The sequence below is a fragment of the Phoenix dactylifera genome, chromosome 16 (genome assembly GCF_051530095.1).
Source record: "Phoenix dactylifera cultivar Ajwa chromosome 16, Ajwa_hap1_PhDact_Kaust_v1.1, whole genome shotgun sequence".
Lineage (NCBI taxonomy): Eukaryota > Viridiplantae > Streptophyta > Magnoliopsida > Arecales > Arecaceae > Phoenix > Phoenix dactylifera.
Genome location: NC_143205.1, coordinates 21,810,545 through 22,020,079, shown reverse-complemented (window position 1 = coordinate 22,020,079; position 209,535 = coordinate 21,810,545). Strand labels below are relative to the sequence as shown.

At 38.4% G+C, this 209,535-nt stretch overlaps 18 protein-coding genes, 1 non-coding gene and 2 pseudogenes across 39 annotated transcripts; 15 read left to right on the top strand and 6 right to left on the bottom strand.

Moving 5' to 3' along the window:
• Window positions 1–817: 817 nt before the first annotated feature.
• On the bottom strand, window positions 818–3,832 carry RLK4 (receptor-like protein kinase 4). The gene has a single exon (XM_008789196.6). It carries the CDS (start codon window positions 3,466–3,468, stop codon window positions 994–996), a length of 2,475 nt encoding a protein of 824 aa, XP_008787418.4. The 5' UTR covers window positions 3,469–3,832; the 3' UTR covers window positions 818–993.
• Window positions 3,833–7,488: 3,656 nt separating this feature from the next.
• Window positions 7,489–21,774, bottom strand: LOC103705477 (putative E3 ubiquitin-protein ligase RHB1A). 2 transcript variants are annotated; one of them, XM_008789197.6, is made up of 5 exons: window positions 21,477–21,774; window positions 13,526–13,670; window positions 9,707–10,127; window positions 8,629–8,738; window positions 7,489–8,123 (listed from the first exon to the last, which is right to left on the bottom strand). In XM_008789197.6, exons 2-5 carry the CDS (start codon window positions 13,589–13,591, stop codon window positions 8,091–8,093), a joined length of 630 nt encoding a protein of 209 aa, XP_008787419.1. In that variant the 5' UTR covers window positions 13,592–13,670; window positions 21,477–21,774; the 3' UTR covers window positions 7,489–8,090. The 2 variants fall into 2 exon arrangements, with proteins under 2 accessions (XP_008787419.1, XP_017697864.1); XM_017842375.5 differs by having other exon boundaries at window positions 21,559–21,698.
• A 3,103-nt stretch (window positions 21,775–24,877) lies between these two features.
• Window positions 24,878–29,355, top strand: LOC103705478 (protein DETOXIFICATION 35). The gene is made up of 7 exons (XM_008789198.5): window positions 24,878–25,396; window positions 26,019–26,644; window positions 26,733–26,789; window positions 26,874–27,112; window positions 27,312–27,430; window positions 28,237–28,323; window positions 28,984–29,355. The coding sequence occupies exons 1-7, from the start codon at window positions 25,046–25,048 to the stop codon at window positions 29,050–29,052; spliced, it is 1,548 nt and encodes a 515-aa protein (XP_008787420.3). The 5' UTR covers window positions 24,878–25,045; the 3' UTR covers window positions 29,053–29,355.
• Window positions 29,356–30,222: 867 nt separating this feature from the next.
• Window positions 30,223–31,339, top strand: LOC148699804 (protein DETOXIFICATION 35 pseudogene; annotated as a pseudogene).
• Window positions 31,340–34,313: 2,974 nt separating this feature from the next.
• On the top strand, window positions 34,314–39,072 carry LOC103705479 (ubiquitin-conjugating enzyme E2 4-like). 2 transcript variants are annotated; one of them, XM_008789201.6, is made up of 7 exons: window positions 34,314–34,504; window positions 34,602–34,681; window positions 35,267–35,381; window positions 35,520–35,572; window positions 35,725–35,853; window positions 37,653–37,704; window positions 38,811–39,072. In XM_008789201.6, coding segments are annotated over exons 1-7 (474 nt in total). In that variant the 5' UTR covers window positions 34,314–34,460; the 3' UTR covers window positions 38,812–39,072. The 2 variants fall into 2 exon arrangements, with proteins under 2 accessions (XP_008787423.2, XP_008787422.1); XM_008789200.6 differs by lacking the exon at window positions 37,653–37,704 and having other exon boundaries at window positions 34,323–34,504.
• A 691-nt stretch (window positions 39,073–39,763) lies between these two features.
• TRNAL-CAA (transfer RNA leucine (anticodon CAA)) lies at window positions 39,764–39,847 on the bottom strand. Its single transcript has one exon. It is a non-coding gene; the product is annotated as a tRNA-Leu (tRNA).
• A 3,379-nt stretch (window positions 39,848–43,226) lies between these two features.
• On the top strand, window positions 43,227–60,709 carry LOC103705481 (Peptidase M1 family protein). The gene is made up of 33 exons (XM_008789202.6): window positions 43,227–43,484; window positions 44,959–45,054; window positions 45,138–45,179; window positions 46,728–46,868; window positions 49,344–49,419; window positions 49,631–49,707; window positions 50,936–51,049; window positions 51,127–51,201; window positions 51,473–51,580; window positions 51,675–51,887; window positions 51,981–52,042; window positions 53,228–53,255; window positions 53,343–53,429; window positions 53,542–53,567; window positions 53,942–54,005; window positions 54,110–54,190; window positions 55,707–55,754; window positions 55,868–55,886; window positions 56,041–56,045; window positions 56,180–56,191; window positions 56,298–56,354; window positions 56,720–56,829; window positions 56,915–56,995; window positions 57,332–57,515; window positions 57,733–57,881; window positions 57,975–58,113; window positions 58,198–58,344; window positions 58,615–58,696; window positions 58,783–58,958; window positions 59,091–59,201; window positions 59,322–59,438; window positions 59,568–59,639; window positions 60,456–60,709. Exons 1-33 carry the CDS (start codon window positions 43,407–43,409, stop codon window positions 60,534–60,536), a joined length of 2,958 nt encoding a protein of 985 aa, XP_008787424.3. The 5' UTR covers window positions 43,227–43,406; the 3' UTR covers window positions 60,537–60,709.
• Window positions 60,710–66,649: 5,940 nt separating this feature from the next.
• PEL3 (HXXXD-type acyl-transferase family protein) lies at window positions 66,650–72,808 on the top strand. Its single transcript, XM_008789207.6, has 2 exons — window positions 66,650–67,192; window positions 71,683–72,808. Exons 1-2 carry the CDS (start codon window positions 66,740–66,742, stop codon window positions 72,565–72,567), a joined length of 1,338 nt encoding a protein of 445 aa, XP_008787429.4. The 5' UTR covers window positions 66,650–66,739; the 3' UTR covers window positions 72,568–72,808.
• Window positions 72,809–75,981: 3,173 nt separating this feature from the next.
• LOC103705483 (ATG8-interacting protein 1-like) lies at window positions 75,982–81,300 on the top strand. 5 transcript variants are annotated; one of them, XM_088712935.2, is made up of 3 exons: window positions 75,982–76,178; window positions 77,498–78,326; window positions 80,927–81,300. In XM_088712935.2, the coding sequence occupies exons 2-3, from the start codon at window positions 77,508–77,510 to the stop codon at window positions 81,029–81,031; spliced, it is 924 nt and encodes a 307-aa protein (XP_088569061.2). In that variant the 5' UTR covers window positions 75,982–76,178; window positions 77,498–77,507; the 3' UTR covers window positions 81,032–81,300. The 5 variants fall into 5 exon arrangements, with proteins under 5 accessions (XP_088569061.2, XP_088569062.2, XP_088569063.2 ...); XM_088712936.2 differs by having other exon boundaries at window positions 76,039–76,178; window positions 77,486–78,326; XM_088712937.2 differs by having other exon boundaries at window positions 76,154–76,403.
• A 1,567-nt stretch (window positions 81,301–82,867) lies between these two features.
• LOC103705484 (uncharacterized) lies at window positions 82,868–89,797 on the top strand. Of its 2 annotated transcripts, none has more exons than XM_039115206.3 (7): window positions 82,868–83,083; window positions 83,976–86,527; window positions 86,697–86,780; window positions 87,178–87,282; window positions 87,402–87,510; window positions 88,836–88,987; window positions 89,126–89,797. In XM_039115206.3, the coding sequence occupies exons 2-7, from the start codon at window positions 84,005–84,007 to the stop codon at window positions 89,531–89,533; spliced, it is 3,381 nt and encodes a 1,126-aa protein (XP_038971134.2). In that variant the 5' UTR covers window positions 82,868–83,083; window positions 83,976–84,004; the 3' UTR covers window positions 89,534–89,797. The 2 variants fall into 2 exon arrangements, with proteins under 2 accessions (XP_038971134.2, XP_088569060.2); XM_088712934.2 differs by having other exon boundaries at window positions 82,912–83,083; window positions 83,950–86,527.
• Window positions 89,798–90,407: 610 nt separating this feature from the next.
• On the bottom strand, window positions 90,408–95,679 carry LOC103705486 (sec-independent protein translocase protein TATB, chloroplastic-like). Its single transcript, XM_008789210.6, has 6 exons — window positions 95,345–95,679; window positions 92,620–92,741; window positions 91,623–91,682; window positions 91,290–91,419; window positions 90,931–91,053; window positions 90,408–90,818 (listed from the first exon to the last, which is right to left on the bottom strand). The coding sequence occupies exons 1-6, from the start codon at window positions 95,565–95,567 to the stop codon at window positions 90,700–90,702; spliced, it is 777 nt and encodes a 258-aa protein (XP_008787432.2). The 5' UTR covers window positions 95,568–95,679; the 3' UTR covers window positions 90,408–90,699.
• A 5,207-nt stretch (window positions 95,680–100,886) lies between these two features.
• LOC103705487 (uncharacterized protein At1g76660) lies at window positions 100,887–110,611 on the top strand. The gene is made up of 2 exons (XM_008789211.6): window positions 100,887–101,367; window positions 109,089–110,611. The coding sequence occupies exons 1-2, from the start codon at window positions 101,275–101,277 to the stop codon at window positions 110,247–110,249; spliced, it is 1,254 nt and encodes a 417-aa protein (XP_008787433.1). The 5' UTR covers window positions 100,887–101,274; the 3' UTR covers window positions 110,250–110,611.
• Window positions 110,612–113,428: 2,817 nt separating this feature from the next.
• LOC103705488 (silicon efflux transporter LSI2-like) lies at window positions 113,429–119,383 on the top strand. 4 transcript variants are annotated; one of them, XM_026804033.4, is made up of 3 exons: window positions 113,429–115,099; window positions 115,358–115,547; window positions 118,659–119,383. In XM_026804033.4, exons 1-3 carry the CDS (start codon window positions 113,894–113,896, stop codon window positions 118,730–118,732), a joined length of 1,470 nt encoding a protein of 489 aa, XP_026659834.3. In that variant the 5' UTR covers window positions 113,429–113,893; the 3' UTR covers window positions 118,733–119,383. The 4 variants fall into 4 exon arrangements, with proteins under 4 accessions (XP_026659834.3, XP_088568662.2, XP_088568661.2 ...); XM_088712536.2 differs by having other exon boundaries at window positions 118,625–118,820; XM_088712535.2 differs by lacking the exon at window positions 118,659–119,383 and adding an exon at window positions 118,044–118,613.
• On the top strand, window positions 116,287–116,477 carry LOC113462613 (small nucleolar RNA U3; annotated as a pseudogene).
• Window positions 119,384–124,755: 5,372 nt separating the features above from the next.
• On the top strand, window positions 124,756–136,732 carry LOC103705489 (uncharacterized). The gene is made up of 18 exons (XM_088712838.2): window positions 124,756–126,360; window positions 127,098–127,169; window positions 127,263–127,467; window positions 127,561–127,675; window positions 129,103–129,198; window positions 129,310–129,391; window positions 129,487–129,546; window positions 129,628–129,680; window positions 129,774–129,940; window positions 130,947–131,157; window positions 131,660–131,717; window positions 131,859–131,915; window positions 132,155–132,400; window positions 134,603–134,667; window positions 134,775–134,831; window positions 134,920–135,013; window positions 135,985–136,125; window positions 136,204–136,732. The coding sequence occupies exons 1-18, from the start codon at window positions 125,110–125,112 to the stop codon at window positions 136,315–136,317; spliced, it is 3,144 nt and encodes a 1,047-aa protein (XP_088568964.2). The 5' UTR covers window positions 124,756–125,109; the 3' UTR covers window positions 136,318–136,732.
• A 5,124-nt stretch (window positions 136,733–141,856) lies between these two features.
• Window positions 141,857–150,301, bottom strand: LOC103705492 (uncharacterized). 7 transcript variants are annotated; one of them, XM_088712840.2, is made up of 10 exons: window positions 149,892–150,260; window positions 149,485–149,658; window positions 145,555–145,786; window positions 144,937–145,108; window positions 144,716–144,801; window positions 144,557–144,599; window positions 143,028–143,084; window positions 142,864–142,948; window positions 142,647–142,741; window positions 141,857–142,218 (listed from the first exon to the last, which is right to left on the bottom strand). In XM_088712840.2, exons 2-10 carry the CDS (start codon window positions 149,486–149,488, stop codon window positions 142,096–142,098), a joined length of 897 nt encoding a protein of 298 aa, XP_088568966.1. In that variant the 5' UTR covers window positions 149,489–149,658; window positions 149,892–150,260; the 3' UTR covers window positions 141,857–142,095. The 7 variants fall into 7 exon arrangements, with proteins under 7 accessions (XP_088568966.1, XP_088568965.1, XP_038971133.2 ...); XM_088712839.2 differs by having other exon boundaries at window positions 145,555–145,816; window positions 149,892–150,173; XM_039115205.2 differs by having other exon boundaries at window positions 145,555–145,816; window positions 149,648–149,658; window positions 149,892–150,032.
• Window positions 150,302–153,729: 3,428 nt separating this feature from the next.
• ING2 (PHD finger protein-like protein) lies at window positions 153,730–163,882 on the top strand. Of its 4 annotated transcripts, none has more exons than XM_008789219.6 (8): window positions 153,730–154,199; window positions 154,505–154,610; window positions 154,711–154,782; window positions 159,190–159,377; window positions 162,033–162,096; window positions 162,273–162,523; window positions 162,653–162,691; window positions 163,608–163,882. In XM_008789219.6, the coding sequence occupies exons 2-8, from the start codon at window positions 154,565–154,567 to the stop codon at window positions 163,707–163,709; spliced, it is 762 nt and encodes a 253-aa protein (XP_008787441.1). In that variant the 5' UTR covers window positions 153,730–154,199; window positions 154,505–154,564; the 3' UTR covers window positions 163,710–163,882. The 4 variants fall into 4 exon arrangements, with proteins under 4 accessions (XP_008787441.1, XP_008787440.1, XP_008787442.1 ...); XM_008789218.6 differs by having other exon boundaries at window positions 154,495–154,610; XM_008789220.6 differs by lacking the exon at window positions 154,505–154,610.
• A 2,093-nt stretch (window positions 163,883–165,975) lies between these two features.
• On the bottom strand, window positions 165,976–168,440 carry LOC103705571 (putative pectinesterase 14). 2 transcript variants are annotated; one of them, XM_088712101.1, is made up of 5 exons: window positions 167,942–168,440; window positions 167,628–167,799; window positions 167,267–167,473; window positions 166,902–167,168; window positions 165,976–166,332 (listed from the first exon to the last, which is right to left on the bottom strand). In XM_088712101.1, the coding sequence occupies exons 1-5, from the start codon at window positions 168,370–168,372 to the stop codon at window positions 166,309–166,311; spliced, it is 1,101 nt and encodes a 366-aa protein (XP_088568227.1). In that variant the 5' UTR covers window positions 168,373–168,440; the 3' UTR covers window positions 165,976–166,308. The 2 variants fall into 2 exon arrangements, with proteins under 2 accessions (XP_088568227.1, XP_038971176.1); XM_039115248.2 differs by having other exon boundaries at window positions 166,909–167,168.
• A 4,497-nt stretch (window positions 168,441–172,937) lies between these two features.
• Window positions 172,938–184,179, top strand: BTR1L (binding to TOMV RNA 1L (long form)). The gene is made up of 8 exons (XM_008789221.6): window positions 172,938–173,253; window positions 176,429–176,664; window positions 176,749–176,849; window positions 178,169–178,362; window positions 181,707–181,822; window positions 182,912–183,055; window positions 183,573–183,634; window positions 183,722–184,179. The coding sequence occupies exons 1-8, from the start codon at window positions 173,172–173,174 to the stop codon at window positions 183,807–183,809; spliced, it is 1,023 nt and encodes a 340-aa protein (XP_008787443.1). The 5' UTR covers window positions 172,938–173,171; the 3' UTR covers window positions 183,810–184,179.
• Window positions 184,180–186,671: 2,492 nt separating this feature from the next.
• Window positions 186,672–188,075, top strand: LOC103705572 (protein SENSITIVE TO PROTON RHIZOTOXICITY 2-like). The gene has a single exon (XM_008789335.6). It carries the CDS (start codon window positions 186,795–186,797, stop codon window positions 187,926–187,928), a length of 1,134 nt encoding a protein of 377 aa, XP_008787557.4. The 5' UTR covers window positions 186,672–186,794; the 3' UTR covers window positions 187,929–188,075.
• Window positions 188,076–195,667: 7,592 nt separating this feature from the next.
• On the top strand, window positions 195,668–207,671 carry LOC103705495 (NAC domain-containing protein 53). Its single transcript, XM_008789222.6, has 5 exons — window positions 195,668–196,367; window positions 196,503–196,703; window positions 205,786–206,499; window positions 206,608–206,749; window positions 207,077–207,671. The coding sequence occupies exons 1-5, from the start codon at window positions 195,873–195,875 to the stop codon at window positions 207,508–207,510; spliced, it is 1,986 nt and encodes a 661-aa protein (XP_008787444.3). The 5' UTR covers window positions 195,668–195,872; the 3' UTR covers window positions 207,511–207,671.
• The last annotated feature ends 1,864 nt before the right edge of the window (window positions 207,672–209,535 follow it).

The following is a 209,535-nucleotide window of genomic DNA, read 5'->3' as shown; positions in this document are numbered from 1 at the left end:
TATTTTTAGCATAAATACAGTTGGACCAGTAATCCAATTCTTATATTAAATTAGTCTTTTTTTATAGGTGACAAATCCTCTCATTAAATAACTAGTATTCTACGACAGAGCTATATATATTGCTAATAAAGATATATTTAACAACAAAATATTTTCATTACTAAAACTTAAATAGATAATTAAAAAAAATTAGCAACTTTATACAATGAAGAATGCATAACGAAATACTATTTAATCATTATATGACAAATTTTAGTTCATTATGTGACAAAACTATAAACATCATCAGTAAATAACAAGGTTATAAATATCGCCAAAAATAGATTCGTTAGCAATGAACTATAATTTTATCGCCAAATATTAAAAATATTAATGACAGTATTAATCCTCACAAAAATTGCTGATATTTAAAAATATATTTTTTATAACTAATTCATGATAAAAATATCTCATTACTAAAATTCATAGTATTCACAACAATAGAATTGCATTGCCAAAACATCTTTAATGACAAAAATTAGTAATGAAATAGTATTTCATTGCCAATCGAAGCTACTCAAAAAAATATTTCATGACATTTTTTTTGTTGCTTTATGATACTTATTAGTGAAAATTGCATATTGTAGACCATTTCGTGTAGCGTCATAATAGGACGATGGGTGGCGACGAAATAGTCGGCGAGGGCGATGAATCGAAGGTACCTCTCTCTCCTTTCTCATCTCTTAAATTATCTTTTTTCTATATTTTATTATACATATAGCATATATTTTTCTCTTTTGTTTTCTTTCGTTCCACATGACGTGATGAGGAGCAAGCAGGAAAAAACTTCGACCGATAATATCAAAAATAAAAATATGGTCTTTTTGTTTTGCAAAAGACCTTTTCGGCCCACTAGGTGATGGAAGTTTGACTCACCTAAGTGGCCGTACCACACTACCCTTTGGGCCCACGAACATTTTCCCAGGCCCACCAACCCTGAGGTCCCTTGCTCCTCTAACTCGTCAAGTCCTGCGACTCGGACTTACCCGATCCGGCTTCTGCAATCCGGTCCGACTCGGCCGGACCGGCCGAGGTCGTTCCATCCGAACCGCTGCCGCTCCACGACGATGAGACCCCGCCCGCCGGCGGGAACGAGTCCCCTGCCACTAGCGCCTCCAGAAGCCGCGGCAGCAGCGGTACGGTCACTTCCACGGTGCCCTCCAGCATCTTCACCACCGTCCCCATGGCCGGCCGCGCCGCCTCCTCGTCCTGGATGCACCACACAGCCACCCGCGCCGCCCGCTCCGCCTCCCCCCGGTCGTACTCTCCGTCCAGCCCTGGGTCCACCACCGCCGCCACCTCCCCCTCTACGATCCTCCTTGCCGCCCAGGGCGGCAAGAACCACCCGTCCTCCGCCTCCGGCGGCGTTGACGCTTCCACGTTGCGCCGCCCGCCCAGGATCTCCAGCAGCGTCATACCGTAGCTGTACACGTCTGCCTTGGCGGTGATCGCCGTTCCAGAGATCCATTCCGGCGCGACATATCCCCGCGTCCCCCTCATCGCCGTCATCACCCGGCTCCGATCCCGGCCGACAAGCTTCGCCAGCCCGAAATCCGACACCTTCGGGGTGAAGTCGCCGTCAAGCAAGATGTTTTCTGGCTTGATGTCACAATGGATGATGCGGTCCCGGCACTCCTCGTGGAGGTAGGCGATACCCCTCGCCGTGCCGACGGCGATCCGGAACCTCGCCGCCCAACTTAGCGGCGGCCGGCAGTCGCGGCAGAGGTAGGCGCTAAGAGGGCCGAGGGGCATGTAGTCGTAGACGAGGATGCGGTGGGGATCGTCGGAGCAGAAGCCCCGGAGGCGGACCAGGTTCACGTGGTGGACGCTCCCTATGGTGCGGACCTCCGCCCGGAACTCCCGATCGCCCCCGCCGCCAACGGGGCGCTCCAGCCGCTTCACGGCCACCGAGGTGGAGACCGGGAGCTCGCCGCGGAAGACCGCGCCGAAGCTCCCGTGACCTAGCTTCTCCGAGAAGCCCCGCGTCGCGGCCAAGAGCTCCTTGTAGGTGAACACCTTTAGGTTCGAGAAAGCTCCTTCGTCTTCCTCTCCTCCTTTCCCTTCTTCTCTTCTCCACTTCCTTCTCAAGACCACTAGTAAAGCAATCGATCCCAAAATCGCTGAGAAGCCACCACAGCTTATGGCGATTAAAGTCGTTTTCTTCCATGTCGCTTTGGATTTCTTCGAAAAGCTACAGCTCGAGGCCGAAACCCTAAGGAAGAAAATCGGAGAATCCGTGCTGTTCCGGAGATTATAGGCGTTGCCGTACAAATTCCGGCAAGCGCTGGTTTCGGAATTGTAGTTTAGACCGAAGCAGGAGCAATTTCTCCGGCAGAAGTCCTCGCAGGAGCTCCGGCTTACGCCGGAAATTTCGACCGCGACGAGGCCGTCGAGATCGACTGCGCCGATCTCCTGGAATCCGTCGGCGGAGCAGGGGGAGTCGTCATCGCTGGAGCACCCGCCAGAGAAGTCGCCGGAGCTCCAGGCTGCAGAATCGGCGGGGTGGAGCCCGGAGGGGCAGTCGCAGGGATGGAGGCTACCGACGCAGAGACCGAGCCTCCCGCAGCGGCCGTAAACCCGGCAGACGCTGTCCGGCCGGGACCAGAACATGTCCCAGCTCGCCGCCTGCGGCGACCAAGTGTACTGCATGAGCTGCCCGGAGGAATCGACGACGAACCTCGTCAAGACAGGCCCCGCGCCCTCCGTCGGAGCCGGGACCACCGAGTAGGAGAAGGACGCTTTCGGGCCGAACGGGTCCAAGAACGAAAAGCGGTAGATGTAACGCACCGTCATCTCCGGCACGCCGGCGAACAGTTTCCCCGTCCAATTCCCGGTCGACCAGTAGCGGGCGGAGCCGTCGAACGCGAGCTCGAACTCGCCGCCTCGGAGGCGGAGGGAGTAGAGGCCCGGGGAGGGGTCGGAGGGGCTCCGCCACGAGACCAGAGGGCGGCTAGGAGTGACGGCCATGTCCGGGAGCCAAGTGTCGGCGGGGTGGTCGAAGCTCTGCCAGACGGGGGCGCCGCCGGGGGAGAGGAGGAGGAAGTTGCCGGAGTCGAGGAGGCGGACGGCGGAGGCGGGGCGGAGGTTGTCGGAGATCCAGAGAAGGGAGCCGGAGGAGTCGGCGACGGCGAGGCGGCCGTCGGGGTTGGTGAGGAGGGCGGAGGGCGAGTCGATGCGGCGGGGGACGGGGGCGGCGCGGTTGGCGACCCAGACGACGGTGCGAATGGGGAGGGAGGCGTACCAGATGGCGAGGAAACAGGCGACGCCGCCGTTGGGGCAGAAGAAGCCGAGCTCGAAGGTCCGGTTGGGGCTCCGAAGGGTGGAGTTGCCGACGATCAGCACGGTGGCGATAGTGGCATTGAGCTCGGACGCCATGGGAGCACCGAGAAGAGCTAAGAAGAAGAGGAGATGGTAGGCTTTTCTCGCCATTTTCACGGAATTTTCAGCATATCTGACAGAAGGGGCAGCGAGACTAGCGGTCGGCTCCGCTACTTCACGAGCGGACAAAGGAAGGGGCGGAGAGAAAACTGGACAAACTCTTCATTTTTTGGTACAAAAAACTCTTCATTTTCGAGTATTGGATTTTCTCCAGTGCTCTTTGGCTCGTTAATTCGGCAGCCCATTTATACCAACATGACGCTTTCCCCGTTCCAATGCCGCAAGAGCAAAAGATAAGCTTGATTAAGTTTATTTTTTTTCTTTTCTTTTTTTAGTTTTTCGTTTCCTCATGAACCATCAGCCTCTCCCCTCTCTTTCTACCTCCTCTCTCCCCCTTATTTATACCGGAAATTCCAAACGGGCTCTAACGGCTGACCACCTTTGCAACTAAGCTTATCCTTTAAAAATTAGTTGAAAGTTATTTTTTAAAAATATAAAAAAATTATATAATTAAGTTTTATATAATAAATATATAAATTATAAAATATAACTTTTGTATAAATATGATATTATCGATAGGTGAAGCTTGAAGTAACAGTAAAAATGCTCTGTTATGATATAGAAATTACGGAACAGCAAACTCTGTAATGACTTAAAGATTACGAGTTCAAAATATGGGAACAATCTTGATACCTCCATAAATTCATAATGATAGAGATTTCATGCATTGAATCATCTTTTGACTTCTCAAATCAATAATGATATAGGTGTCACGCACCGAACCATCCTTTGATACTTGATAATCATATATGTTGCAGGATTGTTTGTTCGCTCATAAGATATTCAAAGCTGCAAATAGAAAGCTGCACTTTGATACTTTATAATCATGTATGCTGCGGTCCTAATTTTCATGTATCACCTATTCAAAGCCGCCCGTGGCAAGTTGTGTTGCAGCCAAATATTATTATTAATTAACCCTGTACAGGTTAGTGCAAAAGCCTCTAACCACGCCGTACGAGATGCAATATTATAAGTTTCTCCACCTAATTCAAGCCAAAAATTAATAGTTAATGACATTTGACCCAACTTAGGACACCATCCAAATCGAACCTATATAAGTACGAGCTGGTCCACTTGCAAATGGATTCAGGTTAGTATCTTTTGCATGAAAAAATAATTAATTTTTTTCACGGCACTGATTATTGAATCCTATCCTACACAAATTTTAAAGTATTTTGAACTTTTTGGTTTATCCGTCTCCAATAGATCTCCAAGCATTATGCGCAACCCAACAGTAGATGGCGAGGCTTCTCTTGCGTGAAAGATACTAACTCTTGTCTTCCTCCAGTAGCAAGCATCCACTATTTTGAAAAAGCTAGAAGACAGACTGGATCGCTTTCTTTGCAGTACTTCACTCTAGAGCCATCACATAGGAGGCTCTGGAGTATGTGCCGCTGGTACTAGAGAGTATTATGACTGTAACTATTCTAGGCGTACCCACGACTGCATATGGTGAGATGCTGTTGCACCAAAAAAAGAAAAAAAATAGAAGGCAATGGTGACGTCTCATGGTCCGTTGGTATTCTGTGAGCCATTTTTGTGAGTCGACAAAGTCATCACCACTTTATAGCTAATTTTGATAACGACTTTATATGGCATGGGCGCACTCTTGCCTTTCCAAGTCTCCGCCTTGCGGCAGATCCGTCTTTGGGTGTCAGGTTCTATTGTTGAAAAAGATCAGAAACATGCATTCTTATTTGGCAGCCTCAATTTCCTACATTTGCTGCGCAATTGGCTGCTCAAGGCATAATGGTAAGATGGAAATGTTTTCTGACTGACGCTTGATGTATTTAAGCATTGCTGTCCACAAAACTCTATTGCACATTTTCCTTTTCGGGGAATGAAATTGTCCTCGAGCTCCATAGAACCAAAGATTAAACATCAAAACAAAATATTCAAAAACTAGGTCATTCCTCCGACCATTAGCAAGGCCAAACTCTGATATCACCTCATCGTCAAAAATCTAATAAGATATTGTTGTAGTTGAAATCTGACCTAATGGTGACCACGCCGGAGGAGTCGGAACAAAGAAAAGGTGGCGCCTCCTGCACTTCAGGGACCCTACACAAAGCCTCACTGAAGATTCCGATAAGGACCCTCTGATATGTAAGTTAGAGTGGATCTTGAGTAGGTCCAAAAGTCCTTAGGCGTTACCTAATGTGGGCTGTTTATAGTCCTTGCAGAGGTGTCCAGGTGGCGAAAGTATGGCCCGTCCTCATATGAGAGGAGATGGCTTTAGCCAGGTGGCGTGCAGCCAGGGCATGCTTGAGGCACACAGTGTAGGCCGTTCTTATGAACGGCATGGCGTTGGCAGATGTGGCAGGGTATGGCCCTTGACAGTAAACATAGCTAGGGCAGCATGGCGTCATCCTTAGTTAACGTGTCATGGCATGCCAACAAACAAAGCATGGTGTGGTGAGGTTGTAATGTACGACCGCATGTGCGGGTGTGAGCGCGCACATAGGTGCGTACGTGGATGCGGCCGCAGGCGAGGTCAGGCTCGCTTGGAGGCTGCAGCATATACTTGGCATGGTCAGCTCAGTGGACGCTGAGGTCGGGCCGATTTGGGGGCCGGACATATATTTGGTGAGGTCAGCTCGGTGGGCTCTGAGATCAGCCTAGCCTTCTCAACTCTGAGGTCTGCTCAGTAGGGCGTTGAAGTCGAATCGATTCTTAGCGGAGCAAAGGTCTGCCTCGCTCTTAGCGAGGTCGAGGCCTATTTGGCTCTTGGTGGAGCCGAGGTCTGGCCTGCTCGGTGCTGAGGTCTGTTTGGCTAAAATTGAATGGTCCCATGCTGAGGTAGGACGATCCATTTTGCCTCCCATCAGGTATCAAATGCTGTGCATCTTGCTGGAGTATGAGGACATCAGCAATATATCCGCACTAGAGAAAGAAAATGGTAAAAATCAATGGAGTCAAACTGACGGCGTTCCTGTTACAGTTTCTATGGGCCAGTTTCTATGGGCCAATCAGGACCAGTGGTGACAAAAAGGCGCCTAACAAGCAGTGGATCCTTCAGGAACGGGAAAAATAAAATTCTCTCTCTGTCTCCCTCTTCTTCTTCTTCTTCTTCTCCTCTCTTTTTTTTTCTTCATCCTCCTAAGGCGGACGAGTCAAACTACATGAGCACACTCAATAAAATCAAAAAATAAAATATCACATAATGCCCTAGGCAAATTCTTTTCATGAGTCTATAAGGTGCCACCAGAGTGATTGGCCGCATAAGGCTACCTAGTTCGCAGCACTGTTGGCCTCCCTAAAGACGTGCTTAGCCTGAAAAACTATACCATCCCCGTCCATAGACCAAATATCCCAAAGCAAAAGGTGATCCCCACCTAAGCCACTCGGGCTTCTTGAATCCAACCTTTACAGTGACCAGTATCCGTCGACTATAGCGAATACCTACCCAAGCCACCTCGCAGCCCAGCTCGAGGCACAAAATTCTTTTTTCTATAAAAAGAAAAGGCAACGGGTCCTCCATCCGCTAGTGAGAAAAATAGGCGACCAAGGAGACCTAATGAAAATACCAGTCTCAGTAAATAAAGACATAAGACATTATATACTGGAAACAAGAACAGGTTGAACATGTCCTCCAAGAGAGAAGCAGGAAAGCAGATTGCTGCCAAAATATCGCTCCCGCACCCCCTGAAAAAATAGTAATAAAAAAAACCGGGGCGCAAAAAGATGAAAAAAAAAACATCTCACGTACCCCCACCCCCACCCCTTTTTTCCAAAGAACGCAAAACATTTGCTAAATTCATGATACCATTACAACGCTCAAAGCCAATCCTGCTTTTTTGTCCCACAAGGCGTGGTTGGGGAGCGATTAAAGGAGGCCAATTATGTTAAGACACCATGATTGAAAATGAGAACAATGCTCCTCTCTCTCTCTCTCTCTCTCTCTCTCTCTCTCTCTCTCTCTCTCTCTCTCTCTCTCTATATATATATATATATATATATATATATATATATGTATATGTATATAAAGAAGATCATATTTCTTCAGCTATATGAAACAAAAACAAGAGATGTTTTATGGACCAGTATGCACCTTACATCCATGGATGAGAAACATCATAGAAAGAGGGAAAAAATCCGTATACAATTCAAATATTCAAGGCAGACGACATATGGCCAGGAGTCCCAGTATCTACATAGGCTTAAAACTATACAAAAGACAACCAACACACCGGGAGAGATTTCAGGATGAAAAAACGTAGCTTCCAAAAATATAGCAAAAGAATTGCTTGCCCCACGCCTGGTCCTAGCACAAGACCGCATCACTCTAAATTTCATCTGCCAGCTATTTCAGCACCAACAAAAAAAAAAAATCGACGCTTTACATGAATGATGCAAAAGAAAGCAAACATTTCAATCACATATCACTTTAGCCTCTTCCTTTCCTTTTTAGGCAATCCAAAAGAATTTGACCCACAATATAGACATCTGAGACTAGAAAGATTCGTCTTATGAACATACTACTGTAGAGGCATTGCTTCCACCAATTACTACTGAAAAGATGAGTACATCGTACTTCTCTATTCAGGCTGGCATCCACTCCAACAGGGCTGAAAAATAAAACCTCGCTATCGTAGCCTTGTAGACATCCAGTGCTACTGACTAGACATGTGATCGATCATCATGATCTGCAATAAGAAATCATATATATATTCAGTATTCTTAGGATAACAAAACACTGTTCAAAAGACAGACCATGAGAAGGCACATCCTCTCTTAATCCTTTTTTTCTTTTTTGCCTATTTAGACCCCCTTTATTTTATTTATTTATTTATTTATTTATTATTTTTGGTGGGGAGGTTATATATAGTTCACATGCATCATTAGTACATTATTCTTCCCAATTTTCGACTGGTACATTAACCCCTGGCTTTTCACTTTTTTAAAATATGTTACAGATTGCTAAGATATATATAGATTATGAGGCAGGTAAAGACTATATTTTCAACAAACCTCATGAAAATCATTTATACATATACACAGATATTGATCAACATCTATGGTTTTCCAGCAATTAATATTCTGCAGAAGCACAAGAACTTGGCTTGGCAACAACGTACTGAAACAAAATTGCCAAATAAAGAGGCATTATATAATTATTTAAAAACAACTGAAATTCTCTGCTAGGCAAACCTGGTCACAAATGGGGCAAGTATCGCTTCTCTCCATCCACTCAAGAATGCAAGAGAGGTGAAAGTGATGTTCGCATTTCGTTAAAATGCGAGGGTTCTCAGCATCATATTCTGCAAAAGAAAAAGGCAATGAAAATTCATCAGATTCTTTAGCTATTAGTGCATTACAAAAATCAAGGTCGTTCAAGCATTTGTGATTGATCCACCATCAAGAAAATAGACTCCTGATAAATGCCATCAATCATGACGTGTAGACACTTCATGAGAGTCCACAAACAAGAACTTGCTCGCATGCAGGTCTTGAACTTGAATAAACTAACCTGCCGCTGATTGTTCACTTGCTTAGGAATATATATCAATTTCGGTATCATCTTAAATATGATCAATTTTCAGAAGTGAAAAGCATATGATTTTTGAAATAGGAGGAAAATTTCACGTGGCAACAATATGAATACTAGCTTGATTCAAAGCAAAATGAGTGCCAATAACAAGAGGAAACTTGCAGTATCTATACAACTACAAGGTTAAACAACTTTCTTGGTGGTGATATATTATAGTTGCTAACAACTACAGCTGTTTCTCACAAACTACTAAAACAGAATAGAGAAGCACATAGCCCATAATACTATACTTGACTGATAGTTGACTAAAGAAAAAGATAGCTATTTGATCAACCAAATCAATCAACTAGTCCTTATTGTTTACTTTTTGGAAAAGGAATACATTATCTGCTTCATAAATCATAAGTTCGGTAATGCTTCATAGTTAGTTAAAGCAGGATGTGCCCAGTACAAAGAAGCCATAGGAGTTTAAAATATTATCCTCAATGTTTAGGAAACACATTCTTTCCTTCATGACTTTTAAAGTCAAAAAGAAAATGCAGCTTAAACGTTACAGGTTTCTAGAAGCAACTAGCCATATAGATTATCATGTTTCTTTCATTTTAATCAATGTTATCAACACAAGTGACATCCAGAACAAGTTACCAAAATTGAAAAACCTATCCTCATCCTCCCACATCAGATAGTTCATTAAGTGCAAAGTATATTTCGTCATTGCAATCTGGCACAAAACATTACCTTCAAGACAAGTGGGGCAAACATCTTCATCATCAATAACTGAAACAATAGGTGCATCCACCTTGGAAGGTTCATCTTCTGTTTCAGGGGGCTCATGTTCAAAATCAGTTTTACTCTTGCAGCCAGACTTTTCCAAAGTCTGACATGTATCTGATCCTTCTAACCTTCCATCAGTTTCTCCTATTGGCTGGGAATCTGCTGGTTGCACATGATCAGTCTTGATTCCACGATATTCCAAGTTTCCAGGAGTAGTTTGTGAACTTGTTAAGCCCACATCATAAGGCAATGGTGCAGGAGGTGCTTGGTAAGTGCCTGGAGTAGATGTCTCCAAATTTGTATCAACAATTAATCCACTAGATACTACAGAAGATGTACCATGGGTGGCAGACAATGGTTCATGCTCTTCTAAATCTTGCGGGCACTGCATAAAGGACCAAGTTTTGACAATATGTATTTAGATGAAAAACTCGAATCTCAAAATGAATTATCCTGACATTTGGATCTATTGATGAAAAAATAATAATAATAAAAGAGCTTTAGTATATTTTAGTATAGCAAGATGTGTTAGCTAGCAAAAATCTCCAATGCAATTGAAGCTGGTGCAAATTAGTCGGGTATAGAGATGCTTCACCTCCAAATTCCTCCAAACTAATCAAAATTATAGAAAACAGCCATCACGTAAAATATTGTAAACTACATAAAGGAAAACACCACAACACTCGTTTGACAATATGTAAAATCCATTAGGAGCGAATGCATGTAAAATCTCAATATACACCATCAATGAACCAATTTCTATAAAAAATAATATTGTATTAAATGTGTATATCTTTTTATAAATCTAGCAGACTACAGATACAAATATCTTTAAGATCAGCTGATGATGCTCATGCTATGAAATATTTGACTCCTTAGATGCTTTAGCAAAGGCACAGCTGATGATGCTCATGCTATGAAATATTTGACTCCTTAGATGCTTTAGCAAAGGCACGAGAGATCATGCATCAGCTTTAAACAGGTTACCAACAACAGAAGCATGGACATTACAAACATCAGTAGATTGGACATCCCTGAAAAGATCTTGAAAACTCAAAATATACCATGAAGAAAAGAAAATAACAAAAAAATAACAAAAGATTTCTCTGATTACTTTGAAATTGCACTTAGCAACCATACCAAGGGGCTATAGGGAAAGGTAGTTGGATGGATAATTCAAGATTAATTAGCAGAATCTCGAAATATAAAATAGAAAATGGGCTTCAAACACCTTGTTGAAGGACATAAGCAAGGAATACTTTTCATGTCAAACCTACTTATGCCAGACATAACTCTTTGAAGTAAAAGCTATCATAAGCTATTACTGGCTCGAAGCCTTTAGTTATGCTTATATGCTTTTTTCTTAATGGGCAGAGGCACCCTCAACAAAGAGTTATTCCAAAAATCGTGGCTAAGCAAAAGTAGGAACAGTTACTATTTCTATTGCACATTTTCTTATCCATAAACAAAATGCAGCCTAATAGAGCATGTGATCATAAATTAAATTTGGCCATAAGAATTTATGTGTAAAAAGTTGGACATGTGCATTAGTTCAAAATGTTTAGTAATTCTCAAGTAAATCAATTACACTACCTGAGTGCTTATAGAGAAGAGGAAAGGTACATCGGTCAGTGGATACCGCGTCTAATATTGAACCAAGGTCAAAGGAATGGGAATGTGCCATTATAGTTTTACATGGTTATCATATATCATTAATGATTTAATTCTGCAATAGAAATTAAAATGTTGGGTATGAAGAGGCACATGAGCAAAAATGACTGAAGGCAACAGATGGGTACAGAACGACCACATATGAAGTCACCATTTAGGAGAACATGACCATGAATGACAAAGTCAAAAACATGAAGTTCACAATAAATCAAAGTATTTTTTTTTTTTTTTGATTTGCACAAATCCAGTGTTAAAAATATAAGATCTAGTGCTTGGATATGTGAAGCTGTGATCACATTAGTCAATGAAAAGCTTGCAGGAAGTTTTTCCATCAATTTTTTTTCTATGTATAAATTTATAAATGCACTGCCAGTATCAGTAGATGCACTACCACTATTTCTCTTTAAAAAGAGAGAATAAAATGACATAGGCATATGTAGTAAAGAGTGAATTATACTGAGTGAGTTTTTATCATATCAAGAGACTTAAAATGATGCTCAATCACAGCTATTGGTAAAATCAAACTGATGCAAAGCGACATTAATTCTCACATTCAAGAAAAAGACCCTCTATCTAGTAGTAATCACATAACAATTTCAATACCAGAAATAATAGGCAAAGAAGATAAGGACATGAACAAATGCCACCATGTCCACATGAATCAACTAGCCAAAATTAAACCAATTAGCTTCATGTAATTTCCTTCTATAAGGTTACAGATGAATAGCTGTCCAACCTTCATGTTTGTCATGGACAACTTCACACATTTAATATTGGAGTTACATAAGAGTTACTTGACGATTGCCTCAATTCAAGCCTGGGGTCTCAATGTTCCTAGCATCTTGTGGATAATTAATGAGGCTTTATAGCATGAAAAAGGGCATAATTAGTAAGAGGTTCATGCTAGAGGCCTCTAAGCTATGCCTTCTACGAAGAAAGTACAAGTAGCACTTTGATTAGTTCAAGAACCAAATAGAAGGGAATAATTCCATCTCGGCATGCAAAAAATATAAACTAAAGGCTTGTTTGGATGATTGGGTTGAAAATCCTATAGAATTTGTGGGTTGGGCCAGTACAACCAACAAGGTCATAAAACTACAGCCTGGGTTAGCCTTTTTTTTCTTCCTATGGGATTCGGGCCAGCCCACTCCAAACCTATTCCTGGGTATTTATGAATATAGGCCTAACTCGGCCTATGGTCCTATGATCTTGCTAATTGTACTGGCCCAACTCACGAATCCTATAGGATTGTTAGCCCAATCATCCAAACAAGCCTTTAGTTGATATTTTTGCATGCTTGTAGGCTCAAAGTCCAAACCAAGTAATGGTAAGATAGATTATTGTTTACATTTTAAGATGTATGCACATTAGCATGGAGAATATGGGATCCAAAACAAATTTCATCATGAAGTTCAAATTCCAAACAAAACATGACATCTATTACCTTGCTTCATCTCACATTAACATTATCAAAACTTTTAAACCTTCTTCGTGCATGTCAATGAACCTTGCACTTCACCTCGACAGTCTAGATACCTTGCTTACACCTTCACCCTTTTTTTATTGCTTAGTCATTTCTTCTAAATAAATATATCTCAGGTGCTGCTTTATATGTCAAGCTTTATTCCTGCCATGTCCTAACACTCTGACTTGCAACATGACGAACCAAACTGTATCTGTATCAGAAGCAACTGAAGTTCTACTTAAGTTATAATATTTTTATTTTATAAATCCTGAAGTTACTTTTTATTTAGTACAGCTATCCTAAAGTCTCCACTTTCCCTCTTAGACCCAGTATAAAAGCAGTATATTAACAAACTCAGGGAAATCATGAGAAAAATAATAATCAAGCTTCTTCCATGTTTGGCAAATGAGAGCAGCAGGGGGAAGTGTAATCCATAGTTCCTTTCACTTAAAGCATAAAGCAAGCAAGTAAATCCACCTTTCAACAAATAAAAGACATATAAATTCATATTTTAGGTATAAAAGCATTATTCAGCTAAAAACTGAATTAAATTGCTAATAGCAGATCAAAACTATAAACAAGATAGGTTAAATTTTACATATATTATTTTAGAAAAAATAACTAATAGAAAAGCAGGAACTACGCACATAGTAATAAACTGGTGCCGTATCTGCTTCAGCTCTTCTGGATGAACAGCAACAGCAACCACCCATTTTCTATTTTTCTGTTTGTTGAGTTCAACACTGTAGTCCAACAGTAATTATAGGTTGTTGGAGCATTGTTTCCTGTAGTCTGACATAACAGACAACAAGTCTATTAGCTGCAGAACACACCTCTGGATTCATATTTTTTTAGCATGGCTCAAGCCAGAAATAGTGATGTGATATATAAGGAAGCATAATATATATATATATATATATATATATATTTGGATAAAACATTTTTCAGTGGGAAAACATGTGCGAAAGAAATAAGTCAAAAAAATGTTTAAACATGGTTATCCAAACAAGCTAGTAAAGCCATCACAAACCAGAATTATTCCAATCTAAGAAATACGTGCATAAAGATTTAAAATGACAAAAAGGAGGATCTCAAAAAACTGGTGCATGTTTTAACGTAATTACAGCTTGATGTTAAATCATATGTCTACCAAGTGCTGGATCCAAAGCCTGTATCAGGTTGTCGGCCAGTGAAACTGAGGTTAACATGAAATTCTCAACTCATAAAAAGGTCTTTTTAACTCATTTGATCAATGATTCTTTGATCAATGACTGCCAAAAAAATCTTCATATAGACCATCATACATATATTAATCATGATCAAAGGATTGTAATCATTTTCATACATTTCGATCATCAAAATATTATTAAAAAACTCATGATCTAGAACTAATGTTGGTCTGCACCACCAAGAGTTCTTCATGTTACACGTAGGAATTGTCAAAGGTTGTTGCTTTCATGCAATATCGATGACCACATCACTAATCGTTTGATCCTAATGAGCAATCCTCCAAATAATCAACAACCACAATCACATACTTTACTTCACAATGGCTCACATGATCTTCCCTCGACCTAACCAGGGAAAGTACATTTAACCAGGCCAAACAATTTAGACGACAGATTAAAATTTATACACAATTTATCCAATCCTTAGATGCCATCTGCATAACAGAACTCCTAACTCCTAAAACAATTTAGTATAAAATCAATAAATCTTTGACAAATAAGGCTTCCTGAAATTTGACCATAATCAAATTGTATCGACAAGATTTTGATTCACGGTAGTACACCTCATTATGCGTATACCAAGTTCCAATTATAATCTCTAAACATGAATGGCTATAAGTTTTCACAAAGGATTTTGGATATTCAACAATCAAAAGTCAGAACACTCGAAATATCCTCTATACTTCCTATAATGACGTGTACAGATATCTGATGTCTTAGTCCTCCAACTGCACAAGGCTGCAAAGTTAACATCCTCCTCAGAAATACATCAGCATCCATGGATTTGGAGCTCAATGACCCCTGCTAGACTGTGATATTATAATATCTGTTTGCACTATAGCTTAATCATACAAGACCAAGCAACTACTGCGCATCAATCAGATAGAGGCTCTTTCGCTACCACCTTAAGAGTATAAGTCACCCTTCCATGTCCACTAACCTACAACATAGTTCAGTCTACAATCCAAAATGACACTTGATTCTTGAAGACATAATTAACCAGATGTCTGGAAAAAGCAGACTTGAAAAGAAATTTCAGCTCAACAATCTCATTTTAGCCTGATAAGATTATCAAGCTCTTGAAAAATCCCTTCATAGATATGATAAGCAAACAACAAATCAAGTAAGCCTAACAGTTTTATCAGGAATTGCTGCTCAAAACTTTATCGCGAGTTCAAGAGCAATTTTTGTTGGCAGATTTTTGAAAGGAACTCTAGCAACCCTAACCATAGACTTGCTCCAACTGGTGAGGGAAGACGAAGCGTGAAGAAATGGCAAGAGTACAAAATGTATACATGGCTTTTGTGTACGTAACAAGTCATATCTCGAAACAACACAAGAAGCAATCTAGCAGGCATTCTAAATTACATTGAGATTAAAACTGTCTTAAGTAGCTATCTTAAAAAAAGAGTTTCCAGTCAGTGAACATACACCAAGAGCCAACCTTAATGCTCTTTCGTATATATCAAGTCCCCAGTGAACTAATTTTTGATCTTCAAATGGTTGTTCTATGGTTTATGCTACTCAAAGAGAAAACACTAGAAGAAGCATGTAATGCATCTATCGTTGGTTAAATAGTTTGATCTACGGGTGCAAATGAGCCCAGCAACTTGCGAGCCGCTCGAGCCCAACTCGGGTCCAAGGTCGACTTGACTTGACTATTATCAAGATCGAGTCAAGCTCAAGTAGCAGAATACTCGATTTAAAACCTCATGAGCCAGTCGAGTGTATATATATATATATATATTATTTTATTTTATTTATAATATATTATTGATTTGGTATTTTAAAATAAAATATAATATTATATTTTTTAGTTATGACCAATGCTCAAATTCGAGCATGGGCTCAAGTATAGCTCAATTGATATTCGAGTCGAGTTGATCTCAAGTATTGCTTTTTTCGATCGAATCGAGTTAGAGCTTGGATATTAAGGATTGATCGATCTCGAGTCGAGTTTTGGGCTCAAGTATTTTGAATCGAGTTAAGCTCGAGCCTCTAGCTACTTGGCTCGGCTCGATTGCACCCCTAGTCTGACCTTTTAAAAAATATAAAAGTAGTGCAGTAGTCCCAACAGCAAACATACCACTACTTAGAGAATACATAGGATAAAGCAATTCATTTTCAGCACAACAAAGTCTCTATCCCTCTCAAATTAATCATGCAAAGTTAGAGAAGTTTGAATTAGATGACCAAGTGGCCTGCAACATAGTCACGAAGTCAACAATCTACTAGGTCCAATTCACTAGAAGGCAAGGTTTGTTGAACCATGCCAAACCGGTTGGCTCGGGGTATACTAAACCAGACAGATTGATTACCGGCACAATTCAGTCCATCGGTTCAAAACAGAGAGAGGATAGAGATAGGAAAATATGGACTTCAGTTGGAAATTTTCAAAAAAAAATCAGGGCTCAGCTCCTGTTTTGTTTCGAAAATAGGGGCAACCTCCTATGGACAAGATGAGGGCTTTCAAACCCTCCTCTCCCCTTCCCTCTCAAGGCTTCTCCCTCCCCTCCCTCTCCCTCCGTCCTTCCCTCTCTCTTTTGCTCTCTCTCCTTCTCCCCCTCCCCCTCCCCCTTCCCCTCCCGCTCCAGCTCTTCCTTTGTCGGTACACCTTAAAACAACAAAATACGGACATGTACCGTGCCAAACCAGTCACTAGCGGATATGCCCTCTAGTACTAGTTGTGTTCCAACAAGATGAAGATGATAAACAAATTGTAGTCAATCTTAATATGCATGCGTGCAAAGTTGACAAACAGCTATATAGTAATAAATATGGTTGTTAAATGTAGCGTATGGTTGTTGATTGTAGCGAAAACCCTAGTAAGGTTATGGTAGAGGCCTACCTATAGTAAGGGAATTATCCTAGTAAAATCTTAGTTATTTTTTGCCCAAATTGTAGAAGACCGATACGGTGGCCAACTAGCTAATAGACTCATTGAAGTAAATCAATAAATAAATAATTAAATATGCGTCAAGCGTTACAAGACTAATGTTGTTACTTTCAAGAAGTCTCAAAACCTTGACAAACTCAATAGGTTAACTGTTGAAGACAACATGATAGGTCCATGATAACTCATATTTCCAATTCATGTATACCTAACTAAAGTCCATTGCTTGGGCATTCTTAAAATATGGGTTTTAAAGAGCAGATATGAGGTAATGCAAATTAGACCAGGCATTACATAAACTTGGGTACAATGGAAGGTGGGGTTGTAAATGTCTAAGTGTCAAGTCCATCAAATATATAAATTTTTTTTCCAAAGGACCTGTATTAATTTGTCATACCAATAAAAAATCACCAAGTCTAAGATTGTATAGATGATAAACCAAAAAATCTTCATATAGAGCATCAAAAAAAGACTAAACATTAATACAAGCATCATGATCATATTTATATCTTTTTATCATTGAAAGAACTCAAGATGTAGAATTAATATTGGTAACAAGATACACAATTACCAAGGTTCGTTCACAACACATATATGAATTTTCGAGGTATTGACAACACAATTAATACCAATAATTAGATAAACAGCTCCTTGAAACCAAAGTTTCTTCACAACATTTATAAATTGTTGAATCATTTATTTTATGCAGAGGGTAAGCTTTCATGCAACGGTAAAGTTGCTCCACTATTATCTGGAGGCAAGGTATGCCGTCTCGATACCAAGCACCGTATCAGTGACATCATGTTAGTGTCTCGGTATGCCCGGTACGAAGACTGATTTGGCATACTGAGTGGCGATACGCCGTCCGTACTACGTACCAGTACCATACCGATACAGTACACAATGCTCCATACTGTCTGATTCAGTACGGTATGGTATACCTTGTCTAGTGGTCACAAATTCAAAATACGAAAACAGCAACTCTGCATATTGGGAGGTAAGGCTGCATATCTTTGACCCTTCCTAGACCCTGAAGTGCCGGAAACCTCATACAACAAGCCGCTCTTTTTTCTTTTGTTTTTTTTTTTTTGGTACAACGACAATTCTTTTTTCTTTTGTTCAATACCAACAATCACAACATTAGTTCATCAGAGAATAACAAGCAATCTGCTAAAAAATCAATAACTCAAAACATCATAAGGAAGTTTTCAACTCCACTCTAGCACCACCTTTGTAGGCTAGTGGCAACAATTACCTCAATTTTACTGATTCACATACTTCGCACAATTCAACTTTAGAGAGGATCTAATTAGACTAAAAAATTTAAATTATTAATTAAGACCTTGAACACCATCTACATTCCATAACTCCCAAGTCTTTAATGGTAGCTGCATTTGGAAGCAGAAATAAGTTAATTTGAAGCACATGGTTTAACTTAGTCCCACACTTTATTACTCCAAAATAAACTACACCACCCACATGGTGGAGTAAATTATTCCTACATTAGTGGGGTAAAGGAGTTGGAAGCCAAAAAGTACCATCTTTCATTACTTGTTTTACCTTCAGAAAAAATGGTTTAACCCAAGTCCCATGAATGTTTGGTTAAAAAAGAGTGGACTAATTAGGTTAAATGACTTTTACTCCCTCTTATTCCACTTCTAGTCATAGTCTAAGCAAAATGTTCAAATAACAAAGGCAAGTCTAAGCAACTCAAGTTCAAATAACAAAGGCAAAGTAACAAATAGATTAAATAAATTTAAAACAAGTCAATACCCCAATCCTTGAATTTGTAATCAATTAAGTGACCCACTGAATTATCTGAATTCTATTTGTTTCATCTCTTGCCATTCATAGCTACAATCTCTCAAGTGTGCCATTTCATATTCCGCAACCAAAAGTCAGACCACTGTAAATATCCACTTTAATTCCTATTGTAAGTACGTGTAGACAACAGATGCTCTTCCCTCCAATGACACAAGACTGCTCTGATCTCGAAAAAACACCCACAAGGCAGCAAAGTCAGCATCATTAGATGCAAAACATAAGCATGGACCTTTTTTTGTATTCAACAACTAAAAGTCAGCTCACTGTAGACATCCTCTTTAATTCGCACAATGACTATACATAGATATCTGATGCTCTACTCCAAGTAAAAGCTGCAAAGTTTGCATCCAGGCAAAACATAACCATATATGGAGCGGGTGTTCAATGACCCAGAATTCCAGCTAGTAGACAGCAAGGATAGCAAATCAGAAGCACTACAGTGCATAAAATAACCTAGGACTGAATTGTGCCACAAAACCAACCTATTACCATGTATAGATCAAAGAAGCAGATTCTCATGACCAGCTTACAAGTATAACAGCTATAGCTTCTCCATTTATGTTGTTAATTCAGGCTACACCGCCTCTCATATCCAACATACATTTTGTCCCTATTACGAGCCAATGGAGAGAGCTCCAGCTGAAATCTGTAAGCTCAGGACAAACCCGACCATAGCTCAATCCTCGCATGAAAATTTAAAAGTCAAGCTCAAGATGACCCCAGTTCACTTGTGTTTGGCTTGGTTACACTCTACTTGTATGTTGAGGTTTCAGGTCCTGCCAATTTAAGGAATCCTTCCGAAGGAGTAGTGATCAAGTGTCATACCGATATCCATTTTCAAGTGTTGGGCGCACGTACTTAAGACTAAATCAAGGAGTCTAAATTACATAGTGAACGCGTACACAAAAAAAAAATCTTCATGTAGACCATCATAGAAAGACTAACTTTAACCAAAGGATTATTGTAGAAAGGACTCATGATGTAAAACCAATGTTGGTAATTAGAATCATAGCTTCTTGTTATCAAGGTTCCTGCACAACATCTGAATGAATAATTTTGGGATTGTTGGTTTTGTGCCACACCAACAGTTACATTATAAGTTCGCCGAAGCAAAAAAACAATCTTCAGCACCACCTCTCCAGGACTAGCGACAGCAATCACCAATGCTTTGGCACATCTGAAATTTGTATCGGTTCAAATAAACTTCATTCAGTTTGACGTCTGATGCGTGATCTAGCTGGACTAGAATATTGATAAGAATTTCTTACAAATTCATTCAGACCTTCAATACCACCTACATTCTATATCTCCCAAGCCTTTAAGCACCTCAAGATCAAATGACAAAGGTAAAATACTGACTAAATCACATAAATTAAAGTAATGCATCATCTGAATCCCACTTGAATTATAATCAAATGAATTGGTGCGCCTTATTATCTGAATTCTACCACTTACATCTCTCATTATTCATAGCTATAATTTCTGACATGAGCCTTCTCATATCAACAACCTAAAGTCATCCCACTGTAAACATCATATTTAATTCATATGATGGCTACATGTATATATCCGATGCTCTGACACTATGATTACAACTCTTTGATTCCTATGCAAGACTGCAAAATGTTGATCCATAGAGGCGATCATGACATACGCAGAAGAGGAGTTGAATGACCCTAAATCCTGATTATTCGTCCATGAGGATAACACACCTAAAGTATACAGCACATCAGAATAACTTAGAAATTAGGTTATATTTGGATCTCTTTATACCCCTTTGAAGAAAAACTGCTTTTGCTTCTCCACTAACCTACAAATATAGTTCGCTTGGTGATCCAATAAAGAACTCGACCTTTGAAAAGATACAACTAATTAAAGAATTGCAACAATCCAGAAAGCAAAGATAAAAAAAATTCACTAACTGCTTTTGAATCTCCCCTAGCCAAGAAGTTCAGCAAAGCAATTAACTTAATACATGAATAAATTGTGCCGCAACACCAAGCTACTACTACTTACTAATCAGACCATCTTTACTGCAAATATGACTGCTTTTGGTTCTCCACTAGCTGACAATATAGATCAGTTGATGATTGACCAAAGAGTTGTAATAATCCAAGATTTCAGAAAGAAATAGTTCACTAAATTCAGTTCATATATCTCATCTACTCAGATAAAAACATCAGCTCTGCAAGATCCCCACATAAACATCATACACAACCGCAACAAAGCCAGTAAACCCAGCAGCTCAGGAATGGGTTCACACTCCAAAGTTTATTAATAATTCAGGAACATTTTTTTCTAAAAACATGAAAGGAAATCCGATAATCAAATAAAGAACGACAAAAGTAAATCCGGAGCCACGTCACATGAGGTCTGATCACTTCGCAGAACACTAGCAACACTTTATACCAAGATTCATCGACAAGGATTCTAGACACGGACATCTCCCATTCATCATAAGCGGAAAAAAAAAATATCTAAAAGAACTCGTCAAGAATCATCCAGAACAGTGGAAAGATCCGACCCATGAACTCCAATTCCAGTCGCCCAAATCTAATCAAAGAATCACCGAATTCCTATATCAATCAATACAAGAACATCGACCGAAACTCCAAAAACAATATCATGAAGCAAAAGCGAGAAGAAACGCACCAGAATTCAAGATCCTAATAGAAGTCCACGGCTCGTAAAGATCGGGAGGAGGCGAAGAAGAACAAGAATCCAGGGGTTTTACCAGTAGAATGAAAGATCGCTGAAATTCCCCGCTTAAACCTCAGAGACGCTGACGAGGGTTTCTTCCGTCGTCGGAGAAGCGAGGATCGTCCCCGGCCTTCTCCGCTTCTCCATCGGAGAGAAAGAAAGAGAGTGGGAGGGGATTCCTCTTGAGACTTTATACCGTATAGAATATAAAGGCCGAGAACGGGTGCGAAAAATCAAATATCGAAATAAAAAAAAAGATCCGTTTCTTTATCTAAGAGAGAGCTGACGCTACCTTAATAGGAGTTCCGCATATAAATATATATACTTTGATCTATTTGCCGTCTTTTCGAGATCGGACGGTAAATATACAATCGCGTAGATATTTCTAAAAAGACGCATAGAGATTAAATTAGCGTGTGAAAGGGAAATCAGGCCGGGGAGAGACTGAAAAATGGGAAGAATTCTAGTTTTGTAGACTCGAGATTTCGTGCATACCTTTCCAAGCTCGGAAAATTTTTTCTACTGCATTCCAAATATGCCCCTTGAGAGAGTTTGCGGAGATTTATTCCCATGATGTCCCTGGACCCGTGGCGAAGGAGCGTGGGGTTTTGGAATTAATGCCACATGGCTTGTGTCGGGCTGATGTGGTGGTCCCCACCTAGCTTGTTTCAATGCCACGCGGTGGCACAAACAATCCAAGCCCGGCCTATAGACCGTTGTATGTGGACCTATCTAAGCCCAGTTTCAAGCGGGCTAAGCTATAGCGTTGCTGCTGGGCTAGCTTGTTTTGATTAAAGGCCAGCTTAATTTAGTGAAAGCCTTTATTTTGTCGGGGGAGAACCACTATTACTGCCTATTAGATCCAAAATATGATGGACATATTCTTGATAAAGGACTAGCACTAATTTTCCTTTGATATCTTAGTCAAGTTAGAGCTGATCAAATAAAATATGGCAAACTTAAACATGGATCACTTGAACTAGGTTTCTTGATGGATGTATTCCTACTCACATCTTGTTAATCTATTCATATTTCTTGTTAATTATGCATAAGGGCAAGGTTTTTATCTAATATAGCAGCGAGAGAGGTTATTGCATTCACTATGAAATCTAAAGATGGTGGTTGTAAAATGAAATTTAAAGTGTTAAATTATGATCTACAAGGAATAACAAGTAGTCCTTATTATTTAGACTGAAATAGATGGTTATGTGGCATGTACTTTTGTGACTTTGATTTGTGAGATTGTTGCATCATGTTTATGTTATGGTGCTAACTATATGACTTGCATTGCAAGGATTAATGACAACTGGCCAGAGTTGAAGATACCGTGCAAGTATTACATTTAGTTCAGGATTGGATTTGCCAACACGTAATGAAAGTTAAGTCTAATGTGCCCACTTAAATTGCACCTCATCCTGTATCATTGTGTGCGAGACTAGAAAATATGGTTGTTTGCTTGTGAATGACTTTAGGAAGGTAGTTGAGTTGCAAGGATGCGTACCCATACGAGCTATTTAGCCAAAAGACGGCAGTGTTTATGAGGACACCAAAAAGAAAAAAAACTTCATAAAGCTTCCAATCCATCATCAAAATTTGCTGCAGTTTATTGTCTTGCAGCACTAGGATACAATTGATACAATCGCTACACATTATTGGTGAGACATTAGACTAAGCATATCAGTTTTGTGCAATGAAATAGCATAACATACATCATGATCTGAATTTGTTACTGATGAAATTGATTTAAATTTCTTTTAAAAAAATACCTCAAACACCACTCCATTCTCATTTCTTTTTTTTTGTTTTTTTGCTAAGACAAAAGGAGGGGAGGGGGAGGGGAATTAACCCCACCCGCGTAGCATCCTCCACTGGACCCCCTTCCACCAGAAAATATCCGATGTAGGTAGAAAGTTTCTCATACCCTTCTCATCAGTATGGGCGAACTCGTGTGTGAGTACGTCATCACAGCACCACCTCATTACCAAAGAACCAGTAGCACTCCCAACGGGCAAATCATGTGGGAGGCATTCCGTCTCCGCATTTAATCAACGTCCGTGCGTTTCGAACCTGGGTCACTTCATTGAAAACAAAGCTCCGTCCAACTGTGCTACTACCTCGGTGGTTTCTCATTTCATTTTTTGCTGTGCAATGATTGGTAGGATGGTACATAAAATCTGTCAGTGTTTTCTTATGACCTTGGTTGTTGGATCATACCTTGCAAATATCTCAAAACACTTGGAATGCAGGGAATGGTTCATGGTCCTTCTGTTTCAACATAAGAAAAAGACCTTTGTCCAACAATAAATGCGAGAAAGACAATGTAATATAAGCAGTGCACCGGAGCAAACTGACAGTAGATCAAATATAAAGCGTCTTAATTCAAGCTGCTTAAAAACCATGAAGTGGGAGTAATCGTTCGATGGAGAGCTCTCCTTCACACATTTCTGCCAGCCCAAGCAGCATACAGAAGAGAGACAAGTAATTAATAAAATGTCGGTGAGAGAGAGAGAGAGAGAGAGACCGACAATATATGGATAAATGCAAGGCATCTTCCAAGCCACGTAAAAACCATGAAGCGGAAGTAGAGCTCTCCTTCACACAATATTCCACCAACCTAAGCAGCATATAGAAGAGAGACAAATAAAATATGTGTAGTAGAGAGAGAGAGAGAGAGAGAGAGAGACCCAGCAGCTAGACACAAAGTTTCATTTACGGCATTGTTCTATTATGATGGAATCTGATGGAAATTGTTATTGACCGGTAGTAATTATAACACTAGGCCATAATTTGGTTCAGGATATATTGTTTAAATTTTTAAGTACTAAAATAATTACTGTTATAACAAAGTTGTAATTAAGATATTATTTTCCAGAGCATAATATATTTTTTTAAAAAAAATATTTAGTAATTAAATATTATAAAAAATCAACTGGTCCCAACTCCAACATGTTTTTTTTTCCTTTTTCCGTTTGGTTCCTCAGTCCTTCTGGAGGTGTCAAGCCAAGCTTCTTCATGATTAAAGATGATGGGAAACAAACCTAACTAAACTCTGCTGCACTCCTAGAGAGCAGGCTACCACAAGAAAGGCGATTAAAGTCATTTTCATCTGATCAAATAAATTCTTGTCTTATTTTATAATCATTTCATTGCAGTTTTTTTTTTTTATGATGATAAAGAGTCATCAGATTTCGTGTACCCTCGTAGTAGCATCGGCAACCGTCCCCCATCACAGCAGTCAGTTCCCCCTTCACGTGTGACTTTTTTTTTTGATGTAAAATGGAGGAAGTGAATAACTTCCCCATTCACACGTGAGATCTTCTCTCTTTAAAACACCCTCCTCCTCTCGAACAACTACCAATTTATAGATAGAAAGAGAGAGAGCGCACTAAGGCAGCGGAGCGGAGAAACCCCCACCCTCTCCGCCCTCCGCTCTCCACCGTCCAAAACAAGCACGAGAGAGAGAGAGGGGGGGGGGGGGGGGGGGGGGGGGAACATAGAAAAACAAAAAGGGGCCGGCCGCAATGGACACGCTACTTCTATTGAACGGCGAGGGGCGGATGAAGACGGGAGGAGAGATGGTGGTGGCGAAGGCGGACGGCGGGAACGACGAGGAGCTCGGGACGGCTGGGGATGAGGCGGCAGCGGAGGTGCCGGACATCCCACAGGTGAGGAATTTGGGCGACGCGTGGGAGGTGTTCGTCGGGGAGTCGAAGCGGCTGTGGCTGATCGCGTTGCCAATCGGGTTGAGCGTGGTCTGTCTCTACGGGATGAATTCCACCACCCAGATCTTCGTCGGCCACCTCGGCAACCTCCAGCTCTCCGCCGTTGCCATTGGCCTCTCCGTCATCTCTAACTTCTCTTTCGGTTTTCTCGTAAGTATCTCTCCGTTATACCAGTTTCCCTTCTCGACCACCTTTTTTCCCCCGGTTTCTCTGCCGAAACGGCGGTGGGGCTTAACGGACTCTAGGGAAGGATTTGGTGTTCGGCGTCGAACACCGACATTCCTTCCAGCTCGTGGGGACCACCTGAATTTACGTCAAGGTTTTTTATGAACGCCCTGACGCCCCTTCCTTTCTACCGTATTTACCATCACGGCAACGCCATTAATTCCATTTCTACTCTTTCTTTATTATTTTAAATAAATTTATTTTTCTTACCAAAAAACAATTTTTTATACTATTTTTTTAATTCAAAAGAGATTGTACAGGCTGAAAAATAGTCTTTTTGAAAAAACAATAATTTGGAAAATAATACTGTTAGTTTTTCATTATAATATCATTCCAAAAACCATTACAACGGTAGCTCTAGTAAAAGTGTTTTGATAACCCTAACCAATCTAATGAAGTTGATCATGTTCATAATAAGTTTTCAATGATCTATATATTAATATAGTCATTCTGCATTCTGGTATCATGCTTCAAAAGTAACTCGTTCTACGATCTCCCTCTCAATGATCTGCTTTCCCATCCAAAAAAAAAAAAAAAAAAATGATAGCTTGGCATGGGGAGCGCACTAGAGACGCTATGTGGGCAGGCCTTTGGTGCTGGCCAGGTTGAAATGCTCGGCGTCTACTTGCAGCGGTCGTGGATCATCCTCTTCGCCACTTCGTTCCTCTTGTGCCCACTCTACATCTTCTCAACCCCCATCCTGAAGCTTCTCGGCCAGGAAGACGAAATCGCCGAGCTTGCCGGCAAATTCACTGTCAGCATCATCCCCCAAATGTTTGCATTGGCCGTCAACTTTCCAACCCAGAAGTTTCTTCAAGCTCAGAGCAAGGTTGCGGTGCTAGCTTGGATCGGCATCGTGTCTCTCTTAATTCATATCGGGTTGCTGGCCCTCTTCGTCTTAGTCTTCAAATGGGGCATGGGCGGCGCCGCTGCGGCTTTCAACATCTCATCTTGGATGGTCTCCATAGCTCAGGTCATATATGTTGTAGGCTGGTGCAAGGAGGGGTGGACCGGGCTATCATGGTCTGCCTTCAGGGATATGTGGGCGTTTGTGAAGCTGTCGCTTGCTTCTGCTGTGATGATATGCCTCGAAATTTGGTACATGATGGTTCTTGTGGTGCTCACCGGTCACCTCAACGATGCCGAGATCGCCGTTGGGTCCATTTCTATCTGGTGAGTTCACAGTAGGACCTTGAAGATATTCACATTGCCATAGTCACAAACGATCAAACAATGAGAACTTCGTTTCTTTTCGTTTCAGCATGAACATAAATGGTTGGGAAGGCATGGTTTTCATCGGACTTAATGCTGCTATAAGGTAAAAGATTGTACCACTGCTCATCTACTCCTGCAGCAAGTTCATGCATGAGTCCATAGCATTCACTATGTTTACTGTTCTTAGTGTTCGGGTCTCCAATGAGCTTGGCTGCGGTCGCCCTAGAGCCACCAAATATGCTGTCATTGTGGTGATTGTCGAATCTCTCATGATTGGAATCCTTGCTATGATCACGATTCTAGTGACAAGGAACTCTTTCAGCGTCATATTTACTAGCGATAGAGATTTACAACGAGCTGTTGCAGATATAGCCTACCTTCTCGGCATCACTATGGTGCTTAATAGCGTCCAGCCGGTGATATCAGGTAATCATTCATCTAGTACTACCCATGACTAAAATCCTATGCCTTTTTGCGATCAAAGCCATAGAGGTATTGTTGATTTATTCCACTCGGCTGTGTTATGTAAAGGTTTCATTGCAAAAGACTATGTATGGTGATCACCTTATCAATTATGGTGTTTTCTTGGTTAATTTGGTTCGACTGCATTCATTCTGTTTGGCAGGGGTTGCTGTTGGAGGTGGCTGGCAAGCTCTGGTGGCTTATATTAATTTGGCTTGCTACTATATTTTTGGGCTTCCTTTTGGGTTCCTTCTAGGCTACCGGTTTCACCAGGGAGTGCAGGTAAATTTCATCTTCTTTTTTTTTTTTTTTTGATCGAATGGGAGATTAGGGTGAGAGTGTTACTCCCAAATTTGTTAAAGAATAAAAGAATACAAGTATACGAGGAGATAGGGTGTTCCAAGTAAGAAAGAAGACTAGAGGAAAAGGATCTGAAAACCAAAACAGTAGCTCCAGGAGGCAAACAAAAAGACACATCCAGCCCCTCACAAACAATAGAAAGGAGATACCAAGGGAGGCAAAAGAGAGTTGGAGGGTCACACCAGGATAGATGCAGCAGACACCCGAACAGAGTGCAAGGCTTTTTAAGATGCTTGAAGAAAAGCTGATAAATTATTAAATGAACTTTTGTATTTCTAATAAAATTAATAACTAATTGGAGTTGATACAGGTAATTAGTAGCTAATACCAATATGAATGTCATCTCTAGACACAATATAAATTACGAGAAAACGGACTGTACAATCTCTGCTCCTTTGCTAAGTTCTCACCAACATTTTACAGCATGGTCAGCTTCTCAAGTATATTGATTACAACAAAACGTAGAGCACTTCCAAGTATTCAGGAACTTTCAACTGCTCAAGGATTATTTATACATGATAAAATAGCATGTAATCTAATTAGTTAAATGCTTCTCCTAACACAGAAATAGATAGGATATGAAGCTTCCTGGTTATATTACAATTACATCTGCTTCTCTTAAAGACTGTCTTTCTTCTCTTACTCTATAATTTTTTGTTTTTAGCAAAACTTAATATATAGTATATGCTGGAATTTTTTGTGATGATCAAGGTATGTTCTGATCTCAGGGAATTTGGGTTGGCATGATTTCTGGAACTGCAATTCAGACATTGATTTTATTGTTAATAGTTTGGAAAACCGATTGGAAGGCCGAGGTAAAAGATACTTTTCTCCAGCAAAAGCATTTTTATCAATATTTTAACTGCCCTCATCTTTGTTAAATATTTCCTAGGCTCTGCTGATGGAAAATTGTGGAAACATGGTACCCTCTGAAACACTCTTTTTGATGTGAAAACCTTTGAAACATTCTCAAATCCCAATACAATACTCATAATATATTCTATTACCTTCAGATGTATATTTTCAAGTTATGAAGAGTAACATGTCATCTTCTCAGCCTTCCCAACCTACTTACCATTTCCTAGATATTTACTTTCTCCAAATCAATTCCTTCTCTTACACAATCACCTCCTCAGCCGCCCGAAATTGATTATTTTGAAGGGATTATTTAGAAATTGTATTATAAATTTGAGGATGCAGATGACTTGAAAACAGCTACCTAACTATCACCCCTAATACCTCCTATTCCAATTGCATAAAGAGCAGGGAGCTTAATTCCAAGACATCTTCAACTTCTTATGCTATCAACATAGGCAGTCATGAGCATCCTATGAGAAAGCTTTGTCAAATGAGAGTTCATGCATAATTAAATTGTCCATCTACTTGGGATCTAACAATTTCATGATTTGGGTATTTTTGTATGGAAGTGAAACATAAGATTGTTGTCGCTAACACCACATCTTATGACAATGCAGGCAGAACAAGCTTCGGAGCGTGTGCGGTTGTGGGGTGGACAAGATGAACCTGAAAAGTTACAAACATGAGACCTACCTTTAGTTTTGATTTTAAAATTTAGACATCGTTGAGCATATCTAGATCTGTAGTTTTCTTCCCATTCTACTTTTTAGTGCCTACCTAGTTTTGATAGGATATATACTCTCTGAACAGGATAAAAGAGGATATATGAGCTCTCTCCCCACTTTTCTCCACAGTAGAATGGATGTAACATCATCTACTTGTGGTTGTAATTGTATTAATCACCTGCAGAATGCAAAAAGGTACCTAGCATGAAAGTTAATACATTAACAAGTATATAACCCTGCAATACATGGGGTATGCTTGAAATACAATATAGCAGTATAATAAATTATAGTAAATAGAAGGCTTTGATAATCAAATTTCTATTGCATATTAGACACTTCAAAGAATAGGAACAAAAAAAAAAACCATAAATATTTATCTCCAAATTCATAAATTATCTATAAAATAGAATTAAGAATTGTCCTTTTTTTTGATGATTTGTTTTTCATTAATCCTATTTCATAGGAATCAAAATGAAAAGATTGATTTTTTCCATGAAAAAAAAAACAAATAGCTAAGATCTCATATAGATTACAATTTCATCACTAAATCTATTTGGAATTTTTCTAATAATTCCAATACTTTAGTTTCATTGAGTATTAATACTCTTTATTGTGTATATAATATAAATACTGGACTAGTCACAATATTGAGTATGGGCTCACTACGGATAGGAATGTGGTGCATATTTAAGTACAGTGTCGCCACAGGCAAGAACATGGTATATATCTAAGTATGGCCGGTCAGGGTTAAAAGCTTGAACAATCCAAATGCCGGAAAAGTCAGACTTAATCTGCAAAAATCAAATTATGATAATGATGATGATGATAGCTAATATAATGATATTTACAATAAATAAAGCTCGAAGCATAAATTCTTGTAAGGTTGTTTTGCTGAAATTGACCAACCTAACAAAGATTATGCCGAATGAGCATCAGTCGTCGATAAACTTATGGGGCGTTGATACCAGTGGCCCGAGTTCATGTTATCTCAAGAAAAAATTTAAATAGATAGATGATCCTTCTGAATCAACAGTGATCCATATATCGATAAAGTTGATGAGAATTCTAGTGTCGTGCTTCAAAAGAAACTCATTCTACAATCTCCTGAAGCCCTGTTTTCTTTTAGCTCGGCATGGGGAGTGCACTCGAGGCTCTATGTGGACAGGCCTTTGGAGCTGGTCTGGTTCATATGCTCGGCAACTGCTTGCAGCGCTCGTGGATCATACTCATTGCCTCTTCAACCCTTATGTGCCCCCTCTATATATTTTCAGGCCCCATCCTGAAGCCTCTTGGCCTGGAAGAAGAAATTGTCAATCTTGCTGGCAAGTTCACAATCAGCATTATCCCCCAAATGTTTGCATTGGCCATCAGCTTTCCTAATGAGAAGTTTCTTCGGGCTCAAAGCAAGGTTATGGCAATAGCTTGGATTGATTTGGGTGCTCTCTCAGTGTAACAACTCAGAACCTCATCAAAAATAACTAGCCAGAAGGTATTATTTGGGTTTCTTGATCCTATATAAATACCCAAGATCTACCCAACGAATAACTGATATGGAACTAAATACACGCCTGCACGGATCTTCACATACTCTCCCCGTTCCAGCTCTAACGTCCTCGTTAGGTTAAGAGTTCAAATCTATTCAAATTTAATCACAAACACCACGATCGGCCTGTAGTTAGCCTCGATGGATTCGTGCGGCAGTGTCCCCTAGTCCACATAGGTTATGGGCTGGGTCCGCTCTGATACCATTTGTAACAACCTAGGACCTCGCCAAAAATAGCTAAACGAAAGATATTATTTGGGTTTCTTGATTCTGTATAAATACCCAACGTCTATCCAGCAAATAACTGATGTGCGACTAAATATACGTTCGTATGGGTCTTCACATGTAGTCCACATTGGGATGTTGTTCCTCTTCATCTTTGCCTTCAGATGGGCCTTGGGTGGGGCAGCTGCAGCCTACAACATTTTGTTCTTGTTGGTCGCCATAGCTCGGGTCTTATATGTTACTCATTGGTGCAAGGAAGGATGGAATGGGCTATCATGGTCTGCCTTCAGGGACATATGGGCATTTGTTAGGCTGTCACTTGCTTCTGTTGTGATGATCTGCCTTGAAGTTTGGTACATGATGATCATCGTGTTGATGGTCGGTCACCTTAAGAATGCTCGGATCGGGTCGGGTCTATTTCTATCCGGTGAGCTTATGCACCATGTTATCTCTAGGCTCAATTCAGAACTAGACTTTTAAACATATGCTATATATGATCATAATAGCATCAATTCTCACACAAGAGCAACAATTTTGATAATGACAGCTGCCTTCTACTTTGTTTCAGCTTGAACTTGGATACTTGGGAATTCATGGTGTTCGTTTGGACTCATTGTCGCTATAAGGTTGAATTTTAATAATGATCTGTTGGTCCATCTAACTTCTATTTTCTAAGAGTTTATTCAAACTTAGTCCACATCTTAATCTTTGGGCTGCATGATTTAAAAAAATTATAAATTTTTTTTTTCTCATTAGATTTAAACCGAATAAAAATTGGTTGATACAGGTCATGCTCGGATAAATGGTCCAATCCATAAATTCTACAGGATTTTCAGTTTATTCTTTTAAAATATCTAGCCAAACATGCTCTAAAATTTCAGATTTCACCCATTGCCATAAAGTATTAATTTGATAAAGGGATTCATATGGAAATATTGTTTTGGTTGGATAAACAGTAAAACTAATCTGATAATAACTATTATTTTTTGTGTTAATCAATGCAACAACCTTAGTAGTCAATTTTTTTTTAATTTAGCGAGCCACCTAAACCATTGTAACCGTTTTCATAAATTTGATGGCTACATATCCTTTTTTTTTCAGGCCCTGGTCATTTCAGCAGCGATGATTTCATCCACATCATAAGTCACAACAACAAGAAGAAAACAAAAAAAAAAGGGAATCGTCAATGTACTTTAGCCACGTCAGAGGAAATTGCAGGAAAGAAGGTTTCCTGCAAGGTACGATACGCACGTGAAATCCAATCTTGTCAGAACCGTATCATTGCCCTTGACACAAATTTCGTACGCTTGGGGTCACGTGACTTTTCGGTCCAAATAATTCCACTGAAGTGCCGGGCAACTGCCTAAAATGAACTCAGCTCTCTAACCAATCTAAGGTCTTCCGAATGGTCGCCTTTAAATCGATCCATTTTTCGAATCTAATTGATAACCGTAAAAAAAAACTCCTCATAATTTATCTGCATTAAGTACTTTTTTCATATGGAAGATGTTTTTTCATGCAATCCGAAGTTCTGTTTCAATAATAATTAAATAAGATGCATCGCATCCACCTGTCAACAAAAGACTGTTCTCTTACTTAAAACACCAAGAAGAAGAAACCAAGCTCACGTGAACCATGTACGTCCATCAGACCAAGTATAAATATGTATATATTTGATGATAGAGACCAAGTGGATCATATAGCAAACAGGACTTGATAAAGCCATGGTACGGCTGTCATTGTTCCTCCATTATATTTCGACTTCTCCGCACGAGTAAAACAAAATACGAAAGTCTCTTTGCATTGCTTTTATGAAGCAAAAAAATATTTGCTTACGTTATTTTATTTTTTAAAAAAATTGATTTAAAATAAAAAATATTAAATATATTTTTATAATTTTAAAAATAAAAAAATATCATCACCGCCATCATTATTACCATCTTCGCTGCTGTCCTGTCCATCTTGCCATTTTCGTCTTCACCCCTTCGGCATAGCCTTTGCCATACTACCACAACAGCTACCATAATCTCTCACTAATCACCTACTCGGCTATCATTGTCATATTTATATATTTTTTTTAAAAAATAACTATGCCAAATCTATTTAAATTTTGTTAAAAATAGAAAATAAGTAAGATTTTTTTTTATTTATGAGAAAACCAAGAAATACGGAGGTGATGCCGAAGATACCAGATAGGAAAATCACATAATTTTGAACCCTCAGGTTGCGGTACCCTACTAAAATGGTTTTGCTCTTGTAATGAGAAAATATAGTAGCCAATATGTGTCTAAGTTTTGGATTGAGTTTACTGAATGTTAAAGAAAAGAGAGTTGAGAACCTGGGTCTGAATCGGAGAGGGCCTGTTTAATATTGTTATTCTAACATTTAAATTACTGCTCAACCTGTATCTAACCTAGATGTGATAATAAATGGGTTGGTGTGGATCCAATATCCGGCCCATAAATTCGTCCTAAAGGGATAATAAAATGGGTTGGGTGTGTGTCTCGTATATGTCAAGGATACTTCGGATTGTAGCCCCCAATCAATGGAGAAAAAGGTCATGAACGTAAAGGATAGGCAACGATAAAATTAATGACATGTTAAAAAATATTTGGTCGTTCATACTTGACTTTAGGTAACAATATATATTTTGATTTTTAATCTCTCATTATTATACAGCTATCAAGTACCCGTTATTTATACTTTAATTTTTATAGCATGTTGGACGTTCCACTTGTAAACTCTCTCTAGGAATTGTTTTATCTCGATCAACTCTTCAAGATAAAGCGCGATCTTGATGCATACCAGAATCCAATCTCCACCTGATCCAAACTCAATACATATTTTTCTTATTCAAACTTATGTGAGGAATGTACGATGTGTGGGATGTGTGTTTAATCATGTAATAACGATTATTCATTGGATAGATTTTGGATATTTATATAGGATCAAAAAATTTAAATAATATTTTTTGGATAAAGTCTTACTAGATCCGGCCTATAGCTCATGTAAACTAGAGAGCATTGCAATATGGGCTCATTGAGGCCGATCACGGGCCGATAATGGTGTTTATAATTCGATTTAAATAGATTTAGACCCTCAACCTAATAAAGATATTAGGACTTAAATAGAAAAGTATGTGATGATTTAAAGCTTAAATAGAAAAGTATGTGAGGATTCTTGCGAGCATATATTTAATTATATATTGGTTATTCGGGCAGATCTTGAGTACTTATAAAGGTTAAAAAATTTTAAAAATATCTTTCGGGTGAGATCCTAGATTATTATAAATAGTATGAAAATTGACTATAGGCGAATCGTAGAACTTGAAGGGAAGTGTATGTGAGGATATGTACGTATCAAATTAAGAGCATTTTGGGAATAAAATTAGAGAGGGAACAGAACGGAACCACCGGAAGTGACAGGAAAAGTTTAAAGAATTTATAGGTCCTTTCAGGGAATTTTTATTTTTATTTTTTACCCCATTCTGTTGGAGACTGCGGAAGGGGGAGAAAGGAGAGAAGAACTCATCTTCGCTCTCTTCGCTGAACGCCCATCTCTTCTTCCATCGATCTCCCGGCCGCAGCGAAAGAGAGCAGCCATGTCTTCTCCCAGCAAGCGCCGTGAAATGGACCTGATGAAACTGTGAATATCCAAAAAATCCCTTATTCTTTGATCCCCATTTTATACCATTTTCTTGAATTTTTTGTCTTATTTCTTTTTTTGATCTTCCGGCTTAAAGGATGATGAGTGATTACAAAGTGGAGATGATAAACGATGGGATGCAGGAGTTCTACGTTGATTTCCATGGACCCAAAGAAAGTATTGCATCTGCCCATAATCTCCATTGAAAGATGCCTCAATAGTTAGTTTTGAACAATATTTTTGAGACGAGGACTTTTTCTTGTTTTATTCTTTCCAGATTATTTTTGATATGTAGGTGTTTGATTGTAGTGATTTATGTGCTTGATTCAGTTACGTTGGAATCTGGAAGAAGCATGCATCAATCCCTGACCCTTATTCACTAATTTGCAAGATTTTGGTTGTTTTCTTCATTTCTTATTAATTTACCATGGATTATTGAAATTCGTATTTGGTTGGTCACTCTGACCTCAACTGTGTGCTTCAAATTCCTTCTTTATCTGTTTGCTGTAATAAAATCATGAACTTGATATGATTTCTGTTGTTCTCTTTTTGTATTCATTTTTCCTGAGTACCCTTGCAGTAATTGTGAATTCCTCTATGCAGTTGGATGATAGTTTCAATGTGATTTCATCTCTCGGTCCTTTTGATAGAGTGATGCAGAAATTTGATAGTTTTGATGTTCTTATGAATTCTCGGTTCTGGGATTCATGTCAGTGCTTGTTTAATTTCAATTAGAGAGAAGATGTATGGACTTTTTGGCAGGTCTTTATCAGGGGGGTGTGTGGAAGATCAGGGTGGAATTGCCAGATGCGTACCCTTACAGGTCTCCTTCTATTGGATTTGTCACTAAGATCTGTCATCCTAATGTAGATGAAATGTGAGTTTCTGGTTAAGAAATTATGGTGGTTCTGGTTAATGTTTGTCTGCAATTCCTGTTGTTGGCTTAATTTTGTGGCCGTAAGTATGAGTTAGAAGACTTTGCAATGTTCTGATGTCCTTCTCTATCTGAATTCAGGTCTGGTTCAGTTTGCTTGGATGTCATTAACCAGACGTGGAGCCCCATGTTTGGTAAAGAGCTAATCAATCCAATTTTATCATTGCATTGAATTTCATGGCTCGTCTAGAACAGGGATGGTTGTTAGATACTCAATCTGCATTTGTCGACTCGTTACTTTTGGATATCATAAGTGCTTTGAAAATGTTCACATTTGCCTTTTCAGATCTTGTAAATGTTTTCGAAGTTTTTCTCCCACAGCTACTTTTGTACCCCAACCCATCTGATCCGCTAAATGGAGAAGCTGCTGCACTCATGATGCGTGATCGACCTGCTTACGAACAAAAAGTGAAAGGTGACATCTCTTAAACTACCATTTGCTTAATGTAGGTGCTTTGTGTTTTAATCTAGCTGACATGAAGAAGGATACTTAACCTGTAATATCATTGGTGATTTTAGATTAAACAGTAAATGGTTTCCACGTCCTCCTTCAAAAGTAGTTATGTTGCAAGTGACCATTGGCATAGCCAATTTCATTGTCAAATACGGTTTTGTCTTAATTTTGATAAGGTAGAGGTTTTCTGCAGTTATTACATGAGGAATGTGGATGCATCACAGGAATTTTGAAACCAAACAGCCCATACTATCATTGTCCAGTTTTGGAAGATTGCATGACAAGCTGTCTTCAAACACTCTCTGCCAGTGCCACCCCATATTTGTCTACCAATCAAACTAGCTTAGTGATGAACATCTATCATCACTAGCTGTGAAAGCCATGAGCCAGTGGGAAGAAGACATAGGAGTTCAGAACTAGCTCTTTTAGAGGAGATGAGATGTTCTTTATAGAAATCTTCAAGAAAGGAAACCCCTTCCTCCAAATGGATGCCAATTTGCAGTGCTCAAACAAATGCCCCTGAACTCTATTGATATGCAGTCTTGAACCAATAAAATTTGTCATTGCACTTCTTTTTGCTTCCTCTGACTACTGTAGTTGACTCCTAACCTTTTGTCATCTTTGAGGAGTTGATGTTGATTCCAACAAAGTGATGTTTAAAGAAACATGGAGCCAAATACTTTATGTGCATTGACTATGCCACAAAGATGAAGCTTCCTACATAAGCTCGTATAGTAATAATCTGCTCTGAAGTCGAATACCTTTCTTTCCGAGATTAGGTTCCATCCAACATAGGCATTAAGTTCAACCCTCTTATAGTAAAATAAAGGTGGAATGTCTTAATTTACTCATCTTTTTAGTTCTTCCTGTCCCACAGAGCAGTTCAGCTTTTATGATTGCACCTCTATGTTCATCTTAAAGTCTTTCCCAAATAGTCCAAGAGTGAAGGTTTCATTTTTCTTTAAAAAAAATAAATCACTTTTTGCAATTACAGCTTCACCTATAAAAATATTAGTCCAAGAAATTTGTTTTTGATAAAACTAAAGCAACTAATTTTAATTCATGTTTTCTCTTCAATGTACTCCCACCTTTTTTCAGCAAAACATATGGTATGAAGTATTAAGTGCTAACACCCTTTTTCAACTTATAAATTTGAACTTATATAAGTATTATTTCAGTGCATTTTATCTTCCAATGTTGGGGTTGTTAGGTCCATACTTTTCCAAGTAAATCTATCTACTTTCTCCTGAAAGACCAAATTAGTGAAGGATCCTTCCATTCATTTTCAGACTCCTTTTCTTTAATTTTATACATCACCTCGCATCTTGATTCTTCAGCTCCTATCAGCTTATTAGGTGAATATGTAATTTCCACACCCTTTACTATTACTCTTTTGTGAGTAAACCACTCTGCCTTGGCTAGCTATGCTTTCAGCTTTTCAAGATTTTATTAAAGATCTCTCTCTCTCTGTTTCTCTGACCTTGATTTTTTGTTGTTTCATCTGGTTTTTGATTATTTCCTTGTTCCCTATTTCATCCATAATTCCTTGAGAAATGTCTTTTCTCCGTAACATTATATCCAAATAGGCAATCTCATCATAACTCGAACTCTGAAATTTTCTCATGGACTCGTTGGAAATTTTGTGGTAATAGTATCAGCAGTTTTCATTGATTCTATCTAAGAGCACTGTAACCTTTTTTTTCTACTTGTGGATTAGTTTCATTTTATGGAGCATTTTATTACAATGCAAATACTTGCAGGGTGTACAAATAGGATGACTGCCCACCTCCAGATTGGCCTTCAACATAAATGGTATCCTCTGTCCTCCTAACAAGTTACAAATCTCTCTGTTTTACCTTCTAGCAGGCCATCCTTTTTTTGTCACCCCCTTGATGCATCCTACATAACCCAAACACCCACAACTCATGACTCTCCATCAAGCTCTCTCTCGTTATGTTCCTAATTCCCTCCATCAACTACCATAAATACTATTCCCATCTTTTCTATGTTACCAACCTTATTATTACACTCATTCCATCTGAACTGATATATAATACTAATCCACGTGAGAAACTACCATAAACACTATTAGCACAACATTGCGCATGTTGATACAGCAGACCCTTGCCATCAGCACTCATATCCTTGATTTACATATACATGCACACAATAGGCCTCATCTCCATGAATGGTGCTTTAATAATATATACCTGCACCTATGTCATAAAGATTACCATTCTTAATCTGTTTGTATTTGAAATTCAATTATGCTCCTAGTACCGGGGTTGTACCTATCAGCTACCTGTTAGGAACGGTATTCAGAAAGTGTTATTATAAAAACCTGGGTCGAACCAGATTGACTAGGCGAATCGTCCCAGTATAGCCAGTCCATTTCAGTAGGCTTTGAATCGCCCGGTTTAAGACGGTTCGGTAGTTCTTGATAATAGTGGTTGTGTATAGCTAATTAAGTAATTGTACAGGTTTTTTTTCAGCTATAAATTATTGATGCGCATGGCATGATTGTAAAGCATCTTGCAGAAAATCCATTACACCTAAATTCCTTTGATATTTTAGCAATATTCATACGCAAGATGATCACGAGTTTAGCGGCAACTTTGTAAATTGTACATACATCTACAAAGTGGATATAAGGTGCATCGACAAAAAAGCAATACTACAATTTAGTTTTGTTTTTAAACAATGAAGGCCCTTCTAAACTTTAAAATTAATGATATAAAAAATTCTTAACCCTGTCACTCTCCAGCATCATAAACGTGCAAAAGCATTTAAACAAGTTTGGTTAATGCTTCTAAGAAACAGTTTCATTCATTTTCCAAAAACAAACCATGCTAGTTGAAGACTGTTGATTCATTAATTGGAAGATTTCTTCTCTCTGTGATGTTGCTCTTTTCCATCAGAATATTGCGAGAAATATGCAAAGCCTGAAGATGCTGGTGCTCCCCCAGAAGAACAATCAAGTGATGAAGAGCTGAGCGAAGATGAGAGTGGTTCCACTGATGAGGATTCAGTGCCTGGGAATCCAGATCCTTAAGTTGATATGTCCCATCTGATACCTTGATTCCTGTTTGTATCAGTTTCCTATGTTGCTCTGTAAATATGTGTACTCTGTGATCATATTGTTTTAAATGTCTTTGTGATCGAACTGCAATTGGACACGCATGAACCGGAATTATGGATCAGTTGCATAACGCCTTCACATTCATCCATGCATGCATGATAGAAATGTACCCGTAGATTCTGGATGGGCTTCTACCCATCTCTCTATCTTAAAAAAGAAGAAGAAAAGAATAATAAAATGAAGGAGTATACGGGGACGTGGAGTTTGTGCTAAGTTCGACTGAGAGATCTGGACTCATATATTTGAATGAACTGAGTAACTCAGCTCCAGCATGATGCAGGTTGAGCCTAAACTAATATATCTTGTGGATGCTTTAAATCTTTTCTTACATATCAAATAAATAAATTGTCATTATTCAACTGTTTTTTTAACATATCCCAAGAAATTAGATGTCTAACTAGTAAAGTGGGAAAAGGTTGAGATTTGTCAAGATGGATAAATGAAGGAAATTGGAGTGTTTTTTTGCGAATATAAAATTTGATTTTATTTTTATACATCAAAGAGTCATTCTTCAACTTTTTAATATTTTTAGGAAATAAAATCCAAGACTTAATATAGTAAAGACCAATTTCCATTAATATTTTTAATCAAATGCTCATTTTCAACTATTTTTTTTAATAAAAACAATTTATATTTGAATGAATAAAATTAAAAAAATCAACTTTTATTAATATTTCAAATTAATACTCATTTCTTATCTAAAAATGTAAAAATAAGTTATATTAAAACTTTTGTCAGAAGTGGGATTTGAACCCACGCCCTCTCACGAGGACCAGAACTTGAGTCTGGCGCCTTAGACCACTCGGCCATCCTGACCGTCGATATGCAAGGCGTTAAGTTTTATATTATCAACCATGAAATCTAATAATTAAACATCAGAATCATCTCTTGTCACTCTAAATTTATAATCTGCATTCAAAGCATCTAGATCAAAACTAATTGTACGCATCACAAGAAATAGACTGCCAATAAAATTTTCTTGCCAACACCCAAACAAAAAAATAAAACAAAAATAGAATCTCCTTGCAACTCCCACTGCTAACCCAACCCAAAGACTTTCAATCAAGATGTTTCTAATTTAATTCCTGTATGAATCAAATTTTTTCACCTAAAATTTTAACATGTCAACTCTTAAGTTAAAGGATTTGCTTGGTGTTGCTTAAGAAAAAAAAAAGGGGCTACAAAATATCTTTAGGCCTGGTGGACGATCACTCTACTGGACTCCCTATCATCAAAATGAATATTTTACACTAGTTCCCAAAGTAATGACAGCACTGTGGCAGATGAAAAATTTGTCTCAGGTAAACTTCATTTGAAGCTAGAATCTGGTTAAAGAATATTTTTAATTCATGTTTTGAAATAAGTATAGACAAAAAATGCTTTTTATCTTTTTTATTTAGAAAAAGAGTCAGGCAAAACCAGAGGCAATACACTGTGCTTATTTGTGATAATTCTCCCTTCAAATAGCTACACTAGCGAGAGGAAGTTTGATCGTGATTAAAAACGGGAAAAAAGTCTAAAGTGGTGGTATGGCCTTCACTTGCTCGCACTTCATTTGCGATGTAAGCCTTAAAACTTATCATTCTTTTCAATCCTTGATAGTTAGTATCATTATAATTATCGAAATGAGGTGCAATCATGCGACTCTCTGCAAGCTATTTTGAATACAATGCTCTACGCTACGTTACATCTCTGAAGCAGGTACAAAATACCTTAAAAATACATATGAGCAATATTTTTTTTAAAAAAAAGAAAAACTATAGATAATGTTTAGATTATCATCATGTAAGCTTGATTTTCGAGTATAATATTTATTATCTCTAAAAAAAGAAAGAAATAAGTAATATATATGCATACATACATAAATACATATCTGTATATACATACATATACATATACATACATACAGCTTTGGCAACACAAGCTCATTTTTCAAGAGGTAGTCAGGTGTTCCCCCCAAAAAGAAAATTTTGTAGGTGGCGAGGATTGAATGACATGTTTATGAGGCCATAATTTAAGCAATCATTTTGTAATGTTTGTTAATTCAAGTGATTTGGGTTGGTCAAACTTGAAAGGGCACAGAAATGGCTCGAACTAAAATCAAGGAACATATTTCTAACATTTGCATTGATATGCGATTATAGTTTCTGAAATAACTTTTTATTCAAAAAATTGATGGTTGAAAAACAAATTTTTGGGACCAATATTAATTTGGAAGAATAGCATTGTAATTATCACTATTTTAATCCCAAATGATGTATATCCCGACTATTTTGGACAAATAGCAGTTGTTGTAGCCACTGTGATAGCTATTAATTTTGGTGGAAGCTTATTACAGTAAGATAATAATTACATTGAAGCCTTGCCCCTATATCAGCTAAAAAATGATATCCTTAGGTTTATGTTTCCTTTGGATTTTTTGTTTTATTCTTTTTTAAAATAATAAGCAATCCTTATTTTTTTAAGTCAAGTTATTAAGTAATTTTTAGTGGGAGTTGCTATTAAAATGATTGTTGTTAGCTACTAATCATTATACTAGGACATAATAGTGGCGGACAAAGTTTTCGGGAACAAGTAATCCATGTTGCATAAACACAATCAAGTTATGGGATGCAAAAGTTTAAGTCCAACGACCGAATACTACTTTGCATGCCCACTACTTGCACATTTTGTGGTACAATTCTTCTTTTTTTTCTGGTACAACGCCTTTTCTTTTGGCAATGGGACAATATTAGTTTTACGGGCAAACAACAATTAATGCCATTCTATTCTACATATTCTACTTATTATCCTAAAAATACAAAAAAAAATAAAAATATCTTGTAATTGATGGTGTTACTAAATTATATAAATTTCAAAAATATTAAAATTTAATGAGGCCCATAACACTATCTCTGGCATTGTTTATTTATTGCAGGACATTTAAAAATTTTTAAAAAAATATTAATACCTCGACCTTCGAATAGGTCTTTTTTCTTGACCTCGAACGTAAGTTGAAGAGAACAATCTCATCCTTAGCTGAGTAGCTGACCAATCGAAGTGAGCTATCTTGATTGGAGCTGAGATAATTGATTAACTAAGGAGTAATCAGATGAAGAGAATAATCAGTATATATTGACAAAAACTGATAGTCCCAACAACTGATAACTCTGCAGCCCGCAGTTGTGGCAGCACCGCAATTTGCATCCTACCAGCACTGCTATGTTCATATAGGCTGACACCCATACATCGGTCGTACTACCGGTCATTATTGCACGCCATATCAGACAAGGTGATGATAAAATGGGCTTCCTTATATAAAATAACAGAGAAACGTCAAGTATGTTCGCAATATTTTTCACAAAGACTACATTCTACTAAATTTTTTTCTTTTTTATATTGTTGCCTTGAAATTTTCTGATTTTTAACAAACTATCTCCAAAAAAATCTAGGATTCAATGCACCAGCTGGCCTGTTTAATCTGCCTCTAGCCGACCTCACGTGGACAATCTGATTCGGATTTGGCAAACATCTACTGCTTTTTGGGTGTGCGCGCCTTCTTTTAGAGGGCAAAACCGTAATATGGGGAAAGAAGGTGGGGTGCCCTCGGAATCAAGAAAAGAAGATATTTTCCCATCACGCTTCCCCGTGGGTTGTGGGTCCGCATCATCGTGTCCGTTTATTGGATGGACCTCGCCTTGATCCACCCAAATTCTATATCCTCCTCAAATACGATCGCCAAGTCATTTCCCTAAATCGTCCAAACCAGGCCTGAGTTCGACCTAACGAAGGGTGAAAAAGGAATTTTGGCTCCCAAATACACTTCGGACCCGATGCCAGCCCGGTATCTAGCTTCCTGGGGATCGAATTTGGCGGAGCGTAACAACGTTCCTCTGTACTCCTTTCCTATATAAGATACCGGCTTTGGAGCATCGTCCATCGTTCTCATCTCCGCTTCTCGAAGAGGATCTTGCTTCCTTCTTCCGCTCCTCTTCGCTTTTTTTGATCGATCGAGGTATAAATCGAAGTAAAAAGATATAAATTCATCCATATTAAATTCATTTATTTTATTCTCCAATAATCCTCAGTTTATTTGTTTCCTTGCGAGATCACAATTTTGATCTTTTGTACGGTTGTGATTGTGTGTATTTTTCTCGTCCACGATTTAGGTTATCCACAAACCCTTATAAAATCGAATCTTTGGTCTCTTTTTATTGTTCGTCTCGGTTTACCTGCGATTAGGCGGCGATCTTAGGGCTTGCTTGGGGATCGCGTTTAATTTTTAATCGATTGCGGAAATGATTTCTTATTTTATTTTCATCCATTTTTTTTGATGTGGATTTGGGGGAGTGATTACTCTTTGTAGCAGAAGTAGGTGAAGGGGGTTTCAATCGAAATGGCTCGTTTGGTAGGTCCGTGCAAAGGTTCGAGTTTGGTAAAGCCCGGGTTTCTCGGCTTGTTCTCGTCCTTTCATGTGATTATCTGAACTCACTTCTTGACTGGTTGAAATCTTTTAATGGTGTATGGATTATTTCAGATGTTCTGTTCGATTTCTTGATCTGATTTTGAAGTTTTGGTCTTTGTACGACTTTTAATGTTTGGAGTACTCTGCATTGATTGTTCAAGATTCTGAGCTAAATTTTGAGCTAGTTAGTGTCGATTAAGCTTTTCTGTTTTTTTTTTGTTTGTACTGAAGTGAACCTTTTGTTCCTGGTTCATTTGCTGTTAGTATATTGAAGTTCTGATGACGACAAATCAGTTGCCATTGTTGTTGTTTCATATCGTTGCATATCTCTTCTCTTTCATTCGAATATGGGGAGTATAAACGTTCGCTGTATGCCTTGCATTTGTGCTGTCCCCTCTGCTATATTTCAGAGTGACATGTGTATTAGGTGTGCCAATTTGGGAAAAGGGAGGGGGGAGGGGGGAGGGGTTTCATGACTATAGTTTAACTGATTGGATATTTGTTAATTGTACTTGATTCTTCAATGATGTTAGCCTATATATGCTGTTTTTACAACTGCTACATGCTGAATGTTAACTAAATTATTTGGTATTTTGCTTATCATTTTCTATTAAGGAAAAGGGCATTGTGTATGCGCACGTTTGTGTAGGCTTAAGCCGCCAAATCGATAGGTGGACCAAGGTTTGGGGGGTTCGCATGTCAAGTGGAAGGGCTGTATCACCTATGCATAGCTTCTAAGGGAAATGAAAACTGATTCTTTGCTGTTGTTCACTAGAGTGAAATTTTAAAAAGAAAGGCATTTTGATAAATTATTACTGCAGCATTGGTGCTTGGCTTTTTCTTTTGATATTCATTTCATTTTTTTGTTAGATTTCATCATTTGACCTTTTCACCTAATTAGCGTGATCTATTACTATTTTTTGGTTTAGTTTAACTACACTGTGAAGAAATAAATGGTTTGCACTATGACACAGATCAGATCAGATCAGATCCAGGTGAACTTTGAGATTTATGTTAGGATGTGATATAGATGACAGCAGACTAATAAATATTTCCTCTAGTATTTTTTAGTCATAAATTCAATGCCCAGCTATATATCCTTCATGCCATCCACGCTTGAAGTAACCTGCAACATAACTTTTTGCACCTTGTCTTCTCTAATGCATATTTTCCTAGATTGTGTTTTGAGCTTACATGCCTTTTGTCTTATATAAGCTTAGTTTCCCCTCCAATCATCTTTGCTTGATTAGTTGCAAGTATTTTTTTTTTGCATACTTCTCTTTGGTAGGCTTTTGTATTTGATGAAAATTAGGGTTGCTCTCACCCTTTTCTTTGCTGGTGTCATTTGTGTTTATTTATTTTGTTTTGGTTTTTTTTCCTTTTTTGTCAGGAATTTCACATTTTTATTAGCTTGTCTTTGTGAGTTGTGCTGGGAAAAAAAAGTAATTCTCATAGTTTAAACACTCTTTACATTTGTTTGCAGATTCAATATAGGCATTGCTGTTCTTCATTGCACTATCCAACAAAAAATTACTTGACAAAGAACCACTGTAACAATATTTTAAACGTCAGCAAGGAGGTCAGTTTCTCTTTTATGGATGGCATCTAGTTCAACAACTTTCATTCTAACTTGAGCATTTTTCTTACTCATGTTATTTGCAGGGTACATATTGGAGGAGAAATCTGTTTCCTGTCTCTTCACCTGTGGGTTACTTTTAGAAGTTACAGTTTTGCTTAATCTTGTTGTGGAATTATTATAGGCTGATGGATGTTGAATTTGATGCTCTTGGTCTTCCTCAGCAAGTTTAAGTTTGATAGTAATATGAATGTCTGACAGTATAATCTCTGAATGCACTGTATAGCATTTGATTGAAGTCTTTTTCTTTTCCATGTGAATTTATGATAAGTAATAGAGGGCACAATCTCTTCATCCAATATAATTGTTAGCATAATCTTTTCCATGTTGTATTTTTCTTCCTCCAGCTGTTACCTTTTCTCATCTCCAAACTGCTCTTGATTGGTAACACTTTCCTTTTTTATTTCCTTTATGGTTGTGTTCGTCCATGCGCACACACACATATATTGTACATGCGCTGTAATCTGCAGTCTCTTTAATGTGCCCTTGTTTCATGTCAATCTATGCATGTACCATATTGTTCTCTTGACCAGACGGTGCACAGGGACATTAAGTAGTGGTTTTGATGCAAGCTGGGTTTCATACAGGTCATATGATTGGATTTAACTATGTCTTGTCCATCTGCTTGAGGACTAAGTTGCATGTTCTTTTTATCTGTTGGTGATTTTTAATATATATAGTCTTTAAAAATTTTCATGCATATAATCTTGAATTTAAAATTGCCAAGGAATGCTGTGTATATGTTTATCATTGATGGAAATCATATTTGATGTGCAATAATAGAAAATGATAGGCTTCTTTGAAATTTGTGAGACCCCTCCCCCCCCCCCCCCCCCCCCCCCCCCCCCCCCCCCCCCCCGCGCGGCCGACACTTGGGGTTTCTTATCCGAAGCGATGCTGATCAGGATGGCAGGACAATCCTGTCTCGTCACCCAGGATGGTACCCCATCCTGGTGTCCGCCAGGATATCCTGCCGGGACTTGAGTCCTTGGACGCAACTATCATGTGAAGATATCATTTTGATGGTGCAATACAAAGAGGACAGAGGTGGCACTCTTTTTGTATGGTATCTCATTTTTGTACAAGCCCTACAGTAATGTGATAAACTATTGGAGAAAATACAAGCTTTTTCTTTCATTTCCTTTTTTAGTGGGACTCACATTTAGTGATCATCCACTTTGGCCTTGTCTTTGTTAAAAGAAAAGGCAATTTTGTTTCCTTCCCAGTTTGGACCCTACTTAATGAAACCATTGGTGAGCTATGAAAGAAATGTTCCTGGACTTGTATGCAGCATGGATACTGAGAGGTTGATGGTAAATATGATTTTGGAGGGATGAATGGATGAAAATGTGCAACAAATTTGCTTTTTTATTTTAGAGTATTGTTTTGCAACGGATACAATTAAGAGAACTCTGTTTTTCTTATTTAGTAGTTAAGCTTTCATAGTGCTATTGCTTGCTCCATTACTTCATTTCTCAGATTTCTTTTATTATATAAGTATCTATAGGGATCAGGAAAAGTGACATTCCTTTTTTATGATTTTTTTTTTGGCTCATCTGATATTCTTCTTATGATGATAGTGTCACGATGACATTAATTTTATGACATTGTTTCAGTGGGGAAGGTTTACTGGCAGAAGGTTAACTTGTTCAGTTGCAACAGAACCCCTACCATCTCAGACGGAGGCGTCAAAGATGGATACCCCAAAAGAGATCCTCTTGAAGGACTACAAGAAGCCTGATTATCTCTTTGACACGGTATTTGTTTTCTTTAATTAAAGTGTCCCTCCAGCCCTCTGCTTTTGTGTGTAGGTTATAACGAGTAATCTGTAACAGCCTTTTCTTTTTCTTTTTAAAAAGATTTGGTTGCCTATCCACATCTTATCCTATTGACTTTTTTCCCCCCCAATTAGTGGACTTTTATGTCTAACTAGATAAAAAGAACAAATTTGGTTGTTCCCAGGAAATTTTTATATAGTGCTCTTATCTGTAGATCAATTTATTTGGTATGTCTATTTTGGTTTATCTTTACCAGAGCTTGGGTATGGAGGTTCGGATATTCTGTTTATTTAACTCAGTCTACTGTTGGTGGCAACAGTTTCAGTTTTGATGCTTACTTTATGGAATGGTGTAGTTTTTTTATTGAGTTAAATCACCACCACAGAAGTTAATGAATAACACTACCACTAAAATAATTCTGTATGCATCCAATTATTTTGTTTGATGTTTCCTTTAAATGCTGTTACCTTGTCTCTCGCAGAAAAGAAGAATGTTGTTACCTTGTCCATTTTTATGCATTTTATGCTTACTTAACGGAATGGTGTAGTTTTTTTTTATTGAGTTAAATTACCAGCAGAGAAGTTCGTGAATAACACAACCACTAAGGGCTTGTTTGGATGATTGGGCTGAAATCCTATAAGATTCGTGGATTGAGCCAGTGCAACCAACAAGATCGCAGGATTATAGGCCAGGCTAAACCTATATTCATAAACACTCAGGAATGGTTTTGGAGTGGGCCGGCCCAAATTCCACAGGGAGAAAAAAAACCTCAGCGACCCTAAAATAAATTGTGCACATTCAATTATTTTGCTTATTGATGTTTCCTTTAAATGTTGGTACCTTGTCTCTCACAAAAAAAGAAGAGTGAAAATGTGAAAATGTAGTTTTTTGTTAAGAGAGTTTGTCTAAAAATAAGTAGTGATTATGGTTATCTGCAGGTAAAAGACGAGAATAACAAATTTAGTGGCAAGTCGAAATGAAATGTGGACTTGTCTAAGAGAAGTTGCAAATTCTTTTGAAGAAATGTTGTCAGAAAGGCAAAGGATATCCTGTTATTGGCACTTGATGTAAGGTGCTAGGACTCTTTAAAGGCTAAATTGTATGCAGAAGGTAATGCGGCGATGTAATTATTAGGTCCTAGAGGCAATAATAAGGAAATGAGGTTACGAGTTTAGACTTGGCGAAGGTCTAGAAATGATGGAGACTTTTGAAGGCATACAGCAACAAAACCTTATTTCACCTAAACAAGATTAATGTTCAAGATGGACATATTATTTGACAAATGTAGTTGATGTCCATTTCTTTCCCAAGACACCTAGAACACTTGTTGATCAGGTGCGAGACTACTTCTTGATTATGTGATTTATGCTCATGCAATTTAGATCTTCCATTACTTTTGTTGGACTTGGAAAAAATCAAGATGAAGAAAGAGAGAGTGCATGTCCAGTGCATACCACCCCCATATCGTGCGCACCGTATTGGCACCACACTAATGCTTGATATGGGGGCATATTGGGTTTTGGTATTGCTGAACTAGCCCCTCATCCAACACTGGACCAACATGGTACTAGTATGGGGTCTATTACCGAGATTACAAACCTTGATTTTAAGTAGTGCTAAACTTAGAACGTAGTGGAAGGGCATACATGTTATTATCTAGAGGAAAGAGAATTTGTTGATACCCAACCCACGGCCATGAGAATGAATATTTCACATTGTTCAACCGGATAATGATATTTCCATTAAGAGAGTTTATTTACTGGATGATGAGGAAGAGGTATTTCATATGCAAACAGTGGTATGTTATGTGTATGGGAATCAATGACTCTTGTGTATCAACTACTTGTTGATTCAATATTGGTCTCCAGTGGAAATGGATCTCCACTGAGGACCAGTTGTAGGTTGTTCTTTTCGACATTTGAACCGAATGGTTGAAGTCTCATGCACATTGGCCCATAGTACTCATTGCTCACCAGTATTGGAGTGTTGTGCTGTATGAGGGTATATTGGCTTGTACCTCTTGATACACATTGGTTCTTAATTTTTATTTTTCTCATTTATATTGAAGGTTATTGAGTTGTATACCCCATATCTGGAATCATAATATACTGACTGGTAATCAGTATGTTATCATTGCTTGAACCAGTCTTATCTGGACTTTGGGTTGGGTTCTGTTTTATGCGGCATAGTGTAAACGCAGTTCAATGAAAAGGGATTATATCTAGAACCATGACCTAGCCTGTGGTTCCAGGTCATAGCTATTGCAGTGACAAGTTGTTCACCATTTTAATGCCCTAAGTTGTTCAATTAGTAACTTCCTGCTGCCACTGACAATGTTATTTTTGACATTTCATGATGATATTGCTTCGTGAGGATGCTGTTTACTCTTTTTTTTTCATAACCAATATATCTGCTAATCATCCTGTTCCTTGTTTGCATGGTGAACTGCTAAAGGTGGATTTGAGATTTCAATTGGATGAGGATAAAACTATTGTATCGTCAAAGATAGCTGTTTTACCCAGAATTGAAGGTATATGTATGTTAATCTTGGTATTTTCGTTGTTTTTAGCTTTTTCTGGGTATATCTTTGATTACATTTCTTGTGCTAAGTAGCAGCTTCAAGTGATCTTCTTTAGCAGCTCACAGAATGACATTTTTAGTTCTTCAGGCTTTAGTCATATTGTTTTTACATATCAGGGGAAGTAAACTCAATTTCCTGATTTTATTTCTATTTCTATCAGGTGTTTCTTGTCCTTTGGTCCTTCATGGGCACGATCTTAAGCTATTATCAATTAAAGTTGATGGCAAGGACCTGAAGGTAGTCCATTGCAACTGTTGTACTTTTTAGTGCTGATTATAACTGATTTGATGTAATTAAGGTTTGATTATCATCCTAGATTGATTTGATTTAATTGGGTTTGATGTTTTCAAAGAGTCTAGAATACCAAAATATGTGATTGTTTGCTTGGTCCAGGCAAATTAGCTTAATTCACTGGCATAAAACTGTGCCCATACTGCTGCCCCTTCATTACACTCATCCTGTCCTCCACTCTCTCTTCTCTCCTTTCTTCTTTCTCTCTATCTCAATCCTCCTTTATTTTTTCTTCTATATTTTATAATTTTTCCGTTACAAGGGGTCAAATAACTACACATGATCCTCATTCCCATACTTACTCATCCTTGATTACTATCACTCCTTACAAATATCTTAGTGCTAAATAGCACTTGGGTCGCTTGTTTTTATTCTTCAAACATCTGGTGCGCTAGTATTTCTAGATGGCATGTGTTTTTTTCTTGTCTCTGTTCTTCATAAATGCAAAATGTTGCCATGATAAGGGAGTCATGTTACAAGATTAGTATGATTAGAGAATGACCATTTACTAATCATGGTTCTTCAATGCTTGATGTGAATGGCTTACTGTTATTTCAGATGGAATTGTCGGATGCATACTGCAATTCTTCCTTCTGCGGGAATTTTATTGTGCACATTGGCATCATTTCATAGGCTAAATTTGAAGTAATTTTAATAAACTTGATAAAATGTCTAATTCTATGCTATCTTAAGTGGATTAAAAAAGAGATGTCGGAGCTTCAGTATTGCGAGCATAAGGAAATTGGACTACATTTACTTGACAAGAAGGAAATGTTATTTTATAGTGCTCAGTGTATTCTTAAGACTCACAAGAAAGAAGGGAGGGGAGTGCTGCTGTGCAGCTTATAGATTTTCCAGGAATTTCAAAAAAAAAGCTGAAGAAGGTTCAGGAGGGCTTCATTTTACTAAAATATGCTATATATGGCCGTGTGAGCATTATCTTCGATTGAGGCAGTGGTAGCACATTGAGTTTGTTATTGCTAGCATTTTTTGAACATCTTTTCCCATCCTTGGCATAATAGTGGTACTCATATTTTGCATTTACCTTGTTCAAGTGGACGAGCATACTCGATAGATGTCATGCCATCTAAAAACATTGATATTCTGCTTGGTGTGCACAACACTTTGGCTGCTTCTGTTCTTTACATTTCTAAACCCTGATATGATATGTCAGAAAGAAGAATTCCAGCTGGACATGCGTCAACTGACACTGGCGTCACCACCCACCAGTGCATTTACTCTGGAAATTGTTACAGAGATATATCCTCAGAACAATACATCTTTGGAGGTACAAATAATATCAAAATCTTGGATTTGCTTTTGCTCCAGTTCAGTGTTCTAATGCAGGATTACCTCCTTTCATAGGGTCTTTATAAATCCTCTGGGAATTTTTGTACGCAATGTGAAGCAGAAGGTTTTCGGAAAATCACTTTTTACCAGGTTATTACGTGCATATGATAGAAGGCGACTTCCTTATTTTAAATTATCCAGTCAGCATGATGAATTATGCATAAGTAAAATTCAGTTGCATTTGATTGAGTAGCAATTTTTGCACAATGGAGTTGCTGATCTAAGTGTCTGATGCAGTCAAGAGTGACCTCTATTTGTAAATCACACTAGTATTGTTGCTAAATTTTTTCCTATTATTCCAGCAAATGACATCTTTTATCTGTTAACAAAAAGTAAACTGTTAATGCAACATTATTATCAGGATCGCCCTGATGTGATGGCAAAATATTCTTGTCGAATTGAAGCGGATAAGACACTGTATCCAGTACTATTATCTAATGGGAATCTCATAGAGCACGGGGGCCTTGAGGTGAATTTTACTTAATTGTATGAATTAACATGAGAAAGATAGGTCGAGTTGGTTTTTCTGATCACCAAATTATATTACCTTAATTTATCTACAGGATGGTAAACATTATGCTCTTTGGGTGGACCCCTTTAAAAAACCCAGCTACTTGTTTGCATTAGTTGCTGGACAGTTAGAAAGCAGAGATGACACATTTGTAACTCGCTCCGGCCGGAAGGTTTCTTTGAGGATCTGGACCCCTTCGCATGATGTACCTAAAACGGCTCATGCGATGTATTCTCTCAAGTCAGCTATGAAATGGGATGAGGAAGTCTGTATTTTTGTTATTCCAGTTTGCACTTATGATATGTTTGGTTATTGATCAGATTCTGATGCAAGTTTCTTTCATTTGCTTGTGGGACAGGTCTTTGGTCTTGAATATGACCTTGATTTGTTCAACATTGTGGCTGTTCCTGATTTTAACATGTAAGCAGTTTCTTTCCTTCATCTGAATGCTTTATTATTTGTGATTTTTTGAATTATGATTAGATTCAAAGTGGTCATGAATCTTTTGTAGATTGAGAAGATTATTGTGTATGTACAATAAACTAAATACTAAATATACTTTGGGTGTGTTTTGAGGACCTTTCTGTAGATCATTTAAATGTGGAGAATTGCATATGCAAGCTTCTGTATGTTCTTTGTTATGTACTCTCTTCAGTTTATTTAACTAGGCATGGCTTCTCATCGTTCTGCCCAAGATACAGAGGAGATAACAACAAAAGTTATGAGAGGATTACCGAATGGGGATAACTTTTGCAAGAAAAGTGTTTTGAATCTGATAAAAGTAGGATAGAATGATTGTTGGAAGGGAGGTGGGTTTGAGTTAGCTGAAGATGGAATAACCAGATTCTCTGTCTTCATTCATTGCACATTTAAATACGATGCTCTACCTAGTGGTTATAGGATTCAGTATAAACTGAGAACCCCCTCTTCCCTAATTCCTTTCTTCATTCGATGTTGAGGGTTATATCCCACTACACATCACAATTCAGATTACAATTCAGGGTGATACTTTAACTATTGTTCAGCTTAACCATCTGGCGAGTTGTATTTTAGTGCTGGTACATATATACTTTATCAGATAATTTGATGCTTAATTCAATGCTGTTTTATTTTATGACAAAACTTGTTTTCTTTCATTATTTGCTAGATTCTCTTTTATAAACATGCATAGAACTCAGTATTGCTTAAACACTTGACAAGTCATATTTCAGTGCCTGCTACATATGCTTATCAGATAATTTGATGCATGATTTAATGCTGTTTTATTTTATGAATTTTCTTTTCTTACTTGCTACATCTCTTTTATAAACATATACAGAATTCTTTATTTTACTAACATCAAAATATGTAGTCTACCCCTGAAAAGCACAGCCACAAACATTGCATGCAGAATATGACGCTGCCAGTGTTAATATTGATGTGCCTGGGAAATTATCAATACTTCCCTTTTCTGCATGAAGCTCTCTTGATACTATATGTTTGCCATATGCACATGTACTTTTTAAATGCTTCAGAGTAGTAGATGTCATTTACTTTGAATGTGTAATTTGGATAGTTGATTTGATTGATTCTATAGTTTAATGGGACCACTCTCTTTGTTTGCAGGGGGGCCATGGAAAACAAGAGCCTGAATGTGAGCATTTCTGTAATTCTTCAGCTTGATTACAACCACAAATTTTTGTCATTTTTTTCTGATGGTATTTAACATTTAAATGGGCAGCTATTCAACTCTAAACTTGTCTTGGCATCACCTGAAACTGCTACAGATGCAGACTATGCTGCAATCTTGGGAGTAATTGGTCATGAGGTAGATGCTATGCAAAACTACTTTTGATTGTATAATGTTTTAATTGGCATATAATGCTATTCTTGTCTTTGGAATTGATGCTAATGTGGCTTTTGATTTGGATGAATTGCAGTATTTCCACAACTGGACTGGCAACAGGTTCGATCATTTTCTTAATGAACTGCCTAAGATCTGTTTATTTTGGATGCCCTCAATATTTATGAGATTCCTTGCCATATTTATATATTTATATTTGTCCAAGTATTTATGTAATATCTCTACATAGATTTAGTGTGCTTGCTTGAGAATGTGTGGTATTGGATTTTCATTTCTAATTGACAATCATATTTTGTGTGTACAATTTACCTAGAACTTGTGGATTTTTGTGTGCATGTGTGACTTTCATGCCACCAAACAGCTGTGGTTTCTGGCCAGAAGACTAGCTTTCCTAAAAGAGTGGGCTCTTCATTTTCTTTTGTTCCCATTAACCCAGATGTCTGTTAAAAATTTGAGTTATTTTGAAACCATTGCAGAGTGACATGCCGTGACTGGTTCCAGCTCAGTCTAAAGGAAGGCCTCACTGTCTTTAGAGATCAGGTAATGCGTTCTGTGCTTTATGTTCTGACTTTATAATGTGCTTCTTAGATGATGCAAAAACTTTATGAATGTCTGGAAGTCATTTTTTTTAATGGGGTTGGCAGGAGTTTTCATCTGACATGGGCAGCCGCACAGTTAAGCGCATAGCTGATGTTTCAAGACTTCGGAATTACCAATTTCCACAGGTTTATATGTTCTCCTGTTTGTCTGTTGAACTGTTGAATATATTCACATGACATCCAATTTTTTTCATTGAACATCATCCATATAATATATGGAAATTAGTAAAGGTAAAACAATAGAAGTATAGCTAACTCCTTAACTTTTCTGTAATTTTAGTTTTTCAGGTCTATAGTAAAATTTGAGTTTTTTTTTTCTTTTTTATTTTGAGGGGGTTGGGGGGTTTTGGAAACTCGTTATTCCCCTTTTTGTGTTTTAATTAGTCTTGAACCTGTTGAGTAGGCTTTGGAGATCAGGCGAAAACTTTTGTTGATTTCCACAAGTCATGAGTGCAATTCACAAAACAGTGTCATTAGAAATACCACTAACATCAATTCATGCTAGAATTTCCAAATTCTTAGACTTGATTTGCTTAGCGATAATTGTTGTTAATGGCCCGATTCAGGTGCAAGTGATCCTAATTTGTGATATTGGTGCATAAGATTGGCTATTAGATTTGATAAAAGCCTCTGATCTGTTGTGGATTTCGTTGATGAAAGGAGATGGTTTTATAAATGTTTTCTTGGTGGGTTTTTGTGAATTATTGTGAGAGAAGGGGTTTGATTGTCTATGACAAATGAGATGTTCCTCTATGATGCATGATTATATACACTAGTGATTCACTTAAAATTCCATTTCTAATATATAGGCTTTGGCGCACACACTCTCTTTGTCTCTGTCCATGTTAGGAAGAGATTGAAAGCAAGAGAAAGGGAAATGTACATTCGAAGTTCTTAATGATCAATGTTTGGCATAATGCAAGGGAGATCCAAGAGAAGTCAAGCTTGTTCCCCTGCACAGGGAGTTTGTAGTTTGGAATTAGCCCTTCGTAGTTTTGCTTCTTGGATCCTTTCTGGCCTTCTGAGAGCATATGATTCCTCCCAATATTATTCACTGTAGCATATTATTCATTTCCTCCTTGTTCCATCTCAATAAGTCTTCATAAAGTATTTGTCAAAAAAAAAAAAGAAAACTCTGTTGGTTTTTTAGGTTTTTAGATATTCTAAATTTTGATTCTGTTCTCCTTTTTTTGAAGTAGAGTTTTCGACATTTCAGAGTGCTCATAAGTACTTTTCTATTCGTGGTGGTGAGATAAACCACTATGTTATATCTAGGACTAGCTAAGGGTAGAGTAACAAGCTTTCTGGAAGACTTCTTAAATTTTCTATGTCATTTATTATTCTGTAGCATTTAAATATATGACTACAATATACTCGTATATTCCTACTCACATAAGGACCAACATATTGAGTGACAAGCTCTTTTAAAAAACTGCAATTATGTGAACTTCAAATCCTTAGTAGATATAGGCTAGCTAATCATATCCATTAGCCTGATTAGCAACTGTAGAATAGTTAATAATGAACTGTTTCTATATAGGCTGCTTATATTCAACACTTGTTGCTAGTTTGCAGTGTTGATTGATAGAGTGTTGCTGTGAAATGTGGCATCTAACTGATTGAACTTTTGAGTGATTTCCAGGATGCTGGTCCAATGGCTCACCCTGTTCGGCCACATTCATATATTAAGGTAGGCATTGAAACCTCAGGATGCCTTTTGTTTTTGGTTCACAGCAATCCTACCGCTCAAGTTTCTTTGAAAAAAAAATGACATTGAAGATTCTTTTTGTATTTCATTGACAGATGGACAACTTCTATACCGGTGGGTTTTATTGCCTATAACTCTAGACATCTGGAATTCTAAGTTGCCGTCAGTTTCTTTAAAGTTCTGTTCAGGGTTTGTTTCTAACTTGTACTTGTGTGAACAACCTTTTGATATGTCTCCTTACATGGTTTGTATGGATGCGAACCTGCAGTGACGGTACTATTCGTCTGTCCTTTTTCTTTATTTTTCCCATTTATGCAAGTCTCATCACTGTATTTGACTTTTCCTTTCCCTTCTGGTGAACATGTGATGGTTCATTAACAATTTGCTCGGTGTGGTGTCCATTACAGGTGTATGAGAAGGTTTGTCTTTCTACCCGTTTGTCATGCCATTTTCTTTCCTTTTTTCCCCCTTACCAGAAAGGAATTAATAGATTCTAATGATATGCACTATCTTTGTTTATAATAGGGAGCTGAAGTTGTTAGAATGTACAAAACCTTGCTTGGAAGTTCAGGTTTCCGGAAGGTAAGATCATGGATGTCCTTTCTGTTGTTCCCATGTTTCTTAAAAACTGAACATGTTGCATAATTTTGTGATAGGTTGGTTAATAATTAGATTGATCTCCGCATGCTTCTCTCAGAATGATTTTACTAGACAACTAGTTTATACGATATTTTTGTTGTCACCCTTGAATATGTAGAAGTGACTCTTGCCCAACTTTCCTATCATATAATGAATTTGGTGAGTGCAAGATCGCATGCTCATTTTAGGTTTAAAAATTGACTATATTGTCATTAGATCTTAAATTTTATCAATGTTATACATACTGGATATGTACGTTTTGTTTTGGATCTCTCTTGAAAAATCACAGAGTTTCTTTACTGTTTTAGGGCATGGACCTATATTTCAAAAGACATGATGGACAAGCTGTGACCTGTGAAGATTTCTTTGCTGCAATGCGTGATGCAAATGATGCTGACCTCTCTAACTTTTTGTTGTGGTATGTGTTATCTTGTTTGCATTTTCTCCTGTTTTCCTTCATTTGCAAAGGGTGCTCCTTACCATTGATGTCACAAAACGTGTAGGTATTCTCAAGCTGGGACGCCCTATGTTAAGGTTACTTCATCTTATGATCCTGATGCTCATACATATACTTTGAGGTTCAGGTAAATGTGCTAATGCATTACTTAGGCAAAGCAATGTTAGAAGCACTCGATGTTTCTTGGTTCTGTTGCTAAAAACTATGAATTGTTAACCTCAGTATGGTTGCTTGATATCAATGTGATAGTTACCTGTGCTTCTTTCTTTGCATCTCTTTTATTTCACGAATAATGTTGTAATTAGTTACATTCTCAGCAAAAATATTTTGTTAAGTTTTCTTAGGTTATATGGTACTGCCCATCTACGTTGTTCTGTCCACATATCTATCACAGGCAAACTACTAAAAGACCTGCAGCATTTGGACATATAGTACTAACCAACATGTTTGCTGATGTTGTCAGTCAAGAAGTGCCACCAACTCCTGGTCAACCAGTGAAAGAACCAATGTTTATACCTGTTGCTATTGGACTTCTTGACTCAAGTGGAAAAGACATGCCCCTCACTACCGTTTATAATGATGGGATGATGCAGACAATCACAAGCAACAACCAACCAGTCTCCACAACAGTACTTCAAGTTAAGAAGGTCAGTCAAGAACTTATGTTGGTATATGGGACAGTCTTGCTGCACTTTGCTCTATATTCAAAGTGATGCTATTGTTTTTGTTGCAAGAAAAAATGGGTTATGTACTTTTTCTTCTGCACTGGAAGTGGGTTGGCTTCTAGTGGTGAGGCTTGAAATTACTTTGAATGATGTTATAAAAATGAAAGTATTTAGAACTTGCATTTTTTGAATTTTGCAGAAGGAAGAAGAGTTCGTGTTTTCTGATATACCTGAGCGGCCAATCCCTTCTGTGTTGCGGGGTTACAGCGCACCTGTTCGTCTTGATTCTGATCTTACAGACAGTGATCTGCTTTTCCTACTCGCACATGATTCTGATGAATTCAACCGGTATGCTGATTATACTATTGTTATTATTGTATTATTTTATGACATGCAGTTCACTATATGAGTGATGAAATTGTGTATATGATTGCACTTTAGATGGGAGGCTGGTCAGGTATTGGCGAGGAAACTGATGCTCAGTCTTGTAGCAGACTTCCAGCAAAAGGAAACATTGGTTCTGAACCCAAAGTTTGTGGATGGGATTAGAAGCATCCTCTGTAATTCAACCTTGGATAAAGTAACAATTATGTTTGCCTGAAGCTCATCTTCTTCGGTGCAAAATAATGTGCACTAATATGGTTTAATCCTCCTATTCATTTAGGAATTTATTGCAAAGGCAATTACTTTGCCTGGTGAAGGGGAGATCATGGACATGATGGCTGTTGCAGATCCAGATGCTGTTCATGCTGTCCGCTCTTTCATTAAGAAGCAGCTTGCTCTCCAGCTAAAGAAAGAGTTCTTAGCCACTGTAGGTTTTTGATTATCTCATCATGAAAATCATGCACTCAATATTGGTTATCTCACTGCTATAGCAAGTTGACTGTGTATGTGCGAGTGTGTTTATGCACATATGTGGTAGTGGTAATTTGTTCCGATAATGCTTTGATTTAAAAAAAGATGGAGTCCATGACTCAGCATTTAGCTTTCCTCTTGTTATCACCATTTAACTGTTGTGCGATAGATGATACGTTTCATTCTCCTACACATTGGAGCTGACCAGCATTTTCTTCATTTTTAGCTTATTGACAACAGAAATTCAGGTCCTTATGTTTTCAACCATCATGATATGGCTCTTCGTGCACTGAAAAACACCTCTCTTGGTATGTTTTGCTATCATCATAGCTTGACTTACGGAGACTTACGGAGAAAGTTCTAAATTTGGCTTCTTGTTAATTATTCTATACAGCCTATCTCGCTTCTTTGGATGAACCAGAGCTCACAGAACTTGCATTGCATGAGTACAAGTCTGCAACAAACATGACTGAACAGTTTGCTGCTCTAACAGCCATAGCCCAAAATCCAGGTCAAGTCCGTGATGATGTTCTCTCTGATTTCTATAGCAGGTGGCAGCATGACTTTCTGGTAAGAGACCTTTGGATAGACAAAGTCAAACGCTATGTTGAGCATCTCTTCCAAGACATTTGTGTCATGTTTCTGGTCGCAATAGAACAGGTAGAGTGGTATTCAAGCATAATGCCTTTCCTTTTTTCGTAGGTTGTAAATAAATGGTTTGCTCTCCAAGCCATGTCAGACATTCCTGGAAATGTTGTTAATGTCCAGAAGTTGCTGAACCATCCTGCCTTTGACTTGCGAAATCCAAACAAGGTGATAATATTTCCTATTCATGTTTTGAGTTACGGCTGGTCGGTTTGGACCATGTGGTTATATCATGTAATTGTTATGTTTGATTCTTTGATAACTTCCAGATCATTTTTTCTGTTTCAGGTATACTCACTAATTGGAGGTTTTTGTGGATCACCTGTGAACTTTCATGCAAAAGATGGGTCAGGCTACAAATTTTTGGGAGAAATAGTGTTGCAGTTGGATAAATTGAACCCTCAGGTGCATATCAGTCCAAAAGCCTTGGGACTTGAAACTCCATTTTGCACATCAGTAATGCTTTTGCTACATTTTGCTCTTAGATTATCCTTTTCTTTGTTATATAATTTGCTTTCTTCTATTTGATTTCAGGTGGCCTCCCGCATGGTGTCAGCCTTCTCGAGATGGAGGCGATATGATGAGACTAGACAAACACTTGCTAAGGTAACCCTACCTTTCAGTTTGCAATATGAATGCTTGTGTATGCCTAAAATCTTTTGCAAAGTGGCACCTGCATATGCTAGTTAGAATTGGTTCTACAATATGATGAGTACACTCCTTGGCCAAATTTCGCATGGTATAGTAAGATCGTGTTTTGAACTTCTTCTAGAAAAGGCAAATTAAGAGTCGGGGTTGTACAAAGGATAATTGGTTGTGGATTGAGGGAGTTAGGAGAAGGTAAAATTAGTCATTATTGTAGGAAATTTATTCATCCTGTGTCTCCATAAGTTTCTCTGCTCCAAATTCCTTGTAAGCATGTACAATCTTGTGAAAGCAAAGCCTCATCTGATGACCATGGACTGTTAGACCAATTTGGTCACTGCACAGTCTGGTATCTTCTATTGGATCCTGGACAAAAAAGGTTGATGCCAAATACAGATCAGATCATGTTGCGACGGGACATGAACTGGAACTCTGGCTGGCTGGTGAGTTTTTTGTTAGCCATGCCTTGGATCATCAAACCATGTCAATTTTAGGATATCATAAGTACTTTTGGTGTTCCATGCACATCTCAAGCCAGCAAAAACTTATATTGTTGGTGGCCGGTGGAGGCGCCTTTTATGCATTGTGACTGCAGTTGCCAAGCGAACTCAATAGATCTGATGCCGCCGGATGAATTGTGCTGCTTGCTTGAATAATTTGCTTTTCACGTCAATCTTTGGTTGTTTGGTGTATTACCATAGGCCTCACACGAGTTCTGCAGAGTTTTAAGTATGCTATGATTCTAAGCGCACTTCTGTGTTCTTTGCTGTGATACAGGCACAATTGGAGATGATAATGTCAGCAAATGGGCTTTCTGAGAACGTCTATGAGATTGCATCCAAGAGTTTGGCTGCATGAATAATGTGAAGTAACTTGTGGTTGTATGGTTATTATCTTGTCAGTGAAATGGATTTATGTGAAAACGGTGTTGGTATGTTCCTCAGTTCATCCGTATCAATGTCAACCAACAGAGTTTGATGTGCAATGCTCTCCCAATTATGTATAAAATAAAATATGCACTATAATTCTAATTTCTCGTGCAGCTCAGAACTTGTATCAATTGTAACTATTGGACTGGTATAAAGCTTGGGTAACACTAATGCTCCTGGATTTCAGAACGAGGAGATTAGTTATCTGTTAAATTAAGCATTAATCAATCGAGGGTGCACGACACGGCTGAAGGAATTGTTCCAACCCCAATCTCCTGTTCCATTGCAAAATATTTCTTGGTTTCGTTGCGACTCCTTACGGGGTCTGCGAGTTTGAAACACTGCAGGTTGTACTGGATTTAGCCTAAAAGAGCCAATCAGGTATAAGAGAATATGGTATTATGGTGTTATACGATTTGGTACAAATATTCTGAGGTTTGTTATGGACATTTGGCTAATTCTACAAGATGCTTAGGCTAGTTGGTTCTTTAATCGTTACGCAACTACCTAATTATTGCTCTAGGAAGTTAGGCCCAAGTTTTGAAGACAAGCGCTGGGCTTGAGCCCGCCTGCCTCTATTGTCCAAGACAAGCTAGAAACCAATTTTTTTCGTACCATTTGAAGTAAATCAGAACAATACTGAGAAATTTAAGACTACGGGAGAGCTAAAAGTTTATGGTTCCACCAGAGCAATTGGAGCTCTACCCATGCGTCTCATGTGAGCCAAAATGGTGGTATGGGTTAAAACGAAGTTTGAGTTGCAGGGGGGCAGGGTTCATGGAGTTGGAGAGGGAGTGTTCAGAAGATAATGAACAAGAGTTCTATAATGAGTTGTGGTCCAGAGTAGCAGTAGTGCAAGCAAGCCGAGTCAAATAATTAGAACCTTGAGTTCAACTCGATTCAAAATACTCGGACTCGAAACTTGACTTAAGATTGAAAAACCTTTAATATCTAAGCTTGAACTCGACTCAATCAAAAAAATAATAATAATCGAGATCCATTTAACTTGACTAGAATATTAACCGAGTGATGATCGAGCTCGAATTCGAGCTTTAGTCATTATTAAAAAAATATGGTTAAAACAAAACATAACATAATATTATATTCAAATATTAAGTTAATAATATATAGTATAAATAAAAATATAATATATACTATAAATAAAAAAGTATTATATATATATATATACACTTTTCTAAGCTTGTGAGCTTGGACTCGAGCTCGGTAATAATTGAGTTGAGTCGAGCTTGGACCCGAGTTAAGCTTGAGCAGCTTGTGCGCTACTTGGCTCATTTGCACTCTTGGTCCAGAGTACCAGTTAGAATAGAAGGTGCTTCTATCTAGATTTTAAGAAAACAAAAAGGAAAATAAGCAAGCTCAATTGCTGATCAATTTGCCTGTCTATGTTGTGGTGTTAATGGTTTTATTTTGGTTTCAAATGTGGGTTTAATTAATAAGATGATATCATGCTGATTTCTTTTTGGGAGTAGAATGTGCATACATGGGAATGATAGGGTGAGCATTTGCTTTGGACTTACGCTTTTAGATGCTTTTTTTTTTTTTTATTGATACATCGGCTGCTTACAGTAATCTCGCATGAGCACTACCCTGTGAGTCCAGAGAAGGTATACACCTCAGAGGTAGGGGAACAGGTACATGACAAGTTTAGAGAATCTTTCCGAAGTGGTGAGCAATAAAGGAAGCGATCCATTCGAGTACGGTGTTCTTTTGATGTGGGTCTGCATTTAAGGGATCATTTTGGTACTGTGAAGTGTATACTATTTTAGAGGCCTTACAAAAATAATAATACCAAGATAATTGTGACCAGGGGATATTATCGACAATAAATTTTTAGAGCAAAATAGTATTCATTTGCGGAGACAGGCTTCTAGTGTCTGTTTCCTAGTGTTCTAGGATGTGGAAGGTCAAGTTGAACTGGGTCATCTGATCGTGCCAAATTAAGTTCGTTCGATTTTGAAGCCAAGTTTTTAGCGTTGTTTGGGGCTGACTCAAGTAAAATCAGATCAGATTTGGTCCAAATGTGTTGGATTAATTTGGGTTGACTTTGAATCTAGTTAGATTATATACGAATTAGGGGAGGTCGGGCCTCTTTAATCCCATCTCAGACTCAGACATCGGCTTGGGGTCTATCCCGAACTTAACCTTCCAATTTGGACCACGGTCAAGATTTTGGCCGATGCTGAAACTGAAATTAATATCTCAATGGGTCGGGGCTAATAAAAAAATTCTTCCAAAAGGTTGAAAACATTGAATCACGAACGGATTTGATCTGAGCTTTCCGCGAATAAACTGAAGGAAATAAAATTTAGGACTGGATTTCTCTTACGCGACAGTTCAGAACCCAAACCAAACAAGAATAAAAACTAATAAAAAACGTTTAGGACGGGATCTGTCTCTAATCATCTACTTCCCGAGAGATGAGATGAGATGAGATTTATGAGATGCCTTAGTTCTTGGGGAAAAGCTCTCATCTGGCCTCCTCTGGCCCTAGAGGCTGGCCCTGATTTTTATGCCCCGTCAGAGCTTTTGGAGGGTCAGAAAACACTTCCTGACCCTCCAAAAGCACTTTTAGATGGAGTACACGCATTTGGTAAAAAAAATTGAAAAGATATTTTAGCTTTATCAGAAAGCTAAAACAGCTTTTTGAGAGAAGCTTCATTTTGGAGCTTCTCCGGAAAAGCACTTTTAGGCTCCATCGGAAAGCTATTTTGAGTTATAATTTTTTTTTCTTTTGGACCAAAATACCCATGATAGAATACAATAATAATAGAAAATAATAATATTAATATATAATGATAATAATTATAATATTTTATACCTTTATTAGTGTATTATACTATAAATATAATATTATATTACATTATATCATAATACATTGATATATTATGTTATATAATATCAAATTATGTTATATCATTATGCGATAGTATATAATATGATATTATTATACTATAATTATATTATATTATATTACAATAATATTATATTGTATTATATATTTATGTATTAATACATATTATATTTTATTATACTCTGTTGTATAATACTATACAATATCTTGTATGGTTATTTTGTCATACCAAAAATACTTTTTCAGTTTGTTTACCAAACATATATTAAAGTCTTACAATACTTTAGAAATGTAGTTACCAAATACTAAATAGCTTTTTATAAAAGCTTTACTTCATAAAACTTTACTTCCGAAAGCTCTACTGCCAATAGCTCTGCCAAACGGAGTCTTAGGCAGAGTTAATGGCAGCTTGGTATGGGTTCAAAACAGCGGTGAGGAATTTTCAGAATGAGAAAATTATGAGGGAGATTCACATACAGTGGTGGTTTCGATCAAAACATTTGAAACATTTGGACTCTTTGTGCTACTATTTTAAATTTCTCTTGTCGCGATATCATGCGGGAAGGTAACCAGGTAGCTGATCACTTGGCTAATCAAGCAAGTATAAAGCGTTCAGAAGCGGTTTGGGCTGATAGATTTCCGAGACATCTTGCTTCTTTGATAAGGGCAGGTGGTGTTTCATGATAAGATTGTAGTGATGTACTCGCTCTTTGTTATCACACACACAAAAAAAAAGCTTGCTTCTCCTTGGTCGATACCTAGCCTATTTGCATGTCCCTAGCACCTTCAATCATTTCTTGCTAAATTTCTGTTTCTACGTTCACAATGATTCACAACATAAAAAAGAGGCAAAAATGCATGCCCCCGTTAAGATTTTCTTTTCTTCTTTGAGTTTTCTATCTATATTATAAGTTGCAAGTAATAAAACTTCTGGAGGTTCAAATTGTAAGTAGCCAGTCATTATCAGTGCAAACTGTCTTTCCACAGTCAAGGGGTAGTCATGAGTCATGACTACCCCTTTTTTTTTCTTCCAAAGTGCTTAATCTTCGGTTACACAACCAAATTTTTGCTACTTAAAACAATTGAGGGGCGTTCAATATATACTGGCAACATAATACATTTTCAGTGAAGTGTTTTATTTACTGTTACACAATAAATTTTTGATTACTATGTAGTTGCAGTATTAAGCTTAATACCACGCCAGCGGTATATTACAATTTGAGTGAAGATACATAGTTTCTGTTGCTGTATTATTTGAAAGTGTCAGATTGATGGCATTTTTTCTCCCACAGGATCCGGTCAAAACTAGGACTCTGTTAACAAAATGTTGTGTAGGCAAATCTGATTTCGGTCATCGCACAGCAAAGCAAATTGTTACATCTCAACTTTGATGTATTCTGTTCCTGTTTTTAGATTCTGCTACACATTAATTACTGATAAGATGCCTCTTCTCAGTTATGTCAGTGAAATTAGAGAATTCATTTTTTTTTTCTTTTAAGGCATCCGCATTTATGGATCTTAGGTGCAGATATTCAGACTGACCAAATAGCAAGTTCATACGAAGAGGGATCTGCATCAATGCTGAAAGGATAATAGCTAATACGAGATGGTTGATTAGGGATGGATAGAATACCGATGTGATGAGAGATCGATACTGCATTGGCTGATATCCTATTGAGGCAATGGCTGATTATAACTGGCATGGAGATTGTAGCTAGTACGTGGGTCTGTAATCTGTTTATGTTTACAGAAAGAATGTAGAATTCTGTCCTGATTATTTTTTTTTTGAAAAATGATTGGACGAGAGGGTACTGTCTGCGATTCTTAGGCATGATACTTTATTCTTTGATAGGTATATTTACTATGAGGCGAATGTGGCTACAGACTAAATAGTCTTCTTTACAGCAGAGTATTCGAGTGAGGTACTGTGGACTGATTTTTTTTATTTTTCAACGACTTTTCATGATATTTTATTTTTTGGTTTTATCGGACATGGTCATGTTAGATTAGTGCCAGCCATTTGTCCAAGTAAAAAAATAAAAATAAAAGAAATATTATTTATAAATTAGTTTTTTCAGGTAAATTTCATTAATACAGCTGCTAACCTGTACCGCATGTAGTTGGCAAGGATAAAGCGGATTTCAAAATCTAGTAATAAATTACCTGACCGAGGAAAACTAGTTCGCCTTTTTCTTTTAGCCCTTTCTCAAACAGTCACTCGTGGTTTCTTTGGTCTTTTCTGAGAGAAGTCATGTGATAACATTGGGCCCCCCTTCCTTTGAAGTCGCACTTTGTGATTATCGGTTCTCCCCTTCCTTTCAATCAGATTTTTTTGCATGCTGGTGATTAGGAATTTAGGAAGCGGTGCAATACGAGAACAGCGGTGCTATTTATTGCTGTAATATTATTACAGAATAATTAAGCATTCACCACCCTTTGACATGGCTACGATGAAGAAGCCTTTTACTGTGGAAAAATGTGAAACAAGGCTCCTTGGAATATTTGCCTAGTACTGTAACCCAGTTGTTCAGGGATGCTTAAACCTTAGCGGGCATAACTAGGATCACGGATCAGTAGGAATTCTCTGAAGTTTATTTCTTTCATTTCTTACCGAAATATATATATTAATTTCTGCTTCACGTATTACAGAATTACTCAATAAATAAGATCGGTGAAGCTGCTACTGTTCCTGGTACGTAGGAATTAATCTGGTCCCAGAGTCATTGATAAGCTCACATGGCCTCCGGCCTTCTGGCATGGTACTCCCGAGTCATAAATATGACCTGTAACCTTTTTCTCATCCCATGCTGGGTTTTGTTTCTCCATTGTCGATTTGAGTTCTTATCTTAGATTAATTTGCTGGCATTTCCAGATGCATGCTTGCTCTACTAAAGAATCAGTAACTAATCTCAAGATGAGTTAGATGGCATCAGCAAAGAAACAAGATAGATTCTTTATACTTATTCTTCGACATAAGATTTAAATGCCACCGTTCTTGTTGTTAGAAAGGAACTTTAGGAGTTAGAAGGACTCCTGCTGCGGCAATGCCGTGGCGGTGAATGCACGGGACAAGAGGAGCATTTAAACCGACGAACAACTGCTCATGAAGCCCATAAATGCCCCCTCCCAACCAAACCGTCAGCACCCTCATCAAATCCATTACTGTATATAGCTACCCCCACGGCACCACCTTTTCTCATCATTCCCACAGTCCCAAACATTCCCATCCTGCTCCTCTTCTTCCTAGAACACCCCTCGCCATGGCAGTAGAGAATGGGACGCTGGAGGAGGCGAAGGCCGAGGCCGTTAAGGTCATCAACAGGACCATAGTCCTTCCCGAAAAGAAGCCGGAGAAGCCAACGTGCCCTTTGAACACGTTCGATCTCCCTTATGTAACGTTCTATTACAACCAGAAGCTTTTGTTGTATAAGGGTGGGGAGTTTGGGGAGATCGTGGGGAGGCTGAAGGAGGGTCTGGGGAAAGTTTTGGAGTGTTTTTATCCGCTGGCGGGGAGGCTGAAGCAGGACGAGGAGGGGGTGCTGGTGGTGGACTGCGAGACGCCGGCGGGAGCGGAGGTGGTGGAGGCAGCAGCGGAGGGGGCGGCGGTGGCGGAGCTGGTGGAGGGGGAGGCCGCTGGGCTGCTGCAGGAGCTGGTGCCGTACACCGGCGTCATGAACCTCGAGGGGCTCCGCCGCCCTCTCCTCGCAGTGCAGGTGACCGCCAACCAATATCTTTCTATTTTTATTCCTGAAATGCCTCGATTCTAATTAAGCCCAACCTTTTCCATTCTGAAATACACTCTAACCTTTTTTTTTTTTTTTTTAGGTTTTTTTTATAAATATTCTCTAAATATCAAATTTTGCGTAAATACTCTTTTAAAATTAAAACTTACATATGTATATTCTTATAAAATATTTATTTTATTTTTTTTATTTTTTATATGTATTCATGTCATCTGTTAAAAAATTAACGATTTCAAATTAAAATGACTAAAATATTTTTAATGGATAGATATGAAAAAAAAAAGAAGAAAAAAAGATAAAGCAATCACGATGGTAGACAAAAAAATAATTTTAAATTTTATTTTATTTTTAATTAAAAATAAATATGATTTTTAGTAATGATATTAGAAAAACCGTTATATTAAGAACATTTGTGTAAAAATAGTGCTTCATGAGGATACCAAAATAAATATAATTTTTTTAAAAAATATTTACGTAAATATAAATTTTTAGAAGAATATTCATTAAAAAGCTCATATTTTTGAATTATACTTGTCCAATTTAATGAAATTAGAAACACAATAATAAGAAATATCACGAGAAAGCATCGAGTTATCAGCATTCATACCCGAGCCAGCAACAAGCTAACAAAATTGCTCATCCAACCAGTAGCTTTGTACCCACCCCTTTCCATTCAATTTTGAAGGGCGTAGATCCTTTTTTAGGATTCCTTTTTTTTTCCTATATTCTCTAAATTCGTGAACATTAGACTTGGTCTGTCCGGAGACTTGTCTGCCCAAAGAGTTTAATGTCGGTCCAGGAGTGAACATGTAAGGTATGATATGGTGTTGGAATCCCTCATCGTTCTCCAAAAAGCTGTAAAAAAAAAGTATAGGTAGTTTGGAGCATTGCGTGATGCAAGCAAAAGGACAATGGGAGATCATGAAATGATATTTTGAGAATATAGACAAATTTTTATCTAAAATGTTACCTTGAATGAATCATTTTCTAACCGGGTTTAGATTAGAGATGGCAATTAGATCGGTTAGACAAGATATGGGTTGGACAAGAGGTCGAATACATGGTAGATTAAAAATTTGTCAAATTGAATCCGACATGATTATTGAATAGGTCAAAAATTTAGATACAAATTTGACTATTTTGTTAAATAGGTAATCTAGTTGGATTCTTAATTGGTTGAAATAAGTTAAACAGATTAAATGACAAAATATTTCCACCTCTAATTTGGATGCATGAAAAAAAAAAAGGACTGTATAGGTGGTCTCAACTGGTGCTCTCTTTAAAATAATATCCTTTGACAGTCATGACAGCACCTGTGTCACTTTGGACGACAAAATTTGCATCGACACATATGCCCGAGTTGTATATATTTTCTTGATTAGTAGGACTTAGGTACAAGGAAAGTTTTACTTAGCCATAAATTCAGATAAAAACTTCTCTTGTTTAATTTTCGGTATTCTTTTGTAAAGTATAGGTCCAAGATTGCATGTAAGTAGGTGAAAACTTGTCACGAGGGTTACAAGTATTTCCTACATTTGAAGATGTTAAGGATCCCCTTTTGGCAATTGGTGGTTGTTTGTAGGTGATGGATCATTTACAAAATAAAGTTTTATGAATCTCTTATGGCTGGAGTTGTAGGTGTTTTTGACTAATGCCTAACCATACACATCTATTCGAGTTTTGAGGTTTGAGCTTAAGTCCGAGCTCAATTAATCTTGAAGTAATTCTAGTTCAAGTATCAGATCATTTTTAGGGAATTCGCATAAATATAGACACGAGGGGTTTGTTCGAATTAATTAAGCTTGTTGGGTATCCCATGAGAAGACTTTTATTAGTACATGATTATATCAGTGCATCCAACTTCTCTTATTTTTTCTATTGTTTGACAGTAAATGTATAACAGTATAAGCTTAGTAAATACTTCCTGGTATGCCATAATTAGTAAGTTTCCCCTAGTTTATCCAAGGGACTGCCCAAATACCTAATATACAAACACTATGAGTGCTAGGCTTGACCATATAGCGATTTAGGCCTCCTAAATGGATGTAACAACTAATCTCCAATGGAGTTGAATATGGTGTACAAAAGAATTCCAGATCCATTATTAGATGCGTGCAAGTAAAAGTGATCATGCGTTATAAAAAAAAAAAAACAGTTCATTCACATCAAAAAACGAAAAAAAGTAGAGCAGTTCATTGGTCCACGTAAAAGTGATCATGCATTAAATGCAATTATGGAAGCGTCGTAGATGGGCCCCAAGAGGTACTCAGATATCCCGTGTCCACCACCATTGTCCTAAAGTATGTCCAACAATCAATCATTTGAGAGATCAAGCATGCTTAGTCCGACCAACCTAATATATTATTCATATCAACTTAGCGGCTATTCAGGTAACTTTATTTTCAGCATGACTTGGTGTATTAATACACAAAGGAACCCTACTATTAGAAGCAATATTATGAGTGTTAATGTCACATCTTATTAGGTCCATATATATATATATACACGCGCGCGCGCACACACTTCATAGATGGCATTATTATTGATTTTCAAAGAGGTTGTAAGGTCATTTCCAACTTCTTTTAGTTGTCTCTCTGTAATTTTTGAATCGTATGGTTGACAAGGAAATTATACGCACACACTTCATTAATGACATTATTATTGATTCCCAAAGAGGTTGTAAGGTCATTTTCAATTTCTTCTAGTTGTCTCTCTGTAATTTTTGAATCGTATAGTTGACAAGGAAATTTTGTATATGCATTGAGGCTTTGTTGGTAGGTCTGGTTATGTTGGTCCATCAACACAAATTTTTGAGAGTAATTTTTTTCTTTTTTTTATCTTCACAATTCCAACAGTTTTAAGAGGACATAACGGTCTCCCGAGATGTCCATAGCACCCCATCCGAAAGCTAGCAGAAACTTCTAGTTTTCCCTGTAGGGTTGGAGTTGTATCTTTCGCATGAAAGAAAGATTTACTTTTCTTCACACTAATCCACCATTGGATCATCCATTGGCTGCTTTGAGATATGTGTATGTAGAGGAATGACAACATTCGGAGCGCTTTGAGAGCTGTGGTAGGTGACAGAATGGTGGATTCGGATGAAGGAAGTTGAATCCTTCTTTCACGCAAAAGATAGCCCCTTCCTTGCAAGAACTTGCAAGTTTTTTAGTGCTATTAGATGACGGAGGCTTCTTGACCAAAAATATATTTCCAATCCTTTGTTCAATGACCATTTATTTTCTACTCCTTACATATAAAACAATGCAAAGATGCACAAAACAAACATAAGTGTGCTTTTAAGGCATGTAAATAGACTATGTTTCCAAGAATAAATAGTTAATAAAACTCGATCAAGCTCCAATCTAGTGATCATCAAATGGCAGTGAAACCAATGGCCTCGTGTGTGAGTCACCATATCCTTTGTGCACTCCTTTCCTTTTTCTTTTTTTCTTTTCGCTTTGAGATCTACCTCTGGAATATGGAGATTTTAACTAAATGCAAACCTGGGCAGGACCTCATGATGTGGGCTAGCCAATCCCTGAGCATGGCCTTCTCCTAAGTAGACAGTCACTTACCAACTCCCTACTGCAATCACTGAAGCAAGCCTTAATTAAGCCGCTGCAGCTTTCACATGGTTGCATGCACCAGTCTCCTTGACTTAGGTCCAATGGGTTGATGCCCTTCTTTTATGCAGCAATGCGGTGGTCTTAAATGCACCCTTTTTTAGGTGGGAGTGTCACATCTTCTGGCCTACCGGCCCTCGAGGTTATCCCCTAATATTTTTTTTTTGATCGAGGTGGATACAAAATTACTACGTGTTAGAGTTTTTCCATAGCCTCTGCATGCAAGCTAAGAAAGTCCTGAAATATCTCCATATTAGTTTAATTAGCTAGAAGCTTATGCATGACTCAAATGTACGGTTCCCTGAATTCAGCATCTGAATAAACTCTAATTTTTAGACATGCTAGGTTTTTTTTGTTTGAGGGTGTAGATGATGGTGAGGCCACCATTAGTTCCATGGCAAGCATGTTTGTATATATGCTAGTTTTACCACTATTTTATCTTCATATAGATTAGTACACCAATATACTACGAGTAACAAATACCATTTGATTATGTCTGCACTACTTGATGAATTGAGTAATTTCTAACTGTAGTCCTCAAAGAAAATGAGTTAAGAAATTAAGAAAAGAAAATCTTTTTTTTCAATACTATACATATCCATCATAAAGATGTGTTATATTGGTATCATGTGATTTGGTCAACTAAACCGGTTGACACCTATAAGCTATTTGCTTATTTTTAAGAGATTCTAGTTTGGACTGTATTCTCTAACTATTTGGATATTTTTCAGCCAAAACATAACAAAATAATGGACGCAGCTGAGAGTTCGGATCTAAATATGTTTACATTAAAATATTTTTTTTACTCACTCTTGTGTCATTTTGTCGAACACGCAGTTCACCAAGCTCAAGGACGGCCTGGCCATCGGCTGCGCCTTCAACCACGCCATCCTGGACGGCAACTCCACCTGGCACTTCATGTCCTCCTGGGCGGAGCTCTGCCGCGGCGCCCCATCCATCTCCGTCGCTCCCCTCCTCGACCGCACCAAAGCCCGCCCCACCCGCGTTCCCCTCTCCCTCCCCGCCTCCGCCCAAGACCACGAGCTCGCCGACCCCAACGGCCCCCCCAAACCCCTCCTCGCCAAGCTCTTCTCCTTCTCCGGCACGGCCGTCGACCGCATCAAAGCCCACGCCAACGCCAACCTCCCCCCCGACGCCAAGCCGCTCTCCACCTTCCAGTCCCTCGGCGCCCACGTCTGGCGCGCCGTCTGCCGCGCCCGCGCCCTCAAGCCCGACGACCTCACCGTCTTCGCCGTCTTCATCGACTGCCGCTCCCGCGTCGACCCGCCCTTGCCCGACGCCTACTTCGGCAACCTCATCCAGGCCATCTTCACCGTCACGGCGTCGGGCCTTCTCTTAGCCAGCCCGCCGGAGCTCGGCGCTAGCGCCATCCAGAAGGTCATCGACGCCCACGACACCGGCGCCATCCGGAAGCGTCTCGAGGAGTACGAGGCCAAGCCCAAGATGTTCTACTACTCTGATGCCGGGTTTAACTGCGTGGCCGTCGGGAGCTCGCCGAGATTCAAAGTCTATGATGTGGATTTCGGATTCGGGCGCCCTGAGCAGGTGAGGAGTGGATCCAATAACAAGTTCGATGGGATGATGTACTTGTACCCCGGCAGGGAAGGGGGCAGGAGCATCGATGTGGAGCTCACGTTGCAGAAAGAAGCCATGCATAGCCTGCAGAAGGATAGGGAGTTTCTCATAGTTGATGCTCCTTGATCGGGAAAGTTACCTGATTTCTTTGCTTCATGTGCTTTAATAATTAATATCTGCTACTTGGCCTCGGTTGGTTGTTTGTTGTCTTTTAAGGGGCAAATATGTTTATGTTGGCTTGTTTTAGACATGTTCTTACTACTTATGTTGATGTGGGACCTCTTCTTAGAAGTTATGTACATGGACTAGCACTTGTGATTTGGGACCACCTAAATAATATCCCAGGCATGATGTGATCTGACGTGAATTTGATTGCAATTTTGCAGATCGGGGCTTTGGTTTTACATACTTCCCTCCTTTTCAAGCTAATGCATTCCACTTTGATTTCAATCCATCTTTCACTTGGAGAAGTAGATAATTAAAGAAGAACTTTGAAGTTACGTGAATGCCACCATCTAACAAGTAGATGTTTGCTATTCTGGTTGCTTACACTATATATATATATATATATATATATATATATATATATATATATATATATATATATATATATATATATATATATATATTGATAAAACATGGATTAAAGTCCTTTGCTACCAGTTGCATTAGATTCTGGTAAGTTTTTACATGATACAAATGTTTTATGTTTGCATACATATAAATGATAGAGTGGTACTTATAAATGCCACGAGACTTTAGCACCTAGATGATTCTTCATTTAAATGAAGATGATATGATGGGTCAAACAGGATTTGTTTTATCAAAAGCAAATTTTACTGGCTTGGTACTAATTCTATACTGATATCATTCTATTATAGCATGGATATACTCGATACAGTTTCTACTTCGATGTTAGTAAGTTTTGTGTACCGCATATTGATGTAATATAGTACAGTCGGCATGTTCTAGCAATCGATCAATACGACAAATCTTAGATAAAAGTTTGTATGTCATTTTTAGATTTTTTTTTTTTTTATAGACTTGTGGATTACCTCACTGAGATCACTACTAGAAGAAAGTCTTATTAGGGCGTTTTTTCGGGATTGCAGGTCTAAGCCTATAAGGTAAGTTATCTCTAAAGAGCAAGAGACGCTTAGCAAGCATAGTCTCTTTTTTCCTTTCGAAATGTTCTTTTATTCAATGAACTCATAATCAAATGAATGCCGTCAAGATACTCTCACTCTTAAAAATTATATACTTGCAAGGAATGAAATTCCTGACTGAGAGAACAGGCAAAGGATGGTCTCAATCCTCCGCCTTCTTGTACGCACCACTGCTTGAGGGAATCCGCAGGTCTTGAGTCTTAGAAGGAAAAAGTTAATCTAACCGAAGGTGGTCCTCTTTCCCAAGTTACAAGAGCTTTTGGGATGTCAAGTTCAGGTTACCCCGATCTAATACTAATATTGCCTCCGCTAGTCTAAGCCCCCAGACCTGGTGTGGAACTACTTCAGCTAAAAGGAGCTTTCTTGCCACCAAGGTGGTAGCCTAGTGGTACTGGGCAGCAATTCTAACCACAAGGTCCCAAGTTCGAATCGCTGCGGCGACGATTAAATTGTGGACCGGAGCTTACTACTTTGGCCACTGCTTGGACTTGTGGTGTAGGACCGCTCTTGAACCGCTAGTAGCCGAGGTGGTGCCGGGTGTGACGTACTCACACGTGGGACTCGAGCCAGAGCTCAGAGGAGTAGCTGAGCCGGGCCCACGGGTGGGGAGGGTATGAGTAAAACCGGTCGGGGTGCCCAACACACGGCCATTTCTGCCCGCATCGAACATTCTCCTGGCGGGGCGGGGGCCCAGTTGGGGGCTGCTACGCGGGGGTGGGCTTGTCCCTTCCTCCCCCCTACCCCTTTTCTTTAGCAAAAAAAAAAAAAAAAAAAAAAAAGAGGAGCTTTCTTATTAGGTAATACGTGTTCGGAGATCATTATATGTTAAAAGTTATTAACAAAAATGTGATAGAATCCATTTTTTGAAGAAAAATAGACATGATTCTATTTACCAATAAAAAAGAGCTTTCTAAGACGATTTTCTCTAGAAAAAGAATCCTTATTTAAGTTAGGAAAATAACCCTTGATAAACAAGTGAAGTGAGGACTTGAAGTCCGAACGAAACGATAATTTATTTTTTTTTATTGTGGTAAAAGATTTTAATATAAGGACCACCGAATAAAACAAACATAATAACTCAAAATAGCTCATTTCTTGATTTTTTTATATAAAGAAGATTAGGCACCCCTAGTTCCCTTCTCATTTCCGTTAAAAATTTAAGAGCCTCGTCGTGGTGGCATCTACTCTTGGGCCCAGGAAAAGTATGTGTGGGGTAGTTAACGGATCCCATCATTGTGACGAGACTATTTATGACTTATATATGAAAAATTACACGACACTTCAAATAATTTTCCTACGATCTTTTTATATAGTCAAGTAAATTAACATAAAAAGTTGATCCACAACAAAACGGATATCTACTTACCAACCACCAAGTATTATAACAGCATCGCCATACTTGGTGGTTGAGAAGACGAGATCACAGAAGACCACGCCATTAAGTTTGTTCAACTACTAATTCGGTAAAGTGAGATTAGATTGGGCTAACATTATGAGCCCGTCGCACTCACTTACGGCAATTAAGCAACTTAAAAGGAGTTTTAATTGGTGTTTAATCCTCAGAAGATCTCTATTACTAAAATGTCATCATCGTAAACTTCTAATTACAGGATTTGCGTTTTGGCTAACAAATCTTTTCAAAACTTGAGTTAATTGGATTTGACTATCGCTTTACAATCATTTTCTTTTCATTTTCATCAATTGGAAAGATCCAATTTCAACCATGCTGGCAGCAGAGCACTCCAACCTAAATAAATAAATAAATAAATAAAGTATGCAACCGGCAATATTCATGAGTATGGCCCATGGAGAAAGATAGAGCCCCGTCTTTTATTTATTTATTTTTTCTTTCGTACTGACTAAATTAAACCTTGTATCATCCTTGCAGGAATGATAGTCGGACAGGATTTTCGGAATATCTGACCGTCTCAAATTTTAACAGAATATTTTTCAGCAAAATATTCTATAATTTAGAACAAATTTAAAATTTAAAATTGTTAGATTTAGGATAGACTTAAAATTTGTCTCTCAAATACCCACTATCTAATTCTAATTATAATATATATAATTTTACAAACATATATATATATATATATATATATATATATATTATAAATATATATATATATCATGAAGCGATTTGAATCTTAAATTTTAAAAATATCTAACTCCTACCTTCACCACTAAATTACAAAACTCATTTATATTTAAATTATTTATCAAATTATTTATATCTATTTTTACTTCATATTTTTTTTTTATAATTCCGAGTCGGAAATATGATCGAAAAAATTAATGAATATCTGATAAATTTATCATTTTTAATAAATTAAATTTAAAATGTTTAAATAAATTGTTAATCAAATTTAGAACTGGTCCATGGCAGAATTTTCCTGAGATAAGGACAGGAAAAAAATTTAGGGGTACCGTAGCGGTTGCCACTCCTAATTGGGAGTTGCATAGGTTTGCTCGACTGTAATTTTTCGCCCCGGGGATTGGAGGGGAAACCCTTCTTCGTCTTCCATCTCCCACCCATTTTTCTTGCCGACACGCAGAGGTTTTCTGTCGGAGGTACTCTGAACGTTCCTGGATTCGATTTGACGGATTTGGACGGATGTTCTCTATATTAAGATTTTTCTTTCCTAGGTTCTCTGTCGTATAATTTAGGGTTTGGTCGTTCTTGTTTTGGCGACAAGATGAAATCTTCCTGTTTTTGACTGTTTGGATACCTTCTTTTGGCGACTTTGACTGCTTAATTTGTTTGGAGCGGATAACTAGAATTTGATCTGCGTGAAGGTATCTTAGCAGGTTGTTTTTAATAGAGATGTGGATTTCTATATGCAGAAAAGATGATCGATTAGCTTTTTGTTCTTTAATTCTATCTCCATAATTCTTACGGAAGATAGCCTGTCCTTTGCACATCTATAATTCTGTGATTTCGCGCTCCGAGAATTTATATGTATTATTCTTTGTGTCTTTCACTTTTGAGAGCTTTTATATGGAAGCTCAATCTTCCGCTTGTCAAGGTGTAATCTCGGACAAGTCTGCCATGTTAAATTTTGGGTAGCAGTTTAGCATTTTTTTTTTTTTTTTGCGCCGCCCGGGGGGGGGGGGGGGGGGGGGCTGTTTATATATGTATACATCATTTTCTCCTTCATGCTTTGTCCATCTTTTTGTTTCTTAAGAAAATAAAAGATGGTAAAAGAAAGTGCATCCCGTGGCTAATTACATCCAAAAACCCATGCAACCCAAATAAACAAAGCAAGAACAAACACCTTAGAGCAGGGCAAATCAAAACTGAGTCCAAAATGGAGACCAGACCTGGTAGGAAAGGAATTGCTTAGTTGTTGCTTTATATTAGCCAATTTGATGGGGTAAGTATATTTTATTGGTAGTTTATTTTATCATTTTATAAGTACTAGGGCAATATGATATTTTAGTTTGTGGGATGTGACTGCGTGGTCATCAAAAAGTTAGATGGCAAATTCATTTGTTGCTGCTTTTTGATTGCTGTAGTCAAGTTCCTTATTTGATTTCTTCCTTTTGGACGAAAAGAAGTTCATGGAAATTCCTTATTTTGTTTTCAAGTTTAAGACCAGATAGTTCTTAAAGTTGTCTCATTTCAGGAATTTTTCATTTATTGTCTCACCTCTGATATATGATAGTCTTTATGATCTGATGTTTTTTGCTGATAATTTCTTGCTTGATTGGGTTGCCAAATTTTTATGCTTGTAAACGAAATATGCTTTATAAATTTTGGTCAGTTGAAAAAGATGCACCCATGAAGTGTTCATCTCTTTCTACCTGAGTTTGATAAGCATATAATCATTTATTTCACCTTGTCGGTATTTTGTAAGTCTGATTCCAATTTGCCTAAGTTTTCTGTTTAGGTTTTGGGAAATGGCAGACAATGAGATAGAGGGTGTGGAGAATTCGGCCCATGAAACTGACTGGGAGGTTGTTTCTCTCACAGCATCCACATATGCTGCTGCACCTGGTTCAAAACCACTTGAGCTCACTGATGAGAATTTAGATGAGGACTTCAACAAAAATGAGCAAGGATTTCCTGACATAATGTTCATGTCCAGACACTTTATTTTCCCACCTAGAAAGACCGAGAATCTTCCAGTAGAACCTGAGTGCATTGAAATTCACAATAAATTCAGGGGCCAAGATGCAAGCCTTATTGAGAAGGATGATAATGGACCCACAATTACCTATGAAGAAAGTTGCAAGAGTAAATCTGATGACAGCCTTCATGGAATTCAGTTCTTTGATAATGGAAAGGGTCTCTCTGTTGGTGATATGGAGTTTGGGGAAGGCAAGGGATTGCAACGGTTAAGCTTGGGTGGTGAAGAATCGGTCATATTTAATGCTTACCATGCTGAATCAGATATAAGCAGCTCAATTCTATGTAGTGAGAACCCTGAAATTGCCGAGCAAAATGATTCTTCTTGCCAAAATTCAGATTCTCGTTCAGATTTTACAAATGCTTCAGAGTGGAATGAAGAAAACAAAAATGATGCATCTTGCCTTCCATGCGAAGCATGGTGGAAGAGGAAGGCAGTACTTTTGTATCATCATGCGAAGGAAGGGAACACATTTTGGTCTGTCTTTCTGGCTGCTGCTTTAATGGGGCTTGTGATTTTGGGGCAGCGTTGGCAGAGAGAAAAGTTGCAGAGTCAGCAACTTAAATTACAGTTTAGCACCAACAATATGGTATGTTGGCTTCTGTTTCAAGAATTTATGCTATGATATGCTAAATAATTTAACTATTGCCTCTTCAGCTTGAAATGCTCTTTTATCCTCGTGTTCTTTGACCATCCCTTTGTAGTCATTCAAACACCTTTTCTTTTTGTTACATAAGCCTAAAATTTCTTTTAGAAACACTAATGCCCTTTAATCATGTGTCATATATAAGTGCCGCATTGAGTTGTGTAGGCTTTGTTGCGAGGAATCTGATGGTCTAGAGTGTGGCCCAGGAAAAAACCTAAGGAAGGAAGATGGTCAAGGGCCTCAAGGCTACCTAATTTGATCTGTTCTTGTGCGTGAATGGAAAGAAAATAACTGAGGAGTTTATGAATCTTGGGTAAATTTATGACAATAGTTTAATCAGACATGTCACAACTTTTCCTCCCAACACAAGATTCTCAAGAAGAAAATGAGAGCTTGGTGGTTGTCGATGGTTTTTATAGAGTAAAAAATGATAGAATGAATACAAAATATCATTATATTTGCTTGATTCATATGGTTGTGATATAACCTTATCTAGCATGACTAAAGCACTTGAGTTCTGATAGTCTTTGTTCATGATGCATTATATGATCGTGACTCAAATGCCCATCTGAACACTTAGGGCACTTTTTTAAGTTGCTTAAGTAGAGTATATATTGTGGTCTTCACCGAACACTTAGCATTATTGTTGAATTGTTTTGGAACTCCTAACTATCTGGTGGCTGGTGAACTCAAGGGCTTGTAACTCTTCTTCCCTTTCTGTCCTCTCGAATAATGTAACTGATTATTCTACAAGTATCTAAATGTGACTTCCTCATTGCATGATATATACTGATGGACTCAAAGGCAAATACTGTCAACACATCTGAGGTTTGACATGTCTCATATGGATGCCTGTAATTCCCCTTTTATCCTCTTGCAATTTCTATGTTTTATTTCTGCCTTTTGATTTCACCTGATGTTAGGAGTTGCCAAGATGTATATAGCATCTATTCTTTTATGTGGGATTTAATTGTATCATCACATTGACATTCAAATTTGAGTGTCTGTTTGGTACAAATGTTGCCCTTATCTTCTTTCATATTTTACTCATTTCTTAAAAGTATTTGCAAATTCTATCTGTAACATGCCTTTTATTTTTCTTTTATTTGTTGCAGACTTCCTCTTATGCTTATAATTATATACCGATAATTCAGTTGTTGCTTAAAGTTTTATTATTGGGTCATATGCTTGTCACTTGGATTATTTGGTGATCTGCTTGGTAAAAATTTGCTCCTTTTCTTTCGTTAGCTTTTCTTGTCAATAAATGATGTAAAATTTTCCATATATAGATACCTAGAAGCTGCTTGAGTGCTTTTCATAACCTTGGTCGTATGATTTGTATGTAGCTTATCGGCATCAAAAAATATCGTAGCTTTTTATTGCAAGATATGTGAAAATTTTTACTTTTAATTTTCATGTATCTTATAAGCATTCCCTTTTGGAAAAATAAATAATAGCCTGCAAATGCGTCATGTTGATCCATCTTATATAATTTTATGATTCAATTCTCTTTTTAAATCGATCGGTCATGACACTGGTAGTTTATGCTAGATGGTGGTAAGTCAATCACCTGCAAAATTATTTTCCTTAGTGCTCGCCTCTGTTCTTCGAACCTATGTGCGCTGTATCTATTAAGTAGGTCAAATCTATGGATATTTATGGCCACCTAATCTTCAAGAGGAAATTCTGGTATTATTCATATTTGTTACAAAAGCAGAATATGTACTGTATTTTGTGTGGTTTAGAGGCTGCTAGAGATGCTTACAGGAAAGGTGCAAAATATGTAGGGCATTATAATTGGTGAGTTTTATGTTCATTGCGTTGTTGTTGGCGTATTGCTATTCTTTAGTGCCTATCATGCTCTGCAACCTTATCTCTATACTGTTCAGAACTTGCTTCACAAACTTTGTCTTGATTACAGGAAGGCTGCCTGATCTTTATTTTAACATCTTTTGCAAGTTATTATCTGGGTTGCAGTTGACAAGTGTGTGGGTCCATGCATGTCAATATAGCACCGTCAGTTATCAAATTTGAGGGTTTGCTGGCTTGATTTTCATGCTAGATTTCATAAACTATGTGCTCAAATTTGGTATGCATGGGCATGGCAGGTTTTTTTGAATTATCATTGGTTATGTAATACCAGCTTGTGATTGTGAGTTTTGTTTTTTAAACATTTAACCAAATAAATAAATTACTTAATTGATCTAAGGATAATGAACTGCTTTTTGATCTGGTTGTTTCTACTAAACCAGCATTTGCCATAAATTGATGGTGAATAACTCAAAGTTTTGCGAATTATGTATTGTTTTCTGTTTGTTTTGTGGGTGTGTTACTTGTTTCAATCTTTTACATGTCCCTAACTATTCATCTGCTGTTGGCATGCTCTTTTATTTTAAGAAAAGAGCAAATCTGATCTGTCCCAAATCAGTATGCACTGTTGCTACAGTAAATGGTGAATACAAGTTCTTACCACTGTCTTATGTGACTGCCATTTCTTTTGAAGTTGATTCTTATTTAGTCTCGACAACTTGTTGATGCAACAGGGTATTAGCTGGACACTGGGATCAATTAGCCAGTTTAAAGGCATTCTGGTCGGTGAACATCAACGCAATCCACTGATCTGTGGTGATGCTGTATTCCACCTTTGAGATTTTTGCCGATGATGATAATGATGTTGACGAAGAATGGTAATGCGGTGAAGAGGGCCAAGGGTTTGCAGGGAGGTCTGGGAATGTAAATTACCACTGTGCCTCTGGTAAGAGTGCCAGGACTGTTAGATGTGATTGGCTTTTCACATTGGTGTTGGCGCATTCTCTGTGTTGACATGAACTCTTAAGTAGTATTGTAAATATGGAAATATCAGAAAGTTGTGTATTTAAAAAGTAAATAATCCAGTCCCAGTTGGCTTATGCTGCAATCATGTTACTATTTCTTATAGAGTCAGATGGGTGTTGTAAATTAAATAGGTGATTGATTCATTGCAGAAGATTCAGAAGCGAGCAGGTAACTTTTGTTTTGTCATAGTAAATGAAATAGTTTGGTACTGTAGTTTTCTTTTTTGTTTAAACTTTTGCAGTTGGAATCACAAAAATATCTCGATTAGTCATTTAGTTATCAATCCTATCATCTTTCCTTTTAAGTTATTTCAGTAACTTTTCTGTTCTCTTGGTAGGCAAGTAACTTTGTTTTATTTATTATGTTGTGTATGTCACCTATTTGTCTGATCAATTATTTTAAGGACGCGTTGAGGTTCTTAACAGTTTAAAGTGAAGGTCGGTGGTGGAGGGAATCATCTCTTACTTTGGAATATTTAGGCTATGACGAGTGGCGATATGATCTTTCAGGCCAAGCATATATTCAGAGAGGTAAGCAGTGCTATAGACTGGGTGGCTTCGTGTGTAGTTAAGCACTTTAGAAATGTTCTGGGGGTTGGAAAAGAAGTGTTGTCTAGAGCGTTCCGGAAAGTGATGTTTTTTTATCTTATTAGATGTATCCATACTGGAATGGTATGAATCATCCATTTTACCAAAAAAAAAAAAAAAAGGGGTCGATGCGGTGCTTCAAATTATTTTTTTGCGTGGAATCGAAAGAGGGAGAGGAATCCATGTGCATCACGTATGCAAAACTCCCATGCCATTTCATGCGCATTTTCTTTAACCTTGCTAAGAGGTCCTGGAGAAGAATTATAGAAACAGTTGATTTGGCTAAAATGACTGGTAGAATTTGATGATTTATCTGTAAGATGAAACAAATCACGGCAATTGGTGCCTCTTCCGGCGTGCATCAGCTGAACCCGTGCATCCGATTCGTGAGGCTTCGGATGGTCTGTTTTCCACTTTTGCGTGCATTCAAATCTGGCTGGAGGAGAAAAATAATCTAATTAGAGGAAAAAAAAAAAAAAGAAAACAAATCAAATGGGACCGTAACTGTTCATGCTTCCTCTCATCACCTATCTTACATGGCAGATGTGTTATATATATATATACACGCACATATATCTTAGATGTGTTTTCCAGCATGTAGCCTGTTTGATTTGTTATAAGCGGCTAAGCAAGAGTCTACTTCCATTTTATTAAAGTGAAGTCCTTTTGACCTTTTGAGAGAAAGAGAGGAATCCAGTTCCATCCGGTTCATTAAGTAAAAGAAAAGGGATAAAAGCCCAAGAAAGGTGCCAAGAAGAACCAGAAACTAAACGAAAAAGGTTCCAAAAACTAAACATGTTAGCTTGCTAAAGAGGGTATGGAACCCTTGAGGCCTTGAATGTGAAGGAGAGATGGATAGCCAAATTTTCGAGTTTGGAGGTGGGCTCGTGTTGGGCCGAACTGACGCAAAGCGTCAACAAGCAGACTTCTAAGTAGAAACAAAAAAGGTTTAAATAATAAAGCAAGCTTTTTCCGGTGGATCTGGTTCGGCTTGGGTCGGACCTAACCCAAGATGTTGCAGCGCAATCTGAGATCATGACTGGGTGTCGCCGAATCCTCCACGACGTTGACCCGGTATTTTTACCTTATTTTTTAGCTCCACCCTCACGGAGGGGCTGAGGAGCGAAGCGATCCCTCCCTCCCTCTCCCGAGTCCCGCACCCCCATTGAAATCGGAGACCCAGGTCGCCGCCTCCACCTCCGCCTCCGCCTCCGCCTCCAGGCCCTTTCCCCGTCCACCTCCGCGAGGAGAGGCAGCCAACAGCCACCGACTGCCCTTGTAAGTTATATCTTTTCCCTCTCTCTCTCTCTCTCTCTCTCTCTCTCTCTCTCTCTCTCTCTCTGCTCGCTTTGTGTCCTCCCTCACCCCTCCTACGGCGGCGTCGCAGCCGCCCTTCTCCACCTCCACCACTGCCGCCGCCCCACCTCCGTCCTTTCCACCACCCTCAATCGCATCCGGCCGCAACCCCTTCGTCTTCATACCCCAACTCCACCTTCCGCCATCACCATCTCCATCGCCCAAGAAGCCGCGTTCTTTGCGCGTCTATTAGGTTGTGTTAACACCTAGGGTTTCCACCGATCTTCTCTCTATTTAAGGCCAGGTGTCTCTGAGAAGAAGCCTAAACCCTAACCCTAACTTTAGTTATAGCAATAAGCTCCAAGGTCGGGTTCGGCTTTGGATCGCTTCTTTGCGGATCTTTGATGCAAACGATTTTTTCCGAGAGGAAGAATATATATAGAAAGATACATATTTAACTTCGCCTCTTACATGGGAAACCCTCAATTTTAATTACAAATATCCTGTTTTCAACCACCCCGCTAATCTAGGAAATCAAAATAAAAATAGGAAAATAAGACAAAAATTACCCATTAAATCAGGGAAAAAAAAAGTGGCTTAAGGATCTGATGATAGGGAACCTGCCTGTCAAGTAATTAAAATCGTAAAAATTGCAGTATAGAAGATGGAGGCCCCCCCCCCCCCCCCACCAAGGCGTTCTTGCATCATGATTTTTGGATCTTTGCCACATGCATTCTGCCATTTTGATTCAGTTTGTTTTCTTAATTTTATTGTGGCAACGGGATGGGGTTTACCTACTGGGAAAATTTTGTTATTTGCGAACTGACAGTTATTAGGGCTGTAACCAGTCGCAATTAATTGTTGTTTTGTGCAGTTTATGCACTGAACTTCAGTTGGGGTAACATGAAGCAGAATGCAGCTGAAAGCATGGATGTTAGGTCCAGCAAAACTGAAGAAAATGAAGACTGGGAAAGCACTGATGAGAGGAAGCATCGGTCAAGCAAGTCACAGAAGCACAGTAGCGTAGAAGAAGCTCAGAAACGGGATAGCGGAAGAAGAAAAAGCTCTGGAGATAGGAATGATGCTAGGAAGAAGTCAAGTAGCTCAAGCAGTGGAGATGAATGTGAGTATGACACAAAAAGAGAATCACATACCAAGATTTCAAGAAGGAATCCAGAAGAGAGAAGTGAAAAGAGATTGAGTGAAGGGTACCGGGAGAGAGAATCAGATAGCATTAGGAAGAGCAGGAATGAAGAGAATGAGAAGCATTCTTGTAGAAAATCAAGCATGAAACCTTCTGATAGCAGTCGCATGGAGAAATCAGATTCAAAGGGTGGGAAAGCTGTTGACCATAGTAAGCAGGGGTCTGTTAGGGATCGAATGCAGGATTATGGAAATGAATTAAGCGACTCCAAAAGTAAGGTTGTGGATTCTAGTGCTGATAAGGGTTTCAGGTCCAGTACTAGGGAAGAGAAAAGAGTAGATGGAGAACCCAGTAGAAGTAGAGGCCGATTGGTTGCTCAAGATGAAGATATTATGCCAGTCTCTGCACCTCATGAAGCTAGACTGGATATTTGTGAAGATGATAAATGGAGAAGGGGGCGGGAAAGATCAAGCGAGGTGGCAGGAAATGAGGATGCCTACAAGTATAGTGGCAAGCCACATGAGGAGAAATCTGAGAAATATAGACAACAGCAAGACTCGGCATATGGCAGTCGTGATGAAGTTCAAATCCGGGAAAGGTCTGTTGCCAGGGATGAAGAGATGAGAGATAAAATTGGGAGGGAAGTTAGACATAGTAAAAGGTCTCGAACCCCTGAGAGAAGCGGAAGGCATCATAGGGAGCAGGATGACCATGACCGAGGCTATTCAGAATCTGACAATGAAAGAAACATTGGACTTAAGAGTAGAGAATGGGAAAGAGAGGGGTATAAGGATGATAGGTCTTCCAAGGGAAAAGACAGGAGCTGGAATGACAAAAATAGAGACTGGGAAGGTTCAAAAGACCACTGGAAGAGAAATCAGACTAGGCAAGATTCCAAAGATAGGGAAAATGATTTTGGTCATGTCAAGGAGTGGGAGTCGCAATGGCATGAACAAGAAATGGTGGATGGTGAAAATCTTCACAGCAAACCTGGCTATAGAAAAGATTTTAGAATCAGGTCTGACGGCGTAAAAGCGTCATCAACCTCCAGGAATGCTTATGAGAGTTCTGATTCAATAGAGATAAGACCCAACAAGAATCTTGACTTTGGAAAAGAGGAACCTTCTTCCATATATTCTGGGAGGAGAGCAGAAGTGGGTCCACAGCAGGATTTCACTTCCGGAGTAAATGATGGAACATGGGAATATCCACCTGAGAAAAAGGGTAAAACAGCATATGGTTATGGAGATGAATTACAGGAAAGGTACCAAGATCATGGTTCACCTGTGGATCAGAGGTCCACAAGGAATTCTCTTGATTCTTATGCCGGAGAAGGACGAGGGCACGAGGACAAAAATTATAATCATCCAGGACTGAGCCAAAGTAATGATTCACAATATCCATTTGGGAATATTCAGGGATCAGGTTCTGTTAATAGGCCTCCCCAACAAGGATCAAAAGGGGGCAGACCTGCAAGAGGAGGAAGAGGAAGGCTAACTGGGAGGGATGCTCAACGTGATGCAATTTCAATATCTATGATGGGCCCTTCATTTGGTCATCTCGGCTTGCCACCTGGACCAATGCAGTCAATTGGGCCGAATATGCCACACTTACCTGGCCCACCAATTTTCGGTTCCCCATTTCCAGGACCTCTCATTTGGCCTGGAGCTCGAGGTGTTGATATGAACATGCTAGCTGTCCCTCCCAGTCTTCCTCCAATTCCTCCTCTTGGGCCTGGTGGACCTAGGTTTCCACCTAATATGGGAAGTAGCCCTAATCATGGCATGTACTTCAATCAACCAGGCCCTGGAAGAGGAGTTCCTTCTAACACAACTGGTCCTGGTCCTAATGCAATGGGACCAGGTGGCCGCGGGATGCCACATGATAAAGCACCTAGCGGTTGGGGTCCACAGAGAAACAGTGGGCCTTCCAAAGGTCCTTCAAGGGGAGAGCAGAATGATTACTCTCAAAATTTTGTTGACACTGGTATGAGACCACAGAATTTCATCAGAGAGCTGGAGCTCACTAGTGTTGTGGAAGACTATCCAAAGCTGAGGGAACTAATCCAGAAGAAAGATGAAATTGTTGCAAAGTCTGCTTGCCCACCCATGTACTATAAGTGTGACCTCCGTGAGCATGCACTCTCTCCTGAGTTTTTTGGCACAAAGTTTGACGTTATTCTTGTGGATCCTCCATGGGAAGAATATGTTCATCGGGCTCCTGGTGTTACTGACCACATGGAATACTGGACGTTTGAAGAGATAGTGAATTTGAAGATTGAGGTGCGTTTTTCGTAAGTTTTATTCATCACTTGTGTTTATTAGAATAATATGCTTGGTCTTGATTTGATATTTCTTGCATGCTTGCTATAAGTATCTTTATTGGCACCTAGTAACTCTCAATATACTGGATTTTACTCAATCCTTAAATCTTCTCTATTCGTTGCATCAGGCAATAGCTGACACCCCTTCATTTATCTTCCTCTGGGTTGGTGATGGTGCAGGACTTGAACAGGGCCGTCAGTGTTTAAAGAAGGTCAGTTTAGTTTAGTCTTCTACTATACTTGCTTAGAAGATCCAGTTTTGATCTTGTTAGCAGTTATTGCAACACTCTTCCCGACTTTTGTTCCAATTCTAGAAAGGGAGAGAGCAGTGTGATTGATTTGTTGATAACAGGAGGTTTCTGTCAATAGCCTGTTGGAAAGTACTAGCCCTCAAACTTTATGGGATATTGTGGCAAAATTTTGCGCAAACGGTTTCATTCTTCCAATTTGCATTACAGGGGGAAAAGGGGAAAAAAAGAGAATATATTTATCTGATATGGTTATCCTGCTGATTATAATGGTGTATTTTCAATCATTCTGTGATTGGCCATTTTTATGGGGGTTATAACCTGTTATCATTTATTTTTTTGTTTTTTGTTTTGCATATAGTGGGGATTTCGGAGATGTGAGGATATTTGTTGGGTGAAAACCAACAAAACAAATGCAACTCCTGCATTGAGGCATGATTCTCGCACATTGTTTCAGCACTCGAAGGTTAGTAAACTTTTGGTGAACAAGTTTATTCTTTATCTAGATATTTCAAGTTTCAGCTTCTTCCTAAGCTGCTGTCTTTGCAGTGCCAGCTAAGTAAAATAATCATTTGTATTGGGTAGGAACATTGCTTGATGGGCATAAGGGGAACTGTTCGACGTAGCACAGATGGGCATATCATTCATGCCAATATTGATACAGATGTGATAATAGCTGAAGAACCTGCTTATGGTTAGTATTTTCTGCTTTTGGAGTCTATATGTTGTTAGTTCAACTTTTGGATCTTTGTTCATCTCTGGTGGGACATTCCATTCACTAAATTGAAGAGAAAATACCATCATTATTATTATAAACGGCATACTTACAAGTTGTTAGAAGGTATTTATAACTTTTTTTTCTTATTTTCTATGGATATTTTCATTTGGTAAATTCATTCTTAAAAGCAATGGCGCATGTGCTCTCTTCTCTTAGATTTGTATATTTTTTCCAGGTTATGGGTATTGATGTGCCTGTGTTGACGATTTGATTCCAGATCAAATCGCTTGCATTAATTGGGTCATTCTGGCCTAGTTTTTGCGCATAACCATGAACAACTAGACTGCAATAACCTACTAAGAAAGCTTTTGTACATTTAGCAGGTTATTTGCCAAACTGGAAAATGGATGAATTATGTCAGGAAATCTCAATCCTGGCAGAAGTTTATTGCTATCCATTTGCATTTTGACTCTCCAACAATTGCCACTCTTTGATTACTCTAGATTTTGGATAATATTTTCCTCTCTGTCTTCCACATTGGTCTTGAATCTTGATGATCTTCAGCTTCATCTGTATGCTTATTGTGGTGGTACTCAAGAGGGTCAATCTGGCACTCAAGACATTCGGTAGGACATCCAGCCTTCGGTGTTTGGTGCCAAACCTGCTTGGAAATTCTTAGTCTACTCCTGAACATTCTTGAGGCTCCCTTGTCTATTATTCCTCACCACAATTTCATCCAAACCTTTTTGGCACAATATAAAGCAGGTTTAAAGAATGCTGCTTTTGGGATATCGGAAAAGCTGACAAGCAGCTTTTCTCTCTTCCTCTTCACCCCGATAAATTTTTCTACCAAAATGTCAAATTTGTTTATTCAGAATTATTTTTAGTCAAATAAATTTATTCAAACAAATCCCTCCTCCCTTGCTCCAGATGTTTTCCTCGTATTCTGGATAAAACTACGTTGCTATCAAAGAGGGACTACACCAATCTGGTGCTCTCCTTTACGCCATTTTGAATTTTAATATATTTGTTCTGTCAAAAACGTTTTCAGAGTAAATACTGTTATCGACAATCAAAACACAGATTCCATCTCTACAGATTCTTGAAGATGTCCTCTTTAGTTATTCTCCATGTCTGTTGGTTCCCTGTACTGTGACCCCATTTGTCCATCCGTGCTCCCCTTTAACATAGCTGTGAGAAATTATCTTTATTTTATGTACCTCCTTTGGCTACTTACATATTTGATTCCCAGCAAAATTTCTGAAGGAAATAACCTTTTTTTTTTGTCATTTACTTTGCAGGTTCAACAAAAAAGCCCGATGATTTGTATAGGATTGTTGAGCATTTCTCTCTGGGCAGGAGGCGGCTTGAACTGTTTGGTGAGGACCATAATATTCGTTCAGGTTGGCTTACAGTAGGGAAGGGATTATCATCATCTAATTTTAATGCTGAGGTAAGAAATTGCTTACCCTATGTTTCATGCTCTTTTTTCTTCACCCCCTCCTTTTGGATACCAAATTCTCTGATTTTTTTGCTTGCATAGGTAAGGTTTGTGTTCTGTAATCCTGATGACAAGAATACTGTACTGCAGGCATATATGAGGAATTTTGCAGACAAAGAGGGGAAAGTTTGGCAAGGAGGTGGGGGGCGGAATCCACCACCTGATGCTCCTCATCTCGTCCAAACAACCCCAGACATAGAAAGCTTGCGGCCCAAATCGCCTCCCCCAAAGAATCAGCTGCAGCAGCCCATACCTCTGATGTCTAATAGCAATTCTAATAAGCGAAGATCTGTGGGAAATTCTCCACAAAATGCCCCATCTATTCCCTTTTCTGGGTTTTATCAGGACGCTTTGGGTCCAGACGCTCCTTCCCCAATGGGGGGATTGAAAGGGCCAGATGGTGGTTATGGGGGGCCTGAAAATGGAATTTTTGAAGGTTTTGGGTTCAACGGTTGTGCACAAACAGGTGCTGATTATCATGAGTTTGAGTCTCACTGAGCAGTCAATCTCTTGTAGCTGTGATGCATGGCTATGCAATATTTATTCTCATTTATTTTTGATATTATAAAAGAAATGCCTTGTGCCAGCTCCGCGCATCATTGCATGAGATTATGTCTCATAAGTTCCCCAGGAGCAGCAAGAATTACAAATGAGTATCTGCCCAACAGCTTCTAGCATGTGTTGAGCCGTAGTATGTGTTTACGATTATCAAATGAGATGTTTCAAACCATAGAAATTGTTTATATATTTGGTGTTTGGTTATAATCTGTCATAAATTTCTCTTTTGTTTTCTAATTCAATCTCTTGGGGGGAGGAAGCCCTCATACCGCTGGACAATTTTGCAAAAGTATGTGCCCTCGCAAGCAGAGATTTGTATGTGTTTCTTATTGTGGAGCTAGGGTGAGTCTTGAAATCTTGTGAGAAGTGTTAAAAGACGTCTGAAAAGATTCCCGAGCCACAGCTGCACTGGATGAATTCGTGCTCACTGAATTAAATCATGGACAGTACATCACACAGGAACCTGACAGCAGTCGGAGACACAGGATTTGAGTTTGCTTCGTGATACCATATGGGTTATCAAATCATAGAAAGATAGACATTATAAAAACTATAAAACCGAATCCCATTTTTCTACTTTTTCACACGAGGCATTTGTTAAAATCTAAACTGCAGCCCTTCGATCTTTTGCTTTCATGGGTTCTTATAACATTTTGGCACGGTACGTTTCTTGATGCCATATTTAGCCTACTGCGCCGCTTTGGCATCATTGGCATGTTCATAGATGCAGTATAGGTTCCTCATAATTTCTTATAATTCAAAGATGACTGAGATTTCCAAGATGACTCAGATTTTCCAAGATGACTCCTAAAAATGTCAAAGAATCGCATTTTATTAGCTGCTTGAGGGGGGAAAACGATGTAGATACATATCCGAAACCAGCAACATGAGCCAGACTGCTAGCTTTAAAATTCTCTGACCCATTAACGGTGCTAAGCCCATCTCCGATCTTATTATACAAATATCACAGACACAAGCTTACAAGGAGAACAAAATTCCCTTCGATCACCAGAAATTCCTAACCTTTTAGCTCCAGTATCTAGTAGGGACAAAGTTATTGTCCCCTTGGCCAGTCGCTTGCTACGATCATGCTCATGTAGAAATTATCATCTATCATTCTCTGCCTTCTCAGATGAAGGTACTTGAGCAGCAGCTTCTGGAGCAACAGGAGAAGCTGGAACTTCTGAGGAATTGGCAGCTGTGACTTCTGAAGTTGATGATGTTGCTGTCGCATAACATGTTAATCGTCATCACATCGATGAATGACACACACAAAATTGAAGGCAAAATAAGGAGCTTCAATTCAGTGGCATGAAGTGATCATTGTAGCGGCCTACCTTGTAGTTGTTCTTCAGAAGTGGGTGCCTCTGTTTGAGGTCTGGTAGCAGATGCGGCCAGCTGGTCTTCTGTGACTTTCACAAGCTCTTCACTGGTGTATGGTCCAGCTGAAGGCTTTCCATCTGCAGAAATAAACTAGCTTTGTGTAATTCAAAGAGACAAAACAAATAAATTTAGAATATAAGAAGCAAGCGAAAATTCAAAAGTGGTACACAGCAACCAAAGAGCATACGATGCGACTTTTTTCAAGAAAATTTAAGACACCGATTCCTTCCCAATCTTTTTTGCATAAATTAAAAGTTAAAAAGATTACCATCCATTCTACTATATTAAGCATAAAAAATATCTTTTTGCTTACTTGGGTCAACTACAGCTTGTTGATTTTCATTGACATTTGAAGTCGGTTTGATGTTGTAATTCGTTGAAGATGCAACTTCATCAAGTCCTATCTCCCGTTCAAGGGTGCTCTTGAATTCCCTTGACACCTCCTGCAGCATAAGAACCATCAACCTGATATATGTCCCCAAATTACACATAAGATAATGTTGCTATAGTGTCTAATTTTCTACAAAGCTGTTTTCATTCTTTGGACATTTCATAGCTTATCATTTTTGCCGGTAAAAGTATCCTATTTCCAAAGGAAGCCAAGTAACGAAAAGCATAAGGAAAAATAAGAGCAGTTTTAACCAACCTGAAGCTCTCTTATTGTTGGCTGGAAAGCACGCAGAGTCTTTCCCAAGTTGCGTGCTACCTGCATTTAATCAACTTGCTTAAAAGACTGCATATATAGGTTTGACCAAAGAAAAATAAACCTTGAATTTCATTATAATTAGGAAAGGATAATTAGGCAGTTAAGAGTGCACATCCTTTTTTTATGCAGTCCATCATAGCATAATTTTCTTTCCTTTCATATAAACTACCTAAAGTATTGTATTTTCATGTTTAGCTTTATATAGTAATTTACTCAAAACAAAAAAAAATGTCATCTTATTGTGAACTGATTGAATAGGATAAGAACAAAAGGGCTACTCAATGAACAAAAGTGTTAGGGGTGATATACATTGATGCATTATGAGGACTGGAATTTAAATTTGAAAAATCAAAAACTCCTGAATAAGTGAAAGAAAGGAACTGAAAAAGGCAAACATCTTATAAAGTTTTGAAAAATCAACTATATAAGAAACGTAACACAAACTTGAAACTAGACATCTGCACAAGCTCCATCCCATCTGTTAGAGGCTAGCCTTCGAACATGTTTCACCATTTGTGCATATCCAAGGTTATGAACTCTAAAGCTCAATTATTGATCAATGATCTTGCATTTGATTCTACATCTTCATTAAAGATTCTCTATTTACCTCAGGTTGAATAAGATCAGATATTTTCACTACAATATTAAGACTTGGACCATGCTATAGCTGACACGGTAGCAATTATTCAGCCAAACTGCATATGCTAACAAGTTATTGGACTCCATACCACTGTTGTCGCCACCATGGTGCTATTCAAATAGCTAAAAATCAGTTTTGCTAGTAAATTAAGTGCAGAAAGATCAATCTCTTCTTCTTTTAGCACCATTAATTGGTCTACAAATTTTTATGTCCATGCATGATGGTCTAGATGAAATTATATGCATCATAACATTAGTCTAGGAAATAAGCTTTTATTTTACAAAGAAAGGAGCTTACCTCGGCTAGTCCTTTAGGACCAAAGACTAGCAAAGCCACCACTCCGATAACCAGAGCTTCTGGAGCTCCAACTCCAAACAGAGAAGCATAAACAATTTTACCACAACATTTTCGCTTCTTTTCTGCAGCAGAGAAGAATAAGAATCAAATATATCAGTAAATATGATAGTAAATTATCCAACAAGTATGATAATTTAAAAAAAAGGTAGGTAATGAGGGCATGACATAAAGCTGACAGCTATAAGTAAAGGATTGTAGTATACACAAGACGAAAAAAAATAGTAACTCAATTATCAGCAAGAAGATGGAATAGCATGGAAGTGTTAACAACTCTTCCTCCCATCGGAAAACGTCAATGAATGAAACAGAACAAGTGAAGCAGAAAGAAGAATAAAAATCAGTCACACCCTATATCAGCTAGACTGCACCAAGAAACGTTTCAAGAGAAAATGTTCATGTGTAGGACTCTCATTGCATAGAAATATACACATACACACATAGATACATACATACATATATAAAAGCTAGTAAATTGTATAAAACTTAGGCACAGAAAGTTTTAATATGCAGAAAAACACCAAAGTTATACATTAAAGAGAATATTTGTAAATGATACAGCAATTTTACATACCAAAGAGAATATTTGTAAATGATACAGTGAAAGTGAACTACAAGTATTTTTAAATTAGCTAAAAAGTCTAAATACAAACAACAAGAACCAATTTCAGAAAAACTAATCTCAGAGAGCAATCACTAACTAGCATGAAATATGGTAACTAAACACATGGTAATGGTTAAAACATTTTTATACAAAGAGAAAACAAAAAACAAAGTAATATCGCCTGAATTATTACAAATTTTAGGCCTTACAGCTGTTGTGTAATCATTAAACTACTTAAAATCCAGCGACTTCCACTTAAACTAGTGTTTGCAAAGTACCATAGAACTGGCCTTGTTAAGAATAAGGTGCATCATGTGTAAAGAGTGTTGTAGTGGATAGGATACTCCACAAACAGGGGCATTTCTTCAAAATATCAAGGTTCAATGGGTTATTAGGGGTTCCATCCTAGTTGATTTTTCATGATCTTTTATCCCTAATCCCCAAAAACATAATACATTCCTCTCATAACTTTGGAGTAATTATAACATACTTGTGGCACCTGACATTCATAGATTAACTTATTAATAGAGGTGTGAGTGGTTAGAGTAGGACCAGATTCGATCTATATCTAACTTGATCTGGTTCAACTCATAGCTGAAATTCAAAACCATGAGACGTTTATCAGTCGCAGGCTGTTAGAAAAACTATAACAAGGTGGGAATGAAAACAGTAAATATTAAACCTAGAACAGGAACCAACCTGATCAGACATGCAAAAACTCATACAAAACCAATAAAATTAGTCCTGATGTCTTGGCTGTTCCTACGTCTTAGAAAAAACCGGAACTTGATCTGAAAAGGGATCCAACTCAAACCTAAATTGGAAAGGAACCTCCAACCCATCCAGTCAACTGCATGAGTTGACTATGAGACTAAATTGTTGTATCCTAAGCTAGTTCCCGGTTCAGATTTGAATCAATTGTACCATAACAATTTCTCATCCATTTCTACCCCCAGTTATTGAAAGAACAAGTTCAGCACATTAGAAACAACTTAGTAATCTATATGTAATGAGAAATGGAGAGTTGTGCAATTGTTACTTCTTACCATATTGTGTGGCTTTTTCTAAGACCACTCCAACTTCATGTGGCATGATGAATCTCTATTCATGCCATTGTGTAAGAGTTGTGAATCCTTACACAACTCTTGCCTCTTCACTTACAGTTGAGTACTCTCAAAAGCTAAGCTTTGGTGATGTTGCTCTAGTGTGCAATGTCAAGGCTCTGTACTATGTGACTGCCAATGAAATGATAACAAAGCAGCACATCAAGGTGCAATTAGCACTGTTGCAAAGGAGACATCACATAGTCCATCACCCTATGAGAAAAAAAAATACTTATTTTACTTATCGCTCAGCTGAGTTTTCTTTTGTTTCTGTGAAATTACGCAAAGACATCATTTATTTCTCCTTAAAAACTTTTTTTGTGAGGTTCTATTTTTGTTGATAACGATAATGGTGCTTACAGGCGTTTGGCAAAGCTCTGAGAATCATGGTTTTGTGGAATTGGAGTTCATGTGGTGTTGGCGGAGCAACCTTTCCAATGTTTCAACTTTGTATTCATTTTCCTACTTCAGTTTATCCAAACCTTTAACTTCACCTTATAGAAACTCTTTTACACACAGAATCCCATGTTTCCATGAAAATTCACTCGACGCTTTATGAGGCTCGAGTTACAGTCCTGCTTGTTCCTGATATATCCTGCATGTGATTGCTTACCCATGAACATCGAAGATAAGACATCCAGACACTAATTCGAAGTCATGCTCTGTGAACTTGTAAAGCAGCTTGTTTTGTTAAGACTATGATACATAAGTTCCTACATGATCCTGTTTTCTGCTCCTTTATTTCCACTGTAACGGCAATCACTTCGAAAAAAAAAAGGAATAATGAAAATTTCCCCACAATTCTAGGCAAAGCGGTAAATGAATGAATATATTTAGCAGCCAATAAATTAATATTTAAAATCTATACCCATTTTTTCTAGATAGAACAAGGATTTCGCACAAAAATTATATAAAGCCAGAAATAAAGCTATAAATGAAAGAAAAAGGAGAAGGAGGCTACCTCTCTGGCCGTAAACTTGCCGGAATGAGATGCCGATCTGCTTCAGACCGATCCACGATGAGAGAGGGACGAATCCCAGGCGGAGAATCGAGCCGTGGGCGAGGCGAGACGCTAGGGTTCGGGAAGAGACGATGGGAAGAGACGAGGAGGTGGAGGAGAGGAGGAGCGGCGTCGTCGGATGGGAATAGCAGCAGAGCGTGGGAAAGTGGGTGGCCGAGCCCATAGCCGAGAGAGGATGAGAAGGAGCGAGCGAGAGTGGTTGGGGTTGGAGCAGAAGTTGCCCGTGGAGTGTATTGATTGATGGTCGTCCATCTTGTGATGGCGGCCATCCAAAGGAGCCAAACTGAAATTTTCTTCTCATAACTTTGATTTTGTTTAACTACGAGCTATTTCAAATGGAGTCCATTTTCAGCATCACACCTGGGAGAAAACAATAAAGATCGCCGCCAAGGTGGTCGCACGATTGGAATGAAACTAAAATTCCACCAAAATGGCTCAAGTTCGAAACATGCTAACGTCGATTAAATGTGGGAACCACTATACCCTTCCTCTGATCTGTCCGGTGAAGTCGCCATCTGGTCCGCCGGTATTGAGATGGCGCTGGGGTGATATACTCACACGTAGAGCAATCTACAGGTTGGGAGGGTATGACGTTCCGTCTACTTGCATTGAGGGCAGGCGGAGTTCCACCTCTCTCCCTCCTCCTTTTGCCTAGGCAAAAAAAAAAAGCAATAAAGATCAAATATATATATATATTTAAGAAGGAAATTTGTTGAGATTGTGGACTTTGAATCAATGAGTAAAGAGGAGCAAGAAAGATTGAGTTGGTAACCCTTTTTATGCTGCACAACACTCTGCGGCGCGGCCTGGAATTGTAGACTTTAGATCAATTAGTAAGTTGGAGTAAAAAAAAGATGAGTTGGCAACCATTTTTTTCAGGTTGCACAACACTTTGTAGTGCAGCCTAGGCACCGCACCGCAGAAAAATCATGCTCGTGGGGTAATAAGCAAGGGCAGGAGCGGACGATCCATGACCTAATTCGTCGGCTTGATGCTAACTTGACCCAAGATAAACGGGCCAGTGTGACAAAAATATATTCATGTTGTAGATGGGTTGACCTATCGTCTAATTTAAACATCTAAATGGTTATTTTATTGGTAAAAGAAACGATTAAACCTGTACATGCATATTATAGCTTAATTTCTTAAAAGATAATTATATTAATTTTTAAAATAATTATTTAATTATAACATAATCCTTTCTTTTTTGTGGTGGATAAAAAATAAATCCTTTTTACTATTAAATTCTTGCAAATACAAGTGATGTGTGTATACACATGATATATTTATGTGCTTCTACATATACACAAACATACATATATGGACATATCATTGCAAAATAATTTATAAATAATTCAAGTCCATATTATACGTGTGTTGCTACCCATCAGATGAATAAATTTTATACATGTCCTATATATACCTAAGATTTTTAATATCTAAAGTTGATGTGATGGTCAAAATTTATAAAAGTATGATGCCAAACTATTTTTCTTCTTTTCTTTTCTTCTTAATTTTTTTTGAGACTAAGAGTAGCCTTCCTGTCTTCTACTCCATACTACCCCCCCTCTCGAGGACGAGGCCCATTAAAATTGACTCCTTGCCCCTTTGCTTTAAGTAGCAAGAGATGAAAGTATTGGAGCAAGTGTTTGGTAATAACGTTCAAAACTATCTTTTTAGCACATAATATTATAATTTAAAATTATTATTTGCATGCACCTCAAATAATTATATTTTTGTAATTATATTCATTTTTTATTTTTGATTGATAACATTAATAAATAATCATTTTAAGTATAAATGATACTATTATCCTTTTGCATTAGAACATTAGATATATAAAAAAAAGATCTAACTCTATTATGAAAACTATATTTTTGGATGAATTTTCAAGAATGTTAGTGCAAAAGCAATAAGATTATTTTACATTTAACATATTTATTTATTAACAGCTATATTCGAAAATCTAACATAAGGGCATTATTGTCAAAACTGAATTATTTGAGGGATATATATATAAACAGTGATTTAAGAATAAATATATGATAAACTATATTTGCCAAGATATATATATATATATATATATATATATATATATATATATATATATATATATATATATATATATATATATATATATATATATATATATATATATATATATAATAATAATAATAATAATTTATCATAAAATATAACCAAACAATAAAACAAGCCATCATTTCTTTTCCTTTATTTTTTTTTTCTTTTCTTTCTTTTCCAAAGGTTGCTCCACACTGTCTTGCCCTCCCCAACCCCTTCATTAACAAAAAAAGAAAAAGAAAAATGTTACTTTATCCAGATGTTTTTCTTCTAAGTTTGCTTGGGCAAAACCTACATTGGTCTCTGTTCCCTTGCTCGAGCTTATCTTTTCTGATTTAGTTGGCTTTGTTCACACTTGCGCGTATAAGCTGTCGTTGTACCAAAAATAAATAAATAAATAAATTTTAATAAACAATTTTTTTCTAAATAAAGAATATCTCTATTAGCCTTGCGTGATGCATGTGCCAAATGCTCACATATAAACATGTTAGGAGGGCAGATCGGGTCTAGGCTATAGGATACACAAGCAATAAATAATCTATTTAGATCGAAGCAAGTCAATTACGTGCTACCGCTTAAGAAATTCAATCCCAATCAACTTTCAAGATGAACCAACTTGGTTTGATTTGAATTGTCGCATTTAGCATTTTATATTTTACCATGTTGCGCAAAACATGGACAATAATCCTCTATATGTCACACAAGCCATACCATGTCCCTCTCAGGGTCTCTTAAGCAGACCAATGTTAGACCCAATTCACTAACCCAGCAAAAAAACTTTGACATAAACTTACCTTGTCTGGATTTGTCATTAATAGGTTCTTTTATCAAATGGATGGTGCTTATGTTCGGAGCTTCGATCCGTGCAACCTAGTTCAACACATTCAATAATGAGCATGAACCGGCATGAGTATAACTCAACTCCATATGTAATCCATAGCTAACCTTTTTGTCTCTAAGATTCGATAATTTATCCATATTAGCAAGTTAAAAACATGTTAAGTTGAACCGTTAAGATTACCAAACCAAAACTGACCAATTTACAAAACAAAGTTCTAGATCTGGGACTTAATTTATCTATCTATTTAGTTATTTATTAAGAATTTTCTCACAGCACCTATGCGTCAGCTTGATGCAAAGCCGATTCACTTCCAGCCTTGCTCCAAGGGGATGATCCCGCTGGCCCCCACAAATATCGGAAGCGGAATAGTGGCCGCACGTTTACAACGACGCACAGCATTCTCCCAACCCTCGAACACGTTATCGATCGCACTCCACTGTACTAGAGGGTTCAAATAACGGAGTCCTCTTGCGTCCCTTTCGTTCGCTGCGGACCTCCGCTCAGAAAAAGCCATGCGAGGGTGCACCTGATGGCCTACGCTATCCTTCGAGTGCAAGCAAAACGACAGCCCCCTCGCCATCCATGGTTGGACTCATTCCATCCCATCCTGCCCGGTCTAGACCGCACCATTTGGATATATTGCGCGGTGTGGACCCCCTCCTCATAAAACGTACCCGTCCCAAAAGCTGGTGTGCAAGGAGAGAAAAAGGGGGTGGACCGCGTAAAAAGTTGTTTGGATGGATTATGGCTCCAATTCATTCTGATATCATTTATAACAATTCAGAATTTCATCCAAAATAGTTAACCGGAAGATATTATTTGAGTTTCTTAATCATATATAAATATGTAAGATCTATTCAATAAATAACCGATATAGAACCATACGAATTTTAACATGTTTTGAACTTTTTATCATTCATGCGGGTAAAGTTAGTCATGGCAATATGATGTCACTTTCCTTGGGACCAAAGTGCTTAGGTTAGGATTAGGCTTTCCTACCTAATTTGACACGACTTAAGCAGTTGATTGCCGCCCGAGAAGTCTCAATGCTGTTGAAACGCACATGACGTGCGCCATTGTCTGAGTTATCTTCAGTATCCAAGTGTTTTGAGGTTGCACTCATAATGAGAGTTGCCATACTGCCATTTGGAAATCATGGCAACTTTGAGATCATGGTGAACCATAAATTCTACGTCATATGAATTAACTTTTTCACTGCCAACGAGTCTATTTGCATCATTTGCCGGATACGAATCACAAAGTCCACCCATATTATATATTCCCTAAATTACTTTCCAAAGCTTGACACGTGGGATGGTCAAGTCTTTATACCAGGTCGATAACTATTTTTGCTTTCTACTTTGCAAGTCGAGCGATGTGAACATCTTATCAGCTGCCGGTCCTCGCAATCTCATCTAACAACAACCAACATCATGAATTGAATTTAATTATTAGAGCCCTGTAACAATAGGAGTACGGATACTTATAGCTCGTTAATGATCACCATTCTATTCACATGAGACATGGGGATTAGGGATTGGCGCCTAACATTTTACAATCAATGGTGTTGGTTGGGTCATATCTACACCCAGTCAAATGACCAACTTCCGTGTCTCTGTATGTATTTTCTTTTACTAAAACAAATATTTCATACACTATAAATATAAATACATACCATAAAATTAAAAAATAATATATCACAAAGTGTACAAAACAATTTTCAATCTGCAACTCATAAAATGTCGCTAGACTAACTCGTTCATTGATCTTTCTAAATATCTGCTTGGTCTGAAATTTTATTTTATCTTTCATTATTGCCTAGATTCGAAGTAGGGCGACCCGCTCCACCGCCACTCAGCCGTAGCTCTCCATCCATGTGAACTTGACGGTAAACCGTAAACTACTCTGGTTTTGTACCCAAGGACGACCACCCATGCTGACAGCATGACACGTCAGTGAGTAGCCCCTCTATCCATGGGTCCCACCGTCACATGAGTTGCGTCGCCGGAGAAAGTACGCGTCTAACCCAGCACGAGCGCCTGCCCAAAGTCAAAAAGCCACGCTCCGGATAATGCCAGCAAACTCAATACTTAATCCCACCACTTAATCACGCGCAATCCTACAAAAACCTCTACACCAACCCCCCGGTGCGCACCCTCACTTTGTAGTCCCGCACTGGGACCCACACAAAAGGCGGGGTGCATGGAGATTTAGGTTTCTAATAGGGATAATATTAGATATAATGGGGCTTATGGTGGGCCCCGCGGCGACCACACGTGGGGCATCAGCTTCTACGCCACGGTTCAGCGATTAGCGTGAGCTCCCATGCGAAGCAAAAGGTCGCCGCTAGCTACAATAATTACGTCATCGTCGCACACGTGACATCTCGTTTCTCTCACCCCATACCAAATATAGCTTCGCTTCTTGACTTATTTACAGTGCATGCCACCGAGTGTGTGGACATCGTGGCCGTTCGATGTTAATATCTGTTCCATCGGACGATTTTGATTTGTTTGAGATGGAGAAATAATTAAAGAAAAGGTAAGTTGCTAAACCGGTAATTTTGCGCCAACTAACCGCAACGTTTAATGGCGTGCTCGACCTTCATTGCGACGCACGGAGAAGAGGAGAAGGGAGGAAGAGGAGGGGGAAAAAAAGGAAAAAGAAAAGAATTTTGTTATTTCCCTTGAAATAGAAGTGTCTTTTATCTCGCTCTCGTTGCTCGCCTCGCGTTTTCGACGGTGTCGATGGTTTTTATGCTTTTTTGCTTTCTTGGGTGCAGTGGCTTGTATTTGGGATGATTTTTGGGGTTTTCGGCGATATTTTTTTATTTTTGTGCCGAGATTTGGGTTGGGGTGGCCGGGATTGATCTCGAACGGGAGGAGATTGGGGGGATTTTGGAGAGAATTAGGGCCTTTTTCCTCCCCAGATTTGAGGAGGGGAAGAGATGAGAGGAGTGAATAATAGCGTGGAGACGGTGAATGCGGCGGCGGCGGCGATCGTCTCTGCTGAGAGCCGGGTCCAGCAAGCCGCCGTTCCGGTAAGTCCGAAGCTCCTTCTAGCGATTTCTTCTGTTATGATTTCTCGATTTGATTCTTATCTTTTAGATCGATGTGATTGTCTGGAATTGGTGGTTTTTGTTTTTCTAGTTTTGTGATTGATTGAATTACAAATTGATCTTGCCGCGGTTTTGGAACGCAAGAATTATCTGTGGATTTCCATTTCTTTTAGTTCTGATTCATTTTTAGTTTTAAGGTTCGAGATCATTTTATTTCCAGCCAGATGAGATGATGAGCTGCGATGAGATCAATGATTAGTTTATTACCTACGTTTTCATGCTTTCTCAGTGAAATTATTGTGGTATGATGGTTGTAGTCATTGTTCTTCGATTTAATATACCTTACTATACCTGAAAATTATCTAGCTTTAGGTCGGATCATTAATTAATAGACCGTCAAGTTGTTTTTTTTTTTTTTTCAAGACAGACTTTTTTAGTAGTTTGGTACTATGTTATCTGGCTGTATGCAAATATTGCTGAATGCTTGGTCTTGCCTCTGTTGGATGCTTAGAGTGAGTGGTTGCGGCTTAGTTGTATCTGGAAACTCGACAATCATGGAACATCACTTGAATTGCTATTTGAGTATCCATTTAACGATTTTCGCTTCTTTTTTTTTTTTTTGGTGGGAACCATTTGTCTCATAATATTTCATCACTCCAGTAATATATTGTGTTCTGGTCATAATCTCAGTTAGCATGGGCTTATTTCTGCTTTACCCCATATAGAAGCCTTGGTAGTAAATGCAGAATTTATAATTTCATTATCTCTGTCTTGGCAATGACTATTTAGTTTCTTGCTTTGTAATGAGTTTTGCTCATGTTTTCTTGGAATATGTGGGGTTTCAATTGAGATTCGTCAGGTTTTCAACTTGCCAATCCGTTTCACTCTTGTTATTCATCAATCTTGAATTCCAAAATGTATCTCCCCATTAATTCTGATTGTTGACGTATGTGTAGTTCAAGTCTCTGTTGGGCCATGTAATGTAACTTCAAAGGGTATCCATGCCCAGAATGCTCTCAACATAAAACTAAAATGTGTGATAATATTTATTTGTATTCATTTTCTATTGCACAATGACCGATGATTGTTTTTTTTTTATTATCAACATGTTGTGCTGAAAATATGTTGTTGATCTATATCCTGGATTAATGCAGCATGTGCCTTCATGAATGAATAAATTTGATATTAGATTGGAACAGCGATTGCACTCACCCAATAATTTTTCCTTTCAAAGACAAACCATAAATATTGTTTTAGCATCGAATAAGATGGAAGGTGCGAGGCCAAGCATGTTATATTAACTACTTATCCAAGGGGTTTAGTTAAATTCAGCTGACATGGGCTGGAGGGCCTTGTGTAAGCTTCAGAGTTTCTTAGCCAAAGGCTCAACTAGCTAAGTGATAGTGTGAACTATGGAGCAAAAATTAAACTGAAAGCCAATTAATTTTAAAGAGCTAGAAACAAGGGAGCTAAGAACTATGCTAATCTAAAAGGATAACCAGTAACTTTACCGTCCTCATTATCAAGAGGGCTTCTCTAAACCAAGGACTCCAATTAATGCCTCAAAGAACGTTGAGGCCAAGGATTCTACCAACAGGCCTTGTTGTCATCCTCAGAATTCATCAGGACCTGCACAAAATCCATCACACAAGAGAAAGAGGAGTAGAATAGCACCCAAAAGAGAATAATTCACTGGCTGATGAAAATATGGGGTACATAGGTGGTATTTATAGGCCTTGAGACCCCTTACAAGTGATAGGACCAAGTAGATATCCTTGCAATTTAAAAATAAGTAACAAACAAACTCATAATAAATGCAAACTACGTATTTTTGCCAATAAGGCACTTCTAGAAAAAAAAAAGTGTTCCGATGATGACCTAGCTTCCGTTGGACTGCTTGTAATGGTAGTTATCCTACTGTCAGATCTCATCCGACAATGAAAGATTTATTGTCGGTTTCCTCAGTCATGGTCTTGGACTCGGACTTGGTCTCTGGTTCTTTGGATGGTTGGTAATATGCCGTCAGAGCTGGAGGAGTCAAACTCAAACTTGGTTGCTTTGTCTATAAGTCTTCCAAGGAGTGGTTTCTGATGGTGAACATGGACCGTCTAACGTTTCCTTGATGGCAATTACATTGCCTTGTGATCTAGTTCATGTTACTAGCCTGCTTTGTAATCTGGGTGTTGGGGCTGTTTTCAATTGGCAGTCATGTTGTTGGCTCTTGAGGAGGTGAATTGTTTTGTTCATGATTGTCTAGCATGTGTTCTTTTTTTTTCTTAGTACGGCCTTCTCTCCGCAGCTTGATGATAATCCTCATTCCATCGATCGTGATGGCATAACTTTTGTCTTGGTAATTGAATTCACCCTTGCATTTGAATGCCCAAGACTTCTTGATAGGATGTGGTGACTTCTTCATTCAAGCTAGACCTCCAGCGAAAAGGTATTAAACACCATGGGCTTATGTGTACAATTGACTCATCAAGTAAGATCATCTCTTACAGTTCTGGGAGATCTTCGACCTTGAGATCAACTATGGAGATGTGACATTCTATCCATCTGCATCAATAGCCAACTTCACTTTTCTCTCATGACATATTACATGACTAAAGATACTTGCAATGACTGTGAATTGGCTCTTTGCTTAGGGTCTAGAAGTTTCTTCTTGTTGCTCATTTAGTGGTTATAGAGTCGAAAATGTTTGTTAGTGTGTCGACATGCTTTACATTAAGGTTCGCCGTCTCGTTGCAGGACCCCGTACTTGTGCCACACTAGCACAGCATCAGTATAGTAATGTACGGAGTTTATTTGGCGTACTAAGTGTTGGTACGCTCTGTACTGCCGGTTCGGGCTGGTACGACATGCCATGTTTTACATCGTTGTTTGCACCTACCTCGAGGTCTCCTTGTTTAAGGAGAACCAGGCTTCATGATGTCTAGCTTAAGATCTAGTGTAGTCGGTTGGACTCATGGTTGTGGCAGATTTCTGGTAGCTCTCAACTTGCTGCAAAGGAGCTCTCATGGGCAAAGATTGGTTGAAGTAGGACTCCTTATATGGCTGGGAAATATTTGGCTCTGGCTTTGATCTGATGGCAAGGCTATTATCGTCAAAAAGGATCAAATAGTGGATATGGTTCCAACAGAAGTATTCTAATCATATATGAACTTGATCGGGTGTTGGGATTACCTAGGCCTGCTTTTGATCTGATGGTGGATTCTGGCCATAGTTAGGTTTCCGAAGGTGAGTGCTTTTCTATTGGTAGGATTCCAGTAGTGAATTTGCTATCATCAAACGCCTTCTAACAATGTAGCTATTGTTGTCGAAAGCTAGGGATGCTGAGATTGCTTCTAATCCAACTGTGGATGTTGGCCATATAGGATTCTGATGGTGAGAGCTTTGCCATTGGCAAGGTTTTGATGGTGGGAGTGTTGTCGTTAGATTCCTTTGGGCATGTGCTAGGCCTAGTTGCAACAAAAAGCCAACTGGTAGCAAATATGGGGTCCTGGGTGTGCAAATCGCCTTCCTTTCGGCCAAGTTAGGTTACGAAAGTAGGGTTGCAGCTAGGGTTGCGGGTGTGCGGTGGATATACCTGCAAGTGGATGGCAAGCTAGGGTTAAGCCATAGCATAAATCCTTGCGGGACGTGAAATAGTCTCAAACCACCTTGGTAGGCCAAGAGGATCTAATTTCTCTCACTTATTGAAACAAGAAAGTAAACAATCAAGGGAGGAACAAAGTTTGACTTGTAACAATACACCTTATCCTACTTGTAGTCGAATTAAAATTTTGGAAGGCAATTAAGATTAATCCGAGTTTGAGAGTAGCTAGAAATTTTAAAAGCACGCCCCTTTTGTCGGAATAAAATTCTATGTTAAACTCAAATTAAAACCCAAGCATCATGACTCATATAAGCAATCACTAGTCTAAAAGAAAAATTGTTAGCATAAACCCACTAGGAAAGATCAAGCTCTAATGCTAGAAGAGCTATTGCAGGCTGGAGGGCCTAGCGCAAGCTTCATAACTACCTAGTGGAAGACTCAACTAGCTAAGCAACCTAAACTATTGAGAAAAAATTAAACAAAATCTAGAAGTAAGAAAATAAATTAATTTTAAAGTTTTTTAGGCAAGGGAACTAAGAATTATGCAAATATAAAAGGATAACTAGTAGCTTTTCATCTTGCTACCAAGAGGGCTTCTCCTTGTCAAAGTCTCCACCAACTGATGCCTTGAAGCATGATGCGACCAAGGATTCTACCAGCCAGCCTCTCTATCGTCTCTAGAATCCACAAGAGCCTACATAGAATCCACCACGCAAAAGAAAGATGAGCAGATAGCACCCAAAAGAGTGTAACTCATTGAGTCATGAAAATTGAGGGTACATGGGGGTATTTATAAGCTCTCTTACAAGTGATAGGTTCGACTAGATGTCCTCGAAGTTCGAAAATAAGTCAAAAACAAGCTTCCGAATATATGCAAATAAGTATTCTCGCCAAAAGGGCACTTCTAAAAGAAAAGTGCTCCATGACCTTGCTGCCTTCGGAATGCTTCAGATGGTAGTTGTGCTACCATCAGATCTCATCTGACTGTGAAAGGTTCACGGTCGGTTTCCTCACTCTTGATCTTCGACTTGTACTTGGTCTCTTGTTCTTTGAATGATTGGTAATATGCCATCAGATCTGAAGGATTCTGACTTGGTATTGATTGCATCGTTTTCAAGTCTTCTAAAAGGTCGCTTCCGATGGTGAGCATGGAACCATCATTTTTTTTTTGATAACTGTCGGAATAAAGGTGGGATGTGGATCATTCTTGTTGCAGCACTGTTGGAAATCTTCTGACAGTGATTGCATTGCCATCAGGCTCTTCTTTTGATGGTGAATGGTTTATCGTTAATTTCCTTTTAACAGCACTTAGATTGCTGTCGGGATGTTTTTGACAGCAGGATGTTTGCCATTGGATCAAAACTCGTTCCATATTTTTCTCTTGAGAGATCTCAAGCTTTTGTATGGCCCTTCTGATGGGCTTGACTTGTGGGACTCTAGGTGATTGTGACCAAAGTAGTCAAATCATAGGATTGAGCATCTCTGTCCTGCATAATCAGTGCTGTGCCCTTGGTTCAGTGACCTCTGAAACCACATTTTTGCGCATGCCTCAAGTTTTGTAGTATATGACCTTTTAGCACGATAGCAGGATAATGACTGAACTCATCACCAACTTTATCTGAAAAGAAAAGGCAGGTTGTGTAGCAATTTTGTTAATGTGCACAAATGTAGGTTATATAGATTAGGTATCAAAGTTTGATCACTTTTTTATTAAGATGAGTATAAATTGAAACTTGCTTAAAATTTTCTGTAGTTTTGAATGATTACTTTCTTTCCGAAACTAAAACTTTGCAGGAGCACTGCTGGTAAACCTACAAATAGAATAAGAAAACCAAAAGAGGCTGGAGAAAAGAAAGAGAGGAAACCATACCCATGGGGTATAACTATGCTGAAGCAGAATGGCCATTTATAAGAAAGACAAGCAAAAGGATAGTGGAGTTGAGGAGTGGATGCTAAACAGAGTGTTCTTAAAAGAATCTGGGCATAAACTTAGTCTGGTAACAGAGCGGAGGGTGGAAAGCAGAGCATCTCTTTGGCTCTTGAAGAGGATTGGGTTCATAATGATGCTTAATTGGTTTCATACTCAAGTTGTAGAGAGGTATCAAGGGTTAGAACTGCATGTTGATCTTTATATATGGATAACAATAGCTTTTCCAAGGAGTTGGGGGAGAGAATAAATTATGTCTGCAAAAAGAACTTCTATTATGGTAAAAGAATTGGATACAGTAAACTACAGATCTTGGAGTTATAATTTACTGCTCGGATGTTCTTGTTATAAAAAAAAGGAAAATTTGATTTTGATAGCATTGTTCTGTCATATTCTTTTTTGTTCTGCTGCGTGACTTGAGATAGAATTTTCTTAATGGCATTGGAATGATTTGATGGACAAATTGCAGTCTGAGAGGCCATTGACTTTCTGCCTTTTGGGAGAGTTGAAGTGGCAGCTAGTTTTGCTTGTTGGCCATAGCCAAGAACAACAGGTAATCTGTTGGCAAAGGATGGGCCAATCCTTGTTTGTTAGAGTACAAGTACTCCAGATGACAACTTCGATATGTTTCTGTTAGTTCTTTTCCAATCAAAAAATGGTTGGCCTTAAATTAAGATCTGTCAATGCTTATGACTATTGCAAGAAAATGCAAAGTTTTTCAAATCTTACTGTTAATTATTGAAGTATGTGTCAAGATGCCCTTTTAGAGAAGGTGACACAAGAGTTGGCCGTGACAAATCTTTTGTAAGCAAATCTACTGCATCACAGACAGTTCTGTTTACAATTAAACCTATGTGGGGAATACCTTGACCTTAGTTGAAAACTAAAAGAGGATCATGATGGCCTGTTCTTTTTTCTGTTCATAGTATTCCCTTTGTCATTCTAGTTGTATTCTGACCATGGATTGTTAATAATGAGGAAATTACTGATGGTGAAAATTAACACCCCAGATGTACAAATTGAACTGGATGACCCTTTTCTGCTAGTTGTATAAAGAACCTTTTCTGCTGTGGACCTAAGTATCACTTCTTTGGAGAGATTCTGTCAAGCTTCTCAGCAACACAAACATCTGCACTGATTTCCAAACAGGATGTCTTTGATGAACCCTATTGGATTTTGATGTGACTTTGTTAATAGATAATGATATCGATGAGTTGACATGGCTTTTGGTTCTTATTTGCATCTTGGACTCTGTGGTAATGCCCTGACACCATCTTTAGTAACTTCTCTCTTTACCATGTTGCTATATCAGTGATATTAATTATGCGTGGGGATCATTATAAAGGGAAAGAATTGAATACATTTTGGAGTTGATATATAATAATAGCTAGAATTTTGTAGATTTAATCTTCTTTATCACAGTTTATATTTCCCCCTCTCAGGGATCATCAAAAGAGGTGACAAGCAATTGGCTTGTCTTTCCCCCTCAGAGATATCTCATTTTTTCTTATCTTGCTCTCCCTGATTCTTTCTTTCCTCACTTCCCTTTGAAATTCAAAAGGTAAGATGGACATCACGTGGGGAGGATTTTAATCTCTGGTACTTTAAACCTGAAATTCTGATCAAGAATATCTATCCCAATGTGTAATGAGAAAAAGTTTCTAGGTTGAGTTTTCATTGTGGCCCATTATTTCAAATTACTTGTTCCATTTGTTACTCTCTCTCTCTCTCTCTCTCTCTCTCTCTCTCTCTCTCTCTTAATTGGAATCCAAGAAGGAGAATTGTGAGCTTGACCTGTTTATCAGCCACTAAAGCTAATTACCACAGCTGAAGTTGAAGATTTGACTAGCAAGTCAAAAGCAAACAAACTGTACATTTATTCCTCAATTTTATATTTTTTGTTAATTCTATGAGCTCATTTGTTTTCTAATATGTAGCTATACTGTGTAAATCTTTTTTAATGACCCAGGTAACTGCAACTTAATTTTCTGTGAATAGTGCTGAGTGAATAGAAGGTAAGGGAGATCTTGGACAGATATTACTTAGAATTAGACTTGTTGAAAACAAATGCAGTTACTGCAACAAAATGGTTAACTTAAAGTTTGGTCTATTTTCTTTCTTTGTAACTAGAAAGATTTCAAAATATGATTACACTCATCTATCCTATTTTTTTACTGGCAGAGGAGAAGGTGGGGAGCTTGTTTCAGTGTTTACTGGTGCTTTGGATCTCATAGACATGGTAAGCGCATCAGCCATGCAGTCCTTGTTCCTGAACAGACACTACCAAGGACAGATGCTCCTGCCCCTGAAAATCCGATCCACCCTCCAGCATTTGTTGCACCTCCTTCCTCTCCAGCTTCCTTCCTCCAGTCAGAACCCCCATCTGCCACCCAATCACCTGCAGGTCCTCTTTCCCTTTCTGCTCTCTCAGCAAATTCCTACTCCCCCAATGGCCCTGCCTCCATATTTGCCATTGGGCCTTACGCACATGAAACTCAGCTAGTCTCACCTCCTGTCTTCTCCACTTTCACAACTGAACCATCCACTGCTCCATTTACTCCCCCTCCGGAACCTGTGCATCTAACAACCCCTTCATCTCCTGAGGTTCCATTTGCACGACTTTTAACCTCTTCCCTGAATTCCAACTGCAAACAGAGTGAAGCCTATGAGTTTCAGTCATACCAGTTTTATCCAGGAAGCCCAATAGGTCACCTCATATCACCCAGTTCAGCATGTTCAGGCACTTCATCCCCTTTCCCTGATGTTGAATTGCGTTCCTCTACTGGTGGCTCCTTCCCATCCTTCCCACTTGGTGAACCACCAAAGATATTGAGTGCTGATGGAATTGCCGTGCGCAAGCTGGTACCTTGTCATGCTCGGGATGGTGGTTCACTTTTGGATGGTCGGATCACAGCAGCTGCACCTACAATGGATTCTGCTATGGGGTCTCATAATAATGATCATGCCATGGATCACAGAGTCTCATTTGAATTGACTGCAGAAGAGTTTGCACGCTGTTTGGGGAAGAAAACAGCACTTTCAGGGGATTCTAACTCAGGATGTTCCCAAGTTGCAGCAACCGTGGGAGACCAGATTACTGATGAAGCCAATAAGAGCAATGGAATCTGTGTTGATGAAACTTACCATGACTTGCCTGACAAAGCACAACCTTCCTTTGCCCTTCCAGCAGTTAAAGAATTCAAATTTGATAATGCGGATGGAGCACCTGCAGAGCCTAGTGTTGGATCTGATTGGTGGGCAAACGAGAAGGTTGTTGGGACATCAAGTGAGCCTTGCAAGAACTGGGCAGTTTTCCCTATGATACAGCCCGGGGTCAGCTGATCACTGATCCAAGATGCATCCCATATGTTGAAAGGAGGAGCCTCTGCGGCTGTCTCTATGGTTCATGACCCATTTGGCGGCTTTGCTGGAAACAGGAGGCCCTGGGCATCTGCAAGCCAAACTTGTGAAGTTCTTCTGGTGGGTGGTGATGGTGAGATGGACTATTTTGCTAGCTGCATCTCAGGTCTTTTCTTCGTCTTCACAGGAAAAAATAAACAGAGAAGATTTTGATGTCTCATATGAAATGTGTAACGTGACATAATCTCATACTACAGAGGATAGCTATCTGCTCTAACAAATCATGTAAGATACAATATTATGGCATTGAGTCTTGCCATTATTTATCCCTTGGAACTTCGTTATGTCTTCCCAGTTAGCTAGTTTGTTTGTTTCTTTGTTTCTAATTCATGTTCAATGTCATCATGTTGAAAAATTGTCAGGTAACTGAGGCATCTTCGCCTTCCATCTGAGAATATGATATTGGCTCATGATCTCATGGAATACCACCATCCATAACGCATGTTTTCATGATATAGGAATTATATCTTCAGAAAATTTGAGGATCAAGTGTAAAATGTTTTATTTAGAAGGATGTCATAAAGTTGCAAACATGCACCTGTAGGTTTATCCGCCCACAGGAGACGGGCACAACATTCGTCCCAATGGAACCCGACGCATTAGCCTCAAAATAGACGGTAAGGGAGAGGTATTACCCGAGAGGATGTCAAGAGTTGTATTCAACCTTTCAGTTCAAACTCTCCTGCATTAAATTGTATTTAAGTCTCTGTGTTACCTAAGTTTCCGTGGTTGTTGAGAAAATTTAATTGCGAATTGATTGTTATGGGATCTGCAAATGCTAAGGAAGGAAAGTTCATTTGATTGAGATATATCAAGATTACAGAATAATTTAATAATTCCTAAAAATTATTTATCTGAAAAGATAATTGCAATATATATATATATATATATATATATATATATATATATATATATATATATATATATATATATATATATTATATTTGGTTGGTAAAAAATTATTTTAAAAAATAGCACCGAAAAAAAAACTATATTTGGTTGAAGATAATATTATATAGAAATATTATCAAATTTCTAACAATACTTTTAAATAAATAATTTAGGCAATGATATTTTTTTGTTCAGTCTATTTGTGGCCCACTTTTTACCAAGTCGAAGCAAGAGCTTGAAAAAGCGGTTGAAGATCCCGGAAGTTGCCGAAGATATATATGGATAAGGCAAAAGCACCACCTTACGAAGCATCCCTTCCTTTAGAGAAGATTCTCAACACAACTTCGATTAGAGAAACTTGAGAACATACTAATCCTCCCGAGGGGGAGAGCGAAGTAGGGGGTAACGTCCAATTCCTAGTTGAATGGTCCAATTGAGGACCAGATATCCCCCAAGACCATTACTATGGACTATTTCAAATATTATAATATATTTACGTAAGTTAATAAATATTTTTAAATCATTATCCATATATTAGAATATATATATTCAATTATAAATAAATTTTAGTATATTTTTGGTATACAAATAAATTTTAGTATATTTTTTGCTATACTAATAAATATATTAACTATAATTTTAAAAATATATACCAATAAATAAATATATTGATTATTAATAAATCCCATATTAAATTTATTTATATTTCATAAATATTTATTAATTATTTATGAATAGTTAATGTTTATTACTAAATATATTAATTTATTAATAATATTATTTATTTATAAATAATTTTATTAAAATTTTAATATCTTGATTATAGAAAATAATATATGTAATTAATAATAATATTATAACATATGTAATTAATATACTCATTAATAAATTATAACTTATATATTCATTATAATAATAAATATTTGATATATATATATATGAACTATAATAATTAATATGAATATATAACTATATATTATAAATAAATATTTTTTTGACATAAGTGACATTGAGAAAATTTAATAAAAATATATTTATATCAATGATAATTAATATAAAATAAATTTATATATTTATATTAATATTTATTTGATAAATGTTAACGTAATTATTAATTATAATATACTAATATAATATAATTATTATATTGATTGTATCAATATAATTAATATAATATTAATAATATAAGTAGGGGTATTTCTATTAAGCAATGATAATTTTAGATTACGTTCATTTAGTAATCTAGTATAAGAACAAAATACTACTTTTCTAGTAATATTTATTTTACATTCTCGTTTAATAAAATAGGCGTAGAACCAATCATTTATTTAATTTTCTCTCTTATCCTTTTTTTAACCAAACCTAATAACCTGATATGAGATTTATTTTTCAGATTATCTCCAACCAAATAAATCCTAAATATACATAAAAAAATATCTCTTTAAACTTTTTTTGGTTCCTATGGAGATGAACATGGAGTCGGCCTTGATTATGGCTCTCATGTTTTTCCATGCACATACATTTACAGATAGCAATTCTGTATTTGGCAAAAAAATTAAAAATTTCATTGATGATTTTGAAAGCATATAAAGATAGAAACATCCCAATTAAATATAAACTTCTTTGCCTCTCTCTACATATGAAGAAACTAGATCTCGATTCAAAATTTTTCTACCAAAGTATATTTCTTTGTTGCTCCTGTCCAAGGTCCGCCGTACCGGTACCGGTCGGCGTACCGGTGGCGGGCCGGACCGGTACGGTACCGGTCCGGTATCGGTACAGTACCGGCCGGTACCGCGAGCCAAAAACCACAGCGTCTCGCGCTGTGGTTCATAAAAAAAAAAAAAATTCGTATCAGTGCGAATCGGCCGGTTCGCACAAGAAAACCGAAGATACCGATTTTTTTGTGGTTTCGGTACCGATCTAGAATCGGACCGGTACGGCATTCCATGCTCCTGTCGATAATGTAACTGATTAGCACCTACCGACCTACCACCTACATCTCGGCGGTAGAACTTTCAAAACGGTCGGTGGTTCTTGGAAGCATCCGGCTACCGTCCCCAAGAGCGGCCCAACCGGATGAGGGAGCCCCCCCGTGCGACACCTCAGTACACGTGTCAGTGCCGTCCGCTTAACCTCGGTAACCGGTAACCGATTACGTTCCCTAAATGGCGGAACAGGCCCCGCGCGTACTGCTTTCAGGCCATGACAGAATGAGAGCGAAGGCCGCAAACTGGCCATGTGACCATTGGCAGCTGACTTTCCGGTCGTTTCAATCTTCAAATTCTGGCACCGCATTATACACGTAACAACACCCACGGCCCACACTCAGGTCCGTCCTTGGTCCCCCACCCATTGGCCCCATTCCTTTCTTGGTAAAAAAGCCATCCAATTTTTTTCGCTTTTGGCTCATGAGTTCCCGGTCTTGGTCCGGATTTGCATATGTTTTGTTTTGTTTCGTTTTATGAATTTGTATAGATTCTGTATCTATCTTTCTTGTTCTTTCTTTATCGATAGGATTGACAGTCACCAAATTCTAAACGATTTAAAAATTTTCTGATCTTGTTGGTTTTTGAGTTCGGTGTGTTCGGGATAATGATTGTAGAGTTGGAAAGGAGAGAAGCAGACCTTCCCCTTTTCCTCTAAGATCTAGGGCGAACTCCAAGTTACAAAGGATGGCCATGGCACCCACAGTAAAGGTGGTACTAGGCTCCATTGCGTTTGGGATCTTCTGGGTCCTAGCTGTTTTCCCTGCGGTGCCCTTCCTCCCTATCGGAAGGACCGCAGGATCTCTTCTTGGCGCCATGCTTATGGTCGTCTTCCGCGTGATTACTCCCGAAGAAGCCTATGCGGCGATCGACCTCCCCATCCTTGGCCTCCTCTTTGGCACCATGGTTGTTAGTGTCTATCTCGAAAGGGCCGATATGTTCAAGTATTTGGGTAAATTGCTCTCATGGAAAAGTAGAGGCGGCAAGGATTTGCTCTGCCGCATCTGTCTTGTTTCTGCCGTCTCCAGTGCTCTATTTACCAATGATACTTGCTGTGTTGTTCTCACTGAATTTATCCTGAAAATTGCAAGGCAGAACAATTTGCCGCCACAGCCGTTCCTTTTGGCCCTGGCTTCTAGTGCGAATATCGGTTCTTCCACGACTCCGATCGGTAACCCGCAGAACCTGGTTATCGCTGTTCAGAGTAAGATTTCTTTCGGGGAATTCTCGTTTGGGCTCCTTCCTGCAATGCTTGTGGGAGTAATTGTGAATGCTGCCATCCTCTTATGCTATTACTGGAAGTTGCTGTCCATTGAGAAGGATGTGGAAGTGGCTCAAGCAGCAAAGGATGTGATCGCGGAAGAGGATGTCACTTCTCACCGTTTTTCGCCTGCGACCATGTCACACCTCACTTCTATGAACTCTCAGGATTGGAGTTCTGCAATTGAATCAATTCCTCAGAGCCCAGCGTTAAATGGAGAGATTGTGCATGTCGAGACATTAAGGAACAGAATAAGTTACAGTGAGAATGACATACGGTCAGCCACAAGCGATGGTACTGAGCCTGCAAAGGTTTCGAATGCATCGAAGGAGCTAGCAGGGGTTGGTGGAATTTCTCAAAGGAGAGAGGAAGGTGCATCTGTGAGGAGATATGCGAGAAATGCCAGCTGGATCAATGGCATGAAGGAAGGGTTTCCTCACCACTCTTTGGAGGAAAAGGAAATTCCCATGGGGAGGTGGAAGAGATTGTTGTGGAAGACCTGTGTCTATGCTGTGACTGTTGGAATGCTCATTGCTCTTCTAATGGGGCTAAACATGTCGTGGAGTGCGATTACTGCTGCTCTCGCTCTCATTGTACTGGATTTTAAGGATGCCCGTCCTTCGCTAGAGAAGGTAATTCATATATCTTGAGTTTTAGTTAGTATTATGCAAAATGAAAAGTTTTGATTCTTCTGCTACATTCTTATGTGATAATGCAATCATTCAATGCAATCATTCTCTTTTCACCCCCCTGGAATTTGGAAATTTTGTTTATCCTGACAAGTTTTATTTTCATATAATTGAAATTGCATTTTCTTCAGGAAAATCTATAATAATTCTTCATGAAACATTCTAGACTGAGCTGATGTTTCTGTTGCAAATGCAAACCAGGTTTCTTATTCTTTATTGATATTCTTTTGTGGGATGTTCATTACCGTCGATGGCTTTAATAAAACTGGCATACCAAGTGCTCTATGGGATCGGATGGAACCATACGCACGGATTGATAGTGCTGGAGGGATTGCGGTTCTTGCCCTTGTTATCCTTGTTCTCTCAAATGTTGCGTCCAATGTACCTACTGGTAAGTTAATACTTTAGTTTTGTCCCATTCGCTCGTGGAATATACAGGATGGTAAGAAGGCTAAACTTGAAACCTTATGATCAGTTCCAATAGGTTCTCTAAATGCTCTATTAGTACCTTAATAACTGTACTACTGCATGTGAGGATTAAAATGTATTTAAATCTTCTGACTTACTCAGTGTTGCATGTGTCTCATGTAGAGAAAATGGCTTCCATACTTGCTCTGCATATTTAACTTTTGGAGGGTCTGCATATAGATGTTCTATCAACAGCTGAACTTAGCTTGTGTTCTCTATAATTATCAAATTGGTATAACGGGGAACTCAGGCATAAGATATAGGACACCTTTGTGTCATAGTGATTTAGGATTGCATATAATCTGCTTATGATGATAATGCATGGTCTATAGTACAAAATAGCATCTGCCTTTTTGCACTTGTAACCTTTTCCTATTGTAACTAATATGAAACTGTCAAGGGAGTATATCAAATATCTTTACACATGTCAGAAATAAGAAGACTTTACATATACTATTCTTCTAGTGAAGTTAGAGAAAATAACTTTCATGGTGTAAACTGTTAGAGATCAAAGTTTTTGAAAAAAAAAATGAAAACTATTATTTGGCCAAAGTTTTGAAAAAAAAAACTGAAAAATGTTCAAAAAATCCCTTATTAAATTGCTCAATAGATCTCCTAAGACAGCTCCAAGGGGTCTGTTGAACAAGAAAAATCAAAGAAAAACTGCCTGACTTGAACAGGAACTGTTCTATATAAACTTGTACTGCCATATCCTCGAGTTCTGAGGAGACAGACAATAGAGTCTGGTGGACGATGTCAGACCTCGGGATCAGAGTGGGATTAACAGCTGAAATCTCTGGAACTCAGCTATTTATTTATGGGACGGGCTTGTCACAAGGTTGTCTGACAGACCAACCCTCACTTGCTTTTCTACATCAAAAAAATAAAAGAGGAAGTTGAAAATGTACTGCTTTACATACTCTTATGAACTCCTTCCTAAGGTGGAATTTTAGCCAAATATTCCACGCTTGTTAGGAATATCTGAATCTGTTTTTTCCCATGTTCTCTTTGTAAAGATTCAACACTCTAATCGTGACTTCCAGAAAAAAGCACTTTTGATTGTGTGTGTAAATATTTTCCCTCTGATAAAGCAGCAATGGACCTCAACATCCTTATTTCACTGATGAGATTGCTTTTTCTTTTTCTTTTTCTTTTTCATTTGGTGTTGCTCTTGGATGCTCGGATTGTCATTAGACTGCAACAATGATTTCTTAAATGAGAATCCAGTTTCTTGGGACCATTACCTTCAATCATTCCTCTGGAGGTTTATGAATTGATTGAGCACATGAAGTCAAAATTTAAAGAACTGGAACGCTACCTGTTGCTCTCATCTAGACTGAGTGACACCAAGTATTGTTGGTAGAGATTCTAAACCCCTGAACCGTCAGCCCATCCATAGGATGCAACATCAATTGTGCTGGTGAAGATTACATTATTTAGGACATGATTCTACTTCTCTTAAACTTCTCATCGCATTACTAAATTGCTTCTGTAATAACTCCTTTTTAAAAATTGACTTGCCACAGCAGCATCAAAAGTTCATGCCAACTCCAGGGCACAGTATATCAGGCTTTCTATCATATGCAATTGTGCTCCATTCCTAAAGGAATTTGATATGTTCAAGGCTTGTATGTAACAAAGCTAATACATATATAAAATGCTTACTTTGAGAGAGAGAAATTGAGGCTTGTTTGACGAGCTTCTTCAATATCAAGAGGGTGTCTAAACTTAAAATATTCTTCTGCAATTGACAGCGAATTGATTATAAAAGATTGGCATGCAAGCCTGTGCCAGTCCATGTTGTATGGCATGTTCCTTTGCTGTGTCAGACCAGCACATGGCATGGCATATGACATGTGCTGTACCAGTACCAGGCCAGTCTGCCATGCAGCACTTAAAAACCTTGTAAAACATCAACGTCAAGCTCCTTTTTTTTTACTGCTTTCAATTATCACCATTCAGGAGGATCATAAAGGCCAAATTTTTACCAGAAGTTTTCTTCTTTTTATGTTTGTTTGAGAAGTTGGCTCCTTGTTCTGTAGTGTAAGTCTTAACTTACATCGCTTGATAGATCTGGTAGCTTTAAATGCCCTTTACAATGCTGTTGCACCTGTCAGTTTATCATTTCTTGGTGATAACTTTCAGATCCTGCTTGACACTGAGTCTTTCACTTCATGTTACCTACATCAGTGTGGGGTTTCTTCAGAGGCCTAGTGAGAATGAGATATAAATAACAGGAAATTAATTTATATTGCAAAGTTCACATGATGGAAGGTATAATGTTAACTGTTTGGAGTTAGAAGTTTGAATATATCTTCAAAAGTATTTCATCTTTTTGACTTTATGAAACCTTAGAAACTAATGAAGCTATAAGGGAACCGAGGATTGACATTTTATGACATGGATATTTGGACTGTAGAGATGATGATGCGGCTTACTGATAAAATGAAGTTTTCGAGGATCCATTTAACAATTTGAAGGTAGATATTTGTTAACTTCGAATACAGATTTTGTTTGTTTATTAATTCAATTAACAATTTGAGAGGAATTATCTTGGCAATCCTTTTCTTATACAGATAACTTATATGCCCACTTTTTTTTTGATAGAAGGAGTGAGACGAAGTCCTGCTCATTTATTAAAACTTATGAAAAGTAAGGTAACTTAAATACCTAATTGTTGGAAGTTATAAATCTTATTTTTCAAAAGTAATCCAGATTTTTAGATGCAATAGTTTATTACGTTATGGTTCAACCATAAGGTTGGTTGTTTTCTCCACACCTCTCATTCCTACTGTTCCCCGCCTATGTTATAAATTGGAATTCAGCACCTGTAGAGTTTTGATTCTGAATTTACTCATTATCAAAGTTACTGCATGATAATGCATGATAAGGATAATCATCTTGCTGCTTACTCTGCACTGGTCTGCAATGACTCAGCATTATCTCTTCATGAGGGTCCTTAATAAGTAACTTATAAATGCATTTACTTATGAATTATAGTTATTAATGTGGAGAACTGCTTTTATATGCCTAGTATCTCTGCTTGTCTCTAGTTCTGCTGCTTGGAGCTCGAGTGGCAGCTTCTGCAGCAGACATTTCTCCAGCTGAAGTGACCAAGGCATGGCTCCTATTATCATGGGTGAGTACGGTGGCTGGGAATCTATCACTACTGGGATCAGCTGCAAACTTAATAGTTTGTGAGCAGGCTCACCGGGCTCAATTTTTTGGTTACAACCTCTCATTCTTGAGCCATCTGCGTTTTGGGTTGCCTTCAACACTTGCTGTCACAGCTATCGGCTTGCTACTTATTAGGAATTATTGAATGGATCTGGTGAAGAACCATGTCGAGATGAACCTTTTGTATTTTACAATAGCATTTCAGTCCGTGGAGAAAAAGACAAATTGATAGCCACTCTTTCATGAAACATTGTTGAGGCGATTAATAGAAGGTTTGCTTGACAGTTGAGGAGACTCTAAATAAAATACGTTAGGTCATCTATCTTATGAAACAAGATTGTCACCATATGAGAGCTCCCAAGCAGACAAGACACGCTCAGTGGAAGCAAAAATGGAGTGGATAGGGATGACCTGCATAATTTCAGCGCTCCAATACACTGCAAGAAGCCTCTTGACAACTTTATCATCTCTTTTAACATGTCGAGCTTGGTATGCCTTGCGCCAAATTTTGTTGTTCTTTGTGGCTGTTGATATCTTCATTTATTTTTCATTGGGCTATATGATTAGTAAGCATTTTAGTAATTTCTTTGAGGTAAATTCTTGTAGGACTCATTTGGTTCGCATAAGAAGAAGAGAGAGCGTGGTTAATGAAAAAATAAAAAAAAATTTCTTATTTGGTTGGAACTCTCAAAAGAGAGAGAGAGGAGAAAGTAGCATTCCTATAAAAATAAAATTCAAATGTTTCATGGAAAAGCTATTTTTTCATCAGTCGGTTATTAATATGTTTTTTCAAAAGTACTTTTATGCCATCAAAATCGATGGGTAAATTTTTTTTCTTTCTTTCTTAAGAATATAATAAGTATTTCATACAGCTTTTCTAGAAAAGGAGATGTTCAATCAAATATAAGTTGTGTCTTTTTTTTATGATCAATCAAATATGCCAAAATTATTTTTTTAAGTATGATAATTTTAGGAACCAACTGTTTAGAAAAAACATTTCAGTGAAAAAAAATATTTTCTACGGATCAAACGAGTCCTCAGTAATAACTTCAAACGAGTTCTTGTAGGGCACTTCAGATTCACTGTGGACTAACATTCATGGCGAATGTTGTTCAATCATTATGATTAACAATCTGTGGTCCGTACACTTTTTCTGTGCCAGAAAAACAAGATCATCAAGAACTAGTTTGAAGGAGTGGTCAGTTCGTGGGGGGCATTGAGCATGTGACGAGATCCCATTTAGTATAGGTGAAATGGGCTCAATCACAAAACGAGTGGTAGAACTGTCAAGTGCCAATGGGTTCAACCTGGAACCTGAATGGCCTGTGTTTTCAAATTTGAACCTGTTTCTACACTTCACAGGTCCAAGCCTTGTCGGGCCTCCGATATGGTTTTTTATTATTATTATTATTATTATTATTCATATTATTATTTAAATGTAACCTGCCCGATGCGTAGGATTGCCAAAACCTTCGTGATTTCAACATTGTAATGGCTGTTAATATATATATATATATATATATATATATATATATATATATATATATATATATATATATATATATATATATATATATATATATATATATATATATATATATATATATATATATATATATATATATATATTTGAATAAAGAATCATATTAAATAAGAGCCATACTTATAAGTAATGAATTGAGCCTCATTGAGTATTAATGTTGATTGCTATTCACATCCTAATATTAATTGAATATTAAACTCATCGAGTATGTTACAAAATCTGTATTATAAATATAGGTATGATTACGACATTTTAATATGGTATTCTCTGTCATATATGTAAATATTTTTTTACCGATTATAATATTATTAATATTGTTACACATTAAATTTTGATCTATCATTCTATTTATAATAAATTTTTGATATTAACATTATGATGCATTATCACTATACAAAATTCTAATAATAGATGCATATTTATTGATATAGCAAAATAATATATTGTTTATAAAATAATAAGATCACAATCTTAACCTGTATATAATAAAAAAATAGAAAGGTACTATAATCATGATCATAAAAATATAATAGAGATTAATAAAATATTAACATATGGGCATAGTACAATACTAGTGAAAATTTAATTAATATCGCAAACATTATGAAACTATGATTATTAATGATATTATTAATTTGTGGATTAATTTAGTAATACTAATGAAAAGTTTCTTATTTAATAAAGTATGATAAGCCAGCAAGCTTCTTATTAATGATATGGTATGGTTATTTGATTAAGAACCATATTAAACAAGAGTTTTGCTTAGTATCTAGAATAAAATGGTTTATGAATACCACTTGATAGAGGGAAAAATGGATCGTCCAGCCCACAACTAAAAGGCCGCCCAATTTCAGCCCAGTGAACACCAGCGACGGACGACTGAATCTTCACTCTGGCTTAGGGTTAGCTCGTCCTTGGAACTTTATCAAAAGCTCCACCAACTCCAGACATTCGCCAACTCCCCCAACCAAGCTCGAGGTACCTCCAAACGATCGCCGACCCGTCTCGACCAAGCTCAAAACACCGACTCCAATGCTACGCTCTGACCCTCGAGCTCGGGGCGCTCCTCCGAGCCCATCTCGGAACCCGGGAAGCCGAGCTACTCCTAGCATCTGCTAAGCCGACTTCGTCAAATGTATGACACGACTATCTAACGAGCTCGGCCTCGCCAACGACCACATCCATGTGCGGCCTACGCCCACCTATATGGTTGTACTTCACCACACTACCGTGTCACATCTCCGTAACCAGCCAACAACAGTCAGACGACACATTGACTACTCCGGTCATACCCTGCTGTAACTGTCAACATTCTACCGTTCTCAAGAACGGGCTATACCGCACGTCACCGGCCAGCCTGAGCTGCGCGCCATCCGGCTCAGAGCCACGCCCCCTCATGATGAGGACTGACAATATTTTTGCCACCTGGGCCTCTCCACCGAGGCTATAAATAGCTCGGTCAGGTAATTTCTAAAGAATCTTTTTGGCTGGACTAAATTTTTCCACTCTAACTTGATCGTTGGAGGGCCTTTACCGGGAACACCGGTGAGGCTTTGTGCAGGACTGCGGCCGTCGCGCAGGAGGTGGCTCCCGTCTTCGCCTTTCCAGCGCCGGCGGCTCCCTTGGCTCCACCGGCATGGTCACCCTCGGGCCAGATTTGACGTGCGGTATAGCCTCCATGTGTGGGAGCCGAGGGAGCCGCCGGTGGTTGAAAGGGGGAGAAGGGATCCACCTCCTGCGCGACGGCCGTATACCTGCACAAAGCTTCACCGGTGTTTCCGGTGAGGGCCCTCCGACGATCAAGTTAGAGTATAGTAGAGTTGGTCCAGCCAAAAGTCCCTTAGAAATTAACTGATCGGGCTATTTATAGCCCCGGTGGAGTGGCCCAGGTGGTGGAAGTACTGTTAACCCTCATTATAAGGGGGGTGTGGCTCTGAGCTGGATGGCGCGCAGCTCAGGCTGGCTGGTGACGTGCGGTACAGCCCGTTCTTAAAAATGGTAGGGTGTTGACAGTCACGGCAGGGTATGGTAGGAGTACTCAAGGTGCCGTCTGATTGCTGCTGACTGGCTATGAAGACATGATACGGTAGTATGGTGAAGTATGACCATGTAGGTGGGCGTAGGCCCGCACATGGGTGTGGTCGTTGGCGAGGCCGAGCTTGTTAAGTAGTCGTGTCATGCGTTCCTGGATTCCGAGGTCGGCTTGGCGGGTACCGGGAGTAGCTCGGCTTCCTGGATTCCGAAATGCGCTCGGTGGAGCGCCCCGAGCTCGAGAGTCGAAGCGTATCGCTGGGGTCGGCGCCCTGAGCTTGGTCGGGATGGGTCAGCGATTATCTGGAGGTACCTCGAGCTTGGTCGGGGGAGTCGGCGAATATCTGGAGTTGGTGGAGCTTTCGGCGGAGTTCCGAGGACGAACTGGCCCTGGGTCGAAGTAAATATTCAGTCATCATCCGTCGTTGGTATTTACTGGGCCGAAACTGGGCGGCCTTTTAGTTGTGGGGTGGACAATCCATTTTTTCCTCTATCAAATGGATATAATAAAAATAGAATATAAAAATATAAGAATTTAATTATTTTTTAAAATAAAGTATTGATTTTAATATTATGATACATTGTCATTATACAAGATTCTAATAGTATATGTATACGGTATACCCATTGATATGGTAAAATAATATTATGATAAAATAACAAGAACATGATATAACCTGCATATACTAAGAAATAGAAAAGTATGGTATCTAAGAGATATTTAAATGCAATATAGTGGGATCATGATCATAATAGTGCGGTAGAAATTAATAAAATATTGGTGTAATTTAATGATCCATGCGGGATATGAATAGGATACAGTATTAATAAAAATGTTTTTACATATATTGGCATATATTAAAAAAATATGATTATTAATAATATCATCCATTTTTTAGTACTAATGAAAGTTCTTCATTAACATGGTTTAAAAAACTAATAAGTTTCTTATTAATGATACCATATTATTATGAACCTTGTTAAATAAGAGCCTTATTTTTAATCCAGTATAAAGAGCTACAGCAACATATGGAGTACATAGTAAATGAAGAGCTCTGCACGAGTAATATCTCTATTTTAGCATATTAGATATCAATACATATATTAAATATATTAGACTATATTAGATATTAGATTGATTATCTTCCTATCATACAGTTATTTTTAGCTGACAAACAAATTTCAAATTCAAAAATATTAGTTGTTTGAAAGCCCATGTGGAAAAACGTAGTGCAATTCTTGCGCATCCAAAAATTCATATACATCAGCCCCCCAAATCCAAAACGGCTATGAAATTTTAGGATCCCCCCCAAAGCCACGGGAGCACCGTCCCTGGCCTCCTACGCTACGGGACCCACCCAGCCCAAATACGTGCACCCCAAGTTACCCCCCGTGTCATATGCCACGTCACCCACCGCCTCACTTCGCCCAATTAAATCCACGCATCATATCGTATTCCTTGTTTCCCAATCTACCCCGCTCGAGGATTCCCACGTCATCGCTAAGATCGAGCAAATGTTCGGGCGGCTCCCGGGCTTCCATTTCCCTTCCCGGAATACACCGGCCAATAAGCGATTCAAATCCCCTCGCCTACCCTTCCACTGTTCCACACCACAAGGCCTCCAAGAAATCCCCGTCCCTTCACTACGATGACCAAAATGCCCTTCTGGATATACCCAGTACCGACTCCACCTGGCCAAATAGAAGGCAATCGAGCGTCGGAGATTCCATAGAAAACCCATTATTTTCTCAGTCAATTTCTTCCCGGCCCCTAAGGCATGCTGGCTTTAATCATTCCCAAACTTCTTAAAAACCGAATTCAGCCTGACGCAAATAGAAGCAGGTCAAATTTAATTTTTTTCTTTTCTAGTCCCAATTCAAATATTAAAATTCATGGATGATGCCCCAAAAATATTGAAAACATGGACCCACTTGTAGCCAAGGTTGCAAGATTGAAAGAGGACTCGAAGTGAAGAAGGTTAAAAACAATTGATAGGCATGAGTCACAAATTAGGACGGACTTGTAAGTACGAAGCCACCTAACCTTAAAAGCTCAGGCATAATTATAAGAGAGACCTAACCCAACTGAGACTCACCAAGAGAGATGGGATTTGGTGTTAAAACCGTAAGCACGAAGCCAGATCAAATTGGCCCAGAGTTGGGCTAGACCGGACCCAACCCATCCCCCTATTCAGAAGCCTTGAACAAATTGGGACGTATTTGGCGCACGGTCCAGCTGTCAGATCTCGGCCCGGCATCCATCCGTTCCCGGTCGATCCTGTGCTAAACGCCAAATCCGAACCGATGTCGCCCGCGAGCCTCGCCAGCTTGGTCTGGCGTGGAGGGGCATTTTAGGCAACAAAAAAAATCACCTCGGGATATCCGCGCCATTTGATCCCTCGCTCCAATTTACCTTCGCCTTTCCCCTTCTGCCCCTTCACTCGTCGTCGCCTCCGGCGCCCCCCCCCCCCCCCCCCCCCCCCCACATTGCCATTAATATCTATATTCTAATACGATACATCTACATCTAGGTCAGGTTAGTGCTGTTCCCTCTCCGCCTCGCTTCCTCTCCCTTCCAGAAACCGTAGGCTCCTCTCTCCCCACTCTGCCCCCAATATAAAGCCGGCGAAAACCCTAATTCCCCAATTCACCACCTCCCGATCTTGGGTTCGCCCCTCGCCGCCGCTGAAGACCGCCCCCCGGAGCCCTAGTTCGTTGGCCGAACCTCGTGGCGATGGCGAACGGCGACGGCCCCTCCGATACCGAGGACTACGTGCTCCGCTCCGGCGTTCGATCTGGCCTTAAGCGCGAGTTCGCCTTCGCCCTCCGCTCCCAGGCCACCCTACCGGTGTCCCTCGGCCGCACCCGCTCTGGTAAGTCCCTCTCCTTCTCCCCCGCCGCCCTTTCTCGCGATTCCAAGAGGCCTAAAAAGGCCGGTGCTCAAGATCTGGCGTCCAAGGCTGCCGGAACGCCGTTGGAGGCGGTGGCCCCGAATCCCCCTCCAAATCTTTGCCACATCGAGGCAGAAGCACCAATTGTGGTGGATCATATGGATGAGGCCAAGACGGAGGCCCCAGTTGTGGTGGATGGGCAGGATGAGGGGATGCCGGATTGCGATCTGCCAGAGAATTGGTCTGTTGTGGAGAAATCTTCTCAGGTCGGCGTTCTTGATGAGGCTAAAGTGGATGGGGATACGCCCATTAAAAGGTATACGAAAAAAGGATTAAAGGTTACATCAGAGGGCTCGCCGGTGCCGGCAGTGGCTTCTTCGCCTCCAATTGAGGCAGCTGGATCTGTGATTGATGATAATGGGGCTGAGACCCAAATTGTGATTGACGAGAACGTTGTTTGCAAGACTAATGGTGACCGATTGGAGAATGGCTGTGCCTTGGAGGACCCAATTGTAATTGACGGTCAAGATGGACAGAAGATGGAGGGCACGACAGGGGTCACGAGGTCCTCATCAAAGGTCACCTTGCAAGAACCATCGACCACACCCCCTCGGCCAACATTGGATCAGGCAGGTTCTGTGGCGGCGATACCGATTGTGGTAGACGATCATGATCAATTGGAGAAGTCCACCAGAAGGTTCACGAGGTCAGCATTGAAGGACCCCTCGATGGAGGATGAAGTCTTTATCGTAGAGTTCCCGATGGTGATCAATGCTCATGACGGGCCTAAGGATGAAAATAGTCTCTCAGAGAAGCCTGCCAGGAGGTCTACAAGGCCGGCAATTAAAGCTAAAGAGGAAGATTCTGGAGCAGGGGAAACTGTGACCACGAGTAGTGGGTCTATTGTATCAGAGGACCAGAAGGCTGAGGCAAATAGTGAGGATGGATCTTTGAATTCGACGCCCAAGAAGAAAATGGAACTGAAGATGTCCAAGAAAATTGTGCTGACGAAGCTTCCAACAAATGTTAGGGACTTGCTCGGTACTGGTTTGCTTGAGGGGTTGCCTGTCAAGTACAACACCTCCAATGGCAAGGTATGTGCACCAAGTTTGTTGTTGAATTAAAGTTGCAGCTAAGGGTGAAAGTGGATCGGATGATATCCGTCCGAATCCGTTTTTGTATCCGAATCTATCATGATATGGATAAAAGTTTGAGCATCCAACTAATATATATATCCATATCCATATTCGTCAAATAAAATTGAATATGCATATTGATAAATAACTATCTGATCCGTATTTGAATATCCGATTTCTTTTGTAACCCTATTTAATTTTATATAGCACTCATAAAATTTCAAAAAAATAAATAATCATATTAACATGCTATTAATTTGATTTATCATCCATTTAGTAATATTGTTGATTCTATGGTCATAAAGTTTAATTATCCAATTTGTATCCGTATATATATTCATACTTTCGGTATCCGATTTATATTCTTATCCGTTTAAAATAAATATGGATTTGAATTTTTGCATCCGACTAATATTTGTATCTGTATCCATAGTCGTCAAACAAAACAAATATGGATATGGACATGCTAGTATCCGATCCGATATCAGCCTTAGTTGCAGTGATCACATTGCATGCTGAAACATTGACACCTTTGCATAGATAGTAGCAATTGGCTTAATGAAGTTCTTCCTTTTAGCCCTAGGTGCACTGATCATTTTGGTGCCCTGCTAGACACCTGATAAGCACTTTTTTTAATCATATTTATTGTCATTGTAATTTTGATCAGGATTTGTTTTATGGTATTGTTATTGCAGAAAGCTGTGCTTCAGGGCATGATAAAGGGAAATAACATATTATGCTCTTGTTCTTCATGCAATGGTTCCAAGGTGAGTGTTTCTTTTTCTTTCTTCATATTGATATTGGATAGACTCCTGTGTTTGGATATGTTTAGTCATCTGATATTGTTATGGGCATTGCAGGCTGTTTCAGCTTATCAGTTTGAACTGCATGCTGGTAGCACGAAGAAGCATCCATCAGATTTTATCTTTTTGGAAAATGGGAATAGCCTTCGTGATGTTCTAAAAGCATGCACGAGTGCTCCATTAGACATGCTGGAGGCTGCAATCCAGAATGCGATAGGTCAAACACCTCCAAAGAAACCAGTTACTTGCCAGAAATGCAAAGGTAAGATTTCATGCTTTTGACTTTCAATAGTGGATGGTATTTTTGGTACGCTTGGACCTATTCAGATGGATACCTGTATCTGATTATTCACAGAGTCATTTCTTACTGCACGCTTTGGGAAGTTTGTACTGCTGTGTGATTCATGTCTCAATTCAAAGCAGCAATCAAAAACTCCAAGCCCATCACATGGAACTGCTAGTACTGTGAGGTATGTCTCCATTAATTCGTTTTAGGCAATGCTTATGTAAAAACTTCTTCTTCTTCTCTTTCTTTATAATTATTATTACTTTTTTTTTCAAAACAATGCTGCTCTAATTTGTGTGTAGTTCTGTTAGAGAGGAATCGGGAGATATAAATTATTTGTATTCTTAAGTTGTTTAATGACCAAAACAGAGGTGGGTACATATACTCTAGTACTACCGTTGTGAGTTAATCCATCTAGAATAGGTAAGTTATGTATCAACTTCTGCCTTTGACAAGTATCTTATTTTCCTTCATTTTTTTTACATTTGGATTTACCTTCTTTATCTGGTTTCTCTTTTTCTATGATTACCTAGCTCAATTTCAGTCACCTTATCTTTTCTAGCATTTAACTACAGAATTTTTTTTTCCTTTTTGTCCATAAGTTTATGTACTTTATCAATAGGTCATTTGAGCCTCTTGCTGCATGTGGTTTGATGCTTGGCTGGTTTGCTAAAGATTCTAGTGTGGTGCATAATTAGAAGATGACAAGATCATCCGAATAGAAAACAAGATAATGTGATGGAACATGTGACATTTGATGCTATTTTTGTTGTATTAGATCTTTGAGTTAAAAAATCATCGGATTTAGTAGCTGTGGTGTATCTATATAGGTATCACTGAAGAACAAGTTGATGGTAAATTAGCAAGGTAATTTACCCAAGCTAAAGAAAATGAAAATAAAAGGGCATATGAAGGCTGTACTAGATACCTTTGTGCCTCCAATTTCATATCGTATTTGTTTATGATATTAGGTAAAAGAAAACACAATATATGTTGGCTTAAAGAAAAAGAGGAATAAGAGATTAACCAAACAACAGTTCTACAAACATTGTTTTCCTCTTATTAACATTTGTAAACATAAAGGTTTTACACTAAGTGTTTGAACTCTAGAATTTTTCTGGTGTCAACACTATAAATAATTTGAAAAAATATACTGAAGTTTTTTTTTATATATGAAAATACTGTAATATATAGTAGAAGTGTTTTTGAAGTTATCTGACTGTTGTTTATGATAGTTGCGGGGAAAACTGAAACATTGCACTGCATGCTTGACTTGAACATCTTACGTGTATTTTTTCAAGATTATTTTCTTTGAGTTAAAATTCATTTCTTGATGCATTCTTAGTTTGTGATCTATATTCCATATCTTAAGGGAAAACTGAAACATTGCACTGCATGCCTGACTTGAACATCTTACATGTTTTTTTTTTCAAGGTTATTTTCTTTGAGTTAAAATTCTTTTCTTGATGCATGCTTACTTTGTGATCTATATTCCATACTCAAGGGATTCTTTTTTTTTTTTTGCCTTGGGATGTCTTTGCCTTATTTATCTCTACAACATGCTTGCAAATTTTCCTTTTATATGGCTTTCATATGATTGTTGTGCTTCAGGTCATCGAAGACAGGCTCGTTACAGGATCCATCAGATAGCTCATCCAAGAATCTGCCACCAAATAAGAATAATAGTGGGGGAAAGTTAACCAGAAAGTCGGTATCTTAAGTTCATTTGTTAAATATTTGTTTTGTACATCTGGTTCTCTGTTTGGCTTTTTCTTTATTCTGCCATTAGTATCTGCAGTTGAAATTTCTGTCTGCCAGGGACTTACGGTTGCACAAGCTGGTTTTTATGAACGACATTTTACCTCAGGGAACTGAAGTAGGCTACTATGTCCGTGGAAAGGTTGTGTTTTTTAAGATGATTAGATGATTCTTCTTGTGATTTGCAGCCTTTTTTGTGGTTATGTGTTTAAGATGGTTGTCATGGTGATTCTACAGAGATTGCTTCAGGGTTATATAAAAGAGCCTGGGATATACTGTCATTGCTGCAAGACTGTGGTAAAATATGGATCTGTTCAAATTTGTTCTTTTTTGAATAATCCATTTCAAGGTTTTGACTTTCCTAATTCTAAATGGCAGGTGAGTCCTTCACTGTTTGAAGCTCATGCTGGTCGGGCTTCACGACGCAAACCGTGAGTTGATGATTAAAAAACTCTCTAACTTGTTGCATGCTTCCAGACATCTTAAAATCCTTATCACTTATTGCTTTTGTTCTGATTTTCCAGTTACAATAACATCTATACTTCCAATGGAGTATCGCTTCATGAATTGTCTGTGTTGCTATCTACTGGCCGAAAGTTGTCAACGAGTGAAACTGATGATCTCTGCAGCATTTGTGCAGATGGTGGAGATCTTCTCCTTTGCGATCTCTGTCCTAGGGCCTTCCACAAAGGTACTTACGTTGATTGTCACGAAGATTTTTTTAGTATCTCTCAGTTTAGAACATTACTTGTGTTGGTAAAAGTTTCATGCATACAGCAATGTGTGAAGGAAACAGCAAGCTTCTGGTGCGGTGATTATTGGCATCTTTAATGATTCCATTTAGATATGGGATTTGTTTTTATCTCTATTTCTGCTTCTGAATCTGTGTGCATTTGGGATCCGTATCTGGTGCAGTGTGTGATCCTCCACAAGTATCATTAAAATCCAGAGCTACAGCTCCATTTGATCTCATTATGGTTACCAGTCAACATGCTGCCTTTTGATATTTTACATTTATTTTATCTTAAGATTACGGAGGTCATTTTGGAGTTATATAGCATAACCTTGCATTAATTTTTTTCCCTTGCTATTCTGTTAATATGCTGCTGGCTGTCAGTGATTATTGATGTTCTGTTCGAGATATTATGCTGCATCAACAGTGTTATGTACAGGACATTATGCTGTATAATATTTAAAATCAGTGGAATGCTGATGCTTATGATTTGATTATTAGGACTGTGATTTTACATGACAAGTTTATCAAGAAAAAAAATATGATTAAACATCCTTAGAAAATGTTTTTTTCAATTTAATGTATCTGATGCAACAACACTCATGATTTTCATATGCCGTTCTGTTATTATCCTTTAAATCTATTAATAGACATGCCTATTGGAAGCATGCTTACGTAGATGAAGTTAAACATAACGAGTTTCTTATTTGTGTTACTATACATGTAATATATATATATAATATAGTTAAATTGTCCCTGTATACATCAAATACACTTTATAACTAAGTAGCATTCAAAAAAACAATTAGTGATTTAGGTTTTCAGATTGTACATGCATGCATATAGCATGCCAGACTTAAGAATACCCGTTACCCAATGTATGTTCAATCTATAGTTCCTTTTAGTGGGTCAATTTTGTAATATTATTTTTGTAATATGGCATCTGAGACCATTTGAGATGCAGAATGTATCGGTTTATCGAGCATACCCACAGGGGACTGGAACTGTCAATATTGTCAGAATCTCCGTCAAAGAGATAGGAGTGTGGCACATAATGATAATGCCATTGCTGCTGGGAGGGTTGCTGGAGTTGACCCTATGGACCAGATAAGTAAGCGACAAATCCGTATTGTCTCAACACTCAATACTGATATTGGTGGCTGTGTCCTGTGCAGGTTAGTGTTTTATCTATCATGAACTTGTATACCATTAAATGCTTTAAACTCCTAACAAAATCCAGCTAACTTGTTATTTACTGCTATTCATTCATCAAACTTGTTTGCTACATTAGTGCTTATGCTTCTTTGTGCACATTGAACCCATGTAAGCTGTGTGCTCAATTTGACATTTTGTTTACCTTAGACCTAGTTGCTAAAATGATTTTTCCCCTGCTGATCTGGCTGAAGTTCACATGCTGTTATTTATTAGTTGTGCTTTGGCTCCATGGAACTATTCTGTCCTCTATCATCTTATAAACCTAGAGGTCTCGCTGCCTTTTCTCATCTGTTGTTCTTGCTTCTTACTCTTTTTAACACAGCTTGCAAATAAAAATTGTGCATCTCCAACAAATGTTTGCGCGTCAGTTGGTCTTATGATTTGATAATTTTGATTCATTGTTGGTTTTGGACCTTAGCTGCTCTGATGATTTTCCTTCTGTTGTTCCTAAATATCTTGTAGGTGCCATGACTTTTGTAAGTCAGGATTTGATGACCGCACTGTCATGCTCTGTGACCAGGTATGGTTTTGATTCTCACTAGTTAAGCTTCTTTTGTTTTGTAAGTTGCATCCTTTCTCCAACTTCTACAGTTATTATTAGGTATTAACGCTGATGCTCGCTGTTCTCTTGAGTACTGTCTGAACTTTGTATTTGTTACAGTGTGAGAGGGAGTACCATGTGGGGTGTCTTAAAGAACACAAGATGGCTGATTTGAAGGTAACTACTTATAAATCTTATTATCCTGTCAGTAGGAAGTTGCATTCATGTAATCTTCAGTTTGTTCGAGCCTTTTTTCCCTTGTAAGTGGTGTCGATGCGCCTATAATATGGAAACATTTGAACAGACGAGGACAGATTGAATCTTAAGTTGAAAGTCATCTTAAAGTCTGACGCAAGTACCCTCTTAACCACAGAACTCATTCATAGTTTTGAGCTTAACTATTACCATGGTTCCAGGAATTGCCCGAGGGAGAGTGGTTCTGCACTTCTGATTGCACTAGGATTCGAACTGCTTTGCAAAAGTTGCTTGTTCGTGGAGCACAGCCACTCCCTCTGTTAGATGCAGATGTGATAAAGAAGAAACGTGAGAGCAAAGGTTTCAACAAGGATGCCAATATCGATATAAGATGGCGTCTTTTAAGTGGCAAAACTGCTGATGCAGAAAGTAAATTATTGCTTTCAAAAGCCGTTGCTATCTTCCATGTGAGTGCATATCAATCTGAAGTTTTCTGTTATGTTTTTGCTTTTGTAAAACTATTTTAATGGCTAATAGTGTTTCTCACAATTATCAGTAAAACTGTATGTTGAATAGCTTCTTGCTTCATGTATTATAAGATAAATTAATTGAATTGCTCGTTGGAATCAGACTGTGATGGGCAGACATCTAGGACGGACATCTAGGAAGCATGAAAACTTAAAATCACATGCAGTGTCTGTATCATAGTGGTTCCCTGTACTTGTCGGACACTTCTTGGATATGTGTCCTATATTTGCAATAAGTATTCTTTTTTTCAAAATTTTAAAAACACTTCATATACTTTTTGGATTCGTTTGAGATACTTCCTTGATACCTCCAAAATTGAGGCGTAGGTTCATTCTTTTGTCTGTGAATATAAATTTTAAAATATGAAGTATGGATTATTGTCTATGGAATAACGACTAAATGATGATCTTGTAAAAGTTAATGCTGCCATCTAAAGTATGGATTATGTTATTTTGGGACCTACTATGCTTTATGGATGCTTTGTTTATACTCATACCTACATACACACATAGCCATACATGCCTGCATACATGTTTATTTTTTAGTTTATTCTTGCCATATCATATCCTACCTTTTCCATATTGGTGTACTGTGTTGTGTTGTATCTGTATCCTGTTTCCCTACCCATGCTTCATAGTTGGACATAGTGGTGCATAGCTTAGTTTACTTTTGGAGAAAAATAATATATATCCACTGAAGGTTTCTCTCTGAGATATGTTTTTTTGAGAATAATATCACTAATTGCGTGTAAGTTCTTTCTGTAAATGTCACAGATTTGGTAGTATAGATATGATGTGTAGAATTGATTCTTTTTTATAACCATGTTTTGCTTGGTTAACTATAAGTTAATAATTATAGTTTCTTTGTGTAAGGTATGAGTTTTGTTAGTTTCATCATATCTTAAGATGAGCAAAGTTGGCTCTGGGTTGAAACTTCAAAAATTGTATATGTTGGAAGTTAATGGTTTTTCTAGTGAAAACACTGTATTTCACTAATGAGTTTAAAGAGTGTCATCATGGTGGTTTGCTTTTGTATGAAGTATTATTTGGGGGTGGCTCAGTGAGAACTTTTATTAGGTAAATTTCTGGAATGGTCATTTTCTTCAGTTTATGGTCACTACAGAATTTGACTGTTATAGGGTTTTGTTCTGTTCACATTTTGAAGATCAGATATGCTATACATTGTCTATATGTTCTGTAAAGATATATTGACCGAGGTGTTGGTGCATGGTCGCATATATGTAATTATGTAAATATATGCACACATATGTTATCTTGTGTAAGGACGATTTAGATCTGTAGCCAGCGAGGTGTCAACATGAGGCATGTTGGCTGTTATGCTGCTGACATGGTGTAAGGTTAATGTTTGCACTATTTACAGGAAGTGATGTAAGTAACCTTTGCGTGTTTTTCACAATATTGTGTTGTTCTTGTGGTGTGCTGTCTGTGGGAAAACGTAAATTTTGGTAATTACAGAAATAGGTTTCGTTTTCTGTCTGAATTTCTGGTGTCTTACTTTAAGCCTAAATTTAGCACTAAAGCTTTTTCCAGCTGGGCTTTGTTCCTGCTTTAGAAAATACTTTCGGTTAGAGCTGTCAGTGAGCCAGGGCTAGTTTGAATAACTAGAAATGGTTGTGACCATATGAATTGCGCAATAGTGGGAAGTTGAACTTGATGTCCATTTATTATCGTGGAAGTGGAGATCTTGATGTGAATAAGGATATTATTCTTCTAGCTCGCCTTTGTTCTTTAGTCTGTTGCTTCTTGACATACATCAAACATCTGATGGTGGCAATGGTAAGTGGAAGAGGAACATATACCATTCATGGCTCCTTAAGTAATTGATACAAAAGGGGTGTCATTTATATGGTACTGTATATCTTTAGTATGTTCCTTGTGCTTGCAATTGTTGTAAAAATCAGTATCCAAGTCTTGGATGATTCTTTAGAGTTAGGACACCAATGCAAGATGAGTCATGGAAATTCTGGGTGAACTGTCTTGATATATTTGAGAGCCTGATGACTGCATTTTGCTTGTCCTTATTTTTTGAAGCTTAATTATTTCATTTAATGATATATTCTGTGCTAAACTTTTGTTGTAAAATTATGGTTCCTTTTTTTCATTTTTATTGTTGCTTTGCAGGAGTCCTTTGACCCAATTGTTGATGCTATAACTGGCAGGGACCTTATTCCTACAATGGTTTATGGGTGAGGGAAAATCATTCAGTCTGTCTTCACTATATTATTTATTCAGTTCCACAAAATTTACTTTTTTTGTTCTTTTTAAATGAATTTTCTATGCTATTCCATGGCAGGAGAACTGTGAGAGACCAAGATTATGGAGGGATGTACTGCGTATTATTAACCGTGGGGTAAGAGTTAATTGATACATAGGAGCTTATAATTGCTGTTAATTGGCTCAATAATCTAACAATGTGCCTGAATTTGGTTCCATCGCAGTTCATCTGTGGTATCTGCTGGGATTTTACGTGTTCTGGGAAGTGAAATTGCTGAGCTTCCGCTAGTTGCAACAAGCAGAGAACATCAAGGGCAGGTGAGTTTGTAAGCGCTGGTTCAGATATCTTTCCATTGGTGCTACTTATTGTGCATGTGTTCAGGAACCTTAAAATGGATGTAGTTAAGCTGGATTTTACTTATCTAGATTTGTCAAGGTTTTTCGGTTGGTGACATTGAACTCATTTTTCCCCACTAATTATTTTTCGGGATTACTGGAACATAAGTAACTATAATAAGTTAATTATATTTTTAAGACGATTGACTGAATTTGTTTTTGTTTGTCAGCACTGTAATTTGATTTGTTATTTAGTCTGACGGAATGTTTTTCATCAATTGATCTTTTTTTTCTCTAAAAGAGATCTCCATTTGTGTTAATGTTTTTCTGAGTGGTTTGTTCTGCATGTGGGTTGCATATAATTTATGCAGATAAATGTTCTATGTCAGCATGAAGTATGAACTATGGATTTGCTTCAAGGCACATTTAATTTATTGTCTTATGTCCTCATTATATGATTCCTGAAGATGAGCTCATTTTCCCCAAATGCAGATGAACAAAACATATGGTTATTTTTCTTGGAAATAGTTATGATCATTTGTATTTCAAGAAACAGGAATTACCATAGAAATCCTTCCTTTTTGGACTATCCACTTGAAAACTCTCTTGCAGCTTATGCAGCAACTTTTCTACATTCTAGTCCTTTGTCGGGACACTGAGTTTTAGACGGATACCTTGTATTCAGGTGGAAGGTGTGCGTAAGTTTGTGATCCAGCTGACAGTATTTATGTGCTGTGGATCTGTTATAGTTTTTCAGGATAATCAATTTTTTCATTTCTGGTTGGTATATCGTGTTTCAGGATGTTAGGTTTTGGACAGATACCTTGTATTTGGATGGGAGGTCTGGTTAGGATTGTGATCTGGCTGAAAGTTTCCTTCGTGCTGTCGTTCTGTTCTAGTTTTACGGCCATGCATCATTTTATTGCTGATTGATATATTTCTTTTTTTATCAGGGATACTTCCAGTCTCTCTTTTCTTGTGTAGAAAGACTTTTGGTAACTTTGAAAGTCAAGCATTTTGTGCTTCCGGCTGCTGATGAAGCTGAATCTATCTGGACACAGAAATTTGGTTTTACAAAAATATCTTCAGATGAGGTAGGTACTGTGCATTTGCATTAACTGGTGTTTGGTAGTGTGCCAAGGCAGAGGATTGATGAAATATTTATCTCTCAGTTGCAAGAGTATTTGAAGGGCGCCCGAACAACAGTATTTGAAGGGACATCGACACTCCATAAGCCAGTTACGGTTCCTCAGGTTTGTGGTCAAGGAAGGCCAGGGAGCAGATGAATCTTATTGCCCTTTGTGTTCTGGTCATGTTAGAAGAGCCACCTTTTGCAATGCTTTTTACATCGCATGTACATACAAGGATTAGGGAATGTACAGGAAAGAGTTGCCTCAGGTTGTTTTTGGCTAGCGGATCTCATGAAGACAAACTTTGGGAGGGAACATAGGAATTGCTTAATGTTATCGAAAGGCCTGGAAAATGACATCAGGCAGCATATCAAATTTTGAGTTAATGGTTGTCCTCTTTGTTTTGTGTTCCATTGTTCTCTTTGTGATTTTGCTAAATTTAGAGAACAGCTTGTATTGCCAATATTTGATATTCACCTTGGTGCATTTTAGATGAGTTATGGAACTGCCATTACTTTTTGGGCCTGTAGTTGGGATAGAATTAGTCTGAGAAAGCCAAGTTCACCGTTAATATTTATGCGTTTGCAATTGTCATATAATGTTGTTTAAGTTCAAACTGTGGATTAGCTATTGGTTTTTGGGCCCTGCACAAGCTGTTGCTAGCGGTGAGATTTTGGTCATATTGAGCTGACCTATCGTGTTGCGAAAGGTGGCATCCCTTCCAGCACGCTATCATCATCGTCAGCCTGAACTTGTAACATTAAAATTCAAAAATGGTGAATTATGAAGGATTCTGTAACAATAGAAGTCTTATCTTACTCACAAATCAACTTGTGTTCTTTACCAATTCCATTAACTATTTTGAGGTACGATCAAACATTAGTTGGAGAGGATCAAATTTACCGGTCTAGGATCCAGAGTACATATTAAATCAAACAAAATTGGTTTTAAAAAATATATTTTTTCAAGAGAAATAAGTGACTCAAAAAAAAAAGAATGTTTCAAAACAATAGTTTTATTTTTTTTCACAAAATTTCTCACAAAAAAAAATCTTTCAACTCTAAATAGCATAAATCTCCTCTCCTTTTAATAAAATCACATATTCACTGCAAGACAAATATTACCATAAAAACATCAATATCCAACTTCAACTTAAAAACAAACTCAAATATATAATTAAAAATTCAACCTAACTTAACATGAACCTCAATCCTAAAGTTACTAGAACTAATGATTAGCTAAACAGAAATCTAATAAGAATCTCAGCACCCACTCCTGGAAGGATGATGAGGCTGGTTATATATTATAGTTAGAGATCACATTGGCCAAATGTTATTTGCAAGAACGAGAGTCCTCCATACTCATACAGTGCTAGAAGCAGAGGTGGGGAGGGTCTCATAATTGCCAACTCCAGATTTTACCGGTGGAATCCCACTGTCTGACCCTCTCCCATTGGCGGGCATGGGAGCTCCCAAACCATCCTTGATTCCTTGGTTAGAGATAAAGCAAGGGAGGAAAGCCACAGATGATAGCAACCAGCTACAATTGTAGAGTCTCTGACGTGCCAACCAGCCACAGGAAGTGCACGTAAATCACACGCATATATGCATACGCAGACACAGACCCGCAAACTAGTATTTTCATGCACCTACTCAAACGGCTACCGTAGCACGGTAGCAGTATGTGGAACCGCACGTAAATCATACGCATATGCATTCACCCACCACCCCACAAACTTGCCTCCTCGCACACCTACACGAACAACTACAATAGCTGGCAGTGGCAGCCTGATGAACAAAGACTACCAACTATAGCCACAACGGAGATTTATTTGGAATTACCACACGGAGAAGAACGATACATCCTGCAATAACTTCTCAAGAACCCCGATCACCACAAGAGGACCGGAGTCATCTTCGGAGATGGAAATGCCAAAGGTTTAAAGTTGCCCTGCAGGAGAGACCCCCCCCCCTCCTTTTATTGGAAGCAGCGAAAATGCATTGTGAACTTAGAAAGCTGCAACGCCGCCGATGAAATCAGCGTCGTGTCATGGTTCCATCGACTGACTACTTCCCCTGCAACAATGCATGCTACTAAGAAGAGAATAATTAAGACACCAGGAGAATTAGGAAGACGATTTACTTGCAAGCCCCCCCCACACACACCCTGTCGGTTGATCGCTGGCCATTGGTGAAGGGGGTGGCCGAGGCGTCTCTCGACGGGTCACATGATGGAATGCTAGTGTAGGTGTGCAGGGGGCCGGGAGAGGATGGAACGGGGAGGTCTATTTTGATAGTTATACGGGATGGTGGTTCAGGGGAGGAGGAGAGGAAGGTCGATTTCAGAGCTATAGGTGGTCATGGCTGCAATAAAGGGAGGGTGTGACTAGCTTGAAGCAATGTGGTGGGGTTCCCCCTTTTGAAGTGTGTGGAAAAGTTGGAAGTGAGTTGGAACTGGGGGATGGCATCTTCTCAGGATATGCGCTTCCACCACCTCCCCCTTTTCACAACTCTCTCTCTTTGTTTTCTTGGCATCTTTGGGATATACTTGGAAGTGAGTTGGAACTGGGGGATGGCATCTTCTCAGGATATGCGCTTCCACCACCTTCCCCTTTTCACTTCTCTCTTTGTTTTCTTGGCATCTTTGGGATATACTACGACTGCTGCTTAAGGGCTGGTGCCTTTCTTTTTCTTTGTGCCCTCCCCTTTCCAAAAGGAGGAGGATCGTGGATCTTCCCGGATGCCACTCGCCGTGCTCTTTCTTGGTGGAAACTCTAAACGACGGTTGGATTGAATAAGCAAGCAAGCTCGTTTATATATTATTACCAAATCAGTGGTCTAAGATACAATATGTATGAGCAAATTGTGAAACATGTAGAATGGTTAGATAAAATTATGCCCTAGTTGTATAGGAGTCACTTTTTAGAGGCTTAGAAGATACGGGCTGAACAGGCCAATAAGCCAGATATCTGCAGGATTATCCAAATAGATCCTTATTTTTGGAAGATTTCTAACTTAGTCTTACCAAAAAGATATTCTATGATATAAAACTTAAGTAGAACTGAGGATCTGCAGTTTTATAGAGTTTTCTTCATTTTTAGTTCAGTTTGAGTACAAAACTATATCAAATTTCATGAGTTCTTATAGGGACAGATTTTGTTCATGCTTGAAGAAAGATGGACAATTCATTACTTCTTGGTTGTTTTTTTTCCCTTCAACAGAGAGAGCCGATGGGTGCTTTTGCTAAATAGAGACTATATAAAGAGATGATGATTAGATGAAGGTGGAATTGGGGCTTGGGAGATTGCATAGTAATCGCAAGTATGATGCAGAGTCCATAAGTGGATATGAACCAAAGAAATTGACGCAAATATAAGAGAAATGGCCACAGATGAAAGTTTTTCATCTCATTAATCTCTAATACAAGTCCGGGCAAACGTTTTGCCACAGCAGTTACTGCCCACAAAAAGTTTTAATTGGGACTCTCGGAGACAATTCACGAGTTTCAAGTGCGACTATAGGACTCATTGATAGAATAAGTAGGCATATAGTAACAAACTTCTTTGAATGGTGAACCAGCCTATATGTGTGATACTTTCAATGTAAGCATGACGATGTGAAGAAACTTGGTGCAAGGATGAAGCGGAGGGATTGTAGGTGATCTCCAATCCCAAGATTCTTGCAAAATGAGAGATTACCTTTAACCCTAATATCCTTAAAAGGTCAAGCTTATGTGAGCAACCACCCCTGCCAATTCTTCTTCTATCTTCCTTTATCTACTCACTGAATCCTGAAACATGGGAGAAATCTAAAGAATAGGTTGACTAGGCATCCAAATGGAAACAAAAATACGTTTGCAATTTGGAGCTTTGCAAGCCTCAAAGAAGACCAAATAGTATATCTAAGCATAGTTGTGAATATGCCTAAAATTACAAGCTGGTGTCAAAAGGACAGCATTAAAGGATTGAGTCATTGGATCTAAATTAAGCCAAATGTGTTTTTTAAGTGATTAACGTGCGTTGATATACCAAGAAGTGTGATATGATAACGAAGAAGTGCATAAAGATGAGGTCATCGAGAACACCAATGACTACCAATTTTAAAGCGGCAAAATAGTAGAAATGGAATGAATCCATAGCGTATAAGTATCTATAGAGAGCATTGTGGGACTAATTTGTATGCAGCTATTGGCTATTCAATTACTATAAGAAAAGGTGATCATAAATATAAAGAATGCATATAGGAGTTACAGATGCATGCATACAGCCACTAGGATTGTAGGGGGAAAAAAAATTGAAAAACAATTATTGTTTGAAGAAATATTGGAAGTAATATCCTCAGCTAGGTATCGGAGGCCACCTGGATGTAATGAGTACCAACTACTGTTTCATTCTCACCTGTTTGTAGTTCCCCCAATCAGTCTCTCTTAAATCTCGAGCTCCGAAAATCCTTGGCCCAGTTAGGGCTTGCTCTCAAATAGCCTCAGAAAGCCAAGGGTTACCAAGTCTCTCTCTCTTTTGATAGAACGGATAGAAGTAGAGAGAGAAAAAAGGTACCAAGTGTCTTCTGAGAAGGGAAAGATGTAGAGAGAGGCTCACCTCCGTGCCATCCTATCAACCAAGGCAGAAGGCAATCCCTAGAAATCAGCAATTTTTTTTTTACAACTACGACAGTCCAAGATCCTCTCTATAAATTGCTCTAGATCTCTTAAATTTCTTGAAATGAGACTATGATTTGTGATTAACAGAAGATAACATGCACATCAAGTCTTAGTTCTTGAACCACAACTAATTTGTATCATAGAGGCATGATTCGTGTGAAACCTAATTCTTGACTCGCGACGAATATAAATCACTCAAACATGAAACTCTAAATTTTTGAATCACATTTTATCTGAATCGACAAATGAGAACCCGATCCAATCACAACCAATGTGAAACTCTAGCTAGATCAGAACCCTGGCCCTCTTGAATCAACTTCTTTGATCCCAAGAAATGATCCCTAGGCTTCTCCTGGTTTCTTTCCACGATCCCGGAGCTACTTCGACTGATGATCTCATTCCCAACCCATTGTTAACACCAAGAAATAGATTTAATCCCTCCACCACCGACGAAGAAAACGAAGAGCAAAGAGGATAGCAGAAAGAAAATCCAATTTTATCGGGATCGGAAAGCTTACCTTGCCGGCGATCATGGATATCGAATTCGGACCGCCCTCCGACCCCATGAGTTCTCGAAGCGAAAGGTGATGAGAAGAAGGGGTATTTATAGGGCGGGAGAAGACCCCCGAGGGTCGCCGAAGGGCGGGTATCTTCAATTCAAATTTTATTAGTTATTTCGTCCGGAGCTGAAATATCACGTGAATAGAATATTAATGCAAACGTCCTACAGGGGTTTAAATGAAAAATAACTACCGTCGGAAAACATTTTCACTAACCCCCGTTAGGAACAAATAATTACACCTACAGATTTCTTCAGTGAACCAACCTAGATATCTGCAAAATTTGTGTGCTGGAATTAAAGTTTTACTTCCACATATAAGACCCTGTCTTAGATTATAACCACATAAGAGTACCCTGTTCTAAACCATAGCCTGGACAGAACTCCACTCGCCATCTTGTTTGTTCTTGCTCTCTCTATGGACAAGTAAGAGGAACAGGCAATCCCAAATATGAGCGCAGTTATCAAGCATGGAGATTTTTGTAAAATTCCCACAGGCATTGAGTGATTAAAGTTGTGCCATCTCAATATTACATTACGAAGAGTTACGGCAAATGGATGGCAATAACTCCCAGAACAAGCTTGCCTGATGTTAATTGTCCCACAGACCACATACACATGTTTATGAATCCTCTAGCACAATTTGTAACATAATAGCTGCCTACAAAGAAAAACATTCCAAGTTGAACAACTAGCAAAAATGAACCAGCCGCAACTCATTCAGAAGTTTTCACATGTGAGGGAGAAAAGGGAGATCCAGCGGGAGCAATAAGCCCAAGGTGTCGCATTATCCTGAGCCGGCGCACTCTTCTTTGTGGTTTCTCCGGAAAGCTCAACTGCTGAAAAGGATTAAGGAGGGTGGATATAAATGCTAACGGGATATCGGACAAGGAATCACAATTTATGTTTAAAACAAGACCGGTAGTCTTTTTGCAATTAAAGGAAGCCAATAACCAAAAACTTCTGACCACAAAATACTAAGGGCCTGTCTGGGAACAATCCTCAGGATCTGGCAAGAAGATCAGGAGGGAAGAGAGGCCAGAGGGGGAGAGAGGAAGGTAAAGAGAGAAGATAAGAGGAGATTGCCAAGTCGTGGACCATAGTTGCTGCCTCCTTTCCCCCTCCGGCTCTCTCTTCCCCTCTCGATCCAGCCAGATCACGAATCGTTTCCAAACAGGTCCTGCATAGTATTTCAATCCCCTAGAACTATATCTGAAATTTACTCTTTCTTCCAATCAAGAACAATAGGTATTGAGGTTCCACTTACATCGAAGTGAAGTTTTGTTTTCCTTTTCCTTTTACCCCTCCCTTCTTCAATGAAGTCATCCTTTGTTCTACTTGAATTTGAAGGATTTTGTGCATCTGGTAGAGAATGTTGCATACACATCAAATAATGAGGTTTGGGGATCGAAAATGATAAATGAAATAAAATAAAAATGCCAGTTTTGTGAAGAAAAGAATTGTAAGAAGAAAAAGTATAGTACCACGTGTGCCATTTTGGCTTGACCTCTTCACCTCATCAGAACATCTCCTTGCTCTTGAACTTGCATGCACATGTTTGAGCAAAGCCTGAGAAGAGGGAAGATTTAACCAGGATAGTGATATCTGACCATGAAATAAGAAAGCTTTGATTCTAGGACCTAGTTACCTGCTTAAGAGCATCTTGAAATGCTTCTAAAGGATTTTTGCTCCTCTCTCCAAAGCACTACACAGCATCCAATACAATAATTTAGATGCATTCCAGAACTAGCTTCAGTTAACCCTATACATAAGTAATTAGTAGAATGCAAGAAGAGCACATTCGATAAAACTTGGAAAAAATATAAACCATGCAAACTATAATTTTAGAAAAAAAGGATACTTGCACGACCTTAAGAGAAAGTAATTAAAAAGCAAAAAAATGTAAGAAGACAATCCTATCCCAATCAAAGCGTGCAAGAAGTTCCATCAACCATTTACAGTACTGGTTAGACAAGTTTTCCTTCACAGGTCTTTATTTATGTATAACATGGATATCAAATATTTTTTCTCTCCCTTTTCTCCTCAAGAAAGGGAAAAAAGATACCAAAAAAAAGACAGTGAACTAGTTGTGTCAGATTTAGAGATCATTAAACACTTAAAAATGCAGGTTATATTTGCCCGCTACAAATTTGATAGGAACAACTTGGAGTTCTAGAGAGATACTACAACTCACCATGGAAGAGACTTGGTACTAATGAAGAAAATCACCAGATAATATAATAAAAAGACCACAGTCTTCAGTAGGAAAGCATTTGAAATCCATGATAGTGGACTATGCTTCAACATCCAGAGCGGAGGTACATCCATGGACAAGCCAAGGTCTTCAAAGAACATGCTTTTCGAGTTTCTTCCAGACCAGACCAAGTGGATCCAATGAGCCAGCTCAGTTCACTTTGTGCACTGGATGTTTCACAGTCTATCATGATTAATGTTTCACTTCCGAAAAGGATAATAATAAAGGCCGTCTACATTCTCTAAAAGGAGGTACCTTTATATAATAAAGTCCTTGTTTATAAAGATATAAAATGACTTGGTTCGGAGAATTACTAACTAAACTAAATATATCATGGTTTAGAATAACACCTTTCACAATATAGTAGTTTCTCTATAAACATAACTACAACAAAAGGCTAAATATTTTCTACCAATTGCTGTCATAATATAGCCAAGATTAGTAGCTGGACAAAACTACTCACAACCACAAATTCAACTTCAAAAAACAAGTTAGCTTTGGGCAAGAACAGGCAGCTCACTAACTCTTTCCTAATGAGAGTGGTGTCAAAACATCTAAATAACATGTGTTCATCAACCTGGATAGATACCTGATATTCATTGACAGGAGGGTTAATAATATATGACATTCACAGGCACCAAATTAGCATTAAACTTCAAAGTAACCCACAATAAGGAAGAAAATAATATCAGTATAGCAAGAAAAAATTCCGAAAAGAAAACCACTCTTTCAATGACAAAATTCTCAAACAGCCACCGAAGTGGGTAGTCCCATAGCAGGCAATTCATGGAAAAGTTGTTGAGCCTAGAAGAGATATCATACTGGTCTAATGCCAAAGGTATCTAGGATTTATAAAACACTGCATATAATAATAAAAACTGAAAGTGGGTTTCATAGAAGTTCCATGGAATTGTATTACTCACATAATGGAATTGTGACAAGTCCTTGACTGGATCAAGCCATGCACTGTATAGTGAAAAATAAGCTTATTTCAGTTTCAGCAGCAACAGGTCAGACAAAGTATAAGCAATTACAATCCTTAAAAATAGAAAGCTGCACATATCAAACAATATTGTACGCACGGTTCATGGTTCCCATAAAGCTGCACCAATACATGCCCAACGTGGTGATTGCTAGTGCAATCTAGGATATCTCTCTCATCCAAGACCTGAATAAGTTCATAAATCAGAGTCATTGAGGAAAAGATTATGCTGATATTTGAATTCAATGAAGAAGAAGAAGAAAATGGACAGCATGTAAACTCATTCAGAAAAGCAACAAGATAACTGTCTCTGTAACCCACCTCTGCAGGCCACCACTCATGGGAAGCAGTTTTAGCCCATACCACATTTCCAGGAGCCAACCAAGATTCCATGTTTCCAGCAACTGGAAACAAAGATTTATCTGCTGCAATTGGTGATGGTCCTGCAGACAAGTGGGTGCTAACACGATCAGTTAGATATGATCCATTATCCCTGCACAAAAAAAAAAAAAAACAATTGTGTTTCAGAGTCTAAAGACATTTCAAATAGATGTCATGTCAACTGAGTGGAGTAAAGGGGAAACAACCAAACTACAAAATATAACAAACTTTAAAATAATTAAATCAATGACAAGTAATAATGAAGAATTCTCATTCAAATTCAGCCCCTAGCAACTAATAACGAAGAATTCTCGTGCAGACGCAGATGTGAATACATGCAAAGACATGCAGACATGAACAAAAGCACCCGTTGTCAGTCATTGTTATGGCTACTCTTTGTGGACACCAGTTTCAGATGTGGATCACATAAACCAGTGCAAGATAATAAGGCAGAAAATTTAATGCAGATTTTTATGGAAAATACCAGCAATTATTCTGTCATGCACTTAAAGAATCTAAACAAAAGCACTTTTTTACATATCGCATTTACAGTTATACCATGTTGCATGAGAAGTTCCATTTTTGCAGGAATCCGTTGAAGAAATTTGAGTTACTGTTTCAACTTCAAGGACTGGTACTTCTACCGAGTGAGAGAAAATCCTTTTGCCGTCTTCATTGCAAGACAGATTAGACTTAAACGAAGAAAACACTGGCATATCTTCTCCATCTTCCAAAAATGGTTCATCATTGCCTTGATCTGTGATGGTGGTTGTGGTGCTGGAAGAACAATCTTTATAGAAAGAGAATGGAGAAAAAGAACCTGTTAACCAAAATCAAATCAAAATATAGACTTTTCTCAAATTTTCTTCTAAGAAGACGAGATAAAATTTTGATAACAGACAAAGTGGTGAGCTCAGTTGACAGAGAGCAGAAAGCCACCACTGTCTTGGCAAAAAAAATACATACTCCATACAATTATAAACTTTAAAACAAAAAGTGAAAAAAACACTGCAGAAACTACAAGAAGTATAACTATAGGGAAAAACAATGAACTAGTGAAAAAAAAACATTTTATAGTCGATTATTACAAATCAACATCTATAAAATGAAAACGTAGAGACCATCCAGCCATCCAGCAAACCGAAGGCCTAATTTTATATTACTTCAGGTCAAACTATTCACATTTTGGATATGCTACATTCAATCTACTGACATTCCAAATAAATTAGCAGCAAGAAGTAAGATTTGCCGTCTTGGTACCGAACACCATACTGATACCATTATCTTATAATGTTGGTATGCAGTATAGTACGAGATGGCTAGGTGTACGGAGTGTTGATACAATACAAAATTGTGTACTAGTTCAGTACTGGTACGGTATGGTACCGGATGGTACAACAAACCTTAGCAAGAAGTAAATAGAGAGCAAATACAGCAAATCATACTTGTTTCCATTTTCAAGTTGACAGAAATGAAGAGCATGATTTGCAGAAGTTAAATCCTGAAAATTTGTTCCGATTCAAAAAAGAGATACGCAAAAGAACAAAAACTAAATTGAAGCAAAAGAAAAGACTAAATTACCCAACAAGATAGCAAATCAATAAAAGTTCCAATCCCTTTCTGAAATATTTATGAGCATATTCTTAACAGGTTGACATAGTTCATGCCTTACCACCTTTCAAAATAATCAAGAAAAATATTACTTCTAAACCTGTCAAAGATAGCCCACAAATTATGATGGTACTTCAACATCCAAAGAACATCACATTAAGAACACAATAAAAAATTACAGATACGTATATTTATATTTTATATAAAATGTTGGATTCTAGGTTAATTTGACTAGGTATGGGTATCTTCTATACAAAACAACTACCCTTTTGTTAAAATAAAAGATTAAAACCTTTTTACACTACACCAAAAAAAAATCTTAGCATTTAGGATTTATCATATTTGGCACCTGTAATGACTAAAAAAATTGTCTTTACTAATATTGTTTTTTAACTGGACACTCTAAACTATTGTGCCGAGTGTTGACAACTAATATAAGCAAGATACTCCATAGAAAGTCCAAGCCAAGATCCACAATCTTGCCATCTAGTACCGTATTGGTACATTACCGGTTCAGTATGGTACGGTATGCATTTCATACCGAGACAACTTCCGACCTCCTTTTTCTCACTTTTTATCATAGTACAATTCAAAATAGGAGGTACGGGTTTGTAGTGGTATGGTAGCACCTTGGTTTCAGGCGGTCCAGGGTGGTTTCATTTGGTTCATACCATTTCGATTCACATATTCAGCCAAACCTCGGTACTGTACTAGTATGGTACGATACGGTCAATACAGATCTATACGGGTTAGTACGGCGGACATTGGTTCAAGCACTTAAAAATTTGGTACTGCAAAGTTCATTAAACTTTATGTATGCACATAACACTAAAATAGAGAGAGAAAGAACGATAGACTAGAGGAGCCAAAAACTTGATGGATTTATATGTTTGAGCATCTCCCTGCCCCAACAGGAATTGCTTATACATAATAGCACAATGATGCCCTGTGAAATTACTTGTCAAGGATCTATCATAAGTTCACTGCATAGGTGTAATATAGCAACTTCATCAATTAAGTCCATCAAATGCAATAACCTTAGCTGTCTTCAATATCAGCCAGCAAAATCTCCTTCATGTGATATTAGCCCCTTGGTGAATATAGCTGTAATCTCCAGACCAATCTAAAGGATAAACCACAAAATACAGCCAGGAGAGTTCTTCCATTCCCATTATTGCCTGTCATCAAGATTTTCAAAGAACTAAGATTATAAGATGATTGAGCTAAATCTTTATAGTTTATACGTGCCCTCTATACTACATCACTGCATCATATTATTTCAGTCTAACTTTACATCTCCAAGGAGCCAGATTTTCCAAATGTCCAATATGTAATGGTTGACCACCTATCCAACATTATAGCTGTTCAACTGGCAATGCCAAGGCTAGCAACATCATAGTAAAAACAAGAGCTCCATCATATTGAGCCTTCTAGCTCAATATACTGAATAAAACTTTCTGCATATATTGGCAAGGGCACATCGACTACTAATTGTAGTAGAATAAGCCTTCATTAGTGCTTAAATAACTTCATTTGATTTTGAATGAAGTAGGAACTAAACATTGAGCCACATGGTGTTGGTTCTAGGCTTCTAGCATTCTTATGCCTTGTAAAAGATTCTAAAAATATGCTTTAGTTGGAAGAAGTATATACTCATTGCCTTGCAAACACTTGTTTTATTCAAGCTTGATATTAGAGTCCTTGCATTCCATGAGCTCATGTTTTACCTCTTGGTTATCCCCTACCATTACTACAGTTTCACATACAGATAAAGATAGTAACTCATGCTTGCTCTGCTCCAAAGCAATATAATTCTGGCCATATAGTTTTGTGGCTTCAAGTATCATGTGTGCCATATAGTTCTGCAGTTGGCATCATGTTTACTTAGCACACATGGGCACTGAAAAGTATGACCAGCTACTAAAAGGTTACATCACCATACACTAGAAATATATCTTATTTCGAACTTAGAGAATTTAAAATTTCTTTATGGTGATTGATAGACAAGATTTGAAACCTCAAGATATGAAAAGATCTAAAACAATGCAACAACAATGTCCACAGGGGGTTTTAAATCACTAAAACATGAAAACTTTCCAATACAATGCATGATAAGAGAGAAAATAGAGTAAAAATACTTTTGAATCGACTGTTGCAAGATGAAAAGCCTATGGTTTTTGTGAGACTTCATAGATAGTTAACCATTAAGAAAGAGATAGTGTTCATTTAGGCAAATCATTAAACATTTTAAGCTGTTATGCAATCAAATGCTTCAATTATACTATGTTGAAAAAAAAAAAATTTGAATAACCCTATAACTTATTTGATTATATTCATATAAGTGTAACATCTCGCTCTCTCATAGCATCTCAATTCCTATAGAGGCTGAAACTTTCATAGCCACCCTCCCACCTCACGTACTAATTATTACTTTGGCACAAACATCATCGACTAGAGGTTTCTATTAAATACAGACCCCTGTGTATTTTGAAAACCGGAATGCTGTCCAAATCACCGCCCTTTTGGCAATTCATGTGTACATCAGGCATCTCAAGATCATCTATTACTTTGTTCACCATTATTGCCTTGCTTGGGTGACCTCCCTGCATCACATCTCTTCCACGCTTCTTTTTTTCTCTTTTGCACCATAACCTTGTGATACTTGAATCATACATAGTATCTATTCATGATAGTAACATGAGTATAAGGAGGGTTTTGACTATATCCACGTACCTATTCAAGTATTGTATTACGCTTAGCAGCAATGCAATCAAAACATGTATCAAAACTCTGTATTCATGAAAAGTGCAGTATACTTAATTGGACTCGTTAATACTAGATTTAATTAGGGTTGAGATTATAAAAACTTTGTTTTACCCATTGATAAAGACAAATGTGGGTGCGGAGCGAAGAAATCTGAACAGAGAAGTATGGAGGCCGCTTATTTTTTTAAATCCAAACGTGATATCGCTTCCCTTCTTCTTTATCATCAGTTTGTATTAATTAAAAGAAATCTACGCTTGAGGTATGAATGACGAACCAGTATTCAGACTGCACAAAAAAAAAACGATGAGAAAGAAAATTATTCATTCGCTCAATTAATTCTGAAACTAATCTAAGAATGAGTCAACAAGATGAAAATTCCATCAAAATCCAATAAATCAAGTCCCACTCGGAATCTATCCGTAAGCAATAAAAAATAGCCAAATTGCACATCAAATCGAAGCAATCAAGCTCGCCCCCCGGGGGGGGGGGGGGGGGGGGGCGGAGCGGAGGGAGAGAACCTCTAAGGGGAGGATGCTGAGCCCTGCGGCTCCTCGGTTGCTGGCAGCACTTGGGTATATGAGGCGGGTGAAGCATCAGGCATCGCCTCTTCATGGAGAGAGGGGGGCGAGAGAGAGAGAGAGAGAAACCTTGGATTAAAGGGGCATGCGAGAAACCCTGATCCGTAAGAATTGGGACGAGCAGGAAACGGGAAGAGAGAGAGAGAGAGAGAGAGAGAGAGAGAGAGAGGTGGGGCAGAATAAATTTCGCTAGAGGGAGCATCTACAACAAACTACCATGGCGGGTAGAATAACGCAATTCGTCGCACACGATATAGCCATTGAGCCCTGAATTCCGAAAATTTCCATCTTACGAGTTGTGCGTTTGTCATGTTTTTTTTCCCCTCAAAGTGGTACAATCACACAGCTCTGGAAGTACTGCATGAGCCGAAGCCCAAATAACTCGAGCGTTATTTGGGTGACCGAGGTACCGCTTAGTCGTATGCCGACCATGGTGGACTCGGCGAGAGTAGCTAGGTGGAGGGTCAGTGACCTATTGGATGCTGAGGGAGGACGATGGAGGGAGGAGCTGGTGCGGGAGGTGTTTGGGGAGCAGTTAGCAGAGCTGGTCCTAGCCCGAGCGACCCCTAGGGGGGGAGGCGGATAGGTTAGTATGGAGACCGACAGGGCGCTCACGGGTGCGAGCTAGGGACCTTCATACAGTGATCAGCAGGGAGCCAGTACGACAGATTGAGGGGCGGTGGATATGGAGGATGCGGGTCCACCCGCGAGTGGCACTTTTCATATGGAAGGTGGCGTGGGGCTGCCTTCCGACCAGGAGTATGTTAGCTCGACGTGGCATGAGGATCTCTCAGTGTTGTGAGGTATGTGCAGATATTGAGGAGACTGTGGAGCACGTCCTGCTGCAGTGCCCTAGGGCTCGCGACATATGGAGTAGCTCCCCGATATCGTTATCGGCCTCGGTGGTGTCGGCGCAGGATCTGATCCAGTAGCTGAGAGGCTCTATGCGACGCCCCAGATCTGTTGAGGTGGGGATTTATGTGGCCTACCTGTCCTACCATATATGGTTGGACAGGAACACTGGTATTTTTGAGGGGAGGAGGGCGACTCCGAGGATGGTGGTGGATAGGGCGACGAGGCTTGCGAGGGAGGTTATTGGGGCGACTTCGGTAGTCACCTTTGGGCTGGTCAGGGATATCTGGGGTGCTCATCACGCTGTCTCAGCGCCACGGTTTGCCTATGTCTCTTGGGCACCCCCACCCCCTGGCTATCTCAAGGTGAACTTTGATGGCAGCAGGTCGGCAGATGGTTTGTTTGGAGGGGTCGGATTTGTGATCAGGGACCATCTTGGCAGGTTGATAGCAGCAGGAGGACGGCGCACGCCTGGATCTACAGTGATTGGAGCAGAGCTGCAGGCAGCCTGGGAGGGTATATCCTATGTGAGGCAGGTATACGGGGCTGTGCGGGTGTACCTCGAGGGTGATTCTTCGGTGGTGATTGATTGGATTCGGGGTGTGGATCGGTTTGGGGATGGCCATCCCCTCATCCGAGAGTCCCGTAGGATGGCTCAGATGATGGCTGACTTTCGGGCAGCGCATGTGTTTAGGGAGGCGAACCGGGCAGCAGATTGGGTCGCCTCCTTTGTCGCTCGGCACTCAGGTGATATTTTGTGGACGTCTGTTGCAGACGTCCCCCCACAGTTGTACTTCTTACTTTCTTCTGATTTGGAGGGATGTACTCAAATTCGAACTATATGATATGAGTAGCCGTTTTCACCAAAAAAAAAAAATAAAAAAAAAATAACTCGAGCGTTTTGGAACATAAGAGACCCTTAGTCCACTGCATTGTAATGATAGCCGTGGGCTCGAGTCTTCAATTTTTTTTTAATATGAATATCTTTTTAAATATTAAATTATATATATATATATCTTTTTAAAATTTAAATTTGCATCATACTTGATAAAATACTTATTTTATTATTTTTTTATATTTATTTTTGCATATGTACCTATACCATCTAACAACCGTTAAATTAAAATAAGGAAGTCCTTAATGGATAGATGTGCAAAAAAAAAACTATTTATAAGACAATCGCGATAGAGGAAAAAAATAATTTTAAATTTTATTTTATTTTTAAATAAAATAAATATATTTTTTATTAAGGGTGTTAGAAGAACCGTTATATTAGGAGCATTTGTATAAAAGCAGACTTTTGTAAGGGTACAGAAATAAATATAAATTTTAAAAGGATATTCATGCAAACTTGAATTTTTAGAAGGGTATATATGCAAATTTCTTTTCTATTTAGCTATAGATTTTTTTTTATTTAGCGGTACAATTTTTTTTAATGTAGTTATTAACTATTAGTGTATGTGGATATAGCTTCCTTCGTGTTTGTATAGATTTATCACCGCTTAATATATTTTAATTAAAAAATAAATATAAAATTATTGCTTGTAAGGAAAGATCATGTATAAGTAGCGGGTATTTATTGATCTATCAAGGAGAGGTTTTGCGACTTTGTTATCTAAATGTTTTTAGATATCTGGACTTATGGCACTTTTAAAATTGCAACACAATCAGAAAAAAAAAATAATCAAGATATCTCAAATTTCAAAGAATTTTTTTCTTTATCGAAATCTCAAATCCCAAAGTTACCTCTCAAATCCTAACTAGGTTTCCCTCCCCTCTAACTTATATGTTTTTCTCTTCTCTTTGTCCACCCTTCTCTAGCAACATGTTGAATACTGATCATATTTAATGATCCATTGTTCTTGAGATTAGTGAGACCATCCATCAGCTGGGAGCCCTGCTATAGTTATCCGAGCGCTCCATGGGCAGAAAGCCTGACATAAAGAACATTACTTGATCATGTAATATTTAATATGGTATCTTTTAAACACTCCTTAGTTGATGTATTAGACTATCAATGCTCTCCATCTCCTGCTCTATTCAAGCGAAAACAAAGACGAAATAATCTATAGACTGCTGAACTTAATGCAGTCCTTGATTAGTGAAATTTCTTGCTGAATTGCACAATGGTTGGTCAATGTATCGGAACCCCATTAATCAATATCTGAAGGAGGTTTTATAATGGCTTGGCCAGGGCATGCCCTGGGACTTTGGATCAATGATAGAGGACGGTCATGAAGGAGGTTTTTCAATGGAACCATCCACCGACAAGTCCTCGGCGAATTCAAAGATGGACGGTTGGTGCTAGATGATGAGCATGGCGGTGTTGTTGTTTCTAGCAAGTGTCCATGATCATGAAGAGGTAATAGCAGACGAAATTTTTAGGAACTTCGATCATCTAATCTTGATCGAGTGATGTGGGATTCACTCACCGAATGCAGGTGCACTGTGCACCAATAAAATTTCCATGTGTAAATAATACAGCATGTAAAATAACATTATGGACATCCTTACCGGAGGTCCAAGCAAAATTACCCAGTGATAAAGAACTCGCCTACGGACACGAGCATATATTATTTATGCGAAAAAGAACCATATAAAGCGAACCTTATTGTTATTGACCGGTCTCTCAATGGACCGAGACTAAAAAATCCCTCCCCATTTGTTTTTAAACGCCCAACCTATTTGATCGTATGTTTTTTAATTTCTGATCCCTCGCCACGATATATGACGCGTGGCCACATAGCATTAGACCAGGATCGCCAATTAAAGGTCCGGTCAATGATTTCTTTTCCATACAGTGCGGGTCCATGGAGGGACCGTGCGTTAAAATGCCCTGTACGTACATCCATGCGGACAGGCGCATAAACTATCTATGCAGAAGAAAATCCGCATAAAACCATCTATGCGGGCATCCTAGAGGTTCGTCTCCGTCACCCTCCTCCTATTCTTTGCTGCTCTCCATCGCCCTCTCCCGTCTCCTCGGCCTTCGCTTCCTTCCTCACTCCCTCCGCCTCTCATTCGCCGGCGGCGAACGAAGCTTCCGTCGCCGACCCAAACTTCTTTTCGGGCTCGAGTCCACTGTCGAGTACTCCATTTCCTCCCTCGGCCGTGGCCTTCGATTACCTGGATACAGGGGAAGAAAGAGGAGGGTGGAGTCGCTCCACGTGGCGGTCGCCCGGTGCGGCGCCGTTACTGAGCTTCTCGACACCTCTCACGTGCGTTCTGCTTTAGGATCGGTGAAAAACCGCTGACGTGGTGTTGTCGTAGAGGGCTTTATATTAGGAACGCCCTTTAATAGTAGTTTTATTCGACTCAACCTCAATCTCAATCCCTCCGTCATCAACTCTCCGTCCGTCCCCCGGCGGTTGAAGGCGGCTACCGGTGACCATTGTCGTAAGTCTCTCTTTCCTGGAAAACCCTTTTCCATGGCTCCAAGAACCACAGAAATCTAGGGTTAGGTTTTCTTCCCTATTGAAGAAGATTACGATCGAACAACCTAGGGTTCGAGATTGCCCCGACGTCCGAACCGTGCCCTAACGCGATAGCGGTTCGGATCGGGTTCTCGAATTGGGAATCCGAATCTTTAACCGTGTGATAACGGCTAGATTGACGCTTCATTCTTACAAACTTTTGAATGCCCAAAATACCCTCTTTTCTTCCTAATTACTAAACTGCCCTCATCTCCTAGCTGCGAATAGGAGGAATCCCCCTGGTCCCGAAACCTAGGAAGAAAAGCCTAAGCGAAGAGAGAAAGAGCGATGGCGATTGCAAGAACGGGGGTTTTCGTGGACGATTATTTGGAGTGTAAGTTTTTTTTAAAAAAAAAGAAAAAAAATTTCTCGATGTTGATTGGTAGGTTTTTGTTTCTCATATTTTTGTTTTTTTGTTTGATTGGGCATCGAAGATTCGAGCACGTTGGCAGCGGAGCTGCAGCGGCTTCTCAACACGATGAGAGAACTCGACGAAAGAGCCCAAGGTATGCTTGTTTGATTCCCAGAATGCCCCTCGTTATAATAGCCATATGTTGAATGTTGTGAACTTTTCAATGGCAAACTTCTATTTTTAGTTGATCTTTTTAATAAAGATCTTAATATTACTTTAACTGTTGAATTATATGGTGATCTGTGGAGTTGGTTGTGCTAGAGTGGATAAATTATTAAATTTCCTTATCTAAGTTTGATTATGTGGCAAGTTTTTTTAAAGGTTGTTTATCCTCTTGTAGAATCTATTATGTATTTCTACCAGAAAGAAAAGAAAGAAGTAATAGTCTTGGAGGTCAGAGTGTCATAACGAAGCAAACCAGCTCCTCTAAGTGCTAGAATGGATGATGCTATTTCATTAGTACTCTAAAATTACTAGCATTTTGCACATGTGATGTACATGACAGGACATATGGATTGCTGTGATTTGGTAGAAGGAAAAGAGGGATATAACCAGAATGACTCTGACCTATAATGTGTGTGTGTGGGTGAGAGATCATTTTTCTATTAATTAATGTGACACATACGACACTGTGCATGGCCAGAATCCATCCTTTTGTGGTTTCTTGTAAGTATCGTTATTGTATTTTATACAAAGAAAGCTAATTATAGACAAAGAAACAGTTCAAAGAAGGAAAAATGAAAAATTTCTATAAGAGGACAGCTGCAGAGCACACTCAGAGTGGGCCTGGGTTGGAGGATCATGGGATTGGGAATTCCTAGCTACAAAAGGAAAGGTATTTCTTCATTTTGCTTCAACCGTATTATCATGAAGGAATTTTTTGTCTACGATCTTCTCCCAATTAGGAGACCTAATTAACTTATTCATTACACTGCAAAATCAATTCCTAATTTTAATTTCATGAGTTGTGAAATCAAATAAACTTTTAGGCAACCCTATCTAGAGGATATTGCAACTTCCTATTTGGTTTTCCGGACTTGAATCTCTTTATATAAGAATAAATAGCTACAATACTAAATATTTACATGGAAAAGTTGCTAGCTCTTGTCATCCTTATCGAGCTAGTAGTATCCAACTTCATCATTATCCCACCAGTTAGTTTGCTTGTAATGTCTCTTGTTGATTGTTTTCTAGACCTGGGGCTGAGCCACACTTTCATTAGGTTTGTAGGGTCAGATACAAGGTTTGTATTGGGCATGGGACTTGAGAAGTCCCGTATGAGGTAGATCAGCAAAAGTAGTGGGATCCTATAACATGGATGGTTATGTAGTGTAAATAATGTTAACCTAGACGGGGGTGTAAGGTAAAATGCGAGATAATTGAGACATGGAGATAAACGTGGGAAAAGGGGTGAAGGAATGGAGGATATGTGCTTGAGATATGGAGAAATTTTAAGAGTTAGGTACTTAGGTTAATGTAGAGCACCCTCCTGAGAATCCAATTTCCTTAGAGCACCTTTTTTAATCAATCAGCACAAGTGCTTGTTCATTAATTGGGAATTGGGTGATCATCTTAATGGATGCATCAAGGTCATCTATCAACATTCCTTATCACTAAAAGAGTTTCTTGTGGTAACCTATATGAATATAGAAAAGATAGAATACATGGTAGATGAGATAATGTTTTATAATGATGCACTATAATGCAAATGCTGGTTGGAGTCACCCTGTTTATTTTTGACCAAATGGACAAGAAATGATCACAAGCTAGGCTCCATAACTTGATTTTGTATAGAATACATACAAGAAAGCTAAGTGATATATTATATATTGAGAATAGTAAAAAGAACATAAACAAACTTGAGGCCTTTGATGGAACTTATAAGATCAGAAACTATTTTGATTATTTAGAAAGGTTTTTAATGTATATTGGAACTAATTTGTTGCAATGTTCGCAATCTCGGTATAGGTGTTGTACCAGTACATTACCATTTGGGTATCATATTGTCAGTATAATATTATATGCATCCTATACCAAGTAGCTCCCAGCGTCCTTTTTTTCTCACTTCTTATCACGATGCCAGTTGAAACTAGGTGTCTGGATCGGTACCGAGCAGAATTGGATGGTTCTACACGATTTGGATCAGCACAAACTAGTTCCCATATCGAACCAGCAAATCGACCATGTTCCACAACGGTTCAATATGTTTTTCCCCAAACTGGGTGGTTTTGGTCAGTTTTGCAGCCCTTGTTTTTTTGTATGAAGTGGATATAATTAATTTGCACATTGAAAATGGAAAGAGCAGTTTAGAAGGCAACAAAAACATGAAACAATTTTATTTTCGACAAGCAAATGAGATGCTTTCGATATTCCATCCAAAGGAAAACAATTTTGTTTGAAGATTGTTCCCAAGTAAAACTAGCTGATGCATCTCTATGAAGAAGCTGACCTTGAGGATAATACCAAATTATCTTTAGAGATAAGGACGATTCAATTGGGCAAATGGTGAATCAAGATCTTTTCACGATGAATGGCTGGCTGAATTGTGCTAAGAGAGGAAGATGAGGAAAATCAAACCTGTACTAGATAGGATGCAAGTATAATAGGACTTTTGTTGTTGATTACTTACTATTACCTTGTAGTTCTATGGTTGTGTTCATGATGCTGTATCTTTTTGTAATTCATTTGCTTAATGAATTGGACTATACTTAGTCAAATCTTTCTCTTGAAAAAAAAGAATGGTATCAACTTAAGCAAGGTTGTCAAAAGCAAAAGGCACCCTTAAGGCGGTAGGACACCTATATCACCTAAGGTGCTAGGCACCGAAATGGCACTTGCTTGAAGAAAGCAAGGTGCTAATTTAAGAAAAGTTCAATAAATATATTAGAAAAATACTATATGTATTTAAAAATAACACAATCATTATAAGATAAGTTATTCAAGTTTTAGCATCAAAACATATAGTTGTCTTGTACGTTAGATATCATGTTTCGAATGTATAGAAACATCATATTGAAATACTACTTTCGTATCATGTTTTTAAGCAAAAGTCAGTGAAAATAAATTGTTGGACATCCTTTAGTAGCAAAATTCAAACATGATAGGAAAATGCGACTTCTCAAAACATATTTCATATTTCTAAACAAGACATATCTAAAAAAAGCAAATCATTCAGCATCCTAGAGTAGCCCTTTTATTTACAAGAACTCCAACACACCAAGATAACCCTCGAAGTAAAGTTTACAAGGCTACAAAAGAATGGACAAAAAAGGGATAGGGAGAATATTGTTGGACATTGAATAAATGCTTGCTTGAATGCCTCTTGCATATGGTATGCCGTACCGGCTTGAACCAAGCGGTACAGAGCGTACCATACCGTACTAGTTTGGTATCGGTATCCGATATGGGTGGCTTACTGATACTCGGTATGTCAAAAAAAATTTGTATCGTATCGACACTGTGCTAGTGTGGTACCGGTACGGGATCCGGTACCGAGACAGTGAATCTTGCTCTCGCACAATTCCAATCACTTGCCTAGGTGCCACTTTAGTAAACTTGCCTCACCTAGGGATTGTTAAGGCACCCAAGGGCTTTCTCTCCTCGCCTGAGCACCTTGGCGAGTGCCTGGAGTGCCTTCGACAACAATAGCTAAAAGAGATTATATAAAGAATGATAGTTATATTTTTTCGTATGGACTTTTGTATAGAATTTATTTTCTGTGGATGCATGAATATATGTTGAGATATGTAGAATGATAAGTTATGTAGTTTCCTGTGTAAGTTATCTTGCAAATTCATCAAGATTAGAAGTACACTATGTAGCTGTAGTTTATAGGCATATAAAAGAAGAATTAAAATTATGACAAATGAGAATGTTGCCTTCATGGTGATCAAGGAGCCTGGTCTCTATTCATGTAACAAAGACTGCTATTTCTTTCTTAAAGAAAAAATAAAAAATTACTCGAATGCATGTCTTGCAAGCAAATTTTCATAAAAAGCTACAAGCTACCAACTTGATATGCTTTCATGTTCGCCTGTTGTTCTTACCATCTTCTGTGAATTATGTGTGATCCTAACAAGTCCAAGTACCCTGGGCTTTTTTGTCATGTGATGTATATAGATTATCTGCTAGTATGTTTGTTTTCTTGAAAATTGTTTAATTTTTCTTCCAACTCATCCTTTTATTTTATACTCAATTTGTTAATTCAGTCAATTTTTATCATAAGCTTTAAAAATATACCTTTTTCATGTGTCTGATTAAACAAATGCAGAAATAATCCATAACAGTTGAAGGCCTAGTACCTATTGCACATTTGGTTTTGCATTGTAAACATATAGAGATGACCATCTAAGGCAACTTTCTGTTGATATGTCATAATATGTCTTAATCCTGAACAAACTCTGAAATATAATCTCAAGCAAAAATATAAGTACATATTTTTTCATTAGTCGAGTTGCCTTTTTTTGTATCTTTATCTGTTTTTCTTTTAATTTAAACACAGGTATAATCAGCCAGACAAAAGAGCAGACAAAGTACTGCTTAGGTATGCCTTATAGCTCAAAAAAGGTTGGCCATGAAGATGAAGAAGCTGTATTTGAGAAGATGAAGAAGGAGATTGAAGCTAGCCAGGAAAGGGCATTGAGCCTTTGTACTGAGAAAGTTTTGCTAGCACGACAAGCATATGATCTGGTAAGCTTATTTTGCAATACTGTGATAGCTTAAAGAAAATATCTCTGGCAATAAAAATGTAGCAGTGTAAGACAATAGATGAATCGCAACTCTTGGGGTATTTTTGAATTGTGATAAGTCACGTGGTTCAATCAAACTAGATGCTTTTTCTCTAGGAATTTTCTGAGAGTGATATAGTTTGGGAATGCTGATGACTCATTCACACACTCCAGTGTCCTTTCTACTGGGACAAACTCAGGCATAACCAGACTCAGCAGGGTGCAGTAGAGGAACTGTAGTTGCATTCTTCGTTGGGACATTCTAAACTGAACCATTATCATCATTTGGTTTCTTTATATAAAATTACTTAACTAACTTGGCTCTTACCTTTATCTCTTCAAATTCAATGCCTGCATCTATTTCTTGTAGCATGTCATTTGCCTTCTGTGGTGGTCAGGGAGCATTTGATTTAAAAGTTTTAAGATATATAAGGCTTATTGACTTGCATTTATTTCAATAATTGCGAAAGTCAATACTAATATCCATAGCCTTATTAGTTTTAAATTTGATCATGTACTCTCTAAAAAACAGATTTTCTATGACAGATAGTGAACTAGCATGAAACGTCTTAACTGAGATTTTTCTAGAGGGCAACCATTATGATTGTCTGCTTAATCTTGGGTACTCATGGTCATTGATTGAAGTTTGGGCTATAATTTTCATTATGTTCACAAATTGGCTGCACTTGACACTGTACTAAAGCGTACCTGTTCTATGCCAGACAACCATTATGTTTGTCTGCTTAATCTTGGGTATTCATGGTCATTGACTCAAGTTTGGGCTAAAATTTTCATTATGTTCACAAATTTGCTGCAGTTGATGCAGTGCTAAAGTGTACCTTTGGAGCTTTTAGCAAGTAGCTTCCTTTCTTCTAAAACTTATGCCTATTTAAAGAACTCAATCATCCAATGCAATCAAAAAATTCTTTTCTTTAAAGTTGTTGATTGGGTTATGGAATATTACCCACTATATATTCTGCTCTTGAAAATTTTCCTCTCTCTATGGTCAGTTTCATGGGTTTGAGTCCTCCTAATTAAACATATGATAAATAGAATGTTGGCAGGAAAAGTTAGGCTCGATGTTTTAAAAGACTATAGATAGTAGACTGGTGGCCAGCGAGCCCCTTGCACCAGGGGCTAGGCAGGCACCTAGAGTTCCAGCCACCACTGATGTAATTCACTCATCAAGCAGCAACTGTCAAAAGTGCTGCACTGCAGCAGCAACTACTGCAGCCCATGTAGCTGGCTGTAGCAGCAGTTGCCATCGGCCATGATAATCACTGCTGTGGTGGTGGCCATTGTGGACATTAGCAACTACTACGCTGCTCTGATGGATGCTGCTGCATCAGCTTCTTTAATTAGTGGTTGTTGCTGCTATCATCACGGTAGTGCTAGATGAAGTCCTCTCATTCTCTCACATATCTATAGCATACAGCCCATGATTTGGAGAGGAAGGGGATGAGGGAGGAGCAAGAAGGGTTACAAGTATAATGGTTAGGTCTTGAATGGGTACCTGACTTGCCTGAACCATGCTATTCAAGATAGCACCTACATATTCTGGATCACCGGGGCACCTGTCGAGGCCAAGTGAACCACTTAAGGGCCCATCTAAAGTCTAGGCCATATACATAGGCTGCTCAAGCCCCTGGCGAGCTCTAAAGGTGGCTGCGCTGTCTAAGATGATTGCATAAATGCCTGCTTGAGATACTTGTGAAAGCACATGAGACCATGGTACGTTGTACCGGCCTAAACCGGGCAGTACGGGGCATACTGTACTAGTTTGGTACCGGTATCGGTACGGGTAGCGTATCGACACTCGGTACGCCAAAAAAATTCTGTATCATATTGTACCGAGTACCGACACTATGCTAATGTGGCACCGGTATGGGTTCTGGAACTGAGATAGCGAACCTTGCATGAGACTTAAGTTTGTTTGATGACAATCCTGTTTGGACTATGAAGCCCAATTCCATTGTTTCTATTGCTGATATCTCCTGACAAAATAGGATAAAATTGAGTTCTTCTATAAAACTTTATGGTTTCTCGGTGCGCTGTCATCATGGCTCGAGTGATAATACTCCTACCATAGTTTTGCTTAGATCCGCCTTGCTACCACTTTGAATTTCTAATGCATGATCCTGCCACGAATCTTAATTGTGGCTGCTCATGGAATAAAAACCAAAGTTGAAAAGGCTCGATGCAAGGACTACACAGACTTTTTACAACCCGGCATCATCCTCTTCTAATTAAAGCTCAAATGCATTGGCAGCTATTATCTGTGCTGTAGTTAATGGCATCCGTCATATTCATTCATCAGAAACAGGAATAAAGGATAAGCTTAATGTGTCACAGTTGTTTTATAGGTTGAAATGTTTTGTAGTCTAAAATGTTTATTCCTAATTACTTAAAACTACTATTGCTGAAAATGGACTATTATCTTGATTTTCAGAGTTTTTTTAGAAAAAGAATATGAACTTCCAGAAGTTTAAAAGTTGATGTATTATGAGAACTTATTGTGGAATTTGAACTTCCTGTTTTCCACTTATTTGTCAATGGTATTGCTTATGTTTCTTCTGTTTTTCCTTTTTCCTTCTCAACCAATTGGGATACCATGCAGATAGAGAGCCATGTGAAGAGGCTTGATGAGGACTTGAACCAGTTTGCAGAAGATCTGAAGCAAGGTATGGATAATTACCTTGAATTTTGGGTTACAAAAGTTTTACCTCAGGAACTTGTGTAACTATTTGGGAACCTGCTTTTTGAAAATATTTGTTCAGTAACTGTTTTTATTCTTAGAGCTTTCCATCTTGGAAAATAGATTTCTGATGCAACTAGATCATGTTTTATGGTTGTATAGAAGGAAAAATACCACCAGACGAGCCAGCAATCCTTCCGCCACAACCTATAGTCGCTAGGGATGAAAAACGCAAGGGAGGTTATATAACACCTCAATCAAAACGGTTGAAAGAAAAGGATTGGGAGAGGGAGCGAGATATGGATCTTGAGCTGATGCCTCCTCCCGGCAGTCATAAGAAAAATATTCCTGCATCTGTTGATGTAGATCAACCCATTGATCCAAATGAACCAACATATTGTATCTGCCATCAGGTTTCAGATCAATCTTTTCTTGAACTTTCTGTGGTTTCTACCACCCATAATTGTGTACATTTGGCTTTCAACACTGGCACCATATTGTTGTAATATCTAAAAATCCTTATTCTGTCTCTCTATATTCAGGTGTCTTTTGGAGATATGATCGCATGTGACAATGAGAATGTAAGTTTCTTTTAAGTTTTTTAGTACTGTATTCCTAGCAGTTATCCATGGTGCTTTGTTATGCAGTATTTGATATATTGATGCACTGCATCCGTGATAAATTTTTCATGATTTGTATATTTTTTAACTGCATTTTCCAAGAGCCTCCTAACCATTTGAATGACCATATAAGAGATTTATTGTGGAAAAGAATATTCTTGTGCTAAGTGGCTTTAAAATCACATGTATCCTTTCATTCCGATGTGCAATATGCTCTAGGCTGAATACTATTTAAATTCTCATCTTACTGATGCCACTTAGGTTTTTTTATGTCTTCCCTCCAGTATTATAGGCTCGAGGGACTTTTTCCAAGCCCCTCAATTTTAGTGGAGCATACTCTAGCTTGTTTTACACAAATCATCTTAAAGGGTCATTGCCTCATACTGACGGTGGGCAGTTAGCAGACTATCTGTGCTATTCTCACTATATGCCAACACAGATTTTGAATTATATAAAACATAATCTCTGAGGTCCCAATGGCATGTAGCATCCCATAGTGTAAAAAGTAACTCTTCAGTTCATCTATCTGCTCTCATTATAATTGTTTAAAAGCCATTGATTTTAACAACAGTTTTCTTATTTGTTAGTTGAAGAAACCTACATGTAACTTGGATGCAATTGTGATTATTTATTTTGACCGCTTTGTTTCTGGTTGACACCTTTTCCAAATATTTCGTATTTGATTCGGACAAAGAACAGGCCAGTGCTCTAGTAAAGCTCGTGCTTGCTAGCTTTATCTCTGGCGCACTTTCAGTTTTTTTAAAAAAACTGAGATGAAGCTACATTGGGTTCTCTTTTACCCTTCTCTTCTTTATTGTGTATATAAGTTGGACAAAATTTTGATCCTTCATTTGATTGTTCTATTTCTGTTTGACAGTGTGAAGGAGGTGAATGGTTCCACTATTCATGTGTTGGCCTCACCCCAGAGACTAGATTTAAGGGCAAATGGTTTTGCCCAACATGCAGGAATCAACAATAGTGGTTTAATGTAGCTTAAATAGCTGCCTAGGTGCAAAGTACTGCCTTCCTGCAATCAGCATAGCCGTTGCATATGAGCAATACTGCAGTTCCTTTCTGTTCTAAATTTTAAGCAGGTTGGAACATTTCTGTTGATGTATATTACCTGATAAAAAAAAATGCCTTCTTGTGTAATCACTTCTCTGAATGACGAGTGCATACGCCAGTCTCTGAAGGAGGGCTTGTGGTTCTTTTGCTGTCTACAAGAATGCAGTGTAGAGTGGCTTCAGTTTCTTCTTCAGTTGTCTCCAAGATGGGTCTCTATGTGCTTAATAAATAAGCATTATGATCATGTTCAATGGTGGTTGGGTGATTGACTGATATTACAAGGAACAGTGTTATATCAGTTTTAGTCAGGATGCCCAGGCTTATGATGATTATGTATGCCTTTGAAGAGCTTCTTCAATGTTTTTAATTTATCAAAAAAATAAAAAATATTTCCCAACAAGGTTTTGACCCTCCTTTTCCCCATCTCTCGCCGTCATCCCGTGTGTGTAGGGGCTTCTTTGTATCCTATCCATTCACACTCCAAAGCTCGCATCCTTCCTTTTTTTTTTGTGCTAAAAAAAAAGGGAGGGGGGGGGGGGGGGGGGGGGAGGAAGGGATAAGCCCAACTCTGCGTAGCAGCCCTCATTGGATTTCCATCCTGCCAGAAGAATGTTCGATGCGGATAGAAATGATCGTGTGTTGGGCATCCAGGCCGGTTTTACTCATACTCTTCTCACTCATGGGCTCGGCTCGGTTGTCTTTCTGGGCTCCGACATGAATACTGCGTGTGAGTACATCACATTTGGGGGCTACCAGCAAAGCTTGCATTTTTTAACCTTATCTTTCTTTTGTCCTGAGAAAAGTGACCAGGCTAGTGGAAGGAACGTTTTGTAATAGTCTATATATTTAAATTTTTTCTATAGCATATTTTGTGCTTGGTCTTGATGCACGGTGTTTCAATGCCCCAATGCAAGGGTAACATTCCCGCGAGGCCCCAAATTTTTACGGTATGGCGGATGTGATGCATGGTAGATTTTGTGACCCTTATTTTGACATGCGGTCACTTCCAAGGGCGAATGTGACAAGACAGCAAAGATTTGTCTCTGCTTACATCATTGAAAGCATCGTACCAAATCCCAAAGGCAATATGGAATATGAACAAGCAAATCGGAAACCTGGAGCTTTTAGATTATCTCAGAGGCAGTGCCGGCCCGAGCGTTAGGCGACCGAGGCGGTCGCCTAAGGCCTCAGGCCAATGGAGGGCCTCCGGGAGGCGTGACCAAAAGGAAGCAAAGGCCCCATGTGAAAACAGGAACAGGAGCTTCCCCCTTGATGGAAGGCTACGAGTCTTCCCCCTTGATGGAAGGGAGGTGGAGAGTTTCCTGGCCTGCAGAGAGGCAATTTGGGAAGTTGGGGACAGTAGTTTTGTTTTGGGTGGAGAGAGAGAGAGGAGGAGGAGGGATTTGGTTGGCTTGATACACGCCTGAAGCCACTCTTATCTTTCATCCCTTCTCTTTTTTGGTTTTAGTCTTGGTTTTCCTTCCCTCACATTACTCCTGATCCAGCTGGGCCATCGGGAAGAAAGAGGGATTGGAGATGGACTTCTTGAGTTCTTGGAGGGTGGAGATTCTTTTAATTTTCTCCTCTGGGTTTCTTCTCCCCTCTTGGGTGGTAGAGAGAGAAAAGGAGGGAGGGGGTTGAATGGCTGCTGTGCTGTGATGTTGCAGTTGCTGCTTGGGTACTCACTTGAAGGGGAGATGGTGGGACGGGACTTTTATTAATTAGATGGAGTGAATTTCCCATAATGCCCCTACTTTTTCTTATAGAGAGGCTTCTTTCTGGACAAATTCTTTTCTTTACCTTGACCATGAAGTGCCACGGGATGACCTTTTCTTATCCTGCTCTTGCTTGACATGGTAAACAGTATTGCCCAGGATTATCTCAATTATTTAATCAGTTTTATGGCCCGGCAATTACATTTCTGTGTTTCCATTCAAAAATTATATTAAACTGAAAAAACTTTTTGTCTACTTTTGTTAGATTCATGTATCTTTGTTGAAATAGTGTACTTGATAGCTATCTATTTTCATATTATTTTTTTAAATATTTTATATTTATTAAAACAATTTATTATTAAAAAAAAAGGCCTCATTCATTGGATTCGCCTTAGGCCCCCAAATGTATCGGGCCGCCCCTGCTCAGAGGCAATACATCAAACAGATCACGCCTTCGCTATTTCCTGCCAACTCTGTAATTCTCTCCACTATGTTATATCATGTCAGCAAAACCAATCACATAAACAACTGCATAGACCTTATGGCATCCACTTTCATTACATATCTGCACTGGTTCCACGGCTGTTGCTAGGATCATCTATCGATGATTCATATGTCTTGATGAAGTCCTTATAGCGACTATGATCACATGTATTAGACCAACCACTGTGATAAGGAGGGAGAACCCATTCACAACCATCAATGTATGAAATGTCCATGAACTGAGCTGCTTCGCACTGATCCAATTGTTTAGCATACGCTGTTCTTAGTGTGGAGTTGGCGCCTGGTCCCATGCACTCATACTCGCCGAAGTACACCAACCTGCAAGAGCAAAAGCACAGGCTTACAATAGCGCCTACAGAAACTTTATAACCATAAAAAAGGGCCCATAGAAACTATGGTCATTCGCTTGGGAGATGATGACTTCGGAATGCCTTTGTTGATCCCATCCTTTGGTTCAAGCGATAGAGATATAAAAAGTTCAAATTATTTTCAAAAGAGGGGCATTACAAACCTATTGAAAGAGTATCGAGGATATGATGATTATATTGTTTGGATTCTAGCAAAAGTTTCTACAGATTGACAGCCCTATTATTGGACTTCTTTATGGTGCATTTGCACACGCCCTTAACTTTGTGGTACGTTCCGAAAAGTTACCTCCATTGAGAAAATGATAGGTTACCTAGCTTGTGCGTGGCTTTTTTTTTGGCAGGTCTAATTAAGAACTAAGCCTCTTTTTTTTTTTTGATAATTTCGTTGCTTGGGATGGGCACTTGGCCTCACACCGTCAGTACTGGTAGTCCATCTAATAATGTTAGGAGACAAACAATAGAAAGAGCCAAAGGCATATGCGAGAAGGTTAGTAAGAGGAAGAAGCAGCAAGGATCAACCACAGACTGGTCTCTGGAAGGATCATTCCAGTCGTTCCATCCTTCAGGAGCTACAATGCCGGATATATATGTCCTCGAGAAGACCACGGTCGCATACGGTCCCCATGCACGGCCAAGCCACACTCTCCCCGTTCCGCTGATGCTACAGTTGACGAAGGAAAACCCCGTCTTCTCGTTGGCCGATTGCCTTCCATGGGCTGTGATGCATCCACTGATGGATCCCATGCCATCAGGCACTTGCTTTGCCACCGAGTTAATAGTGCAGTCCTGAGAACCAAAGTGCATTAGTGCATAGAACCACAAGCTTGCTTTATTACCATTTCATGCAATTATTTATAGATCAGGTGATGCTCCGTCTCGTGGACCTCGTAGATGGACCTGGCATTGCCGAAGATGAAGTCAATGGACCCCTCGATGAAGCATTCTCGAAAGTAATGCCTCCCACGGTCATCGAGCAGGGTGTCTTGTGCCCCGTAGAATCCACAGCCATAGAAGGCTGCTTGGTCTCCGGAAATTCTAAGTGCAACTGCTTGTCCGCCTACATCCCCAGGCGATGCCGGAGGGGCCGTGTTCTACATATGTTTCACAACAAAGATACAGAAATCACAATTAAGTTAGAGGTTCTTTATGCTGAAACTCGAAACAGACTAAGCTAAGAACAAACAACTTGTGTAGCTAGACTGGAAAAATGTGATCATATGGGTCGTTGAGTCATGGAGTTCTTGCCTGAAAGCTGATATTGTAGGCTCTGAAATTGAAAGCAAAGATGGAAGTGCTAGCACTGTAACTTGTCCCTCCACTGGAGTTGGCGGTGGCATTCCAAGCAATGGCTGTGTTGAGGTAACCTTGGCCTTGCATTGTGATGTTGGTCTTGTTTGCCCATACAACCACCTTTTCCCTGCAATGTGCACACGTCCCAGAACCCAATTACAGGGCTAGTTCAAATCAGCAACCTAGAAAATCGAAAAAATGGCATTGCTGATAAATGATACAATCGAACTATATAATAGGTATTAGGAAGAGTGCTTAGAAGTGTTGACCTATATACACCAGAGTCAATGATGATGAGAGTCCTACTAGGACTATAGTCTGGAACAGCATCGACTGCCTTCTGAACTTTGCTAAAGTTTGCGCAACCCTTGAGATCAACAGTTAAGACAAGGGCCACGTTCTGATCGGATGCAATTGGAGACACCCACTTTGACTTGTCGCATTCTGTCTTATGCTTTTTCCGGTGGTGGTGGTGGTGGTGGTGGTGGTGGGAGCGGCGGCCCCTCCACAGAGAAATAAGTTTGTCAATGATGGTGGAGCCTGGGCTTGCTACTCTTTTGACAATGTCATGCACAAGGCTACTACTAGTACTCTCATAAGGGGTGTTGGTAGTAGGAGGAAGGGTGTTGAGAGCTATTAGAATGGAGATGAACGCAATGAAAATAGCTGAAGTCCAGAGCATTGGCTTGCCAACTCTCATGGTGGTGTTGGTAGGTTAGTCCGTGCTTCTTTTGAATAGGTTAAGGGAAGGTGGGTTATTTATATTTGCAGGGGAGATGTGGAGGCTTGGTGGGTAAGGAAGCCATGTTTCTATAATGGCAATGGAAGCTTTAAAGATAGTGGAGAAGTAGTGGAGGTTGGAGGATGCCTACGCTAAGACCTTTGGCAACATGAAGGGTGCCACTGTGATGATAAGAAAATATGTGTCGGTTCGACAGTGGGTTGGCTGATGTTCTCTGGCTACTTTTGTCTGACATGAGAAGTTGCCAGAAAATAGGACTCATTTATTTGGTAGAAGCAAGCTAGCATGAGGGCTTAGTCTGTCTTCAAAGCAACTCTAGTACCAATATACGATTAGCACTAAATAGATTGAGGAGCAATCTCAAATATGTACGTAGTACAAGGATGTGGATAGGCTGATGAATGCAACTTCTACCACTATGGTAATGATAGTTGCGGCACTTGCTCGATCAGCCAGAGGCAGCAAGGATATGCTGAAAGCTCTATTGAATGTCAAAGGCCAAGTACTTTACAAAATCAAAATCTAAATTATTGGATTTTATATATATATATATATATATATATATATATATATATATATATATATATATATATGTATGTATGTATGTATGTATGTATGTATGTATGTATGTATGTGTGTGTGTATTAGCTTATAATCCAAATAGGGTGCGGAGGAAACATTTCGCACTCGTTACTAAATCGAATGGTAGTGATGAAAAACAGAAATCTAAATCACTGGATATGATCTAGAAGGTCTAAAATATGTATGTGCAAAAAAAATCGTATGCTCTGAAGATTTTTAGCTTATGCATCAAGTCATCCCAGAATCAATATGCTACATCATTCTACCATGACTATCTACTTGGAATAACGTGATGCATAGGCTAGAGTTTTCTAATAAATATGGTCTTTTGCACGTAGATATTTTAGACTATCTATATCATATCCAATGGTTCATAATTCCATTTTTCAACCCGAAACATTGAATTTGGTGATAGGCATAAACTCCTCTTTTTACAACCTTATGTGTAATATGACCTCATACTTCATAGTATGTATGCGTATGTGTGTATATATATGCTCCTCTCAAAAGAAGAAATTGTTTGCATCTCTTGAGTTTAAAATTAAGATTAAGATATTTAAATAGAAAAATTCATACTATTGCTCATGATCTATACCCTTAAAAAATATCAGAAACTAAATATCTGATTCTTTTTAACCAGTCTCTAATCTATACATGATATGAATATAGATGGTTTTTGTTGTGCTAGTATGTTAAAATATGTGATAAAGCATTGAATTCATATTATAGTTCATAATCCACATATGTTAGACATATAGATTGAAAATAAATAGATTTCATTTACACTTTTTATTTTTGCACTAATTTGATGCATAGGTTAGAGGCTTCAAGATGTATAATTTTTTATTTCTAGCATTTTTAGTGCTATAGATCGTGATCAATAATGTGGATTTTTATTTTAGATGATCCATTATCAATTTTGGAATATATATATATATATATATATATATATATATATATATATATATATATATGTATACTCTCTCCTCTCAAGAGGAGAAGAGTCCATCTTAAATATATGTGTGTATGCAAATGTAGGCATTGATTAGTGATGTATATTTTTGAAACTTATTATCTTCCCATTAAATTTGAAGTACATGAACAAGATAGGCATCAAGTGTCATTATCTGTTCATTAAATTTTAAGTGCATGAATAAGATAGAGATCAAGTTTGACATAAAGAATGTGCGGCTGAGCTACATGTACCCTGTAGCATATCTGAAAAAAGAAAAAAAAAGAGAAAATGATTTATTTCATAATTAAAATTTTTAAGGTGATAATTTATGTTGTTTTACTTTCTAAGTCTTGGTTTGTCTTGAAGTGCAGATTAGAATAATGTAAAGAACTGTTTCCTTAAAATACAAATTGTTGAAATAGATAAAACATTAAAATAAGATCTAAAATTACTCAATATGTTTAGGAAAAATAGTAATAAAGAGAAGCCATTAGTGTGCATAGAATTTGAAAAATGTTAAATAGAACTTTCAAAGGACTTGGCTTGCCGTTTGCCGATGAAAACTTTGTTTGCTATTACTTGCAGAGGAGAGGAGGAGAAGAGGTGAAAATGGAGGAGGGAAAATAGTGAGAAAGAAAGAGAGGAAGAGGAAGGAAACATCTAGAGCTTACCATTTTACAAAGCAATTACCGTCATTCCTCAGTTGAGTCCATAGGTAATGCCTTTTGGATCCCTTGGAGAGCCTAGATTCTCTCTTCATTATACGGTCACGTTCCTTTATTAGATCATCCAATTCTCTATATTACTTACTAAGTTTTCCACATTAGAGCGGACAAGTAATTGAGTAGAAACCGGTACCATATTAGTGATTTTGAGTCCTATCTAAATCGGGCCAGATTGTCATGTTCTAAAACATTGGTCCAATTTCCTCAAGATTCTAGAAGAAAAGCTGCATTTGAAACTTCAATTGAAAAGGTCAAGAAGAAAACATCTAAACAGAGGTAAAATCATAAAGCTTAATTTCCAACTCAATTTTCCTAATCAATTTAAGAAGGTGAAAGTAGGTCTCTCTTCGTTTTATGATGCCTTCATTTGCAAGGTTGACTATCGCAATATATTCTTAGCTCCTAGTTATGTAGGGATTATGGTTCAGAAATCAGCAGCAATATCTTTTATAAGAATACCATGAGTTTATGACCTGATTGACTAATTCAGGCAACCCTATGTCGATCATGAGGACCATTTCAATTTGATGTTTGTTTTTCCTCCATTTTTTTTTTCATTTCTTACTTGAGGTAGTTATTGTTGGTTTCTTGTAGTGTTAGGGTGGAGCATGAACCGATATCGTCTTCATTTATTCTCGTAAGGGTGAAGGCCAACAATGTTGTGCCTTTTTTCCCTATGGAAAATAATCCTGTATCATATAGCACAACTAAGAGCTTGTTTGGATATTCTACAGATTTTGTAGTTTGGGCAATCTATTTATGCATGGCTTTATTAACCAAACACCTTTCAGCCGAAATCCTATTCTTAAAAGATGCAAGCTTAAAGATTGGGATTTGGGCATGGATTTAGGCAAGCGCTTAAAGATGCAAGTTAGATAAGCCAACAAGCCCGATTCCTATAGAATTTTTAGCCCAATCCTGTAGGACTAAGCAGGTTCTAAATCATATCATGAGTAGGGTTCTCAAAAATGACAGCTACTCCTTTATAATTCAGGTTAGAAACTTACCTACAATGAACCTACACAGTATATTTTAATGAAAATATTTTGGAGTGCTGGTGAATGCATGTGGAATACTGGACCCATTTATCACTAACTTGGCAACTCACTAGACAATTGGATACTTAACTACCTCTATATATTACGCTAATGTCAGTGAGTAATGCCCAGCCTCTCCGTGTCATGTGATAATATAAACTTTTGGATGCCCAAAACATAAGCATTAATCAAACTTGATACATCATAAAAATAAAAAAATTTCCTGTCATCTGAACCTACGAGTAGAGATTCAAATAGGTGAGCACAAGCCAAGAGTATGCAAAATTTTTCCAAAATTCCGGTGCAAACAATATAAAAGTTGGTTCATGACTTGGCCCATTTGTATACTTGAAAACCAGCTTTTAGTGAAGAAAAATGCGATGGGATGCCTGTTATGTACCCATGAGAAATTCATCAGATCCAGAAAATGTTAATTTGCCTATTCGTAATCTTGAAGCTATATGCCATGGCAAAAGAATTGTTCGTGTGCAAATAAAGGAGCCATGTAGCATTATTCTTTATATGAAATTGGATAAGACCTAGGGGTGTCTACAGCTAATAGAAATATATTATGTAAGTACCTGTAGGAGTTTTCTTGTATCCAATGTTGAAGTCTAGGAAAGATTGGTACTCATGCAACAAAAAAAATATATATCAAAATTGCAAATGAGCACTTGCAATACGCATACCACTAATTTGTTGGATCTATTTATACTAGCTTGCTAACTTCATATTTAGCTATGTATTACAATGTTTCTTGAAATTAAAACTGGATCAGCGGCAATATAACTTTTGATATGCACAATATGAAATCGCGAAACATGACTGAAAGAGTGAAAATCTTGTTCATTTTAGGATTGTAGCAAAATAAAACTAGACTTACAATCATGATCATTCGTGTATCGAATGATGCCCTAAGTGCATGGCCTCATACACTTAGAACAATGTACTGCATAAAGCCATGTAGAGTCTCACACGATCACACCATCGTGTGATGCATAGATTGCCATGATGGTTTTTGTGAGGCTCACGCTCTCTGGTTTGACCCTAACCGGAGAGGATCCAATCTCTCACCATTGGGAAAACTAGTTAGCTGATATTAATACAAACACATAGAGACACCTTTGCGTGCATCCGCATGGCTGTATCTGAATTGTTCTTTGTAGGGCCCAAAGGAGTGGAAGGAAGCTGGTTCCATCTCCGGGTCTCCCACGCGGGTGTCATAATTAACGTCAGCGAAGGGTGGTGTGATCCAATGCAGGCCAGCCCAGAGGAGCAAAGACTACTACGGCAACGGGCCCCGGCCGCGACTGCCTCTCATTTTTTTTCGCAACCCAAAACCTAAGAGGCTAAGACGGAGGATAGTTCGAACTTCTTGCCGATCGCGAACAGCGTGAGAGAGACGCTCTTCCCCTCGCCCTCGCCCTCGCCCTCGCGGCCCACCCCTCCTCCGCCTTCATGGAATCCCCCGACTCGCCCTATGCTTCCTCACCCGAGGCCGCCCCCCAGCGATCCCAGCACGCCAAATCTCCAGCCCCCGGTGAGATCAGACGATGCCGATCCCCTCCTTCTCTTTCCCTTCTGTTACCTCGCTGTTTTCTTTTTCAATGGTTATTGTTATTGTTGCTTCGTAGATTAATAGATGAGATCTGGCTTCTATTCGCCATTAATTAGCTGTTGATTAATTGATTTGGTTTCTGACGGAAGGACGACTGCAGCGTTGAAATTGATAGGTCTAGTCTTGTTTTGGTGTCTGAAAAAATGTGGTTGTAATCGTGTGGTCGATTAGGCGGAGACTCGTGTGGTTTACTTGTGGTTTGGATAATTATTCTGGAGAACATAGGATTCTGTGTGCTGTGAAGAGCCTGAATGGCTGAATGTGGTTTCTTTCGAGATCTTTCAGGATCATGGTTACTGAACTTGTAGAAATTGATAACTTCATGTCTTCTTACCTTTGCTATTAAAAAAAATTAAAAACCCTAGGTTCCAAGCACTTTGGATGAACGTTGCGGAGATGTGAGTGTTGCCAAGCAGATATAAAGAGGAAGTATTGGATCGGCATTATTGACAGCAAAGCAGTAACAAGTCTACGGCAATCCATGCCTCCTTTAATAGCAATACTTCTGGTACTTACACACCTGTATCAACGTAATATATGATACACGAGCCTTGATTTTGTCAAGAAAATTCTTGAGGTAAAAACTTTGAAATATATGCTCCTTCTCAAACTTTATCTCATTTATCTTGTGCAAAACACCAACAAGATGGTGTAAACATTAAGGGGAAATTTGTTTTATGTGATTTGGAGGAAACATATGAAAATTCTTTTGCATATTTTGTTTTTACTTGGGCAAATTTGTGCTCACATTACTAAGGCCACTTTCAGTTTGAAAGTAATGAAACATGGCATTAACTTGTTTAAGTAGAGTATGTCGGAGCAAGAAATGAAGGGTTAAAGCAGAAAAATAATTATTCCTCCTTTTTCAACGGAGTAGATGCCTTCCTTATTATCTGGGTTAACTGGCTTAGAAGAGAAGGAAAAAATATCGAGCGATAAATGCTCACTGATTTTTGTGAAATACCTTTTCTTCCCCTCAATTCAAGTCCTTTAACCCAAGCATGTGGGTTTTATTACCACCTAACTCCAAACCAAGCACAAGCTAAGAAGCTTGCTTGCCCCTCTCAATAACATACGACAGTATTGGGTAATCAGAAAAAAAAATACAAGACATTATGGAGACATTATGTTATTCTACGTGCTGAATCTTGGGAGTTTTGGTAAGAAAGAGTCTTTGAACAGTTAAAATCACACCTGGACCCATAGGCCTTCTTTGGATGCCAGACAATAAGCTCATCATTCGATGAGAAAGCTGAGGTTAAAAAGATGCTGGAAACAGGGTCTGTAGGGGAGATTGTGGCAGCTGGCAGCACAACTAATCCATGCTTTGTGGGATAACTAGATCCTTTTTCAAAAGTGACCTATCCCTAAGAAAAAGGGATAGGTTTTGTTGGCTACCCTGTTCTCTTTTGACTGCCCAACTTCAATGGATCTTTAAAATAGCAGTAGCACCAGGAAGATCTTATTGGGCCGAGAGATCTTCCAGTGTCCAAACAAGCCCCCAGCGAGCACCTTATACATCTTAATTTGCTTGAGTGTCATCTAAACTAAGCACCCTTTCAATTTTTTAGTAACTTAAGCTGGCAAGTTCTTTCTTAGTGGTGAAACTTGATCCATCAGACAAGATTGATATCTAGGTGCAAGCTCTAGGATTTACAGCTGACTTTCTTTTTGATCATTAATTTATCTAATTTTGATAAGATTTAGCGTTCATCTTTGAGACGATTGACATACATGCATAGATATGTTGTTGTTATTACTTGCTTGTCTTTGCACTTTTGTGGAAATGATGAATTTACCAAAAAGCACCAACATGCGGAGCTAAATAATTGTTATAACACAATATTTTAGGTGTTCGAGGTTGTTCTTGTCGAGGAACTTAGCATAATTAATTACCAACCAATGTAGTCTTCCTGAGCTGCAAATTTTATGCTGCACTCTGAGAAGATAAACCAAGCTGTTGAGAAACAGCTAGACGACAGTAAGGAATAAGTGGCTGTAAGAAACAGGAGGAAATTTATTTTTATTACCATTTCTAATGGTACAATTGAAAACCTTATTTGGCGGAAGGAAGAAGTATATGCCTGATGATTTTGGTATATATTCCTGTTGGAGTACTAGAAACTTCATATAACAACTATTTTGGACAAAAATTCCTACCACCATTTTGTCTTTGCTTACTGAGCAGATTTAATTAAGTATCATCAGCCAATTTGTTGTACATATGAATTATGATTCAACTAAGCAGGAGATGGACACTAGAATTGCTTTTACATCCTTATCATTAAGGGATCTAACAAACCTGAGAAAATAATTGACAGAGCTCTTACGGAAGATGGTTTGGAATGAGCATAAGCTTTGTCTGATTGTGAGTGCTGGCATATTGATAGTATCAACTTGTTATGTGGCTATTAGAATGAATTACTATTGACATCAGGGCGGAAAATGTATCAGACACGTATATTAACCAGATGCTAAATTTCATATACATATTTGTTTTAAATGGATATAGCTACATATTAGATGTTGACAACTATTATTACAAATGATGATATAGACTGTATAGTTAAATTTTTTGAGCACCAAATCAAACATGTCACTGCATGTTGATGATGTGTTAATCTTGTCACTTGTTTTCCTTTTAAGTTTATGAGAGCTATATGAAACTAAATAAGTTTACAATAGAATCAGACATTCAGATATGGATTGGATGGTTGAGCATCCCTATATGTGTGTGTGTGTGTGTGTGTGTGGATAAAATTTGAATACAGAAGTTAGTCAGAATAGTAAAATTTGCATCCATATCCAGACAGATTTGGATATAGAAACATATCCTGACAGATAATGTCTGATCCATTTTCACTCAATTGACATGTAATGTTTTTGATCTAGTTTAGTTAGAATTCTGTTACCTTAAGTTCATGCTAGATCATGTCACTTTTTTTTCTGTCTCTTGCCATTTATACTTTGCAGAGATCACTTTGTTCCCTTTTTTTTAATTCCGCCAATCATATTTGTGCCTCTTTGGTAATTAACTCTTTTTTTTTGTGCGCGCACGCGCGCGCACTTAATATTCCATCATCATTCTTGTTATCAGATGATAAGAAGCCGACACATGTTAGGTTTCTGGTGTCAAATACTGCAGCTGGCTGTATTATTGGAAAGGGAGGATCAACAATTACTGAATTTCAGTCACAGTCCGGAGCTCGTATTCAGTTATCACGTAATCATGAATTTTTTCCAGGAACATCTGATAGAATAATCCTGATTTCTGGAACGGTTAGTGAAGTAATAAAGGCAATGGAACTGATCTTTGAAAAATTGCTGACCGAGGTATACTTTGTCTATATGGCCTTAGTTTTGTATCTTTTTGCACTTTCATACCTTATCTAACATTTGCTCTTCTTGTATAAACAGGCAGAAGAGACTAATGATCTTGAAAGTGTACCAAAAGTGAGGCTTGTTGTTCCAAATAGCTCATGTGGTGGAATAATTGGCAAAGGGGGATCGACAATAAAGTATGTTTTGTCCAGACATACTTCATCACTAGTAATATTTTCATTATAATGTTTAATATACCTTCAGTTCAGAAATGGTCTTTCTGTAAGTCAGCTTTGCCAGCTCTAAATGATTTACAGCTATAAAGTTGCTTTGGCCGCAAGACTAGATTAAACTTGGATTAAGGCCCAAGTGAGAAGCAAGATTCATAAAGACAAATTTAGATAAATGTGATCACTTTTTAATTATGGTCTGTCTGTCCTTCGATTTGATCAATATGAATTGTGTTACATTGCATCATTCCACCATGTTTTGCAAAAGATCACTCAGTCTGATTATGGCTTGTCTGCCTCTTGTGTCATGTGGTAATTTACAATAATAGTATACAGGCACATGCAGTGCATGGTTCATAATAAAAAAAGTTAAAAATAGCCATAACCATCGATCTTGTCTCAATTATTTGATGCTAGCTTTGAGGATCCTTATACCCCCAGTGTTCCTATTTAGGATCACCACTGTACAAACATCAACTAATATCAAATGCAAACCTGTTTCTTTGTTTGCATGCTTTTTTAGAATTGGCAATCAACCTAATGTCCCTGTCTAACCTTTTTCATATGGGCTTGGAACCAACATTGGTGGTGTTATGCATGAAAAAAGCTACTCTAAAGATATTAGCAAAAAGTTTCAATATATATATGAGTAAGAGAAATAAATTGAAAATTTAAGCAAAGCCTATGATTAGAAACAAAAGGTGCATGATATACTATCTATCTTTTGGGTAATTTTCTTTCTTTTTAAGAGAAATAAGTTACAATTGTTAGATATGGGATCTTTAAATATCTTCTTAGTTAAGATAAGATATGTATTTGGAAAGAGTTTTTATCTACAATAGAGTACATATTCAACATATATTATCTTATCTAACAACTCAAGCATGCACATGGGAGAGTGAGGGAGAGAGAGAGGGAGTTCTGGACAAACCCCGTCACCTCCCCCTATGCATACAACTCAAGTGTGAACATGGGAGAGGGAGAAAGGTGGGGTGGGGGGCAGAGAGGTAACCATCACATCTTAGCATACAGATGTAATGGTCTGGGAATATAAAAGCATGCAAATCTTTTTCTTTCCTCCCAAACTACCTATACCACATACTATCATACAGTAAAATTACTGGTGGTAAGCATTTTTTTTTGCCAAGGACAAATTTACCAGTCAAGGGCCTCAATGTGCTTTTGTTTTTTTTTCTTTTTCAATTTAGCATAGATATGCAAAATTTGTTCATTTGATGATTTATTTTCTGAGATGTACTGATGGATTTAAGCATGCATTTATGCAGGTCATTTATTGAAGATTCCCGGGCTGGCATTAAGATATCGCCTCAGGATCATACTTATGTTGGGTTGAATGATAGGCTAGTTACATTGTCAGGGTCTTTTGAGGAACAAATGCGAGCTGTCTATCTTATATTGTTGAAGTTAATAGAAGATGCTCATTATCCACAAACTTTAAATTCACCATTTTCCTATGCAGGTGTGTCTTCAAAAGTTGATGCTCAACTTGCTAATTTCTTGCTATGACAGCCAGTTTGGCATGCATTTACTTCGTGGGATTTATGTTTTCTAATCTTAATTCTTTTTGGATTCTATGAAGTTATCCACTGAATAGTTGTGAAAATTTTCTTTACCTTTTTGTCTGCAATCAGTGCCTTAGAATTCTTCAGTATGGTTTTACGTATTTTATGTTTTTCAGTTCTAAATGTCTTAGGGCTAACTTCGTTGGAAGAACGTATGATTGATGCCTATTCTTGGGTCCTTGTTGGTTTATAGCATTATTGTTCATATTGGTTGTTGTTTCAGTTCTTCCCTTGAAATTGTAAGGGCTGGTGAATGAAATCTGAAACGGGACATGCTGATGGTCATATTTTTTTTTTTTTTGGGGGGGGGGGGATACTTTATCAACTCTTTCCATTTTTTTCTAAATTTTCTATCTTGAATGGATTCGAAGATAAGCTGCAAGTAAGAACAACTAACCTAATATTTTGTATTCACACATGAATGAATATATGTACATATAATCTTATTAGTATCTATTAATCTTGCTTTCAATGATCTATTGGATATATTGGAGTCACTTGACAAGTTTTTGGCCATTAGATTGAATGAAAAGATTGGATTATTGGAAGACTGCCTTGATTAAAGACCAGCCTTGTAGCTGACAGTGGTGGTGAAGGATCATTAGTCGCATGTTTGAATTTGAAGTCGTAGCTACCCAGTGTTCTTGCCTAAACTGGCTTGGAGGTCACCAACTAGTGCACCATTGGGAGCAACAGGAATTCATCAATGAGAGGCTTATGAGAAAATGGGAGAAGAAAAGAAGTTGATGGATGGAACCTATGAGTTGTTAAATTTTCTACTGGGGTACCAATCAATCAACCTGGTCAATACAGCATTAAGTTTGAGAAGGGGACGTTGATATGAAAATTGAAAGAGTGGGTACAGGCCTTTAGTGCTTGGAGCTCATCCTATTATCAATTTGCTGCTGCCTCATTTGAATAATATGGCAGTCAATGATCATTTGATACTCATGAACAATGCCGAACTGCGACATTGACTTAAAGAATAAGTCTCATCTGTTGTGCAAAAGCATGATTTTACATTAGAGATGTCAAAATCATGTTATATGACTGAGATCATGCACCATCCAACTGCGAGTCTGAATCTGAGCTGATGCTATGGGTTGGTGAAGTTTGTCCTGGAGCATGGTAAGAAACCATAAATGGTGTGGTGGCAGACAGATATTGGACGGACAGATTTCAGTTTTCAAATAACGTGTGATGAAGGTTTGGTTTCTAGATTTAAGGAACGATTGTTAGGGTGAATTGTATAAAAGCAATTCTTTTGCTGGCATCATACCCTTATATGTATATATGAAATCAAGGTCGGTGGAACCGTCCCAAATTGGGCGGTTCGGAGAAGTACCGAGCTTTACCGGTGGCGGATCGGAACGGTTTCGACAACTGAAACGAAAAGCATTTGTTAGAGGGGGAGAAGGAGAAAGAAAGAGAGAAAAAGAGAGAGAGCGAGCGGGGGAGGGAGAGGGAGAGGGAGAGGAAGGAAGACCTGTGCAGCCGGGCAACCTGTCCGGGCTCCGGTTTTTGCATAGAAAACCTTGCATGAAATAGAGTCTATGCCTTTATTTGCAGTAGATTTGATCTACACTTCATGACAAATTAGTTGTGCAGTATACAATTTTTACAACTATTACAAACAAGATAGAATATGTGATGATTGGAACTTTGTATGAAAAGTGGAAAAAAGTGTCCAAGTAAGACTTGAATGAGAGTGCTGCAGGGAAGCTTCGGGAAATTGATACTAATAGATGTGACTCTAGATAGAATAAAGCTAAGAAGCAGATTTACTGTAGATCTCAAATAAATGAGGTGAAATTGGTTAAATCTGGTATATTCACATGTTCTCTTTTGGTATCTTTCTTATGTATGGTTTCATGGAACTTTTTGCAAGTTTTTCAACCATTTAGTTTGTTGGAGTAGGATGAGTATGATGAATGTTAGGCAAAACTTATGTACATCTTGTGGCTTCCTCTACATCATACTCCTTGCATTCACTCTCTGATATTGCTAGACAGTCATTACCTCTTTGGTTGAGTTGACGGTGGGAGGAGAGGGGACAGATTGGTTAAGTTGGGATGGGTATAACAAGGAGAAAGTTGGGAGGAAGGACATTGATTGGTCAAAAATGGTGGGAGTGATTGCAGGAGTAGATCAACTTAGGAAATGCTGCTATGATGGTGGCTCGGCATTGGAAGGCAGCAGAAATGATAAAAAAAAAAATGAATATGTTTGGTTGGATAGAAGGACGTGGCATATATTAGAGATGAGGGGATGAAATCAGAGGGTGGTGAATTTGCGAAAATTAATTGTTAACTACATCCTGGATCATACAACATTTGCTAGATTTTTTTTATAAGCCATCGTATGATGATAAAGTTAAGCAATTGTAGTCATAATTACCAAACCAAGAAAATAAATCATATATAAATAGCTACTAGAGATAGCAATAATGATTGCAGTTATGTAAAGTCCATCACATTGTTGAAGTCAACTATATGCTTGATTATGCGAGCAGAGGCCCATAATCTTATGTGACTGGAAATTTATTTCCTAATGAAAAATTTTGTTCCATGTGTTGGGGTTCACTAGAACTCCTGTTAGATACCCCAGTTTTCAGAAATAAGAAACGAAAATTCAATATGAACACGCAAAAAGGCTAATCTCATCTTTTAGAGTTGAGACATGTTCCTGAGGGCTGTTACTTTCATGTAACTAGGGTTTTGGTTATGGTTTTCTTTTTTTTTTCTTTGGTGGATTGTTATGATTGAATGTCTGCATGCATACGACTCTTCACATTTATTTTTTTTAAAAAAATACTTTTTTTGGTCTGAGAAACATTTTGTTTTGGTTTAAGTGCCTTTATTCTCCTCTCTGATTGTCATGTTATTTTTTATTTATTTAAGTCTTGAATTTTTTTCCAGTTACTCTGATTTTATTGTTTGCCATCCAGTTGATTAATTACTTATACTTACTGCTGATGCTGCCTGGAACATCTGTACATGACATTGGAAGTTCCTCAATTTAACCTAACCGCCCACCCCCAACCCATCCTATCTATATATTATATAATATTAACAATTGAGTGTATAAGTTGGTGATGGCAATGCTATAGTCGGTTAATCAGTTCATTTGTTGACACCACTGCATATGTTTTTTCTTTTGCACTTGTATGCATGTGGTTTATCACACATGTTTGATGAAAATCTAATTCTTATATTTCCCCCTTTCTCATTTGAACTTTCAGGTGCTAATTTACGAGGTTATCCCAGCGTTCCTGTGGGCTATATGATCCCTTCAGTAGCATACAACACAACAAATTATGGACCAAATGGACTTGGGGGAAAATACCCAAATAACAAGGTTAGAAATTTATATCAGTGCATAAGTTCCTGATAATGGCAGGAAAGTCTGTTCCGTAGTTGTTCTGTGTGCCCCTACTCATCTGTTTAAGATGGAATACTAATATTCCTCTGTTAATTGTAAACTTTTCTACCATATGAAAGTGTATGAGTATTGAATGTTGGCCATGGTATCGCTATTAGGATGCAAATTCCCTATATTGATCGCACTTGTGGTGCATTGAAATTAACAAAAGTATTTTGAAAGTTACTTTTGGTTAGAAACATTTACTTGACAGATATGCCATGCTATAGATCAAGACCCCTTGAAGACAACAAGCATTATGAGAAATTGAAACTGCATCAAGGATGCAGAACTCTAAACTTTATGAATTTAGGATTTTCTATCTTTTGTACAAATGCGGTACCAAGTTTTTTTCTTTTAAGCATAATCCTATTTGGACACTGGCATCAATTATGGTTGCTAACAAAACCCAATGATTCAAGGAAAGAGATTTAAAATATTAATGGGCCCTAGAATGTCCCATATAACATTGATGATCAATCCTAACAAAGAAAACATTTTTGGTGCATCCAGATTCTTTTGTGGACGTGGAGCTTTTAGATTTATGGGTAAAGAAATCACAGAAATTGTTTGTATGTAGTTATTGTGAATTTCAACATAATGATCAACTACATCTGCTCAAGAAACATTCATGGCCATGTTTTGTTAGCTATATTTGCCAACCCTTCTAGCTCACCTGCACTACTCCCTTCTATGGTTCTACCTCTCCATCTTGAACCGCCTTTAACCGCTTCTCATTTGTTAAGTTCAATATTTGAGTTGTCTCAGTTTTTTGCACAAGTTTAATTATTTTTTGATATTTTTCATCTCTGCAACCAAAACCTATGAATGTGCATGAGCCTGTCAGGCCACACTTAAAAGATACCATGTCATTTTTCAGTGTTCCCTTTTTGCAGTCCTATTTTATGATCTTGTTCCTTTTACCCTCTTTTTGGTTTATGGTAAACACAATTAAGAAGCTTTATCTGATGCAATAATGTTGGTTATTATCTGTTTTATGATGCTTTTGAGTTGTATTTTTGCCAGAGTATGATGCCACAAGCAATTCCCACAAGGTCACCTATGGGGTCTCATGAAGGCCAAGGCAGCTCAGTCACAATTGGTGTTGCCGATGAGCATATTGGTGCTGTTGTCGGTCGTGGGGGAAGGAACATAATGGAGATCAGTCAGGTTTATAATGCACCCAGTCCCTCAGTTTGTTCTCGTCTTTAATGCGTTGATGCAAGTAATCAGTCCACATAAACTGGTCCTCTTGTATAAATGACTTGGTAGAAAGGGGAGATTTGAACCTAGATAAATGATGGCTTCTCTGTTTTCATTCATTCGAGAGTTTATTTTGTAAAGAAAGGAATTTGTTACATTATAGAGAATATTTATTCAGATTTAAAAAATCTCACCTTGACTCCTTTCATTTACATCCGACAATGAGACTTTTTAAATAGAAAAAAAATCTTGGCATTAATTTGTGTGGAAAATCTGATTGAGGCATTCAAACTGCATTAGGAATTGATGTGTTATATTTTGAATATTGAAATCTTAATTTGTTGCTGTTCCAAAACATCTGAAGATTGTAAAACTTTGTTGCTAAAACTGCTAGTTGTGAATTACATATATTTGTCAAAAGCATTCTTAGTATATAGGAATTATTGATTGAATATTATTATTGATAAAGATTACAATTATGCAGGTTAGTGGAGCTAGGATTAAGATATCAGATAGAGGTGATTTCCTTTCTGGCACCTCAGATAGGTATTACAGCTCTTTCATCCTCTTGCGTTTTCCCCCTCTGTGACCAGGCATGTTGTTTCCTAATTCTTTTTTCAATGCGACATGCAGGAAAGTAACAATCACTGGATCACCGGAAGCAATTCGCACTGCTGAGGCTATGATTATGCAAAAGGTTTCATCTAATTCTGAGAGTTGATAAGTTCTGTGCGATTCCGGTGGTTGCTGCAATTGCGCTTATGCTAGATCTGTACATCAATTATTCTGCTGGATTAGATTTGTTAGACTAATATGATAGTAGAGTTTCTCTGGGTGGAAGGTGTTTACAAGGCCTGTAGTTAATAATACAAAGGGAAAGGTAAAATGTATGTCTCTGATAGCCCAGGATGAGTGCCTTCTACACGACAGTTTTGGTAGGCATCTGCACAGAAAAGGAAAAGTGGCTTTCCAAAACAGAAGTTAGATTTTGGTGTTTGAGGCCGGATGCAACTCTAACATACTGTCTTGGCCATATTGATCAACAGAAGTGTAGTTGATATTCTCATATATGCAGCATGAATTCTTTATCAGATGACACTGGCAAATTCTCATGCACATACATACTGCTGCTGCTGTGTTGTTGAACTTAAATATCTGGTTCTAGGACTTTTCAAAAAAAAATATTTCTTTGATGAATTTTCTGGATAATTTATACTGGTTCTGTTGTACCATTTATGCCAGATCCTTGTTATTCTCGACAAAGCATGGAATTTATTGTGACAGCTGCTCTGGCTACGGGCTGGGAAAAACTTCCGTGGATAGAATTATTGGACCATGTACGGCCGATTGAATTAGAAATTCTGTAGGATTTGGACGGGCCTAAGTATTTTAGGTATTTTAGGTATTTATGAATATAGGACTAGCCCAGGTTGTAATTTCATAATTTTGTTAGTTATACTGATTTAATTTATAAATTCTGTAGAATTTTTAGCTAAATCATCCAAATAGGCTTTTAATGGGCTGGACTAGTTCATCTACCTATACGGTCGGTGGGATGTGCCTTATATGGGTTTAACCTAACTTTTTTTTTGATATTCTTTATGGTCCTTAGGTTCCTCAAGGATACAAGAATGAAACTTGAACCGACGAACTTCTTAATTTCCTAGGCACACGAGTCTGTTGTTCAGTTCCCCAAAAATATCAGAATGAAATTGTAATGCATAGGACCATCTTGTTTTCTAGGAAATCGAAGTCTCATGACCTGTATAAGCTGCATGCAGAAAATCTTTGGCTTCACGCACCAACCAAGCTTTCGGGGAACAGAATATGACCTGCCTAAAATAAATCACTGGTTTTGCAAAGAGATCGAGCTTCCCACTTAAATCTCTTCAAATTCCTCACCCGTCATTGAGACCATGATAGCGTAGCTCGCTAAAATTATGGATGAAAGTCTTGCAAATCAATAATCGTCTGGCTCATCCCTCATGACGGCTTTTTTATTATTATTATTTACCGAAGTCATTTTTCCTCGCGAATCAATGATCTCCCGTGATGGCAGTCGGAATCTGCACTTAACGCTTCCATACATGCTTGGCGCGGGCGTCATTCAACGTCGATATGTCCACTTGCGGTGCAACCTCCAATGGCCTTGGATATTCTCATAAAATTCACAAGTAGGAAGAGCCGGCAGATTCCACGCGTAGGAAAAGGCAACAGGTTGAATTTTTCCTTGCCGAGATCAAAGGAAAGAATCCACCTCATACAGGCAGCTCTGCAGATGACGTACCTCCCAGTTTTCAAACTTGAAGGCCTTTTTAGGTGCTTCCCAGCTGCCGGGTTGTGCAAAAATAGCAGTCCCTCCATTGTACTCGTCGTTGAACACCGAGCCTTTAGGGATCCACCGAAGCAGACGAGTTAGAGTATATATAACCCGTTAGCTTTTTTTTGTTAGTATAATTCTATTAGAGTGATTTTAGAGACCACGTAACAATCTTTATCACTTATAATATTTTTCATTATTAGTGAGATCCTATATCAGTTTATATTGTTTTTCATAAAGTCTGTACACGAGTATATATAATCCATAAGATGTACTGAATATGTAAGAATAGAAAAATAAAATCGCTTCTCTCTCTCTTGTTTTTTTTTCCTTTCTCCAAATATTTCAACAACAGGCATAAATAAAGAAGAGTGACCTAGCTCAACCTCAAGCCCTAACAGGAATAGGATAAAGTCTCCCATGACAACATATGGAGGACTTGTTTAATATGCTGTTTCCTGAATCCGTTATTCAGTAACATACATACAAGAAAGTCACCATCACCTATGGTTATGCAAGAGGATTCATTCAATCCTGCAAGGTGATGCAACTGACCAATAAATTTAATCCTGCTCTCTTTATCGAATATATGTACATCAAACTAATCTGCTGGATGAGATTCTTTAGGCAAACGTTATGAAAACGTTTCTTTTGGTGGTATAAGATACTAACAAGGCACTGGTTACATAGATGGCAGAATTCAGTGGACTGGTTAGTGAGACAAAAATATATCAGGCTAATGTACCACACCAGTACTAGGATGGGCCTTGTGCTCTCTCTTCTGCCCCCACTGTGCTAACCAGAATATAGGCCACAACAAAGAGAAGTACACCCAGCTCGAGAACAAGTCTCAAATAATTCGTGCTTGTCAATGCAGTGACCAGCAGCTACTAACTCCATGTATTAAACTCCATTCTAAAACCCCTCATCTCCTCTCCAAAGTCCGAATCTAATTTGCTCGAGTATGCCACGTTCTCAGCACAGCGGATCCCTGTTTCCACATAAAGAATTGGAGCTTGTGCCCTTTGAAACGGTCGAAGTGATCCTAGCAAATAAATCAATCTAGGGCCGTCAAATGCAGTACAACATGGAAAAGTAGACACATTAAAGGCTCTAAAATATTTGAGCTCGGTCATTATTGGAATATTTTAATGGCTTACGGGCTCTAGTTTATTCCAACAGATTTGTCCCATTTGGGCTTGGTAGGATTTGAGGGAGGCTCAAGCAGGGAAGTTTCCATGCAAGATCCAGGTTGACTTAAAACCAAAGAGCAGAATGCTTGAGCTCCGATCTTGCCTCATCCCAAGCTCCATGTAAGGATGCATTCTAGCGGTGGAGAAAAATTGATCTAGGAGGAGGTTATACTCCTGGACGGGCCTAGAAAAGATGAACCCAGAGGGTCCTCCATTCTTCCGGAACAACGACCCACAAGGCTTTCGGATGAACAACAACCCACAAGGCTTTCGGATGTATGAAGGAATAGAAAGCTCGATTCCTTCCTCGCCGGCCGGTGTGGCCTCCGGTGCTGGTACCTACTCCCAAACTCTCTTGTACGGAATTTCACTCCTTAGGGACAAGGTCCAAGAGGTGCAGTTCCTCGTTAGCCTAGTGGTCTCCCCTGATCCAACCCAACGGCAGTCTGTAGCTGTGGCAGCCTCCGGTGCCGGCGCTATAATTCAGGAGATCATCGTCGCAGCCTCCTCGATGATATACGCCTTGAAGCAGGTGGCAGTTGGTGCAGTGTCTGCCAACACCGAGGATGGCAGCATCTCCCATCCTCATGGCGTGAAGGCTTCTTATGATTGCTTATCCAAAGCTAATGGAGTAGATCATATAGATCATGTCCTCAACGACTTTGAAGGTGGTATGATAGGTGCTGTAACTCATCGCAGTACTAATACTATTAATCCTGACGGTGCTAAAAATGGCCACAGAAATAAGGATAGTAGCAACAAGCCAGGATCCCCTACGACAGCATGCGATATAATCGAACTGGAAGCTGCTGAATTATTGGCCAAGTACACACACTACTGCCAAGTTTGCGGCAAGGGATTCAAGCGTGATGCGAACCTAAGGATGCACATGAGAGCCCATGGAGACGAGTACAAGACAAATGCAGCCCTTTCCAAACCCATGAAGGGGGGCAGCGCCGCCGCTGCCATGGGGCACGAGGACGGCACTCCTTTTGGCTTGCCAAGAAAGTACTCATGCCCTCAGGAAGGGTGCCGGTGGAACAAGAAGCATCCCAAGTTCCAGCCCCTCAAGTCAATGATATGTGCCAAGAACCACTACAAGAGGAGCCACTGCCCGAAGATGTTTGTGTGCAACCGGTGCAACCAAAAGCAATTCTCCGTGCTGTCGGATTTAAGGACGCATGAGAAGCACTGCGGGGATCTCAAGTGGATGTGTTCATGCGGGACAACCTTCTCCAGAAAGGATAAGCTCATGGGTCATGTAGAATTGTTTGTTGGGCACGCTCCTGCGACGAATTGCTTCGGGAAGCAAGGGAACTTGAAGTAGCATGAGATGCAAGTTCAAATGGATGGGAGGTACAAGTATTTAAAACTAGTAAAGTTCGGGGAAGCTAATATGTTGATTAACATATGTTTGGGATTATGCATTACGTTTTGGACAGTAAGCTTCCAGAGATTTTATGGAAATGGTTAAACTACGTATCATGTATGTTATATTCTATTTTGAGTGTGAAATAAGCAATTTCGTTACTAATTCCCACATTCTCCACTTCGTTCTCTTCCTTTATTCTTTCTGAGGTTTCTAGATGATTTGTGGTTGGCTTACTGAAACCTTGGTGAATGTATGGAAAATTAATTTGATGGTTTGGAGACTCATGAAAGAAGACAGTAATTCTTAACATTAATATTTAAACATTTTATGTGATCACCATCATTTAGGGAATGATTACATGAGACATCCTAGGCTGGTGACTCAACCGATGGAATTGGATGAGATGGTGCCAGTGGGCAGAGGGTCAAAGTTAGCGAGCTTAATTTATACACTTCTCAGAGGCCCTCCAAAACAGCAAAGGGATGCAGTATAAGTCTGGAAGGCAAGCGTTCATCCGAGAGTGGCTTTGTTTCTTTAAAAATTGGTTTGGAATCGATCTTCATGCAGAAGGACTCTTCATCGTAGATGCATTCCTATGCCCCCTTATTGTGAGCAGTGCACAAAACTAGAAGAAACCATTAACCTCGTGCTTCTTGAGTATCCTAGAGTAGTACAAATTTGGAGTCACTCAGCTATGTGCCACAACCCACCCATCCTTGGAATTTGGAGACTTTCATCCAGTCTATTAAAAATGGTAGTCTCAGAAGAGATGCTAATCAGATGTATGTCTTACTGTGCAATGTTACTCATCATATATGGTCAGCCAGAAGTAGAAGACTTTTCAAAAATAATAATGAGAGTCCTTTGAGCTGTTGTTTTGGGAGCTTTATACCATGCCTTAGACTTTATGCGGGCTAAATCACTGGAGAATTGATGGGTATTAAGGAAATTTAGGGTTTCGCATTTGCAATTTCTATGTCCCATTTGATTTATTTCATTTGGGAACCCCCACCCCCTAATTTTCTCAAAATCAACTTCGATGGTAGTGTGAGGAGTATGGGTCAAAGCAGGTGATGTTACAGTTCCACTGGTTGAATTGAGGTTGATTGGAAGGGGATTCTAGAACAATTATCTCATGGGTCATGGCAGAAGATCACCAGTAAGAGCCTATTCATTCATTGATGATGGATATTTGGAGACTTAGATCAAGTATCACATCATGTGTAGTTAAGCATATTTTCAGAGAGGCAAACATGATGGTTGATTGAGTGACTTCTTTTGTTATTGGTTATAATGGATTAGAGTTTTGGGATACCTCCTCAGCATTATCTGGTTATCTTTGGAACATTTTGACGGCTGACTCAACTATTTGTATTTATTCAAAGGCCGTGTGAAGCAGCCGGACCTGAGGAAGAAGAAGAAAACAAAAGAAAATGCCTAATATAGTTATAGAAGAAATAACGAGTTTTCCATACAGAGTAAATTGTACGCAGAGAAATATCCCGAAACATGCTAGATGGATCCATGAGCAATAGTTATGGGAAATATAGAGACCTGTGATCAAGTTAAGGAAGCTCCTTTTACAATTTTGCTTTACCCTTGGTTTATCTCTTCACTCCTCAACTTCAACTTATGAGCGAAACAAATTTGTACCAACTTATGTTTGAGGGCAAGAAGGTGGAAACTCACCCATCTCATAAACCAGGAGTAAAGGAAAAAATCCCTAGATCTTAGGGAAGCAGGATCAAGAGAGAACAGTTGATAGAAACTTAACATAAAATGAGTACAGCGAAGAGTTACATAACTAGTAAATTCTTGGCATAGATCCAAGAAAGTTTTTGAAGCAGCCAATCTAATCCATTCCGCCCAGTACCACTTTACATTTTTGATGATGGTTTAAACACAGCCAACATTTGGAAGAAAGATCTTTCTGCTCCTCTCTTTCCATACTAACCACCAGGCTGCCAGGAAAATCAAATCCCATCCAGCTTTAAATTTTAAAAGTAACCCTTCTCTGTCTCCATTCAGACCACACCAAATGCAGTATAGCAAACCCCAGAAATCTGTAACTCATGCTTGAAGTGCTGAAGCACCTGGATAATTGATTCTTTTTTGAAGGTGCACTGATGGACTGTCTCCAAGTTGTTCTAGATAGCCATTTATTGCTTGGTTATTCAATTAAATAGAGATGATTAATTATTTATTTTTATAGGAATCTCTTAGTTTCTAAATGACTTGTCCATTTCTCGGGATTTTTTGAGCAAAGACTGCTCTTGATTTGAGAATTCCTTCAGGAAATCTCCTGTCAATTTGAAATGCAATAATATAATTAAGCTTCTGCGGCTTTCTTAGCTTTCTAAATAATCTAGAAGCTTGCATTGTAGCTAATGATTCGCTTTATAAAGTTATTTTTCTATATCTTGTTCATCTTTTATGCATGCCATTGCATGAAAAACAATGGTTTGATTCTCAATCATCAATGCTTGAATCCTCATTAGATGTATTTCATTTTTGGAGTTCCTTTTTTTTCCCATGCACTTCGCTTTCTCTATCTCCACCAAGCTTTTATCATCAATTTGATGTTTATAGTATCATAATTACTATCTCGCGTTATCAAATGATCAGCTGCCAAATTGTTGCAAATGTTTAGTACCAAAGTCTTCTAGCTTCGAATGAGAACTCTTGCAGCTTCAAATTTTGCAAAGATATTGGTCAAATGAAACAATTCAAGCATTGTCATGAATTTATCCTATCATAACTAGTAAATTGTAGTATCACATACTAATCGTTTGGCCAAAACATTATCAGCATGCCACATGGCATCCCTTGACATAAGTTGAAATATCATAGATAATGTATAGAAATATATATATATATATATATATATATATATATATATATAGCTTTTGACAGACTAGGTAATAGATAATATATTACTAATAAATACTGGTGGCTAATTGTTTAGAAACTAACGACTTATTTGGTTCACATGAAAAAAAATTTCTTCCTGAAATATTTTTTCTAGAAAGTTGATGCATGGATATATGAAGCCTAAAAAAGTGGTTTTTACATGCTTGATTGACCATGGAAAATTAACACATTTTAGAGTGGCTTATGTTTGGTTGAGCATCTATTTTTTTTAGGAATGTTGTGTAAAATACCTGTTATGCCATTGAGAAAAAAAAAGATTTTACCCTAAGCGAAGTGATTCTCTAAGCCTGAGTTTTTGGCAAGTTTTGATGAGGTAGCCTCAAGCGTGTCGGATGAGGTAAAATTGTCAACCACCCTAGTGGTCATGACCATTTCATATCACGCCATTAACTTACACTAGGTCTATCCTAGTTGAGGACAATATACTAAAGTTTGCTCATAAGAATAGATTACTAAAATGAAGTTGCAGTGAAAGTTTAATATTGATCTAGTATTTGAGTCTCCAATCCAATATGACGGAAGACTTGACCTCTATTTCTACCCAAAAATTGGTTTCCTAGGTTCTTGTTTAGAATTCCTCACTCAACTTTTAATAGATTAAAAAAAAAAAAAATCGTAGCAATCCCTTATTGCAAGTTGTTATAATTGAATCCAGAATGTTATTAACAAAATATCTCGCTTTAGCTCATTGGGCTGCAAAGGGCCTTCAGGCCCAAACAGTCATATAAGTGCTCGGCCTCATGGCTATCTCGTGCTGAGTACAGCTGCAGGTTTGGCTTGAAACGGAAAATTACGGTAGCTGAAAGTTGAAACAAGCTTGTATTTATTTTTTTCAAGTTGAATACTGCGCAGGCTGCACTTCTTTGCCAGCTAAGCTTGGAGTCGTGGCATGAGCCTGGTTAATATTTTCAGATCAAATGAGCTTTCATGAGCCAGTTTATAAGATAAGGTTAAGTTGTTCGTGAACACTTGGTTCTTCCTTGGCTATTGCAACTCGGAAATGATATTTATAGCGGAGCTAGCTCCGGTGACATCTATGACGGCCATATTGTCTATATGTAGATTTATGAGTCAAATGCGACTATGTGAGCTTTCCGGTAGATGATTTGTGCTCTATATGTAAGTCTGCTCTCAATAGTTCCTAGTATATTGGGCTAGGATTCTCCAGTGGTGAGGGTAGAGTGGTTGTGTTCGAAATAATAATCCCAAAGTTTTATATGGGAGCGGCAACGGCAGCTCCGGTTATGATTATGGTAGTGGAATTTGATCGGATTATGTTCTAGAAGTGGCGGAGGTGGCGGCAACGGCGGCGGCGATCGCAGTGGTGGTAGAGGTGGAGGTGGCGGCAACGGCGGCGGCGATCGCAGTGGTGGTAGAGGTGGAGGTGGCTCTAGATATAGAAGTGGGTCTAGATGTGGTTCTAGATAGTAGTGGCTCTGAATATGGTGGTGATGTCGGCATGGGTGGAGGTGAAGGCTATGGGATGGGAGCTCGCCGCGGCGGCGGCGGTAGTTTAACCTATCTCTCAAATCTTGGGCAAGGGTTTAGATAGGACAAAAGTTGCATCTTTCACACAAAAGAAGGATTCATCTTTCTTTATGTGAATCTATCGTTGGATTATGCAATGGTCACTTCAAGACTATGCAGGTAGATGCATGAAGGAGTTTAGAGTACTTGGAGACCTGTATGGGGCACGATCCAATAATCAATGTCGCGAACGAAGATCAATCATTATTTTATACGAAAAATACAACATGAACCTGTCCAAATATAGGTTTGCCTATGGGTCGATCTATGATAGTAGAGGTTAGTGATTTTAGTAAGCATTCCTTTAAGATAGGGATGGCAATACAATTTATATCTTTCCCATTGCTTAGCTTTTCTTGATTTGCAATTCTGTTATGGATACATCTTGCTTTGTGTCATTGAATAAATTATAGAGGGAATCCTGTCCATTATGTATATAATTCTGCATGTTGCCTCTCATGTATGTGATAATGGTGGTTGTTGATGTGGCCAAAATCAGACATGCCAAATTAGATTTTGGCAGCAAGATATATTAAAAATATTGGAAACAACAGTTCTTCTCCTACCTTTTTAAACGAACAAATTAAATAGGGAAGAGGATTGAAAGGATGGAAATCAAGAATGCCATTCAATAGTATCATAGTTATCTTTAAGCCACCAGTTATCAATTAACTTTCAAGAGAGGATGGTTTTCTCAAGTTTCTCTAGTGCAATAGAAATGAGCCAATCCTTTATGAGGAGGTATCTACTTCAAGTACAGCCTCAATATTTCTATGTAAATTGATCATAATGACCTGCTAGGTTAGGAACATAATTTTTTGTGGACCACCTCATACTTGGTTTGTGTTGCAACCTCTCTGTGTAAAGGTATTATAGCAGCGAGCAAAGGTAGGCTATAAAGATCATTCAATCATGTAGAGCTGCAGTTCCTGACTAACTTTGTTAGCCATATGGTGCCTCTCTAAATTATGTATAGTTGCAGAAAAAGATTTAGAGGACTCAAAAGAGGTTTGTAATCAAGGCATTAGGCATCTCACACTAAGGGCAAGTTGCTTTGATTTCATTATTGGAGGTTTGCAAGTTAGCATACAACAGACTCATAAGAAATATGTAAGCATGGATCTTATGCGGTGTGCCATTTGCACTATAGAGTGGTGTACACCGCTTGATGGTCGCCATCAAGAGATAGATAGCTATCAAACAAGATAGATTTATGTGCTATACATAGCACATTGCTGTTGATAGCCATCCCTCTCCTAATGGCTGCCATCGAGTGGTGCACAGTACTAAGATTCTGGGTCAATTTTAGGATCTCATATTTTGTCATAGGTTCTAGTACTAGTATTATAGTCTTGTCCTTAAATACAACTATCTATAATAGTTGACACCGTCTCCTAAGAAATGAAGATTCCAACCTCCTAAGCGCATGGTCACAAAGGTCAATTAACATTGAGAGAGCTGGAAGATTAACATTCCAAGCAGTCATGAATTTGATTTGGATTTCCGGTCCTTAATGGTTCTTACCTTTTATTGTTCCATTTTTATATATTTCTAGGGAGATAGAATTGATCTGGTTGATCAATCAATACTTGTCAAAGTAGATTAGCTTGATCTACCAAATTTGATCAATCGAATAGATAGTAGGTTTTATTGCCTTGGACACCCAAATACTTGAAACTTGTAATAAAAATAAGAAGACAAAAATCGCAAGTTCAGCAAAATAGAAGTTCAAAGAACAGATAAACTTGAATTTGTAAATGAACTTCATGGAATAGATGAAGATATAGTTCTTGAGAAAACTACTAATACTACCAATATCGGATGTAAGCAAGCCGACCCTGGACAATTACAACTCATCTACTCCTACTCCTAAGAAATGGGCACTTGGCGTCGTATGCGCTCGAGAATGTTAGGGATTCAGCAAGGTTTTCTTTTATTGGTCATAGTTGCATCAATTGTTCATCAATTCTACTCACTACTTAAGCACTTATTATGGTCGTAAATTCGCTTCGGACACAATCGAGCACCATCACCGACATCTAACACCAGTCACGTACTTATGTGATCATGCACATTCTTGCATGTTTCACGTGTTGTCGATGCTCGACACCTTACTGTTGGGTAATAAATTGAGCATAAACTAACTTGCAAGGTTAGAAGATATTAAAAACTCATTAATAAGTAAAATTATTTGAATAGAAATTATATAGAGGTCGATATCTATTATCTATTGCAATACATAATGCAAATTTGGGAGCCCTTATGAGGCATCACTATTTGTTCGTAAGTCCCGCCTGTTTTAATATTGAAGTATCTCCCACCTTTTTTTTTTTCATTTTTTTTCCTCGGTCTATAAGTGATAATCTTCTACTTCTATCCATGTCTAACTCTCCAACGATTCTCATCGTCTCGTCTAATTGATTGAGAAAGCACTATGTAAATAACAAATTACAAGGAAAAAATTTTCGACCAACACTTCATGGATGGTTTGCATGATTGTTACTTATCGACACCCAATAATACATACTTATGTAATTGGATATGTAATTCACCAATCTATACAATTATTCTAGGCAGGTTCCTTGTTTTTTTTTTTTTGAGCTTTTATCATGCCTGTCCTTCCCTTGATATTACAGGAAGATAATCATAAACTAAATAATCCATAGATTCACTCCTTAAATAATCCATATTTACTTCTCCAACAATCCATAGATTCACTTCTCAAGGCAAAGATCTTTCTATTCAATTTAACCCTCCATGAACATTACTACTTTTAAAAGACAGGTTAAGAAATTCCATTTGAAACATTCCATCACCCCTGGACAACATCTCATCCACGCATTACAAATTCTAGACCATCTAACCGTTGGTGCGAATCTTGGAAATCCTTGACGTGTCCTAGTTCTATGTAACGTGGGTTAGGTTAATGCATCCTTTGCGTTATTTGCGGGAAGAAAATCACCGTCAAAATTCCCACAGGTTTGGTCATTAAATACAGCGTATCGAAATTAACATAGGTCTCACACAAGCACGGAGACTTTCTAAGCAAACGGCTATTATGAACCGTCTATCTGTACGTGAGTGGATGAGATGACTTCATTGGGATAAGATGAACGGCAGATCCGTCATCCTCATAGAAAGTTATATACAGACAATTGTATCATCGAAGAAACCAGAGAAATGAAAATCGCCAAAATTCCAAGCCTTGGGGGGGAATATAAAAAAGCCCCAACCCCGAGTCAAATTTGTCCTTCGTTCCTTGTCGTCCAAGGCTCCTCTCCATCCCCTCTCCCCCCTCTCCTCGTCCTCTCTCTCCTACCCCAAACCCTACCTCAAGAATAGAAAAGAATATGTGAAGAAGAATCCGATCTCCGATCTAAACCCTATTCGGATCGCTTTCGTCTCTCTGATTCTCCGACGGCGACGACCCCCTATTATCCGATGAACGGCGGCGCATTGTCCTCCAATCCGCGCCGGCCCGCCGCTCCGGCCGCCGCGGCACAGCTCGCTCCGGGATTCCGGTTCCACCCAACCGATGAGGAGCTTGTCAGCTACTACCTCAAGCGCAAGGTTGCCGGAAAATCCCTCCGCATCGATTCCATCGCCGAGATCGATCTGTACAAGTGCGAGCCCTGGGACCTCCCGCCCCTGTCCCGGATCGTGAGCCGGGACCTGGAGTGGTACTTCTTTAGCCCCCTCGATCGCAAGTACTCTAATCGCTCCCGGATGAATCGCTCCACCGCCCAGGGCTACTGGAAGACCACCGGCAAGGACCGCTCCGTCCGTCACAACAACCGCGTCGTCGGCATGAAGAAAACCCTCGTCTACCATGCCGGCCGGGCACCCCGTGGCGAGAGGACCAATTGGGTGATGCATGAATACCGGCTTGAGGACCAGGAACTCTCTGGCACTGTCAGTTGCACTGGGATCCCTCAGGTATAGAAGATAGCAGGATATGAGACCGGATTTCTTTTTTCTTTTTCTTTTTTTAATCTTGTTTTTTGGGGTTAAAGTTGTCATCTTGGTTCGATTTGTTGTTATTTAATTGAATTTGGGCTTTGGGTGGGCAAGGATGCGTACGTTGTCTGCAGGATCTTTAAGAAGAGCGGCCCAGGGCCACAGAACGGGGCTCAGTATGGGGCTCCATTTAACGAGGAGGAATGGGAGGAGACCGATGGGGGTATGTTCGTGCTGGGAGATGATGGCGACGATGACTTTTATGATGCTGGAGAACACGAACAGGAGTACTTGCAGATGAATGATTTTCTGCAGGTAATTCTGCGCATAAAATATACCTGGTTGTTTATATTTTGAATGATTGCAGAATGCGTTATTCTTTATGCATGTTTTATATATTTTTCTAACAAATGCACACTATAACAAGGAAAAAAATGGTACTAAGTGTAGTCGCCTATAAATTTCCTATTGCATATAAATAGTGGCTGTTGAACGTGAAATGAGGCCAAGAAAACATACATTTTCTGGAAAGTTATTATTGCATGCATTGGACATCATGTTGCCTTTCTCCTTGCTTTCTTTTTCTTCATTCCATCTGAATGTAATTTTCTGGGAAGCTTCCAAGACTTGTCATTTATTGCTTATTTTGTATTTATCAAATACATCTTTGGGTTGTATTAGCTTACCTAATTCTTGTTTCCCGTTTGATAGAGTTATGGTAATGTTACCTAGATCAAGGAATAAAGCAATAAACCATAAATCTGATACGTATCATGATTGTAGGTTATCTGCATGATGCGACAGTGCATGACACTTTATTGTTATGCAGCTTGTAGTTCTATGTATAGGCATGCATCTGTGTGTCTCTTTGAGTCATATAACACTTGCTAGTTTTGTAGTGGCTCATGCCCCCCCTTCCTTTCCTCCCCTCCTTTTTCCGGTCCATGATAGATTTCCTTAAGTGTTCTCTATTATTCTCTGGGATGTTCAAAAGTCTGTTCTTTGGTTTCTCTTATAGCTTTTTTGAGAATCTGATGAACCAATTAATAATTGAGCACACGGTAATGGTGCAAAATTATTTTTCTGTATCAGATCGTTTTTTTTTCCTTTTATGATTCTTTGATTTTATTTGAGGTAACTTTATTTTCCTTTTCGTCCAGAGCAGACAGTTCTTCAGCAATTTTGAGATCATTCTAATTAACTAGGACTTCAGTCCAAGAAACCAAGGAAAAAGTTTATTTCCTTGAGATTTTAAGGATCATGGGATGTTAAAAGCTTTCTTGAGGTACAAAAGTGAGAAGTTCATGTTGAGTAGATTGGCTTCCCCCTAGAGGGCATTCACAACATTCGAGTCTGGAGCAACAAGATCTCAGCTCAAATCATACATACCATCAGAGAGTTAGATATAGTTATTGCACTATTTCAACATTTTGATTATAGTTGGAGTCTATACTATGTAGATTGCACCCCCAACCCCCCAGAGGGCATTCACAATATTTGAGTGTGGAGTAACAAGATTTGATCGCAAATCATGATTATATCACTATTTTCAATATTTGTAGGTAATGGTTATATGATTATGTTGGTATTTGGCAGGAAAAAATTATATATGGTAATTTTCATGTGATTTGGTATCTGTATGTAGTTTTGTGCTTGTAACTTTTACTGTTTCAATATTTATGTAGTTAAATATTAGATTGTTAACAATTGAATCAAGCATCACAGTTCAAATTAATGTGTAACACGATTTTTAGTAATTTATAGGTTTCCAATATGATTTGTTCTCCATAATTTTATATTTTTAGCTGGACAAATTAAATTATGCATCAAATTGTACCAAAAAATAATAATAAGTCTAAAATATCATGCTATATGTTTTTTTTTTGGATTACTGTTTTTAATTATTTTTACTCTCTTTTGCTGAAACTTTGAAGCTCTAGTTGACCATGTTTATTGAAACTTGATGGGCACAACAAAATCTGAATTGAGTTTTAGAACCTTGTTTATACATGTCAAAAGTTTGCTACAGGAGAATGATAATAGGCTTCAGGAACTTGTTCCAAGTTCCAAGTATCTAGGGCATTTTTTGGGTCAAACACGCATGATTTAGCCACATTGGTCCAAAGCACTTCTTATGCATGGCAGGTTAGTTACCTATATGGGCTTAAGCAACCTATATGTATGGCATGGCCCTATACCAATGACCAGATATTCTTCTCCTTTATTCGCACTCTAGTAACTGGCAGATTTTTATACTGCACTAGCATACGGGAAAGTTGACCATAGAATGTTGGGGGATATTATTATTTTCCTCAAGATTTAGATGCCATGCTAAAATAGGCTGTCTAATTAGTGTGGAAATGTGTAGTTAATTTCTATTTTCTCCCTTAGATCTACTTTTGTATCTCTTTTTTGTGTAAATATGCGAACCTAATTTCTTTATTAATATTTCTAAATACCAATATGCACCTAATATTGCATATGCAGTTTGAGGGTGCTCTAGTTGCTCATATACCTTAGCTGCTTTTAAAACCCTAAAAAGAGGTTCCTTGTGCTATTATTATCATTTTTCTCCTGTTCTTATTATGCTAACTATACATGATGGTACTTTGAGCAAGTTTTCAGAGACTCATCAAATCTCAAAGAGAAGGTTTCTTACAGGCGAAGCATCTTTTAAGTATAATTTATGGTTTAACAGGTTAAAAGAGGCTATTTTGTCACAGCCAGAATGGATTAAACTTAGCAATGATGGATCTAACGGTTGCAATGCCCAAGCTGGAATCGTAGGTGTTATAAGGAATGATTCAGGATTCCCCTTTTCTTGTTGATTGGTCTACTGAGGCTAAAAGTTCTCTGTTGACAGAAGATCGCATGATATTCCAAGGATCGAGGCTATTTGATTGGAGCAAGTGTGACATGAGGTGTCTTATGTGGAAAGCGGACTTTATTGATCATCAACATGATAAGGGTTGAGCTGCAGGTGCCTTGATACTTAAAACTTGTTGGATGAGATGCTGGTTTTGGTTACAAGTTGTAGAACTAGTCCTAAATCCAAACAGACTAATCAAGTTGTTGATTGATTAGATAACCTTGGAAGCTGGTTGATTCCTTTTATGTATGAAGTTTTACTAAACTTCCATGAGTTTGATCTCCTGATTGAAGCTAACGTGAACCATCAACCATATAACTTTTATAGATAATGAAACTATTCTTTGAATAGTGAAAAGAAGAACCAAAGTTTTGATGAGATGATTCAAAAGTTTGTCAGCCTATGAATTTGAACTAGATCATCTCCTTCCTAAAGTTTACTTATCATGAATGATCTATGTGGTTACAAGGCCAACAATCTTTTTTTCCCATTTTTGTCTATTGTTGAGGGCTTTTAGTAGGTAACTATATGTGGATACGAGAGACATCTCTCCAATACTGGTTAATTAGGGCTGCAAATTGGTTGGGTTAGACTGGGGCATGCTTGACCCCAACCCAACCTAGCTTCATGTTTGGGTCTTGATCTTGTACTTGATCGCAGCCCATTAGCATAATTGGGTTAGGTTGGTTTGGGTCTGTGGAACAGTTTTTAGACTCGGCAGATTATTCGGTCAGATCGAGGTCAATATAGCTCTGACCTAACTTGAAATGTTTGGCCTGGGTTGGGGACCAGGTTTGCTCAAGTCTGCAAATCATGTCAAGCATTAAGCTATTCTTTTATAGCTAAAAATGTAATAGTTGATAATTAAATATAAAATTGTCAAAAAAATTTAAATAAAACTAAAAAAGCCAACTTAATCGTAGATTTTTCATTCAGAAACTTCTTAATTTCATCCATGAAATTGATCATTTTTACGATATAAGTTTACAAACTACAATTCTTAGAAATATACATCGATATACTCAAGATCCTTATTTATAATGTTTCGTCAAAACAAATGCTGAATATTTATGTATAGTTAAGTGAAAAGGTGAGAGGAGATGGGGTTGTTGTGATGAACAAGGAGGGATTAATTCAATCAATAAGTGATGAAAGTAGATGAGGGGAAATGGGGTTTAAATGAGTGTTAATTCAATCAATGAGTTGAGAAAGTTATTTAGTGTATACCTATTCTACATATACATGCGTTTATACATTGAGACACATCTGCTTTAATATTTATGGTAAAAGTAATCCATGAAGCATTGTAAGCCATCAAAATAACATAGTCCATACATGTGCAAGCTCATCACTTAGTGATCATTCAAATTTGTAGACCCAATCCACTTTATATTTTAATCTTAACATTATGGTCTTGGAAATTGACTATTTACCATTAAAAGATTAAATATAGAAAATGTCCTTCCCCTCTATTTTTAGGGTATTAGGAAGTGCCTTAGGTGTATTTGGGAAGTGTCCGAAGCATATTTTTTTTTAAATTCAAAAAAAAGATAACGCAGGTATTGGACATGTACCCAAAGGGTATCAGTATTTGATATGTATCTAATATGGGCACATCATGTAATGTGAAGTATCTATGATTCCTAAAGCCTAGTTTGTCTTTTGCAAAAATTTTGGGATCATAAACTGACATTACTTATCGAATGTGCAATGGTCCGGTGAAGGGTAAAGCAGAATGCTTAATCACATGATGATCAATTGTAAATCCAAGGTCCTTTGGCCACTCAATCGTGTATCCAATTTTTTATAACATATGTGAAATTTAAAGGTTGTTTGGTTCATGGTTGAGTTAACATATGTATCAAGGCAACTAATTCGAGCAGGCAAGTCTATTTCTACTAGATATGTTGTCCACATCAACAATCATCAAGATAACATATGGATAGGAATAGGATAAAATCATTTATTATCTGGAAGAGTATATTAAGCCTTCTATAGGCGCATAATGTAATATATGCACTAAATGAAACCAATTTGGGCTATGTAGCTGACATGTTATAGGACTTGGCTAATTTGGTCATTCAATTGGTTCATAGCCTAAAGTTTGATAATTGGTTTAGTTTTGTTATTGTCAAATATGAGTTTTGTTAGGAGTCTACTAGTTAGGACAGTGCTGTGGTTAGGGATGAAAACAGATTAGGCCGAAGCTTGAAAATTTTTACAACTGTTGGCCCAAGCCTGAATCCCAGCCTAAAGCCCTATTGGTTCGAACCTAATCAGGTCAAGCTCTTCACCTTCCCTCATTCTTCTTCCATCTTCTAAAAAATCTTTTGGGCTCTAGAGCAAGCCTAGTCCTGGGGTCCAACCCAAGACTGGCACAAGCCCCCATATTACTCCAGCTTGAGAGGGAGGGAACCAAAGCCCAAACAAGTATGACTTGAATCAAGCCCATGAGAGCAGGGAGGGTGAGAGAGATCAGGTGTCAAGGAGAGGTTGGGTGGGTGGTGGTTGCTGGTAGAGGAGGTCTTCATCTCCATGGAGGGGGGGAAGCGGAGAGAGTGATCGGATGGTGAAGACGGTCAAGTAGGGATCGGGTGGGAATAGGAGGTTGATCTCCATGAGGTTGGGGAAGGGGGAGAGAGATCGGGTGAGGACGAGGTTGAGGGTTCAGGTGGGGGTAGGGGGTCATTGATCTCCCATGGATGGGGGGATCTACCACTTGTTGCATTGTCCACTGTGTTCACCATGACATTCGCCGTGCCTGGGTATTGGGAGACCGGGCACTGAGCATGGGAAACGAGAGAGTAGGGGCATCAAAGCACTTGATATGGGCAAGCTAATGCCCTTAATAGGGGTTTAGTTTTGAGCTTCAAACTAGGAATTGGGTGCAGGCCTTGGGTCAAGCTAAGGCTTGCCCGAAATTGGGCTGCAACTTATTTTGGCTTTAAATTCCGGACCCAAGTTTGACCAAAATTTGATTGGATCTGTCACGACCCAGATTCAGAGCATGATTTGTCGCGCCCTAGATTCGAAGCATGACATGACTGTGCTACCGAGGGGTACAATCCAAGATAATCTGAAGCCAACATTACATTTTGCTTTCAAATCCATCTCAAACAAAATAGAATAAATAAAAGTCTAATTTCATTATCAATTAAATAATGCAACCAACATTAGTTTAGAGCGTTTAAATCCAAACATAAATACCAAACTTATAATTCTCAACATTTAAAAAATCATTAACTACAAATTCATAGTTAATTTAAAATACTAAAATTTTTCTACAAAATCGCCAAGCTTGCTAGTGCGAACTTCAAGCCTGAACCATTATTCGTTTCTATCAATTCTATTTATCTCGAGAGAAAAAGAAAAATAGAGATATATGAGCGACGACTCAATAAGTAAACCTTTCACTACCTTACCAGATTAAGCATAAGTTTTTTCATGTCAATGCATCATTTAAGAAAAATAACAGATATTCCAAAATAAGCATTTCATAGTACTGTATATTAAGATAAGTCATAAAGTAAATCATGCATGCATAAATCATTCATATTTCATAAACATAGTTTCAAATTTATTTTGCAAATAAATAAATAAATCATCCTTTTGCCATTTAGCCATATCAAAGTTCAAATTATTGCTCACAGATATTTGTGCTATGGTCACTTTGTACCCGTGACAGGGCCAATGTTCGTAATCGACATAAATTCGTGTTCGTATGCCAACTTTTTACCCATTGGCGGGGCTAGTGTTCATATGGATGCTAGCTTCAGGTGTTGATTTTTTCAATTCAAGAGATCATACATAGCTATTAAAGAGCCTTTAAAAAGCTTATATCCTTTTCGTAAAACATACATATAAATAGATGAAAAATACTAAATGACATGATCAGATTCATATATCATAACAAAGCGATTTTTATTAAAACATTCATAAAACTATTTTTCATAATAAAGCACAATTTTCATAACACCTATGCCGATCCATAACTTTAAGAAAAGCACGATATTTTCACAAGTAGATTTTATGCACAGAAGACATGATCATAAAGAGTGTAAAATCTACTTACAAGTTTGAAAACTAGTAAGGAGTATAAGATTTACTTATAAGTTCAAAAATTAGTAAGAAGCATAAGGCTTACCTTTTTTGTTTTAAACTGTCAAACTTCGCTAGGCGATTCAGTTAACCATATTAAAAATATTAAAAACGAGATTAATTTTTATTCGAATTAAATAAATAAGAAAGGAGACGGTTGGTCAGGTGACAGTGTTCGGCGATTCCAGGTGGATCAAACCTGAGTGATTCGATCAATAAATCATAGGGCATAGATTCGATCAGGGCCAAGGTTAATTAACATGGTTCATCAATGAGGGTTTCAAGGACATTCAACAGGGCCAGGGTGATCGGTCCAGTAGACAATCCAGGCATCAGAGAGGATCAGGCCTCTTTATAGGGGTCAACTCGGGTTCATAAATCAGGTCGACAGGACTCGATATTGAATTTCTTAGATCTTTTAGAGAGAAAGTATAGAGAAGAGAGAAAATAATAGAGAAAGAGGGATGGTTCTCTCTCTCTTCTTTTTACGGTAAACAGGGGAGAAGGGAGATGGGTTGGTGGCTGCCGTGGTCATGGTCTGACGAAGTAGCCACAGGCAGCGGCGGCTGGCGGTGACCGGTGGCCGGCCAAATTCAACCCAAAACAGGGCCGAACAGGAAAGTCTATGACCCAATCAATACCAAGCACTAGTCGACTTACCAGCGACTGGAGCTCCAGCAATTGGTCAGGGGCAACGACCGAAAGCCCCGATGATGAATGCTGGTGGCGGCGGTGGTCGAAAAAAGGGGAAGGATTGGTAAAAACAGGGGAGATGGAATCCAATCAATTTCCGACGAATTTCTCCATTGGCGGTGGTGGTTTAAGGCCGTGGAAGAAAGAGAGGACAAAAGGAAAGAAGGTTAGGGGCTTACTCTGGCTCTGGCGAGCTCTTCGGCCTCGATTTCTGGCGAGCATAGTGATAGGCAGCCGCAAACTTCAATGAGAAAAAGAGAGAGAAGGGAGTTTGATGATCATCAGTGGAGGAGAAAGAGAGATGGGGAGGTTTTTATATAGAGGAGGCAAGCCTCCCTTGGCTCGCGAAAGTCGACTCCTACCAGTTGGACGGAGAAGAAGACTCTGTTTTACTTTTTTTTTTTTTTTTGATGTGAGCTTGGGTTGGGCCAAGCTCGGGTCAAGCCAGTCAAGCGGACCGGGCCATCACTGGGTCAGTCCTGAAGCTTGGCCTTAGGCCAGCTTGGATTGACGAGCTTGGGCTTGGCTTAAACCCATTTCCATCCCTAATACCGATGTGGTACTAGTATTGATACCAAAATTAGCACTTAAAACTTTTGTTTTCTGTTGTGAGTTCCTCGCACTACTTTCTTTGACTTTATTTTGGTTGCATAAGTAGGTTATAGAGCAGCTGCTCTAACCAAACTACATGCTTTAATGATGCTAATGAGTTTTCAGGCCATTCTTAATTTGAAGATCAAGTTGTGTCTATTTGTGCATTTATTTTGCATCAACTGTTTGTAAAGCATAGTTTTTCAGAAACAATATTTAATAAGTATTTTATTTTTTTCTGATTTTATCACCACTTGGTTTAGTTTTGACTACCCAAATGACATGATTGAAGTTTGAAAAAATATTTGTTAAAACTGGTAAATATCTTCTTCTTTTTTTCCAAAAAGTGTGGCATACATTGTACCCATTTTAATCATGATGAATTTCCTTGTGTTTTTTCAGAACTCTTTTTTTGAGGTTATTCTTTGCATTTTAAGTTTAATTAGCATCCATACAGTCTGCTACTAAGAGGTTGTAGTTAATTGGGTTACAAAAGTTGGGCTAGAGTACTGTAAGTGGCGATCTCCTGAGTTTGTGAGTGCATGTTAATGTCAAAAGATCATTTGCATGCATTTTAGTTGAGTATCAACGGAGTCCTTATGGAATGTGCATGTTTGGTGTGTGCATCCAATATCCATAATTCCATCAAACTGACAAGTATAATCGTTGTTCATATTTATGTCAGTTATATCTGGAAATGAAATGCATAATGGCCTTGGATATTGCCACTATTTTTTATATTTGCAGATAATGGCTATTTCCATTACTATATGGGCAGTTTTGGCTACATTCTTTTGTCTTCCAGTGTCCCATTGCTATAGCTTTAAGGTCGCCATGGTTATGCATTTTTAATAATGATCACATAATTTCTGGATATTCTTTTTAGCTGATTGTGTAATATTTTATTTTTTTTTTTACTTATTTGCTCTTTGTTGCAGGCTGTTTCTATTCCATGAATTGGTCATTTTGAAATAAACAAAAAGATAACGTTCATATGTTGTTGGTGACATTTCATTGATTTTTTCACCATTGTCATTATAGTGTTGATTGAGTTATGTATTACAACATTTTTAACTGTTTTCAGCACCAATACCAGACAATCAACATGCAAATGATTCTGATTTTGTGGCGGGTCCTAATTTGCAGGACAGTGGCAGCCATCAGGAAGATCCTTCAGTTCTACTGGAGGAAATACTGAATGACCCAAGTTTCAATAATGACATGATGGAACACACTGATGAACCTGAGCTGCAGAATGAGCCAGTGCTGAGTAATAATGACATGGGCAAAAAAATTGGCACGGCAGAAGACCCTCCAAGCCAAAATGAGGGATATGTGGAGCTTAATGATCTTGCTGATATTGTAAACGCGGAAGACCCTCCTAGTGAAGACTCTGTAGGTTGCTCTTTAAGGACTTGTAATGTGGATGGAGTAGATGATAGCACCAATTTACAAGAAATCCTTGATGTGGAGGAATTTTTCGACACTGTGAATGAAAATATAAACCAGCCGGAACTGTTTCAGATGGCCCCAACACTTTGTGATAACTATAAGCTGCAACCGATTGATCTCAGGAATCCCTTAGATGGTGATTGTCCTTCCGGTCAACTGGCTGACGGAAATACATTGTTATTTGATGCAGCTAGTAATGATCTAGCATTTGCTCAGGATGATTTTGCCGAACTGAATCATCTTCTGGACTCGCCTATTTCCGATCCATCTGGATTTGATATGGTGGATAATTTAATGGCGTATTTTGATGCTGCAGATGATAATTTACATGTTGATACTGCAGGCTTCTTAGAAAAGTCAGGGTGTATGGATTCTTCCATCTTGGACCAGTTCAACCTCACTCCTGAAGTATGCTCCATCAAAACCTCAAATGAATTTGCCCTATCTTTCAATCAAGCAAACATGTACCCGTTGACAGATAAATGACGTAACATATCATATGTTTCTTTTTTACAGTTTGATGGCATCAATGCTCAACCAAATGAGGTGATCCCCTGGGCATCAGAAGCAAATGTTGCAAGCGGCCCATCATCCTCTCTTAGATTACCTGATGCTGGTAATCAATTAAAGACTGAAAAAGATGTCAATATTAAACTAGGTATGATTTTTGGGATCTGATGCTCTCCTAAGAAATTAACTACACTTTTTAATCATTACTTTTTAAGCCGTTTCTCATAAAATCTTGACCTGGTTAAAGTCTGATTACTGTATGGATTGTCCAAATATGCTTGTTTGTAAGTTGGTAACTATTTTTCCTTATAAATTGTAACATCTGAGGTTTGCATTTGCAAGACCAGAATGGGCTTCTGGTAAACAGTCTAGGTGGTTCAAAGCATCTATTTGAAAGATTATTTCTCATGGACTGGGCCTTCTTTTGAGTCATATACTGTTCTGAATGCAAGCTTTTTCTTAAATTGTGGTTCAGATGTCCAAGGGAGTGAGAGTAATGGTAAAACGATCACAAAACGGCTTGTGAACATGTTGGGCTCAATCTCAGCTCCCCCTGCCCTTGCTGCGGAATATCCTGTTGGGAGGTCTGAGAAGCCTGTTGGACAAATCTCTGAAACCCATTCAGCCAGCTCGGTACATGTCACAGCTGGGATGATCCAAATACGTGATCTAACCGTGACAGGACACACAAAACACTGGTCCCTGCAGAAGAATGGAGATGCGGACTTTCTCCTCTCCTACAGTATGGCTGGTAATGAAGTTAGCAACTCTATAGGTTTTGACCCAATTTCAAAGATGCAGGGAGGACCATTGTCAGTGGTGCTACGTGGTGGCTTCTATCTTTTCTTCCTCTCAGCGTTGATTCTTACAGTAAGCTATAGAGTAGGATTGTGTATTTGTAGCAGGTGAGGTTTGTCTATTGAAAACACTGTTTTGACCATGAAAGGGCAGAAAATTTAAAACTATTCAGGGAAAGTGAAGGACCGACAATGCTGGACTATATCTATTGTATATTGTGACATCTGTAATAACTGTGCTATGATATTTATTAGTGGCTTTTTTCAACTAAATCAGATGGTGCACAGACTGACCTCCTTTATACCTTAATAGTAATTCTTGTGTTAATTTGATACGCATGGGTTCTCTCTTACTATCTATGTTCTCTCTGCAACTTTGGATGTTTAGGATGTAATAATTTTCCATGTAGAAGATCACTGAGGCAAAAAAATTGACTTAATTGGCTTCGATTGTGGTTCTGAGAATTAATGCTGCACTGTTCGACACCCAATATGTACCTATGGAAAATGGAGGCTTTTTGTTTGATAATATATGCTATACTTTGATCTTGTGAATTGTGATCCAGAAGTTGAATATGCTGGGATTAACAGCATTTTCTGTGCATGGTGCTGAGAAACCTTGGTCGGCTTTTGCATTCGGTTTAGTATTGCTGTTTCTATTTTTGTTTATCTAGAAATTGGGGAAATACCACATGGAGGTTAACCATGTTGAAGGTAGCATGCCCACAGCTTATGTTATTCCTTGTTTCTATTTTCACTTTTCTTGAAAGTGGTAAATCTTTCCTACCAAAAGCTCTGAAGATTTTATAAATAATTTGGAAAAAAAGTTTCATTAGATGCACATTTTCAATCTAGTTGATTTGTCTCTAGCAAAAACAGTTTTATATCTGGATTTATTTTGCTGGTGTATCCGATGATTTTTCAGCAACCATGCCAAGGAGCAGAAATTCAGGAAGATTACCGAATGAGCAGATATTAAGATGATATATCTATCAGAGGAAGAATTTCTACAATTCTAGTGCACATTTATTTTTTGGAACTGATCAGAAACTTGTGCAGGTGAATTGATCAGGCACGCATTCCACTCATCTGCCATCCTAAACATCCTAGCATGCTCACTTTGTTTGTACTACTTAATTGCTAGCAGCTAGGCCTGCAAACGAGATGAGTAGCAGCTTGGTCTCTTATTTGAAGCTTGAGAAGTTCATCCAAGTCTTGTCTCCAGCTGAGCTAGAGGATTAAAGCTTGACCCGAGCTTAAGCCACAGCTGCTGCCGCTGCTTCTTCTTCTTCTTCTTTTATTTTTATTTTTAGAAGCAGTTTAAGCTTCTTCTGTAAGGATGCAAATGAGCTGAGCTGAGAGCTGCATTAAATTGGAAATAAATAATGATTGTATTGGCAGTTTTTCCTATTTCGCAGAGTATAACACCCGAATCTTTCTATTTGAACCCTTTTTCAGAATTCAATTTCTTTTTATTTTTTTGATAATATGGATAGCATCGTACCATTCTAGTACTAGTAACTAGTAAAATCAGAAAAGAGAAGGCAGAGCAGGGAGGAGAGAAGACTCCAGTCTATCCCATAATAGACCACCAAAGAGTTGAGCGGCGTAGGATGTAACCCAATCAACCATCTTATTCGCCTTCTAAACTGCATGAGTGACCTGAGCGTCCAGACAACCCCACAGGAGACTACGGATATCGTACGGTAAAAGATGTTCAATGCTAGCCCTAGCATGGCTCTGAATCTACCGGATAACAGTTGCTGAATCTTCTTCGAGCTAAATATGATCAACCTCTGGGACAAAGCAAGTGTAAGAAATACCCTCCCAGATTGCTCTCATCTCTGCCTCAGGAACGAAAGTGTTATGAAGCCGACATCCCCCCGCTGCAATCAAATTGGAATTAGAACTTTGAATGACAAACCCAAACTTACCTTATCTTCCATCTTCCAATACACTACCATCGAAATTTGTCTGGAGAAGACTCGGAATTAAGGGCTCCTAAGCGATAAATATTACTCGAGGTGCCATCAGAGCTATATAAGAGCCCTAAATATCTCTTAATATGACATTGTTGCCATGCTATTTTTGTCAAGGGAATTAAATTCTGAACAAAAAAAAATGTCTCAGAAACCAT

Bases quoted from the DNA above. Each gene is read 5' to 3' on its own strand.
- LOC103705572 (XM_008789335.6), top strand. From the start codon at position 186,795: ATGAACCCAGAGGGTCCTCCATTCTTCCGGAACAACGACCCACAAGGC.
- PEL3 (XM_008789207.6), top strand. From the start codon at position 66,740: ATGGCAGTAGAGAATGGGACGCTGGAGGAGGCGAAGGCCGAGGCCGTT. The intron at 67,193-71,682 runs GTGACCGCCAAC...TCGAACACGCAG, and splicing joins GCCCTCTCCTCGCAGTGCAG to TTCACCAAGCTCAAGGACGG.
- LOC103705495 (XM_008789222.6), top strand. From the start codon at position 195,873: ATGAACGGCGGCGCATTGTCCTCCAATCCGCGCCGGCCCGCCGCTCCG. The intron at 196,368-196,502 runs GTATAGAAGATA...TGGGTGGGCAAG, and splicing joins GTTGCACTGGGATCCCTCAG to GATGCGTACGTTGTCTGCAG. The intron at 196,704-205,785 runs GTAATTCTGCGC...CCTAATTTGCAG, and splicing joins AGATGAATGATTTTCTGCAG to GACAGTGGCAGCCATCAGGA.
- LOC103705488 (XM_008789212.6), top strand. From the start codon at position 113,894: ATGGCCATGGCACCCACAGTAAAGGTGGTACTAGGCTCCATTGCGTTT. The intron at 115,100-115,357 runs GTAATTCATATA...AATGCAAACCAG, and splicing joins CCCGTCCTTCGCTAGAGAAG to GTTTCTTATTCTTTATTGAT. The intron at 115,548-118,677 runs GTAAGTTAATAC...GCTTGTCTCTAG, and splicing joins TGCGTCCAATGTACCTACTG to TTCTGCTGCTTGGAGCTCGA.
- LOC103705477 (XM_008789197.6), bottom strand. From the start codon at position 13,591: ATGGGTGGTTGCTGTTGCTGTTCATCCAGAAGAGCTGAAGCAGATACG. The intron at 10,128-13,525 runs GTGCGTAGTTCC...TCCTTTATGCAG, and splicing joins CGGCACCAGTTTATTACTAT to TGCCCGCAAGATTTAGAAGA. The intron at 8,124-8,628 runs GTTTGCCTAGCA...TTCTTATTGCAG, and splicing joins CTTGCCCCATTTGTGACCAG to ATCATGATGATCGATCACAT.
- RLK4 (XM_008789196.6), bottom strand. From the start codon at position 3,468: ATGGCGAGAAAAGCCTACCATCTCCTCTTCTTCTTAGCTCTTCTCGGT.
- LOC103705492 (XM_008789214.4), bottom strand. From the start codon at position 150,153: ATGCTCCCTCTAGCGAAATTTATTCTGCCCCACCTCTCTCTCTCTCTC. The intron at 145,109-145,554 runs GTATAACTGTAA...TTTTTTGTGCAG, and splicing joins GGAACTTCTCATGCAACATG to GGATAATGGATCATATCTAA. The intron at 144,802-144,936 runs GTGGGTTACAGA...GAACTTATTCAG, and splicing joins ATGAGTGGTGGCCTGCAGAG to GTCTTGGATGAGAGAGATAT.
- LOC103705487 (XM_008789211.6), top strand. From the start codon at position 101,275: ATGAGAGGAGTGAATAATAGCGTGGAGACGGTGAATGCGGCGGCGGCG. The intron at 101,368-109,088 runs GTAAGTCCGAAG...TTTTACTGGCAG, and splicing joins TCCAGCAAGCCGCCGTTCCG to AGGAGAAGGTGGGGAGCTTG.
- LOC103705478 (XM_008789198.5), top strand. From the start codon at position 25,046: ATGGACACGCTACTTCTATTGAACGGCGAGGGGCGGATGAAGACGGGA. The intron at 26,645-26,732 runs GTGAGTTCACAG...TTTTCGTTTCAG, and splicing joins GTTGGGTCCATTTCTATCTG to CATGAACATAAATGGTTGGG. The intron at 26,790-26,873 runs GTAAAAGATTGT...TACTGTTCTTAG, and splicing joins GGACTTAATGCTGCTATAAG to TGTTCGGGTCTCCAATGAGC.
- LOC103705486 (XM_008789210.6), bottom strand. From the start codon at position 95,567: ATGGGCTCGGCCACCCACTTTCCCACGCTCTGCTGCTATTCCCATCCG. The intron at 91,420-91,622 runs GTTGGTTAAAAC...CTTATGCTGCAG, and splicing joins CAACAATAAGAGAGCTTCAG to GAGGTGTCAAGGGAATTCAA. The intron at 90,819-90,930 runs GTAGGCCGCTAC...GTTATGCGACAG, and splicing joins TTCTGAAGAACAACTACAAG to CAACATCATCAACTTCAGAA.
- LOC103705479 (XM_008789200.6), top strand. From the start codon at position 34,461: ATGTCTTCTCCCAGCAAGCGCCGTGAAATGGACCTGATGAAACT. The intron at 35,382-35,519 runs GTGAGTTTCTGG...ATCTGAATTCAG, and splicing joins CATCCTAATGTAGATGAAAT to GTCTGGTTCAGTTTGCTTGG. The intron at 35,854-38,810 runs GTGACATCTCTT...CTTTTCCATCAG, and splicing joins TTACGAACAAAAAGTGAAAG to AATATTGCGAGAAATATGCA.
- LOC103705483 (XM_088712935.2), top strand. From the start codon at position 77,508: ATGGCAGACAATGAGATAGAGGGTGTGGAGAATTCGGCCCATGAAACT. The intron at 78,327-80,926 runs GTATGTTGGCTT...TTGATGCAACAG, and splicing joins AGTTTAGCACCAACAATATG to GGTATTAGCTGGACACTGGG.
- LOC103705481 (XM_008789202.6), top strand. From the start codon at position 43,407: ATGGCTCGTTTGGTAGGTCCGTGCAAAGGTTCGAGTTTGGTAAAGCCC. The intron at 53,256-53,342 runs GTGAGCATTTCT...TTAAATGGGCAG, and splicing joins TGGAAAACAAGAGCCTGAAT to CTATTCAACTCTAAACTTGT. The intron at 59,439-59,567 runs GTGCATATCAGT...ATTTGATTTCAG, and splicing joins TGGATAAATTGAACCCTCAG to GTGGCCTCCCGCATGGTGTC.
- BTR1L (XM_008789221.6), top strand. From the start codon at position 173,172: ATGGAATCCCCCGACTCGCCCTATGCTTCCTCACCCGAGGCCGCCCCC. The intron at 173,254-176,428 runs GTGAGATCAGAC...TCTTGTTATCAG, and splicing joins CGCCAAATCTCCAGCCCCCG to ATGATAAGAAGCCGACACAT. The intron at 181,823-182,911 runs GTTAGAAATTTA...TATTTTTGCCAG, and splicing joins GAAAATACCCAAATAACAAG to AGTATGATGCCACAAGCAAT.
- LOC103705489 (XM_088712838.2), top strand. From the start codon at position 125,110: ATGGCGAACGGCGACGGCCCCTCCGATACCGAGGACTACGTGCTCCGC. The intron at 129,199-129,309 runs GTCGGTATCTTA...TCTGTCTGCCAG, and splicing joins GGGGGAAAGTTAACCAGAAA to GGACTTACGGTTGCACAAGC. The intron at 134,832-134,919 runs GTAAGAGTTAAT...GTTCCATCGCAG, and splicing joins TGCGTATTATTAACCGTGGG to TTCATCTGTGGTATCTGCTG.
- LOC103705571 (XM_039115248.2), bottom strand. From the start codon at position 168,372: ATGAGAGTTGGCAAGCCAATGCTCTGGACTTCAGCTATTTTCATTGCG. The intron at 167,800-167,941 runs GTCAACACTTCT...TGCACATTGCAG, and splicing joins ATTGACTCTGGTGTATATAG to GGAAAAGGTGGTTGTATGGG. The intron at 166,333-166,908 runs GTCTGTGGTTGA...TTGCTCTTGCAG, and splicing joins AATGATCCTTCCAGAGACCA to GTTGGTGTACTTCGGCGAGT.
- ING2 (XM_008789219.6), top strand. From the start codon at position 154,565: ATGGCGATTGCAAGAACGGGGGTTTTCGTGGACGATTATTTGGAGT. The intron at 154,611-154,710 runs GTAAGTTTTTTT...TGGGCATCGAAG, and splicing joins CGTGGACGATTATTTGGAGT to ATTCGAGCACGTTGGCAGCG. The intron at 154,783-159,189 runs GTATGCTTGTTT...ATTTAAACACAG, and splicing joins ACTCGACGAAAGAGCCCAAG to GTATAATCAGCCAGACAAAA.
- LOC103705484 (XM_039115206.3), top strand. From the start codon at position 84,005: ATGAAGCAGAATGCAGCTGAAAGCATGGATGTTAGGTCCAGCAAAACT. The intron at 86,528-86,696 runs GTGCGTTTTTCG...TCGTTGCATCAG, and splicing joins TAGTGAATTTGAAGATTGAG to GCAATAGCTGACACCCCTTC. The intron at 86,781-87,177 runs GTCAGTTTAGTT...TTTTGCATATAG, and splicing joins GCCGTCAGTGTTTAAAGAAG to TGGGGATTTCGGAGATGTGA.